Source organism: Eumetopias jubatus, unplaced genomic scaffold, assembly GCF_037043125.1.
Source record: "Eumetopias jubatus isolate StellerSeaLion01/CBP00866 unplaced genomic scaffold, mEumJub1_p1.0 scaffold_4, whole genome shotgun sequence".
In the NCBI taxonomy this organism is placed as follows: domain Eukaryota; kingdom Metazoa; phylum Chordata; class Mammalia; order Carnivora; family Otariidae; genus Eumetopias; species Eumetopias jubatus.
The window spans coordinates 69,332,581-69,617,607 of NW_028274810.1; the positions used below are offsets into that span (position 1 = coordinate 69,332,581).

General features: G+C 52.8%; 1 protein-coding gene across 1 annotated transcript; it reads left to right on the forward strand.

Moving 5' to 3' along the window:
* Positions 1-13,063: 13,063 nt before the first annotated feature.
* On the forward strand, positions 13,064-215,526 carry TRABD2B (TraB domain containing 2B). Its single transcript, XM_028106891.2, has 7 exons — positions 13,064-13,165; positions 15,253-15,813; positions 182,359-182,505; positions 188,822-188,996; positions 203,659-203,749; positions 206,790-207,062; positions 215,307-215,526. Exons 1-7 carry the CDS (start codon positions 13,064-13,066, stop codon positions 215,524-215,526), a joined length of 1,569 nt encoding a protein of 522 aa, XP_027962692.1.
* The last annotated feature ends 69,501 nt before the right edge of the window (positions 215,527-285,027 follow it).

A 285,027-nucleotide genomic window follows, 5' to 3' on the forward strand; every position in this document is an offset into this window, starting at 1 on the left:
AATTAATCATAGCAGCCATTAAGAACATGAATGATGCACAAAGTTCAATGAAAAAACACAGACACGGGCTCTACCCTCATGAGGCTTCTGTCTAGCCATATTCTCTCCCTCTAGATGTGACAATCCCTTGAGTTCACTGTCTTTTTTTTTTAATTTAATTTAATTATGTTATGTTAGTCACCATACAGTACATCATTAGTTTTTGATGTAGTGTTCCGTGATTCATTGTTTGCGTGTAACACCCAGTGCTCCACGCAGGACGTGCCCTCCTTAATACCGATCCCCGGGCTAACCCATCCCCCCACCCCCCTCCCCTCTAGAACCCGCAGTTTCTTTCTCAGCGTCCATAGTCTCTCACGGTTCTCCTGAATTCACTGTCTTTAAGAACTCCGGTTTTCCTAGTCCTGAGCTAATGTTTTAGGTTATGGCTGGAAACAGTGGTTACTCCAGCTGTGGCATGTCTAGAAGTCTGGAGGAAAAAGGCTCTAGAACTGTGAAGAAACGGTTGGCATTGATTCAGCCAGACCTCTAGCATGAGCTGCTGATTTGAGAGGCGAAGAAAGAAGTGGAACTGCTAAACCCTCCGGACAGATTAAGGGAAAAGCTCTGAGGCAGAAAATTCAACTAAGCAGGGACCCTTCTGCCACTTGGAAGGCTGACTGGAGTCAGAGGGCCACTGCTTCTTGCCAGAAGCAACTGTGGAACAGTGAAAGAGCAGGTCTATAGTCGGAACAGCTTAGCAGCCAGAAGATCCTGGGCAAATCATTTTTTCTCTCTTAGCCTCCAATTCCTGGGCACGTAGATGACAGATGAACAACATAGTAAATCAGCGAATGAGAAAACTGTGGAATATTGGAAACAACGTGGGTTCTAGACACAAGGAATCTCTATTTTTTTATTTGAATTCAATTAACCAAGGTATAGTACATCCTTAGTTTTTGATATAATGTTCAATGATTTGTTAGTTGAGTATAACACCCAGTGCTCATCATATCACGTGCCCTCCTTAATGCCCATCACCACACAAGGAATCTTTAAAATGGTGATCAGGAGAGTAGAAACAGGCTAAGCCTTTTGTATAAGGAAGGGAAGAAAGAACAATGAGACACAGAGTGACCTGGTCTCTGTGAATCTATGAATAGCTGTGATGAAGACAGTGGAGAAGAGCTGCTCCATGTGATCTTGAGGGTGGGAACCAACACCTTGTGGGTATAAGGTATGCTTGCAGTGCACACCTCAGGCAGGCAGACTTGATTTACGGAAGTTTCTAAAGGTTAAGAGTTGCTTAAAAGTGGAGTTGGCTACCTCAGAAGGAAGTGAGCTTCTTGTCACTAAATGTCATAATCAGTGTCCAGGTAGGATTAATGAAAAGACACATCACACATAACAGAGAATCCAACCCAAATTCTGAATTGAGAAAAATGGAGTTTTGAATTTGGATATGCTGAGTTTGAATGGAAAGCAGGGCATGCAAGTGGTGGAGGTACTGGGGGTACATTTGGAACGTCATCATGAAAATGTCGATAGCTAAAGAAGGTCAACAGCCTCCCCGTTACTGGTTTTGGTAAGTAAAGGCCAAGTGATTCTAAATATTTATAGAAGTGTGCTGGTGGAGTCAGAATGGCTAAAATGAACAAGTCAGGAAACGACAGATGTTGGCGGGGATGCGGAGAAAGGGGAACCCTCCTACACTGTTGGTGGGAATGCAAGCTGGTGCAACCACTCTGGAAAACAGTATGGAGGTTCCTCAAAAAGTTGAAAATAGAGCTACCATACAATCCAGCAATTGCACTACTGGGTATTTACCCCAAAGATACAAATGTATGGATCCGAAGGGGTATGTGTACCCCGATGTTTATAGCAGCAATGTCCACAATAGCCAAACTGTAGAAAGAGCCAAGATGTCCATCAACAGATGAATGGATAAAGAAGATGTGGTGTATATATATATATATATATACACACACACACACACACACAACGGAATATTATGCAGTCATCAAAAGGAATGAGATCTTGCCATTTGCAATGACGTGAATGGAACTGGAGGATATTATGCTGAGCGAAATAAGTCAATCAGAGAAAGACGTGTATCATACGACCTCACTGATAAGAGGAATTTTTAATCTCAGGAAACAAACTGAGGGTTGCTGGAGTGGTGGGGGGTGGGAGGGATGGGGTGTCTGGGTGATAGACATTGGGGAGGGTGTGTGCTATGGTGAGTGCTGTGAATTGTGTAACACTGTTAAATCACAGACCTGTACCTCTGAAACAAACAATACATTATATGTTAAAAAGAAGAAGAAGAAGATAGCAGGAAGGGAAAAATGAAGGGAAGGAGGGTGCCTGGGTGGCTCAGTTGGTTAAGCGACTGCTCGGGTCATGATCCTGGAGTCCCGGGATCGAGTCCCACATCGGGCTCCCTGCTTAGCAGGGAGTCTGCTTCTCCCTCTGACCCTCTTCCCCCTCGTGCTCTCTATCTCTCATTCTCTCTCTCAAATAAATAAGTAAAATCTTTAAAAAAAAAATGAAGGGAGGGAAATCAGAGGGGGAGACGAACCATGAAAGACTATGGATTCTGAGAAACAAACTGAGGGTTCTAGAGGGGAGGGGGGCAGGGGGATGGGTTAGCCAGGTGATGGGTATTAAAGAGGGCATGTACTGAATGGAACACTGGGTGTTATATGCAAAAAATGAATCATGGAACACTACATCAAAAAATAATGATGTCATGTATGGTGATTAACATAACATTAAAAAAAAAGAAGTGTGCTGGTGGGTGCCCTCCAAACCCCTGACAGCTTGTATAGTGCCTAGCATAATCAAACACAGATGCAGCCCCTTGCCACTGGCTGGATATCACTTCCCCCCCACCCACCCCCACCCCCCACCCCACCTCCTCAGCCGAGTGCCCTTGTGCACAGTGCAACCTGGCCAACTACTCGATGCAGGGGCTCTGGAGACCACCATGCCACAGACACTCAAGGCTTCTTCGTAAGGTGTCCATGTTGCAGATGACTCGTGCTCTTTTATAACTATTTATTTTTTGAGAGAGAGAGACAGCATGAACAGAGGGTGGGGGAGGAGGAGAAGAGGAAGAGGGAGAGAGAGAATCTTAAGCAGGCTCCATGCCCAGTGCGGAGCCTAACACAGGGCTCCATCTCATGACCCTGAGATCATGACCTGAGCCGACATCGAGAGTTAGACGCTCAACCGACTAAGCCACCCAGGGGTCCCTTATAACTTTTTAGAAGAGCACGACAGTGTTTATCCTAGGCAAGGAGGTACTTTAGAGTCCTCTTCTTATTAGTATTATTAATAATAATCATAAAGGTAATATTCCCAGCCTTGACAGTACACCAAGTGCTTTCACATTCACCAGCATGATCCCCACAACAAATCCAGGAGCTCAGCATTGCTGTTGTTTTCACTTTGTAGATGAGGACATGGAGATCTGGAGGGAGTAAGCTAGGAAGTTGTGAAGCTTTTTCTCGTACAGCATGTGTTTGGCAATTACAAACTCTTAATCACTATAGAAATGCATATTTAATTCACACAAACCACATCGGTCCTTCAAGAGCCCAAATAAAAGGAGAAAGCTGAAAAGCATGCAGCACTCCTAGATTTAGTTGAACCACCAATAACCCCCCTTAACCATTTATACTTCATTTAGCTCTGCTTGAGTCCTTCTGGACAACCTCTGGCCCTCTCATTCTGATGAATCCCAAATTTTGGCCCCATTTGATAGCCTCCTGTTCTTAACTCCCTCCTATGAAGACACGCTGCACAAATGGTTCTACTCTGAACGACCAGAGTAGAACCTCAGACAGGTCCTGGGAGCTCCCCTCTTTGAGACTGTCTTGAAGGCAGCCCTCATCTGTTGGTGGATGCTGGTACTGCTGAACCTCTGCCTCAAAAGTGCTTGTCAGCTGTACAGATAGGTTTGTTGAGTCATCCATGGTCTCTCCCAGAGGCTCCCTTATGAACAGAGCGAGATGGTTGATAGCGTTAGATATCCAGTCTACGGGGCTGAGCTCAGTCTGGATCGGTGGTCAGGGCCAGGGGTTGACCAGTGGCCCAGGTCAGGGTGCTGATGTTCCTCTGAGAAAGTACGAGTACTTACTTGACAAAGGATTTATCCACCATGAATGTCATTCACATGCTTGCTGCCTTCCCTGTGTCAACAACAGCTGAAATGTCCTTCCAAGGATTAGCCCATCCTTTGTCTTTGGATCTCAAGTGTCTTGCACTCTCTTGTGCTTTTCAAGGCTCTCTCTGGTGGAGCCCTCTCTCCCTAGGATCCTAAGTTCTTTCCTTCTGCCAGATCCTTCATATCAGCATACAAGTGTGCTGTATGACCCATGTTCTAAAAAGTCTCTGCATTGCCCATATGTTCTAATGCCACTCCACGACTTTACCCTTTCCCACAACCTGAGAAGGGGTTGCTTGGCTATTTGTGCTTCCTCTCCTCCCTCTCGTTCTCAACCTATTGAATTTCTGTCTTCAGCGGTCGACTGAAATGGCTCCTGTCAACCTCCCTGTGGTCAAATCTAATGGTCAATTCCCTGGTTTCTTTCACTGGATATCTTGCCTTCTCTCTCCTGGGTTTTCTCCTACTTCTATTGCTTAGGGTGGAGGCTCCCCTCTCAAACTGGAAATGATAAGGTCCTCTGGGCTTAGACACAGGCTTTCTTCAATTCTCAATCTCTTTCAGGTGGGCCCTTAGCTTTAAGTAGCATTTCCATGCAATGGAGCCCAAAGGGACCCTTCCAGCCTGGACTGTTCTGCTGAGCCCCATGCTCACGTGTAAGCCATTCCCCTAGCACCTCCACGTGGACCCCAGTAGGCAGCTCATACTTAACATGACCTAAAACTGGATTCTTGTCACCGCCCCCAACCCCCCACTCCCTCAGGCTTCCCCTCTCAGTAAATGCAGCCAGTTCCTCAGGACAAAACCTCAGTGTTGTCCTAGATTCCTCTGGCCCCCTCACCCCCATGGCACATCTGCTACATCTGGCTCTAACTCTGTATGATCCAAATCTGCTCACTTTCCTCATTTTCCTACAACCTCCGTGGTTGGAGCCACCACCATCCTCACCCCAAGTACTGCCCTAACGCCCTTACTGGGCTCCTGAAGGCCTCACTTGCCACCTCACCAGCCTCCACACTACAGTCGGATCCATCTTCTAAAAATGTAAATCAGGTCATGTTACTCTTCTTTAAAACCCTCCTCTACCTTCTCAGCAAAACTGAAATTCCAGTGTCTTCCTTTGACCTACAAAATCTTACTTCACCTGGCCCCTCTCATCTCTCTGTGATCTCTTAGAATTTTCTCCCTTGTGCTCTACATGTCCAGCTTTGCTGGACTTCTGTCTGTTTCCCAAACACACCAAGGTGGCTTTCTCTTTCAGGGCTTCACCCTCTGCTGGGAATGCTCTTTCCCCAGATCTCTTCCTGCCAAACTCCTCCTAGTTCACTGGACACTCTATCACTTCCATTGTCCCCACTGGTAATGGTTACTGCTATGTTGTTTGTCATCATCAACTAGGAAGAAAAGTCTGTGTGAGCAAAGACTCTACCTATCTTGTTCACCAATTCTTTAGCACCAAGCATTGAGTAGACTCGCAACACACACGCGTTGCATTGATGAATGAATGAATTCTCTCATGCTGTTTCAGGAGTCACCATCACTACCATGCTCCAGGCACGGAAGCAGGCACTTGCTAAGCATGAGCTCCTTCTAGCTCGTGCAAGGCTCTGAAGCCACACTGCCTTCTTTCAAACCCTGGCCCCACTTATGACTGGCTATGTGACTCTGGGCAGGTTTTAGGGCCTCAGTTTCCTCATCTGTAAAATAAGGATAATAATGGTATCTCCCTCATCAATTTACTATGAACAAGTAAGAGGGTAATGCATTTAAATAAAGTGATAAGAACAGGGCTGGGCACGCAGTAAATTCTCAGTAAAAGTTCATAAAGATTAATAATGCAAAACAGCAACTCTGTAAGACGGGATTCTTCAATCACAGTATGACTGGTATTTTGGGTGGGATAATTCTTTGTTGTGGGAACTGCCCTACTCATGGTAAGATGCCTAACAGCATCCGGCCTCTACCCACCAGAGGCCAGCAGCACCTTCCCAGTGTGATAACCAAAAGTGTCTGTAGATATTGCCAAATGTTCCCGTGGGGGCAGAAAGGGCAAAACCATTTTCCGTAAGGCATACGCTTTTACTCCCATTGACAGATATGAAATTGGAAGTTCTCCAAGTTTAAATAAGTGGCCCAAGGTCTTACTACAACCTCCGTGGATGGAGGCATCACCAGCATCTTCATCCCAAGCACTGCCCTAGTGCCCTTAGGGATACAAAGAGAGGGAGCTAGGATTCAAACTCTTGTCTTTCTGGCCCCACAGCACATGCTGTTTTCTCCACGGCTTACTGTGCTCGAGGCCCGAGACCCCTTTCCCTCCCCCCGGTTGGCTCACACACTCACAGATCCGTGCTAATTACATAGCAATGTAAAACGTTATATGTGGTTTGTTATTTTATATCCAGGAACATGGGCTATAGCCTTCATTACATAAAGCAGCTGTGTGTATACTTGGGGTCTAAGTGCTACTTAGTGGTCAGCTCGATGGGGTATTTTGTTTCAGGCATCACATTTCTGTTTCCCCTTCCCATACTTCTTTGAATCCTAAAAGGAGGAATGGAGACTGGCACAGCTTGGGCTAGAGTGAAAGGCAAAAGTCTCCTAAAGGACAATCGTCCCATGTCCTAATGAGGTTGGGAGAGACAGTCCAGGATGTGCTATATGCAGTGTGAGTGTGTCCCCCAGTGATTGTGTGTGTGTGTGTGTGTGTGTGTGTCCAGAAGCCACACCCAGTCAGCCCATGCTACCTGTGCTACCTCCCCGTCTGTGTCTGAAAGGAAGCAAGTGGTTTCGTAGAAAGAACTAGACAGTCCAAGCCTCCAATCATCAACTGTGTGACTTGAATATGCCATGTGTCCCCTCTGAGACTCTGTTTCCTAATCTTTAAAATGGGGATAAAAATATCTGTCTCACGGTGTTGCCAAGACCCGTTAGATAAATGGTCATGCACAGAATTGGTCTACGACAATCCCTAGCTGCTCTTCCTTCGGCACCTGCCAATCCCCCGGACAGTGCTACCCAAGCCCACACTCCAGCCCACCCCCTTCTCCAGCCTGGACGTTCTATTCCCAGCCCCACCACTGTCCCTGTGCTTTCTCTTTCCATCTATTCAAATGCTACCTTTCCTTCACCGCCTAATTCAAATCCCCACTGTTCCTGGAAGATGTCCTTGACACTCCAATTCTCCCTGACTTCTCCTGGACTCTCACAATATTACGTCACTCACCTGGCACTTAAATGCATTATAACTAGACACCTGAGTATTTCCATCTTGTTTCAAAATTACAAGTAGCCAGAGGTCAGGACTATATTCCTTCATGCTTAACACTATATAGTACACGTGGGGACCCGATAAGCATTTGTGAATTAATGGTCAGTGCATAACACTCTTGTTGTGTCACTGATGCCTGCACACCTCTCATCGAGAACCTGACATGTAGTCACTCTCAACCAGCACCTACAATTTATGCAGAGCAAACTAAGAAGATTATATCCTCTGAATGGTGAGATGAAGGACTTTCCACAATCATGCATGGCCCTTCTTGCTGTAGTCTTATTTCCAACCCTTCCAAGTGTTTCTCGAATGCTAGCTCTCCCCCAACATCATTCACAGTTCCCCAGATATGTCAGACACTTACACTCTCATTCCTCCGCACATGCTGTTCCCACTATCTGAAATGACCTTCCTCTCCTCATCCTCCCTGTCCAGATCCTGCTCATCCTTAAAGGTCAACTCAAATACGACCTTCTTGCAAAGACCTTTGCTGATTTCCTCTCTCCTAAGGCTGGCTTTCTCTCCTAAAGTTGTTCCCCTAACACATACACACACCCCATGTGTCTCCCAAATCACACGATCTGCATATCTTGTCTCCTTCACTGGATTGCAAGTGCTGTGAGGACAGCATCTGGCTGATTTCCTCCCTGTTCTCCACACCTCCACTGAGCTGGACCACAGGTGGGTTGTTTTTTTTTTTTTAATTCCTCTTCTTCTTTTTTTTTTAGTTATTCTTTTTAAGTTGTTTTTTGTTTTGCTTTGTTTTTTGTTTGTTTGTTTGTTTGTTTTAGGAATGCCATCTGTATAGCAACTCCAATCCATACCCTATGATCCTGTGTCTATCACCCCACTCCAGGAGGGAATGCCCTTTTCTGAATCATCTCAGTGTCTGATATTTTCTAGTTCTTTCCATCACTCTAGACTGTCTTCGGCACTGCTGATGCTGCAGGGTCCTGGAGTCTGCTTTCCTTCCCCCACACCCCCTACCCCCAATGCAGTCCTGTCTTTCGGTCGTCAAGGATTAACTTCCAGACAAGGAAGGCTGGGAGGAAGAAGGCAGAGCCCTGCGTGGGTGAGAGACGGGCACAACTGGGATAGCAGGTGAACCGGAAGTCAGGCCCGGTGGGGCCCGCTTGAAAACACCAGTAGGGTCAGTGACCCAGGCAATGGCGGGCCAGAGGGTAGCCCTCCAGCCCAGGGCAAAATGCCTCCTTTAGGTCAGCTGAGCAGGGAGCCCCTCATCTCCTTCCCTGAGAGACGCCCTTTGGCAGGCCCTGGGGCTCCTGGATCTGCTCAAGAGGCAGATTTTGTTGGTTTAGTTACGCTACAAGGCTTCTGTGTCTGCCCGGGCTGTTACAGCCTACAGATTCCTGGTACCCATCTGATTGAACAACTTCATTAAATTGCAATAAAAGGAAAGTGGGCCGGATATGCACTGGGAGAGGAAGCGGGTGGCTGAGTCCACTGCCTGCTTCCTGAGCCCGGTGCCTTTCCCATCCTGCCTACAGGGCCCGGGGCAGGCAGTGGCCATGGGATTCTGAACTCTAGTGTTGGACACAGAAGACTCTTAATGGTTTACTGCTCCATGAGCTTGTTCATACTGATGGCAGGGAAACTGAGGCCAACAGATCTCCCTGAAGCTGCTCAGTGAGGCAGTAGCAGAAGCACAGTGAATCTCTAGGATTTTAGGACTGTCCATCCAGGGCTTCTCTCGCTCCACCAGGTGGGAGAGAAAATTGTTGGAAAACACTAAGACCCTTGTTCTTGAGGAACACCCTCTCCTGGGGCCCCAACTTGTTTGTTTTTTGTTTTTTTGGTAACAGCTTTATGGAAATATAATTCATACACCATACAATTCACCCATTTAAAGTGTGTAATTCAGTGGTTTGTAGTATGTTCACAGCGTTGTGCAATTAATTCACCACAATTAATTCTAGATGATTTTCATTACTCCCCAAAGCAACCCAGTACCATTCAGCCAAGGTCCCTCAAGCTCCCCCAAGCTCCCCATTCCTCCTAATGCTAAGCAACTACTAATCTACTTGCTGCCTCTATTATTTGCTGCTTCTGGACCTTTTGTATGAATAAATCATATCATATTTTCATATATGCCCTTCTGTGGCTGACTCCCTTTATTCAGTGTAATGTTTTCAAGGCTGATCCACATTGTAGCGTGTATCAGTACTTCATTCCTTTTTCTGGACAAATAATATTCCAGCATAAAAATATATCACATTTTGTATGTCCCTTCATCTATAGATGGACATTTGGGTTGTTTGTCCCTTTTAGTTATTTTGAACAATACTACTACTTTGTATGGATGAATGTTTTCAACTCTCTTTCCACCTAGGAGTGGAAAAACCTGTTTGTTCTTGCATCTTATTAACAATATCGGTAACAGTGCTGGTGGAGATTCTAAGTATTATCGCACACATTGACTCAAAAAATAGGACAGGCGGGGAGCCTGGGTGGCTCAGTCGGTTAAGTGTCCATCTATTGATTTCAGCTCAGGTCACGATCTCAGGGTTGTGAGATCCAGCCCCATGTCAGGCTCTGCACTGAGTGTGAAGCCTGCTTAAGATTCTCTCTCTCTGCCCCTCTCCAGCTCAATCTCTCTCTCAAAAAAAAAAAAAAAAAAAAAAAAGGAAGCTGGATGGAGAAAGAGAGGCACAGAGAGGTAACTGTTTTGACCCTGGTCACACAGCCATAGGATAGCACCATGAAGGAAGAAGTCATAGCTGGTACTCATAACAATTAGCCAATGAAACTTTTATAATTTTAGGGGGGAAAAAAAGCCTTAGAACATTTTTAAAATCACATACACGCACATATTCACATGCACCATCACTTTAATTATATGGATCCATTTTTAACTTGATCAGGTCCTTTCTTATCCTCTATCTTCTAACTCCCCATGAAGACCATCACACTCCATCTCAGTGGAATAAACTCTTCCTCCCACTTCCCAACTGTTTCACCTCATCCTTACCAAGTGCTGTGGGAGCTTTGGAGCCTCGGGGAACAGGGGCTCTTTAAAGGACTTCTCTTTTGTCACAGCTGCAGTTCTCAGAGCTCTGAGTGAGGGAAACATGGAGCCACACTGTTGTCTCACCCCATCTGGGCACTCTGGCCTGCTCTGCATCTGTCGCCAGATGTATGCTTGGGCTGAGACTGAGGTTGCTCCGAATACCTAGTTGGCTGAACCATGTGAGATTGCCAACATTGGTTAGTTTTGGCCTACAGAAATGGCAATCTCATGTGGTTCAACCTGCAAGTCTCTGGTGTACCCCTCCTTCCCTTCCGTGTTCTGCCCCAAGGCCCAGATCTTGTGCTCTGGAAGCCTTTCTGCCCCTCCAGCCCGGCCCAGCCCAGTCTTCCTTGCCCAACCTTCTAGAGTGGCCATTCTCCAGCTGTTCAATCTGGTGCCTGAAGACAAGAGTGCTCCAGAGTGCTGGGAAAGCACTGGTCTGGGAGTCAGGTCACCTCTGCACTGACTGCCTATCTGCCCACCGACCTCTCTGCCCCCAACTCACCACCTACAGTCATGCCTCCTCAAAGAACAGGTCAGCTCCAGCTACCCTCTACTTCAAATCTTGCCATGACCGCTCCCTAGCCCCTAGTACATAGAAAGTACAAACTCTCCAGCAGGGCCAGAAGACAAGACTTCAGCCCCTGCCACTGGCCTTCTGTTCCGGCCGTGCCCGGCTGCTTGCAGTCCCCTGCGGGCACCTATGCCCTCTCCCCTCTGCACCTTGGCACCTGCTCTTCCTTCACCTGGAAGACTTTGTGCAGCCCCTCCACTCAGCTGCCTGTGATGTACCATTCAAGACCACTCCCGGGAGTCTTCCCTGAGCCTCTGAGCTGCGTTAGGAGACCTTCCTCTCTGTTCCCATTTGGCAGTGCTTCTCTCTGTCCTGGCGCTCATTGTTTGATTTTAATTGCCTCTTTGCATGACTGTCCCTGTCTTTCTCTCTAGGCTATGGGCTCCTGACAGTTCTACCTAATTCATACTTCAGTCTCTTTTGTCAGCATAGGAGGAATCAGTGAACTTTCATTTAACAGAACTAAGCAAGGGTGCCTGTGACTCAGTTTCCCCACTTGCTGAAAATGGCCCAGAAGCATGTGCCCTGTCCTTTGGTTTCCTTGAAGCTTCATCTGCCTCTCAGGAACAGAAGGTTGGTTTTAAGGGCTCTCTCAATTCCTACGGTCTAAGGATTTGAGAATATGAATCTTCCTTGCTCCCCGGCCATTTACAGGGATCCTGTGCAGGTCCAGTTAATGGGAGAAGACTGTTTAAATGGAAGGTGCCAAGGAGTTGTGAGGAAGATTACTTTGTTGTTTTGTTTTGTTTTAATTCAACTAGAGTTTGCAGAGCACCTACTAAGCGCGTGCCAGTGTTAGCCAGGAACAGTGTGATACAAAGTTGTAATTACCAGCTTCCCTGGATTTCCGTTGAGTGCTGCCTTCCCAGCCAGTCTGGGAGTGCTTGCCCACTCCTGCCTCCTTCGCTGTTAACTCCCGTCAGGACCTGCGCATCAGATGCTTTAGGCGATGCTGGTCCGTGTCCCCGAATTCATCGTCCAGCGGTGTCCACGTAAGAGCCCACAGAAGTTGGCCGAGAGGGGCTTCGGCCCGGGCGCCCCCTGGTGGCCGCGCCCGGAAGCTACGGCCGGCGGGGAGCGGGCCAGGGGAAGGGGGAGCGATGGGGGAGGAGGAGGCACGGGCAGGGGAGGAGAGGAAAAAGTTGCGCTGGGAAGTTTGGAAAGTGGGGAAGTGGCTGCTGCGGGCTTCGCCTCCCTCCGCGCGTGTGTGAGGGAGCGAGCGAGGGAGCGAGAGAGGAACGAGCGAGCGCCTGCCATGCCCATCAGACCCCGCCTCGCCGCGCCCGGGCGCGGAGCTCGCCCCGACTCCCTGCGGCCCGGCCCGGCCCGGCGCGGCCCGGCTCGGCTCCGGCCCCCCGCCCCCCGCGCCGGGTCCTCCCCTCCCCCCGCCCCGGCGGCCCCAGCCCCCCGCCCGGCCCGGCTCCGCGGCGCTCTCCCGCCCTCCTCCCTCCCTCCCTCCCGGCCGCGGAGCAGCATGGCGGAGCCCGGGCAGCGGCCGCGCGGCCACCCGCCGCCCCTCTGAGCCCGGCTCTGGGGCAGCCGGGCGCCCCAGACCCGACCCCCGCCCCGCCGCGCCCGCCGCCGCACTTGTCCCACCGCGCGCCCCCTGGAGCGCCGCGCACCCCTGGGACCCTTGCGCGCCCGGCTCCCCCGCGTAACCCGGGACCCCGCGCGCCCTGGGAGCCCGGTACCGCCCCGGGACCCCGCGCGCCCCTGGACCGCGACGCAGCTCCGGGACGTCGGCGCGCCCCGGGACCCGCGCGCTCTCAGAACCCCGGGCTTGGCCAACGGGGCTGCGCGCCTGGGGAGGGGCCCCGCCCCGCCCCAGAGGGTCCCCCCGCTTCCAGCAGACGGAGCCCCGCCCCAGAGGGACCCCCAGGTCCAGCAGGGACACCCAGCCCCGCCCCAGAGGGCTCCCAGCATCCCGCCGCTGGAGCCCCGCGCCCCAGAGGAGCCTCCGTGCCCAGCTGGGGGCTCCCCGCCCCGCCGAGGGGGCGCCGCCCAGGAGGGTCCCCGCGCCCCGCGGGCCCCGGCAGGATGCACGCCGCCCTGGCGGGGCCGCTGCTCGCCGCCCTCCTCGCCACCGCCCGCGCCCTCCCGCAGCCCCCGGACGGAGGACAGTGCCGGCCGCCCGGATCGGTGAGCGAGCGCCTGCCCGGCTACTCTCCCGGCCGCCCAGCCACTCCAACCCGTGGGGACGAGGGCTGGTGGTGGTGGGGCGAGGGGGGGGTCCCTGCCTTCCGCACCCGCCTCAGCCCACCCGCTCCATCTCCGCTCGCCGGGTGCCGCTGCCTCGGGCGCCCTTCCCCGGCTCCTGCCGCCCGGTTGCTGCCGCCCGGCTCCAGCTCCGTGCCGGGAGCCGAGATGGGGCGCTCCCTCTCCAGCTCCTTCTCCACACGCTGACGCTCTCGGGCTCTCCTCGACTTTCGGTCCTGGTCCTGCTTGGACGTTTCCTCCCTGTGCCCCTTTGACTCGCTTCTTTCTTCCTTTATCCTTGTCTCTACCCTTCTGCTTGCTCTCTGCCCACTTCTGACTCTGTTTCTACCATTCCTTGCCCTTCTCTGTTCTGACTTCCATCAGACCTGCCCTCTGTCCCATTCCCCCTCTGTCCCCCTCTCAGGCTGCCCTCTCCCCTGTCCTCCCACTCTAACCTAAGGCAAACTTTCTCCCTGGTGCTGGTTCCCTCCTCTCTCTACCTCTCCAGCCCAGGCCCCAGCACCCAATCTCCCAACTGCCCCCATTTCACAAAAAGGGGGAAGATTCCAGAGGAGAGGAAAAGGAAGTGCCAGGGCATGCTGGCCTAATATCTCCTTGGGGGTTGAATAATTATTGGTTCTCTTAATTTTCCTTCTCAACTAAGAATCCCTTGATTTCTCTCAGTCTCCTTCCCTCATAGTGTAAATGAATGCATTGAAAATAACACTTATTTGGAGGCCAGGGAACAGGAAAAGGTTTTGTAGGGTCCTCCCTCACTGCCGAGTTAGCAGGGAGTTAGTTGACCTTGGGCAAGGTGCACCTCCAGCGTCCTGATTTGTGAGGGAACGGGGAGGTCGGTGGCCAGCTGGGAGCTCAGAGCGAGTCGACCTCCAGTATGCCGGGATTCACGATTTTTGGTTGTTAGTAAAATAAGGTATTGTTCCCCCACCCACCCCGTCACATCATTTGTGCTGGAATCAGGCGGAAAAATTTTATGAGTTGACCTCGAGCTTGTAAGTGGTCAGTGGCCCGTCCAGGGGCTTCTCTGGTTGGAAAAAGACTTTGCCTGAGAGAAATGATAGTCTCTTTCTCGTGCCCCTTAAGCTCTGGTCCTATGCTAGATCTGGAGAAAGGAGCCCTATGTCCAGGCCCCTTCTCACCCCTACAAATGCTCCTCCTCAGAGCCTCGGTCATAGAAGACGACAGAGGTGGGGTTGGAGGCCAGGTACAGCGTTTTAGGGGAGGAGCCTGAAGCCCCAGAGGATGTACATTTCTTGGGACTAATTCCGGGGAATCTTCCCCCCCTGAACCAGGGCCCTGAGTCCGTATTTAACCTGCAGCTTTTCAAGCCCTTTCTCGTCTGTGGTGGAGCTAGTAGCCGGCCCCCCAGACCTGCCCTCCAACAAGAGCGTCGTGTCCACCCCGATGAATGGGAAGTAGCTGTTTAAATAGGTGTGCTATTTTTAATAGGTGTTCTGCTTTCAAAGTGCTCTTGGCGTGTATCTTCTAATGGCTGGATTTAAAAGTTCTATGACTTCCTCCCTTCTTGCCAGAGCAGGACTCTTGCTCCCCCCTCTCCCCCACCGTCCGCATGGAACACCACCGGTGAAGGTTTGGCTTGGCCGAGCTTGAATATTCTCGGGTTCTGTGGAGTCCGTCCCTGGCACTCGCAGGGCAAGCTAATCCTAATGAGAGTGTCCTTCATTGCCTACTGCCTCTGTGCCCGGCGCTGCTCTTAGGGCTTCCTTACATTTTTCATCCTCCCCTGAGGTGGCTGCTCTCACCCCCATTTCACAGGGGAAACTGAATCTGTGGGAAGCGGAACAGCGTGCTTAAGATCATCCAGCCACGACAGGGCAGAGGCAGGATTTGAATGAGGGTCCTTCAGCTTCCCAAGTCCTGGTTCCTGCCCCGACCCCACGTAGGCCTCTGCCTCCCACCCCCAGCCCCACCCGCCTCTCCCTGGGCTGCCCCCAGTCTCCCCTGATGCCTTCAGCCTCACTGCTGGCCTTCTCTCCACCCGCCTGCAGCAGACGGAGCTGAACTCCTTCCTGTGGACCATTCGGCGCGAGCCCCCGGCCTACCTGTTTGGCACCATCCACGTGCCGTACACCCGCGTGTGGGACTTCATCCCGGACAACTCCAAGGCAGCCTTCCAGGCCAGCGCCCGCGTCTACTTTGAGCTGGACCTGACAGACCCCTACACTGTCTCGGCGCTGGCCAGCTGCCAGCTTCTCCCGCACGGCGAGAACCTGCAGGACGTGCTGCCGCAGGACCTCTACTGGCGCCTGAAGCGCCACCTGGACTACGTGAAGCTGATGATGCCCTCGTGGATGACGCCAGCGCAGCGGGGCAAGGGGCTCTATGCCGACTACCTGTTCAACGCCATCGCGGGCAACTGGGAGCGCAAGAGGCCCGTGTGGGTGATGCTCATGGTGAACTCGCTCACGGAGACGGACGTGCGCTCCCGAGGCGTGCCTGTGCTGGATCTCTACCTGGCCCAGCAGGCCGAGAAGATGAAGAAGAGCACCGGGGCCGTGGAGCGGGTGGAGGAGCAGTGCCACCCGCTTAATGGTCTCAACTTCTCCCAGGTAGGCGCTTGTCTGAACCGGGCAGCCCCCTTTGTCCTCCTTTCCGATTGCCTTCCTCCTTCTGTAGCCGGCACCCTGGCCTTCTTCCAACGGCAGAGGCTCTTTCGGCCTGGGAGGCGGCTCTCTGGCTGCGTTAGTGGTGGGTTGGGGGCAAACTGGCATGTGCTAGAATTCGGGGTGAGAGTTGGGGTGTTTGCCTCTAGCTCAGTGGTGCTACCTGTTGGGGATAGGCACGCCCCACTTTCTGTGCTTGCCTGAGCGGAAAGAATTTTCCTGGGAGCATCAGAGTGAGGAAAACAAAAAGAGTGAGTTGCAAGTTTGTGTCCAGCTTCCCCGAGCCGGAGGCTGTCCCGAGGCTGCTATGTGGGCCCGGCTGGGCAGCAGCGTGTATGTACAGAGGATGCATAGAGGGAGTCGTGGTTCCTGCGGCTTTGGGGGCAGGGGAGGTGCTGTGGACCTGGTGTCGATGTGGCTCTGGCTGGCTGTTGAAGGCTAAGCACTGCTTAATTGCCCCGGCCTTGCATGGCTCTAGGCGACCCTCGGACTGCCTCCCTAGGCCTGGAGAAAGTCAACAAGGATAGTTTTGGGGTTAATAATTTCAGAGCAATGTGTTCACTTAAAGGTTGACAGTTCTGATTTCTGGACCTCAATAGAGGGGGCAGGGAGAAGGGAAGGGCTTCGGAGGTTTAAAGTCTCTGGCTACCCGAGGCCTGATCCAGCAAAATGTCATTAAAAGCCCCATCTCCATGGGCAGAGGTCACTTGCAACTCACTGGCCCCAAACTCAACTCTGAGACCCTGGGAACAATGAGTTCACATCTGTGCCTCGAGAACAGGCTGTCAATCTGGAGATGGGGGCTCCACGGCAGGGCTGGTGGCTCCTGCAAGGAGGCGCCAAAATGGCTTGGGCTGATGCCCTGGGTGAGGTGCGGCCCCCAAGACGTGCTTCTCCATTCAGGAGACAGCCTCATAAGTTGGCCAGGCTAGAAGCTCTACCACTGGTACCAGACCTGCTTGCCGCTCCCAGGATGTTGCAGACTCTTCCCCAGGGAAACAGCGGCAGAAACCGATCCCCCTTTGGAGATCTTCTGGCCTTTGTTTTTCCAGGGGAAATGCAATATCGTCCCCGGGGAGGTAAGAAGCCAGATTGATTTGCCGGCCAAATGAAAGGCGGGTTTGTCGGTTCTCCTGCTGGCTCTCCCATAATTGTGGAGTCCTTACCCAGAGGACCCTGGTGGCAGGAATATTGGGGCAGTTAGTCACGCCCCGCAGGGTTCTGACTCCGCCTGACTCCTTCTCCACGGGGGAAAATCCTGTGCATTCTCTGGCCCGGGCGCTGAATCCTCTGAACATACCGGCTTTCTCCCTCTGAAGTGACTTTTCCCTTGCCAGCCTCAGGAGCTGATATTATCTGTGTCGGGCTCCCCAGTGCTCACCGCCCATCTCATTTTGGAGGCAGGTTTGTGGGAGGCCTCTCTGTTCAGAGACCTCACGTCTGGCCTCGATATCTTTTTTAGGCCGGGGAGGTGGGGCATCCGACATCACCGTCTGCACCCTTTTTGTACCAACCACAGAGGAATCCGAGGAGAGCTGGAGGGAGTGCAGAAACCCTCTGGTCAGAGAGCCCCTGGCTTTAATCTGTCTCTCTTAAAACAACAAAACTATCTTTCTTTGGTGTCTGGAAGGAAACACTGCCGTTCAACCAAATGACGGCTTTGGTAGGTTGAAAACATTTGCTGGAAAGTGTGTGAAGTTATGTTTTAGGAAAAGTTCCTGAGAGCCATTTATCGGCCAGCAAGGAGCCCGCTGACAGTCTCCAAAGCCCATGTTTGAAGATCAAACGGACTCAAATCTCTCGTTTCAAAAATGGGCCCACCCCATCACCAGCCTGGGCCCGCTCTTAAAATTGTTCTCGGGTCTAGCTCCTCAAGAGGACTGCAGGAAGCAAGGCCGGAACAAAAGAAAACAGGACTCCTCTTGGTTCCCTAATCTGCACACCCTTCACCACCTGCCAGAGTGTCCGACCCCGCCAATTTGTCCTGTTATCATTTTGGAGCGAGGCGCTGAAATTTCTCCTCCATCCCTGTGGGCAGCTGTGGGCTAACTGGGAAGGGAGGGATTCCAGAGCTCGGGCAGATGGGGGTGTTTAGGGTCCTCAACCCCAAAGTCAGAAATGAGCAGCCTTCTCCGTAAAATTGTATGCGCGCGTGCACAGTTTGATATGAACATCTGTGATGCATTATTGTACCGAAATATCTGTTAAGTGCATCAGATTTTTATTTTTTCTTTCCTCTCAGCATTACTGTTATTGCAAAATATTTGGTGCGGGCAAACAATGAGAGAGGAAGGCGGGAAAAAGAAACCTTAAAAGAGAGAACCTTTTTGTTAAGAGCTGGGGTTTTAGTTTGAATTTTAGTATTTCTCAAATTTTTATATTTTCTTCTGGGCAGAAATACCACATTTTTCCTTGCTAAGTGGAGAAAAAATGTGTACATTTTAGGATTCCATGGGTGGGAGGAACCACTGAAAAAGTTTCTGGCCTCTGATTTCAGTATAAACTGAGAGTGCTGGACCCAACATCAACATGGGTTTGCAGTGTGACCTTGGGCAAGTCAGTTCCCTTCTCTCAGCCTGTTTTTTCCTGTCTGTGAGGTGAGATGCCAGGATTAGGTCATTATTCAAGCCCCTTCCAGTCCTGACATTCCACGGGACAGTTAAAATCAATTCCACCTGCCAGGCACCCTGCACACAGGAGGCATGCTTTTCCATTTTGTTGGATGCTCTCTCAGGTGAGCACTCAGAAAGGCTGGATGACTTGCCCAAGGTCACGTGGCTAATGAGGAACAGAGACCAGTCTACCTGGCCCTAAATGAAGCCTTCCTGCTTCCTGCCACCCCATGCCCACCACGTATTTCATGTCCTTCTGTGATTCTTCCTTCAGTCCTTTCTGCTGTTTCTTTTTCCCCTTTAGGGCTCAAGGGCTTAACATTTTACTTCTTGGAGCATTTCTACTTACAGAGAAAGTATTTTGTTTGGCTGTGGGGCTAGAGAGAGGATGGTGAAGGCCCTGGTGTGTTAGCTCCCATAGTGGTTGAGAGATAGCAGACTTGCTTCTAGGTTTCAGTCCCTGCTCTGGCTCTCAAGCCAACGACTCATGTATAACTTCGTGTTGCCATCTGTAAAATGGGGCAGTGGTGACCAGCCTTTCACAATCGAGCGGGTTTTGTGAGGCTATGAGAAGACACTGCTTGTGGGAGGTGATAGAGCATGTAAAATGACTACCTCGATGTAGGTCCTGTGCTTGGAAGACAGTTTGGGCGGGGCTCCAGGACAGAAGAGGAAGGCCACACGGGTAGCCTCATCTCTGTCTTGTTGGCACCTTCTCCATCAGCCATATCCACTGTCCATCCTTTGTAGAACAGAGCAACGCTGGAGTGGGGTGGTGGCAGCCCCTACCCTCGGGGACCTGGGGATGCCTGAGCCTTGAGTCCAGATCTTGTGACAGTCTTGGGACCTGCAGATTTCAATCGGCTCTGTCGGCTGCCTCCCGAGACTGGCACCGGCTGCCACTAACTAGCGGGGCTGATCAGGAGATGTCCTTCTCCCTCTAGGGGGCCTCAGTCGTCCCCGCCCGGAACAGTGGACGCACTGGAGGAGAATGCCTCCAAACCCCGTACTTCTCCAGGCATGATATAGCAAGGACCCTGCCATTCTGTACTTTGCCGTGTTGTAACAGACATGCCCACGTTACCCACCCAATGTGTATAAAGCCTGAGCACTTGGGCACGGCGGCCAAGGGCTTCCAAAATGTTTGTAAAATTCTTCAGCCCCCTCACTAGGAAGTTAGAAACCACAAAACTGTCATTGATTGAGCTCTGTCTCCACACAGGGCACTGCATTAAACCTCGTAAGTACATCCTCTCTAATCCTCACAGAGATGTGACAAGTCATATCATCATGTCTCTTTTACAGACGATAAATGGGGGCTGTGCTTACACAGCCAGGCGGGTGGACTCAGGATTCCAGCTCAGGTGTGTCTGATGCTAGAGCCCACGCTTTTCAGGCATCTGAAAGATGAGTTCATTTTTGTTTTTAGTAGTCAAATGGCATTATCTGGTGACCTGTGTGTGTGTGTGTGTGTGTGTGTGTGTGTGTGTGTGTTGGAGTTGGGGGAGATCATCATTTTTTTGCCAAAAAATGAAATAAAATACGATAGAGATCATTGAAAAGTGCCAAAATTGATTTTTCCCCTTGGCTTATAAATTGCATCTGAAGGTGATTCTAAAATAGGAGTTCCCAAAGACATTCTGGGCATGAGTTGCTTCCTTGGAAGGAGTCCCTAGCTTTCCAAGGGACCATTGTGAAGATGTGCCCCTAACACTGGCTAAGCCGGCACAGTTGAATAAAGAAGCATTTCCCTATAGTCAGAGTGCCTGTATTTATACCCTGAGGGGCCAGCACATATTATGAGGTGCTCAACAAATATTTGGGGAATGAATGAATGAATGAATGGTCAGAAACCATGATATGACCATCCCTGCTTCCCTTCTGCCATCCTGCACTACGGAATGAATGAATGGAGACCGTATAAGCCACAGTGAAGAACCTCCTCCTTGAACTTGAATAAGTCCGTGCATTCCTACAGGGACACAAAATGTTGAAATCATCAAGTGGGTAGTTCACTTACAAAGCAGGCTCTGGCCCTGACCTCATTCCTACCTTGCCGGTGACTTTGGGCTAGTCTTTTCCCTCTCTGGGCCTCGGTTGCTCCCTCTGTCCCTCAGCTGTTGGCTGGATAATTTCCAGGGTTGGCCCAGTTCTGACTCCTCTGGTGCTCATCTCTGGCCCCCTTATCTTGAAGGCCTGGGGCCACCCCGAGGTTTTGAGCCTGGGCGGCTCTGACAGTCTAATCTTCGGCAGGCCGCTGCTGATACCTAATTATCTGGAAGCCTTTTGGTTCCAGTGGGTGATCCAGCTGCCTCCCGCTGCCAGTCTGCGGAGCAGAGAGCCCAGCCTGCCATGGCACAGCCCCTGGACACCTGCCCAGCCTCAGATCCTCCCCTTCACTGGGGCTCCTCTCCCTCACTCCCTTCCTCACTCACTCAGCCAGAGCGCCTTCCTGTGCCAGGTCAGTGCAATGCTGAGGGCAGACCTGAGAATGGCCTAGTTTTTAGCTGCAGAGAGTTCGCTGGCCAGCCGGGGAGAGTGGGGATTATTAGTCCCATTTTACAGCCGTAGCAACTGAGGCATGGAGCACCTGTGCATTAGTCTCTCCCGTGTCCTGGTTCTCCACACCTCGAATGGAGACTCTCTTCTTCCTTTCTCTTCCTGTTGTATGTGCCCATCTCTCAGAACCTGTCTCTCATTTCCCATCCTCCAGGAATGGCCATTCTCAAGTCCTCCCACCCTCCCCGAGGCCCCACAGCAGCCACAGCAGCACCAATTCTGGTCCCTCGAGCACGCAGCGTTGGTCCCTACTCAGGGCCTCCCCAGAGTGAAGGCAACAGACACCTCTGCAAGGCTCCCAGGCCATGCTGAGCCCTCTTCTCCCCAAAAGTCCCCCAAAGAGTGTGAGCCCCTCAGTCAATGTTGGATCAGAACAAGCTGGTCTAGTCTGCACCGTGTGACTCCAAATCCTAGACTGAGAGACAAGGTCCCTCCCGGCTTGCCTCCACCCTGTGCTTCTGCAGCCCACCTCAGCCGCTGTGTCTCCCACTGGAGCGCTGTGGTTGGGAGCTGTTCAGCCAGTGTCTGTTGCATGGCAGGGAAGTCCCTCTGGGGACCCCCTAACACGGACCCCTAGGCATGCGTAGTCCCAGATTCTTTGTGTGCACAGAGAGCTCTTTGCAAAGAGCCCCTGCTGGCTCGGCAGGCTCTGTCCACTCTCTCTGACCTGGGTAACTCACACTTGAACATGGCATATATTTTCCCAACATATGGCGGGAGGAAAACAGACTCAGGAGCAGACACACAGGATGGCTTAGGTACCACCATCAAAGGAGAGTGAGGCCAGAAAGCCAGAGGTGACCCAGATGTCATGAAATACTCTAGTCTCAGAATCAGAAGCTCCCAGCGTGAAGTCTTCCACACTTGCACACACTCTCTGAGTCATATGCCAGGACCCGGCGGCTCAGGGAATCTAAGAATGGTGAAATCTTAGAACATTAGGCTCAGAGGCATTTTTTGACTCGAAGAATCTTCACATCATGAAATCCTAGCCTCTGAGCTTTGAAGAATTTTCAGCTCATAGACACAGACTTCTAAAATCTTAGTGCTGGAAGGGACCAGTCCCCAAGAATTCCAAGAAGCCCCATCGACAAACACACTGATCTCCTTCCCACAACCCGCCAGCCCGATCCCAGGCCACAGGGAGAAAGCCTGAGCGGGGAAGCACTCTGTGATGGAGATAAAAATGGGAGGGTGCCTTTGTTAATGGTTCCCTTTTGGACATCTCAAAGCCAGGAGGAGGTTGCCTGGTAATGCAGCTTTCCGAGGGAGGAAGCTGAAGAAGGCGAGGACAGCCATGGCCTGCCAGCCGGGCTGCCAACGTTCTTCCCCTGAGTTTGCTTCTAAGTAGTATCCACTTCACTCCCTTTTATCCCCCATCACTGGCTCTCTGTCCGCCTACTTAATCCGCAGGCAGCTGGTGGCCCAGCCTTCAGTTGTGCTCAGCGGCTGCCAAGCCGTCTCGCCGAGCAGATCCTCCAAGATCACAGGCTTTTAAATCTGTGCAGTATATCCGCTGGAACACAAAACTGTTGCCCCAAGCTTGGAAACGCTGTTGCTTTGCTGAGCCCCCTCCCTCTCCAGGAATTTCCTCCCTTTCTCTTCTAATTCTGAATCCTATGAGATTTCCAAGGCTCCGGTCAAAGCTGAGCCTCCTCCAGGAAGTCTTCCCAGAATGCTCCTAAAATAACCTGCTTGGGAAGACTCAGTCCAAAGCTTTCCCTAATGACCCAGCCACTTATGTTCTTTCCCTCTGTGGAAGTTTTTTTTTTTATGACATTTTATGATATTCTCTCAACACTTACAGATTTTACCTTATATTATAAATATTACCAAAGACAGTTTTTTATTTCCTAATAGACCCCGATTCAAAATCTAGCGCCGGCTATGCTCACAATTGATTACAAAATTAGACAGAATGTGCTCCAGTTTTAAAGTTGGGATTTTGTGGTGTACTCTGTGGTTGGGGTGTTGGCAGCTCTGGATGCTAAGAAGGGGCTGCCTCTTGGCCTCTGTGTTGCCAGAAAGCCCTCAGACCTGCTACCTGAGACAGCAGACGAGTTCAGTCCTGTCGCTGGCCCATTTGGTCAGGCCTTTGTGACACCTGTGCACCTCACTGGATTTCTCTCTGTCCATCCTGGAACACTTTGTTTTCCCTTCCTCATTTGTTACTTGCAAACAAAGGCCTCTTTTTCCCTCCTCTTTACTGCCCAGAGCGCACTTGAGCCTCTCCAGGCTCACCACCCTTTATTTTCATTTTAAAATGTTTAATTTTATCCCTTCCTGGCTACTTTGGTTCGGGGCCCCCGTGACGCCGATCTCTCCTAGTTCGTGCTCCCTCCCTCCCTCACACACAATCCTTGGTCACACCTCCACGCACGTGCTTCTGCTCTTCCCTCTACCTGAGAGCCCTTCCCAGTTTTATTGTTCGGCTGGCTCTGACTCCCAAAGTGGTAAGGATTCCTAAGGGCCGTCGCTTTAAAAGCCTGAACTCTTCCAATACCCCTTTATAGCCAGACTTTTATCCATGGTCATCAGATAACCTGTGGGCAGATGCCACCCGATTCCAACTCAGGCATTTGTGTTTAGGTGCAATGATGTAATTGGCCTTCAGCATTGTGGGTCTTTTTCTTTTATTTATTTATGTATTTTTTTAAATTGAGGTATAATTAACATAACATTCTGGTATACAACATACTAATTCAATATTTGCATATATTGTAAAATAGCATCGCGTCTTAAAAGGACCGATGGGTGTCATAGTCTGCTGACAGCCGGAATAACAAAATCCCATAGACTGAGCGGCTCAAACAACAGAAATTTACTTTCCAACAGTTCTGGAGGCTGGAAGTCTGAGATTGGAGTAGGAGAGTTGGAGAGAGCAAGAGAGAGGAAGAGAGAGAGATGAGTTCAAAGTAGGAAAGAGCTAGCATTCTGATGTCTCTTCTTATAAAGGCGGTAAGCCCGTCACGAGGACCCCACCTTCACGACGTCTTCTCAACCAAATTATCTCAGAAAATCTCCATCTCCAAATAGCATCACTGTGGCGGTTAGGACTTCAACATATGAATTGGGGTGAGGGGGACACATTTGGTCTTTATCAGTGGGTGAGTTGCACCCAGAGCCCCCCTGAATGCCTGAGTACCCTTGAAAAGAGCCAGGTCACAGGCCAGGCCTGTGCAAGTCAGAGCCCTGCGCCATCTCTGGATGACAGCCTGGGACCACAAGACAGGTGCAGGGTGTACAGTGGCACCTGCTGCTGGAGTCTGTCCCTTCCCTGACTCAGCAAGGTGGGGGAACCTGCCAGCTTGCAGATCAGCAAATACGCCCCTACCCTGAGTGCTGAGACCTTGTGTGTCACCTTTTATTCTTGGGGCTCACTCTTTTCTTCCCATCAGGTCAGGAAGAGCAGGGGGAAGTGTTAAAATTTACTTCTCCTTTGCTCTTAAATCTTTTGTATAAAAATCCCTCCCTGCCTCCCTCATTCAGAGGAACATCCTGGTCTGATTCTACCTTTAGAAATAAGACTTAGTCTTCATTTACACAGCAGTGGCACAGACTCCGCTCAGGAAGCCCCACCACTGCAAAGCCTCCAGGCATTGGCTCAGGACAGCCCAGGGCTCCTTCAGTGTCCAGGATCACTGCACTTCTTGGGAGTGTCAGTAACCTTGGACTAGTTACATGACCTTTCTGTGCCTCAGTCTTCTCCTCGGTCAACTTCATCCAACCCCCTGGAGGATTTCTTGACTGGTGTAAAGCACTGTCCTACAGCACCGGACACAAAACTCGCACTCAGGAAACACTAGCTCGTACTTACTATGGGAGTTTTAAATTAGCCTGAGAAATACTTTGTAGCTCCCACTTTGTGCCAGACATTGGGGTAAGTGCTGGAGATCGAAATGTGAGCAAGAACGATGATGTTTTTTCCCAGGGCTGCTTCCTTTCCGAGTGGGGAGGAGGTGTAGGGGGAGGAGGTTGGGGGTGGTGTGGGGGAGCACAGAAGGCGCACACTTCTCAGTCCTGGGAAGATCTGGGAAGGCTACCCGGAGGAAGCCTAGGTGAAGTCGAGATCTTAAGGAATAAAAAAAGTCAGCAGGCCAGTGCTGCAGGGCAGCTTGGCCCTTCCGCGTGGGCTGCGGCCAGAAGAGGCCGAATGAAACCGCCTGCCGGGGGCCTGCCCTCCTCGGCCGCAGCCCGCCGCCCCTTGGGGCCAAGCGCAGGATGGAGCCAAGCGGTCCGGGACCTGGGTCGCTTTGCCCAGGCCCTGCGGCCAGCTCTCGGGACTGGCTCACTCAAAGGTGCGGGGAGCGGGCAGGGCCGCGGTGGGTGGGTCCGGCGCCGTCCCGCGCGCCCCTCGGCCTGCCCGGCCACCGCAGCGGGTGGCACCAGCCGCATCTAGGGGCGAGCCGCGCCCACCAGGGGCCAGCCCTGCCGGGGAAGCCGCAGGGCAAAGATAAAAGGCGAGGCCTTTTTTCCTTCCGCTGCTTCAGTTTAAAGGACTTACCTGCTTCCTCCCTGTTACGGTTATTTAGTTTTCCTGGCCAGTATCATCTCCTGGGGACTTAATGCGCCTTCTAAGCTGTTCATCATTCAAGTCGCGGTCCCGTTTTAAAGTCCTTTTTGAAAAGGGAGATGCGGACAGAGAAAGCCTTTTGGAAATCTCTCTGGCTCAGCCTTCAGCCTTGGTTCACAGGGTTTCCATTTCTTGAACTGCTCAGCCTTGAGTTTGAGAGGAGACAAAAGTGTAATTGGCAGAGGTAATTCCAGTCATTTGCATCCCGCTTTGCAGTTTCCAGTCTTTGACCCGCTTTACCGCTCTTCCTCCCCGCCCCCACGAGGACACCTAGAGGGGCCTACTTCAGTTTCCTGCCTCTCCTTCCTTTTCGGACTCCCAGTGCCCCCCTCCCCCTGCGTCTCCAGCTGGGTGGCTGGAAGCATCTATTGGATTATGAGACATTTTCGAGCACCAGACCCGCTAGTGGGGCTGCGATGCATCTTGTGGAGCTGTGGCTTGGTCATGGGAACGGTAAACTGAGAACACTGCTGGACCTCAGTGGTAATAATACTTGGTCATTGTGCTTGACCTTGACTGGGATGTTTAGTTGACCCAGCACAGCATAACCCCCATGCCTAGGCCTGCCGGCAGTCTTGCAGGTGGTTTTATATTATTCTGCTCCCATCAGTGTAGTTTTGCCAGGAGGGTGGTGAGAAAAGAATGCAGGATTCTTGGTGGAGATCTTTCAGGTTGAAGAGGATCAGGGCCTGGAGGTGGGGGTGGCAGAGAGCCATGCGGGGAAGCACGTGGACTGTTAAGCAGGAGTGCCAGGGTGGGAACATGCAGAGGGCATGCAAAGAAAAGTGTTTCTACCCCTCCCCCTGTTAACTTGATTCTTCCTTTTCCTATCCAACTCCCAAGAGAGCGATTGTTATTTAGTGCCTGTTATGTGCTGGGCCTCCGTTGTATCACAGTAAATTCCTAAAACAGTCCTGAAAGGCAGGTATTATTTTCACCATTTTGAGGAAATTGAGGCTAAGTACTTTGTGCAAAATGGTGGAGCCAGGATTTGTACTTAGATCTTCTGGTACATTAAGAGAGACTGGACTGGAGTTGGAATTCCCACCCCACCACTTTGGCTGGACGGCTGGGGTATGTTTTCACATCTGAAAAAACGGGGTTCACGTAGTATATCCCCCCTGGTGTGTTGTGAAGAGTAAATGAGGTAATGCCTATAAACCACCTCGCTGAGCGCCTGGCACGCAGTATGAGGTGCCGAATGTTAACTGTGCTGGTTGAAGTCGTGGTCCTTTTAATTATTGTGATTGGCTCGTGTTCACACTGTCTTGAGGTGAAACCCAGTCCACAGGGAAGATGGGCCTTGATCCCTTAGGCTCTCGTGCCCTGAGCCACTGAGCGTTACCCAGAGCAGGGATGGGTGTGCTTGGCTGACCTGATGGGAACCGTGTGGCCCGACCACCCAGAGTGTGATCATTTTTTGCTGACCATCTGTGGTGTTTAATGTCTGACTGTATCCTTTCTGGTTTGGCTTCCCTGTGATCTCCCACTGCTCCCTGGAGTGAGGACACATCAAAAGGAGGGATTGAAAAATGGAGGCTGGAGACCCAGGCTCTGGGCCCAGCTCCGTCACGGGTTTGATCATGACCTGGGAAGAGCCCCTATCTAAGGGTCCTTTCCCTCCTCTGCAAAGATCAGTTGAATGTTAATAGCAGCAACTCCAAGTTGTGGGGAGAATCAAGGGATAAAATCTGGGAAGGACTTTATTAGCCCGCAAGTGCTCTGTGCTCTCAGTAGTACTTGGTGTGCAGGTGTTTTTCTTCCTCTCTTTCCCCCAGAGAGAATACAGGTTTCTCCTGCGATCCAGCAGTGGAGAGTTCCTATCATGTAAAGCAAAGAAGCAATCTTCGTTAATTTATATGGAAAAACTTGTGAGCACTCCCAGACCCAGAAAATAATCTCTCAAGCTTTTCTGATACCTTAGGACACATCTTGCTAATGGGTGCACAGAATCACCCGAGATCAAGCACAGATGCTCACAGACACGGTCCGAAGCTGTGATGGCTTGGTGCCAAGATGTGAGTGTGGTTCCAGGGAAGGAGCGGGCTGGGGCCCCTCCGTTGGCTGCTCTGAGTGCTCACTGTCCTTCTCTGATGGCTTGCTCGCTGCAAAACAAATACAGCGTGCTATTTTCACTTCCTGTCCTTTTTCATAAAGAAATTCTCTTCAGATTTCTTTCGGTTGGTGGAAACAGGCACAAATGTAGGTCTTCCATAAAAGAGAAGTGGCGTAAAGTGAATTTTCAAGTAGCAAGGGATACCTGTACCCTGTCAATGCGTAGCCAATAGGTTTAGTTATTATGCAGCTGTTCGTCCATTCACCATGCCTTCATTGGTTTGTTGGACAAGCACTCCTGGGAGCGACGCTGTGCCAGGCTCAGGTCGAGGCTCTGGGGTTCGGCGATGACTCTGGGGCTGGAGGGGAAGTCGCGGTTGAGGAGACAGGAGGAGAGAGGTGCCGGGGGTGGGCCTGACGCCTTCCTTCACCTGCACTGCCCGATCTCATCCTCATAACCGTCTCCCAGGCAGCTACTGTTTCTCAGCCCCATTTTGCAGGGGAGAAGACTGAGACACAGATGGCTTAATTCATTTACCCGAGGTGACACAGCCAATGGACGGAGGATCTAGAATTTAAACCAGAAGTCTGGCAGCAGAGTCTGTACTTTTAACTTCTCTGCGTCTGCTGAAAAGGAAATGGAGTCTGAGAGTGGGGGTGGGGGCTGTGCTTCTTCCAGACCACGGGTATAAAAGGTTGGGAGGGGCAGGGAGTTGAGACTTCTGAGGTTCCCTCCTGAGGAAGTCTGCAGCTCTGAGAAGAAGAGGGGGAGCAGGTCCTTTGGCCAGGACCTGGGGGAGGAACGAGGCTCTGCTGAGGACCAAGGGCAGAAGCTGGCCTTGGCTGGTGGGGGGATGGCAGCGCAGGCTGCGGGCCCAACAGAAGTGGAAGGTCTGCGTTTGTAACATCACCAGTGTGGGGGATGCTGCCCTGCACAGCTCTCTAGTGTGGGTGCAAGAGCAGGACATGGGACAGAGGGCCACAGCCAGCCCCTGGCCCCGTGGAGTCCCCATTCAATGTGCCACAGGAGCTGGACAGAATATCAGTTGCTACCTGTGTGTTGTGGAGCACTGACCCTGAGCCTCCACCTCCATGGCGGCTGGGCCTTTGCCAGGGCTCAGGTGTTCTGGAAGCCCTACAGATGCTACTGAGGTGCAGGGGACTGCACCCTTGCTGTCCAGGAACTGTCTGTGCCGGTGAAGATGTTCCATTTGTAGATGGTAGATGGCCCCCTCCTAATCAGTATCTGGCTTGGCTTTAGTATAATGCCACCTGAGCTCAGTATTGAAGGACAGATGGTATTCCCGGGTTCAGGAGAAACAGCATATATGGGGCGGGTGCTGCTGGTGATATTGATCCCAACTGACATGTGGAGAATGTTTGCAGGGGCCATGGGAGATTAGGGAATTGGCCAGCGAGGCTCATGGGCCACATTGTGGAGGCTTCACCAACCAGTTAAGAAGTTTGGGTTTGATCCAGGGTGTGTTGGGGGGGGCCACTGTCCCCCACTCCCATACTTTGCAATTCATTCATTCATCAGACTGGAGCATCTCACCCAGGCCTGCCTGGAAATTCTCAAGCCCCTTGGCTTGAGGAAGGAACGGCTGCAGGAGGGTCTTCTCTTTCCTCAGATCCAGGATGTTCTTACTGCTGGGCCAGAGGAAGACTCTCAGCTTCTGGAATTGGAAGGCACTTGGTGTGTTCTCTCAGAACTAGATCCTAAAAGTATCTGGCAGCTGAATGAGACCAGCTGTAGTTATATATCACAGGGTCTTCTGTGGGGGAGTCTGAGTCCCTGACCCCCATTTCTAAAGTGGTCACTGTAGGACAACCGGGCCCCGTGTTTCATGTGACCCTTTTGATGGCTGACTTGAGGGATTCCACCTGTTGAAAGTGGGGGTGGTGTGAAGCAGGTGGTTCCCGAAAGCTCCCCAAGCAGAAGTGGGGGTCAGAGGGATCCGTGGTCTATAAATGGTTCTTAAATAGTGAGAGCACTGGGTTAGGAGTCCAGCAGCGTGACCCGGGCAGCTCCCTCCCCTCACAGACAGCCCTTAGTGGGTGTGAGCATGCTTGGTAGACCATAAACCGCACCCCTGCTGCTGCAAAGCCACTTTCTAAACTGGCTCTGACCTCACTGGGAAAGGGCATTTTTTATTTTATTGTCTTTTATATGTTTATATGGACTGAAGTTCTTTGAGGGCAGGAGCCTTCTCTAATGAATCTGGGTTTGCGGAGGGCCGGGCTCCAGGTAGGCACGTAGGGATGCTGTGTGTAGCTGTAAAATTACCGGCTCTATCTACACATCATCGCCTGAGTATCCGGGTGGAAAACAGAAAGTCCCTAACCGCACCCCACATTGTTCCCAGATTTCCAGATGTTTGGTTCCAGGAGGTTAAACATCTAGGCAGTGGCCTGCATTTCCCACTGTGGCTCCCAGGCCTTATGGCTCCGAGTGGCCGTGACTCCTGAACGCCTTCTCACCCTCGTGTTTCGGCCGTCTCTGGTGGCACTGCGGTTTCCCGCTGATCCCTCAAGCCCACGGGAGGCCCTCGGGGCTTCCACCGGGCCACCCCGTGGGTGGGAGCCGCTTCTCCTGGGGTCAGAGCGATCTTCCCAGCCCCCCCCCCGCCACTTCCTCACACTTCCGTGTTTTTGCCAGGGCACAGAACGGAGCTTCTGTTTGCTGGTCATTCCATGATCCTCACACGATGTAAATGAAAGCTGCTAAAACCAATAAATTCAAACCATGTGTGGGCACTGGGGAAGAGCGGGGGTGTCGGAGGCCTGCCGTGTGAGGTGCCGTCGGCTCTGATGGCCCCCGAGCTGATTTGTATATGAGAAAAGTAAATATCCAAAGTGGTAAACAGCCTTGGGTCTCTCATCATCGCTGAGATTTGAAGGCATTTAATAGGAACACACACTCTCTGTCTCTTATAAACAAAGTGAGATTCTCTGTGTGTGCTGACCTAAATTTGGCATTTTTATCTTTGGGAAAGCGAGCCAGTCATTCTCGTTCGGAGACCACAGGCAGTCTGGGCTGTTGGGTTGAGTTCTTCTTTCTGGTTTTGGCAGTTGGTCTAGCACTTTGGCTTTGCAAAGGGCCACCTTTTCGTCTCTCTTTGGTCTTAGAGCAAATGGGATGGGTGGCCATTCTCACTCCTGTACCCAGTGAGGGACATGAGCCCAGAGATACAAATCGACTTGCCCAAGACCACATAGTAGATCCACGCTGAGCCAGGACATCCCCCTTCACTCCTCCTTTAGAACCCTCTAGCTCTCCAGTCCTCTTTCCATGAGTGAGACTTCTGTTCTCTCTAACTTAGAATCCCAGAGACCTCTTCGTCAACCCCTCCCTCATTTCCTCTCTTTTCCAGTGTCTGCTGGAGCCTGGCCTTCAGCTGGGTCCCTGCTTCCTCTGCTTTTCTATCCAGGCCCTTCTTGTGTTCAGGAAAGAGCCCAGGGAAGGGACCAGATAGTCATGAGTTTGGGGTTCTGGTCTCTGCTTCTCAACTGTATGGCTTCCAATAAGTACTTTCCCTGAGCCCTTCAGTTTTCACATATGTAAAATGGGGCTAAGAATACCTGCCTTCTTAGGACGGCCACGAGGATTTAATGGAGCTCACATATGTGAGGATCCCCAGCCTTCTCAGTGATGGTGAACACTTCACCCCACTTTCCTTCAACATCTGGATGCTTCCACGTGGCCTCCTCATTGGGCATTAAAAATGGATTAATCCAGGGGCGCCTGGGTGGCTCAGTCGTTAAGCGTCTGCCTTCGGCTCAGGTCGTGATCCCAGGGTCCTGGGATCGAGCCCCGCGTCAGGGTCCCTGCTCGGTGGGAAGCCTGCTTCTCCCTCTCCCACTTGTGTTTGCTCTCACGCTGTGTCTCTCTCTGTCAAATAAATGAAATCTTTCTAAAAAAATGGATTAGTCCTTAAAATTGCATGGAACTAAATATGCCATGCACACATACACAACGCATACGTGTCGAACTGGGGAAATCTGACTCACATCTGTGCACTGTCTCCATATCACTTTCCTGGTTTTGATATTGTACTGTGGTCACATAAGATGTCACCATGGGGGGAAATTGGGTGAAGGGTATTCTTTCTGACAACTGCATGTGAGTCTATAATTATCTCAAAATAAAAATACGAAGTTCAATTAAAAAATTAATTAACTTTTGCCACACCCTCATGCCCTCCCTCATTCTTCCCCGCCTGCTGCACACCAGGTACCGCTCTAGGTGCTAGGCATGGGTCAGTGAACACAGAAAGAAAACAATCCCTCCCTCCACCTCCCTCAGGCCTTTGCTCAAATGAGGTCTCCCCATGACCACCTTATTCAAAATTTCAAATCACTCCCTCGAACTCCCTGCCCTTCCCTGCCTTTTTCTTCCAATGACACCTGTCACCACTTGGCATTCTGTATATTTTACTTACTTACTTCTTTTTTGCCCTTCACCCGAGCATTGGAATGTCAACCCCGTGAGAGTGGAAATCTCTGTCTGTATGACTTGTATCCTTAGCACCTAGAACATGCCAGGCACGTGGTAAGTGGTCAGCTAGCTGATGTTTGTCAAATGACTGAGAGTGACCAACAAGAAACAGGGGCGGGGTGAGTGCTGAAGGAAAGCAAAGCCAGGCGGGGGTGGGGGAGAGGGGCCAGTGAGATGGTGGAGGAAGCATCGTGGGTTCTATCTAGTGTGGACTTTCTGCAGACCTGGCAGGCCTCCCCATTGTGGGAGTTAGGGTCCTGGTGTCTTAGATTGTAACCCATCATTAAAGCTCTCTTCCTTTTAGTCATTCACCAGATGTTTCTTTGAGCCGTTACTATGTGCAGGACCCACTAGAGCAGGTCGAAAAGGACCTTGCCCCGGGAGGCTTACAGGTAGGTGGGAGAGATGAGGCAGGAATGCAAACAGCCCATGAAAAGGAAGAAGGAAGCCAAGCGCGAGAGCTAGGAGAGGGCCACGGAGGTGGGGCTTACTGTAGCCCAGGCATTTCAGGAAGGAGGAGGTGTTGATTCCCGGGCTTCAAAGTCTGGGAGGGTTTCAAAGTTTTTTTCTGGTCCAGCTGGGCTCAGCTTACCAAATTCCTCTTCCATGGGTCTCCTAGGGGACGCCAAAGCCCTCATCAGACCGTTCCCTGCGGGTGGACCTGGACACCCTGGCTGTGCTTATGCTATGACCTCAAGCCCAGTGTGCCCTCTCTCCTTCATCCTGTCTCTCTAAACCCTGTTTCTTCTTCCCGATCTAGCCTGGCCCTTCCTGCAGGAAGGCTTCTTTGATTGCCCCAGCTCCCACACTTCGTCCTCTCTGACATCTGTGCCATTTGTAGTCTGTACCATACCATTTGACCCTTTGGGAGAGAGTGTTGTGTTGGACCAGCCTCACTGTGGGTGGTGCATGAACCCCCAACTAGGGTAGGAGCTCGCTGCTAAGCTGGAGCAGTGGTTGCAGCTGGATTGACTTAAGAGCAGTGGAAAAATGGGATTCATCCTCAGAGAGGGCAGGATTTGTTATTTTTTTCATTGACCCCAACTTTCCTCATTTTGAACCCCTGGAAGTTCAGCGAGGGGAGGGCTGACGTCTGCCTTCACGACATCTCAGGGTGTGCGGTTGACAAAGCAACCCGGCACACACAGTAGCCCCAGACCGCTTAACAGACTTCAGGGATTTCTCTCTTTTCTGACGTCATTGCTGGAGTCTGGGCTCAGTGAATTCTTACAAAAAGACATGGGATATCTTTCCATGAAAATATCTTACTTACAGTCACCTAACATGCGTTTTTTTTTTAAATAAAATTTTTAAATTTTAGAGCAGTTTTGGATTTGCAGAATTATTGAGAAGATAGTACCCAGTTCGCCCTATTACTGAGATCTAACATTAATATGGTACATTTCTCAAAAAAAAATATGGTACATTTCTCATGATGAGTGCACCAATACTGATGCTTTATTATGAACTAAAGTCCGTTCTTCATTCAGATTTCCTCAGTGTTCGCCTAAGGTCCGTTTTGTGTTCCAGGATGCCATCCAGGATACCATATTGTTTACTGTCATCTTGCCTTTGACTTCTCTCGGCTATGACAATTTCTCAGACTTCCCTTGTTTTTGATGACCTTGACATTGAGTATTAACCAGATATGTGTCCCTCAGTTGCGACTTGTTTGGGTGTTTTCCTTATTATTGGATGTTATGCGTTCAAGGGAGGAAGACCAGAGATAAATAAAGTGCCCTTTTCATCCTGTCTTATCAAGGGCACATATTATCAACCTGGCTCATCACTGTTGATACTGATCTTGACCACCTGGCTGAGGCGGTGTCTGTCTGATTTCTCCACTATGAAGTTGCTCTCCCCGCCATCTTTCCATACTGTACACACCCAAAGCAGTCACTGTGAGCATCCCATGCCTAAGGAGGGGGGAGTTTTGCTCCCCTTCAACTGATGTGTTTTGAATGGTTGCTATGTGCTGGGCACTGTCACCGATGCTGAAAATATAGTGGCAAATGCGACAGAAAAGATTCTTGTCCTACATGGACTTTTTATTTGAGTGAGGATTTAATAATGAATAAATAAGTAAGTAATTTCAGAGTGTGATAAGGGGTATAAAGGAAAAAAAAAAAGGCAGTAAGTTAGGGAGAGACCACAGTGCAGGGGCAGAGGGAGGAAGCAGGAGAGGGGCAGCTGCTTTGTTTTCTTAGGCTTGGGGAAAAGGTGCCTTTCTAGATGAATCTTGAAGGATGAGGAGGAGCTAGCCATGAGCACCTGGGGAAAGCCCATTCTGAGCAGAAGGAACAGCAGATGCCAAGGCTCTGGGGTTCGGTTCTTTGCAGGAACAGAAAGAATGTTGTGACCAGAGCCCTGTGTGCACAGGACAGGTGGGGTGGGACTTTCCGATTCCAGGAAGGTGTTTGGATTTTCTTCCAGCAGTCGAAGCCATTGGTTTGAAGCAGGAGCAATCCTATTTGCTTTCATACACGAAAGACAGCTTCAGCTATGGTGCGCAGAATGGGTTCTCCTGGGAGCAGGAGCAGAGGAAGCTGGGGGACCGTGTGGATGTAGCTGAGGGATAATGGTGGCTTGGACCTGCCGGGAGCAGGGGAAGGTGGGTCTCGCTCAGTTTTGGAGGTGGCACTGACAAGGCATCTGATGAGCTGCTGGTGGAGAGAGAAGAACACTGGTACACGCTTGCACGTTTGGGTCCATGGTAGCGCTCGTAACTGCACGTAGAGGAGGCTGGGGAAGGAGCAAGTTTCAGTGGTAAAAGTACAGATCCTGCAAGATCGTCAGAGAAGTTCCGCTGGAAGGCTCTTTGTCGGGACCGGTGCGACGGCACCTTTGGGCTGTATCCCCTACCCTCAAGACCCGGGATAGTGTTCTGTGGATTCAGACATTCCCCTTCTCCGCAGCATTCACAGCGTCGAAGTAGGAGATGCCGATGGCAGACGGCCATGGCAGGCAGTCTGGGTGGGGAATGTGGGCCAGTTACTTACTGAGGAGCTCAGCTACAGATCTTGAGTGGGATGCCCTCGTGCCTCTCCCAGCGCCCAGCCCCGAGGAGTCTGTCTTCTCCTGTCCCAGCTGCCACTGAGTAAGCCTGGACACGTTTGCAGGAAAGCCAGTCGGTGAGCGTTTGGTCAACGCCAGCTACTGTGGGGTGCTGTCTTCGGTGTGGGCCGTGGTCCCTGTGCAGGTGAGCAGGTAAGAAGGAAAGGTAGTAAGGGGACACAATGTGGGTGAAGAGGACACAACCAGACGTGTACAGTTGGCCGCCAGAGAGAACACACGCGTCCCCAGGACACCTGGAGCTATCAGGGAGGACTCCTTGGAAGAGGGAGAAACAGAGCTGTGAATTTGAAGGGCACCAAGCGGCCTGCTGGGCCACGTGGCCAAGGTTTCTGTTAGGGAATTGGAGGGAGAAAGGGTTGGAAAAGTCAGATTATGGCCCCTCCACCAGAACGGGGTGGGGGGCAGAAGAGGTGCCCACAAACTGTTGGACGAGTGAGTGGTTGGAAAGTAGGTTAGGACGCTGCCTGGAGGGCCTCCGGTGCAGGATGAGGAGCTGTCTCCTGTGGGCCGTGGGGAACTGAAGCCAGCTATAACCAGTGTTGAAGAAAAGTGGAAGGAATCACATCCTGAAGACAGACTTTTGAATTTCTAGCCAGTATTTAATTTATTATAAATAAGGATACTGCTCATAATAACAATAATTTTTATAACTACTTAATTGGCGTTATTTTTGCCGGTAAGACACAGCGGGTTCCATGCTTGGCCCGGCTGTGTGTGATTAGGGCTTATTGACTGAGACTGCGAGGGGATTTTTATCTTGAGGTTTCCTTGTTTTCTTTCCTCTTGGTCTCTGCTGATAGTCTGTCGCACCGTTGGCTCTTCATCTGTTTGGTTCCATGAGACACCACAAAAGCACACTCTCTGACAAGGTCGATATGCCAAATCCTCACTATAACACTTAATCACTTAGGAAGGTCTCAGTCTGGGGTGGAGGTGGGGGGGGCGTGGGGGTGGAAAGAAAAGTCCAGATTGCTTTCATTAACTGCATTTTTCTTTCTGGCTTGGGGTGGGAGGCTTTGGTGGAAATCTCAGTCTTCAAGGCTGTTTCCAGGAAATCATGAGAGTGACCAAGGAGGTTCCGGAGTCTTGGGCACCAGGAGGCACCAATCACCTGCGGTGGGCATAGGGCTGGGCTGGGTGCTGTAGAAATGCAGGAAGAAGCCACCTGTCTTCCCTCTAGAAGGTAGTGTCTATGAGGGCAGGGGTTTAGGGCCAGGTAAGCCTACCTGCCACAAGGTGAACCTCAATGAATTCTCGATGGGAGGACCAACATGGTAATTAATTGTTTTAAGGATTCAGATTGGTGTGTGACTGCTTCCTGCAGGATTCACTAGCCAGGGCATCATGGGAGAAATGGCGTTCCATATAGGGCTTGCTCCACTTATAACTGTACCCAAGGCTGCCTGCGTCCCCACTGTTTTCTTGTGCATTGCCAGGTTGCTTCTCCCCGTGTGGATGAGAGAGCTGGAATTGAGAGGGTAAAGAGCTTTGTTCATAACGCCAGGAGAGCAGGGTTGTAACTGAGTGATTCACCAGTCTGGCTCAGGGGCTGGCATGGTATTCCTACATGTAGTAGGTCCTCAGTGCCTACGTATCGAATGAGTGAAGTATTTGGAGCAGAAACTGTATTGGAGATCATCAGAAAGTCAGATATGTAACCATGACACAAACTCAGGCCTTCCGTTTCCAAAGCCTGATTTCTTTTACCACCTGCGCAGTTTCATTAGGCAGAAAGAGGGTGTTAAATTAGATTACTGTTAAAAAATATTCACTCCCCAGGCTCCAGTGATGTAAGGTTTGGCCATGTGACTTGCTTTGGCTTCATGTTGGGGCAGGTGTGCTTACTGGCTCCTGGACTTTGGGGTCTGTCACGTAGACTCGCTCTGGCCAGGGAGATGTTAGTAGACGTGAAGCGAGCACCCTCTCACGCCTCTGCCACCATAAGAAGCCAAGTCCCCATGTAGCTGCTGCCTCTCTGGCCTGGGTCGCAGTATGCGCGCAGCAGCCCTGAGCCCAGCCCACAATGGAGAGGCAGGCCAGATGGATGCACAGCTTGAGGCCCGCCACACTCACCCCTGATCAGCCAGCTCCCTGCTGACGCACGGTGACAATAAGTCATTATTGCCTTGAGCCGCCAAGTCTTGGGGGTGGTTTGTTCCACAGCCGTAGCTGGTTGGTACCAATGAGAAGGGCATCTCAGGCACGGGCTGGCCCATCGGTCACAGAGGAAGGAGGGAGCGGAGGACCAGCTCAGTCTCAGAAGGTCTTCCTTGTCAGTGTAAGGAATTTAAGCGTTTCTCAGTAGGCTCTGGGAGGCGCTAAAAGCTGTTGAGCATGGAGGGATGAGACCCAGACCAGCTGTAGAAGGGTAATTTGAAAACAAGTGCAAAACGGTTAAAATGGAGAGAAAAGGAAACCAAGGTCAACTGGCCTGTCGGGGTGCTGCTATTCTTTGCTGCCACAGAGCCTAGCACTGTGCCCCTTAAAAATAGTAAGTACTTAGTAAATATTTGTTGAGCGAAGAGATGTGTAACAAAATTGCCTCGGGGTTGGATAGTGAGAACTTAAGACAGTCAGAGCCTCTGATTAATTCCTCCATTTACGCAGTCATTTGTTCACCAGGATTTGTTGAGGTCTTCGAGACGATAAGTAGTTGAACCTGGGTCAAGACTGGACAGAATCCGAGGAGAGGCCTGTAGGAGCCTTCCCGGTATGTCTTGCACAAGCAGTCTGGCCAACAGGGAGGGAGGGCTGGAATGAGGGAGTGAGGAACAGTGGGGGAAGTGGAGTCAGGCAAGGGGAAGGGGTAGCCTCAAGGGTGGGCATGCGCCCCTCCCTTGGTCGTGAGGACACAGTAGGGTGGGCGACATCGCTACTGGCTTCCCCTGGGCCCTGGCAACATGCCGAAACCCACAGCTCGTTCTGCAGAGACCAGGTTTGTGAATTCTGATTATATTTGATCTTTCCTTTCAGACGAGGCGGTCTGATCTTTTCAGGCTTTATGTCCATGCCTTCATTCATTCATCTGCCTCGGCTCGGCCCCAGGCTGGGTGCAGGGGAGACAAGATGACTGAGAGGCAGTCCCTTGCTTAGAGGAGTGCATACGTCAATCATTCACAAATCCCTAGAGTGTGACTTTAGCAAACCGTGGCCCTCTCCCCGCCTATTTCCTTACCTGTAAAATGGCTGCTGGGAGGCCTGGGTTCAAATCCCAAGTCTGTGCCTGGCTGGCTCTGTGACCTTGAGCAAGTCACCATTTGACTGAGTCTCTGAAAGGTGGTATGGTTCCATTCTTGTAAGGTGTGAAGATCTCGAGGAAGCTCTGTGTGACAGAGGCTGAGCGTGAGTGTCAGCGTGTTAGAAAGTGCCCAAGGCGGGCTGAGGGGAGGATAAGCCCGTTCTGCTACCAGCTGCATCCTGCTTGTGAGACCAGACTCACCCAGTGACCCTTTATTTGCACCTGCCCCAGGTCAGGAGCTGTCAACCCCCCACCTGTGGATCCGCTGGGGAAAGAAAAACAAACAAGCAAACAAAACCTCCAGGCTTCAGTGATAATAGCCTAGGTCAGGAATGGTAAGCAGAGCCCATTTCCTATGTTAATGAGGAGTTAATGGTAGAGGCTGCCTGAAATCTTGGGCCAAGAATGATTCTGAGGCTCCGTGGCCCTGGGACGCAGGGCTGTGATGTGTTAATGACGGCCACTGGAGAAACTGCAGGTGGCACCTGCGCCAGGCGCTTGCCAGGGCCCGTATCTTTCTTTTGGCCACTCCACATGGCTCAGCCACCCATTCATCTATCATTCACTCAACACCTGATTACTGATGCCTCTGCTCTGTATCTGGGAGTGCCCTGGGTGCTGAAATTGCCACTCCAAAACAAAACCGTGTTCAGGGCCCTTGTGCATCTTACGTTCTAGTGGGAACAGACAGGCAGCCAATAGGAAACACAGTAAGGGAATAAAATAGTGGGCAGGAAGGTAATGTGTGCCATGAAAATGGAAGTTCCCTGAAGCACCCCTATTGTGACCCCCAGCGACAGTCTCGTCTAAGGTACTCAGAGCAGCATATGACCCCGAACTGTTGCGGGGGCTTCTGCCCCTGGGGCTCAAACCTGCTGAGCCACTGAGATGATTCCAAGGTATGTTGTTGCGGAGTGTGTGTGTGCACATGTGTGTGCACACCACAGTGTGGTTCTCTGTTCCCGAACCGAAGATGGATGACTTTGGACTAAACATTGTTTGGCATTAGCTGTACTTTCGTAGCTGCCCAGATAACTAAGTTTATTGTTCCTTCCTGGCTACTCATGCCCAAGTCCTGGCCTTCTGGCAGCTGGCTTGGGGGCTTGGGGACCCCAGTGATGGAGGAACCAAAACCACAATTATTGTCCTAGGAGCAGCCTGCATTTTACCTCCTTGGGCTCTCTCGGAAAACGGTTTACTGAGCAAATTAGAATTTAAAATAAATATTCATGAGGACATGTGCATCTGGGTCGTGAACATAGAGTTATCACAAGGCAGCGATGTTATTTGTTTTGAATCAAATATTAACATGCTAATTTCAACAGTTCTTATCTCTCGGAGAGCAGGTAATGGAAGTGTCTGGACTAGACAGTACTTTCCTGCCTAGCTCCAGTTACCATGGGAATCAGGCAACCAGGGCGGTGACTCTGCATATAGTCATCAGGATCATTGGTCCTTGAAAACTACATTGCACCCTGAGATAACACACAGTGACACCTCACTTGGGCAACATCAGTTTAGAGTGAGCTCTCCCACCCAAAATGAGTCATCTAGATAATAAAATCATAACCGTTAGGTATTACGGTGTTAGCTGACATACTCACTTTGGATGGGAAGCTTTCAAAAGTATGTTTGTCACATACAACAACAGATTTTTCAGTCGGAGACTCAGGGTGATTTCCAGTGGCCCCGGCCATCACATGATTGGGTGCGTATGGAAGATGACCCAGGGCTACTGTCATTCCCTAGATTCTCCGAGTCTTGCTGACCATTTCTCCACCCACCCCATCAGAGTCAAGCCGAATGTTTTGACTTCTTACTGGATTCAGCATCCTTTCAATTTACTGGCTGCTTTTAATCTTTTGTGAATTAGGAAGCTGAAGAATCAGATTTATTAAAAGTGAGTCCAAATCTAAGCTAAATCATTTCAGATGAGACTACTGAAGCTTTCTCCTAGGAATCAAGTGCATGAATGTGGTGTGGTATCAATTTTGTTACTTGAACATGCATTCTGGACATGGGAAGTTACTAGATATGGGACTTCTGGATACACAAAGTATAACTGTGTGTGTGGGGGGGGTGTTGTTGGTAATTAGTAATTCGGTTTCTATAGGACCCTCTCTTGGCACAAGGATCCTGTGTGTTCCACATGGCCCTGATTAGTGGGTCAAAGCTTCCAGGAGGCTGATTTCAGCTCAGTAAAGGAAGAATTTGCTAAGAGAGAAGTCTGGTCATAGAGTGGCTGCCTTGGGGGCCAGGAGTTCCTATCACCAGAGCTGTTCTAACAAAGGCCAGGTTACTCATCCCAGTGCTTTAAACATCTGTAAAGTGATTGACCTGGTTTTTAAATTTTTAAAATTTTGTCAGCATTGTTAAAAGTATACTCGAGGTGTACTAAATGGTATATATTTGAAGGGATGGCCTGATTGGTTTTTAAAATCTGTTTTTAAGGAGCACCTGGGGGAACCCAGTCAGTTGAGCGTCTAACTCTTGATTTCGACTCAGGTCATGATCTCAGGGTTGTGAGGTCAAGCCCTGCATTGGGCTCCTCGCTGGGCACGGAGTCTGCTTAAGATTCTCTCTCTCCCTCTCCCTCTGCCTGCCCCCCCCCCCCGCTTTAAAAAAATAAAGAAAGAAAAAGGAAAATCTGTTCTTAAGATTGGGTAAAGCTATGTTATCCAAATTTGAGTCTGCATATCCACTGCCTCCTGCAATTCAGGTTAGCAACTGTGGTGGATTGAATGTTTGTGTCCTCCCCAAATTTGTATGTTGAATTCTTAATCCCCAGTGTGATGGTATTTGGAGAATCGGCCTTTGGGCGATAATAAGGTTTAGATGAGGTCATGAAGGTAGAGCCCCCATGGTGGGATTAGTGCCCTTATAAGTACAGACAACAGAGAGCTCTCTCTCTCTCTCTTTCTGTCTCTCTCTCTCTCTCTCTGTCTCTCTTCTCTCCCTCTCTCCATCCCTCCTTCTCCCTGATGACCACAGCCGGAAGGTTGGCCATCTGCAAGCCAGGAAGAGAGGCCCCACCAGAACCCAACCATGCCTGTATGCTGATCTCGGACGTCCAGCCTCTAGAACTATGAGAAAACAAACTTCTGTGGTTTCGGCCACCCGTCTAAGATCTTTTGTTTTGGCAGCCTGAGCTAAGACAGTGACCCTCTTCCCAGGTGGGGCCCAGTTACTGAGCTTTTGGTCGTGTGTCCACCAGGCAGTCTGGGAGGCTCCTCCTTTGCTCATTCTCACTGCAAGCTGAGGGTAGATGGGCTTCTCCCTGGCTCCTGAGGTGAGACCTTCATCTTCAACAACTAAAAATGGATGAAATTTCACTTGCTGTCAGGTGACAGCTGGGCAAGTCAAGTGCCCAGCTGTAAGTCCATAAAGGCTGACAAGCATGGACCACTGCCTTCCAGAAGGCTCTGCCCTCTATGTGTCGGTGTCGGGGAGCAGCTGCCTGGGTTCTCCTGGGCTGGCCAGAGCTTCCAGATGTCACAAGGCACAGCCCTGCCACCTCCCTGCTGTTTGTGGCTGACTCAAACCCTCAGACCCTGTGCTGATGTTCAAAAGGATTTAATAGGCCTCTTTGTAAACCATGCCAAACAGTTGTTCAAGTGACATGTATTGCCTCATGCAGCTGTGATGCTGAGTGCGGCTCGGGCTTTTTGTTTGTGTTCATAAACAGTGAGGAGTGTCTGCCTGTAGAATCCTCTTCTTGACGGGTTAGGGAGGGTAGAGAGAAGGGAATTCTTCCTTTCCCACTCTGTTCTTCGTGGCTCAGGGACTCCCCCAAGTTTCCGAATCCCTTTTGGAGTACGGCAGCTCTCTATGACCTTGAATGCCCAGGCTTGGCAGTTAGGGGTGGGAGGGGCTCCCACTGACTCTAGCCAGCCCCAGAGTGCATCGTGCCAAGAAGGCAGGTGGAAGGAAGCCCATGTCCCCAGGTACTGAAGTAGCAAGAGGGTAGGAAGTCACATTTAGAGATTGGGTACCTTTGTCAGAGACCCTGCCGAAACAGACTCCCCATGAGGTCAGTTTCTTTCCTGGGTTGGGGAGGGGGCATGGCCAGGGCAGCCACCCTCAGGACATGGGAGGGAGGGGGCAGTCCGATGTCAGATATCATCGAGGCGAGCCAGGGGGCATCTGGCTGGTCTCCCCTCTGCCCTGACATCCTCCACAGGAGTTTACCAGAATCTCTGGCCCCAAAGGGGACTTTTTTTATGAGGAGGGGGATGCTTAATTGAAAATCTGGATCTATAATCTGGTCCTGGACCCTGCGAGACCTTCCTGTCACTTTGTAATGTGGAGATGCAGCCCCCAAGTCCCCGGGAAAGTCAGACTTGTGCCCTCGTTGGCAACCCTAACAACCCTCCCATCCGACAGGGGCATCTCCCCACCCCAGGGACTTGAAACCACAACATGGACTTGATGCTTGAGTTGAACCTATTTGATCAAGTTGTGGAAGAAAAATCAAAGGCTGTTGAGGAGGAATCCTGTGCAGGGCGTCAAGTCCCTGAATACATTTCTAAACAAAAAAGACTCTTTCTTTGAAGACCAGGTCAGCTGGCTCAGTGCCCTGCATGGCGGGAAAGGTGCTAGAGAGTCAGGTAGAACGGGGAATGAGGGGAAGTGGTGTCTGCTTGTGGAAGGGGCGGGGCCTCCTGCCCCCCCCCCCCCCCCCCCCCCCCGTTGCCCCAGTACCTGGTGGGATGTCATGGTCCTCCCCTGCACTGCTGCAGGAGAGAGGCTGCGGGAAGTGAGCAGCCCCAGCCTGGGCCCCACCTTCCCCAGCTGTGTAGAGGATTCTAGCTGAAATCCCAAGGCTGTTCAGTATAAAACGAACAACTAAAGTGAGAGTATATTTATCGAAGCAAAACTGCAAAGATAACGCAGATGGCAAGTTTCTCCCCCTCAGATGTATTGATATCCATGGCTCCAACTGTTATCTCTTTCCTGAGCAGAAGCCTGGACTGGCGTTTTGACAAAATCGTTGGGGACAGGGATGCAGTTTTTTTTGGCAGGGGAGGTATTTAAAAACATGACACTCTAACAAGCCGTGGATGGGAAGGTCTTTGCTCAGTAATAAAGTTTACACATGGTGTTTCCAGCATTTCGGAATTCTTAATGAAGGTTGTGTCCTTCCCTCAACAACACTGTGGGTGTCTCTGCCAACTCTTCCAACCCTAAAATTGCAGAACGTTCCAGGCTTCAGGTCTGGAAAGTGCTAAGCCTGTCCCGGGGAGCGCCACTGTGCCTTGGGCATCCCCTGCATGGGCTCAGGTAGTGACTCTCGTAACCGGAACACTCCTTTTTCATCTGTTAATTTCCAAATTGGCTTGTTAAATCTATACATTCCAGACACTTGGGCCAACATTCCAGGGAACCTTTCCACGGACACTCGGAGGAGGAGTTCTTTTCAGCAGGATCTGTTTAAAAAAAAAAAAATCTCTAGAATCAACGATCGATCTTCATCTTGCCTAGGGAACCTCGGAGGGCCACCTCACCCTTACCCTGGCCCACATCTCTCTCAGACTCTCCCTTGTCCCTTTGGCTTCACGCGGGGTCTCGGTCTGCCCAGCTTTGGGCCCAGCCCAAGTTCACTTCCTCACATGGTCATTAAACTCCTATTGCAGATTGCAGACAACACATTGTTAACTAGCAGCCGGGCCAGAGAGAATCAGTGCAGGCACCTCCCGGGTGTTCTCTTCTGTGTAGTTGCTGTTGGGACACAAACGTGAACGAGTGTTTGAAACCTCAGAGCGCAGTTGCCACGGGAGGTGTCCGTCTTGCTGCCAGATGGGTACATAATGCACCGCACATGTGAGCAGGGCACAGGGGAATTTTAGCTGGAATTAACAACCGCGCAAGAACTGGAAGCAAATAAATAAATAACCCAACTGTTCAAAGGCCATTTATCAGCTCAGTTTATCTCCACTGCTAAATGCCAACTTTTTTTCTCAACTTACCTTTTCCATTCCTCTGACCTTCAGAATTCTTCCCACACTCGGAACTCATTGAAGTTGCCCCAGCTCTCTGTGCCCCTGCTTCAAGGAATGGCTGGCTCTTTTTCTCTGAAGTGCTTTGCTGGGGAGATCATTTTCCTTCCCCCCAGGAGGCAGCTCCAGGCAGTGGAGAGGCCGGAGAGATGGGTTCTGACCGCCAGCATTCTGGTCTATTTATCGCATGTCACTTGGGGGGCAAGGGGAGGTAAAGACATCCAAGTCTTGTCCAATTGTTGCCTGCTATCTGTCACTATCTTCAACAAGCAGCTTTTGAAAACTTAGTGGATGCATATTGCCAGGCACCTGTCTGTAAGGTGGTCCCTGCTCTCGGGAACTTGTTAATCCCTGTTTGGGAGAGGGCCCATCAGATAAATGTCCGTTTCTGCTCACTGTCCTGGGATGGACAAAGCCAGTACCTAGCAGTGGCGGACATATAATCAATATTTATTGAATGAATGGATACTGGAATTATAGAAATTCAGTTCCAACTCAGAGATAAAGCTGCAGCCAGGCTTACCTTGTTACACAGCTGGACACAGCAGGCCCACCTGCATGGTGTGTCTCTGTGCGCCAGAAATAGATACCCACTCCTCTGAGTGCATGCAGCCCTCCCGGTGGGAGCCCTTGAGCAGGAGTCAGCCACCATCGGTGTGTGGAGTGGCCCTGCTGGGGGGATAGCGTCTGGGGAGAAACCGAGGGGGTCAAGAGCACATGCTGACGCTGGAGTACTTAGGTTCGTGTGCTAATGTCACCATGTGGGACCAGTGCTTCTGTCTCCTCATCTATTAAACGGAGGCATATCAGGACCTACTTCAAAGAGTTGCTGTGTAGCGTAAATGAATCAATATGTGTAAAGTGTTCAGAACAGTGCCTGGTACATAGTAAGTACTAATTAACTATTAGTTCTTTTTCATGCTATTATTATGGGGAGAGGAACGGTTGTCATGATCTGAGGGTCCAGGGAAGCTGTTGGACAGCTCAGTTTCTGGAGGGATGAAGGGGTGGGAGGAGGGGGAGCTGTAGTTAGAGAGAGATTGTTCAGTGAGCTGTGGTCCGTTTGTGAGTTGAGTTTCTCAGGCTGTAGGTCTCTATAGCCCTCAGGTTATCTGGGGCGGGGAGCTTTCTACAGTGGTAGAGGCAGGAGGTCATAGGTGAAATCAGGTGGCCAGCAGCCTCGTCCTAGTTCTGGTTCTGAGCAGCAAATACCTACCTCCCAACACATACACACATACACACACACTCCCTCCCTCCCTCCCTCACTCACTCACTCACTACTCACTGAATTGCAGGGAGTATAACAAACGGCATCCAGGAAATTGGCAAGATCAGGCAGGGCAGTCTGGAGCCAACCAGGTAGGCCAGGATCCAGTGATTTGTGTGAGTGCCCACTAGGGAAATGGAGGCAGAAGCCTGGTACAGGTTGCCCAGTGCTTCTGGCAGGCACAACTGAAATCAGGGGTGTGGCAGCCAGACCACACACCCTGCTCCTGGCGTTGCTGATCAGTGGGCTCCAGGCCTGGCCGGAGGATCTTGGGAGCAGAGTCCACAGGGACCCACCTCCAAATAGAAGGCAGGTGGAGAGGAGGCCTGGAGACATCGGAGACTAATGAGTTAAGGTGGAAGGGGCTCCATGAAGGCTGTCAGTTGGGATGGCCCCAGGGACGGTCAGGCCCTGGATGACTCGAGCTGAGGCATTCCAGGCAGAGGTAGCCAGTGAAGATGGAAGTGGGGTTGTGTGCGGCGATGAGATCCAGAAATATGAATAAAGTCATGCACCTGGAGAAGAAGCCCAGGATTAGACTGAGGAGTCAAGGCTGGGGTCAAGGGAGCCTTGAAAGCCAAGCTAGTGAAAAAGAGCCAATGGGCATGGTTTGAGCAGACTTCTGACGAGGCAGATGGTGGCCCACAGTCTCTACTCTTCTCTATGTCTGTACCAGAGACACTTGGATCGGGAAGGAGAGGCAGGGCTCTGGAAGGGTGGTGGAAGGAGCAAGAGCTCGGGGCAGGAGATGACTAGAGGCGGTTGGCGCAGTTTCATAGCTTTGTCATTGTAACCAATACCTGCGAAGTGCAAAGGCTGAGGCAGACACACAGGAACAGTGAGGAAAGGAGAGATGAAGAAAGATGACGAAGGAAGAAGCCCTCCCGGCCAGGGGCTGCTGAGATTCTGAAGACACGTGGTGGTGGTGGGGCGGGGGGGAGTGTTTAGGAGGCGAAGCCCCAGTGGGTAGAGATGAATCCCCCTTCCCTCCTGTAGGACTCGAGGCCAATGTGGAGGGCCCCAGCGGACAGGCCGCCAGGCAGAGCAGCCCCTGGGAGTGGGGTCTGGGCAGGAGATAAAGATTCAGGAGACCCTGGGGCCGAGCTGTGCAACCACGGGCTGAGAGGAGAAGAGGCACAGAGAGGAGAGGAGACAGTGACAGAAGTGGGGACAGTGGCCATCCTCGGGGCCAAGCAGAGGGAGAGGAGGGGCTGCAGCCCCGGGAGGCCAGGTGATAGTGGCCATGCAGCCCCCGCCGGGCCCTGCCGGGAGAGCTTCTGCAGCTTTGCCCAGGCCAGCCCCTCTGCTGAAATCCCCGTTCCCTGACACACGCATGCACACGCGTGCAGTGCTGCAGAGCCCACGGGGCAGGCAGGCACACTGCATGGCGCTCAGCTGGTTTCGGAGAGTGGCCCCGAGCGGGGAGCTGGGGCCCGTACAGGCCTGGAAAAGCCTGTGTGGGGTGCTCAGCCATGGCCTTTGAGACTGCAACCTGCGTGGAAGGTGGGGGGGACACACCCCGTGGTTCCCCCTGCCAGAACCACTCACTCGTCTCCAGCTGCCCTATACCGACTGTCCCCTGTCCCCTCGCCCACCTTTTCCTTGGTGTCTCGTTTCTGCAGTCTTTTGAAGCTGTTACCCAAACTCCTCTAGCTGGGGGCACATAGTAGGCCCTCAGAAAATGCTTCTTTGAATGCACTGTGGCCTCCTGTAAAGTGAGAGGTGTAGACGAAGGAGAAACTGAGGAAGAGTGGAGCTCAGGATGTCTGGTTGTCATTGGAACATGGACAAGGCAGGTTGGGCCATTGACTGGAAAGCACACAGGAGGGAGAGACAGGAGCCCTGGGTTGGGGTTGAGCCCCTCCTCTGCCATCAACCCCAGGTTAAGTAAGACAAGAAGAAACTCACATTTTCTAAGTATTTTCTGAAGTCAGGCATGAAGCTTGCCACTTTCAACAAACAGCATTGCATTTCATTAATCCACAGAAAAACCTGATTCACACACCAATTCATTATCTTCATCTTATTTAAGAGCACTGGGTGAAGTTCCAAGAGGTGAAGTGATTCGTTCGAGGTCACAGAGCTGGCAGGTTACCGGTTACCTGATTGTGTGTTTCTTATTTGCCACCAAGACGGATTCTCACATAAGTGCAGAGCTGCACTGATATCTGATGCCTGGCCATCCCATAGCCCTGCGAGCCACTGGAAGTAGAAGAGATTTTCTTGTGTCCGAGAAGAGGCAAGAGTGAGCCTTTGGGAAGGTATGGAGTGGGCGGGAGTCCTGTGTCCTGTTGAGCCCTACAATTCTAAGAGCAAAGGACCATGTGACTTGAATACACAGTGTTTAGGGCCAAACTCTGTCTTGGATGCCTGGAAACATTTGACATGATGTCACGAAAAGCTATGAAAGTGTCTCTCCAAAGCTCCAAGGAAGGAATTAGGCTTTTGCACGTACGTATGTGTTCAATTTTCAGCTGCCCTGATTTCTCTCAAAAAGCCGTTGGTTAGTCTTCGGAGTTGGTCCAGGTCCTTCTGTGCTTCATGTGCACTGGGACAGCCCTGCATGCCTGGCTCCTCTTGTCTCATTTTTCTGGGCTCTTGGCGCCGGCCTCTATGGCATTTTTCAATCACGCACGGTTAGGAGCTAAGAAAATTAAAACACAGCAAACATTCCCCAACCCTGAGTGATAGCAGGGGGTTGCAGAGGTGCCTGCGGATTGAGCTAGAACCTGGGGCGGGGGCTGTGGACCAGGCAGAGTCTCTCTTCTGTCACAGCTTTCTGGCTTTCCTCATGGGAACTAATAGCAGGAAAGGGACAGAAGAGAAAGACGGAACCTGCCCTTGGGGAGGTCACCGTGTCCCCAGGCAGGAAACAAGTCATGTGGGAGAGCGGTTATATAAGTGTAGAGGTAATTGGTCTTACTCATTAGGAGCTCAGCAAATAGTAAAAGTGGATAAAGGCACGGATCCAGAAGCCCTGGGGATGGCTTAGCTCTCTGCACTGTGCATCCCGCCCTTGAGGGGCTCACCCTGTAGTGGGAGAGACAGGCATGCACATGTGAGTCTGAGAGTGGGTGGCGGGTGTGATCGAGGGCCGTTAGTGTTGGGTCGGAGTCTAGGGGAGGAGGAATTTGACTTAGGGAGGAGAGAGCATCTTAGATACAGGGAGTGACAGCCAGTGGGAGGGACCCATGGAAAGCAGCCTGATGCGCTCCTGCTGTGGGCTGAGCGTGGGCTCGGCTGCCCCCTGCACCCTACCTGAGGGCCGCCACGTGTCTCTACCCGGGGTCTCAGTGGAGCCCAGCTGTCAGGATGGGCAGCAGAGGCTATAAGGAGGGCTGGAGGAGTGGGGGCAGGGGTGAGCTGGGAAGCTTCCCGGAGAAGGAGGTGTATCTGTCTGGGGCTTCGGTGAAGGAGATGGTTTGGACAAGTAGGAAGAAAAGCAGGGCACGAGCCCCATAAGAGCATAGAACCAGGGGCCGGATGAGAATGTGATGTGGGGAGCAAGTGAGGGGGGCTTTGCGGTGGCACATGGCACGATGTCTGGCACCTTCGATGAGGCTGTATCTCACCTCTTAGTGGGGCCATAAATGCCAGGGCTTCCTCCTTGTGTCAACAGAAAGCTCCTGCAGTAGCAGTGGCCACTGCCTGGTCAGGTCCCTGAGGACGTGGAGTGTTTGAGTCAAGGTGTCAGAAGGCCTGGCTCCTATGGCATCGGGCCGTGTCCCTTACCACTCTGTGCCTCAGTTCGACAAGCTGGAAAACAAGGATATTGGGGGGACCTCTGGCATTCTGTGATTACCTTGCCTCATGACCTTGAGCGAGGCACACCCCTTCAGGGACTCAGCTGCCTAGTCAGTAAAATGGGGAGAATGAGGCACCTGTCAGCTCACTGAGCATTTGGGAGGCCAGAGGGTGCTGGTGAAGTCACTCCAGAGCAAACCTCCAGATAAACATGAGGGCTCAGGAGACGCTGGGAGCTTTTCTGACTTGGTGCCCACCAGGAACTGCCAGCCTGCTTTCCACAGCCAGGCCCCGGCGCTTCCTCTGATGCGCTTCCCCACCCTTTCCACTGCTTGTCCCCTTGAGTCTGAGGACAGCACAGCCTGGCCAGCTCCCCCCCACCCGTGGAGGGCCTTCCTCAGGCCGCTGGGCCAGGGCCTGCCACCCTCTGCAGACGCACCCATGCGCCGGGCTGCAGCACGGCAGGTAGGGCCCCCTGGCACGCAGGCCCCCTCGCCCCGGGAGGATGGCGTCCAGTCTGCTCTGGGCCCCAGGGTCCTGGCTCCAGCGCTCTGAGCTCACCAAGGTTTATTTATTTGTCATTTGTTTGGGGTGAAATGAGAGAGAATCAAATCCAGTGGGCTGTTTTAGCAGCAGTTGGTGAAAAGAAAGGCATGTCTGTTTCTCCTGAAAGAATCCCCTGCATTGTGGCCATGGCCCCTTGGTTGGATTTCGGCAGACAATGCCCTCCTTTCTCCCTGTGCCCGACGGCTCGCCCCTGCCTGCCCGCCTGCCTGTCTACCCTTGGTCCAGTGGGCCTGCCGCTGCCCGCTTGACTTGGCTGCTGGGAAGGAGACGCCCGAGGCCCTGACTGGTCAGGCCAGTTCAGCCTGGCCTAGGCCCTGCAGGCCTTCTGGGGCTGCCGCAACCCCGTGACTCCCCCAGGCCACTCTCTGTGGAGCCCTAGTCCATAGACTTGTGTTGAGCGCACACCCTGTGCCAGGCACCGTGCTCATAGAGGTGCAGCCCTCCCCCTCCTGCAGCGAGGCTGACGTTCGGGCCTCAGATGAGCCCCAGGCTGCCTCCCATCACCGCCAGCTGAGCCCTCATGGCCATCTTGCAGTTAGAGACATGGAGATGCTCAGGGGGTTGGGTGACTTGCCAAGCTCACACGGTGGGGTGTCAGTGGCTGAGATGCGGGGCTGCGTCCTTTCACCACTTTGGGGAGAGGTAAGGATCAGTGGGTCAGCGGAAGCTGAGGGTGAGCAAGGCAGCCTCCACTGGTGACCTCAGCATGCCCTGTCGGCTTGTCCGCAGTCTCTCTTCCCACCCACCTTGTAACCTGGCCAGAGCCACTCACCTTGTGCAGAAGAGAACCAAAGTGCAGCCTGGGCCTCTGCATGCTCCCGGTGGGCCTCTTCAGCTTCACAAAGACTTCTACTTTGCTTTCCCCTCTCTGGTCTCGTTCCAGTTTTGCTGTTTCTTCTTCAGCTCCCTAAACTCATTTCTGTCTCAGGGCCTTTGCATTTGCAGCTCATCTGCCTGGAACTTTCTTCTCCGATGCTGGTGTGGCTGTCCTTGACAGATTGCGGGGGCGGGGGGGAGTGGTCACTCAGTTTAAATGGTCTCTTCTCACCTGTGCTCAACTCCTTACCTTGCTGTCCCTTTCTTTATATCATTTGTCACTTTCTAAAACCACAGTATTTATATACTTGTATTTCTTTTCCCCCATTAGGATGTAAGCTCCTCGCCCAGTCCATTCTAGGAGCTTGGTTAATATATATATTTTTAGAATGAACAAATGAAATCTGAAATGTTATGTCTTAATTTTCAGGGACTTTTTCTCAGAACATTTACTGTTTCCTCTGGTAAGTTTCTGGGGACCTGAGGACATAGATCTGAAGAGCCGTGGCCCAGACAGGTGTAGTGATAGCGTAGACCGGCCGGGAGAGGCCAGCAGAGTTGTGCAGAGAAGTTCTATGACCAGGCTTCAGGGTCAAACAAAACTGCGGGACCTTGAACAATTTACTTAGCTCTCCGTGCTTCCGTTTTCTTGTCTGTAAAATGGGAATACTAATGTTCCGACCCTCAAAGATTGTTTTGAGGAATAAATGACTTAATAAATAAAAAGTGCTTAGAATAATGCTTGGTCCATGATAATGCTGGTATTATCTATAATCACTGTTATTAGTATTACCATTTATTAGCTAATTTTATTAGCAGTAGTAGCAGCAGTACAGTTATTATTCCGAGTCAGCTCTGACATGTATAGCTCATGTACCCTTATGTTGGTCATGAGGATGTATGGAAAAAATACACATCACGTGCTCAGTGAGGTCGTGGGAGCTGAAGACTGATGGAAGAAGGGGAGAGACTCTGGAGGTGGGCTGGGGCGAGCAAGAGGAGCGGATTTACAACCAGGGAATTGGAGAGTGTGTACAAAACCAAGAGAAAGGGAAACATCTTAAAAGTTCGAGGGATGAGTACAGAAATTAAGGTAGCACAAAGGAGGGGAGGGAGAAAGAGCATCTTATTCTGCCACTCAGGAGGGTCTTGGAACCTTATGGAGGGGCGAGGAGTTTGTATTTTCCTTCCCAACAAGCCAAATGCCGAGAAAAGGATTGGTGGTGAGGTCTTCGAGCTGGGCTTCCTCTCCGTCACCCTCCTGAAAATCCAAATAGGGTCCTGATTTTTAAATCCAAGGAGTGGAGAGAGGCAAGGAGGTCTATGCACTTGGTGTCTAAATCTGAAGGCCGTGCTGTACACCCTGTCCCCTTGCCTTTGGTCAAAGGCATTGGGAAGTGAAACATTAATGGCCCGAGAGAGGCGTGTTTACCCCTAGGTACTCCACGTACTGCAGGTTGGCTGCAGTGACAGATTTAGATGGTTTTTTGTTTGTTTGTTTTTTGTTTTTTTAATTTTTTACAGATTTAGATGTTTAATCTTGGACTCAACCCCTTTTACCTTTTAGGATAACATTTTGCTTAGGGGTCTCTAGCTCCTATCTACTCCCTCAAGGACATCCCTAGCATGCCGTCATCCAGACGGCAGTGCCCTGTGGATAACAGCAGTTTTGCCCCAAGATGCTAAGAGTCCTTGTCCCCACTACCTCAGAGCCCATCCCCACCATTTCGTAGTGTTTGACCCCAAAATTGCAGAGCCTGTGTCATCAGCATTTCAGGACTTTCAACCTCAAGATAGCAGAGCCCTTGGTCCTCATATTAAGAAGTTTAGTTGCCACAAGTTTTAGAGCCCATGTCAGCGAAGCCCCGGAGCCTTCCGAGGTACTTTCTGACCTCTGACCATGCTATCAGCTCTACTCTGGCCCTTGCCTTTCTGCCTGAGGAGTCCCGGACTAGGAATCATGCCTGGCCCTGGGCCTTCTTTCTGGTGTGCTGAGATGGATCTCTGCCAAACCATTCACCTGGCTGAGCCTCAGTGTCCTCACCTATAAAATGTGGGACAGCAGGACCTCAGAGCATGCTTGGGGAGGATCGGGAAGATAAAGTGCCGGGGAGGAAGGTGCTCTGCAGATGTGAGCTATTCCTGTGTTAGTGCCTGTCCGCCCTGCTCAGCGTCAACATCGTGACACTGGAAAATTAAGCTACGTGCCCTGCTGGTCTTGGCTTTCATTTGCTCCATGGGCCGTGTCCACCCTTTGCTGTTTACCCAGATTTTTAACTCAATCCACTCCTCAGCTCCTCCAGCCCTCTCTTCTGGTTTCCCCGTTTCCCGGCTTTCCTGTGCCCGTTCCAGGGGTGCCCAAGTCACGATCAATCCCTCCTCTGCTTTCACCTCCTGTGTTCATGCCTCTGTTACAGCACTCCACAAAGCTGCTTTGTATACGGGTTATATATGTATGCGTTAATTATGTTATTATCCTAATTACCTCCTGTCTCCGTCACTTGTGGGTCTTTGGTGTCTAATAGCCTTGACTGACCTTGGGCCAGGTCCCCGGTCTTTCTGAATCTCAATTTCCTGACTGTGAACTTGGGGAAAGTAACACATACCTCATACAGTTGCGACGATTAGCAATGAACAGAATACTAGCCTTATAGTATTTAAAGAAGCTGGCGGCACTTAGTAGGCACTCATAAATATTAGGAGAAATGACAAAATAAAGTGGGAAGAACATAAGCTTTGAAGCTGGGTTCAAGCTGCAGCTGTGTCCCATGAAAGTTGTGTGACATTAGGCAGGCTACTTAACTCTTCTGGACCTCAGCTTTCTCATCCTTGAAATCCTTAAAACTGGCATAACAGGACTGCCGCGAAGTTTAGTGCTAGTGTGAGTCAAATGAATGGAAAAGAGTACCTGTTATTGCCTCGCTTCACCTCCTTACGGAAGAAATCTAGTCTTATTTATCTTTGTGCGTCCTGTTGGGCTATTGTGTATAGCGCCATGTAGTTTCTGAAATTAATTGAATCAGCAAAACTAACAACTCAGATGGAAGAGACCAGAAAGAGGGAAGAAAGGGGCAATCTAAGGCTTCGAGAGAACAGAGGAGGGAACTCACTTCCCGACTTTATGAGACCAGCATCACCCTGGTACCAAAATCAGATGAAGGCATTGCAAGAAAAGAAAACCATAGACCAGTATTCCTCATGTCATGAATGTGGGTGGATCAAAAATTCTCATCCAAATATTAGCCAATCAGATCAAGTGTGATATATAAAAGGTTAATATATCAGAACGAAAAGGAGGTTATCCTGGGAATGCAAGGCTGGTATAATGTTCAAAAGTCAACCAGTGTTAATTTACCACCTCAACAGACTAAAGAAGAAAACCCATATGATGATCTCGGTAGATGCAGAAAAAGTCTTTGACAAAATTCAACACAGTTGGTGAAAAAAACTCTCAGTAAACCAGAATAAGAAGGAACTTTCTTGATCTCATAAAGGATGTCTACAAAAAACCTACAACTAACATCAAACATCATGGTGAAAATGGAATATTTTCCCTACGATCGGGAACAAGGCAAAACACATATCTGATAAAGGACTAATATCCAGAATATATAAAGAACTCTCAAAACTCAATGATAAGAAAATAAAGATGATTTAAAAATGAGCAAAATATTCTAACACTTCTCAAAAGAAGATACAAGAATGGCAAATAAGCTCCTGAAACAATGCTTAGCATCTTTAGTGAGTAGGCAAATGCAAATTAAAACTGCAACGAGATACTACTACATACTTATTAGAATGGCTACAGTTAAAACTGAAAATACCAAGTGTCGGCGAGTTTATGGAACAACTACAGTTCTCATACATTGCCACTGGGAATGCAAAATGGCCCAATCACTGTCAAAACAGTTTTGCAGTTTCTTATAAAGTTAAACATACCCTTGCCACGCCTGGAAGTCATAAATACTAGGTATTTACCCAAGTGAGACCAAAAGCTGCGTTCATACGGAAACTGTACGCAGAAGTTTGTTAGGGGCTTTATCTGTGATAACCCCCAATTGGAAACAACCCAGATGTCCCTCAGCTGGGCAACTGATACGCAAACTGTGGCGTGCCCATACAATGGGATACTGCTCAGCAACGAGAAGGGAAAAGCCACCGAGACAGACAGCACCGCAGATGAATCTCAGCTGTGTTATGCAAAGCAGGAGAAGTCAGATGCAGAAGGCTGCACGCTGTATGATTCATTTCTATGACATCCTGGGGAAAGGAACAACTAGAGAGACAGAAAAGAGTAACAGCTGCTGGGGGCTGGCGATGGGCTTACTGAAGAGGGACACAGGCGAATTCTCTGGGGTGTTGGAACTGTTTTAGATCTCAGTTTGGGTGGTTATATGACTGTATGTGTTTATCAAAACTCAGAGAACTATACACTAAAAAGGGTGCATTTTACTGCATGTCAAATATGTTTTAATAGGGAAAAGAAAAAAAAAAAGCTCCAAGAGCAGGTTAGTAAAACTTTAAGATCTTTAGAATAGGCAAATGGTTTACTCCGGAGGTTCCTTCCTCTCCCTGGGACATGGCAACAACCTCCTTGTTGCCTTCCCTGCCCTCCCGCCTTCAAGCCCCAGCGAGCTAAAACAGCAATGCACACAGAGCCCCGCCTTTCTAAGGCTCCCCACTGCCTGTGCTGGGAGATCTGAATCCCTCCCATGGCTCAGTAGGCCCTCTGCCATCTGTTCCCTGCCCACCTGGCTTCCCGGCCCCACCTAAGCTCCAGAGACACTGAAGAGCTTTGCATTTTATGCCCAGGTCAGACTCGGTCCCACATCGGTGCCTTTGGGGGCTGTTCCCTATTCTGAGAATTCCAGCCCTCTTTCTTCTATCTTCCCAACCTCTAGGTCTCCCTGAGATGTTCCCTCCTGGGGAGTCCTCCTGGGACAGAGCTGCATCCTTCCTCCTTGCTGTTCCCAAATCAGTCTACTTGTCACAGCTCTGACAGGTGGCCATGGCCATGGCCACGGCCATGGGCTGCTCACATGGCCCTTCGGGGGAAAAGCCTGCCGCCAGGGAGTGCGGAGAACTGCTTGGCCTCCAGGCCTCCAGCTGCCGCACCTTGGGCATCTGCCCCTCTGAGCCAAGTCTGTACTCCTCCCAGCAGCCCTGGCCCATGGAGCACAGCGTCTGTGCTGGGACCTCACCATGCTTGCCCAGCCCACTCTGCATGCCGTCTTTGTTGGGCCAGCCGAGACTTCCTCCAAGGGGCTTGGTCTGTTGCTCTTTCTCTCAGTCCTCCTTGCCTCCACCACCCTCTCTCTTCACCATGAACAACCTGCACTGAAGGCTTTCTGCAGCTGCTCGGCCCCCTCTCCCTTGATCTCTTGCAAGCATCACTCCCAGTAAGTCGCTCACACGTCTACCTCTGTCCTGGCTTCTGCTTCCTGAAGGACTTCTCATTGGTTCTTCCTTTTCTTGTTGGTCTTTCCTCCGCTGGCTCTTAATTCATGCATTCATTCAACAATTACTTCTCAAGACCTGCCATTTACAGTGCCCCCCGTCCACAGCTCCAAGGTTGCTCTCTTCCCATAGCACCCACCTGGATGCCACTTATCTGCCTTTGCCTCCCCCAGCACAAACACACACAGAGATTCCATGTCCTGTGGCCTCTCCATTCCTGGGCTCATATATCCGTGGGTCTCGAAATGCCATGTCTTATTCCCTAGGTAGTTTCCTCCTCCGTGGCCTTCTATGAATGAGTTCCAGGTGGTGGCACCAGGCCCCGGTGACTGCTCATGACAGCACACAGCATATGTCAGGGGGCAGAAATTACTCTTTGGGTGTCTGAGTGACTCTCACATGACTGTTGCCCGGATTGATCAGAAAAGGTAATGCGTGTAAAGCAGCAAGCATGCGACCTGGCAGGCAGCAAGTTCATGGTAAATGCTTATGGTCAATTTCCAGTAAATTCCACTTGATGTCCTATCTCACAAATTGGAGCTGATGTTTCCTTCTATTGTATCCTTTGTTTTGTTTTTCACTTGATACATCTCCTATAGTTGGGAGAGAGTCGGTGAAAGCTTCTCTGTTGCCTCTTTCCTGAGACTTGTGACCCAACCGTGCACGCCTCAGGCAGCACCGGGCCATAGTCAGCAGACCAAAGTGCTGGCTCTGCCGGTAGCTTGTCCTTCTGGGGGGCCCGGTGTCACCCGCCACCAGTAAGAGAGAATCAGACTGATTCTCACAACGCTTATGGAACTCGGGTTCCGCAATCCAGTCCAGGACCAATAGAAATGAACTCGGATTTGCTTTTTGCTTTGAGATTGTTTGTGCTTTTTCCACTCCCACCTGCTTTCTCCATGAGGGCTGAGAATTCATCTCAATAAACACAATAAATAATTTGGTATTAATTATATTTTATAATTTACCTGTGGGGGAGGGGAACAGAGGTTCTTTCACCCGCATTTGAGATTTCTTGCCAAAAGTGGGGGAGGCAAATCAGTGTTGATTAAATGTCGGCTGTATGCTAATGTCCTTGGGTAGAGAATTTGTGTGCATGTTCTCACTGAACCTCCAGAACCCCATTCTAGGGAAGCCAGTGTTAGCCTCATGTTTTTGACTGGGAAGCCAAGACTCAGAGAGGGGAAGGAACTTTCCTAATGGCTCGGAACGACCAAATGATTGGATTTTGAGCCCACTTCTCCCTTGCTCCAAAGCCTGTGCTCTTCTTTTGAGGTCAAGGGCTCTTGCCTTCAGGCTTCCAATAAAAGAAAACAAAAACCTAACAGGTAATTCTAAACTGTTTAGAAATGACCACTCAGGGAGTGCTTGGGCACAGGAAGTAAGAAGCATGTGCCCTCAAGGAGCCAGCCTAGTTTAAATCCCAGCTGTGCCCTTAACTAGCCTTCTGGTCTTGGGCAAGTTCCTCAACCCCCTCTGCTTCCACGGTTCATCTGTGAAACAGGTACACTACCAGTAGCTACTTCCCAGGCTGTTACAAGTCATAACTAAGTTAGCATGCGTGGAGAGCTTATAGTAGCCCCTGCCCGGTACCTAGTAAGTGTGCCAGAAGTGTTGGAAATTATTATCAGTAACGTTATTATTATTGTTGTCGTGGCCATCGTTATTTTGGTCTAAGCCTGGGACTTGGCCGGGTTCCACCGGCTCTTCCCTTCTGGAGGGCGCTACGTGGGTGGCGAGGGATGTCCTTCTGGGGGCTGTCATTGCCACTCTCAGGCCACAATCCAGCCCATTTGACTCATGGAGGGGGACGGCACGGCGCCTGAGCCCTGCTTGGCCAGGGAGGCCAGAGCTTCCTGGAATAATGCTCGACGATTGCTGGAGCAGGACCTTGAAAATGTATAAACAGCCCAGCTGTGAAGTCACTGCCTTCCCTGCCCCGGCCCCATCACCCCACCCTACCCCTCCCAACCCCGACCTCGCTCCATCTTAAGTGCTCGCTCCATCTTAAGAGCTCAAGTGTTCTGGGCTGATGAGCCTAAGAACTGCCCCGCTTCTTCTCCAGGGGGGGCAAGATGGTGGAAAACGGGACCAGGAATGGCATACCTGCGACTCTTGACATCCCCAGTGAGTCAGGGAGTCCGAGGGCAACAGGGGCTAGAAGAGGTCATTTCAAACCAGTTCTCCACCACCGGATGTGACTGAATCTGGCTGCCTTACCATCCCTAGAGTGTTCATGCCTATATTCACTGAGCTCCTGCGTGGCACCAGGCGAAGCAGAGTCACTGAGTATTAATTGAGAGTGCTGTCCTATTGACTGACATTTGTCGAACACTTACGTATGCTAGGCATTACTCTAAGAACTTCGCAACTGCACGTTCATTTAATCCTCACACTAAAACCCAGGGGGTAAGTGCTGTGATTACCCTGAGTTTGTAGATGAGGAAACTGGGGCACAGAGAGGTGGAGTAACTTGCCTAGGGGCACACAGGTGGTGTGCGGCAGAGCGGGAGCTCCCATCCGAGTGGCCGGGCTTCAGACCTGCCACACCATCAGGCTCTTGAGAGATGAAGGCAGGTTCATCAGCCCCTCTGAGGCTTGCTTTCCTCCTCCAGGCAGCCCCAACAGGTAGGCGAGGACTATTAGCTGGGTGTATGAAAGGGGAGGATCAGAGCTGTGAAATGGCAAGGCCAGGTTCACACAACTAGTCTGTGACCAGGGTTTCCTGGCTCTTAGTTCAGTTTTCCCGGCATCTGGCTCTGTGCGTGTGTGCGTGCGTGTGTGTGTGTGTCTGTGTGTGTGTGTCTGTGTGCTCACAAGCTCGTGTGTGTCTGAGTGTGCATGTAGGTGTGTGCACGTGTTAGGAGGCAGTCGGCTGAGCTGGCAAAGGGTAATGAGACGCCTGAGATGGGAGGTGTCAGGCAAGCATCCTGGCTCTGTGACCGAGGTCCTGGGGCCTTGACCAGGTCCTCTCTGTTCTCCCCAGTCTCTGAGTTAGGATTAGGGATCGGCGAGGAGAGTGTCTGGCACTCTTGGGGAGGTGCCCCAAGAACAAGATGTTTGGGACTGAATCAGACAGTCGGCAGTGGGTAAGTGTGGGCAGGGAGTGTCATTCATACGCCCCGACTGCTCTTCTGGGCTGACGTCCAGGAATAGCTGTGGTGAGAACTACATTTTTAAAGTGGGTCTTAATGTTTTTCACTGCTGGAAAATATGCCATTATGGGCATTTTCCCCCTCCAAATTCCTGCACTGCCATGCCCCCAAGCTCCCCTCCCACACTGCTCACTTTCTTTTCTCTCTGACCGAAGCCTGTCTGTTTTTATTCCCGCCTGCCGCCTCTGTGCCTTGATTGCACACAGAAGAGCCAGCTCAGGTCCCGTTGCCATCTGTGTCAGGAACGTGTGACTCCTCGGGGCCTGGCTGGGCCGCAAGGTCCTGCCCAGGAGGCCAGGCTGGCCGACGGGGGCAGGGCCCAGACGCGGGGCGTCGGAGGCTTCCGGAGATGGCACTGCTGCTCTTCAGTTCGCTAGAGGGATGTGTCCTGGCCGTCACTGTGGTTGATGGGGTGACAGAGTGGTAGGCATGTGGCCTCTACATCAGACAGATAGGCTCTAGCTCAGTGCTTTCCAACGTGTGCAAACCTGGGCAGACTCCTCTATCATTCTGTGTCTCAGTTTCCTCATGCATAAAAACCGAGGTAATAATAGTCCGTAGTAACCCCCAACATATGCCATCATCCTTTTCTTGGTTTTGAGGTACTCACAGTGTGACAGTGGGGACGGGTGACCACCTGGTACCTGGGAGACGAGAACAGTGGGATTTTGCTGCACTAGAGTCCTGTAGGGGGCTGGGTGACAGCCAGCATCTTTCATTCTGCCTGGGGGCCCAGGAGAGAATTTCCAAGCTTGCTTCTTGAAGAGTCAGAGTTGACAGGACAGAGAAGATGCGTCAGGGTGCTGTAAAGAGAGAAGCAGAGAGCTTGAGCCAAGTACCCCCTGGAGAGCTCATGGTGCCCAGGGCCAGGGAGAAGCCTGAGGCTGCTGGGGTGAAGGGGCATCAGGGATGGGGTGGGACCTCGGGCTGGAAAATGAGGCTGGGGCCAGACCAGACGGTGATAGGCCTTCAGGGACAGCGCTTTTCCTGGGGCCCTGAGGCCCTGCAGGGTTTTCAGCTTTGCTTGGATCTCAGAAGGGTCACTCTGGGTGTGGTGTGGTGTGGTGTGGAAGGTGGACTAGAGAGAAGTGGGAGGCAGGAAAGTCAGGGAGGAGGCTGTGGAAGTCCAGAAAAGGGGTCCTGAAGCCCTGGGCTGGAACAGGCCCAGGTCCGTAACATGCTCTGAATACAAGTTGGAATGAAAAACGTGGAGAGGAGACAGACTTAACCGGTGTTGCCCTGAGTCCATCGACTGTCTTCAGGGGGCTTCAGTGTTTCCATCTGTGACTGTGGCATTGAAATAGCCTCATGATTAACATTAGCGCTAGACTCCTGGCCCCCTTCTCACTAGCTGGGTGATTCTGGGTGAGTTACTTAACCACTCAATGCCACTGTGATTTTTATCCTTAAAAGGGGTTGACAGTAGTCCCTGTCTGAAAGGCTTGTCAAGGGGATGAAAAAGAGATCCAGACAGAGCACAGTGCCTGGTCCATAGCAAACCTACATGACTGCTCTCATTGCTGTTGTTTATTGCAAGCTTATTTATTATCAGTATTATTACTGTCATTTGAAATCTTTTCTTATGGGGCGCCTGGGTGGCTCAGTTGGTTAAGCATCTGCCAGGGCATGATCTCAGGGTCCTGGGATCCGAGTCCTGCATCGGGCTCCCTGCTCAGCGGGAAGCCTGCTTCTTCCTCTCCCTCTGCCCCTCCCTCCCACTCATGCTCCCCCCACCGCAAATAAACAAAATCTTAAAAAAAAAAACAAAGATAAAATCTTTTCTCACCATTCCATGATGACGCAGTGTTTAGGTAGCACTCCCCTAGGAACCCGCCCTGTCCATCCTTACCTCCTTGTCTCCCATGCCCTAGGCTGCTCCCTGAGTGCCTCCTCCTTGTTGTCCTATTGGCTTTTATTGGATTTCAACTCCCAAAACTTTTTTTTTAAAGATTTTACTTATTTATTTGACAGAGAGAGTGAGAGAACACCAGGCAGGGGGAATAGTAGAAGGAGAGGGAGAAGCAAGCTTCCCGCTGAGCGATCAACTCCCAAAACTTTTAAAACTCTCTGCCACCAATCCCATCTTCCCACTCCAAATCCTGTCCCATGTGGAACTGATTAATTAACGGTAATCAGAAAATCTTGGGGGATATTAGGAATTCAAGCCTCTTACGTGTAATGTCTTTCCCTAATAAGCTGTTTCATCCTCCTGACACAATGTGGCTATCTGCCCGTCTCTCTCTTTCTCTCTCACACATGCATGCACATACACATACAAATGCACACGCTCTTACTTTTCTATCTGTGGGATCCAGAACCTGTCAAAGTCAACCCCTTATCCCACTTCTTCCAAGAAGCCTTCTCTCTTGCTGTGTGCACGGCCCCCACCCCATACTTCCCAAGTGCCCTTTGTTTCATGCTGGAGTTGAACTGAATCCAGCCCAACTCCAGTATTTTACAGGTAGGGTCACTGGATCCCAAGTGACCCTTGGGAGAAGAAAGACGGGAGACCCTCTGCTCCCTTCCCCAACCCCACTCCCAGAGAGCAGGATTCATGTGGGACTCCCCCAGGCTGTTAGTAAGGTAAAGTCACAGGAAACACTGTTTCTCGAGGCAGGAGAGAAAACTATCTTTTCCCAATGGTTCCAGAAAGAAGGTGTCGTCGTGCACTCCCCTACCGCCTACCTGCCATTTATGCTTAGCCCAAGATTCAAGACAGAAGGGACCATAGTTTTCAGATAAACAGGTGGGAAGGAGAAAAGGTTTATGGACTGTTCCAGAGAGAGGGATGGCGCTGGGACTAGAATAACCCAGAAGTTTTGTGACTCTTTAATTCTGAGCGCTCTCTTCTTTCTCCCTTCCGCCTCTGCTCGGACCTCCACCTGCCCTGCCCTCTCTACACTCGCAGCCTGAGCCCCGTCGTGGGCATAGCACCTCGAAGAAAGAAAAAGCCTGTGAGTGGACCGTGTGTCCCTTTTTGTTTGGCTTCTGGTCTTTTCCAGTCCTGAGTTCCCTCTCGCCTCACCTAATTTCCCTTAAGCTCCGCTCTGTGGGCCTGTGCCTGGGACTTAGTGGCTACGATATGTAATTTAGGTCCCGTTTGCGGCTGGCAAAAGATATAATGAGTGGTAGAGCTGGAGAATGGCAATCTTGTTGGAGACCGCTGTGGGATTGGGGTGGGAGCTGGGGGGTTCCTGTTTCCTCTTAGAAGGGGAAGTCTTGACAGATGTGCGCACCGCCCCCCCCCCCCCACAACCCTTCACCACGTCTGGGCTGTTCGTTTCCTCTCCCTGGTGTCTAGGTTTGGGATGTTGCCCTCTGTCGTTGACTGCAGATGGTGACAGCTTTGCTCAAGGACAGTTGGTACCAGCAAGGCCGGAGGCAGGAAGATCGGCCTTGAGAGGAGATGCCTCTGGGTAAACACTGGCCCAGTCTCCATGAACCCTGCTCTGTCACCGGGGATCTCTGCGCTTCCACGTGCCACGGGGAGCTTGTTTTTAAAAACCCTGTCCTTGTTAGAAAAATAAAAGTGTTGGGGCCTGCCTCGAACTCCCTCTAAATCCCTTCCCTCTTCTAGGCCTGTCTCCTGGTCTGTAATGGTGATGATGATGATCCCTGTGTACTGATCAATATGTTGTAAATGGTCTCCATGCACTTATTCCTTACAGCATTCCAGTAGGTACTGGTATTGTCCCCATTCTACAGATGAGAGAACCAAGGCACTGAGTCATTAACTTGGCAAGATCGCACAGATCATAAGTGGGAGAAGCAGAATACCTTTGATAACGAGGGAGTGTGGTGGATTTTTTTAAGTTCCCTTCTGAGTCTAAAATGTAATGACAGTCTAATTTTTCAACGTTCTTATTTTTTCTCATGCCTTCTCCTTTATGTGTGTGCTGTCCCGCAGTAACTGGAGACAGGATTTCATGCAAGTTCTACCTGTTCTTTTAGACCCAGCTCTTCCATGAGCCCCCACTGGCTTCTCCAGTCCTAGTAAAGGTCCTTTTTGGCATCTGGGTCCCCCACATGTCTGTCTGTCATTCCCCTCACACCCGCCAGGTCGTCCATTCCCCTTTCCTCTTGTTCTCCCGCTCCAGCACACTGTGAGCTCATAGCTGGGAAGGGGGCAGGATCTTGGCCATCTCTCTGGCTCCCTCTGCCCTAGTGTAGAGCTGGTCTTAGGGTAAATTGTTGTTTGATCCACACTCTTTGTGAGTCTGTAAGTGATGAAGCATCCAGTTCATGATCTCAGCCCCAGGAGAGCCAATCTTCTCTCTGATCTTGGTCTGCAAGAGCGTCACACCCTCTTCATGCTGCTGAGTCTGTTGCTAGGAGTGGCTCTCTCTTCCCTGATGTCGCCTGAGGGAGAGGGAGAGTGCTCATAATTCCTGAGCCCCTCCGGGGTGCCAGGCACCATCCTGGGTGCATTCCCATATGTTCTCCTGTTTACTCCTTCTAACAGCCCTGCAAAGCAGTGGCTCTTAGCCCCATGTTTGCACTGGAGGCTTCTCGAAGGGAAGTCATTTGTCTGAGATTACAGAGCTACAGAGCGGCAGAAGTGGAATTTGAGCATGGATCTGCCTTCCTCTAACGTTGATGTTCTTTTCCTCTGTGGCTTTATTTCCCAAATCCAAATTACAAGACATGGGGGGACCTTTGGGATGCCTCCTCTGGGCATGAGAAATCATTTAGGACGTTACGGTTTAGATACCTAAATATTGGGATTTCTAGGCCATCCCAGTGATGTAAGTGGCTAGTGGGAGAGGGTATTTGAAATTAGGACTAACCCAGAAAACTCTGGTCTTTCAGTCCCTATAGAGATGTGGCATTTTTCTCTGCAGTCACATCTTGCTCGCTCATTAAGCACGTGCCCCCTGCTGTTTCAAGTGTGCTTGAATATCCTGCCGGTAATAGGTCACCGCCTCACTGTACTGCCCACTCTGTACAGCACGCCCTTCTTCACATGAAGTGTACTCAGCGGTCAGTTCCCGAGCATCCACCTCGTGTGGGGTCGGACCTGCCCCTGCCCCGCACCTGCCCGCAGAAGCTCTCTTCCAGCAAAGCGCAGTTTGGTGCTGAGGTCTGCAAGCACGTGCCATGAGCTTAACGTTTCTTGCAGGTATCTTCCGAATTCCAGTCTAACTCCATTGTTTGACAGTTGTTTGACCTTAGTTAAGTCATTTAACCTTGCTGAGCTTTTGCTCCCTCCTCTATCAAATGTGGGTAAGGACAGTCTCTCCCCCACAGGGGTGAGGTGAGGCATAGACAGGATAAGGTACATACTGCTCTCAGCACAGGTTCTGGAAAAGAGCAGAGCCTCGATCAAGAGCCGGTGTGATCACTGTTACGGTGTGCTGTGCTAGAGAGGGCTTATAGGGAGCAGAGAGTCACTAACTACCTGCCAGGGGGTCCAGCGAGGCCTGTGGCAGGAGGTGACAGCAAAGCTGCCTCCTGAAGGAGGAGGCGGAGTTTGCCAGGAAGATGGAGAAGGACATTGGCAGGCTTGGACTGCATTCTGCAGGGGCCCGTCTCACTAGGAGCTGTATCTTCTGCTGCTTCTGACTTAGACTCTGCCTTCTGTTTTGGGGTGGGGGGCGCAGGCTCATCCAAGTGCCACCTCGAAGGCTCTCCAGCACGCAGGAGATAGATGCCTGTTGGGGACTCTTACTGGAACTCCAGGCCACCAGAATCTTCCTCTGGCAACCCTACTCTGAGTCCTGTGTCTGGCTCTGAACGTCCCCCACCCCCACCCACCTTGGAAATGTGGCTGATGACGAAACAGAGACACCAGTCCCGTTTGTGGCTCCATCAACTTTGGAAGCAGATCATGGGAATTTTCTGAATCTGGGCCCCCAGCCAGAAGGCATTTATAATCAGACATGGAGCAATCATTAGAGCAGAAACAACAAATTACAACAGCACCAGAGAACTCCCCAAAGCTGCTCACGCGAGTGGGAATCCAAGGGGCAGGTTGCTAGCAGGCAGCCGGGGGCCCGCCCGCCTGCCCCACCACACTCGGGCCGTGTCCCCAGACGTCCCCCCCCCCCCGCAGCGGGCTGCATCGGGCCCGCCTGGCCCGTGTGCGCTGCAGGGACCGTGGGAGCGGGGGCAGGGGAATGGGGAAGGGGCAGTGGGGCTGGTAGATCAGGAGTGTTGAGCCCTGTCCGCAGCCTCCTCAGCAGGCAGGACCCTGCTTGAGGTGGCCTGTCTCCTGTCGGTCCCCACCTGGCACTCCACGCTTTGCTAGTAATGAGCTACTGGAGGTCTCTCTCACACACGCACGCACGCACACCCCAGTTGTTCAGCTTTCTGTCTGGAGATGCTGTCCGCTCGGCTACTCTACCTGGAACGTCATTCTCCACCTTACCTCCTTTACATATCAGCTCGGTACTCTCCCTCCAGAGAACCTTCTCCCAACGCTCTCTGGCTTTTTTTTTTTTTTTTTCGTGCCGTGCCTCTGGGCCTAGCATCTTGGCATTGCTCACACTGTTTACCCATCTCTGTTGGTAGACTGAGTGCTCCTTGAGGGACAGTACGGTTTCAATAATCTTTGTGACCCCAGGGTCTGCCCCAGTGACTATAAATGCCCAAGCTTTTCCCAAGGAGCAGATGGACCTGGGGGCAGCACGGCCCAACAGAACATTCTGCAATGCTGCAAATATTCTGTACCTGTGCGGTCCAGTACGGTGACCACTCAACACGTGTGTGTGGTGCTGGTGTGACTGAGAAACGGATGCAGCTGACTCTAAATTTAAATGGTCACCAATGGCACGGCACAGCCAGGGCAGAAGGAAGTGGCTGGGGAGGACTGCCATTGTGAAGCACTTGGTGTGTGCCAGGCCTTGCCTTCTGTTTAACAGGTTCATCTTCACCGTGATCCTGGAAGGCGGGAAATACTATTATTCCCACTTTACAAACAAGGAAACTAAGTCTTGGAGAGAGGCAGTGACTTGCCGCAGTCCCTCTGTTTGAAAACTACACAGCAGGTCTGATTCCCAGCACACCAGGCTGACTGCACACCCTCTCCAGGGCCTAGAAGCTTCAGTGGAAGACCCCTCCCCACTCCCCTGCCCCCCCCCACGGTCCCCACAGCGCGCCGGGCCAGGTGGGCCCGAAGCAGCCGGCTGGTAGCGGACGTCTGGGGACACGGCCCGAGTGTGGTGGGGCGGGCGGGCCCCCGGCTGCCTGCTAGCATTCTGCCCCTGGGATTCCCACTCGCATGGGAACCACGAAGCTCAGACCCAAAGAGGTTTGTCGTATGACCCAGGCCTGAACGGCTGGAACCATCCATCCCCTGAGCGAGTCACTTGGCAGCCGACAGCTTGTGTTATCCTTCCAACAACCCTGTAGGGCAGGGGTAATTAATCCCCACGTGAAGATGAGGAAGCAGTGGGTCGCCCAGAGTAAGCCTGCCATCCAGGCAATGGGCTGGGCCGGGGCTGGCCCCCTGGGATCTGTCCTCCCCGAACACCAGAACCCTGCCACGTTACGGCTGTTAGAGTGGATTAACCGCACCTGCTTGGTCACTTGGTTCCTTGTTCACACACCCTTTCCCCTACCGTGTGGACTTTTCTCCTGTGCATATCCCTTCTCTTCCCAGAATCATCTCCCCGCTCTAAGGCTCATTCAGCATGCTTGCAAGTTGCAGTGTCTCCCATCTAGAAACAACTCTCTTGATTCAACCCCCCACCCAAGCCCTGGCCCGTTTCTCAGCTCCCCTCTATAGCTGAGCTCCTCAAGTGCCTCACCTGCCCTCACCGCCTCCCCGCCGTCCCCCCGGCCTGCTTCCCACTCCCCACTCCCCTTCCCAGCCATCCTCACTGCTGCTCAGGCACCACTTCCATTAAAGCCAGTAAACGACCTCCGTTTTGTCAAATCGAAGCATCCATCATCCATCTGTCCTTGGTGGCCCTTCTTTGTCTACCTACATTCCAGGGAATCTCCTCCAACTGCAGTCCTGAACCCCATGTTTGCCTGCCATGTATGCTGTCCGTTTCTATCACGGACACACGTAGAGGTCTTAGAACTGGGGCCAGGATTTGTAAGGACTCAGTAAGCATGGAACTAGCTAGCATCATGCAGATTACTCCTTTAAAGATTACTGTCTTTAGCCCTGAGCTCTAGACTAGCATGCTCAACTGCTAACTCAGCAACTCTTCCTGGATGCCTATCAGGCATCTGAAATTTCACATGTTAGTAAAAGAATTCTTGATGTCAGCTATCCCTCCTGTACCTTCCAGTGCCCCCAAGACTTCATCTAGGTGCATGGCTCAGGCCAAAAACCCAGGAGCCACCTTTGATCTCTCTCTTTTCATCTCCACCCCCAGATCCAAACTATCCTGGCAAGTCCTGGCAGGACCGCTTCTCCCTAAGTTCTGAATCCCGTCTCTCGCCACCTTCTCCATTGCCACCACCCCCACCCAGGCCACCCGGGTTAGTTGCAGTAGCCTCCCATGGGTGTCCTTGCTTTGGTGCTGGTTCCCTTGCAGTTTCTCCTCCTACGGAAATCATGCAGATGCTCGTTCATCCCCATCATATTGCTCTCCTGCTTTTTAAGCCTTCCATGGCATCTTCTAGTCACGCTTAGAATAAAATGCAAAGCCTTCTCCATGGTCTGTAAGGCCTCCTGTGATCTGACCCTGCTGGATCTTACCACATTTCCCACCTCTGTTCGCCTCCTCCAGCCTCTACGGCTGCTTTGCTGTTTCTGGAAAGAAAGAGCCCTCTGATCTTCTTCCCAGTCCAGGGCCCTCGTGCTTACTGTTCCCTGCCTGGCATTTTTCTTTCCCTGGATCATTCCATGGCTGGCTTCCTCCTTTGTTCAGGCCTCTAGTCAAATATCACATTTCCAGGGAGGCACACCCTTGGAAAGTAATATCCCTTTCCCTCTCTATCCCTTTATTCTGCTTTCTATTCTCTCCCGATGCTTGTCACTACTTGACCATCAGATTCTCGACTGCCTTATAATAAACCATCCCAGACTTAGTGGCTCAACAGTCCTATTACTATGCTCATGATCTGTAGGTCAGGGATGGGGGCAAGAAGCACTTGGGCCATTCTACTCCAAGTACCATCCTTTGAGGTCACGCAGGGGTGTTGAACTGATAGTGGGGCTGGTGTGGGGGACTCATGAAGGCCCGACCTAGAAGGCAGGCACGGTGGAAGACTGGGCTCAGCTGGGGCACTCACCCGCTCCGCGTGGTCTCAGGGGCTCCCCACGTGGTGTCTCCAGAAGCAAAGCTGCACTTCTCGCGTACCGGCTCCGGACTCCAGGAGTGAGCGTTCTAGGAGACAGGACGTGGAGCTGCCAGTGTTCTTGAGCCCCGGGCCAGAAAACGGGCGGAGCTGCACCTCCAACCGAGTGTCACGGTGCAGGGTAGCCCTGGAACACGCCGGGGTTCCAGCAGCGGGGCTCTAGACCTCACCACTTGTGGGGAGAAATGGCAGAGATCTTGTGGCCACCCTCAGGTTGCTGCATCTGTTTGCTCTTCTGTGTCCCACAGAATTCATCAGAATGCAGTCTTCATGGGGGCGGAGACCTTTCGCTTTTACTTTCTGCTTTATCCCTCGCACTTCAAACAGCACCTGGTGTGGGGGAGGGACCGGATCAGAGCAACCGACAAAGGAATAAAGAATGAATGCGCGGTTGTGTGTAGAATAAGCCACTTCCCTTGTGTAGGTTTTGATTCATTATTTGAAAATATATAGATGATTTTTCTTCCTTGGCTCTTTTGTGTGGAGTCTCAGAGTGTTCTAGAGCAGGGAGCACTTTAGAGAGCCTCCAACTCAGCCCCATGAAGGTGTGGCGAGACCTTTCTCTTTCCCCCACACCTCCTGCCCAGCCACACCTACCTTATGTTTCCTCCACCTGGACAGGGGTGCTGACAAGACCCTTGGCGTGTGGTCTCGGGGAGCGCCAGAGTCCACAGATGTGGGATCTGGGCTGAGCTCTGCTTACAATCTGCTGTGGGACCCTGGGTCAGGCCCTTTCCCTCTCTGGGCCTCACTTTTCCTATCTATAAAGTGAAAGACTTGGTGTTCTGACCCCCTAGGGCCCCAAAGACACAGGCCCCTAAGTGGGGGAGAGACAAGACTTGTGGGACGGGAAGCCTGAAGATGTTTTTGGGGGGATAAGTGATTCTGGGCGGGGGGCCAGGGGACGAATGGATGTTAGTCTCCGTCTGTATGCTCCCAGCCTACAGGCAGAGATTTGTGTGTGTCTCCTGTCACGCAGCTCGTTTCCAGTCTCCTCCACCCGCAGCCCCTGAGGAGCAGAGTTGGGATGAGGAGGGTGGACAAAGCAGGTCTGGTTACCCATGGCTCTCTTCCCTCCCCCAGCCCCCAAACTGCCAGAGGCCTTCTTTTCTCTTTCTTTCATTCTTTCTTTCTTTTCTATCTCAGGGTGTGGAGCCAGGGAGCTGCTGGAGTCAGCCAGGAGCCAGGCCCTGATCCAAAGGGATCAAGGTGCAGATACCCAGAAAAATCCCACCGCCCCTCAGGAGGGGGCCGTGCACTTTGCTCCTGCCTGCCCTAATCTCTGGGGCTCAAACTTTGTCAGAGCCAGCACTTCCCTCATAAATCACCTAGCCTCCTGGGCTTTCTCTTCTTTGGTGTCTTCTGCCAGATACCAAAAGGCATTCAGAAAATTGAACACTAAACCTCAGCTGACCGTGGCTCAGGGGCCACCTCCTGGGAAGGAGGAGGGGAAGGTCTCTATGTGATTTGCAGGGAACTGGAAGGGTCTGCAGTTCAGCCTCTCCTCCACACTGAGCACCTGCCTGGGCGGGTGCTAGGGAACCGGGGATGGGGGACAGTCAATGCTGTGAGCATTGCAGTATAAAAGAGTCCATGTATACGTGGATGGATGGAGCTGGGGGCAATGGGGAGTGAAGTCTATGCAATAACCAGCTATTTTCATACTGGAGTCAGTACAAGGGATCCTGGGAGAGGGCTCTTGACTCAAGGAAGCTGAAGGACGAGAAACAAATGTACAGGTGAAAAGCAGCAGGAAGAGTATACAGGTAGAGGAAACAGTATATGCAAAATCCCAGAGGCAAAAAGGAGTGTCAGGGAATGTCAGGGAAGATTCCTTGGAAAAGAAGGTGCCCAGGCAGAGTCTGAAAGGGAGGCCTGGGGAGAGGCCATTCCAGCCAGAAGGATCAAAGTGGGCAAGGGCACAGGTATGTGTGTGGTGTGTGGTGTGTGGTGTGTGGTGTGTGTGTGTGTGTGTGTGTGTGTGGCTGGTGGGGGGGACGGGGAGCAGAGTGGGGGCAAGGACAGAAAGGGCATGCCGTTTAGGGTTGGCAAGCCAGTGGCAAAGGTGAGTGTGGAGAGGGAGGCCTCATGGGCCCCTCTGTCTGGGCAGGGAAACCCTGGAGGGGAGGAGACAGGTGAGGGGCTGGTGGTGGTGTGCAGACGGGGTCCAGCCCTGGCTGCTCACAGGGCCGAATGCCACCATTAGAGCACGGCCGCAGGAGCCTAACCGCGGCCAGCCTCTACGAGCACCCCTCTGTGGCTGGGTCCTGGGCCTTCGGAGCTGGAGGCCAGCCCCAGGGAGTGCAGTCCAGTGAGACCAGGGCAGCTTTACAGAGCAGAAGGCAGAGGGTGACGCTGGCATCTTCAGTGCGATTTGAGAGGACAGGAGGGAGACCGAACCTTCATGTCCGTTCTGCAGCATGGCCGCAGGGTCTGCTCTGGGCCAGGGTCTGGGCTGATGTGCTGAGCCAGCGGCAAGTGGTCCTGGCCCTGAACTTGCAGTTCGGAGGGGGAGACTGAGACACACCCAGGCAAGCACAGTGCTCTTCGGGAAAGGATAGGATGAGGGGCTAGCACTGGGCGGGGTTGGGGTGGGGGGCTTAGAAATAGCTGGGATTCAAGGAAACAGTGAGGGGACCAGGGTGACGTAAGGGAGACCCCTAGGACTCCCACTGTAAGGAGAGTCATCCTTCAGGGCCATCAGCGGATAGCCAAGGCCTCTGTAAAGCTTGCCTTATCCTAGTCTAGCCCTACAGGAAAAAATTCATGTCTAAAGTAACATACAGCTGGAGATGTAGAGGTTGGGGAGGAATTAGATGAAGAGGGGGCTTGTGGGAAGAGCATTCCTGGCAAAGGGAACAGCATGTGCAAAGGCTCTGAGGCAAGAGGCGCCCACCCTCAGAGAAATACAGGTCATCTGATCTAGCTGAGGCAGTTCAAAATATGAGGCTGAGAGGGAGACAGAGCCTTGTAAATTCTATTAGAGCAGTTAGGGTTTTATTGGGAAGATCATTCCGACAGGGGGGATCAGTATGGACTTCCTGGAGTCGATGATGTTTGGGCTGGTCCCTGAAGGGTGAATAGAATCCAGGCACATGAAAGTGGGAGAAGTGAGAATGGCCGAGCTCAGAGTGAGGGCCTGAGGGACGGTACGGCCACACATGCATCACACCGACAGTGTGTGCCGTGTGCCTGGCACTGTTCGTGAGCGAGGCAGCACCTGTTTGTAGATCGGCTTCTTGTTAGAGGATTTGACTGGGAAGTCTTCAGAGTGATCTAAGGTGATCTAAACTTTAAATTTAAGGCCATCTTTAACTTTAAGAGCCTTGCTGCCCCCTGCCTAATCTTTCCCGTCTTCTCAGTCCAGTAATTGTGCCTGCATTGTTGGAGTAGAGCGAAAAAGCAGTGTTTTCACAGACTCGCACACCACAGTCATGGGGTATGAAATTCGGAGGGAGTGGAGTGTAGGAAAGACACAACCGTGACCTTCAGGCATGAGGCAGTCCCCATGCAAGGCACCTGATATGTCATCTGATTTTAATCCTTACCATAATCATAAAAGTTAGCTGTTATACCCATTTGACAGATGGCAAAACCAAAGCTCAGAGAGATGAGCTTTCTCCCAGGTCACAGAGCGCACTATGGCAGACACAGGGTTTGAAGCCAGGCTGCCTGTAATCCTTCCTTTGCACCACATTGCTGCTATGGCCTGTGTCCACCACTTCCTAACTGTGTGCCCTGCAAGTGACTTAGTGCCACCGAGCCTCAGTTTCTTCACCCAGAACATGAGTGTTGGCCTCGATGGACTAGAACAAGGCGTTTCAAACTTTACTGTGCCCATGAAGCACCTGGCAGTCTTGTTCAAATGCACATTCTAATTCAGAAGTGCTGGAAGGGGGCCCAGGGGTCGGCACTTCTGGCAAGCTCCCAGGCGGTGCTGTTGCCTCTGGTCCGTGGACCGCACTGAGAGCACCAGGGTTCGGTCATCTCCAAGGGCCCACCTATCCATGGAGATGGACTCTTGCTCGGGAGAGGAGTGGAGGCACTTCTCAATCCAGGATCATTCAAGACACTTCTTGAGGTTCCGTTCAGCTTCTGTGAAGAGGTCAAGGGCAAGGAGGCTGTCTCCCCCTTTCTAGAGGAACCAGAGGCTCAGAGGGCACAGGGCTTGCCCACTCCTGGCAATGCCTGGCCAGTGTTCTTTCCTGTATTCCCCATGTCTCTCTGGGAGGGGGGGGCATTCTCCCTTGGGCAGCCTCTTCTTGGGCTCTGGGAGTCAGCATCTTCAATAGGCATCTCCCATTATGGATGGCCCCACATTTCCCCTACCAGGGTGGTCCATTCTGACCAAGAAGCAGCATCCTCTGTGGCTGCTAGGGTGTCAGCCCGCTCCTTCCCTGCAGCCCGTGTGGCTGGAGGTGGATATGGGCTCTCCGGAGGGAGGAGCCCAGGAGGAGGAGTTGGCTTGCCCCTGGGAAGCCTGTCATGCCCACAGCCTCTCTGTGAGGCACTGCCGTGCTCATGCTCTCCGGGATAGCTTTAGGCTTGTAGACTTGGAAGGGAGAATGCACTGGAAGAGTGAATGTTTGCAAATGGATTTACAGGCCTCATATTTACCTGTATTGTCAGGGAGATCTGGGCTGCAGAACTGAGTCATCCTGAGCAGGAAGGCCGCACCTGGCGCCTCTGGTGGGCTGAGCCCACATGCACGAGGCCTCCTCAGGGCCCACTCAGCAGTTGCCCTCACCTGAGCTCATGCTGGTCCCCCTGCCATGCTCAATCTTGGTCCTTCCAGGGCCTTCAAGGCCCTTCCAGGGGGCTTTCCCCCCTAACTCCATCTGTCCTTTCTGTGACCTGGCCTGCAGCGTACAATCTAGCACATGCCTAACATGGCACCTTGTGTAGATACATGGATTGCAAGGACTTGTTTGTGGGTAGATTTTGCTTTTCATCCACTTCTTGAACCTAGGAACTAGCCCTTACACTGCATCTGCATCTCGCAGCTCGGTACACAGTCAGCACTTAGGAAAGGCTGTTAGCACGGGCTCTCTGAAGCAGCGGGCCCGGAGGAGGGAGGGAACGGGGCTGAAAGCTTTGCAGCTGCCTGCAGGGCTGCATGCCCCAGAGAAGTCACCTTGGCTTCCTTCCTTTATAAAAATGTTTGGAAGCTGCGCCCCACCCACCACCCTCCCAGTCTCCCCAGTCCCTCTGTACACAGGGCCATTGGGTGGCAGTGGCCGTGCCTCTCAGCCGGAATGGGACCCGCCACCTGCTCTTAGCACCGCCGGTAGCTACTTAACACAGTGGCAGGGCCTTAGGCGGTCTGGGTGGTCGGCCCGGGGAGAGGGTATAGAAGGACAGGCTGGCCCCTCCGGCTGCCAGGTCCAGCAGCAGAGAGCCCTGGCCGTTCAAGTAGGGTAGAGGCTTGAGAACTCCTTCCTGGGAGCCAGAGCCCCCAGGTAGCCCTTGCTCCCCTCCCGAGGCGGGAACACCTCTTCCTGGCAGGGCCGAGTTGCAGAGGGAAGGCAGATGCACCGTTGGGCACCCTGCTGCCTGTGGGGTCAGGCATTACACCCACAGGGTCATCCCGGGCCTGGGGGCCTGTTCCTCTGTGACATGTTTAGCAGAGACCCATCCCTCCTCTTTGGTCCCCTTCTACTGGCACCCTGGCAGGCTTAGACTTTGGGGGCACGTGCTTCTCCTCCCCATAAAGAGGGATAACGCCCGTCAGATAACTTGATCCAAAAGCTAAACAAAATAATGCCAATGGCTTAGCATGTGCACAAAGAAATACTAACTCCCTCTCTTGCACCCCCAGAAAAAACTTTACTCCATAGAATAAACCGAATGACTCCAAGCCTTTCTGTGCCCTCGAGATCTCATCGAAGCCAAAGCAGGCCCCCCAGGCTCCTCTGCGCTACATACAAGAGGGGAGAGTGGGCGCATCCTCTCTGGGATGTGCTCAGGGAAGGTTAGACGGAAGAGCCCGGATGAACTAGAACTTGATACGGTCTCAGCTGTCAGTGCATGTTGGCTGCTGCCGCTACAGGACAGATATGTTCCCATTCTCTCAGCGACCAGTTCTCGAATCTCGTGAAGGGAAATATTAACCAGGATTATTCTCCATATAAAATACAACAGTTCTTCTTTCAAGCCCCTGTTCTTTTTCATCCCTTTTTCAATTTAATTTCCCGATGCTTTTTCAGTTCTGCTCTGTTTAAAAAGGAGAGAAGTCTCCTTGAGGTGCTACCAGAGTCTATTCCAGTCCAGTTCTCCCGAGCTGGGAGGAGGCCGGGGGATGGGATAGGGAGGTTTTGAGGGAAAGCAACAAGAAGGAATTGGAGGTAGGACCAGTAACAACTGGAATCGTGAGAGGTTTCTGGCCCATTTTATGATGTAGAGAAGCTGAAATTTCTGGACTGGGTTTCAAAGAGGCGTGGTCCGTGTGCTGGAAACATGAGGAGAATGTGCAGTTACTTGCTGGGCTGGGTGACTTCTCGGGAATCAAAGAATCAAAGCCACCTGGGGTCATAACCTGACACTTGACCCTGGCCCCAAAATGAGCCCGAGTCCTGCCTCTGGTCACTGGCAGAGCCCTGCCATTTTCACAACGGCAGGTCCTCAGTCACCTTGTATTTCTCTAGAAACAGGGTCAATAGGGTTCTTTCTCTCTGGAGACGCACATATACACATGTGCATCTCCAGAGAGTAAAGGAAAGAGATCTATTTTAAGGAGTTGGCTCACATGATTGTGGAGGGCAAGTCCACAATCTGTAGCCTAGGCTGGCAGCTGGAGACCCAGGGAAGAGTTGCAGTTTGAGTCTGAAGGCGGTCTGCTGACAGAATTCCTTGTCCATGCAGGGAAGTCGGTCTTTTTTCCGATTGTGGCCTTCAACTGATTGGATGAGGCCCACCCACATTAAGGAGTGTAATCTGCTTTATTCAAAGTCTACTAATTTAAAGGTTAATGTCTTCTAAAAAATAGCTTCCCAGAAATAAAATGTCTGACCAAAATCTAGGTATCCACCCAAAATTAATAAACAAAGTTTACCATCACACCATTTCACATCTGAAGAGCCAGTGATAATGGAAAAACCCTTTCTCAGGCATCCTTCCCCATGATCCTCTGACAGCCTTGTGGAAAAGTCGGGAATGGCTAGGATTAATCAGTTCATCCTGTAAATACACTACTTTGGACCCTGACTTTGCACCAGGCACTGGGTTAGGCCCAGCAAGTCACCCCCCCCCAGTCCTTTCCCTCTTGAGAATCCAGTGGTAAAGACAGACATTGAATGAGTAATTTCCCAAATCTGTCCTATTTAGTGTCCAGGGTGGTGAGTCCCACAGAGCACAAGTAGGACAAGGTGTGTGAGGATGACTGGCATGGGACCTGGTCTAGGGTCAGGGTTGAAGGGCGCTTCTCTCAGGTGGTGACGTTCAAGCTGAGCCCTGAAGGACGAGCAAGTGGGGCAGGGGAAGGTGGAGGAGGAGAGGGTTTGGGGCCAAGGAGCCATGCATATGAAGGCCATAAGGTGGGAAAGGGTTTGGCACAATTGAGACTTGGAGGGAAGCTGGCAGTGTCCATAGGTTGTGCACTGTGCAAGTAAAGGAGAACCTGTTTGAGGCTGCAGAGGAAGGCAGACGATGCACTCCCAAGCTTTCTAGGCCCACTCAGGATCTTTAACTGTAGCCTAACGGCACAAGGAGGCCCCTGAAAGGTTTGAAGCAAAGAAGTTACATGAGCAGATTTGTCTTTTACGCAATTGCCATCCATGGACTGCAGAGAGTGGACAGGAAGGAATCAGAGGAGATGTGGGAACCTTAGGAGGTGATTGCAGACTTCCAGCAGGGAGACCGAGGTGACTCGAGCCACAGAGGTGCCATGGGGATGGACAGCAGAGAAGACATTTGAGGAGCATCTCAGAGGCAGAACCAACAGAACCCCATTTTTGTCTGGACCTGGAAGATGAGGACAAGGGAAAAATCAAAGATGCATGCAGTTACCCCCCATTAATAAAGTGGGGCACCGAGGCCCCTAGAGACCTGGCGTTTTGCCCAAGCTTACCCCACCAGTGATGTGCGAAGCCGGGATGCAGCCCGAGCCCACAGAACCACACCTCCGGCACATTTCTGGCTGGTTGTCTTTAATTCAGTTAGTTCTGTGTGGTGCTAATACAGCAAAAGCTTAGATTCCAGGTCGGGACCCATCTCGTCCATTCTGAGTGCTTGCCCGCCAGCTTCAGTCCTGACTCCAGGATCCAACTCTGGCTGCAGCCGAGGACTGAGTGATCCCACCTGAGCCCAAACCAGGCCCTGACCCTGGTCACCCACTCAGTCCTGCTCTTGGCCTCTGGTGGCATCCCGCCCAAGGCCTCTTGATTCTGCCACCCTCCACATGGGTAGCGAGTGGTCACTCTGTGCCTGGCGTGAGGCTAGGCGCTGAGCCCCAGCTCTCTAGCCGGCTCACACTGCCGGTCATCGCGGCACCAGAGGAGAGGGTGTAGCGCTGGGGGGAGCAGGGGGCGGGGGGCTCCAGCAGCACAGGCAGCGAAAAGGCCATGGCTTTGCAGATGGACAGCCCTGAGTCTGAACCCCAGCTCTGCCACCGTTTAGCTGTGTAGCCACGGGCACCTTACCTGGCCTCTGTGAGCATGTTTCCTTACTGCCGCTGGGGATCCCAGGACCTACGTTTAGTTGAGGTATGGATTCGAGGTATTGTTTGCACAGAATTGGCATAGATTAGGTACTCCATAAATATCGGCCCCTTAACTTTCCTTTGCACCCGTTTATTGAACAGCTACTATGTATGGGGATGTGGGGTCTTTTACTGGGTACTGGGGATAAGAGGTGACAACCAGAGCCTCCCGGCCTTGTCAGAATTTCTAGCACACTCCTTACACATAGTACGTGCTTTGCAAATGACAGGAGCCAAAGAGGGTTTTAGAGACAGTTGGCTTCCCTGAACCCCACACTATCAATTTTTCGGGAGCATCTTTGCCACAGACAACAAAAATCCAGTCCGTTTTAAAATGGAGTGGAGACGCTGCTGCCAAGTGGGCGGGGAGAGGCGTCAGTCTGGGCCCCTGGAGGGTGATGGTGACTCTGTGCTTCCTCTCTTGTGAGGAATGCTGTGCACGCCACAGTCCACACACTCCTTGGAAGCCTGTGGGGTGTGGGGAAGAGTCAGGAAGGACGGAGGAAGCTTCTGTTTGGCCTGCCTTCCGACACTGCCAGCCCCGTGCAGTGTTGCATCTTCAGAGATCATCATCTGCAGCCCGGAAACGCCTCCACTTCTGGAAATTCACAGGTCAGCCTGACCCAGCCATCGGTCCACCCTGACCCGGTGTACCTGGGGATTCTGGAGATGGGGAGAGACACCCACCAGGGGAGACGTTTCACAAGCTTCAAGCACAGATGAAATGCCGAGGTCCAGTTTGAAAGACGCTGGGTGAGTGTGGCTGGCCAGGCGTGGTGCAGTATGCTGAGCATGCCCACCTCAAAGGCGGGGCTTGAGTCCTCTAATAAAATGGGTAGTCGCCATAGTCAGGGTGGGTTGTGCAGTGGAAAGAGCACCTACTTGGAGTCCAAGAGGGTGGATTGAGGTCCTGGATGCATCTCTGACTCTGTGAAATTGGGAAAGCCCCCATCCCCCACACCCCACCCAGCTAGGCCATCATAAAATCAGAGATAGTGATGCCTAAGAGGTCCCCCAGGCCTTCCACCTTGTCATTCATTCATTCATTCTGAGGCCACCTGTTACACACAGCCCTGTGCTCAGACACCAGGACAGGGACAGGTACCTCCAGAGTGCTGGGCGCGGGATAGAGGGCTGGGCGCGGGATAGAGGGCTGGGCGCGGGATAGAGGGCTGGGCGCGGGATAGAGGGCTGGGCGCGGGATAGAGGGCTGGGCGCGGGATAGAGGGCTGGGCGCGGGATAGAGGGCTGGGCGCGGGATAGAGGGCTGGGCGCGGGATAGAGGGCTGGGCGCGGGATAGAGGGCTGGGCGCGGGATAGAGGGCTGGGCGCGGGATAGAGTGCTGGGCGCGGGATAGAGAGCTGGGCGTGGGATAGAGTGCTGGGTGCAGGATACAGCTAAATTCTATTTCTCTCTGCTTTGACTACAAGAGTCTTAGTTACTTCCAGAAACCAGACTCAGAAGACCAAAGTTTACCCTCTTCAGAGCCATCCTGAGGAATGCTTTTCGGCTTCCGAGGTAGCTTCAAAAGAGGCGGCAGCCTGTGGGGGAGGGTGGGTGGGGAAGCTCCTAGAGCAGTCACCCCCGCTTCCCCACGGGCCACCTTCCACAGGCAGCACTCTTTTTGGATGAAAATGCTCTGACTCAGAGTCACATGGTCTAGATCATGCATCCTTTTGAGGACAGGGGAGACTAGCGTTTTACCCTATAGCACTCTTGACCTCTGATTTGCTGGCAGTTGGGCCCCGGGGGTCTACAAAGTACTAGGGTTGGCTTGCTGGAACTGTCTGGTCTGGTCCAGTCCTCTCCCTTTACAGATAGGGAGATGAAGGCCCACAGGGAGGCACTGATCTCCCCCAGGTCACCTGGCAGATACCGGCTGAGCTGACCAGCAGCGTAGCCGCTTTCTCCGGCTTCCCTGGGAGGGATTTAAGGACACTCCCATCTGCCTCCTACTACCTGCAGGAGGACTGCGGCCTCAGGGAACCCTCAGGAAACTTCACTGTTTGGCTCACCAGAGATTTCTGGAGCCCCCTGTGGCAGAGAGATTTCTGTCTCTTTGGAGAGCTCACTATGGGAAGGGCCAAGGGCATGCCGGTCATTCACCGGCCCAGCCAGCCAGCCAGCCACGCACTCCTTCATTCACCCTTTCATTCTCTTGTCCATCTCTTTATTTAGCTCAGTTTATCACTCGCTCATTTAATCATTTATTCACTGGCCCGCTTACTTGTCTACTGATCCATTCATTTAACAAGCAAATGCAGAGCGCTGAACCCATGCTCACTGGGGAGACTGATCATCAAACAGACCGCTACAGCACAAAATGATTGTTTCCGATGGCCGGCAGCCTGGAGGCGGGCACGGGCTCAGGGCGAGTGGGCTTGGAGGAGACCCCCAGGGGAGGTAGCATCCAAGCTGGCCTCCGAGGATGAGCAGGAGTTCTCCTGGTGAGAGAGGAGAAAGGACTGTCCCTTAGCTCCTAACGAGGTTCTCAGGGGCCACTAGGCCTGTGCTGCCCAAACCCCTCTGCCCCCGTCAGCCTGGGCAGAAGGAAGCACAGTGCAAGCTACGGCCCAGCCCCGGCTCTTGGAGCTGTCCATCTCTGGCCTTGACTCCGTGGCTGTGGTCGCTGGTTTTCCCCAGGCTGTGTGGGGGTGCAGGAGGTGGCGAGTCCAGTTGGGCGCGAAGAGCTCGATGGTCTTTCTTTCCAGCTGCATCTTGGCTTACAGCCAGTCTTCCAGATGATTATCTGGGGTGCATATTTCCACGAGGCCTCATCTACTACTGCTTGTCTGCCTCGGAGGAAGGAAGGAAAGGAGAGTGGGAGGGAGGATTAGTGAAGTCAACAAAAAATGTCTTCATCTGGTAAGATAATAGTGAAGGCCACTGTGTTTGGAATCAGATGGACCCTGATTCAAATTCTGCTCTGTCCCTTAACTATGTGACCTTGGATGGCTCCCTCTGAACTTGTTTCTTTCTCTGTAAATGGGACTAATAACATCTAACTGGCAGATTGATTGCATTATTTACATACCCATTCAGACACACCGTAGGTTCCCAAAATATGATGGTCAAAGTTTTATCATGCGTCCACTTACTGCCTGGTTGTGTAGCCCTTCCAGCGTGTTAGACTGCCGGCGAGGCGTGGGGATCCGCATAAATAAAGCATTCGCAGCCCAGCCATGAGACCGACAGGTGAGCCTGCCCTTTTTATGCAGGCTGCTAGGGCCTGGGTCTGAGGTCCACTCGGGGCACTCTGTGTAGCCATGGAAGGCTCTGGAAAGAAGGTGACATCCTAACCAGGCCTTGAAAGCTGAATAAACAGGTTTTTCCCTGAGTCCACGCTGCCTCTTACGGGGGAATGTTTGGGATGGGTCCTCTGTGTGCTGGACTCCGTCTGCGAAAGCTGACCATGTGGCTTCTGGATGCAGCCCCTGGCTCTGCTTGGCAGGAGCTCCGGGGTGGTCTTGGTCAAATTACTGAGCCTCTTGGAGCCTGTTTCATCCTCTGTAAATGGGAAAATAATACCCACTTCATAAAATGGTTTTAAGTGCAAACATTAAAGTGTGTAAAGTGCTTCAGCCAGTGCCTGAGACATCGTAGGAGCTTTCGAGACGTGACTCTTCTTGTCACAGCTGCAGTAGGGCCGGGGGTGGGGGTGGGGGGTGGGCAGGGGAGGCTTGGAAAGGGGGATGGAAAGGAGACAAACGGGAAGTGGGCTTGACCAGGGGAAGAGGAGAGGGCCTAAGCCCGCCCTCCTGCCCCCTTCCTCTGCCAGCACTGAGCCTGCTGTCTCCTCCGCACCCTCTTCTCCAGCCTGATGCCACTTCTTTCTATTCCCACCAAGTTCTGTTCCACTTCTTTTCCCTCAGCGGTTGCTCCTCCCCCCTGAGTCAGATGTTATCGTCCCCTTTTCCACCTGCTCTTTAACCTTCAGGACTCTGAAGGTGCCCCCTCCTTCTGAAAGCCCTCCTTGATGGACCCCGTCCCTAGTAGTGAGCCCCTCCCTTCCTGCATGCCCCCTCCTTGCCCCGCTGTAGCATGTGTAAGCGACCACCTTTGGTGTGTTTGCTTAGCTGCCCCCTCATGGGACAGACGGTAAGCCCCTCGAGGCTGAGGGCCTGCGGGGCTCATCTTTGGGTCTCCCTGGCTCCCAGCAGTGGTGGGTTCCTTATAGATGCTCGGTGAGTGTTTGAATGAATGAATGAATCAATCAATCAATCAATGAAATGACTACGAGGGGGACGGTGGAGCAGGGGGGGCTTTGTTCAGGGCCTGTCCTCAGCAGTTTTTATCTCTCTCTGTTGCTTCCCGTGCTCCCCCTCTTCTCCTAAGCGGCCAGGGTACCTGGCCGTGCTGCGCCAGGGATGCCGATGCCGCATTTTCCTTCAGGGCTGTCTGCGGCCTCCTCAGTAACCCCAGGTCCCTGCAGGCCTGCAGAAACAACTCCCCGCTCCCACCCAGTCCCCCCCCAAAACAAACACAGCCGCTGCCCCAGAGCCACAAGGGCTCGCAATGAAAAACAGGTGTCTCCCAGGGACCTATCAGCCCAGGCTGGGCGGCAGCTTGGGGTCACCTCCTGGGGGCAGGGGAGGGGTGTGGGCATGGCAGCGTTCATGAGTGCTCATCCGGAGTGTTCAGCTCCTGGGGCCCAGCACAGGGTTCAGCAGCCACCTCCCACCCTGGTCACAGGAGACTAACAGGAACATCCCAGGCCAGAGGAGCCAGGGCGCTCTGGTTCCAGCTGGGCCCTCGCTGGGGACAGCGCTGGGAGGACAGCTAGCCATGCCCCTCTCACTGTCTCAGACTTCTGCTTCACCCCAGGGAGTGAAAGAGCACAAGTGTCCTAATCACCCAGCTTTAATCCCCCCTTAGCCCCTTATAAGCTCTGTGAGCCCAGGAATCTTCTTTTGCTTCTTGGAGTCTTACTTTACTCACCCGTAAAATGGGTCAGTAAAGACTTCTGCATAGGTTGTGGGCTGGGACTAGGGTGGTAGCTTACATGTGCATGTGTGTAAATGGCCCCAGTGCAGGGCCTGGGCTGTAATACTGTTTTTTGTTTTAAAGATTTTATTTATTTATTAGAGAGCGAGCGAGAGAGAAACAGCATGAGAGGGGAGAAGGTCAGAGGGAGAAGCAGGCTCCCCGCTGAGTCGGGAGCCGGATGCGGGACTCGATCCCAGGACCCCGGGATCATGACCTGAGCCGAAGGCAGTCACTTAACCAACTGAGCCACCCAGGTGCCCTGTAACACGTGTTTATTAAAAGTCAGCCCCCATGCCTCTGGCTCCAGATCCATCACTAAGGGACTGTGTCTGAATTTAGGCAAGGCGTTTTCACCTCTTGGGGCTTTTACAAAGAGTCTAGGCTCCACCCCTGGCCTCCTGAGGCCCAGTCCTAGGGAGCAGCTGCTTGTCTCCCACGTGGCTCAGCCCGTCTGTTGCATGTCCCAGCTTCTGTATATGATGTTCCCTCTGCCTGGAATGCCTTTCTCCAATTGTCTCACTCCTTTCAGTCACAAAACATGCTTCCTGAGTGCCTACTATGCACCAGGCACTGTTCTGAGCACTTGGAATGCGTAGGTGAACAAGCCCTGTCTTCTTCCCCTGCTCCCAGGAGCCCCTGTTCCTTGCCACGTCTGCCTTGTGACAGTTGTCTCACCGTCCTGGGGCGGGCTGTTTGTCCGGCTGTCCTCCCCATGACTAAGCTCCTGGAGGGCAGGGACAATGTCTAACCAGGTCTCCACCCACAGCACCGGGCACAGAGGGGGTGGATTCACCCTGTCTGTTGGATTCACCGCGGAACCCCAGCATCGGTCTGGGAGCCGGGTGGGCTCAGGCCCCGGCCAGTGCCTGTGGACTGAATAAGTGAAGGGGCCTGGCAAGCTCGGCTCCCCTGCGGCTCGTGCCGGAAGGGTAACTCCATCTCCGTGCCCCCACCACGGCCAGTTTCACATTCTGCTGGCTCAGCCTCCTCAGCAGGGCCAACGCACGGAGGGGGCCACCAGGTCCAGACACCCTGGAAGGTTTGGCAGTGGAGGGAGAGAAGCTGGTGGGTGCTGGAGTGGTCTTCTGTATTTGTATTGGAAGCAGGCTCCTTGCACGCCAGTGCTCGCCCCTGATTTCAATTATCCAATTGCACACTGCTGCTAAAAGTGCCCGTGGGCAAACAAGCTGGCTCCGGGCCCCTTCCTTCATTAATTCTGACAGCCCATCATGTTGCACCCACGGAGGCCCACTCTCCTCCCGCAGCAGGCTCAGCGGACTCTGTCCAGGTCACCAGGACAGGAACCTGAGAGAAGGAACCGAGGGGAGGAAATGTCCCAAGAAAGGCACCGGTGATGCGTAGGGGTTTCAGGTTGGATCCTTCCCTCCTCCTGAAGCCCTGGGGTCTGCGTCACACTTGCCTTCTCCGGGCTGGTTCTGGTTTTCCAAGGGCTAGGCCAGGAGTCATTTCGCCAAGGTGGTGGTGAGAGGCGTTTGTGAACATTGGCCTGGCCATGAAGATGAGACAAGGGACGATTTGCCTATGCGAGTGCACACTAGGTTCTCTCCCCCTCCTCTCCCGGCTCCTTTATTTACTTGCTTATTGCTCTTCCTGGTGTTTCAATCAGAAAGGACACGTCTGTTCTTCTCCTGAAGTCAGGTGATTGGGCAGTGGGACAGGTGGGAGGGGGAGGGAGCAGGGAAGTGGGAACTAGGCGCTGTGCCAGACCGTTGATAGGGGCTTATGGTCACGGGGTGCCTGCCACCCCACGTGTCCCCATCCTGGCTCTGTGTCGGGGCCTCAAGGGACAAAAACAGACACGTGGTATGTCATCGATGAAAGTTGAGTGGGGAAGGGTAGACCCCTGATCTGAGGAGGGAGAGCAGAGTAGATGCCAGGTAAGCCACCAGCTGGATCTGCCAGAGCCCGATGTTCTCGTTAAGACGGTGTCTCTCTTCCATCTAAAATGGTGTCATTTAGGTCACTCCCAAGTGTCCCTCTTCTGGTGGGATAATCACTGGAAACCATATTGGCTTATTGCAATTGGAGAAAAGGCTGTGCCCTCCCCATTGCTGTGGGTGCTAAGGAGAGAGTGGATCTGTGTCTGGAGGGGGTGGTGGGAATGGAGCAGAGGAGCCCCAGGGGCTGAGGGAACAGGGGCAGCATGGAGAAGAGACTTGGGGAGGACTGAACCGCTTTCCCCAAAAACCTGCAGGGCTGGCCTGGCACAGAGGGAAAGACGGGCTCTCCGAAGAGGCAGCTGGGCCTGGTGGGGGAGAACTGAAGTGAGATCTAGCTTTCCCACAGCCAACAGCTGCCGGCCTTATGGGGATTAGTCAGCTACCTGCGCAGCGGGCAGTGGCCTGGCCTCTGCTGGAGCAGCTGGGATTGGGGTTGCGGCCTGGTGGGCTGCACTCTTCCCAGGTTCATGGCCCCAGACAGGTCTTCTTTCTCTGAGCCCCGGTCCTCTCCACTGCCCCAGGGGGAGGGTAATGGCTAGGGAGTGTGACAAGCAAAATCCCCCACAGACATCCGAGCCTGGGAGGAGGGAGTTCTGTTGCTCAGGCCCGGGCACAGAGGGGGCCATCAGCCCAGGTGACCGGATGAGGCCCAGTGTCCGATCTCCCCAACCGCAGGCGGCCCTGTCAGCCCTCTCAGTGTCTGGTAAATACCCTCCCTGTGAGTTGGAGCTCCACTGCTCCAGGAAATGTTGTTACAAATTGTTTTTCCACCAGAGCACATACTGGATTTTCCATGGCACCTCCAGCACATTTTCGGGAAATCCCAGGTGGTGGGGATGGGGGCTGAGACCCTCCAGAAAGGCCAAGGCCCCGGCAGACCAAAAGATGGCTGGGTTTTATTTAATCATAAGTGCATATACGTCTCAACCTTTGAATACTGGAAAGGAAAGGGGAAAAAAAAAAAAAAAAAGCCCGGCAAACCAAAAAAACACACACATCGCTTTGCTTTGGAGGGTAATTACTCTGAATTCAGTTAAACCAACTTGCTCTAGCTAACTAGATTAGTTTACATCTTGTGGTAGAAAAAGAAATACAAATTACTTAGATTGCAATAAACCATGTTTTTCTAACTAAATAGATTAGTTTATATCTTGTGGCAAGAAACAAGAAGGAGAACAGCGCAGAAATGCCTGTCGCTCGCTCCTGCCCCCTCACTCAGGCAAAGAAGCGTGTTTTCTTCGTGACCTCTAGACCCTGAACCCTGTGCTGCCTCCGTCCCCTCCTCCAAGACATGTAAAGAATTGAGACTGGGGGAAAAGAAAACAAAACCACCTCCAGCCCAGTCACGGTGATGAGGGGCCAGACTGTTCTGGGGTCGCCCTGTCCACACAGATTGCAGTCGCTTCAGTGAACGTGGGCTTGCTGACTGCCTACTACGTGCAGGCCAGAGGGCGAGGCACTGGGGGGCAGCCAGCTCCGTGCCATGAGACCCACGTAGCCACACACGGCTTGTTCTGATGCTCTACCGTCACCGTTTTAAAATTCTTAATAATTTAGGAACATGGGGCTCTATACTCGCACTCTGCGCTGGGCCTGGCAAATTATGCCGTGGGTCCCAGAGGAGAGACAAGGGATAGAGGAGACCGGGGCCTGCCCTCCCAGGAGGGCGTAGCCTTGTAGGGGACAAGTCCGCGTGTGGTTAGTGTTTGTCAAAAGGACTTTTGCCCTTAGAGAATTGGCAGTGCATTGTCCTTTTTTTTTTTTTTAAGATTTTATTTATTTATTTGAGAGAGAGAGCATGATGTGGGCCTCGATCCCGGGACTCCGGGATCATGACCTGAGCTGAAGGCAGTCGCTTAACCAACTGAGCCACCCAGGCGCCCTGACAGTGCATTATCTTAAGTGATTCCAGAAACTTCAATGACTTGAGGGGTCTTTGGCCTTTTCTACCCCCTAACAACAAAATACACTTGCTCCCAAATGTCTGTGTCTTTCTATCCTAAGATTGCCTGGGAAAGTGTAATGGGTACCAGCAGTTTCTGAGGAGACTTGTCTTGCTGGATGTCTCTCTTAGGCCTGTCTAGAGGGGTTCTGCAAGGGTCGCTGCAGTGGAAAAAATTCATTTTAACCATCAGAACGCAACCCATGTGTTGTGCCCCACTAAGGTGTCCCTTACCATGCATTGTCTCACTGGGTCATCTCATTGAGTTTCTAAAGGGTAGAGTGGCTTTAGGTGACACAGCCTGTCTTCTCCTACGGAAAAGTTCTAGCTGGGTGGTGCCTGCCCCAGGAAGGATGCAGCCTCCTTTTACTTCTCTGCCGCAAGAGGCACTGCCTTCCCTCCAGGGGGGGCTGGCCACTGCGGTGCTGGTGTTCCAGGCCTGGGCAAGGAGAGGGGCCGGCGTGCTGTCACATCCCATCAGCCACAACTGGGAACCCTGACCACTGCACGGTAAGGGAGATAGGAACTGGGGTCTCTTCTGGGCGACCACGTGCCATGTGAGGTATAGGAAGGTACATGTGTCTCAGTCTTTTGAATGAGGCCATAGGCTTAGGAGAGCAATGACTTGGCCTGGGTCATGCAGCCTGCAGGTCTAGGCATTTTCTAAGCACCCACACTGCTTTTTACTGCTCCAGGGGTGTGGGCTCCAGGAAGAAGCCTCCTGGACTCCAGGGAAGCCAGGGAGAGGGTACATCACCCCTGGGCAGTTCCACTGCAAGGCCCTGACACTGAGGGTTACTGACTCATTCTTGTACCCACTGAGGGACGGGATACTCACTACTTACCCTGGTCATCCTAGAACCTTGTCGGCTATTAATTACTACTATTTCAGTTCAGCAAATAATGACCAGATGGTTCTGAACAAACAAAACTATGGGGCTGATTGGCGGGGTCCCTGATCCGGGCTGGGGAGTCAGGAAAGGCCTTCTGAGGAAGTCAGTCTTAGAGGATGAATTTGAGTTATTTCCTAGCCCTTCGACTTTGGGCAGGTTATTTGACCTCTCTAAACCGCACTTTCCTCATCTGTAAAACGGACATAGTAGAGTCCCTACCTCATGCAGCTAAAGGGAGAACTCTCAACGTCTCTGTAGGTATTTCATAGATGTCAGTTATTGGTGAGAGCACACCTAGCAGAAGATCTGGCAGGAGCAAAGGCGAAATGGGGAGCAATGCACCGGCCACTCAGGAGGCTAGACAGGAAGATAGGGATCAGGAGAAGCAGGCGATGAGGCAGAGGGGTTAGGCAGATCTCCCCTCACATCAGCCCCTCTCTGCTGGCCTCCATCTGTGTCCTGCAGCTCTGCTAAGTAGGCTTGCTCCTCCAGCCCAGATGGGGAAACTGACGGGCTTTGTGTGGCCGAGCTGGCTCCTCATGAGCACGGGCTGGGGCAAAGGCCAGAGAGGCTTGCGGGTGAGCTCGGCACACAGGACGGAGGGGGAAAGGGACAGCAGGTGGGGAGGGACTGGAAACCGGAGGCCAGGAGGCAGAGAGTAGGAGCCACGAAAGACTGAGCTCTCAGGTTCTGCAGCGGGACAGCAACAAGCCCGCAGGTCGGGGATAGGAGCCCCATGTGCAGATGAAGAAGCTGAGGCTCCGAGGACTTAGTGACTTACTTAGTTCACCCGATTAGTGATCTGATTCCAAAGCTTTCTCCTTCTCATTTTCTTCTCCTAAAAAAGCCTCACACTGACTAGTATGTATTATTATAGAGAATGTCATCTTTATAAAAGGCATAAACAAAAAAATTATAGAATTCCACCATCTGGTGGGATAACCGCCATTAACACTTGATGAATATTTGTCCTGACATTTCCCCCATGCAAATCTATGTCTCTCTCAATACACGTGCATGAGGATGAATACGTATTTATGAAAATGGGATCACCACTGTATATACTGTCCTTTATTCAGTTCCCCATATATCATGAACATCTTTCCACTGCAGTGAAGACATACCCATGCTCTCACTTCTAGTGGTCACAGAGCAGGTTTAGATCATTTCCAAATTTCCACAGGCACACAGGAGAGAACACTGATCAAGAGGACTTTTTTAATGAGAAAGGAAAAGAAATCCGGAAACTTTGGAGTAAAAAGGCAAAAACGAACCAGTCCTTCTTTCCTTCTCCTGCACACACCCAAGTACCATTCACCTGGATTTGCCTCACCCGGGGTGGGGGGGGGGGCAGCTCTAAGCCACCCTGCCTCCACTGAATCTTTCAATCACCAACTTTATGGCTAGAAGGATCCAGAAAGCACATTTCTTTAAGTCAGTTTCCCTTTTCCCTTCCCACAGAAGGGGAAAAGGTCAAACAAAACATTGTGAGGGTTTTCCTGCCCAATTGCTTTCTGGAATAAGGACTTCTTTCTCTGCATTTCTCATGGTCTCTGGGTGCCTGGGATCCTCCTCCTTCAGGTGGATAAAGAACAAGAATAAGCATGGATGCACCATGGGTCACTAGCTTCTCCCTCCATGACATGGCGTGATAAAAAAAGCACCAGATCCAAAAGTCAGACAAATGAGGTTCAAATCCCGCCTTTCCCCCATATTTCCAGGATAACCTCATGCCCTGGTTCATGTCTGAGCCTCAGTTTCCTAGTTATTAAGTGGAAGGGATACAGGGAATGTGAAGGGTGGTTGGTGGGGGTATATGGCACAGAAGAGAATGGTGCTCAACAAATAATTTTTGAAACTCTATTATTTTCTATTCTCAGAGAATTTTCTTTAAGAGAGGTGGGCCCACCTGTTGTTGGTTAAATATCCCCTTTATTCAGTGGTGGAAGAGAGCTCAGAAGTCAGAATCCAGTGACAATAAGACTCCCTTGTAAAAAGCCACGTTCACGGCCCAGCCCAACTAATGAACATATCCCCCATCATGAAAGAAAGTGTTTCCAGTAAGCATGCAAGTGTCTTTGCCAAGGCAGCTTGGGCCTGCTGCCCAGCTGCTGGAGGTGATGGTAGCCCTGCCTGAATAGCCACACTCTCGCCCTTGGAACCTGTGTGTGATTGGAGCCAGACTCCTCACACAGGCTGCGTGGCCTGTGCAGGCAGGAGGCCTCCAAGCGTGCTGCAACGGACAGGCCCCACTTGTCTGCAGAAGGGGCTGAAACTGGGCAAGAACTGTGTGTTCCTAGGGCACGTCGTGCCTGTTGTCAGAGGGCACCCACAGCACAGGGGAGTGGCCCCCTTGCCAAGCTCTTGGCTACCCTTAAGAGCCAGGCCAAGGGACCTGTGTTTTCTTTGCTGCGTTATTAAGCTGTCTTTTGCTTTTAAGGTTCCTGGGCCTGTCATAATACAGGTCATCCTAGCCGAGATTCTGGGCCCCTGTTCCTTTGAACTGCAGGGACAGCATGGAGAAATCCCGCTTTCCCTGCGGGGCGATTGACAGCCAGTTGACAGCCCCCAGCCAGGCTGCTACTGAGAGGGGTTCCAGCCATGCCGGTGCAGACTTGGGGAATCGGGCTCGTCCCCGTGGGGAGGCCGATGGAGCCCTGCCATCTTCACACGCTACCAGGGGCGAATAGAGCTGTGAGCAGGGGAGGGAGGGCCCGTGTAAGACTGCGATCAGAACTTCTGGGTTCTTGGAAAGGGATTAGCACGCCATCGCAAAGGGCATGGAGCTCGGTGCTCGGGGGCCTGGCGGAATCCCACCCTACCGTGTCCTCGCTGCTGACCTTCAGCACGTTCCTTCACTTCATTGAGCTTTGGTTTTCTCCTCCGTATGATGGGAAAATAATGATGTCCTCAGAGGATTTGCTGTCAAGATTAAATGAATTACGCGTCTCCTCAATGGGGCGCCCCGTGCCCCATCTGTGGCAAGCAGTGCATGGGTGGCGCCGTCACTGTTCATTTCACAAGGGCCTAGTGCCGCCAGCGGGGCATTGGACTGGGGGCACTCGGCTGGCAGTCAGGAGACCTGGCTTTTGATCTCAGCTCTGCCACAGGCCTGTGGTGTGACTTCAGGCAGGTCCGTGCCCCTCTCTGAGCAGTCCTTAACTCATTTCTCGGCCCAGAAATAGAGAGAAGGCCGTGAAGGCCTCTAAGCCCAGGGGTAAGGGGTGCCTGGGTCTACGAGTGGCACGTACAGGGGCTGGGGGCTGGTGAGACTCCAGGTAGGATCAGTGGGCAAGCCTTGCCCAGAACTAAAGCCTCTCCTTTGGTACCTCTTCTGTTTCCCTCTGAAGCTGGTTTAGTGCTGCAGACACATAAGGTGACCGCTTCCCAGTGTGTGTGCTCTATGCTCCCCCCCAACACCAGCCAGACAGACCAGGGGCTGGGCAGGCAGTGGACAAGGCGAAAGATACAGTGGAGCGAGGGAAGAGGGGGAGAGAGATATGCAGAAGAGAGAAGAGAAAGGTGAGAGTTTATACGGAACCACAGAGCTGGAGACATGTGGGGTCAGCCCTAAAGAATGCGGAAGGACAGATTTCCCATCCAAAGTAGGAGTGCGGCCAGAGGAGGCCGGGGCCGTGGGTGGCTGGGGGAGCCGTGGCGATGCAGGGTGCTCATTCATTTCTGATGTCTGGGGTGGGGGCGTAGTAGTGCTGACTCCCCAGAGAACTCCGACCAGAAGCAGGCCCAAAGAGCGCTCCGCTGGGGGAAGCTTCAGATACCTTCCTACTCCGACATCTAGCTAGCACCTCCTTCCGTGTCCCCCACTGCCAAGGGCCTGGCCAGGCCTGCTCCTCTGGGAAGTTGGTTCTCATTGCCCCTCTCATGGAAGTTTTCCCCAAGACTTGGATCCTTGGAGAAAACTAAGGAGTGGTGTTTGAACTTAGCAACCATTTATAGAGAACCTACTGCCCTCCGGGCATGAGCTGAGCACTTACACGTGTTGCCTCACTTAATTTGATCTTTCAGGCTCCCCTTGCCCCGGGAATGTCTGATCTGGCACTTTCTGTGTCTCCCTAAGTCCACAGTTATTCGTGCCCCTTCTCCTCTCCTTGACCTTGACTGTGAGCTCCTCCAGGGCAAGCTCAGCCTTTGGTCTACCTGTGTGTGCTCCAAGACCCGGGCTCCAGCTTCAGCATGTTGACTCGATTCTGTTGAATTAAATATAGGGACACCTGGGCGGCTCAGTCAGTTAAGCGTCTGACTCTTGGTTTCAGCTCAGGTCGTGATCTCCGGGTTGTGAGATCGAGCCCTGCATCCTCTAGGCTCAGAGTCTGCTTGAGATTCTTTCCCCTTCCCTCTCCCTCCACCCCTCCGCCCCTCCTCCCACACCCTCTCTCTCTCTCTTTCTCCCTAAAATAAAGGACTACATAGAATCTTACATTAATTAAATCTAATTAATCTGCAGGCGGCTTACTGAATTCAGTTTCTGTGATTTGTGGCATTAGGAGTCAGCTCTGTTGGGAGAGAGGAGGGGGAAGATTATATTTTGAAGCAGAGTACATAATACTTTGAGGGCAATGCCAAAGTCAAGTGGAAGGGCGGCGCTCACGGTGGGGTTTCTGACAATGGAGGCAAGTGCGACGGGGAGATCTGGGGCATTCTGGCAGAGGGAAGGGCAGGGATGCGTGTTGGGAGGGAGCCCTTCACTGGGCTGGGGGTGGGCTTGGCTTCCTGGGACGCTCCCGCATCTTGTGCCAGGCTGCGCTGGAGGAGCGAGGTGACCACATAATCTCCCCCTGGGGAACACACGGTCACACTATGAAAGTGAGACTCGGCTGAAGAGTGAGGGTCCTGGGATCCTAGGCACTTGGTTAGAGGACCTTTTGTAGAGCAGCATTTTCTGGCTCCACTGCTGTAATGTGGGGCCAGAAACGTAGTGTGGTTTCCTGCAGGGATTGGAGATTTGCTCCAGTAAGAGTTTGCCTTGGAAAGGACTCACAGTATAGATGTCTTCACCCACAGAATAAAATCTAAACTCCTCTGCCTGGTGTCCCTGAATGTGGGCTCTGCTGACCATCCTACCATCACTGCCTCCTGCACCCTGCCCTCCCCCTTGCTTCTTCGCCCACACCCGGGCTTCCCCCATCCTAGCCTTTGGTCACCCTGCTCTCATCTCTTTTAATGGCCTCCCTGATCCTGACCCATTACCACATCCTTTCCATCCATCCTTAAGGTAAGGCTCAGATCCCTCCTCTTCCAGGAAGCCTTCCCTCATTTCCTTGCGGCAAATATCAGCCTCCCTTCAGTACCCTGTTACAGCTTCTTCTGCGTGCCTCATGCAATTTTATGCTCAAGTTAGGTTTCGGGGAAGGATCCTTCTCCTTCCCCCACAGTGAACTCTTAAAGGAGCTCTGAGGCCCAAAGGGCATGCTCAGTGACTGCAGGTGAGGGAGAGCCTGTAACTCAAGGAGGCAGACAGATCCCATAGCCTGGCCTGGCACAGCCTCTGGCACAGCAGGGGTTAATCAGGGGTACATGTGATCAATAAATATTTACTGGGTGTTAAGTGTTTAGCCTAATGCAGCATTTAACAGCCATTCTCATTTACGGTAATGGGAGGCATGTGCAACCCTGGGGGATTTGGGAAGGGAGCCCCCTCCACCTGTCTTCAGACCAGTTTCAGACACACACCCCCATCACAGACTCCAACTGCCCTGTGGAGGTGGAGTTTCAGCTTCTAATTCTTTTCTTGGGCTCTCAAGCCCTGACTCCACCCCAGGCAAATCCCAGTCCGCCCCCCCCCCCGGCTCTGTCCTCACAGAATCCTCACCCCATTTCTGTGCCTGGCTCTGTACTGGGCACTGGGGACACAGAGGTGAGACAGAAACAGCTCCCTCCCCACAAGGAGCTTCTCGTTTCTCATCTCTGCCCTGAGAAATAATGCCTAGCCCTTTTTCTTTTTTTTTTTTTAATTTTTTTTTTTTTATTTATTTGAGAGAGAGAGAATGAGAGATAGAGAGCACGAGAGGGAAGAGGGTCAGAGGGAGAAGCAGACTCCCTGCTGAGCAGGAAGCCTGATGTGGGACTCGATCCCAGGGCTCCAGGATCATGACCTGAGCCGAAGGCAGTCGCTTAACCAACTGAGCCACCCAGGCGCCCAGCCTAGCCCTTTTTCTTATGCTACAGGTCACAGCTGAGTCAGAAGGCTTCGGGCTCACTGGGGAGGAAGAGCGACACAGCTGGATCTCTGGGGAAGGACAGGGCATAGGGGGTGTGCAGAATCCCCCAGGGGAGGTGTGCAGGGGCCCCAGGTAATAGGGATGTGCAGAAACCTGAGGTGTAGGGGCGTGCAGAGCCCCCAGGTGATTTGATGCACACCCTCAGAGTGTATCATCCAACAGACATTACAGGGTTAGAAGCAGAGACTGACAAATGGGCAGCACTAGAGTGGGGACTAGACCAGAGGAAGCCTGGGGGCTGCGGGAAATAGGGAGGGGCATCTCCCTCAGCATGGGGAAGGCTTCTCCAAGGAGGTGATCTCCAGCTGCATTGTGAAACCAGCCCGAGAAGAGGGAAATGACATTTTAGGCAGAGGGAATGTTGTATACCAAGGCCCAGAGACATGAAAAAAATCTGGCCTGTGAAAGAGCATGATGAGTTTGTGACTAGATCTGTGCTTTCCACAGTGGTAGCCACAAGCTGCATGTACTATTTAAATTTAAATGGGTTAAAATTTAATTGGTTAAGATTAAACAGAATTAAAATTCAATGCCTCAGTCATACTAGCCACGTTTCAAGGGCTTAACAGCCCCATGTGGCTAGCGGCCCAGCTGTATTACAGAATTTCCACCATCCGAGGAGGTTGGATTGTCCACCACTGGTCCAGAGCACAGAGTGGCTGGGGATCAGTGGGGAAGAGTCGGCAGGGTCCCTAGGATCAGACTGCAAAGGGTCTTGAGTGATGTGAGAAGGACTCTGGGGTCCCTTCCTGTGGGAGGGAGGGTGTCAGCTCTTCCCTGGACCTCCGTCGACCCCAAGAGGGAGGCTGCTTATTTATTCCCTACTTGCTTTATGAATTCCTATTCTGTGCCCCACATCCCTGGTCACAAGAGAGGTGTATACTGAGAACCTGGCCTCTGGAGAGGGATCAGAACCTTCCCCAGTAATGTCAAGGCCGTGAGGTTACCAGGGTCCTGTGAGAAAGCAGCAAGCTCAGCGCCTATCCATCACCCTGCCCCTGCCAATACTCTCAGTGAAGGCTGAGCAGGGCCAGCACAGGAGGATGCAGTCCGTGGAGGCTCAGAGTCGTCCGGTTGTTCATGAACAACAAATACTGGGGCGGCCGGAGGGACAGGCCGAATGCAGGGTGTGCTGGGGCCGTGGCAGCGGTGGAGGCCAGCAGGATGAGGAGGTTTAGCATGGGAGAGTGGCTGCCTCTTCCTGGGCTGTCCTCTGCCTACTTGCCTCAGAGATCAGTTTCCCCCTCTTCCATGCCCAGCTCCAGGGTCACCTCCTCCATGAAACCTCCCCGGGTTGATCAAGGAGCCTTCCAGATTTCACAGGACACTAGCCCCGTGGGCTGCAGCTATGTCCGGCTCCGCAACTAGACCTGGGTTCCATGAGAGTCAGACGTGCCTTGTTAACTGTGCTCTTCCCTGGCCTGATGCCTGTTTCCCCTCCCTTCCGCATGAGTCTGCCCCCATTGTTACCCCTCTGCATCCAACTACCTGTTTATATCTCCGTCTCCACCATTAGAACTCCCTGAGCACAGGGGCTGTGTTGTTCAGCTAACACATCCCTGAATGAATGAGTGAAGGCGGGAGGATGGAGGCTGTTCTGGCCACCCCACCTGGAGGCAGAGGACTTGTGGGTGGACAGAACCAGGAGGGGACCCGGAAGGGCTGTGGGAAATGAGGGAAGGCCAAACAGGTGGCACGGCCCTGGGTCCCTACTGCCAACCCACAGGATCTTCTCCCCTACAGTGTGACCTGAGCGGACTCCCCTGGGAGGGGACACCCTGTCTGCTTCTCTTGGGCTCCCTCCTTGCCGGCTGATTGACTGCTGCAGAGAAGATAATGGCAGATCCCTTTATTTGTTGGGCCGGCCTCTAGGCAGAAGGGTTTGCTTCAAGTGCCACTTGGTGACTCGTGCAAATTGTTCCTGACAGCCCCACAAGGCCAGGCCATCTGCCTTGCCCTTTCGCCGGGCGGAAGGGGCTGGAGAGATAGATATTAGGTTTCCACTTCAGTCAATACTTTGATGTTCAAAGCTGTTTAATATTCATTAAACCAGCCCTTCAGTTGTAATTGCGGTCATTACCCTCCCTTTTATGATCATCTGTAAATGTTATGGGACAGACGGGCACAGCTATCCTAATGATGGAGGGTTTTGATGATGGATAAAAGGTTGAATAGAACCCCTTCAATCTGTCTCCTCACTCTTCGGTGCTCACTCCCACCCCTTTCTGCTTCCTTTCGCTCTTAAAAGATGGTGTTTGGGCTGAGAGAGCAGGATGGCTCCAGCGGGGTCAAGGTTAGTTAATTTTACAGAGACAAACATATGGTCCTGCGGTCTCGGACTGAGCCCATACTCCCCCACACACCTGGGCCCAGCCCCAGGTCAGGCACTGAGCCCTGACCCCAGCCCCTGCCTCGGCCTTGACCCTAGCCATGTTCTGAGTGTCAAGAGGGAAATTAGGTTATCAGAACAGGTTTGGACCTTAGAGATGTTGGTGCTTTTGCTCTGCAGAGGGGTGGGGCCTCCTACTGGGACATTCACAGGCTTTGGAGTCAGACTGGCTTTCAATGCCAGGCTCTGCCACTTTCTAGCTGCATGATTTGAGCAGCGGCTGAGCCTCTGCAGCGTTCAGTGTGTTCATCTGTTAAGAACAAGGACTACTAATAGAGTCATTGCGAAGACCCCACTCACTAACAGCCCTGCTCGGCCAGTGCCGCTTCTCGGCACTCCCACCAGCCCCTTAAGTTCCCAACAGAGCAGGCTGGCCCTATGCTGAGAACCCTAAGCCTACTGGGAAGGGGGCACTGTGGGCTGGCCGGCTCCTGTCGCATGAAGGGCGGGGTACCTTCTCCTGCCTCCCCACTCTTCGGTTCCAACCGTCCCCTCAGGCACCCTCTTGTGAGCTTCCCAGGGCCACAGGTTGCAATCTCTGGCAAGCAGCCCCTGAGACAGGTTTGTGTGCCCAGTGTTTATCAAGGAGGCCCGTGGGATCCACACCTCTGTCTGGAAAAAGGGTCAGAGAGGAAGCAAATCCGGTGGAGGAGATGCAGGTCTGAGCCCAGCTCCGGGTTTCACAGCCAGCATGCTTACTTATGCAAATCACCTCACGCAAGTGGGTGCTTGCCAATGGATAAGCAAATGATCAGAGCTTTCTTCTCCAACAGCAAAAGGACAAATGTGGGTAGTGAAGGCAGTGAAGTGAGTGAATGAATGAATGAATGAATGAGTGAACAAAGAAATCTGCAACTGAGTAGAATGGATCCCTAATCCCTTATTTGTCTCAGAATTCAGTATTCTGTGGGTTTTAGATATACATATCCATCTATCCTTAATACTCCACTGGGGCCGGGAACAGCACCCATAATCACATTAATAAGTTGTGCTGCAAAACATGATATTCACAAAAAGCAGGATAGACCAAGACTCTATATAGCCTTGTGTAGGCTCATGTCAGGTTGCCAAAGACCAGTGGTTCTTCAGAGCTTTTTGGATTCCGGAACTGCCAATAAGGGAGTGAGGGCCAAGGTTCTTTCTGGCTTCCTAAGTCCCCTTGAGGATGTGGAGCCCCTACTAGACTGACTGCCCTGCCCATGCCTCCATGGCTCCCATCAGTCCCCGAGCTGGGCATCAGCTCTCTGGGTCCCTCCTGCTGTGTGTTTCTTTCTCTGCCTCCAGGGCTGCCACACCAAGGTCAGTGAAATGGAGGCTCAGATCAGGTCTAATCACGCATCGTTCACATTCTAATGGCACCTGCTAAGTGAGAGGGTAGTGACTTGTAGCCGAGGGAGAGCCCGAGCAGCCTGGGATTGCGGTGGCCACCTCCTGGGACGGGAGAGCTTGTGCCTGTGTTTCCCGTCTGTTAGGGCTCAGGGCTCCAGCACTGTCATAGCTCCAACTGACAAATTGCCTCTTCCACACCCCTCTCCAGGTCCACTTGTCTGAGCTAGGGGCTGCATGCTTTTCTACGGCAGTTCTTTCTTTCCCTCGTGTGCTCATTCGTTCATTCAACCAACAATGTTCTAAGCATGTACTATGTGCCAACACGACTGGGTGGTGGTGTTAGGATTATTCGGTGAGTTGGGCGGTATGGATACTGAAGGAAAACCCTTTTAGGATAAGAGTAAATTTCAGTTATTTTTTTTCATATCAGATCGATATCTAAAACTTGTATTTGTAGAGGATGCTGTGGTTTGCAAGGCATTTTTTCAAGTGTTATTTAATCCTTCCCCACAACCCTGTGAAGGAGATGGGGGTAGGCATGTCCATGGGAAGAAAAGCAGTGGCTACAGGATGTGATATAGGAGGCCCACCTTGCCTAAAAGAAGAAGAGCTATTTCTTCCTCGGATACAATTTGCCGTTTACCAAAACTTCCATCAAAAATCTTCCGTCTCGACAGCCTCCCTCTGGGGGCCTTCCCCCTGGGGAAGAGTCTCTTCTCTGGACACACCTCCGAGTCTCCCGGCTTCCTGGCTCGGTGAGCTCCTCCTCATCCACCAAGGGCCATCCTGCGGGTTCCTGCTCTATGACGGTTTAAGAAATAGTTGTACAGTGGCCTATGAGGCCCAAAATGCACAGCTGCCCCAGCTCTCTGTCCGGTTCTCTGATCATCCCCCGCCCCCCCCACCCAAACCCAACCCCACCCTCCGGCTGCTCTGTCTCCTTGCACTCTCTGGCCATAGGGCTTTTGTGCTGGCTGTTCCCCAGGCCTCGAATGCATTGGCCTCAAAAAGCAGCACAGCCAACTCCCCTGTCTCCCAAATGTCACCCTAAACAGACCTATATTTACATTGCAGCGCTAGTGTTCCAATCCCCTGCTCCTGCTCACTTTCCCCCTTTTACCATGGTACCTACCCCACCACCACCACCCAAACAGGGTACATAAAATTGACTTGTTATGTCCTCTGTTTACTGTCTGTCTCACCCCCTGACACACAATGGACTGTAAGATCCAGGAGAGCAGGGATTTGTGTCTGTTATATGCTGACTATCCCAATATCTAGAACAGTGTTCAGCACATAGTACTGGCTCGGTATATATTTGTGGAATTAATCTTTGATGCCTTTGCTGATGGCTGAGAAACTTGACTTGGTGCTTTCCTCCTCTGCTTAGGGTGATTTTATATATGTGTGCATATATAAAATAGTTATTTATATTTATATTTTATATCTTTAAAATTTCTTTTCAGCCTTTGTAACCAGCTCCAGGCTGGGAGCTCTGGGAGGGAGATAAGTTCGCTGTCTCAGCTTATTTAAAAATCTGGATACGCGGTGGAGCGTAAGGAGAGAAAACCAGCCTGGAGTGCCTCCTGCATGCATTACTGTTACTGGCACTCTCTTGTTTAACCATCATGACAAATCTTTTGAATTCGTTGCCGTGATCCCCACTTTTCAGCTGGGGAAACTGATGCCACGGAAGGTGGAATTTCTTGCCCAAGATGATGCAGTACCGGCACCAGGCTCAGAACCCAGGTCTATGTGAATCTAGAACCACACAGTCCAGGCCTACGGGGGGCAGCACCTCAGAAAGGGCAAGCCCAGCCCATGCCCAGGTCACACACAGGCCGGCTAGCCCAGGCTACCCAAGCCCTCCTGATCCCGCGGACCCCAATCTGGGCTGCAGTGCCCACTCTTGCTGCGGCATCCTCGGCAAGCAGGTGCCGACATCGGAGACCTCTTCGACCCGCACCTCCCTGCTGGGGTCCCTCCTTACATTGCAGGGGGTGGTTGAGGCAGGTAGACCATGGCATTAAGAAGCCGGTGAGAATAGCGCTGGCCTGCCCCATCCGCGGGAGAGGGCCGTCCTGCCTTCTGGAGGCTCACAGCCCATTCTGTGCCTCCCCGAACCCGCCCTCCCGTCTGTAACCCCAGAGCCCCGAGCTCCCCATCCTCGCTTCCCTCTGGGCCCTAGGCCAAGCCTTCACCGGCTTCCCTCTGCCAGCCTGTGAATGTCCCTTTGTGCGGCAGCCCTGACGCAAGGTCCTTCCTGGGGAGGTGTTATTTTAATATATTAAGGTCAATCATTTTATTTCATAAAGATAGCTTGTTTAGAGGGGCTGACGGTGGCCCGGGAGAGGTCACCCTTGACAGATGCAGCCCCCAAGCCTGTGGTTCGGGGCTGGAGATCACCTTGTGTGCCTCTGCAACCTTGTGCTGGGCACTGGAGTGAGTCCTGACGCCTGGGGCCCAAGCACCAGGCAGCTTTTCCCTCCTGGTGACAGGGAATATGGGCACGCCCGAGGGAGAGGCAAACACTCATACGATGAGGCAGGGCTGGAAGGTGGGGGAGCACGGGCTCTTCTCCAGCTCTGTCCCTGCCACCCCGCCCTCCCCACCATGGACCCTGAGGACGTCTCCACCCTCTGGGTCCCCATCAGGAGAGATGACCCTAGGGCTACTATCACGCCAAGAGACTTTTACTCCAGCTTCCCCAGGGAGGAATGCTGAAAATAAATGAGGAGTGAATGCCACTCCGGGCCTCGGAGCCAGGCCGGGGTGATGGACGGGGTGACCAAGTCTGAACAGGGTTGGTTCCAGGACACGTCTGGTTTGCTGCCGAGCAAAACACCTGGCTCTTGAGGGCGCGAGACATGGAGGCAGCCTTACCAGTTCCTCTCCTCAACAAGGAGCCTTTCTCTGACTGTGGTGGGAGGGGGCAGTGGGGTCCAGGGCCGGGCAGTCCCAAGGCACCCCCTGCCAGGCAGCAGGGTTGTTGAACTTGGAAATGTGCATGCTTCCTTCTGCTCAACAGAGCAATCCAGAGCTCGCTGCAGTGCTCACACAGGGTGACCAGATGCAGGCTGTGCTTTATGGTAACTTCAGTGAGAAGCGGGTGTCGGGCTGGGTCCCGGAGCTGGGGTCAGGGGAGTGCCCTGCAGGAGACCCTCTGCTCTCCCTGAGCGCATCCTCTGTGCTTGGGTGTGGGGCTCAAGCTGTGATGAGGACTGTCCCCTGAAACCAAAGTGTCCCTCTCCCGAGAATTCCCTGGAGAGTGTCAAGGCTGCATCCTTGGGGTGGGGCAGGGGCTACCAGAGCTGATTTTGTCCAGAGGGATCTTTGGTACCTTGGTACCAAGGTCAGCCCCTTGAAGATGCACTTGTAGATATCTGTTCAGAACAGACCCTTTAGTGGCTCTTCCCTAACCCTGTCACAGTTCTTCACTTTTCTGCCACGGTTCCTGGGATCACGACCCAGATTGGCTGCTTGAGTCCTTATCTCGGGGTCTGTTTTGGGGGCTTGGGGGCAGCCAAAGGAATGCAGACTAGACCTCCGTCTGCATCGCTCACATGGTCTCCTCTTAGCGGGTACCAAGAAAAATCTGCCCGCCAACGAGAACGACATGCTCCTTTCTCTAATTCAGCACATCCCACCTGCCTGTCCGGGAGAAGCTGGCTGAGGCGGTGGCTGGCATGCCTCAGTGCTCCTTCTGCGTGCCCACAGTGCTCCTCGGTCCTGTGTCGCCTGCAAAGGCAGCATGACACAGTACTTCAGATATTCCCGGTGCCCACCGCCCCCCCCCCGCCCCCCGCCGCCAGCCTTATTCCCGGAGGAGGGAACTTCCCATGTCCCACAGGCACTGGGCTGTGTTGGTAGAGCCCGGGGGTCCCGGCATCCCATGACAAAGGGAGCGGCCCTTCACCCTGGTGTTGTCAATTATGTCAAATGCTACTAATAATAAGAGCCGCTAACATGCGCGAGGCTCTTTGTAGCTCATGAGCAAGTGCTTCCCACGCGTTTCAGTTCATCTTTACAGCAGCCCCAAGAGCCTACGTTACAGATGCTAGAATTCAGACTCGACGGGACGATGTGACCCAGGCAGGAACACACAGCGAACAGATGGTAGGGCTGGATCTGGAACCGGGCCCTCTGACCCCAGGGTCCTGTTACGCAGTAATATGCCTCTGGTCCAGATGGCCTTTGAAGTGTACGCAGCCTGTCACACTTGTGGCAGATGCGAATGGGCAGTATCGTTCTTATCATTGTTACTGGCTAGCCCTCCGCTCCTTGAGGCAGGATGAGCAGGGATCATCATTGCTCCCATTTTTCAGACGGGCACACTGAGGCCCAAAGAGGGGAAGTCACTCCCAGTGGCTCACGCTGAATGTATGGTGGAGCTGGGATTCAAGGTCAAGACCCTGGCTGGAGCCCTGCCTCCCCTGCTGGAGATGCGACGGAGACCCCTCCGGTCCCACCCATCTGCGGTCCCACGAGTCCTGGCATTTGTAGACACCGGTTAGATGCTCAGAAAATACCCATAGCAAAACCGTAAGAACCAGCCAGCCCCCAGGCTCCTCCATCTCAAGGCTTTTTCTGGTGCAGTTTGTCCCCAGAGCCTCTCCCCTGCATGTGAAGTTTGCCAGGTGATGTGGCTTCATCCCGTCCCAGGGACTGTGCGGAAGGACAAGTGACATGCTCTTTGTGGAATCCACTAGTTGTGCTTGAGGCTCATTCTGTGCCTGCCGCCAGGACCACCCCAGAGATCACAGAACCCCCAGTCCTCACACTGCCAGGACGCAGCCCCCTCCGTTCACAGATGGGAGAAATAAGGCCGAGCCGCAGCCTTCAGGCCCAGGCTGCCGGCCCTCCTCCATTCTGCCCTGCCATGGCCCGCACGGGCCCTCCCCAGGCTGGGCAAAGAATGGAGGGGGGCGTGGGAGCCCAAGAACAGCAATGTGGGAAGACAAGGTGGGCTGTAGTCACAGTAGTGTCTGAGGTCCCAGCCGTCCACAGCCGTGCTCTGCCGAGTAGGAGAAAGGGAAAGGAGAGGGAAAGAAGGAAAGGCAGGCTTCTACTGTGCATGGGCCTGTGGGCCTGGCTGCTGGGCCTCTGTGCTTGCTGTCCCCTCTGCCTGGAAGCCTCGTTCCCCCGACAGCCTTCCTGACCACCGTGTCTCCAGAGGCTCGTGCCAGTCACCTTCTGTTCCCTGGTCCCTGCCCTATTCTTTGACACCTGTTGCTACTGGGTATCATGTAGCTTGGGGGTGATGTGCTTGTTGTCTGTCTGTCCCGGAACGTAAGTGCTGCTAGGACCGGGAAGATCTGTCCTGTTCCGTGCCTGAGAATGGCCAACACGTGTTGAGCACATACTGTGTGGCAGGCGCTGTTCAAAGAACTTCATCTGATTGATTCGTTTAATCCTCTTAAACCAGTGGGCTATGGACCATTAGATCTCCATTATGCAGATATGGAAACTGAGGCCCAGAGAAGTTACGTAGCTTGCCCTAGAGCACAGGACTAAGTGTCAGAGCCAGGATGTGATGCCAGCAGCTCAGTGCTCAATTCTAGAATCTCTAGTGTTCTTGCTATGTGTGTCCATAGTAGCTTCACCCCATAGTGCTTGTTGCTGCATCCCCAGCACATAACACAGTGCCCCACACGTACTGAGGGCTCACTAATATTATGTGAATTCTCGAAGACAAGAAAGAATATGAATGAGCGAATGATTAATGAATATAGGCTAAGAATATAAGCAGGTTCAAGGAAGAGCATAATTAATTCTCAGAGAGTGGGTCCACAGCGTGTTATTTGGGATGGCTGGGGTCTGAGAGACCTGTCCTCAACTGGAGGATCATGGTCTCCCCAGAATCACTTTCAGGGACCCATCACCCAAGCCAGGATCCTGGGGCAGCCGTCCCAGAATCCAAGAGCTCCCCCCTTCTCACGAATCCAGGCAGTTCACAAACTGCTGAGCGCCTGCCTGTCACGCCGGGAACAGGGGCCTTTCTCATAGCTTTTCTCCTTTCGTCCCTGGGACAACCCTGGAAGGGAGCAACAGACCATTTATGCAACAACTATGTATTCAGTGGCTTTTTGTGTAGTGTACGCAGTGACAGATTAAACCCAGGTGCTCCCCTCAAGGGCTTACAGTTGAGCCATCAACACGCAATCGGGCAATTAAAACACCGGCAAAACGTGGTAGGAGCAGGGGGTGCAAACGGAACCTCGCCAGCCTGGGGTGGAGGGTGCACAAGAGCCAGGCTTTCCTGGGTAGACAGCAACCAGGAAAGGCACTTCAGGGAGGCTGTTGCCTGTCCAACGTCACGTAGCCGGGAAGCGCTGGAGTGAGGATGTACCCTCGAGTCTGACTGCCACACGCTGGGAGGTGAAGGCCCTGCAAAAGCCCTCTGTCCTGGGTAAAGCCAGGAGCTGGGATGAAGAGGACAATTCCTAGAAAACAAATCCAGGCATTTGAAAATCATATATATAATCAACTGAGTCAAATTGTGAAACAGAAACTAATGAAGAGGTCAGTAAGTATATGCGCTCGGCTCAGTAACCCTGGGGAGGTGAGGCATGCCCACCAGCTGCCGCGGAGCCATCTGGCCCGATGCCATCCCACACGGACTCCATGGGACCCTTCCTCCGCTGCCCTCCCAGGGCCTTTTGCAGGGTGCCCGGAGCTATCGGCACCTTTTATGTAATTCCACAGTGAGCATAAATCAGTCCCCACCATGTTACCTCTTTTCCCTTTCCTATTCCTCTAGATGCCCTCATAAAATCTTAAAAACTTTGCATGTCAGACTGCACTTTCCAGGGCCCTAAAACTGTAGACCTGGTTCCTGCCGCTGTTTCGCTGTGCTGGCCTTCTGGGAGCCGCTGGGTGGCCTACCTTCCCATGAGGGCGTTTCCTCCACTTCATGCCAGGCCTTGTCCCGCTGTGAGCACCTCCTCGCCCTCCATTCGCATCGATAAATCCCGCGGTCCTTGGCCTCCTCCACCCATCAGCACGCCTGCCTTCCAAACACACTTCCTTTCCCCAGTGTCACCCTCTTGGCGCTCCTCCTGCTTCCCCGGACACTCTTTCCGTCCCCTTTGCTGGGTCCTGCTCATCTCCCTGCCTCTTAACCTTGGAGGGTCCTAGGGCTCAGTCCTCGGCCCTTCCCCCTCTTGTTCCCATTCTTGTTCTGCGCCCAGGGGGTCTACGCTTCTGTCCTCAACCCAAACTCCCCCTTCATAGGAGCTCCCTGGATTCGTGTATCCACCTGCCAGATGGAATCTCCCCTGGATGGCAAATACACACCTCAGACTTAATTTTAAGCCAGACCGGTGGTTCTCCCTGCCACTGCAGCCTCCAGGCTCCTCGCCTCAGCAGGTGGCAGCTCCCTCCATCCTGCTGCTTGTTCAGGCCAGAAGTCTTAGGGTCATCTCGAATGCTCCCTTTCTCTCACATTCTGCGCCCACAGTCGACCAGCACTGTCACGTCCACATTCTGAATGTGTCCGGGACTCCCCTGCTTCTCACCAACTCTCCTGCTTAGTGCTGTGGCCCAAGCCACTGTCACGGTCGGGGCAGTAGCTAGTATCCTAAATGTCCCCTCCCGTCGCCCTTCGCCCAGCCCCAGAGTCTGCACTACACAGAGCAGCCCGAATAATCCTTCAAAACATTACGTGTGGTCAACTCATGCTTCTTGGTTCAAAACTCTCCATGGCCTCCTGATTTTACTTCGAATAAAACCAGAGCCTCCCTGTGGCCTGAGAGCTTCTGCCTAATCCGACCCTAACCATCTCATCTCCTAGCGCTGGCCTCCTCACTCCCTCTCTCTAACCGCCCTGGTCCCTGCTCCTCCTTGAACACACAGAGCATATTCCTGCCTCAGGATGTTTACACTGGCCTTTCCCTCTGCCCGGATCCCATTTTCCCCAGCCCGTCACATGGCTTCCACCTTATTTCTGTTCAAATGTCACCTGCTCAGAGAAGCCCTCCCTACCTACATAGCAGCCCCCATTACGGTCTGATCTCTACACCCTGCCTTATGTTATAACCCTAGTACCTTTTACTACCTGACATACATATTTGTGTGTTTATCATCGGTTCCCCCACTAAAGTGTAAAATTCAGGAGAGCTGGGACTTGGTTTGGCTGCTCCCTATGTGACCAGTGCCCTCATGTGGTCCCTGGCACGCGTTCATAGCTAACACTTCTATAGCATCACTCTGTGCACTGAGAACTATTCTAAATACTTTACTTGTGATGATAATTAATTTAGTCCTCATAACGAACCTCTGAAATAGGTACTATTATTATCCCCACTTTGCAGTTGAAGAAACTGAGGCAGAGATTGAGAAACTTGCCCACTGTCCTACAAAGCCAGGCTTGGGACTGAGCAGAGGCGTCTAACCACTATCCCCTGTGCCTCTTCATGGCGCCTGACCCAGAAATATCTGTTGGATGAAAGAAATCCAACCGCTGAGCATCTGTTGTGTACCCGACTCTCAGAATACTGAGGACAGCCACGTAAGTGTCCCTAACATAGCAACCCACTTCCTGGAACAAAGCTGTGTGTGAGATTCCTCGCCAGACTGTAGCCTTTTAAAGCTGGCTACAACCATTTCGTTCTCCAGGGCCCACAGTAGGGCCCCCGTGAATATTGACAGAATAAATCCGCAAGTGTTAAGGGACAGTGGAGGCCAAGAACATCCAGATTGGCTTAGGGGATTCTCAAAGGCTCCTCGAGGAGGTCCGTTTCAGGTGAGCACTTGAGGCGGTATTTGGCCCGGAGGGTCAGGCCCATAGATCCTGTGGCACAGCTCTGGAGGCTCGGTCACCCGTGGACACATGAGCTCCCCGGGCAGCAGGAGCCTGAAGGAGCACTTTCCCACCGCCGGCTCACACCGTGGAATGTTGACCTCGGGGATGGCCGCGACCACATGGCCTGTCCTGGGAGAGCAGGCTGGGAGGGGCCCGGCCGCCGAAAGGTCAGTGTGGCTCGCGCCCAGGGACCACCTCTGTCACCTCCTCCACCCCCAGCCTGTCACGGGTTCCGCTCCTACTGTGACTGCCCCCTCTGCAACCACTGCCACCACCCTCATGCCCTGATCGCCACTGCCGCCGCTTCCGGGGTTCTCGCTGCCCTGACCCCTTCCTGTCTCCCCTGCCCCGCCAGTCCCCCCATCGCAGGCAGTGCTGTGGTGCCACCCCGACTTCTGACTCTGCCCCTCAACTCTGTGGCCGTTAGGAGTCGCAGCGTCTGATGTTATCGTGACTGCCTGCTGCCGGCTGGGGCTCAGGGACAGAGGTGGTGCGTCCGGCGGCTTCCCAGCAGACTTGGCATTGTGCTTGCTATGAAGGCCACGGCGGCTTGCTGAGCTGGGCAGGGCGTCTGGCACCGACGAGGAGAGGAGACTCCGGCAGAGCCAGGCAGCGGCGTAGACAATGCCACCCAAGTAGTAAAAGGCTCAGACGGCAGGAAGAGCTAATCGGTGAATTTACAAAGGGCCTCCTCCAGGGCAGATACTGCGCTAGGCACGTGCCTAAGTTTTAACCCATTTAATAACACAACTTTAAGACGTGAATGCTGTCTCCCCCATTTTTGAGGCTCAGAGGGTAAAGGTGGTGCCTGAGGTTGCCCAGCTGGTCGGTGGCAGGGCACTGCCTGGCTCCAGAGCCCACGCACCGGGGTCAGGGGTAGCGTGTCAAGGTGGAAGGATCTCTAGCCCAGGATTCCGGAGACCTCCCTAGTAATGCTCCCACTGCCCCGTCGTCACCAATTCTCAGCAGCTGTGGATCTTTGACCTCGGGGCTAAACCTCTCTGGGTCATAGGAACAGGCTCACAAGTAGCCTCGAGTTCCACCGACCAGAAGAAGGCACATGACCTTGCCCACCTGCAAGGGAGGCTGGAGAGGCAGTCTAGATGGGTGCCAGGGGGGAAGAGGACAGGGGTCCAGTCGGCAGGCAGCAGGCTCTGCCACCCCCAGTTTGGAGGTGGTCAAGAGCAATTTCTTTAAAGAAGCAACATTTCGGAGGAGACCAGGGGATCGGGTCCAGCCTCCCTCCAGGCAGCACCCAGCCCTGGGGGGAGAGCAGCCTCAGCCTCTCCCTATTCCTCCCAAGGTCCCCAAGTGGCACAGTGCCTGCAGATGAGAACTGTGCCTTCAGGTCCAAAGTGGGGGCTTCCTCCAGGCCGAAGGGCTCCTTGCTCTACTTTCAGCCTATCCGAGGAGGGAGTCTTACGAAGCTCTCTCTCAAGAGAACCCAGAATCCAGATCATCCTCCCCAAGGGTTTTAAGGCTCCTTTGCCACTAGAAGCTGCCTTTCATACCCGTCAAGGCTAAAGATTTTAACCCGAGATTTAAAAGGACCAGAGATCAAAAGCAGATGCTCCTGGAAGACACTTCGGCCTGCCTAGCTGTCTGGGGACATGGCTACGGAGGAGAAGACAATTCATCACAGGACCCTGCGAGCCCCCATTCAATAATAAACAGATGTATTATGGGGGGAAAGAAAGGGATAGGTGTCAGCCCCTTGATTCATTTGTCTCCCTCTCAAAATCACCTCCATCCCGGGCTCCGGAGGGCAGGCGCGGGGGCTTTGAAGCGGAGACATCATGTCAGGGAAATGGAAACATTTCACGTTGTAAATCCTCGGGGTTGTCAGAGAATCCTAATGAGAGAGGAAGCTGCCGGGGGTGGTGGGGAGCACCCAGGACTGGTTCGAGGGGAGGGGCCTAGAGGCAATTCTGGGAGATAGGAACCTGGCCCCTTCCCTCCCGATTGATGCTTTCAGCGCCGTTCTCCAGCCTTGAGAAGAAGCAGACCCATTTCCCCAGGGTGCCCCCACCGGCAGGATTACCATTGGCACTTGGTGCCCTTGGCAAGATCCACGTGCTATGCTCAGGTTAAGGCTGTTTTATTGGGTTTATCATGTAATCACCCCCCCACACACACCCGGGCTTTCACATCTTTCACTTATGGTGAAGAATCTGAAAACACCTTGACAAGTCATAGATTTAAGTGTGATGACCTCCCAAGAGAGGATATCTCTTATCTCTATTTAGGGGAAACTGAGTCATGACTCTCAAGCCCCACCCCACTCAGAGCCACAGGTGAAGGCTTTAGTTAGAATAAGTACACCCTTGCCAACTGAGAGAGCTAGTAAAATGTCAAGGTTAAGATCTGGGGCTCTGGGGTCAAGCAGGCTTGTGTGTGGAATCCCAGGTATACGACTTAGAGCTGTGTGACCTGGGGAAAGCCACTTAACTTCTCTGAGCCTCAGTTTCCATATTGCAAAATGGCAATAGGAGTAAGAGGAATGGCTGCCCACCCCTAATGCTGGGAGTTAATATGTATAATGATGTGCTTGGCCTGTTCAGTAAACCGTTGCTATTATTTCTTCCAGACCTGCCTCCAAGGTAGACCCACACTAAGGTACAAATTATTAGCCCACTTCACATCTTATGGAACCAAAGCTTAGAGAAGGGAAAAACTTATCCATGTTCACACAGGGAGCTAGAAGCCAGCCCTTCCAACCCCCACTCAGGGCTTCTCTTCCCTACCCTACTCCCGCTTCCATGGTCTCAGAATTTGACCAGGTGTGATGGATGATGGCTTGGAGGTGCCGAAGGCTGGAGGCAGGGGACTGATTAGAAGTCTGTTAAGGATGTAGAGACCCAGACCAAGGCAGGGGCCTTGGGGAATGTAGAGGAGAAGAAACAATTTGAACAACTATTTAGAAGGTAAAATCCCCACTTGACCATTTCTGGCTAATTCACCACAATTTGTCTCTGGTCCCGAGCTCATGGCCTGGCAGTGAGTAATCGAATAATACCCTTTTTTTTTTTAATTGTTGAAATGGAAGAGTGAATGAATGGGTGAATGAATGAATGAGTGAATGAGTGGATAATTCAAAGAGGCAGAGGGAGGACTCACGGATGACTTCCAGGAGTCGGGCTTGGCATAGTCACTGAAATAGGGAGCACAGGGAAGAGAACAAAATTTGGAGAGCGATTTACAATAGAATCAGGTAACTCTTAAACTCCCTTTGTGTGCAGGGTCCAGAGGCCATAAATTCAATCCTGTCCAATCAAGTGGGCTTGCCCTAACACCACTAGGTGTCCAGCATGAGGAGGGGTGGAGAGCGACAAGAGGCAAACCGTCCATTGTCTCCATTCTTGTTGGATGGCCAGGACTTAAGGGGTTAAGTGGGCCCCTGGTGCGGAAGAGCACTTATGCCTGTGTGGTGGGCAGACAGCAAGTGGCACTTAGGGGAGGGGAGCTCCCTGGGGGTCGGTTGGTCACCAAGGGCTCCCTGGAGGAGGCAGGACTTGAACTGCTGGGTTGAATGATGAACTGGATTTGGGGGAGGATGGAGCACACGAGGGCAAAGGTTTGGACCTGAGGATGGGGTCTGGGCATGAAAGAAGTCCTTTGTATACATCCCAGCATCTCTGACATCCAGGAGAGGACTTGGCATTGAGCAGGCAATAATGAACTTCAGAAAGTTTCTTTAATTCACTCCTATATTCTTGACCAGTAGCAACAAAACAGTGATTCTCTTCGGCTGTATGCCTGAAGGTTGAAGGCATTCCAGACCCATAAATATTATTTCCAAAACCAACTGGTGCATGAAACTAGACTTTGATTAAATATTACAACCAGCATTTGGTAATGGAGCATGAGACTGTCATTTATCAGCAAGAAATGTGGACATAATAATTCATTAAGTCCCTTTGAGCTCTCTCTGAGCTGAATACTCGGGACAGAGGGGTCCTGGAGAGGTTATGTTTTGTTTTGGCTGTTTGTGGGACTCATTTCCAAACTGCTCCTGAAAACTGTTAGCTCCCCAAGAGACCCCAGGCTGCCACCCCTGAGTGTCCCGGCCACTAAGCCACATGGAAGGCCTCCATTCATCACCATGGGCTGCCAGCCTTCCCCCTTCAAGCCAGTGATTTGGGGGTAGAGTGCATATGAAAGCTTCCCCAGCTTCATTAAACCCCTGTCCCCTCCTGAAGTCAGAGGACCTGTTCTTGGAGGGATTCGTCGTCCATTCAGCAGTGCTTCGTAGTTACTTAGTGGCCACTGCTATAATGGGCACTGGGGACACTGTAGAGAACAAAAGAAACGCAGTCCTTGCCTTCAACAGATCTACTGCCCAAAAGGGGGTCTGCAAGTAAGTAGACAGTACACAGTGATACAAAATATAAGAGTGAAGGCACCAAGATGTCACTTAGCCTGGCATGGGAGTCAGGGAGGGCTTCCTGGAGGAGGTGGGAGCTAAGCTGGGTCCCAGAGGATGTGTGGGAGTTGGTTAAGTGATGGGGACAGAGAAGAGTGTTTTTGGTGTAGGGAATAGCACGTGACATTTCTGGAGTTGAGGAAAAGCATGGCACCTTTGAATGACTGAAAAAAATGTAGGAGTTTTGAGTGTGAAGCAAGAGCCAAGATGGAAGAGATGAGCTGGGGTTACTTCCATGAAGTCCTTGAACCTTATCCTGTTCGGGGGTTTTGACCAGCTTGGGGGGCTGGGGGCCCTGCTGTGATTAGGTCTGTGGCTTAAGAAGATGACCCTGGCTGCTGTGTGGAGAATGGGCAGTAAGGACCAGACTGGCCACCAGCAGAGGGTTGGGATGAACCAGATGCCCTTCACACCATGACTCTGAGGACCACCAGCAGGTGCAAGGGTTGTGGGAACTTATAGTCAGGATAGCTAGGGTTTGCTTCTGGAACTCTGAGTAGCTTCAAACCATAAAAGCTGATTTCTCACCCATACCGTGTGACTCACAAATCAGCCATGGGCCTCAGAGCAGCTACTGCATGGAACATAGAGAAAGAATGAGGAGAAGAGGCCACTTCCACACTGCTTTTAAAGCCTGCACCTGGAAGTGACACACATTATTTCCATTCACATTTCATTGTCCAAAGCAATGGCCACTTCTCTTTTCAAAGAGGGTAGAAAAGTGCCACCATACTCAGGAAGCCTGGAGAACCAGACTATTTGTGGATGGCCCTAATGACCAGCACCGTGCAGCTCTCTCATTACATAACCACCACAAATATCGGTCTGCTGCTTTTAGAATTTGTTTCTATGTACCTGGTCACGTTCCATCCTCCCACCAGCCCTGAGATGCAGGCACAGTCGTCCCTTCCAAGCCACCAGGCTCGGCATCCTAAAATCCCCAGAGAAAGAATTACTGTTTCAGAAACGTCAGAGCCTCTGGGAAAGATGGGCTGGGTGTGGACCTCCCAAATGCTTTGTGCGTATTTGTTACTTTCCCTAAAATGAGCAATAAAAGCAACTTGCTAAATAAAGAGAAAGCTGATGGCGTTTACACTTCTAAGTGAGACACCGTGGAGACAGAACAGTGGGTTTGCATTTGCCACCCCCTGTCGGAGCGGTTGGAACAAAATGATTGTGAATGTGTTTTGCTCTGGTGAAGATGAGACATATGCCCTGGGGCATTTTATTTTTTCTGGGTCTGGTTAACCAACCAGATGTCCTGATTTTGTGACACAGCTGAGGGCTCCAAGCGCCTGGTCCCTCCAGGTTTGCAGAGACGGCCCCGAGCCTCCTCCCTGTTCGACTCCCAGACCCAAGGCCATGCTTTCTTCTATCCATCTTCTCTCAGTTTCCCTGTCCTCCTCCCTAGCCCCTAGTGACATCTCCATCTTGTTGCCAGTAGGTCTGAGCATCAGTGGAATTAAAAATTCTCCAGATGACTGAAAACGAGCATGAACGTGGAGCGTAGAATTCTCCCGGTCTGAGCTGGAGAACCAAGGCAGTGTGAGCTCCCGGGCTCTGGGAGAAGCCCCAGGCCCCAGCCGGGGTGACATCCCAACTCTGCCACCTGCTCGGGGTGTGGCCTTGCACCAGGTAGTTGACATCCCTGACCTTCCATGTGGTCTTCCACAGCCTGGGGCGTGGAGACGGAGCGGGTGGGCACACTGTGAACAGTGAGCAAGGTGATGCCCCGAGAGCACTGTGTCGTAAGCCGGCAGAAGCCGCTCCGGTGATTGTTGGTGTGTGTCAGCCTGGAAAGGCACACTCACACTTTGGGAGGGTGACTTGCTTGAGGTCATTCTGAGCACGGACTAGAGCAGCACCAGCAGGAGCAGCTTCTTCTCTGAGACTCTCCTCCCAATCCCTGGGTCCCTGGCTCTCTCTAGGGACCTCCTGCCTGACCCCTGCCTGATAGCTTCCTCTGCTTTGGCCCCCCAGGTGCCTCTTTCTTCACTCCCACCTTCCTCACTCCTTGAAAGAAAAATTTTCCCACGACTCCCCACTTATGGCTATTTCCTCATAACCCAGTTGGAGGTCTGCAGCCCCGCTGTCTTGATACTGCTTAGTATATTACCGTCCGCGGAGCCCGTCCCCAGTGAACCCAGCACTGGGCCCCTCGTGTAGGTGTCTCTGTGTTACACACACGCAGACGCCCCATGTGCGCTATTCTGTCTGAACCGAACACCGCACAGGCCTGCACTTCCAAAGCTCGGTCCCTGTGCTGGGGCGGCGGGGGTGGGGGGGGGTGGCTGGGAGGGCTCGCTGAAGAGAGACAGCCCCCCACTGCCAGCCCCGCAGGACTTTTGTAGGGGTCCAGGCTAGAGCTGGTGAGCCGGGAGCCAGGGGAGACGCCACAGGATAAAGACGGGAGACAGGTGGAGACCGACTCAGGGAGCAGGTCCTGGGAAGACTGGATGGCAGGATCGGGGCGGCGGTCTCGGCCGGTGCTCCGGCACACATGTGCGGTCACCACAGTGACGTCCCTGCGCCGCGGCAGCCACAGGGGGTGCGAGGCGGGACGTGCTTGTGCCTTTGGAACCCGGTGTTTGCTGGTGTTTACACAGGGAGTGGAATTAATTAAACGCCGCAGGGCCTCCTCGGTGGCTGAAAATAACCCAGCCAGGCCCCCAGCAGCGCGCCGCCTGCCTGCCTGCCTGCCTTGCTGCGGTGGGGCGGCCGTGGGGTTCCTCCCGGCCTCCCAGGGCAGGAGGCACACGGCTCCCACGGCGGGGATTAGTGCGGCCGCCACCCACCCCCCACAGGCGGCGTGTCAGAGCCAGATGTTCTCCGAGCCCGGCCGGCTCCCCGCGTGCAGCCGCGCGGCACAGACAGCGGGTGGGAGAGGAGCACGGGAGCCAGGCCGAGGAGCACCGGTCCCCCAGGATGCACGCACTTACACGTGGGCGCGTGGCGCCTCCACGGCCAAACCAGCACAGCTCGGCCACATACAGATAAGCCCGCCCCGGATGCCGTGTAGGACCTGGGCACATGGCCATACACCCAGACTCACAGGGACATGCTTGGATGGGCTTTCGGACACAACGTCTCAGTCTGCTCCCAGATCTACCTTCTGCTGGAAGTGTGGCCTCAGATTTCTTTCCTTTTCCTTCCTTTCCCATTCCCCCTGTCTACCTCATCACCTCCCTCCACATGCCCTTTCTTTCTGATATCATCATGGGCGTGAGGCTAGGTGGGAAAGAGGATAGATAGACTTGTTTAACCACACTTGAGTTTCTTTCTTCCTTTCTTTTTTTTTAAGTGGACCCCACTCCCAGTGTGGAGCGCAATGTGGGGCTTGAACTGATGACTCTGAGATCAAGACCTGAGCTGAGATCAAGAGTCAGACGTTCAACCGACTGAGCCACCCAGGCGCCTCACTCTTTCCTTTTAATTGAAATATCAGTGACATATTAAATTGTGTAAGTTTAAGGTGTAACATGTTGATTGATGTATTTATATACTGCAACATGGTTTTTACCTTAGCTAGTGAACAATTCAGATCTAGGCTCCCAGCGCCTTTGAACTATAATCGCTATGCTCTGGGCTTTTTTACCTACTAGTTCCAAGTTCGTAGCCTTAAACAACATTTCTCCTGTCCCCCCTCCCTTCCCTCCTCCATCCCTGATAATGATCGTTCTACTCTCCGTTTTTTATGAGTTTGGCTTTTTTTAGATTCTGCGTGTAAGGAGTATCATACAGTATTTGTCTTTCTCTGTCTGACTTCTCTCTCTTAGATTTTTGTCTTAACCTCCTTGTGCCTTTGTTTCCTCAGCTGGAAAGTGGGATGACCGTAGTCCCAATCTCATGGGGTCCTTATGAAGATACAAATGAGAAAGCGATCATCAAGTTCTTAGCAGAGTTCTTGGTGCTGAGAACTCTATGAACCTTAGCTGATATTAACCTCTCTTAACGCCCTCACCAGTGATGAGCTCATCTGAAAAATGGGACATTCAAATATATTCAGACACACAAAAACACACATGGACCAAATGACACAGGGGAACGCACAGAGATCACAGAGCCATACGCATCGGGGCTCACAGACAAACCTGTGCAAACCCCACACACACGCCCCCTTCTCCCTCTACCACCACCACCAAGCTAAGATGATTGCAGGCACATGACCGAACCATGCAGAGCTGAGGCAAACCAGATGCCTTCTTGGCCAAGGAGGCACATACTGTGCGGTGTGGTTTCTAGCCACTAAAACACAGACTCTTCTGTAGGCCATGGACCTACAAGCCAAGAACCAGTCTCCCCAGCCTAAAATTAATGATCTTCCGTGCTCTGCCTCTGCCTCCCTCCCCACTCAGAGTACCCGCACACTGCTCCAAGGGGTCCCCAAAACAGTGCCACTTGAGTTCTAAATGATTGGGGAATGAAAGGTGATGATGGCAAATGGGGGCCCAATGTAACCTTTTTACTGAGAAAGTTCAGGATGGGCATCATAGCGTATTGCAAGAGGCAGAGAGGTCGTCTGACTGCATCCCGGAATGGGCAGGCTTAACCACACAGTTCCAGACAGTGCTGGGCGAGGACAGGCACCCCACATGGGAAGGTCTGTCCAGGTAAAACTTGGAGCCTGGAGGGCAGAGGACGTGAGCACATGCTGGCCCCCCTCCCCCCTGGGCAACCACTTTCCAGCCCTCCCTGAAGTCAAAACAGCAGCTGCTCCCTGCCCTGTCCTCTGGTGGCCCCAGTTCTGACCGTGCACTAGTGGCTTATGCTGAGTAACAACATGACCTCAAGGTAGTGGCTGAAAACAACGCTGATTATTTCCCAATCCCTGTGTCATTATTGCTTTCCAATTTAAAAAATACAAATAAAAACCTTCAGGCCAGGGGTGCCTGGCTGGCTGAGTTGGTAGAGTGAACGACTCTTGATCTTGGGATTGTAAGTTTGAGCCCCACGTTGGGTGTAGAGATCACTTGAAAATACAAACTTACAAAAATAAATACAAATGAACAAACCAATGAAGAAAACCCTTCATCCAAAAGGAATTTTGTCATTGTTAGATTGGTTGATAGGTTTATTCATTTCTTCAAGGAGCTCCCCTTCTCTAGATGTTCGGGGAAGGGAATGGGGAGAGATAGCAGATGAGGAATAGACACTGATACCTGAAATGGGGGAGAAAAGGTGCAGCTGGACATTAGCCTGCGGCGGTGGCCTTCCCCTGCTTCTCTGCCCACTTCTCGGTCACAGCGGTACCACCCCGTGCCACGTCACCTTCTGGACCTCAGGGCCAGTCCCCCTCTGCCAGCCCTTGTTGGGCTCCCTGAGAAGAAGTTCTAGATAGCGTTTGAATCGGCCGTCTCTCTTTAAATCTAGTTACAAAATATACATTTATTGGAAAATTAGAAAAGTACAAATATAAATCCGTAACATTTTTTATCATAATCCTTATGCTACACCACATTGTCGTCACTGGTCTATACTTGTTAGACCTTATTTTGTTTTTGTTTTATTTGTAAACAATGTGATAAACAGCTAGGAACCTACCACTCAACCCAAGAACTAAAATATTACTGGTGACTCACATCTCCCCATGTGTTGTTCCCTTCTCTCCTGGTCCCTGTCATCCCAGAGATAAGTCCGTCTTACATTTTGTTATTTCTCATTCTTTTAATTTCTAAAAATAGATCTGTCTCATCTAGATGCTATTTATTGTTTGAGTCTACCTATGTCTTTAAACTCCCTCACAAAGGGAACGATGCTGTGCATGTGTTTCTCGGACTTGCCTTTCCGTCAGTGTTATGACCCTGAGAACCGCCCCACCGTGGCCTGCATCCCGCCTTCCTCCCGGCCCGGGGATGCTGCATCCTGTGCCGTGTGATAATGATTGTCTCCTAACCTACTCACTTCACACACTTCACAAACATGTTCCTGGCAGCTGTATAATATTTTATTTATGGAAGACTGTATCTTTTTATCACTTCCCTATTAACTGACTTTTGGTCTATGTATAATTTCTGCATGCCTCCCAGGCCTTTCTCCTAGAGGGCCTTCTGAGCTGCCAAATGGCTCGTTCAAAAACTATGCATATTTTTAAGGGTTATGATAGGGATGGTAAAATAATGTCCAGAAAATTTCTGTGAATCCCTGATTTCCCAATGCCTGCCAACTCAGAGCGACATCATTCATTAGAAATGGGGAGGGGGCGACAGGTGGGCAGGGGACACGTGCGTCTGTCTCTTTCAAAGGGTCCACGGCCGTCATCACTCAAAGCTAGATGTGCCGTGGGAGAATGGAGCATGGACCCAGAGACCGCCACCCCCTGCTCTGCCACCTTCACCTTCCCTCGGCCACACTGGCCTTCTGTGAGCCCCTTCAGCGTGCTGAGCTCTGTCCCCACCAGTGGCCTTCCCAGGGGGTCTCCTCCACCAGGAGGCCCCGCCCCGCCCGCCTGCACCGCCCTGAGCTGAGTTCTTCTGGTCCTTTGTGCCTTTTCTTGAATTCCACCACCCAAGAGTCCTTTTCAGATGTCTGATTCAGCACCTCTTGCCTGCGCCAATATTACTGTCTGTCTCTGATTAGATCCGTTTGTGATACTCAGCACAATTTGTAACCTATATTTATTTGTCTCCCTCCCCCACCTGCCTGTAATCTTAATGTGAACAGAGGCCATGTGTGATTCATCCACTACTACACCCACTTAGTTCCTGGCACAGAGTCAGAACTCAACCACACACTTGTTACTGGAGGAATGATTGACGAACCAATGAATGGACCAATAACCTAGCATGTAGCGCAGTGCGGAGTGCGTAGTAGCGTTTCCTATGTGCACATTTAATGAGAAAGCAGAAAAAAATGACAGCGCCACCATCAGAGCTCTCTGGGTAGGAGGCAACGCTCACTGACCTCAGACCCATCCCAGCCCTGCTAGACCCCATGGACCAGTGCTGGACTGGGGTGTTTCTGGGGAGCAGGACTGCAGCGACCTGCTACGTGAACCTGTGGCTCCATCTCCAGAAGGTCTGAATGCTGGAGATCCAGGGCTTTCTGCCCCCTCGTCCCACCACACACACGGCCTCTGTGCACTTAGCCCGTCCCCCCAGCCTCCGTGCACTTAGCCCGTCTCCCACACAGAGACCGCTTGACCCGCTGACTTAATGATTGGGTGCTCCAGGAATGGGATGGGTGGCCAAGTCAGAGTCTGTGCCCTGGGCCAGGAGTCAGGAATAGCTCCGGTTCCTAGGTCGCCTGGGCTGGGGTCCCCCCTCACTGGATCTCTGCTCTGTGCTCTCAGACTCGTGGCAATTGTGATGTCACATGGCTCTGAGTTAGGGTTCAGGAGGCTCCCCATGAGTCATTTTATTTGCTTTTTCCAGCAGCTCTAAGATCTCAGGGCTGTTCTGCCCAGTTGAGGCTTGGAGAGGGCAACTGGCTTCAAGATTACAAGGCTACTAAGTGACAAAGTCAGTCGTGTCCAAATACGGACTCTTCTTTTCATTACTGTTATAGTGGGAGTAGTGAAGTGGATGGACTCAGTTCCTGCTGGCCTCTCAGAGGTGGGGCAGGGGCAGGGCCTTTCCGGGCTTGGGGGACACCATTTCCTTCTGGTGTGCCATCAGTCTTGGTTCTCAGCTGTGGAAAAGCATATCCATCTGTCTTGGATTTGATTTGTGACATTAGTGCTCACTTCGGCAGCACATATACTAAAATTGATTTGTGACATTATTCTTTCACACGTCCGTTTTATAAATATATATTGAGCGCCTATGTGGTGCAAAGCATGGTAGGTCAGTGGGCAGCACAAATGTGAACGGGCGTGAATGTAAAGAGAGGCCAAGACTGTGGCCGGAATTGCTTCTGGTCTGTGACTGGGTTCAGATCTCAGCTGGGGCAAGATCAGAACTCTTGGGGGCTTGGGACATTGAGGGAGTGCAGTGACCTCCCCAGGGACAGAATCAGTCACTTGTTCTTAGCTGAAGAGCAAGTTTGGTGGCATCTAAGCTGTGAGTTTTAGGCTTTAAGGGCAGCATATTCAGAGCCGTGTGTGTGTGTGTGTGTGTGTGTGTGTGTGTGAGAGAGAGAGAGAGAGAGAGAGAGAGAGAGAGAGAGAAGTGTGGAGAGTACTAAACGCTCCCTGCCCTCGTCGTAATAGCAAAACGTCAGGCTTGCGATCGATTCAGGAAGAAGTCTCAGTGGAGTGCTAACATGCCTTTAACAACTTGGAACAGAGAGTGTTTCCTATCAGGGCGGGGGGCTGACCTCCTTTTAACACCTAAAGCTCAGTCCCTCTAAGAGACACATTCCCAACCTCTCAGTCTGCACCCATGAGCCTACAACACTGACCTTTGCTGGGCGTACAGAGCCCTGGGTGGCAGCACTAAATCCAGCACCAAAACCCCGTCGGGACCTGAAAGCCACTATGTACAGCTGTGGGCAGAGCAGCTCCTGGGTTCAGAAGCAGTGAGTGAGGAGTCGAGAAGAACCACCGCTCCCCTCAGTCTTATCTCCAAAATGGAAGGGTGAGGAGGATTAAACTATTTTCTCTCTCGGGTCCCTTCCAGCTCCAGTTTTCAATAGCCAGGCAAGTACATGTTGCCATGATCTCCCACTATCCCGTGTGTATAACCAGCCTTCTATTCTTTCTGCAAAAAACTCTAATGAGCTCTGTTTACTATGTGGGGGAGAAGAGGGGTTAGGGACAGCAATTTTTTTCCCATTTTGTGGTTGGGAAAACTGAGGTTATGCCCTAGACCACGCAGCTCCTTGAACAGCAGCCGAGCTTGGTGCCGGGCTTCCCAACCATTCCTGCCCTCCACACTCTGCCAAGCTACTTGAGTGCCAATCTGAAGCATCCAGAAGGCAAGCACCAGCTGAGAGAATCTGTGGTTTTGTCTCACCCCAGCCCAGCATTAAGCCTGCATGAGGTTTCTCATTCAAGGGCATACCAATTTGTGAATGGTCTGTCCCCCTTCCACCTCATGAACTGCTGATAAATTCCTTTTGTCTTTTCAAGTCCAACCCACAAGTCCGCTTCCTCTGACCTCCTTTGGCTCAATGAGTTGCTCCCTCATTACCCACTTTGCCCGTTGGGCATCCAGCCCCTGCACCACCTGCCCCAGTGCTAGACCGGGCTCTCTCCGCCAGGCCCCAGTTTTACAAGTTGTGCACTCTCCCCTGACCTCCGCGGGGCCGGCATTCTTTGTTCTCTATGACAAGGTCACAGCTGGCTGTGGCCCGCTCTGCTCTGAGGCCTGGGACAGCAAGCTATCCTGTCACTTTCCCTTTGGCATCAGCATCCTCTCGTAGCCCGTGTTCTTGCTTAGAAACCCAGGGCTTTATCTTAAGAAGGAAAAAAAAAAGCAAAGACAAACTTGATGTAGTTAGTGTCAGAATGGGTCCCAGGCACACTGCTGGAATTCTGCCCCTTGCATTCACTCCTGCAGGTCTGACCTAGTGATATAGCATTCCAGGCAGCCTTCTAGTCCCCGGGGCTGGTTGGGGTGGCGCTTGCCCAGGCCCCACTAGGCCACGGAGGCCCGACATGGTTTGAAATGTGTTCAGACCTTCATAGTTTTCTGCTTCTACTGGGAAATCAGTTGCATGGTCTAGACAGGAAAATCTGGGGGTATAGACACATCTGGAAGATGACGCTGGGTTCTGAATCACAGCCAGCACCCCGCTTCCCTTGTCCTGGCCCTGGGGGCTTGCCCCTCGTGGTATGGTCCCCTCTTCCCAGCCATGTGCTCACTGCTGCCCCTACTCCTTTTGGTTGTGAAGGGCGTGTGCTTGGAGCTCTCTAGACAGTGAGCCAGAAATGGATGCATCCCCCCAGTAAATCTGGTGAAGAGTAGCAAATCAAGACCGTGTGCCTGGTAGCAACATGGCAGACACTTTGGGAAAGCCCTTTGGTGGCATTTGGGCAAACCACACACCTCCCTCTTCCCCATCCTGCATCCCGGGCTCAAACATGGGAGGTATCATGGTCTGGCAAGGTGCAGGAGCCCCGAGGGCTCCCCACTCCCGGGCTGGATGTCTCAGACCCCCAACCTGATACCCCCTCCCTTGACCTTCTTTCCTCCAGTGCTCGAGCTTCTCAACAGTTTCTCTGTGCCCTGAGGGAGCCAGGCTGTCCTCAAGTGTCATCTTTTCCCTTGAGATAAAGACAGTGGCTTCTAAGGATCCGTTCGCGTGGGACCTCTGCGACACGGTGAAGAAGCAGAGGCACCAAGAGGTCAAGTAACTTGCTAATCACCAACTAGTACGTGAATCTGGGTAGGCGGCCGGGCTGCTGAGTCAGATCTTAACACTAGGCCAAGTGGCTTTAAGAATATTCTTAGCAGACACTTCAGTCCTCCGACTCTCTCCCTTTGCTTCCCTAGCCTTACCCTCTTTCCCCCATCCTCCACCTCACCGCAGCCATACTGACTTCCCACCCACCTCTGCTCAGCTGCCTCCTGGAGCCCACACAGGGAGCAGAAGCAAGTACCTGGGCTGGGAGTCAGGATCCTTGGGTTCTAGCTCTGTCTGTCCCTGCTCCTAGAGACTCGTTTGTCTCTTCCTCCATACATTATTCTTTCCAAACATCCTTGGGTGGCAGGGATGGTGGCAGACAGTGGGGTCTATGAGGCCAAGGGATGCAGCAGCCTGGTCGAGGTTGTCTGAATCTCTAACAGCCTGAGTCATGTCCTGGAAGGGGAGTGGAAAGCCTTCCAGGAGACCAGACATAGGTCCAGAGGAACCGAAGCTAGATAGCACACAACAAAATACACATGAGCCTATTAGGAGTCAGGGTTCCCTAGAGAGTATGGGAACAGCATTGCTGTGACTCCCTGTGGGTTGCTCTCTTCCTGGTGGTGGGGATAGCATCAGGGTGCACTGGGCTTACACACCTGGGTGTCACAGGTATAACATGCACCTGAACATAGAGCTGCCTTGCTTCCCAGGAGCCCACAGTCCCATGGGTCATGTGTAGACACTTGTCCCCCCAGGGTCGGATGTGGAATGACTCATATCCCAGACATCCCTGGAAGCATAGCAGTGCACGGAGGCATAGGCACCCGTGGGCCCTCTTGTCCCTCCCCCTCCTCGGAGAGGCCCGTGATTTTGCCTTTGAACCAAGATCGAGGCCTTGCTGGTGCTGAGAGCTAATGACTTCCAGGGGGCTGGGAGGAAGGGAATGAACAAGGAAAAGAAAGAGCACGGAGTGGAGGTCAGGGGCCCAGGATGCTCGTGCAGGCCCTGCCACTAACCTGCTTGAGCCCGTGGGGAGCTACCACCTTCTGTGGGCCTCATTTTCCTCATCTGTGAAGCATTGAGCAAAGGGGCAGGACCAGCCCCCTCTGACGCATCTTCCCACCTGCCCTGACCTTCTCCCCTCCCATCTGAGCAGCCTGTGTGAGTCTTGCAGCAACCAGCCCACCACGGCTGGGAGGGCCTCAACCCCAGAAGGCCAGCAGCCCCATTCTCTCCCCTTGTCACCTCAAGGTTGGGGCGGGGGGATTCTTGTCCTTTCTTTTTTTTAAACAACAATGTAATTTTCTTGAAAGTGAATATATTTCCTTGCTGACTCTAAGCCATCTTGCCTCTTATCAGATTTCAAACCCGAGCCAGGTCTGGTCCTGGTTAGAGCAGGGAGAGTGGACAGGAGAGGGCCTTGGGAGGGGCCCTTCTGATTGACAGGTTTGCAGGGGCTTCCAGGGTCCTTCGAATTTCACCCCTCGCCCCGCTCCTGCCCCCTCTCTGGTCAGCTCTAGTAGCTCTCTGCCCCTTACTACCGTCCTTGAGCAAGCAGCTGTGCCTCAGGTCACTCAACTGTATGACAAAAATACTAGCAGCTACCTGGTAGCCTTGTTTGTGAGGATTAAGAGCTAGCACACATAAAGCACGTAGGATCTGGTCCAGCCTATAGAGAGCGACGTCTGGAATGTGTGAGCGCGGCTCTCCCTGTCACTGTGGTTCTGGCGGGATGGCGCTCTAACCCCAAGGAACCTCTCCATGCCGGCCCCGCCCTGTGCAGGTCAGGGCCTCCCCTGCTTTCACCTGTACCCTCCTTGCCTCCACGCCCTTCCTTGTCTCAGCTGCCTGGAAATCGTGACTCCTCCGTCAAGATCCGGTTCAGGCTGACCCATCCTCTCTGCCACACGGGGTGAACAGGCTGATCCTGTGCCGAGATGCTTCCGGCTGCACTTGGAGCCCACTTGGTGTCTGTCGTGCCGTCTGGGATCTCCTCGGTCTCTGTGTCTCCAACATAAGCACAAGGCCTAGGGCAGGGGTGCAAGCGATGTTCGTTCCTTTCCTCCCGTGTGTGCTGGGAGACAGGAGGGGGACACGTGCACTAGTGGTTCCCGTGCACAGTGGCGGTGACCATGGTGGAGGGACGGGCAGAGGTGGGTACTCAGGAGAGGGAGTTGTTCTGATTGAGCGTGGCGGGGGCAGTGGAGGTAGGAAACCGAGGAAGATGGCAGGGTGAGGTTGTGGCGCTCGCTGCTTATGGAAGTGTGTCGAAGGTATAAATGAGATGCCAGTGCAGAGCTCCCCTCCGTGTACCGTTATCCCCTGCCTGGATCACCCCGCGGCTTCTGTCCTGGTCTGTCAGGCTGCTGTCATAAGCTACCACAGACTGGGGGCGGGGGGATTACAGACAACAGAAATGACTTCTCACTGCTCTGAGGGCTGGCAGTCTAAGATCACTGGCTGATTCGATGTCTGGTGTGGGCCTGCTTTCTGGTTCTTAGCCGGCCACCTCCTGGTTATATCCTCAAGCGGTGGAAGGGGCAGGGATGCTCCCTGGAGTCTCTTTTATAAGGACACTAATCCCATTCATGAGAGCTCCACCTCATGACCTAATCACCTCCCAAAGGCCCACCTCCAAATACCATCACACTGGGGACTCGTTTTTAGCATTTGAATCTGGGGGATAGACGCAAACATTCCGCCTCTACAGTTTCTGTCTCCTGATTGGACCCTGACTGATAGACTAGGGCCTCCAGTATCTTACTGGTCTGTGATGGGCTAGATCTAAAGAAAACCACCCCTTCCCCAGCCCTGCTCTCCTTCCCTAGAACAGCCACTGGGACCCAGCTCTGGTTACCTCTGTGGCCTTCAAGTGCTCCGGTTTGCCTTGATTTCTCAAACCGTATGTGACAGGGAGGGAATAGACACCATGTGTTTCTGATTCAGCTCCCCTGTGTTCAAAGGCAGTGTGATTCTGAGCGATATCTGATGGCCTTTGAACCTCAAAAATATGTTCTTCAAGCCTTCTTTTCCTGCCCTCTCTGCCTTCTCTTTGACAAAGAGGAAGCAGCCCTGGCCAAGAATTGGTCAACTCGACAATACCGAGACTGGGCAGACCGTTCCAGCTGCCCCTTGCTGGGTCACTGACCCTGGGAGGCTGTGGACATCCAGGATGAAGACCAGGGTATGAACCAACACAGCATCACACCCACCTGCAGATGGCGTTGGCACACGTCTGCTTACGTGGAGGAACACGCCTGTCATGGCTGTCTTAGTAGTTATGACAACTTCACCCTCCAGTGCCAGACGGGCCAACTGCTCAGAAGCAGAAAATATTTTGTTGTGTTTTATGTTTAACAAGTCTTGAGAGTTTTCCTTGTCTTTCCCCTGCTTATCATAGCAATATCCACCTATTTATTTAATAAACTTTTACTGAGAATCAACTACGTTCCAGGCAATGGAAATATGAATATGTATAAAACAGCTCCCATCCTTCAGGTGGAGGAGTGGAAACTTTAAGAGACAATTCCATGACGTGGGGCTCTATAAGGTAAACACAGATAGAAGATGAACAGAGCTCACTTGGGGGAAGGAGAGAAGAAGGGAAGACGAAGGGGGATCAATTGGGGAATCTTGCAAGAGGCATTGAACTTTTCCCTGGCTACTGTGTGATGCTCATGGGCAGAGTCTAGAGCGAGGCCCCCAGGAAGTGAGGATGGTTGGGGTTAAGAGTTCCCTGGTTACCAACAAGTAAAGAAGGACATCTTGATTTTTACAAAAATGACCAAGGATGTCTGCCCAGCTGGGGAAGGTGGGGGCCTCACAGTTCAAAGCCCACATCTGCTTCTAGGCTGATCACAGCTGAGCGGAGTGATGGTCCCTGATTTGGGCCACACTTTCGAGTTTCCATGATCTCAATTCCTCTTCCCTCTGTCCTTCCTGGCTTCATTCAGAAATGTATACTGAGCACCAGCCACATGTCAGGTGCTAGCAACTCTGGGAACAGTGATGAGCAAGGTCAACAGGCCTGGGCTTCCTAAAGCATTTAGTTCAGGAATTCATGTTATTTTAAGCTAAAGAATGATACTATCCCTCTCGATACCAAATGCCAGTGGGGCTTGGGGACTGCTGGCTTTCTCCACATTGACATTTTCTGTAAAATGGTTCTGGTCCCCATTTCATATTAGAAAGGAGTTCAAGAGAAAGGAATAGGGAGATGGTGTTTTTTGCCAGTTCACCTCCTACCCGCTTCCGATAAAAGCATTTCTTCTTCCTGCCCTTGAGGTACTAAAGGAAGTCTAAACCCCATTGAAGGCCTCCAAAATTGGAGCCTCCCAAGTGTTTTGCCCCTGATAAAGCATCACTTTCAATGGTTCATCTCCAAAAGTTTTGTTATTGATTCCAGCCACATTTTGCAATACTCTTGTTGGTTGCTCATATTCAAAAACAGAACATTTCACATTGACTTTTTTTTTTTTGGAACCCATTTCTCATTGTTTCCCACATATTTCCAGTGAATGAAGAGATTAGTTAGTGCATCGTTTTTGTTTTTGTTTTTGTTTTTTCTCATGAAGGACAAAAGTTAAACATCCTGTTCTGACTGCAGAGAAATGTTAAGGTTTCTGGAATCCATTAAAACCCAAAATGTCGCAGGAAAGTTATTCTGCAGCCTGCTGAAACACAATTTTACACTTCTGATGTCCATTGAGCATGTTTGCCTGTCCTTGGAAAGGACCACGATTTTCTTTCTTCACTCCCTCTGTCCTTCCCTCCTTCCTTCCAGAAAAATGGAAGGAAGCCAATGTATGTCACACTAAGTACTTTACAAACATTATCTTATTTAATCCCCCCAACAGCCCCTTCTGAAGCTCAGACAAGCTGACGAACTTGACCCAGGTCGCCCAGCCAGGAAGTGCCAGAGGCGGCCTTCATCTCGTCGCACCTTTATCACTCTGCTCCCTCTCTCCGAGCCACTCATAAAGTCACACCCTGATGCCACACCACGTCCCCCCCACCCTGTAGGAAGAGATGCAGATGCAGAAGCCTGGACGTGGGTGCGAGCCAGAAAAGGACTGACATTTCGCCCTCTCGGCGAAAGGCCATGTTTTCTCATTTGTCAGCGGATGTGCCACTGCACACGTTACAGCCAAGAATGATTTCAGAGCATCTGGGTTCACAATCTAGGGCAGCTCTGTAAATGCAGTTGTCATTACACATTTTACTTCCTTGCGGAGATAGGCAGGTGGCTCTGACGTCTGACTATAGAGCTGAATGTAGGGAGAGCTCTTACCAGCTGGTGAGGGGCGGATTGGCTGTGACAGGGCCTGAGACTGAGGGTCTAGCTGGCTGCAGCTTTGCATCAGATCTGGGTCTTTGAAATCCACTAATAGCCCATTCCTGGACATCGAGGCCCCCGGGGGCCTTTCAGCCTGCCTTCATTTGGGCGCTTGTTGGAAAGTCAGGGAATTAACAGGCCTGGACGGGAAGGGTGGGGTGGAGAGGGGTCCACTGAATTGCATCACAGACACAGCCAAGTTCTAAAGCATAGGAGGAACACAGCCAAGGAGCCTCCTGGCTTATCCTTCACCCTTGTCCCAGCGCGTGCCTTGGGAATTTTCCAGGACTCTCCTGGACTAGGAAGGGTTTGGGAGGTTACTGGTGATAGTGGGTTTGGCAAACAGGGGCCCCTGTCCTGGCTGGGCCACTCACCATTTGGGAAGCCTCAAAGAAACTGAGCCATTGTCTCTCTTCCAGAGCATGGCCCTCATCCTTGGGAAGCAGCCGGGATGGGCTCCCTCTTTGCCTCACAGGGGTCCCGAAGGAGGTTGGGTTTAGATAAACAGTCAAGGCTCCCAAAGTCAAATTATATCTCTTGAGCCTGCTCTCATTTCCTAGGGATTCAAAGCCGCCTTGGGGGACTTTCACAGAAATGTGTTCTCTCTGCTCCTGATGATCTTAGCCAGCCCTGAGCCGAGGTGCTGGCCTACACCTGCCCCCAGGGACTATGCCTTCTGGGCAATGGAACACGGATGTTAGAAACTAGGTCTGAATAGCGCAGCTCGTTCCCTGAGGTCTTTTATGTCATGGCTGACCTCCTGCCACACTTGGGGGGGGGGGCGGTTCCAAGCACATGGACAAGGCTCACTGTCTTGTTTGCACACAGAGCTGGGCACAGGGTCAGTGCTAATGAGTTCCTTGACCTGCGATGACAAATAACAGTCGTCGTAGTAACAATATGTACGGTGCTAGGTCCTCACCGGAAGAGGAGGCTGAAGGGAATGAAGAAAGCTGCCTAGGTGACAGGTTGCAAGTGGAGAGTTGAAACTTAGCCCAAGCCCACGGGATTCCAAATCTACTGTGTGCACAGCAGGGTCCTCCCATCCTGTGCAGCTGCTGCCTCTGTCTGTGGTCTGAGTGTTAAACTGAGCGTTGGTCCGGCCAGAAGTACCACCACCATTCATAAGCGGCAACAGGAGACCAGGGAGCAAGGCTGGAAACCATCTGGCCCAGACTCACCCCTTTATAAATGAGAAAAGGAGGCTCAGACAGAGGCCGGGAACTGGAGCCGGGCAGAGGACGTGTGTCTCCTTCTCTGAATTCCCACAGCTGCATTTCCTGGACTCTCTGGGACACTGCCCATGCCAAGAAGTTTTCTTTTCTATCAAGGTGAGCCAAGGTGTAACAAAATCCCACCAAACTGAAAGGTCGGGTAAAACTTTGTCATGAGCGTTGATGGGCCGAGTCAACAAAGAGCCCCCCAACAGGCCATCTACCAGTGTTGGGTGGGAGGTCAGGAGCTAGCAACCTGCATGCAGGAGGCAGGCCTTTAGGTCAGTTTACAGAAAGAGAGACAGTGAGCCGTGGCAGGCCAGGCAGTGGAGGGAAGACCACCGACAAGGAGGAAGCTGGGCCTCCTTCCCCATTCCTGGCTTCCTGGTCTCAGCTGCAAGTCCAGCAGATGCCCACTTGGAGAGGAGGCCTGGGATGGAGTGTGATGCTGAGGGCAGGAGTGTTGCTCCCTAGAGGTGCTTCTGAGAAGGAAGTAGATGGCTAGACCATATGCCCAGGACGCCCTGAACACTCCCTCCCACCAGCAGTCAGACCTTCCTATAGACCCAGTCTGCACCCTGTGATCGAAGAGCAGTGGAGGCCAAGGCCAGGCAGCCAGCCTGAGATGGGATGCCTGGGGCAGAGGGCAGTCAGGGCCTTGCACACCCAGGCTGGGGTTCAGGAGTGGCTATTTGACAGGAAAGGGGAGACCTGGAGGCTTCTGGGAAAACCGAGTCTCATTTATTTGCCCAGTCCTGGTCACTGTAAGGTGTTTTCTATCCCTGGCTTCTGCCAGCTCGATGCCAGTAGCATACCCTCCCCCATTTGTAACAACTAAAAATACCCGCAGACATTGCTGAATGTCTCCTGGACAGGGGAGCACAGCATTGCCCCCAGGCTGAGAACCACGGCTGTAGATGGGCGAAGGATTTCAGCCTAGAAGGGATTGTTGAGGTCACCTAGGCCAGACCAGCTTAGAGTCCTGGTTCTGCCAGAACCAGCAAACATCTCTGGGCCTGGTCTTCTCCCTATAGGTGGAAAGAGATGCTCACCGGGCTAACATTCTGTTGGTCGAAGACAGCCTCATTTCACTAAAAGATGCTGGGGCCCAGAGGGGAGATGGGGCCTGTTGTCAGTCAGGGATCCAGGACTCATCCGTTCTCTGTGTCATTGTAACCAAGGTTCAGCGGCTAGCTTGGTGTCCCAAACAGACTCAAACCCCCGGCTAGTCTGTGTGGCACTGTGTCTGGGTGCCCAGCACTATGCCAGGCAACACTAGTTAAGAGACAAGGGGGAGGAGCAGACAGGGTTCTTCCAGCAGGTTCTACTCATGCGGGTCTCCAGGCTGGCTGCGCGCAACGGGGCGGGGGGAGCTTGTGCAGCTGTGTTGGTCTGGAGGGAGGTGTAGGTCTTGGTAAAAAAAAAGAGAAAGAGACTTGGAGAAAGGAGACTTAAGCTGAGCCCTTGGGAATCAGGAGGGGAGTTTAAGGAGAGGGAAAGAGCAAGAATGAAGGCGTGAGGCAGCGATCTGAGTGCGCTCAGATCACCCCGCATTTAGCCATCTAGGAAGATGGCAGCCGTCAGGCACCAAGGACCAGGGCCTGTCTTGCTCAGCATCACGGCCCCAGCATCGGGCCAGTGCTCACGGGGTGCAGTCCTACCATGCTGACCCACGTCTTCATTCCCCCATGCCCTCGGCTGGGTTGCCCTCCCTGAGCTGCACTTCCCCTGTGGGCTGCCCCATGAGGTGGCATATGAGAGCTGAGTGAGCTCCTGGGCACCCGAGGGTTGGGGTCACTGTGAGGAGCTGCCCGGCGTGAGGAGTGAGCGTTACCATCCCAAATGGGGTGGGATCCGCACCCAGACAGATAGAGGTGCCAGGGCTGGAAGGTGCCGAGGACTTCGCCCTCAAGGGGGCGGCTGGGCTGAGCCTTGTCCCACTTGGGCCGGTGAAGATGAGAGGGAATGTGCCACTCTCAGCCGGGTGCTGGGATGCCTGCTTTTCCCACCAATGTGAGCAGCAGCTAAGGTAGGCCCCCGCCGGGGTTGTGCCTGCATGCCTGCTGGTGCATGCAGAAGCCTCCCCTGACCCCAGGGCCAGGCCAGAAAGGGGCCGATGCAGAAAGACTTCTGAATTCCATGGCCAGAGCTTTACAAGTTGAAACCAAGACAGGTAATGCCTAGGGGCACATGAACCTGTTCTCAGACACAGTTGTTGGGAAGAGGTATAAATGGAGGGCAGGAGGTAGAACTGAGCTCTGGGGCTGATGCTGGAGGCAGGGGCTGGGGTCTGACTGGAGCTCACGTGGGTCAGCTGGGCTGGAGGGGCCCCCCGGTTAGCCACATGCATTTCTCAGCCACGTGTGGCTGGCTCTGGGTAACCACGGACCACAGCATTGGCAGTGGCTGGGCTTCCGGAGGTGGGAGGGGCAGGCCAGATGGGAAAGAGAGGGCAGGAGGAGCAGAAAGAAAGGAGGACGGGCCCACAAAGCTGGGGTCTGCTGAAACGAAGTGCGATGCCAGCCTCGGGACAGGCAGTCCCGTGTCTCCAGAGAGTGGTGCACTCGCAGCAGGAGCCCCTGTGCTCCTCCCCAAGCTGAGCAGAGGCCATTGCCTGCTTGATGGCAAAGACCGCCTCCTAACAGGCTCCGGGAACCACGTGCACAGGGAGGGTAGGGAGGGTAGCTGTGGCTCCTACAGACAAGGCCACTGCCCTGGACCCAGCCACCAAGGTCCCCACGCCCAGGCAAGAGCTCCCCTCCCCACTGCCCCCCCCACCCCTCCGGCCCCCCCAACCAGGCCACCCGCCTGAGGCCCTTCCTGGGGTTGTCTGCTGGCTCGGCTACTCCAGAGGGCAAAGGCAAGCTCCTCCTGCCAGGCCAGCTTCCAGAAGAGGCTTACGGCACTTGCTGTCTGCAGGTTCAGGATGAGGCAGAGGGAAGACACCACGGGCTTCGGGGGCAGGGCGCTCACGTTTGGGCATCTCTATGTGTACAAGCTCTGCAATCCTCTGCTCAGGCTAGCCTGCATTGTCTGGCCCTGGGGATAATAAATCTTACTCTGCAGGCTGGTAAGAGCGTTAAATGAGATAGAAAGTGGTGGGCCGAGTGCCTTGCACACAGAAACTATTAGCACTGGTTACCATTTCCCGAGCGTTTACTGTGTGGCAGGACCAAAGCTGAGAGAACTTGAGGACAGTCCCTGTGTCCAGGGAGCTGGCCACTCAGGACAGGGGCGGGATCCCAGAAGGGTTCTCTCACCCTCTCACTCCTGTGTTCGTGCTTGGAGGCCTTCCCTGTACACAGCGTGTGCCGGGCAGGCCCTGGGACGCTGACGTGGATCCAAGCTGGCGTCCCAGGAGGTCACCTGAAGGGAAGACAGGTGAGCAGTCAGGCCTCATGCAGAGTGCCAGGGGGAATTTGGAGGGCTACCCAGAGTAGGTACTGAGAAGGGGCCCTTAAGCTTCCCCAAAGAGGGGTATATGGCCCCGCACCTAGAAAGATAGTTTGGAAGTTTCCAGATGGGTACAGGCAGTAGGGCAGGGCCAAAGCTGCAACGGTGCTCTGGCCTGGAGTCACCTGCCTGAGCCGGGGCACCGGAGGAGTCTGCAGGCTGAGAAGATGAGTGCTTGGGTAACGACCTGTGGGAGTAGCTTCGGGAAGGTGGCAGGCTCAGGACACAAGCAGGTCGCAGATGAGTGAGCACCTACTAAGGGCCCGGGTCTGAGAGAAGGAGAGGCCACATCACGTGGCTTGCACCAAGACTGATCACTTAGATGGAGAAGCTGCCTTTCTGACAGTCCAGTCCAAGCACAAGGGCCACAGCTAAGAAGGCAGTACCGCCGTGCTCACCCAGCGGGCTGTTGAAACTTGGCCGAAATGTCCAAAACTCTCCCAGCCTAGGAGAGCGCTGAGTGACAGCCCCTCCCGAACATCAGCAGCCCAGAGCCTCCGGTTCTTTCGACTTTTCCTTCTCCTTTCCACGCTCCCAGCTCCCCGCCCTCCTCTGTGCCTGCAGGGCCCAGGCCTCATCATTTATCAAGATAAAATCCATCAAAGTCCCTGGGAAGGAGGATAAAATGAGTCCGTGGGGGTAATAAATCTCCTTTACCATAGGTGGTGAGCAAGGAATTCATCCCAGACCGTGCTCTTGAAAAATGAGAGGGTGTGTGCAGACAGTGTGCACCCAGGCGTGGGGGTGGGTGTGCGGGGACAGTGAGGCGGCCCCAGCTACGTCCAGAGCCAGAACATCACGGCCGGGCCAGGAAGACCTCGGGCCCACTCCAAACTGCCTTCCTGAGGTCGAGGGAGATGGTCTGGAAGCCCAAACTTCCTCTAAACCCGAGAGCTAGTTGCACTCATCCACTTAGCCCCTCATCATTCACACACATTCATCGTCACTTCACTCTCTTGTGCATTCATCACTGATATTCCCCGAGCACCTACTGGGTGCCAAGCACCCAGCCTGCATTGGCAGCAGAGTGGGGAGCCTGGGTCCATGGGGAGCACAGAGGACAGAAAGACCAGAGGAGCAGGGGCGGGGAGCACTGCACAGCCCCCGCGGAGTGGACTCCTGGGTCCAAGTGGAGCACGGGCAGTGGTCCTACAGATCGTCTCTCTGTCCCCAGCAGAGGATGCCTCAGCCCCTGCTTGCAAGAAGAGGAGACATCAGTCTGCCTTAACACCACTCACCCAGGCTGAACAGCATTTCAGGGGCCTTTCTCTGTGAGTCCAGCCTCGTGCTCAGAGAGCGGCTTGTCCATCCTCCGGGGAAAGTGGCTTCTCTTCTCTACCATAGTTTAGTGAAAACAGCACGGGCAGGGGGCTGGGGAGAGGTCCGTCCAATGAAGAAGTAAAGCGTACTATATTCATGGGTTGGAACACAAGGAACACACAGAATGAATGACCTACACGTGTCCACACAGGCCAATCTCACATAATATCGGGTTCACCAGGCAAATCGTAGAACAACATATGCAGACTTCTACCACTGATGCAAATTGAGAAACAGAACAATATTGCATACCGTGTATATACACACATATGCATGTAATAAAAGAATAAAAATGCAGGCAAAAAGGATCCACCCCAGCCTCCAAAGGGATTGCCTCGGGAGGAGAAAAGAGGTGAATGGGATCAAGGAGGGAACAAGGGAACTTCTGATGCTACAATTTTATTTCTTTTCAAAAAATAGGTCACACAAATACAGGAGGAGATCAATGTGTGTTAAATTTCAGTGGTACATGCATAGGTATTTGTGAGATTCCTCTGTTCTTTTCTGTTGGTTTGAAATATTTCATTTTAAGTAAAGATGTTAAACAAAACCCAGACAGTCTGACTGGAAAACCCACATGAACCACATGTCTGAGGACTTCTGAGTTCCAGCCCTCTGCAAGGTGCCCTGTTGAACCTTTTTTTCCACAGCGAATCTTCCTGTGATTCCAAGAACAAGGCCTATTACCCTCATTTCACAAATGAGGAAACTGGCCCAGAGGTGGCAAGCAACTTGCCCAATGTCACACAACTATTTGGTGGAAAACCTGAGCTTTAGACTCCGGTGCCTGTAACCCCAAACCATGCTCTCTCCTCTACTCATACCACCCACACAAGCTGCCTCTCCTCGTGAAATGTTATTGACTCAAACACCAAACGAAATGAAAACCACCAGCTCAAGGGTGAGAGGTTAGAGACTGGCCTTGAATCTTGCATCTGCCACCAACTGGCTGTGACCTTTGGTGAGCTCCTTTCCCTCTGGGAGCTTTACTTGCCCTCACTGCAAAAAGCAAAGTGTGGTGTGGCATCCCAGCTGGGCCTCACGTACCCTTATCCACAGCATACTTGCTAACATGCTCGTGTCCTCACTGTCACACCGTAGAAGACAGTGGCTTCTTCCAGGCAATTAGCAGAGTGATTCGGTTTCATTGCTGGATGGAACATTTCTGCTCCGCTTGCATCTTGATATGCGTATGTCCTCAGAGGTAGGCAATCTTAGTTTAGACTCCCCAGGCCTCGTCCCCAGTATTTTCCTTCCCTGATCGAAATGGAACTAAACTCTCTGGAGTGGAGAGATCAGAAGGGGACAGGGGCAGTGAAAGTCTCAGGGCAGACTGAGAGCAGGTGAGGCATCCAGACACCTTCCTGTGGCCCCTCCTGGTTCTCTGCACTGTGGCGTGACCCATCCTGCCAAACCTGGGGGTGGTAGGCATTGTGCTGAGAATTTGAAATACATTTCCCTAGCGTCATGCTCAAGAACCCACCTCCGTTTTACAGAGGCTCGGAAATTTCAGGGACTGGCCCAAAATGACATAGCTCATAAGTGGCAGAGTTGAAAGCCATGTCTTTCTGACTCCAAAAGCCCTGCTCATAACTGTTATGTCATATTATCCTGGGGAGCTGGAGGATGGGTTTGCAAGCAAGGCCAAGGGAGAAGGAAGCGGCCATGAGATCATTAAGGTCTCTGTAAGCCCTCTGAGTTGCTAGGCATGGTCCTGCAGGTGTGGGAGCCATGGCAGGGGAGAGGCATGATCATCTTTGTGGTTTGAAAAGTGGGTTTTGGTTGCAGCCTGGCGGGAAGTTGCTACAGTATCCAGGCGGGAGGAGTTTGGGTGTGCTTAGGGCCAATCACAGTTGAGAAGATAGGCTTTCAGGCTATTTGGAGCTTAATAAATATTGGATGGATGGATGGACGGACGGACAGACAGATGGGTGGGCGGTGGGGTCTGGAAGGAGAGAAAAGGAATCAAGGATGACCCCCAAAATAACCCATACCAATTAGCATGGCCTGCAAACAAGCCCTAAGCTAGGCACCCTGACATCCTTTAAGACTCTTTCTTGCATGACTTTCCTTTCTTGCATGACTTTCGAAATATGGGGAAAAGTTAGAGGTCAGACACAATATATAGGAAATGCCACTGGAGTTATCCCCAATCCTGGGGCTAGTGACCACCCTCCTGTGAGGAGCTGTGGGGCCCAGAGTGCATTTGAGCAGTGGGAGGCAGGGCTGTCCAAACACAGATGCCGCTGGAGGTGGGGCATAATATGTACCAGCAAATATTGATCTTGCCCCTTTGCCCAAACCAGGCCCCCTCCAGACAATGCCAGGGCGCATCAGTGGCTCTGGGCCCTAGGCTGCAGGCCGAGGAATGCGGACTGCACTGCAGTCTGTTTGCTCATCCCCCAGAGCTTGACATTCCCCGGATTGACCACCCCCTGTGAGTGGCCCTGGGCCCCAGTACCAGTCAAGCCCCCCATTCGGGGTGTTTGTACAGGGGCTGCTCTGCTTAGCCAACACTCATTAGAAAAGGCTTCTCTTTGCGAGGCATGTTTCCAGGGTGTGAGGGGGGGCTTTCTACCCACCTCCCTTTACCTGCCCCACCCAGTTCTGGCTGCCTTTAGGAACCCATGGAAGTGGGGCTCTTAAACGTCAAAGAGAATATGAGAATCCAGCCAGGCCTCTGGAGAGGTATTTGTCGCCATCACCCTCATTTTAGAGACGACCAAGAAAAACACACTTGGAGTCACTCCGTTTGGGGGCAAGCTCTCTGTTAAGAACTTTTGAGGTGGACATTGGACATTGGACACTGAACAAATTACTCAACCTTACCTCCCCTCACCTGGCCCACCTCCCCATCTGCAGGGTAGAGACAACAACAGAGCTGCCTCCTCCAAGACTGACAGACCTAATAAGGGCCTGGAACACAGCTGGTGCTTGATAAGCAGAAACGGATTGACTCAGTGGGAGCTAGGGGTAGTCACGGTGTGCTGGAGAATTCGCTGATTCCGCCCTGAGCTGCAGTTGCCGGAGAGTTCTGGCTGACCTGTCCAGCAGCGGTGGGCTTAGTAGGCTGAAGGGACGGTTCCGATCCTTGGCGCTGAGTGGACGCACCGGGCCAATTTCCAGCTCTCTCCAGCTTGCATCATTCCAAGGGGATCGTGAAAAGGGATCCCATAGTGGGTGGGGAGGTGGAGGGGGGGAGACCGAAATTCTATTCCACTCATGGTCAGTTTGATTACTTTGGCCTGGAATTCTGGTCTTCAACAGCAACAAAGGTGGCCTGAGTGTCCTTATGATTGGGGCTCCTCGGGGCAGGGAGCCTCCCGGCTTCCCCAAGCAGCTCTGCCCTGATCACTCTCCTTCCTCCTCTGTGTTGGGCCACAGTCTGGGCCCTGCTCTAGTTCCAGAGCCCCTGAGGTTTCTTGGGAGCTCAGCCGTGCCAGGGGCCACCATTGTGGCTTGTGGGTGTTTGGGTTTGGGGTTATTTTTTGGACAGTCTCTGTCTTTCTGTTTTGCTTTCTCCGCTCAGCCCTTAGCAAAGGGCTCTGAAATGGCTCTTGACATCTTCCCCTGCTTTGGCTTGTGCCAGCTTCTGGCTGCTCCTTTGCCATTTCAAGGACCTACTATGTGATTCATGTTGATTAAGAGCACAGATTCTGGAGCCACATGGCGTGGGCTCGAATCCCGCCTCTGGCACATATTAGTTGAGTTCTCTTGGGATTATCACTTGACTTTTCTGAGCCTCAGCTTCCTCATCAATGAAATGGAAATGCTAATAGCAAGGTCAGTGGAAGGATTTAGGAAAGTGATGCACGTGGAGTAATTTGCTCATGTCTAGTACATAGTAAGTCAACTGTGAGATGCGCACACACACACACACACACACACTCGTCTCATTTAATTTTCATCATGGCCTTGGGAAGTTGGGAAGTTGGGATCATCACTCCCATAATAGTTGGGGATACGAGTTTCATCACCTGAGCTCACTCACCTGGCAGGTGACAGAGACCAACTTTAAGAGAAGCCTCCAACTCTAGAAAACCATCTGATATTTCTTCAGCTTAAGTATAACTCAAAAGAAGACCTAGATTTCTTGCTGAGCATAATGTCTGAACTCTCTCTCTCTCCCCCTTCTTCTCCCCCTCCCATCTTGCTCCCCCTACTCCAATCTATGACTCAACTCTGCAGACCCTGAGTGAAGGATTTGAGTATAATTAAGTTTCTTGGAGACCTGAACCCAGGAGTTGGGGAAGCAAACTTGGCAGAGGGAGCAGTGTGCTAGGATACCTGTGAGTCAGGGGAGCTGAGGTATTGATACTCCTGTTCTTGTCCGTCATTAGTCCATAGAGCAGTACTCATCCCCAGCACCAGCCTGCTCAGGCAGCGTGAGATCTCATGGTTAGAGAAAGCCTCAGGCAAAGAAACGCAGGTGGTGGCACTTGAAAGTTGGCTGGGAGTGTTTAAGGGCAGGGGATATGGGTGGAGCAGGGGCAGTGTGGAGGAAGTATCCTGGACATCCATCTGTCACTGCACACATGATTCTGGACTGTGGTCATCTGTTTCCTGCTCTCGCCTCCAGCTCCTTAGGGCAGGTCTCATTCGTCACAACACTGGGCTCATAGATACATTGAATGGACGATTCTATACTCTTTAGACTACTACCCTTTCAGGGCAGAGAGAGGCCTTTGGGTCAATTTGGCCCACCTTCCATATGATGTATGGGTCGTTTCCTCAATTTCTAGTGGCAACCTCCCTACCACCCCTCTTGGCAAACTCAGCACTGTTGGGGACAGCCTGCCCCATCATGAGACAGCTCTGACTGTGAGAAAGAACTTTGTCACCATCATCTGTGTTCACTGATTCTGTGTCCAGGCTTTGTCCCTACCCTGGGTGACAGGGCCTGGGTCAGCTCTTGGGAGAAGTCTGCCGCATCCTCTGGGGACTTATGGCTGGTGGAAAGCTCCCTCGGAAGCCACACCTCTTGTGCTATACCCTGATGACACAGTTGTCTGTGTCCAGCTGCCTCCCTACTGAGGGTGGGAAAGAGATTTTCTTCTGTATAAACAAGTAGCTCAAAGACCCAAGGAGGGGGAATTTGATCTGGGGTAAATGCCTTAGTTTTGCAATTCTCCTGTGAGTCTGTGGGCCAGTGCTGGCTGGGTCTGCAGCTTCTTCTGGAAGGAACAGGCCTGTGAAATCCTAGGTTGTGCCAAATGTCCCATCAGGGGATTCTGCTTTTGGCTACAGGGGGTGGGGACCGAGCAAGAAAGTGGTTGTGTAACCCCGGGTGCTGACCGCAGCTGTAACAAAGGCAAAAGCACTTGTGAGGGCCAAGTTTGCCTTCAGAGGCCAGCATGCCTTGTGTTCCTTCCCCTCCTCCTGCCCCCCGAGCAGCCCCATCCATCCCTTCAGCCAGCAGACCAACCTCAGAAGCTCGCACATGGTTCAACAAAACAGCACAGACTCACAACACCCCCATCGCCTGCCAGGCGGGGGGCCAGGCGATGGAGATATCGAGGCAAAGATGCAATTTCTGTCATCTCAGAATTCTAGCTCTCCAGGGCTTTGAGAGGTGCCCACTTGTCAGTAGGGAAGAAGCAGAACCAGGAATCAGACACGTGGATTCAAGTCTCGTCTTGGTAAATCTTGGGCAAACCAGTCAGTTCAGGCTGCCGTAACAAATATCACTGACCGGGGGCTTCAACAACACACTTTCATTCTGCACAGTTCTGGAGGTTGGGAGTCCGAGGTCAGGGGGCCCCAGGGCTGGGTTCTCCTCCACAGCCTCTCTTAGGGCCCGCAGAAGGCCACCCTCTTACTCTCTGTGCTGATGGCCCGGGGCCTGTCTGTGACTCCTAATCTCTTCGTGTGAGGACACCAGTCAGATTGCCCTTGAGGCCTCATTTCGGCTTAATTTCTCCCTTAAAGCCCTGTCTCCAAATATAGTCACATTCTGAGGCACTGGGTTAGAGCTTCAACACATGAAGTTGAGGAGGTTGGTCACGCAACAGCCCGCAGCAATCACCCAACTGCTCTGCTCCTCAAATTTCTCATCGGTCGCCCAGCCAGAAGGCTGCTGTGGAGCTCAGGTTAGGCAACGTGTGCAAAACCAGGAACTGCCACACAGGTGTGAAGGGTTGCTAACTGGGGGCCCACAGGGACAGAGGCAGCTGGGACACCTCAGGAAGCTGTGGCCATAGGGGAGATGTTTGGGGGCATGTGACTATCTCAGAAGACAGACAAGCCCTCCCTTCCCTTTTCTCTTGGGGCACATGGTCAAGAAGAGCCAAGAGCTAGGACCATGGCCTGGTGGTGACTGGTGTGACTTATCATCATTCTCTGCTGCAGAGGAGGTGTGGGTGGCCGGGATCATGCTGCGGGGGTGGGGGGGGGGAGCAGGTGGCCTGGACTCACTTTCCCTGCCCCTCCAGGTCACTCTGCCCGCATTCCAAGAATACTTGTGGGCCCTCAGTTTCCTCATTTGTGTCATGGGCAAGGAGAGAATTTAACCTAGAGGATTTCTGAGTTGTGCAAGCCTGAGTGCTGACCGCAACCTCTAACAAAGGCAAAACCACAGGCCGGGAGCCAGCTTTGCTTCCAGGGGCCCAGCTTGGCTGACTGTTCTCTGGTATTATGACCGTGACTCTAGATTCTTGGATTCTCTAAGGGCCTGGGACCAAGGTACTGTCCTGCCCACTTGGAACAGCCTGAGCCCTGACCCTGGTCACAGCCTGAGTGCGGACCCTGGTTAGAGGCTGAATCCTGACCCCGATCATAGGCCGAGCCCTGCCCTGGTCACAGACTGGAGTATGGATGGCCTAGTGCATGCCACTTCCATGATAGGAATCACACCTAAAATGTGGGGTCATATGTGGATCCCCTTCTCCTCAGCACTCCATCCCCCATGAAGGGGCTGATTTAAACATTGCCGGTTGGGCCCTCACCAGAGAAAAGATAGCCCCCACCCTTCCTGTCCCATCGTGTTTGGTCTGAAAGCTGGGGGTCTGGGGCCTGGGGCAAGGGGAAGCCATCTTCCCCTGTCTTGCTTCCTTTGGGTGCGGCAGGGGCAAGGCAGGGTAGGGGCACCGAAGCCTCGAGAGATCTGCTGCTCGGGAGAGTTTCTCCCAAGCTCCGGGGTGCTCAGGTAGCTGGAATTTATGGCATCAGCCCCACCCCATGTCATTAATAAAGGAAAATTAGCCCTCTCTGGGTGAGGACATTTTTCATGGGAGTCTGAGGGCTGTAATGAGGCTCTATCAAAGCCCCAACGTGCCATACGAATTTTATATGCCCTGTTTCCTACAAGTTCTGAACAGCTCGGCCGATTTATAAGGTAATGATTTTTCCATCCATAATTTCTTTCGTATGATTTTTGTAACGTAGTAGACATTTCCCCCTCCTGGCTGGGCTGTGCACGGCGTGGTCGAGTAGATTAAGGCAAGGCAGGGAGGGAGCCCGGATCAGTGTGCAAGGGCCACCCAGGGCCACAGTGGGTATGGCGGAATCCCGAATTCTGTCCTACATCGGGTGCTGACTCCCAGCAGCCACCTGGGGCAAGTGACTTCCTCCCTCTGGGCCTTTGTTTCCCCACCTTTCCAGTGAGAGGGCACTATTTAGATCAATCTACAGAATACTGTCACGAACAATTCCACTCGTTGCAACCCCACATTCTGTGCATAAGTGCTCTGTGTCAGGCTCTGTGCTGGGCATTGCAGGCATGAGGATGAATTCAATACAGGGCCTCCCTCCAAGAGGAGCTGTATGAAAGAGGTCGCATGTTTTGAGAACATAGAAGTGACTGGTCCTTTCAGAGGGCAGCAGGGAAGGCTTCACAGGGGAGGTGCTTACAAAGATCACCGTGAAGGAGAAATCCTTTTGCCTGGCCAGGAAGGACCCGTTTCAGACTTTGTCAGTTGAGGTAGTATCTCCTTCACCCCCATTTTGGGCCTTGGCAGTGAGCCCAGCTTCCCTGAGTGCAAGACCACCTTCAAGATCCCCCCAAGACACTCCAGAGGAGGTGGCTCCAGGAAAAGCCCTTTCCTTTCTCCCTTCCAAGGCCAGTGCCTCCTCTCCAGATGCTCCAGTGGGGAAGCAGTGGGAGCAGAAACACCTGGGAGGAGCCCTTGCTTACCCATAAATCTGCCCCTCTCCATCCTTTGATGTGGACACTCCTATCTCCCTAGGATCACTGCCCGGGAGGTAGCTATTGAACCGAGGGTCAGAGGGCACCCAGCCCTCATTTTTGAGTGAGTGTGGGCTTTAACCTCACCTGGCCTGCGTTATGTTAAGCCAGAATGTCTTACAAGATGTGACTCACTCCTGGTCTAGGCAGGCGTGGCAGCCCCACACGGTCAATCATTATCCACATAGCAGCTCAGCAGTGGTTGGAACCGTTGAAAACCCGGTGAGTCCTCCGGACGCCTGGCCTGTAGGACTTGGTGCGCCCCCGCCAGGATTATTTTCTTTTGTTCCCTGCATTAACCAGATGTTCGGGTGTCCCTGAGACCCAGTCTCCATAGGTCACGAGCCTCACTCCCTGCCTCGCTCATCTCCCGGCCACCTCTAGAGGTAGGGGTGGTTACCAGTGCTTTTCTCAGGAACGGAGACCGGGCCCAGAGCAGTTGCCTGCCGGGCTGTGGACGGGCAGCAGATTGGAGAAACGGGATCAGAACTTGGGCCTTCCGATTCCTACACGGGCACACATCCTTTTTGCCAGGGCAGCTCATTCTCACAGCCCAGGTGCAAGCCCAGCACCCCCCCGCCATGTGTGAACTGGACTCGCGGCAGTTGGGCGAGCGTCAGCAAACCCAGGGGAGAGCAGGATGGAAATGATGATGGTGCAGCTCTTGGCATGCCTCTCTCCCACTTCTCAGAAGTCGGTACGTTTGCCTTGGAAAGAAAAGCCACTTCAACTTTCCTGTAATAAAGTTTTCTAATTAACTGGAGGGCCGGGGTGGGGGGGGTGGGAAGCATGCTGAATGTATTAACCACATCTTAGCTATATGTTGGTTCTTTTTTTTTTTATTTTTTTTAAAGCCGTTGCATCGAGAGGCTTTAAGAGTCTTTGCACAACAGCTGTTAAAGTATTGCCAAAAAGCCAGACATGGGACGTTCGTGGTACCTGGTCCGTCACCCAGACCCCCTTTGCAAATGCATAAAGGACAGATGCACCTCCTCTGTCCCTGATATGCCCAGTATGCAGGTCAGCCTGGGAGAAAGGAGGCCCACTGGGTGAGTCTGGGAGGAAGGTCAACATCCACTAAGCACCTACTAAGTGTCAGGCATGATTCTGGGGACTTCAGGTTCAATAAAACATGTTCATTTCCCTGGAGAAGTCCACAGTTTAATGGGAGCTAAACACATTAGGAGGAAATTACTCAGATTATAAAAATACATTCCTCACTACAAAAAAAAATAACAATTTCTCAGCAGCCACACCACCTCAGGCCCTATACTCATATACTTTATATCTTAAACCCCTAAAGATAGACTTTAAACCCCCACTCAGACAATGAATTTGCTGCATGTCCTCCTGGAAAAGGATAGTACTTTGTTCTTAGTATTATTATTATTAATCATTCTCATTGCCATTAGTAGCAGGCGATGGAATTAGACTTCCTTGGTCCATATCCCAGCTCCACCATTTACTAGCTGGGTGATCATGGGCAAGTTATTTTACCTCTCTGCGCTTCAGCCTCCCAATAAGAAAGAAGAGAATAATAGTGCCTATACTGTAGATCATTTAGCAGAGATCATGCCTATAAAGCATTTAACCCAGTGCCAGACACTTGGTAAGAACAAAACAATTGCTCACTGTCATTGTTGCTATCCTAATATTAAAGAAAAGGAAGTTGTGACTTAGGGAAGTAAAATATGTGAGGGTAAAGTTAGAGCAGAGACCAAAATCCTGACCAAGATGCCAGACTGCTATCAGCCCCCGGGCACGCTGTCAGACTGGGCACTTTCTCTGACCCTCAGCAGAAACGCCATTGTGGTGGGGAGAGGAGCCTTGCTTGCAGGAGAAAGGGGCAGGCCGAGGCTCTGGAACACAGTGGGCAAAGCTGGTCTCAAGCATGCACCCGGGCAGTGCCTGGAGATGGATGGATGGGGACAGAGCTGCCAAGCAGATGCCTGTGCAAGACAGGTCCTCCCCCCATCCCTCTGCCCAGCTCACAAGGTGCCTGCTGTTGGTGACCAGTGGGAGGGTCTCCTGCCCCCCAGGGAGAGAACTGGCCAGGTGCACCTCTGGCATGCTCCAAGAGCTGAAATTCTTGCATTCTACCGTCTCAGAATGCTGAGGGTCTTTGATTCCCTGCGTTTGAGTCAAGGGGTCTAAGCTTCTGCGAGTGTCCCAGCGTAGAATACAGTCAAGCCCCTGGGTCTTTGCTCATGCTGCTTCCACCACCTGGAATTCCTTTATCCCCGAATCCTGCCTGTTGAAATCTTATCCTTGTACGTCTTGTAGGAACAGATGTTCCAGAATCCATCATGCCCTCCTTGGTGCTCACATTGCATGAGGCTTCAGCCTCTTAGGAAGGACTTAGTTCATCCTGCTACAGCCTCGGAGCAGACTTTCTGCCCATGTTTTCCATCTGCCTGGAGGGCAGGGACAAACCTCGGCACGCCTGGGTTCTAAGCACTCAGCACCCAGCACGGGGCCAGGCCCAATGGATATTTGCGCTGTTGACGTGGATTTTAGTTGGAAGGTTGTGCAGTGTCTGGGCAGTGGGAGAAACATGTCGCAATGATGTGAGCAGAGGATGCAAAAGATGGACTTCTCCCACCTCCCACCGGGCCACCAGCCAGCGCTGGACTGGTCCCAAGTCCTATGGCCCTTGTCAAAGACAAGACCACCCTCCCACCCCACCATTGGGCGGGCGTGGGCAAGCACAACTCCTGTGGGCTCTGGGAGAAAGAGGTCCGTTCAAAGGGGAGCCTCTACAACCTCTTAGCTCACACTCAGAGGCTTAGGTCACCCTTAAAAGTGTGGTCAGCACGGTGTTATTGCTCCCCAGCCGCAGGGGACCACGACATGATTTACCTGCGTCATTAACTGCACCCTGCACCCAAACTCTAAGCAAACACAGTGCACTTGGCTAAAATTACCTGCTTCCGAGCTCCCGCTTTTCCTTGAGGGGTTCAAAGGCATTCCAGGAGTTAGGGCTGAAGGCGGCTTCTGTCGGGGCTTTCTTCCACAGCTTATGGGCCTGGGGCTGGGAACCCATCAGAGGGATTCAACAACTCTGGCCATTCCATTTCCAGAAAGACCCATTCTGAGTTAGCACCTCAGGGGAGGGCAGTAAATGATCTGGGGCTGGGGTCCCTCTGCTTTTCAGGTCCTACACACACCTCATCTGTCTTCTCCTGTGAGACCATCTCATTTTCAGCAGCTTCTAATGAAGCTGGTAATTTCTTCTTTTCAAAAAAAATGTTTACGAGAATTTCGGGCCCCCCTTTCTCTGCCTCCTGACCGATGGGCCACTCCTTCACCACGGCCCAGCTGGCTCCTCCTGGTGTCCCTGGCCCCTAAGTACCAAGAGCTGTGGGGCTCCATCCTCAAACCTCTCCCTCCTCGCTCATTCTCAGAGTCATCTCCCAGATGTCTATCTCCACCCTGGACTTCCCTCCTGAGTCTCAGACTAGTGTGTTTGGTTGTGTCCTGACATCTCCATCTGCTTGTCTAGCGGGCGCCTCAAAATTAGCAAACCCAAAACCAGACCCCGAGTCCTCCCTGCCCCTGAACCTCCTCCTCCCATGTTCTTGGACTCAGGAGATGGCGCCTCCCATCCAACAGGTGCTCCAGCCCTAGCAAGTGGCCTCCTTCCCAGCTCTTCTTTCCCCCTCATACCCTATATGCAGTTGGTCAGCACATCCTACTGGCTCTGCCTCCATGGTGGATCCAGAGCATCACCATGTCTCCTCTACCTACCCGACCCCAAACCCACCACCCTGCCCTGCCATCACTGAGGTGGCCTCACTCCCAAGCTCCCTCCTTCCACCTCTGTCCCTTTGTATGTCCTGCTCCACACAGCAGTCAGCGTCGGCTTCTCAATGGCGAGTCAGGTGTCACCAGCCCTGGCTTAAAACACTCCATGGCTTCCTCCTCATTCTGAGGAAAAACCGGTGTCCTCATGATGACCTGAGATCCTCCTTGGATCGCTCCACATTCCCACCCTGTTACCATGCTGACCTCATCTGGTACCTTCTCCTCCTTCACCCCCTTCGCTGCCACGAAGCCATGCTGGCCTCCTTGTTGTTCCTCAGCCATGCCAGCCATGTTCCCACCTCATGTTAGAGACTCCCTCTGTCTCCAGGGTTCTCCAGGAATCCCCCATGGCTGCTCTCGAACCCCCTTCAGATCTATGCTCAAATGGCCCCTTCTCAGTGAAGCCTTCCCTAACTACGCTAAATAAAATAATACCCCGCCTGCACCCTCCTGATCTCCCTTACCCTGCCTCGTAGTTTCTCCATACAGCATGCAAGTATGTTTACTTGTCAAGTCCTGTCTCTTCCACTAGAACATAATCTCAACATGTCAGAGAGTTTGTTTTGTTCACTGCTGTATCCTTGGAATCTAAAACAATTTCTGAATGGAGTAGACACAGGCATATGAATGAATCATCCAGTTAACCATTTAGGAAGTGTTGTAGAGGAAGAAAGGGAAGCTCAGAGAAGTAAACCACTCGGTTTGCACAGTTAGCACATGGGCGTGGTGGGAAATCAACCCAACTCTGGCTGCCATGTCCTGTCACAGAATCCGCTTTTTCTTTCCTACAGTTTGGTCTTCCAAAGCGTCTCACTTGGAAGCTTTATCAAGGCTTCGTGCTGGGGGAGGAAGGGAAGACATCAGTAAGACGAGTCCCCTCCCTCTGGGAGCTTACAGCCCCAGCAGGGGATCAGGCAGAGTGAGAAATCAAAGCAGTAGGCTGGGAGATGCTCTGTGGAGGCTGGGTCATACAGCCCAGGGAGGTATGATGCCCTGAGACAGAGCTTCTTGACAGGTGAGCCAAATCATGACCCCCCAAGCCCTCGGGTGGTCCCACAAAGTCAAGGGTAGCCAGAACTCCTGCCTTTCATCCCAGTGTGCCCAATGTTCTCATTTTCCAGATGCGTCTAGAGGAAAAAGGTTTAGAAAGGGAACCCAGTATCAAAAAGCTGCATTGTACCAGGCACTTTCTACAAGCTTTCTGTTTAAATGTTCACAATAACCCGCTTTGTCATCAAGATCACAAGGCAGAAGAGAAAGTGGGGCAGGCCCTGTAGGATCTATCCAGCAAGACCAGTTCAGCTCAGGCCCTTGGCTCTGCGGAACCTCTTCCCTCTCCTCACCCCTACCCAGGCTGAGATCGTGGCCCCTGACCTGTGCCTCACGTGGCCCCTGTGTCCACACTTTTCCCTCTGGGCTGTGGACTCCTCTAGACGGGGTGCTCCAAGGCAGCTACAGCTGCCCTGCGTGCGTGCGCGGCACCTTGGCAAAGCAGTAGGCAGGCCGTGAGACTGAGTGAGGGACGGAATGAATGAGTGCGTGGAGACTCGGCGGTTTGGGTGATTCATGCAAAGTTATCCACCGGGTAGGTGATGGTTCCGGGACTCAGCCTGGAGCCCGGGCGTTCCTGCAGTGTCCCGTCACACAGGGGCCTTGTCCTGTTGCTGTAGCATCTGGCTTGTGCGCACTGGGCTGGCCTGCCTTAGGAGATGAGCCAGGTAGGGCAGACTGCTGTGGGAGTCCAGCAAGAGAGCCCCAAAGCCCGCCTGTCAGACCCAATAGGGTTGTTCTACTGTTCATGGGGGTCTGGCAGCCCAGGGTCCAGCAGGCCTAGGGAGGCTTTCTGGATTTGGGAGGATGGGATTGGGAGGTGGTCCATAACCACAGAGCTAGAGGAAGATCCCCATCCTTACAATGGAACGCTGGTTTTTTCTCTGCTTCCTAATCGCGGAGAAATGTCATCGAGCTCCAAGTTGATTCTCCCTCTTCCCCGGGCCCTGGTTCAGGCAGAAGCTCAGGATTGCCAACAGGGAGTTTGGAGCTCATAACTCAACTGTGGGCAGGGCCTGGGGGGCCTGATTCCAATTAAAGATGTCAAATATATTTATGGATTATGCAATCAACAGGTATGCGCAAACTCGATGGCCGACCAGGCCACCCTGGAGATAGGCCTGTAATTAATTAATCCCAGTGGGCCTGCCAAATTCTGTTTCAAACATGAGTGCTCCAGGGGATATTGGGGACCAAGTCTGGGGCCTGCTTTAGACCCTGCCTTGCTTCAGGGAGGGCCAAGGAGCTGGGCTACAGGGTCTGTCTGAGCAGAGAAAAAAATGTGAGACTCAGGGGATGTGGGCTTGAATTACGGCTCTACCAGTTACTGGCTTGACTGGTGTGACCTCGAACACATTACTGAAACTCTCAGAGCCTAGTCTCTGCTTCTGAAAAAGGGCAGCCCTTGGATGGGCATGCTTAATTTTCTCATTCCTGACATTGTGGCGCCCATAGATGGACAGACAAAGCAACCACTCCTCATAAGGAATAACCACTATGGACAGTACATGCCCATTCTAAAATATCTCTGAGCCTCACTTTACTCATCTGTGAAGTGGACTTGCCACCCTACCCTCTGGTATCTCTCTGGTCCTTTGAGCTCTTCCCAGCTGACAGAGATTCAAACAAGATTCTCAGCGGACTTGGGCTCTGGCCTGGTCCTCAGTTGCACTGAAAGTAGGAGGTAAATCCCTCCAGGAACTCACAGTCCATGGGGGAGGGGGGAACACCCACCGGGATTTATAGGAACAGGGGCGGCTATGACGCAACGAGCTCGGCCATGGCTGGAGGGCCGGACGTTGCGCTGCCCGCCACCCATGGTCAGCTCAGCACCCTCACCTTCACCAGGTAGATGAGCCTCCGCCTCGCAGCCTGGCGTCTCAGAGAGGTCAGTGGTGCCGCAGATGGCAAGCACAGGGTCCTCTGCCTCCGCTCGGTACGGCGTTGTGTGGCTGGTTGTTGTCATAATGGTGGGGGAGGCACTGCCAGCGTGAGTCATCAAGTGCTTCACGTGGGAGCTGGGCCTGTTCCAGAGCCGTTGGGTTTAGTCCTTAGTTCTTCCCTCTTCCCTTCCCCTCTGAGATGTGATTCGCATTTGATAAAATTCCCTCCGGCTGCAGGCCGGAGCATGGATGGTAGGGATCCAGGGAGCAGGTCGATGGGCCAGGCCAGGCGGAGGACAGCTGGGCGAGCTTGGGAAAGAGAAGGCCGCGGCATCGGAGATATGTAGGAGGCCCACCTGGCCTGACGAGGAGATTGGTTAGGTGAGTGAGTGCAGGCATGTGCGTGTATATGCGTGAGTGTGCTGGTGTGGGCATGCATTCTGTGTGTGAATGCATGAGTGTGAGTGTGTGTGCACGCATGAGTGTGTGGTGCGGACCAAGGAGGCAGGATGAGAGGAGAAGCCGGACTCCTAGCACATGAAGTAGAGGATGGTCCAGAGGAAGGCTCACCCCGTGTGTCCCCTACCGTCCCGCACTTGGTCATGGCTGTGTCTGCAGAGCCCACCTATGAGGCAATGGGCTCTTGTTTGAGAATGCAGTGTGTGGTGGGGTTGTGGCCTCTTGGGGCACACCTACTACATTGTGTAGCACGTCCTCTCGTGAGAATGCTGAGCATTCGCGATCTGACTTAACCCCGACTCTGCAGGCCCAAAGCCCAGCGTGACCTACTCACGGTGTGTGCGCCTGACCAGCACCCCCCGCCACAGGAGAGAGTATCAGGGGCTGACAGAAACCAGCCAGGCCGCAGGCCACATGCACGTCTAGCTTTAGCTCCTGGTTTGCTACCCATGTTTCCTTTCGGGGGTCCTTGGGGGTCAGTCTTGACCCTCTGCTGGAGGCACTTATTCCTCTTTCTCCTTCCCGCTCACATGGTCAGGGCCCTGAGGCCCTGGATCTGCTGCATGGCCCTCCGTTAGTCCCTTGTCCTGCCAAGCCCTGTTCCCATCCAGTCACACCAGCTGATAGCCCCGTTCCTGCCAGGGCCGGTGGCTCATGGTCTACTCTGTGCCTCTTTAATAGTGCCACCAAAGGGATTTCGTCTTCCCCAGGGGACAGCTTGGGGGTGACTATCTAAACCTGTCAGTTGTAACTGACCCTGACTTTCTAAAGCATTGCTCAATAGCCCTGTGTTACAGGAGGGGAGGACATGGGAGATCCAGAGACCTGAATGAAGTCCCCAAGGATACCTGGTGAGCTGCAGGCACTCAGTGCCTCAGAGAGCCAGCAGGAACCCCAGAGATGATCTGCGGCCCCGTTGTTTCAACCCCCTGCAGGAAGGATGCTCACCCCCTTCTTGGAGAGCCCATCCCAATGCTGGATGCTTCCCTCAGCGGCCTCAGCCTTCCTCACACATGCCACATCATCCAAGCAAGACAATTGACACTCTTTCTTGCTGGAACGTCTCCAGGTCCCTGGGTGAATGACTTCTAGGAAGATTGCCCTGGCTCCAAATCCAGCCGTGGATGTCTAATAAGCAAAGCCGGTGTTCCCCAGCTGGGGGGGGCGGGCAGGGAAAACAATGGCCAAGTCTGATTGCAAACAAATTGTACCCTCTCCTCTCTCATGCTGTTTTCTCCTGGTGTCGCTTTCATTGAAGCTGATTGTTTTCCTGAAATTCAACCCCACATTGTGAATTAGCCCTAAGTTAAGCAAAGGCCGTTATGTCCCACCTTGAGAGGCAAAGTGGGTTCTGCTTAAGAACGTGACATCTAGGGACATGTGGGTGGCTCAGTCAGTTAAGCGTCTGCCTTCGGCTCAGGTCATGATCCCAGGGTCCTGGGATCGAGTCCCACATCAGGCTCCTTCTCGGCAGGGAGTCTGCTTCTCCCTCTGCCTGCTGCTCCCCCTGCTTGTGTTCTCTCTCGCTCTCTCTGACAAATAAAATCTTAAAAACAAAAGACAAAAAAACTGTGGCATCTCCCCTTAGACTGCTTGAACGCCAGTCCTGGCTCCACTCTCATTCTGTGACTTGAACACATTATTTAATCTCTCTGTGCCTCGGTTTCCTCATGGGATCTGGCTCAGAGTGAGCAATATGATTCCTACTCCCCTGCTCACTGGCCTGCACTATGAATCTTGGGCAGTGATCACCCTCTGGATTGTTTTCACTCATCACTCTTAGACCTTTCAGAAGGACTCTCAAGCCATGGAAGGTGTGTTCCCCAGAAGCCTAGTTAGCTTCTCTCCAGGCCCTGGAGAGGCCTGATGGTCCAGGTGATATAGTCAACCAGGAAGTGGGTCCAAGGCTCTGAGCTCGGCTTCAGTCATTAGGAGGCTTTTGGGGATTTGTGCAAGAGCAGTACAGGAGAGGCAGACACAGTGACCTGGGCAGGACAAGGGGACGTGGAGAGTGGAGACCGTCAGGAAGGGTGGTACTGAAGGAGAGGTAGGTGGTGCAGGGCTGAGGGAGGCTGTGGTGGTCCCTTTAAGAGATTTTAAATGGGCCTGGTCACCCTTGAATTCCAAACATCTTTCAGGGCCAGGAACCCATTCTTATTAGCAAGATGTCCTAATGTGGGAAAAACGCATATCCATCCCGTCTTGGTGCTGAGGTTATGACATTTCCTGCTAAGGAGTCTGCTGTCCTGCCAAGCCTGGCCATGGACTCCCAGAGCCCAGAAGGGGACAGGGATGGATCCCACCAGTGACTTTCTACTTCCAGCCCTGGCCTCCTGAGCCCCAGACCTCTCCCTGTGGTGTGAACTTTCACAAGATCTTAGCCTTCCGTGTGGATGACAAAAGGCATAGCAAACTTGATCAAGTTTAACAAACACCATCTAGTGGACAGTTACTCAATACTAGGCCCCAGGGACCCAGAGATGATTAAAGGGACATCCCAACCCTTGGGTTGCTCCCAGTTCAGAATAATCACCAACATTTATTGGATACTTACTATATGCCAGGCACTCTGCTGAATAGGGACAATACTTATGGCCCCATTTAATTCCATATAGATTGTTGTTTTCCCATTGTACAGAAGAAGAAACTGAGGCTCTGAGTAGTTGAATAACTTGCCTAAGATCACACGCATAAGAAGGCTGAGGAGCAATATTCACAACCAGGCTTCCAGTGTGGACTCTGTTCCCTTCAACATGCATAGCACATCAATGTCCTTATCGGGGATATGGATAAACCTGTGGGTTCAATACAGCCATTTGACTGGTGGGGAAACTAAGACACAAAATGCAAAGTAGTTTGCCCAAGGTCATCTAGGGATAAAATGATAGCTCTGTCATGTGAACCCAAGTCTGGGACTACTTATTTTGAGTTATTTTCCTCAGTGATTTCCCTGGGGATTATAATTAACATTTTAATATATAACAATCTAGTTCAGATTAATTTCAACTTAATTACAGTAGCATATAAAATTTTGTTCCTATATAGATTCTTTCCCTCCTCTCCCTCCTTTGTGCTGTTATTGTCAAATTAGATCCTTAGGTATTATAAAGCCCATCAATACAGATTTATAACTGTCACTTTATGAAGTTGCCTTTTAAATCACATAGTAGAAAAAAAAGAGCTACAAACAAAAAAAATCATTTATACTGTCTTTTATATTATATAAAGTTACATTTACTGTTCCTCTTGATTTCTTCATGTGGATTCAAGTTACTTTCTGGTGTCCTTGCAGTTCAGCCTGAAAGACTATCGTTAGTATTTCTTGCGGGGAAGCTCTGCAGGCAACAAATGCTCTTAGTTTTTGTTTATCTGAGAATGGCTTAATTTCTTCATTTTTTTTTTTTTGTAGGATAGTTTTGCTGGACATAGAATTCTTCATTGACATTCTTTTCTTTCAGTGCATTGATATGTCAACCAACTGCCTTCTGGCTTCCATTATTTCTGATAAGAAATTGCTATTAATCTTATTCAGAAATATGATGAGTCATTTCTCACTGCTTTAAGGCTCTCATCTTTGGCTTTCAACAATTTGATTAGGATATGTCTACATGTGAATTTCTTTGAATTGATCCTACTTAGAATTCACTGAGCTTCTTGGATATATAGATTAACACTGTTTATCAGATTTAGGAAGTTTTCAGCTATTATTATTATTATTATTATTAAAGAAGTTTTAATATTCTTTCTGCCTCTTTCTCTGTCTCCTCTCCATCTGGAACTCCCATTATGCATGATGATACACTTGACAGTGTCCCACAGGTCTCTGTTCATAAATCTTTATTCTTTTTTCTTTCTGTTCCTCATAGTGTCTAATCTCAGTTGACCTATCTTCAAGCTCACAGATGCTTTCTTCTCCCTGCTCAGATCTACTGTTGAGCCATTCTGGTGAATTTTTCAAATCATTTATTGTACTTTTCAACTATAGCAGATGTGATTGTTTCTTTTTAAAATAATTTCAGCCTCTGTATTGATAGTCTGCATTTAATGAGACATCATTCCCATACTTTAGTTCTTTAGACATGATCTCTTTATTTGGACATATTTAATAGAGCTGATTTAAAGTCTTTGTCTAGTAAGTACAACTTCTGGACTCCCTCAGAGATAACTTTCTACTGATTGCTTTTTTCCCTATTTATGGGCCATAGTTTCTTGTTTTTATGCATGTCTTATAATTTTTTGTTGAAAACTGGGCATTTAGAATAATATAATATGACAACTCTGGAAATCAGATTCTCCCACCTTTTCAGGACAGTTGCTATTTGTTGATATTACTGTTTGCTTAGTGACTTTTCTAAACCAATTCAGTAAAGTGCATATTCTTTGTCATGTGTGGCCACTGAAGTTTCTGCTCAGTTAGCTTAATGGTTAGCTAATGAGCTCTTGTTTACCCCAACTGTTATCCATTAACTCAGACTGCTTTGATGGTAAACTAATGCCTCTGATTGTTTTTGACAAACACCCCTGAGAACGAGTCTGTTAGTACTAGGCAAGCTCCAAAGACAGGTCAAATATAGACAGACAGCATTGAGAGTAGGATTTTCCAGGGAATCACCAGGCAGGTCATAGGGTAACTGTTGTATGGGAATGAGGCTCTAAAGGAGTTCTGACATGGTTTTGTAGCCTCCAGTGGCTGCCAGGCTGCTGATTTTCACTATGATTGCAGGTGTTGGTTTTCAAGGTTACCCTGGAGGAGTGCAAGGTATGGGAATCAGACAAGTTAAAATGCCACAAAATCTTCTGTTTTTACTGAAATTCAGTTGTTTTTCTTAAATAAATGCTCCCTGGATTGCTGCAAGACTTTAACTTCCAGACTTCTGAAAAAAGTTGGTTCTAACTAGTTTTTCCAGTGTTCTTATTGCTTTTATGGAAAAGAGAACTTTTTGGAGGTCCTTACTTCACCAAATTGTTCAGTGATGTCCAAATCCTTGCATTTTTGCCTGGAGGCAGGATACAAGGGCATGAAGGGGAAGGGTGGGTGTTACGAGAACACAGAAGGCAATATCCTAAGGTTTTACTAAGTGCCAAAGGCATGGTTATAATAATAAGGGTCATAGGAATCCTCAGGAGGGGATGATCAAGGTAGACTGAGGTATAAGTAAATGTTACTGGAGGAGGTGAGATCCTGGGTTGCCATGACTGCCAAGAGGGAAAGTGCCTTCACTCATCCCAGCACCTTCTGCGACTTAACAATCTCTCATGCAAGTAATCATTCACTGGCTACACCTCTGACTACCATCTCTTTTTCTCTGAACTCCACCAAATGCCACTGCTCCATCTGGGAGACTTTTTCTTAGTTTTAAAATTTCAGCCTCTCTTCTAGGCTGCACCTTTTGACCTACTCAGCCAGGTAGGATCTGAGCCTTTATCTTAAAACCTAGCACCATCTTCTCCTCATTGGTGATCTGTCCTTTCTCCTACTGACCTGAGCTCAGGACCAAGTAAATCTGTTCTTGGATCAGGACTCCCCATGTCAGAACCGCTCTGCCACCACAGTGCCTGGAACTCTACCATCATCACTAATTTGTTGCCTTGTCCAGTCATCTGTATTTAATAAATTCTGATTTCCTGAAATGCAAGTTCCAAGGGGTTCCTAGCCTGGAAGTCACACCTGGTGGATTCTGCCACTTACCATATGTATGCCCTAAGAATATGATTTATATGGTCCTAATTTCTAGACCTGTAAAATGAGGGGGAAGGTCTGTAAGAAGCCTTTGAAACTCAGAGCCCAGGACTGTGACAGCTGGGTAGGGGTCGTCTCAAAGTCTTCCCAGCTTCTCAAAGCAGGATTAGGTGACTCTCTGGGCTCCCAGGAGCTCTAGTGCCTCCCTCTGTCCCCTACAAATAACCACACATAGTGCCTGTTTGAAGCTGTGTCTCCCCAGCCACACTGAATATAACAAGGGCGAGAACCTCCGAGATTCATCTCCACGTCCCCAAGCACCCAGCACCAGGGCTTATATATAGCAGGTGCTCACATAAGGTTGGTCTCCACTATAAAGTTCTTAGGACTTGCTAGAGTTTCCTGATAGTCTCACCACAACCTGTTAACACACAGGCTTAATATATGTGCAGAAGATGATGAAAGGGAAAGAAGGAAGGAAGGATTTATAGCCCTTTAAAGTTTACAAATGTTTTCCCACCTGTTAATCATTCACTAACAAATATTTATTAAGCATTTTGCCTATCAAATCACCCCCCAAAGAGGATTATTGATGTTATCCCCATTTTGCAGGTTAGGAAACCAAGGTTCTGAAAGATGATGGGTCTCCTCTGTGATCACAGCAAATGTCAGTCTGACTAGTCCCAAGACCTGGGGCTCCCCATCACTGCTCCCACGTCCTACCTCCAGTGAGTCTGACCCACTCCACCCAAGGACAGGCAGACATCGATGATCATAAAACATGAGCTTCATGGGGCAGGAGCGCTCTACTGTCGCCCATTACCTAGAACAGCACCTGACACGTAGTAGGTGTTCATTCAATATTAGTCTGATCGATTGTAGGAATCTTCTAAAATGCAAGTAAAGGATGAGTGACGCCAGCCTCCAGAGAGGCCTGGAATGAGGAGAAAGAACCACGGATCTTCAAGACCTCAGGGAGCCAGGCATGTTGCCCACTCTGCTCACTTCATCCCCCCAGCAGCTCTGGGGGGTGGGAACAGCCACGGGGGCCAGGGGGGCAGGAAGCAACTTGCCTGGTCACTCAGCCGGTGGCCTGAGCAGCTAAGGCTTGAACTCGGGTCTGCGCAGTGCCAGAGTCAGGTTCTTTCCATCCTCCAGCACTCTGACTGTTGAAGTGGGAAATACTCGGAGGGCCGGCTAACCCAGTCTCCTCAATTTATAGAGAGAGGTGAGTGATTGCCCCGACACGGCAGCCCCGCCACTGAGCTGCCATTCTTGGCACTCAAAAGTTGCCCAGAGCACACACTCCGTGAGGCTGAAACCTGCAGCAAGCTCCCTGGGAGCTGACAAATGTCTCCAGAGCCCGGAGGTGTGCGCACACACCCACCAACACACAGAGACGGTCATGCTGCGCCCGCCACAGCAAAGGAGCCCCAGGCTCCTCTGAGTGTATTTTAAATCCATTCTGACTCCCCAGAAAGTCTGTTTTTGTTATTCACGCTGACCTTTTAAACTCCACGCAGTCCTGCATTTTTCCCGAGGCCTCGGTAGGACCTATTAATAATTCCGCTCTCCCACCAAGGCTCTGGGCTACAGCCTGCTCTCTTCTGTGCTGTAAAAGCCAGTCCCCAGCCAACTGCTGGCGAGTTCGTCCTCCTCTGCAGACATCAGAGGGGAAAACACAGCCCCCCCACCCCACCCCAGCCGTGGGGAGAGGAGGTCATGCGCACAGCCGCCGCCTCTGCTCTTCAAAGGTGAGGACAGGTGGTCTGGCCTCCACCAAGGACAGGATCAGGGCACTCGATGGCTGAGGGGGAATGTGGCTGAGTCGGCCCCCTGCCTCCAGCCGCTTTCTCCTCTCTCTGAGCAAACATCTCTGCAAATAAATCTCCTCTTTCTGCCTTTCCCTCTCTCTGCTGGGTTACTGCTTCAATTTCATTAAAGACTCTGGAAACATTCTTCAGGCTCGGCCGAGATATATAATACGGAGAACAGAGATTTGCTTCATAACCCACAAACTATTAAAAATATTAGTGTCCCCCAGAGAGTCTCTCTTAAAGATTCCTTCTCCCTCTCTGCCTCCCTCTCCCCCTGGCTCTCAGTGCCAACAATAATGCAGGCGGGCGGGTCTGAGCCATTTCCTTGAAAGAAAATAAAGAAGAGATAAGGCCTTGGAGAAACCTCTCTTTGTCCCTAAATAATATCAGTTATCCTATACGTCCAGCTAGAGCTTTGTACTCGTCAAAGCCCCTTTCACCACCACTATCTTGTCTGATCCTCAAAGACACACAAAGTGGGGTCATGTCCTTTATGTTAGGGGGGAAGCTGAAGCCCTAGAGAAGGGAGGTGATTTAGCTTTGAGGCAGAGCTGGGCCTAGAACCCTGCTTCTTCTGGTTCCCAGCCTGGAGGGTTTTCTCATTCTAGTGAGTGTATTAAGTTGCTTCATTTCTCATTAGCAAAGCATATGCCCCATGTGTATGAAACCCCTGAGCTCCCTCTGGTCTGACTATCTACCAAACACCTAGTATTTGATGTCAATACAGTTGTGTTCATCTGAGACATGTTGAGGGCATCCTCTGGGCCAGGCCCATCCTTGGGGCTGAGGACAAGGCCAGGAGTGAATGGGGATGCCACACGGCTGCTCTCAGGGAGGCCCCATCCAGTGAGAGGGTCATCCAAGGGCAGGGCAGTGAGACCCCAGAAAGACCAGTCAGAGTGCCCCGAGCACAAGAGGACTCTTGGCCAGGCAGGAAATGGCCTCAGAAGTGATGCTTAGCTGGGATTTCTAAGGATGGACTGAAGTGAGGCAGAGCAGATGGAAGAGGGAAGCAAGTTCGAGGCCCAGAGGCCAGAGATGTTTTGGAAGAACAACAGAGGCCTAACCAGTAGTGATGAGAGATGAGCAGGGAGAGGCCAGGGGCCCTGATGTTCAGTGACAACTTGGCTTTGTTCCTAAGAAGATGGGGTGCAGTGAAGGACTTTTTGCTGTTCGTGGTTTCTTTAGGAGTGTCTTAAGTGCCGTGTGTGAATTTATCCACGTGATATTCACTGAAGGTGCCATGGGTACTTGTGTTCTGATTTGGATCTCAGTGCTGATGGAGAATGAAGTGAAGGGGACAGGGACAAGGGACGGAGGACCAGAGAGACGGCTAAGACAGGGGAGTGGAGGCAAAGAGGAGCGGTAGGTTGAGGAGTTGGGAGGTAGGCTTAGGGATCCAGTGCGGGGTGGTAACTGGGGCGCAGAGTCCAGGCTGACCCCAGGACCAGGGCAGCTGCTCCCAGATTCGGGTTAGGAGCCCTATGTGACTGCTGAGGAAACGGAGTCCTAGAGGAGTGACGTGCTAGCTTCCCCTGCAAGTCACTGTGGTGCCAGAGTGGAGCCTCTGCTCCCCATCCCTCAAGCAGCAGCCCCTGAGTTCCTCCGGCTCCCTCCTACGCCCAGCTGGACCCTTCCCTGGGGAGGGCGCGAGCAACTTCAGGGCTCCTACAGGAACAAGCCAGAGGCTTCTCCTCCAGGCCAAATAGGGCCCTGTGGGCAGCCTCCAAGGTCTGAGAAGCCAACACATTCCTTGGGTCTTGCCCTCTGGGATATTTAAAATTAGCTGCTTGTAAGAATTTGAAAAGCCAAGGCCAGGCCCCTCCTGATGTCCAAGCTTAAGGGACAAGGCTGGCACAGGATTTCTCTGGGTCACCATGGACCGGTCCTTCTCCTCTTCAGACCTCCGAGATGACCCTCCCCTCCCCATCCCCATTAGACATCATATGAGAGCATCATCTTCTGACAGCACTGTTGTCCTGCCCATAGCGTGTTGCCTAACGAGACACACAGGAGGCCCGCACAGGATGGAGGCCGCCTGTCGTAGCCAAGGGACTGGTGATTAAGGGGTCAGGTCCAGCCCTGCCTCTGCTACCTGCTTGCAGGGAGACCACTCTTGGCTGCACCTGTCACATGAAGGGCTGCAACTCCCAGATCTTTTAAGGACCCCACTTGCTAAGGTTCTTGATGTCGAGACTCACTTTGTCACTGGGTTAAAGTCAGCCCATCTGGAATAGCAAAGACTGCAGGCAGCTTCTGGGAGAGGCCTGGGGATGGAGAGCTCCTCTGTGCCACATCCTGGCAAGGAGCCACTTAGGAAGAGGCCCTGAGGAAGGGGGCTTGTACCTCTGGCATTGGCAAGATTGGCCGCAGAAGGGGACCCTTTGCGGAGTGTTTTTTTCTTTATTATTTCTTCTGTAAACTGAGGCCATATGGCCCCTCAAAGTCTTCAGCAGCTACTGGCCTAGTGGCTTTAGTGCCCTTTCCACTCACAGTGAGCCCCTGGCACAGTAGAAGAGGGAGGGAGAGGCCAGGAGGGACAGTGACTCGTCACTCACCAACACACCTGCCCGTACTGCCCCTCCCTTGCTGGGGGGCCAAAGTACAGATTAAGGGACCCCCAGCCAGACTTGGTGGGGGATTTTCACTTCAAGGGCCTGTTGATGAGGAAGGAGGGACATTTGGAAGACTCTAGAATCCCTGGGAATAGCCACCCAGGGGGAAAGTCCCCATTGCGGTGGAGCCCAGAGGGTGGACACTGAGCCTTGGAGGCGAAGGAGGGAACATTTTCCCTTGCAGCACCCGCTGTGCGTGGCCCTGTGCTGAGGGGCAAGCCTGTGAGGAAGGGAACGTGAGGAAACTGATGCACAGCCTGGGGTTCCTGGTCTGAGGTCACAGTGCCTGTCTGACCCTCCTGGGACTCCCACCTGCTTAAGCCCCAGCATCCCAACTCTCTTGGCTGAGCCTTACAGTGGCACCTTTGAAGTGGCTGTCCCACCCAGGGGGTAATGCCCCAGCGTGAGTAAACCAGGTATTCCCATCCCTCCTATTAAAGAAAGGGGGAGCCTCACTGTGGGCCAAAGTGCTGCTGGTTGCCCCGCTGCTGGGGCCTCAGCTCCCATTCTGAGCAGGGATAAGTGGCTGTTGGGGTGATTTTTCCCTAAGAGGCCCTATCTCAATTTGCCCTGTTTTTTCCAGGCTCTGAGAGGCCTTGAGCTCTCCACAGCAGGACAAATCAGAAGCGAGGGAGCTGCTTCTTTCAGGCTCTGGACGCTCTGGGAGCTTGCTCAGTAGTCTCCACCCTGATGCTTGGCAATTTAAGGGCCGCATGTGCAAGGCAGAAGCCAAGGCACTTGCCACAGGCCATGTAGATGGAGGAAGTGATACAGGCATTCAAACCTAGAGGGTCTGTCTCTAATGTGCCTCTTGATTTGAGCAATCAAGCAGCCCGCCTGCTCTGTTCACGTTTCTGGAGTCCTGAGCCAGTGGGCTAGAGTTCCCTGGCTGCCTCCTCCATCACGTGCCTCCCGATTCTCAGGGGCCCGAGGCTGGTCTTGGGGAGCCTGCTGGGATGGGTGGTGTTAAAGGGGACAGGGAAGCCCAGGCAGCACCCTGAGCAGCCCTGGCAAGTGCCCTCAGCCTCCTTGCCTTGCAGGCCCACGCTCACCTACCTGGTCTGGAGTGGAGCTTGGACCCATTGACAGAGCAGGATGCTAAGGCCCCAAACTTTCCCCATCCTCACCCAGGTACTCCTAGCATGTAAGGTCACTACAGAAGGGACTCAGGGGGCCCTGCCCAAATACTTCCTGAACACCATCTTCTATGGAATGTCTTCCTAGAAGCATCCCGTCACCCAGGCCAGTGCCTCTCAACTCCAAACACGATGGCGCCTTCTAACTCAACATGAACATCTCAGACCCTCTTTTACCTATTCAAAGTAAATATATATTTTGAAATAAATTATATATGTAAAATAGATTAGATATGAATTCAATATATTTTATATTAAATAAGTTATATATCATGAGTTCAACCATACCCAAAAGCAATGGTAAAACTACAAATATCTATTCATCTAGAAAGATAGATATTTCTCCTTCACCCAGAGTTAATTCTGTGGACTCTGCTCCAGCCACTCTTCTGCCCTGGCCCATGTGATAGACGGGAGCCCACCTTAGGCCACTTCAAGCCAGGTGGGCTATTTGACTTGCAAAGTACACACGACCTTCCACCCAACCCCCAGTAAGCCGGACACCCACCCACCCCACTGAGAATCGCTGCTGATGGGTCACCAAGTATTTACTGAACATCCAGCATCTGCAAGGCACAGAGCATACTTTGATGAGCACACACAGACCAGTACTCTTCTCCTGGAGCCCTCTACCTCTCCCCATGGGACAGACAAGGAATCCAAGACCCAGCAGCGGTGGAGAATTGCCCAGTGCCACACAGAAAGTCAGTGGTGGAGGCAGAACATGAACCAGGCTCCTGACTTGCAGCCCCAGACCCCACATGCTGTCACGGCCTCAGAGAGCTGGCTTCCATTGAGGGGGTGGCGCTCCATGCTGAGAACTCGGCTGTTTCTTGCTGCTCAGTGCCCACCTAGAGGGCCCTCTGAGCCCACAGGAATGCTTCTCACAGGGGTTGAGGGGGTGGGTGCCTCCAGCAAGGATAGACGGTGATCCCTGAAATGAGAGACTGGATGGCTCAATCCAGGTGGACGTCAGCCAGGTAGAGGATAGCAGGAGGATCTTCCAGGCAAAGGGCATAGCTCAAGCAGAAGTGTGGCAGTGTGAAAGAGAATGTTGTCTGGGGGGACTCAGGAGTAGATAGTTGCCTTTTCTGAACCATAATATGGGTGAGTAGGAGAGGGATCTAAAGAAGAGGGTAAGGGGGCAGTGGGGAGCCACAGTAGGCTTTGGAGCAAGGCAGTGTTGTCAGTTTTGCTGTAGGAAGGTCATGCCCAAGGCAGGGCTTGTGATAGACTACGGCTTTCTTCCTCTGAGCGTCACTTTCTGCGTTTCTCAGATGGCTATGGTAACAACGAATGAGAACCTAGATTAGGAAGTGCTTTGGAAACTACCGGTAGGGTCAGCCTTTATTCCTGCTGATTTGCCTGCTCTGTCCACAGCCTGCTCTGTGACCTTTGAAAAATCACCCCCTCTCTCGGAGCCTGAGATTCTCCCAAGGGAAGACCTGGGTTGGCCATCCATCTTCCTCCTGGGAGCCTGTGACCGGGATGGAGACCTGCCACGTCCAGGGCCTGTCCTGGCCCGCCTGGCCACCGTTGGTGGGCAGCTGTGTGCACGTGCCTGTGTGTGTTGGGGATGCTGTCTGGCTCTGACCCCCCCACGCCTTTTACAGACTGTTGGTGATGCGCCGCCGTGGTAACCACCCACGGTTAGCCCCTCCACAGGCAGCTCCAGGGCCTGGGGACAAGGAAGCAAAGTGGAGGGAAAGAAAGCAGGGAAGGTCCAGGAGCCTCGAATATCGCCTTCAGTAATTTATGCTGTCCCTTGCCCGGGTGCTGCCGCCATTGGTTTCAGGGCCATCTCTCCCACAACCCTCCCCCGCCTGTGTCCCCTGTGTCCCGAAAGTGTGAGGAGGGCACGGACTTTGGAGTCAGGCAGACACAGGTTCCAGTGCCACTTCGTCCACTGCCTCGGTGAGCTGTGTGCCCGGGCATGAGGCTGCCCCCATCCGGGCCACAGTGTCCTCGTCTGTGATATGCATGCCAGCCCTGGGCCAGGCGGGGAAACCCGTGCATCACCGAGCCTGCTGGTGAGAGAGGTCCTAGCAACCTTGGCTTTTGGGGGAGGAGATCCGGGTCCGGGAAGGATGACAGAATAGCCGGCATCGCTCCCAGGGCCGTTTCGGCCGGGTCCTGGGGCGCCCTCCCGGGGGTGACGGTGGTTGCTGGAGCCCCTCAAACCCCACTCGGCTTCCCAGCAGGCGTTCTGCACCAGAACTCACAAGCTGCGGTTCGGACCTGGCTGAGGCCTTGTGAGACCCTGGGGGGGTAGGCCTGCACGGGCCCCTGCAGCCTTGACATCCGCTCTCCCAGCCGGCCCAGCTCCAGGCCTCTGTCACACCGGCCCGCTTGCAGGCTGCGGCCAGGCCTCCTCTCCCCTCCCCAGCCAGCGGCCCCCTACTCCCTCTGCGTCTGCAGACACACGCTCCCCTTCTCCAGAGCCTGCCTGCCGGAGAACGAGCCGCCCCGAAGGCCCGGGCCTCAGCCAGCTCCCCGCCACCAGGGCCGTGCAAGCAGGGGCAGGGGCTCCGGGTCAGGGAGACCAGGAGGAGCCTGCCTCGGAGGCCTCTCCCCTCCCCGCCAAAGCCTCCAGCTCCAGGCAGTGACCCTGGCCTGGCTGGGGCAGCAAGGCCCTCATTCTCACTTGGAAGTGAAGTCAGAGGATGGGATTTTCAGTGCCTTTGCTCCAAGAATGTGCTGACGCTACACCAGCAGGGCAGGTTTTTTGCCATGAGCTTCCTCCACACAGCTCTGCATCCTGAACTTCTGCCTTCCCGGCTGGGAAAACCCACAGCGTCCCAGGGGACGCACAAGCAACAGCAAGACTTACATCTCATCCGTGGCTCGGCCAGGCCAGCACAGTCTGTCATCCGACTCCCTAAAAGTCTCTCCAGCAACATGACCCCTCAGTCACTGTTCCCTCTGGGAGGAGGACTCCCTCCCTGGGGTGAGGGGTCTTCAAGGCAGATGCTCCCCGGGAGGGCCAAGCGCCCCAGCCCCAGGCTCTGAATTCGCAGGTGTCCCAGGCCCTGTGCCACAGGCGCTGGCTTCTCTAGACTGTCTCTGCTGACACAACGACTGCGCAGCCCCCAGGGACATCATTGGGGTTTTTTGTCTGCCACCACACACTCCTGATTCCTCACATGGCCTGACACCAGCTTCGGGAAATGAGGCCCGCTCCAGGGCAATCAGGGCTGGGGTGGCACTGGCTCCAGGAACCAAGGGTGGTGCCCAGGGTGGTGCTTTCTCTGGGTGATGCTCTCGATGGGGCCGCAGCCTTCTCCAGCAAGGTCACCTGGATCAAGGGGCAAATGAGGCTCACAGGCGTGTTCTTATCATTGGCCTCCCGACCCTCCAGGGCCAGAACAGAACTGTGAAGTCGTCTTGGGAAAGGGTGGTGCCGCAACAGTGGTCACACCGCTGTGTGCTGCTTAACGCCTCTGGGCCTCGGCTTCCTCATCTTTTAAAACACTTGACAATACCAGCAGCTGCCTCTGGGGGTGGTAAGGGGATCCAAAGAGTTAAAAAATGAAAGCATAGTGCGTACCTTATCTGCAGCTTTCCCAGCAACCCTGCAAGAAAGCAGTCCCTGTCTTACAGACGAGGAAATGCCCTGGCGAGACCAGGGACCCGGACCGAGTCGCCACGCAAGTGGGCTTCGAGTCCACAGCCAGGCTCTAGGTCTGCACCCCCTCCCTGCCTGTGCCCGGGGAGCTCGGGGCAGGGGCACCCAAACCTGCCTGTGTGAGCCCAAGACAGCTGACGCGGGCCCTGCACTGCCCACCAGAAGCTCTGAACAGGCAGCGGCCTGGTTTCTGGGGTTCATAGATGCCTAGGGTAGAGAGGTGGGTCTCTCCCCACAGTAAGCCCGCTGTGTGGGGGAGGAAGAGAGCCTAGAGCAACCCATAGTAGGTGGTTGGGCCTAGTGGGGCGCAAGATCTCCACTGGAGGAGAGAGAGAGTGTGTGTGTGTGTGTGTGTGTGTGTGTGTGTGTGTGACTCTGTGTGTGTGATGGCAGAGGCCATGCATGTGTGTGTGAAATTCTGTGTATGACTTTGTGTGACTATGTGTGTGACTGTGCGTGTAACCGTGTGTGTGTGTGTGTGTGTGACTGAAGCTACACGTGTGATTGTGCACACACAGTCTGTGCCCATCCAGGTGTTGTCTGTATGTGAGACAGCACAGGATCTTGGTGATGGGACTTCGAGTAGAATGTGAGTAAGAATGCAGACTTGCATGTGTGTGTGTGAGTCTACGTGCGAAGGTTTGTGAGAGAGAACACATCACCCCGGTGCTCGGGATTGGGCAAGGAGCTTAGTTATATTTTCTGGTTGGCTGAAAGCTAATCAGCAGGGCCTCATTGATCCAATCCTGTAGAATGTTTTCTTCCTCTGGTGTCCGCATCCGCTTTTGCAGAGGGATTATGACAGCCTATAGGGCATACAGAGAGGGTGACCAGGGCTGAGGGCATCTTGAATCAAAGCTGGTCCTGAGAGAACCGGCCATTGAGAGGGGTTGTCCGCCTATACAAGGGCTGACCCACCCCAAATCTCTGCAGCCGTTCCAGAATCACAGAGCTCAGATGAGTTCTGGAGTCCCAGTAGGTTGGCCTGAGATGGGCAGGCAAGGTCCAGTTCCATGTGAAAAGCACTTTCTCGAAATTGGAGAGGTCTGAGGGATGGAGGTGTATGGCAGGCTCTCTGGTGCAGAGGTCCCCATGTACCTGTGTGGCAGACCATTGCCAGGGTGCCTCCAAATAGGAGGATTCCTTCCAACCCCAAGATCTGGAGCCATGGCTCCTGCTTCCAAAGCCAACCCCTGGAGCTGAGTCAGGCTCCTCTGGGTCTCCCACAACTTCTCAAATAGCCCTAGGATTTCCTTATACCCATTTTCCAGAGCAGGACATGGAAGACTCAGAGAGGTGAATTGATTTGCTGTAACTTGAACCCAGAGCCTCTGATTGCTAATGCGATCCTCTGTCCACCTCTCAAGACTCCACAACACAGCCTCGTACAGAATAGCTCAATTCGCTGGTAATACCTGTGATGAGCTGGGAACCTGTGCTCAGCAGGGGCACTTGGGCAGGAGAGGAGCAGTGGGGGAGGGGAAGGAAGCCCAGGCTCCAACACAACACAGCACAACGAACACCTGGCCAGTGCGCACACTGACCCGGAGCACAGAAAGGACACGCTGAAGTCCGAACCTCCTGCCACTCCCTCTGTGACCTCGGCAAGTTGTCTGACCTCCCAGAGCCCTAGTTCTGTTGTTTTTAAAAATGAAATATTCCTAATTGCAGGATTGGGGGAGTAGCAAACGAGATTTTATATGTGTGCACATGTACCAAGTCCTCAGTTTGCAACAAATGGAATCTGTTGACTTATGATTACTCCTGCACAAGGAGGGAGGGCAGGAAGAGAGACTGGCAGGGTCGGATGGGCAGGAAGCAAGGTGGGAAAGACAGCCCAGCAGCCAGGGCCTCAGCCCGGGCCACCACTTCGGGCTTCACCATGGGCTCCCAGTCCTTCTCCGTGGGGGTTCCTGCCGGGTGCCCCAGTCGGCTTGAAGTAGGCCAGGACCTCAGCGGCTGGCATCCACGGGCACATCCTAAGGTCTATCCGAATATGCGCTCCTGCACTGTGTGACCTTGGGCAGGCCTTTGCCCCTCTCTGAGGTTTGTCTGTCGAGGGAGTTGGACCTGGTGGTATGTAAGCCCTTCTCCGCGGGGCACCAGTACCTTGCTGTAGAAGGGGTGGAGGCACAGGGTCACTGGACTTGCACAGGAGGACTTGGAAACAGTCACTGGTAATGACATGCCACCAGGTACATCCAATCATTCGTGTGAGATCGTGACTGAGTATATTTCCTGTGCTGGGGCTGGAGAGATAGTAGTGACCAAGACACACATCCCAGCCCGCAGGGAGTGCCTTCCTTCTAGTGGGAGGAGATGTAATAAAAGAGCAATAGTGTCGTGTGTTGGAAGGTGATGGATGGAGATACGGACAGCAGAGTGAATGGGCATGGGAGTGCCTGGGGAGGGGGTTAGCGTTTGAAATCAGGGCATCAGTGTGGGCCTCACTGAGAAAGCGAGGCTTAATGCAGAAGGTGTCAGCACAGGTGACCCCTCCTGTGCACTCCCTCAGCTCTCTCCTGGGAGAATGTACCCCGGTGTCTCTGGTCTGTTTCCTGGAGGACAGCAACTCTGTCGGGTTCCACCTCTGCTTCCTCAGACCCCAGCTGGGGCTCGGCTTGCAGAGGGGCTTGGAATCCTTGATCTGAAGGACTGATCCGGGGTCTAGAGCAGCAGCCTTGAACCTGGGGTCAGGGGGCCTCGTCAGCCTCATTCCCCGGGATGGGAGATCCTTCCCGGCACCAGCCTCGGAGGGCATACCAGCCCCTCCAGCCCTGGCCCTGCACGACATAGCCAGGGGCGACAGACCCTGCTGTGTTGATTGCCCAGCACCGCGTCGACACCAGGCCCAGAATTCCATCTGCTGCCAAATTCCAGGGCTGGAAATAATGAGGCAAATTGTCCCTCACCGCTGATTGACTTTCAAGTTGCTCTGCTAAACTGGGTGCAGTTGAAGTTTTAGCAAGTCTCCTGGGGGCCCCAGGCGGCTTCAGTTTCAGCCTTGTAAAGAACTGTTAAGATCCAATCAAAATAAATAAAATCAGATCCAGGAAAGCGATGTGTTTGTGACTGCAGACGAAACACTCAGGATATTCATGCTGAAGCCCAGCACCCCGCTTTTCGCAGGGATTCCTTACACTAGACTGGCACGGCCCCATGATCTCAGCAGCATGTTCTCTCGGAGGCCTGGGGCCCTCGTGAGCCTCCTGCCCCGTGCGACCGAAGAGGGGAGTGCAAGGCTTGAGCACCGATGGTGTGACTCGGAGGAGAGTCCCTTGGCTCGGGCTCTTTGCACCACGGGAGACTACAGCCCTGAACGCCTGCAGGGCACTTACTGGCCTGCAGCAGCATAAACATCGGACAAGCAGCAGCCTCGAAACACATGGCATAACCACGGAATCAGAAATTCCAAATCGTAGGACGCCAAGCCCTCAAATGGGAGAGACGCGCTGTGGACTCACAGGTCCTCAGGCACCGGAACCATGGAGGGGCAAGTCAGGGCCGTTAAATCCCAACTCGGAGAATCCCCACGCTGGGTAGCCTGAAGAACCTCCGTCAGAAAGCTCTCAGCCCACCCTCTTTGCTCTTCTGGACACACCGGGAAGCAAATAAAGGCACCAGCCTCGTTCTCCCCCTCCCTGCTGAAGGGGCTGCTTCCTGCTCAGCCAACCAGCCCCTCACAGGTTCCACGTGCTCCCTCCGACCCCCGGCCTTAACGACATCCTCTGTCCGATGCTTCGGCTGGAATTTTTTATCAAACCCTGGAACAAAAATCGAAGTTATTGGAGAGAAAAATCCGGTGCAGTGCCAAGAACCACCTTTCCACTCCTAAGGTTCAGGGAAATTAGTAGGGAAGCCACTGAGGCCTTCCTGCTGGGAGATGTGTGTGCCCCCGGAGATCAGTGTGAACAACAATCTCCTGTAAGCAATGGAAGAGCAGGTCCCCAGCAGGAGAGGAAATCATTCAGGGTCACTCCAGGGAAGCGGTCAGAGGTGGCTTTGGAACCCAGGCCCCCGGTCCCCACTCCCACTCTCGGGCCGCCTGACCCTTCCAAGGGGCTGTATTCACCCTTGACTGGCTGACTCCATGTTTCCATTCAGCCCGAGCCAGGGGGTCAGATGGGGCCGCCTCCGTCCTGCCAGTGCCAGGCCATGCTTACAGGCAGGCCGGCCCGGGGCCGAGCCCGTCCTTCCCGGGCCGCGCTGCCCCCCACACTTGGCGTGCTGAAAGGCCCCCTTGTGCGGCCGCTGTGCCTCCCCGGCGCAGCGCGCAGCCCTGTTCTCTTACCTCATAAACGGCTAATTTGTTACATATTTTCTGACGCTGTAAATGGGAGAACAAAGACCTTTTCTCTCTCATATTTTCGTTCAATTATGTTTGTGGGGGAACCTGATCCCCTTCAAAGGGGGGCCGGGGAGTTGGGGGAAGCCTCCCAGGCTTGCTGACCTCACGGGCTTGCTCCGGGGCCCGGCCACCGGCTGCTCGGGCCTGGGTGCTGCCAACGGGGAGGGAGGCGACGGGCCCCCTTGGCATCCTGTGAAGGGACTGGGCCCTCACCTCCAGCACGGATGCCAGTCTCAGGAGCAGGTCGGTGCCTCCAACGGGAGACGAAGCTTCCAGGAGGCAGACATTAGGGGTCTATAAGGAAGGCCCTCGCCACGGTCCACATTCATGCGTTGTGGGTGGAGGATGAGCTCCCAACCGCCATAACAGCCCCTCTCTCTGTACCTGTGGCATGTCCCCCACAGGGATGTGGCAGGCACCTGAAGTGGAGTGGACTTGGAAAAGAAATCCTGGAGCTGAAAACCCCTGGACTACACCATTTCTGAGACCCCACCTAAGCCCGAGGCTCTGGGACACATTAGGGCTTCTGCCCAGCTCTGGTCCACATCTGGGTTCCCTGAGATCTTTCCATCCTATTTTGAGAAAGCATACTTGCTGGCTTTGAACACTGGTTCTTCCTAATTCCGGAACCAGAGGGCAGGGAAGATGTGGCCTCTGGGGGTTGGCTCCTGGAGAGTTGGCTGCCCAAGGATATCTTTCTGACAACTGGCACCCCAGCCTCTCTGGCCTTCCCTCCCTTTTGTGGGTAACTGAGAGTGGCAAGTCCCAGAGTAGGTACTGGGGATGTGAGGAGGAGCAAAGTAGACCTGGTCCCCACCTTCATCCTGTCTACACAGCAGTGGGCTACAGACTGGTCCGTGGCTAAAATGGCCAAATTATCTTGATTCCTCTACTGCTTACCTGCTGTGTGACCTCAGGCAAGTCACTTAGCCACTCTGTGTCTCCTTTGCCTCATCTGTAAAATGGGATTAAAATTCTAAGTACTTCACAGGGTTGTTGGGCCTTCATTGAAACAATATTTGAGAAGAGTTTTGTGCAGTGTCTGGCATGGAACAAATGATTAGTCAGTGATAGTAAAATTGTTATTAGGATAAGCAGACATTAAAGAGATGATTACATATGCAGATATATGAAGACAGACTATTATGAGCACTCTGAAGGAAGAGTACAGGGTGGGGGAGAACTTTGAAAGGGGCCCCGGAGCTGACTGGGGCATCAGGGAAGTTTTCAGGAGGTGATGAAGGCTTGAACCATTACCTGAAATATGAGGAGGAATTAATGAAGCAAAAGAAAGGTTGATGAAAAGGGCGTGCCGGGCAGAAGGACCAGCATGTGCAAAGGCCCTGACGTGGGAAAGAAAGGGCATATTCCAAAAAACCCCATAAAGGCAACATGTTGACAACACAGAGCAAGGAGGACAGGAAGTGAGGTGAATCTGAGAAGCAGGCAGGGCCCTGCCAAGCAGAGCTGAAAGGCCTGGTTGAAGAAGTCAATCATTATTCCTAGAGCAGAACAGAGCCATGAAGGACTTAAGCCTGGGGGTGCTGTGGTCTCATTTATGTGTTGCTTTTTTTTAAGTTCACACCTACACACACCATCCCTTTTCCCTGTTAGGCCTAGATCCAATGGGCCCTGCATCAGGTCAGGGATGCTCAGGGTATAGTATGCAGCCCAGACCCTTGGCCTCAAAGCCCAGGATCACCCTGTGCAGCATCGTCCAACATCAAGTAGAGATAATAGTAAAAGGGAACGCATGGAGAGAGAGGGGGCTGAAGACACACACATGGCAGGACCAGGCTGAAGCCTGGACCATGGAGAATGATTGATGGGGCTGCTTGGTATCAGGAAGGGGGGAACGGAACATGCTGACCTCAGGCTTCCCAAGGACTGACGTCCAGCTCCTGGCCGAGAGGGGATTTCTGTGACATGTGCAAATATCAGTCTGTGGTTAAGCCTCTTCATGATGTGGATGGTACACAGGGAAGACCTCACACCTGTCCCGAGTCTATCATTTATTGATCAATCTATCATCTATCTGTCTTTCTTCTATGTATCTGTTTTTATCTCCATCTGCAACCCTCTCCTTCACACACATGTGCACACACACATTCTTACACAACTCCTGGTCACTTAGAGTCCCAGACATCCCAAGACAGAAAGAAACTCTGGCCTGCTGCTGCCCTTCCCAATTGCAGAAGTTCACAAAAGGAGAAGGCAGAACGGGCTGGAGCTGAAGGGAGGCCTCCTCTGAGGAGGTGAGCTTGCAGGAGGGGCAGGATGGATGTGTGGATGTGGATGAGTGGGGGCCAGCAAGGAGCCCTGCCCCCCATGTGGCGGGGCCCTCGTGGCAGGTCCAGGAAGGGCAGTGGAGTGCTGACTTGGGCCTAGGGCCCCATGAGAAGGCTGCCAGCAGGGAGCTAAGTAAGAGGCTGGAGCATTCCTCCCTCTGCCCACAGTGGATCCTGGAAGAACACTGGCCCAGCATTTGTGGGGGTCTTTCTCTGTTCCCACAGGCCCACACTCGGCCTGCCCTCCCAGGTCAGAGGGGCGCAGAAGGAAGCTTGGGTAGCCCTGAGTACTTCCCGTCTGCAGAGTAAGCAGCTCTTTGCCCATCCAGAATGTGTCTGACTTCTCTGTATTCTTTTCCCAAGACCCAAGGCTCAGGTTTCAGTTTCGCATTCTTTTGCCTCAGGTCTAAAAACATTTTCTTTTTCCACGATGGGGGGAAAGAAGGGAGAAGGGGGCAGAGGAGACCCAAGCTGCCCAAGTAAAACAGACAGATGCCTTGCTCCTGCCTTAATGTGCATCCCCTACTTGCTGTGTGACCTTGGGCACCTTCCTGTCCTCTCTGGACCTCAGCATCCTCTCCATAGAGTGAGGAGCCTCTGCAGGATCTAAGACCCCTCCCTCACCTGACCTTCTCAACTTTCCCATCCTGCTGCCGGGATGTGTCACCTGTGAATTTAAACAGGTGAAAAGCAGGAGACGTTGGGACTGCATTTTAGTTTTGTCTGTGAGGCCAAGTTCTGTGCAGCTGTCTCCTTTGATGTACGCTAGCAAGAGTGTCCATCCCCCGGGGCTGGGAAGGTCACGGGCCCCATGCCAGCCCCACGCAGTCTTTCTTTCCTGCCATTCTTAGCAGGCCCCTTCTCTGTCTAGCTGCTCCCCCTGGATGAGGCTCAAGGCTTTCCTGAAGTGGAGGGCGGGTGGAGGAGGACCGGTCCCCAAAATTCGGAGCAGGGGAGAGGGGGCAGCAGTGGGCAAGGAAGGAGACTCAGAGCCCTGAGTTGGAAGGTTCTAGAATATCTAAATCAGGAAGGAATTGGAATTCTAGCCCGCATTTACTTCCTTCATGCATCCGCAGAACCCCAGGCCTGGAGAGGGCCAAGACTGTCTCCTGCCTGCAGTCCGTGCTTCCCTTATCCTTTCTCCACGAAGCAGTCAGAGGGCAGCTTCTAGGGGGAAAGCCTGACTAGTCATTCCCAGTTTCATCACTTCCGGGGCTTCCTCCTTTCCTCTGATGAAGCCTGAGCTCCAGATTCATCCTCTGCACCTGCTCCCTCCCATCTCATGCTCCTCAGCAGCCGCACCGGCACTCCAGCCCACGGGGTCATCCACACATTTCCCCTAAGTGGCCAGCTTCTCCGGGCCTTTGCACGGACATTGACCTGGGATTCCTTTTCTTCCTCTTCTGCATGACAAGGGCACGCTCCCACAGACATCCCATAGACACCACTGCGGATCGGATTGCCTCCCCTGAATCCCGGATGTGGCCTTCCCCCTGGCAGGATGAGTCCCTCCTGCTGTGGCTCCCACAGCCCCGAGTTCATCCCGGTGCCCAGTCTTCACACGGTGTGTTAGCATCTTGTTGCAAGACTTCCTTGGGCACCTCCTTCCTTGCTCCACTCCACCCCTGACCTTGAGCTCTTTGAGGATAGAAATGGTGCCGATTTGGTTCTGCGGCCTCAGCAGCCAACACAGAGCCTGGCGCTAATCCACACTGGAGACTGAGGAGTGAATGAGAATCCAGTCCACACGTGTTAGCTTCTGCCCCTTCTCAGAGCCACCCTGCTGCTGCTTAGAGGAACAGAAGTGTCTTAAAGTGCCCTAAGGAAGGACAGTAATGTTTACGAGGTTTTTAAGGGGCCACCTCCCTAGCTGGGGAGGACAAATCTTATTCTCCCCAGTTGGCAGATGGGTGAACTGAGGCCCAGAGAGGAGAAGGGCCTGTGCCACAATCTCGTAGCAGCGCATCACCAGAAAAGCCAGAACAGGAACTCCACACAGCCTGCACATAGCAGGACGCACATTTGAACCTGGGCCAGAGCCCTGCCCTTCCCGCTGCCAGACAGACACACTCCGTCTCTGAAGCAGTTGGTAGCCTGTGGCATAGCCGACAACGATTTCGCTCGTCAGCATGGAGCGCTCCCAGGGCCAGCCCTCGCCTCTCGCCCAAGGCCCCCCGAGGTGCCCGCTCTAGTGCCGTCCTCCCTGGCGGCTGCCCGGGACCCAGAGCCGAGGTCCTCACACTGCTGGAGGGCCTGCGAGACCCTCCCCCTCCTCCCTGCACGTTGGTAATTGCCGTGTGGTCAGACCAGAAGGAATTAGACAAGCCCTAGAGGAATTTCATACTGATTTTGCAAATGAAAATGGAGACTTGCCTTTTGAAGTCTAGGCAGCTGTGTCAGCAGGCTGGTCTGAGACAGCAGGGAAAAGGAAAGCTACAGCTTTCCGTGGATCAGCCACTTCATAGTAATAATGATGGTGGTGGTCACCGTGGCCACCGCTGACTCGCCGCCCGCCGTGCACACCATTGTCCCTGTGCAGGTGTCAGTCTGGCGTCCCCACCCATGTCAGCCTCACAGCTGATGAGCCAGCAGAGAAGAGCCGAGTCTGCCAGCTGGGTGGAGTGCAGAGCCCGTGGGCTGAGATGGAAAGCCTTCATCCCTGGACCCTCTCCGGGCCTAATGCCTGACACATGCGCTTTAAGAACAGCATACGCTTCTGGGCCCGTCAACCTTGAACGTGCTTCCCTCCCAACCCCACTCGTCCTGCACAGCCCAGCCTGAAGCTGATTCCCTCACCGATGCCCAGGCTGCCTCACAGACTCCCTCCCAAAGGCCCCAGTTTTTTCCTTTTATCATTAACTTACCACTTGGTTTTAAAATAGCCTGTTTCTCTGTCCATCTCCTCCACCACCTGGACATTCCTCAGCTTTATGCATGAGAATAGGTTGGCCTAGATGATTCTCTGGGTCTTTCTGTTACATTTTGCTCTTTTTTCTCCACCTGCAGTGTATATTCAATTTAGGAGATCAGAAGTGGTGACTGGGGAGCAAAGAAGCTTCACGGCAGAGAATGGACACCGAGGCTGGGAGGGCTTGGTGCGCTCAGCCTGGCAGAGCTGAGGCACTGGTCCACATCGACCCGATGATGGGGGAGCATGGAGGTCACTTACTTTTCTGAGCTTGGTTTCTCTGTAGGTAAAAGGGGGTCACTAATGGTGGCCTCACACGGCTCTTATGAAGAATAAATGAGCTTCCATGTGCAAAGTGCCTAGAATCATAGACTGTTTAAATCCTGTGGTGGTAGGGTATTGCTGTCCTAAAATGTTATGCTCATAGAGCCTGACTTCCAGAGCTGAGAGGTACTCCCACACTCTTGTGTTTCAGAGGGGGACCCTGTGACCGGGAGAGGGGTTCCCACAACTGATCTGGGTCTCCACCCTGCCTCGGGCTTACCTGTGCCTAAAACTGAAAGCCAGGGGACCCCTTTGCCCTCCAACAGGACAGAACCCACATCAGCTCCCTTCCTGGAGACCCCAAGCCTCTGGGTCTGCCCCTTCCCCCATACCCAGCCTGGCTATCAGCCTCCCTACCCAGCAGAATGCTAATCTCCTCTTGTGGGTGGCTCTGGATTTATGAGCGTTTCCTGGCATGACTTGAAGGACAGAAGAGGAACGCCGGGATCTTTAAGGGTGGTCTTTGGGTGGAGAAACTAGGCATTCAGAGAAAAGAAGGAAAGAAAGCGAGGGTGAGTCAGCCTCCGCTGCCCGCCCAGGAAAGCACAGAGGGCTCGGCCAGCCCACACTGCAGTGCGGAGGGAGGATGTGGCCGCCACCGCCGGGGTCTGACTGGTAGGCGTTCACGGAGCCGGGACCAACCGTGCTGGAAGCCAAGTCCATGGTTCTTTGGGTTGTGGCTGGGGTTTGGGATAGAGATGGGAAGGGGAAGGGGGCCGGAGGGGGGGGGGGGGCCATGCTCACTTGCTCCCCCTTCAGGAGGAAGCCAGAGCTGCCTTCATCTTCCATCTGATTGTGTTTACTCCTGTCCTCCCTGGATTCCAGATCAGCAGGGCTACCACAGCGTTCCTCTGCTCAGGCTTCGGGCCTTCCCATCTCACTCAGGGGGAGCCACAGGCCTTAAGGGATGTGCTCCCACCATACTTCCGACCGGGTCCTGGAAATCCCCTTTCCTCTCCAGATGGACCCTCTTGTTCTCCCTGCTCAGAGCCCAGACCTGATGTGACATCACCTGGCCTCCCTTATCCCGACGTCCGTGGGGCGCGCTGGCAGGAGATGGCTGTAGGCAGGAGGGGAAGAGAGTTGGGACAGTTCGTGCCCCCGCCCGCCCCTCTCCCTGCTAGGCCAGGGAGGGGTAGCTGTGCTGTCCTCCGACGTTCAGGTCCCTCACCGCCCCCCCTTTCCCTTTAAGGCCTGGGGCAGGAAATCTTCCACCGCCGCTACCCCTCATGCCCCACCACCCCCTGTCCGCACCTCTGTCGATGTTCCCATCATTCAACGTGCCTCAGTTACCCTTGCAGTTGAACTTACTTCATTGACCACGCACCATCTGTTTTCTCTTGGGTCCTGCCTGAGACAGATCTCACTTCCTGTTCCCCCTCACTCACTCCTCTCCAGACACACTGGCCTCCTTCCTGCCTTTCACACCCAGCAGGCCTGCCTCTGCCTCAGGGCCTTTATACTTGCTGCCTGCCCCACACCAGTCTTCTCTCAGGGTCCACAGAACCACCTCCCTCAGCTCCTTCTCCTTCAGATCTCCAACATCACCTCTCTTTGTGCCTTTACTGGGCATCATCCCAAAAATGCCAGCCCCCAACACACACACACACACACACACACACACACACACACACACACACACACACCCTTCCTATGCTCCTTACCTTGTTTCCTCTTTAGCCACTATCAATCCCTCTCTAACATGGATGTTTTGCTAGTTTTGTTTTTGTTTATTGTCAGCTTCCTCCCACTGGAGTGAATGTTGTGTTTACTGCTGTACCTCCAGGGCCTAGAACAGCATCTGATAATTTCCCAGTACATACTTCCTTGATGAATGTGTGAATTGGTCCTTTGCATGGGTGGGTGGGTAAACCAAGGCCCAGGGAAGGAAAATGACTTGCCTAGGACTTCGTAGTCTAGACTCAGATGGAGACAAGATCTCTGGTGTACCTGCCAGCCCAGAGCCAGTGCCTGGCTCCAGGAAACCTTGTGTTTATTTGGATACCTGCTGCTCAGTAGCCCAGTGTCCGGAGACAGGATTCTGTGCCGGAGGCTCAGGGGACTCAGAATACTAAGCAGGAAGCAGGGAAGTCGTCGGCACTGCTTTGGTACTGTCAATGGGGCAAGGAGAATAAACAAATAAACCTCAGCCAGACCCCAGTGGGCTCTAACCTTTGAGGAAATCTCCCCCAGGCTGGAGAAACCTTCCCATGAGGCGGAGCTACTCTCCACGCCAACCCCGGGCACTGACAGATTGATGCAGCTCAGGGCTCCGGGGGCTCAGCTTTCCCAGCTCTGTGCCATGGGGGGGACTGGGTCCAGGCAGGGAGCTGCTGGGGTTCTGCGACAGCTAACTTGCTCAGCTTTTTATTCATTCATTCTACAAGTATTTCTGAAGCGTTTACTGTGTGTTGGGCACTGTGCTCTCTGCTGGAGAAACAGCTGTGACCAAGTCAGATGATTTGCCTGCCCTTGGCGTGTCACCATAGAGCAGGAAGGATGAGCATGAAACAGTTGTGAAGCTGGGGGAGTGCAAGCATCCAACAGCCCTGGGTGCTCTGGGGGCACTATGCAGGAAACTGCCGGCCCCCAGCCCGGGGAGGCCCTCCTGAGGAAGGAGCCCCTGCAGCCAAGTGAGAGAGGGGCACGGAAAGGTGGTTTCAGGCAGAGCAGGAGCAAGGGGACGGGCCTAAGGCTGGGAAGAACGCGGCACAAATGAGAATCCTTCACGCCGGGGCAGAGAGCGATAACGCAGGAAGGCCCTCTAGCAGGTGGGCTACCTTGGCAAGAGTGACCTTTCTCCTCTCCTCATGTCAGTTCTGACCAGGCCCGTGGCTAAGGTTCTAGCACCCCTCCTTCCTCCCAGCTGACCACTCAGATGCTGGGCTTCCCACACTGGTCCCTATTTGTCTCAATGTCTGTTCTTCCTACCAGTGACTGGGTGGGGGTAGATTGGCAGGTCAGGCCCAGGGATAGCAGAAAGAACCCAGCACCTGTCAGCTGGCCCTGAATTGGAATCGCAGTTCCAGTTTGTCAACTTGAGACCCTATGCAGGTGACTTCACCATCCTCAAGGCCTGTTTCCTCATATGTCATGTGGAAATAACAATCCATTCTCTGAAAGGATTGTGGTAGGGGATGGTTTCTCAGCATCCTTACAATGGCCCATGGAACCTGGCCTACTGACCAATTCTGACCTCATCTCCTATCAGTGTCCTCCTTATTTATTCAGCTCCCGCCACCCTGGCCTCTGCTGTTTCTCACACATGCACAGGGCCTTTGCACCTGCTATTCCCCCTTACCTCATCACTCCCTGCCCCCTTTCCTGCTCTATTTTCTCTCTGTAACACATACTGTATTTGTCAGGATTTTCCAGAGAAACAGTACCAATAGGATGGATGGATGGATGGGTGGATGGATGGATGAATGGATGGATGGATGGATGGATGGATGGTTGGATGGATGGTTGGATGGTTTGCATGGATAGATTTCTTTTAAGGAGTTGGCTTACACATTGCAGAGCCTGGCAAGTCCAAAGTCTACAGGGTAGACTGGCAGGCTGGAGACCCAGGGAAGAACTGATGCTGCAGTTTCAGTCCAAAGACAGTGTGTGGGCAGAATTCTCTTCGACGAAGGAAGTTGGCCTCTTTCTATGAAGGCCTTCAACTTATTGGATGAGGCCCACCCTCATCTAATTATTCTGGAGCATAATCCGCTTTACTCAGTCTACTGATTTAAATGACAATCACCTCTAAAAAGCCTCCCCACAGAAACATCTAGAATAATGTTTGACCAAATATCTGAGTACCATGACCTAGCCAAGTCGACAAATAAAATTAACCATCATAAGTGCCTCCCTTGTTAACTTGGCACCCACAAGCATCTCCTTAAACCATACTTCATCTCCAAATAAAGACAACAGCAAGGTCATAATTCTACCTAACATGATACAGCGTTCCTACGTGCAACCAGAATGCACTTCCCCAGATGAGGAGGCAAAGCCTTTGCGTAATGTTTACTCTTCTTCATATACCATAGCTTAAATACAACAATGTAAAGTTAACAATACTTAAATACTAGGATATAGAGTCAATATGTCTTATGCTACATGCATGGGGGAGAGAAAAAGAAAAAGGAGAGAGAAGAAAGTATTTTATACACATACAAGTATTCTTAAAATAAGGAAGAAATACTCTTGACTTTTTGCTTTTGTTTCTGTCTTTTGCTTCTGTCTCCGATCCTGTGCTCATAGCTGCTATGTGTAACTCCCTTCTACTTCCAGGGATCCCCTTTACCTTTTGAAGACACCTCAGTTGGTTGTGGTTCACAGTGGGTGGGGTGACCCAGACCTTCATTCCCGAAGGATCTGGACCATTAGTAGTCCTGCCTGGATTGGGTTGTTACGGTTTTCCACTGACGTCGGTTAATCACAGGGCGTGGTGATACTAGGAGGCACCCTGAGGGATCTCGCGTTCTCCAGACGTGCTCTTCTCAACCTCCCTGTGGGGCAACGGTCCGTTTTCCCTGCTGGTCAGGATCCGTCACGCCAGCTAGCACAGTGACTCCTTTCTTTACCTGTTGATTAGGAAGCATGACGAGCTCAAAGTGGCTGGAGGCAGTCCTAGTCCCCAGTTCAATGGAATCATTGTTGTGTGCATCTGACAGGCTACATACTAATACTTCGCTAATCATCTTGTTTATTCTCTGTTTGCCCCCAGCAGGTAGGCTCAATGAGAGCAGGATCTGGGTCTGTTCTGTCCCTAACTAAATCCCCAGCATCTAGAACAGTGCCTGGTGTATGGCACATACTCAGTAAACATTGCTGAGGGGGTTGGGTCCTTTGCTGCAATTTCCCTGTGCTTTGGGGTAGGTGAGAGGTGCTCATCATCCACCTCAGAACCCCAGCCTGAAAGTCAGGCCTGTCCCAAGGAGCCCTGGGTTGCATCATGTTCTCTGACAGAGGTGGTCCTGCTGCTTCTCCTCACACTGATGGTGCTGGGCCAGCGAGCAAACCCAAGGCCTCGGTCGGTGTTCACGATCCCAGCCCATTCAGGACTGTTTACTAGACTAATCTGGAACAATAAACCTGTCCCCACCCTCCTGGCGCCTGCCTCACTCCATCCTAGGCCTGTGTTTGAAGATGTGTTTAAATTCTGGGCCTACACTCAGCAGACACCGCGGGCCAGCTCCTGGCAGGCCAGCCCTGGCAAGGGGGGCGGCCGTGGGATGCTCGGGTCCTCCCCGGTGGCTGGGCCTCCACACACGGTCAACCAGGGGGAACAAGGCGGCTCTAGCCTCCACCCAGTGTTTGTTATTCCATGTCAAGGCTTTATCATAAACATTATCCTAGAGTGGGCCATAGCAGCTTTGGCGAGGAGGGTTTGTTATTCTAAAGTGGCTGGGGGCACAAGGCATGGAGGCTCGGGAGGCTGTGAGCAGCGCCAGGCTTGGGAATTCAGGGTGAATGGGAGGGAGGCGGAAATCAGGGCGAGGCTTTTCCATCCCTGTGCACGGGGACTCAGAGGCCCCACTTACCACCCTCTACTGTCATGGTCAGTTGGGATATCTGCCTCTGAAATGAGCTCCGTAGAGGTGGAAACCAAGCCCAATTAATCCACCAACCCCAGATCCCTGCAGAGAATCCACAGAAAGTAAATGTTTGTTGAGTGAATGAATAAGTGGAGCTTCCCTATATCTGTTGGAAGCACCAAGAATGCTCATGAAGAAGCACATATTATTTTGAAGTTCCAGTTATGGGAACCTGGTCTGGAGCCAGACATCATGTCAAAGCCCAGCTCTGCCCTTTACAAGCCATGTGGCCTTGGGCCCCGTCTGCTTCTTTGGTTTCCCGTCTATGAATCAGGACACCCTCTCTGCTGGCTGTCTCCCAGGGAGAGCGGAGGGAGGCCCCACTGGGCAGTGGGCAGTTAGGAGGATGGGTTCCAAGGCTGGCCTGCCCAAGCCAAGTGTGCATCCCATCCCTCTCCAGCTCTGTCACCTTGGGTGAGTTGCTGTGTCTTTACTGTGTCTTTGCTGTCGGGTTGGGGTTCTTTAATCTATTAGTTGGAGCTAATATCAGACTTCCCTCAGAGTTGCTGCAAAATAAATTAATATGACCTTAGAAGATGCCTGACACAGAGTAAGTGCTCAAGAAACATGGCGACCGTAGTGATGAACAGATGAGGACCTCTTTATGAGTTGCAAAGGATGGCTAGGAGGCGGGAGGTGTGGGGAAAGGGCATGTGACTCGGTCACAGACAGTCAGCAGTCCACCTTCCAAAACAGTTCCTAAAAATCTGCTCTCCAGCAGTGACCGGTGAACAGAGGTCAGCTTCCTGCACTTACCAGCTCTCGGTCTACACAGGCAGGGAATGGGGAATCACCAGAATCGGACACTTCATGGGCTAAGTGCCAAGACCGGGACGGGGGGTGGGGGGGTGGGGCAGGTGTCTGTGGGAGGCACCAAACCTGGCCTGAGGGTCATGGGAGTCCAGAATGATAGGCTTGGGTTTCTGGCCAAACCCCACCACACTGCATGTGCCACACTGGGAATGATCTACTCTCAGTTTTCTGTATGCAACATGCTAATAAAAAATACCCTGTGGCTATTTCTGGCTGTTTTGAGAGGCTCCAAAAGGAAGACAGGTATGGTAAAGTGTGTGGGATGAACCTGGGCTGTGCCAGTGAACATCCAGAAATCCAGCCCCAATCTGTGGCACCGCAAAGGGTCCTAGGCTGGGCGTCAGGCTTGGCTTTGAGTCTGCTCTGCCCCCAGCTTTCCTGTGTGGGCTTGGGTGAGCTCTCTCTTGCCTACTTTGGGCCCCTGTCTCCTTTCATCTTCTATATGATGAGGGCACAGGATGAGATCAGTGGTTTTCAAAATGGGCTCCTGGAGACCCATGGGTCTCCACAAAGAAGCCATGAGAACCTCTGCTGCATGAGGGCCTTGAGCCTGTAGGTCTTCAGGCTCTAGCCAGTCTCCTCACATCAACTAGGGAAAGTTCCACTTTTATCTACTCCACATACTGAGTTCCAAGTAAAGTTCCTTTGGAAAACAATAACAATAAAAAAGGATTCTATGGCCAAAAAAGGTTTAAAAAACCCCTGGGCCAGATGACCTACAGGGGCCCTTCCAGCTCCAATCTGGGAAGGTTCAAGTCTAAGTATTTTCTTCCAAGTTTTATTTAGCAAGCATTCCTCCAGCTCTTACTACACGCCAGGACTGGTCTTAGCACCCTGCAGATTGTAATGTGCTTAACTCACCGGAACACCTCCTTGCTCCACGAAAGCCACAGGACTGCGGAAGTGACTCCATGGGTCTAGGGAGGCCCAGGGGAGCAATTTCCCCTCCAGCCAGGTCTTCTGGGCACCTGAACGGATGACCTCAACCCCAGGCCAGGTGGTGCTGCCTCTGAGGAGCAGCAGGTGTATGCCGGGGCGGGCGTGGTCAAGGGAAGCCTGCATACCCCAGCCCCCCAGGGAAGTAGAGCGCTCCAGCCTGACATGGATACTTGCACACGAGGCCTGTTCCGTGTGGAAGGAAGTGCCTGTTGGCTTAGTGACGTGCACAGCAACAGGGCCATGGCCTCCTGTGATTCATCCCAGCCACCAGGCTGCCGTTGACACCCTGCACCAGGTGGCCGCAGATTGAATTTCAGGGTGCTCGCCAGAGCCTGGAGAAGGCCCAGAGGTGGGGTCTGACCTCATCCCCAGCCAGCTCATTAGGGGGAGCGGCCTGGGCCACTGCACCCCAGCGGTATCCAGCTCTCCACCTGCCAGATACAAAAGTGGGAGGGGACGGGCAGAGGTGATCTCAAGCACGCTTGGCCCCATTGCCCACATCAGCACGTTGTGTACCTTATTACGTGAGCTTTTCTGTTCAGATTGTGTGTTCTGGAATGAGGTGGCTGGCGTCACAGGTGGGAGCTTCTGCCACATGATAGCATCATGCCCCAAATGCAGACAGAGTGCCAAAGGCCTAGGGTCTAGTCTGAGGGGCTTACTGAGTAGCTTTGAAATAGGAGGTGACTGACCCCAGCAGGTGGCACTAGGTGGCACTAAGGCGGTAGGCAAAGAGTAGAGCGACATCCTCTCGTTGCCAGCCCCGTGCTGAGAGCTGCAGACACAAAACGAATAAAACGTAAGTCCTATCTTCGAGAAGCTCAGAGCCTAATGGGAGAGCCAGGTAGCTAACAGCAGGCACCATCTCATGTTCGCGCCGGGGTGGGGGACACAGAAGCACGGTGGGTCGCTTGTCCATCACCACGGTGCCGGGCAGCACCAGCACTGAGCGTCTGCTTGGGGGTCTGGACCCAGTGGCAGGTGGGCCCTGCTGGGCTCAGCTGGCCCTTACTCGTATTGTCCGGGAGCTGGCTGTCTGTTGGCTGGGCTGGGATGGCCTCGGTGGGACAGCTGAGGCAGTTCGGCCCTGCCCGTCCTCCAGTGGGCTAGCATGGGCTGCTGTCGGGTCCGTGGAGGTGTAAGAGGCAGTGGCAGCCTGCTTTTCAGGCCTCTGTACGTCCTGGTGACTTATATCCAGAGACACAATATCAGCACGGGAGGGAGCCGAAGAGCTCCATGGCCAAGGGCACGAATACGCGGACAGGTTAAGGTTTGGAGCCACTACTCTGGCAGTCTGCCCCGCAAGGAGGCTGTGGGGGCCTCCGGCAGGGGCCTGACTCAGCCCCCAGGTGGTCAGAGAAGCTTCCTGGGGAAGACATTTGAGCAGAGCCTGGAAGGCCAAGTCTAGATTTGCAAGGGGAGAGCAGAGGCAGGAGGTTGTCATGCGCAGAGAAGAGCATATAAGAAGCGTGGAGACAGAAGAGTGCTGAGTAGTTGGGTGTTTGGAGTCACGAGGACTGAGTAGGAAGCAAGGTCATCGACCACAGCAGGGTCCAGGCCACGGCCTTGCAGGCTCTACTGAACAGCTAGGCCTTTACTCTGAGGGTAGGAGGCACCTGTGAAAGTTTTGAGGAAAAAAAAAAAAGAGAGGGAAGACGATCAGATTTGTGCTTTCAAAAGGTGCCTGTGGCAGACAACTACGGGATGGGGGGAGGAAAGGGGGTCTGCAGGGAGGGGGGCGGGTTGCACTGGGCCCAGTGGGAGATGCTCAGGACTGAGCTGGTGTGAGGTGGGAGGCCGGGGACTGTGGCCGAGGGTGGCAAACAGATGATGGGCAAAGAGCTTGCTCGAGACCTGAAGAGCGGAGGGCCAGCTGGGGCTGGGCAACAGCAAGGACAGAGGACTTGAGACAGCCTCTGGATCTTCTGCCCAGGAACTGCAGCAGCTTTTCCCTGCACCTGTGCTAAAGAACCCAAATCATGGTCAGACTCCCCCATTTTGTTGGCCAGGGGGGGTCTGGGATACACCGTCACATGAAGCTAGCTGTGCAGAATCGAACAAGTCCCTTCCCCTCATGGGCCTCAGGTTCTCCATCTAAAATGGGACATCTGAGATCATCTCTCAGGGCCCCCAAACCTTGGGCAGGCCATGTTCCATCAGAGTGTGGTCCTCATGGCAGAAGCAATCAGACCTCTAATGTCAGTCCCAGGGAGCCTGTTAAAAATACACATCCTGGGCTCCCCCTCGGAGATGCCAATTCTGGGCATGGGGACCAGACAGCTGATATTTTTGTATGATGCTCCACGTGATCCTGATGCCAGGCCGGTCTGGTTAGGGGGCAGCTGTGTTCCCAGGGCCCCGCATAGCGGCCCAGAGTGCAAAGGAGCTTTAGGAAATGTGCTGAGTGCCAGCATGGGTCTGATTCAGAGAGGCCCAGCCCCTTGGGCCTTTGCCTGTAGGTAAGGTGACTTCTGGAGGAAGTGTCCTTTGGGTGGGGCCTTGAAATCTAAGTGGGTTTTCTGTTTGTTTTGCTCGTGTGTTTGTCTTGCTTTGTTTGCCGTGCTCTTGATTACAAAATTAGTCTGTGCTCATTCTAGAACTTTCCTAAGCACAGGAATAAGAAAAATTTAGTCAAAAGACAAACGCACCCATCATTCCAAACCCAGACACAACTAGGTTCTCATTTTGCCCCTTCCTCAGATAAGATGTTGATAGCCAGAGCAGAAGTGGGGACCCATGTGGGCAAAGGGCTGGAGATGAGAACAGGCTGAACGTGTCCGGAGGCCAGTGGAAGAGTTCAGCCTGCGCCAGCCGGTGCCAGGCCCCACACACCTTCTCTGTTTCAGGGCCTGTTGCCCCAAAGTCCAGAGCGAGGAGGGCCGGGCCTGGAGGTGTCAGGGCCCCCAGCCTGATCTAGAATTACAGCCTTTATTCCTCTCTCTTTTCTCTGTGCAGGTGCTGTTTGCCCTGAACCAGACTCTGCTGCAGCATGAGAGCGTGCGGGCAGGGAGCCTGCAGGCGCCCTACACCACGGAGGACCTCATCAAGCACTACAACTGCGGGGATCTCAACGCTGTCATCTTCAACCATGACACATCCCAGGTGAGGCTCCCCTCCTCCCACCCAGTTCTGAACCCACCTAGCATTTGTTAGACACCTACTATGTGTCTGGTGCAGGCAATCATCTCTCTGCCATGGGAAGCAGGACCTATTGGTATTCCATTTTACAGATGGGAAAACTGAGGCCCAAAGAGGCAAAGAGACTTGCCCAAGCCCACAGCGCTTAATTGTCGAGTTCCCAAGTTATCAAAAGCACCACTCAAGTCTGGCGTGTGTGGTAGAAGCTTAGCCTTGTAAGAGCAGGGAGGCCTCTGAGAAGTTCAGTTCAGTATCTGGGGAAATTAGAGGCCAGAGGAAACAAGTTCACAGTTAGACCTCGGGCTTGAGTCCAGCTGGGGGCGTTCTGCCTTGAGTCAAGTCCTAGAGGAAAGACTACCCACAAGTGGGCAGAGAGTGAGGAGCACCCCAAGGAGCTGAGCATGACTCTACCAGGCATCCACATTGCCCTCGGGATAAATTCCAAGTTACTCTGTCTAACACTTGAGGCCTTCTGTGTCCTGCCCTCTGCTGACCTTGTCCCAGCCCAGGTGCCCTACCCCGCAGACCTTGTTCTGCTGACCTATGCCCCACGCCATCCGCCTGCTGATGCCACTATGCCTCCGTTCAGGCTCCTCCTTCCTCCTTTCCTCCTGCTGGGCCATGGTCCATTGTTACTTCCTCTGAAAAGCCCTCCCTGACCCTCTGGATGGTGTTAGATATTCTCCTAGACCCCTCTAGGACCCCTGTGCCTTCTGTCATGGTGCTTGGTTAACCACTCGTTCAAGAGCAGTTCCTTGCTGTGGCTCCCCATTTTTCTCAGTGTAAAAGCCAGAGTCTCTGTAATGACCTGTGTGGGCCCCGAGTCTTCCCCTAACCCCCACCCCATGTCCTCTGCCCTCCCCTCACACTCACCCCTCAAGCTCTGCGGGCCTCCATGCTATTCCAGGGGACCCCTTGGCATGCTTCACCTTTGCCCTTCCCCAAGTATCACCATGACTCACCCCCCATCTCTACTCAGACATCATCGTCTCAGTGAGCTGGGCCCCAACTCCCTGATCTAGAATTGCAGAATGAACCCTGCTTCCACACTCTCAACCTCTTTATTATGCTCCATTTAACCCCCATGGTCTTTATCATCTTCTCACATACTTACATATTTTGATTCATTGATAAGTGAATATTTATTGTTTGTCCTCCCCACTAGAGCATAAGCTCCCTGAGGACAGGGATTTGCATCTGTTTGATCCATCAGTATATTCTCATTGGCTAGGCCAGTGCCTGGCACAGAGCAGGACTCAGCAAATAGCTGCTGAATGAATGAATGAAATTGGTTGTAAATACCGGGCCCAGTGCTATGAAAAGGGATATGGGGTGGTGGGGGGCAGGGCAGCCAGAGAGAGCCACCTCAGTGGGGCGGACGGGAGAGAAGGGGACATTCCGTAAGCAATAGCACCCAAGTGTGATCCTTGCTCCAAGGGAGAGTAGAGGGTACAGCTGAGGCCTGGGGCAGGAGCAAGAGTTTAGGTGGACTCAGGGCAAGAAGGAAGGATGCCTGCAAGGTGAGAGGTCAGGGAAGAACCTAACCTGGCCACGGACAGGAGGAAGCAGAAGGTTCCAGCAGAGGCAAGAGAGAGCAGGAGGAGGGGTGTGAGTTTGGGCTGGAGGTGTAGCCGGGGACCGGGCTGAGAGGTTCTGTGTGCGCGTGCCACCGTCTAGAGCCAGAACTCCCTGAGGCAAGAGTGTGCCATGCCTCCCTCCGTCCCCAGGCCCAGGGCAGGGCCGCAGAGCGTGTGTCGGGGAACAGCTGTCCAGGGAGCGAAGGTGAGGGTGTGTTGTGCTCCGGGCAGTGGAGGCCATGAAAGGAAGGATCCAGAGACCCTGCAGAGGAGGCTCAGGACTCTGAGAGCCCCGATTCCAATCTGTAGGTCTGAGAGCTTCTGTGCCGGAGCCCGCCCTGTGTCATCCACCGGGAGAGAGCCTGGTGAGCTCTGTGGCTGCAGGAACCTGGTCAGCACTCAGGGCAGCCTGGGCGCGCAGTAGCTGGGCTGGGGGCAGGGGTGGACAGGACAGGGCCCTGCTGCGGCCGCGGCTGGCACGCAGCTGTGAGAGGGAGGAGGGGGGTGACCTCAGGCAATAGCAAGCTCAGATTTACTTCGAACCTGTGTCCAGATCCACTGATTTGTCTCTGGCAGGTGAACTGCACTGGGGGGTCCCCTGGCGGTGCCCGTCCTTGAAGCGGGACAGAGGGTGTAGTTGGATCGGTGCACCCAGTTAGGACAGCAAACTGGGCGGCACTCCCCTGGACCCCCTGGGTACACAGGCAGAGTCTAGCCCCCAAGGGAGGAACTAGGCAGCCCTGCCCCCAGACACGGAAAAGCCTAGAGTCGGGGTAGCAAGGCTAAATCCAGGGCCATGCGCTGATGGAGAAAGGGTCCAGGTGACATGGGGCTGCCTCTGTAGCGAGAGGCCTCGAAAGCTGTGGGGAGCTGAGAACACACAGCCTGTAGGGGTACAGTCACCGCCCGTAGGCAGGGAGGAAATGGTGTTGGAACTAGGCCTGAGAAAGGAGTCTACCGGGCAGGGCCGAAGGGAGGGGCTAGCTGCCTGGTTGGGGGGGGGGGGATGTGGATGGTCCTGAGGAATGATCTGCAGAGCAGGGGGCAGATCATAGGGGGTGGGGGTGAAAATGTCTGCTGAGGGGCAGAAGCCCTGGAGTTCAAGCGGGAGAGGGATGTGGTCAGAAAGATGTCTCTGGCCACAGCAGAGGATGATGCAGTGGCCTCTAGAGGCTGGGGTTGACAGGTGCAGGGGCCAGGATGGGGGACAGGGGCTGGCTGCACCTCTGTCTTGATCTCTCTTGCCTCCCTACCCCGCCATTTCACCTTCAGAAATGGCTCATGCCCCAACCTCCCAAAGCTCCCGGGTCACTTGCACCATCAATGCCCCACGATCACAGGGTGACCCAAAGGAAGCGTTGTCTGAGCCCTTCAGCCTGTGTTAGGTGGAGAGCAGCCATATACTTATCATCTGTCCCCAGACACTTTGGAAAGTGAAAGGTCAAATATAATTAAGGGTCAGAAAAATTAACGGGCATGGGGCAGTCTACCTTAGCCATGAAACTGGACCATCCTGGACAAAGCAGAACACACGGTTATCTGTGAGGTACCTCCTCCACACGCCCTTGGTGGGGTCAAAGCATGGACCCCACAGTGACTCCCTCACTGGGCTGTGAGCCTCATCCAGGGCAGCAGACCCAGTGTGAGGGTGCTCTGTGACCCCTCGCCTGACACAGGGCTACACTCATGGAAGTTTGTAGAAGTTGTCTGTTGGATGGATGGGCTGAAGAGAAGGGATGAGGCCACTGAGGTCAGTGACGGCAGTAGACCCGAGCATTTGACCACCAGATCTGACCCTGTCCTGGCTGTGGGCCAGGGGAGCCTACACTGAGGTCGCTCCCCGCGGCCCCACCCTAGCCCCGCCTGGCCCATCTATCTCATCGTCGCACCTCGGACTCATGGCTCTAGGACCCCAGGGACCTGACATGTCCTCTTTCAAATTCTATGGTGCATCCTGCACTTAAACTTGTTGTGGGAGATTTAAGGCTTCTGACAAGTCTAATGACATCATTAATTTGTTTCCATCCCAGCCTGGGCTCAGACCCAAGTCCCATCCTTGGCATGGAGCCAGGGCCCATCAGCACGAAACACGCAGAGAATGTCAGCCAGCTGCCGGGCAGTCCCAGAAACCCCAGTGGCTAGCCAAACTGCTTCGTGGCTTTGACATTGAACTTTCTGGGTTTTGTCCTTGTTAAATTTTTTTAGCTCCCTAAGGAATGAATCGAGATTCATCTTTCCACAAATGCACATTCATGGTGAGGAAGAGCCTCTGCCAGGACCCTTGGCAGAAGGGAAGGAAAACAGGATGCTTCCTTCATGGCTCTCTGGTGATTCTGAGGGCTTCTATTTGTCATCTCTGTCTCTACCCCCTGCTCAAGGTCACCCTTCACTGTAGCCTCTGCCATTGTAGGGGAAAATGATGAAGCCAGCTCCATCCCCCAGGCTAGTTGTACAAAGCTGACATTTAGTCAAGACTTTTCTTTGTGCTCTGCACTGTGCTAATAAGCACTTTCCAAAACTGATCTTATTTAATTCCTACAACAACATATATTACTCCCATGTTACCAATTTGGACACGGAGTCTCAAATAGCACAAATTACTTGCCAGTTAGAGAGAGGCAACCCAACTGGTAAGTGGCAAAAGAAGGATTCCATCCCAAGTTACCCTGGCTGTCTGAAGCCAGGACCTGCCTTCATAACCACCTGTTGCCTCTCAGCTCATTCCTTCATGCATTCATTCACTGATGGAACAAATGTTTATTTCTTGGTACAACATCCTCCCACATTCTCTGCCATACCTGAGGAACAGAGAGGGCCATGCCTCCAGAAATAACCCTTTTGAGCCACAACTCCTCCCCCATTCAGAAGCCCTTCCTGGAGCTGTATCATGTCCAAACGTGTCCTGCTTTGTCAGGTCTGCCAATCATCCCTTCCATCATTGGTGGGAGGGGTAAGAGCTCCATTCCTTTGTTTATCCATTCGCCAAACACCGACTCTGGTTGGGCACCAATCTCTGATTGGGCCTCTGGCAGGGCTGCTGCGTACAGCTACGCAGGTTGTGCACTGAGTAAGTTTAGGTTTTATCAGTCATATCATTGCCTTGTCATCCCAGAACAGTGAATCAGGCCTTTATGGCAGAGAAGCCCCTCCCCTCCCACTCTGGGGAGCACCCTGGTGCTTGGCCAGTAGATATCAGAGACAGATGTCCTGGCCCTGTCCAAATCCTTGAAGGCTCAGCCTCTGCTGACGTCTCCATTTTCCTCAGAAAGAGTGTTGACAACTTGTCAGTGGCTCTAAAAGCCATGTGGCTGGGCCCCATGACCCTTGGGGGCTAAGCCCTGCAGGACTTCAGTCTCCTCATGCCAACTCTCCACCTAGCTAGCCCATCAGTCAGTGAGGCCTCGTGTTCTGTGCATTAGCCTGAGTTGATGAAGAGAGAAGGGGAAGAGGAGACTCCAGATGGAAGACATCCTGTGCACAAGAGCTTGGAAGGTGGAATGACAGTGAGCGGTTATGGGGAAATAGAGAGGATGTTCTGACTCATGCCCCCATCTCCTCCGTGGCTCGTGGCTTCTTCTCAGGCCCCGCCCACCCTTGGAGGCCACGGTGCTGGGACACCTGGACCTGACATCCAGGCCGGAAAGACAAAATGCTGGGTATGGAGGAACCCAGGAAGAGGAAATGCAATGAGGGGGGACAGTGCGATTTTATGTTTAAGATTCCAGAAACCTTTCTGGGCACCTACTGTGTGTCAGGCACTGGGGGCCCAGGAATGACAAGGGCTCTGTCCCTGGACTCAAAGAGCTCTCTGCCTAGTTCAATAACATGTCAGTGACACTTGCCCCCGGCCACAGACCTGGGTGTGGACAGTGGGCCCAGAGCTGAGAAATGTGGAAAGTTCCAAGCCAGGTTGTGGAATGAACCATCATTATGGGAGGCAGCTGTGGTCCTGCAGTTGACGTTTTTAGGAAGGGCTGGAGGGGTTTGGTTCTGCCCTGGGAAGTAGTGGAGCTGGGAATGGGGAGATGGTGGCGGCCAGCCAGGGCTCAGGCCTTGGGGAAACTGGAGGCTGTGACCTCTCCTGTCTTCTCTGTAGGGTGGGCTGGGCTGAACGCAGCCCGTGACAGCACCCACCATCTCACCTAATCCCCATCTTACACATGAGGAAACGAGCTGAGAAAAGTTAAGTAACTTGGGCAAAGTCACACAGCATCAGAAAGAGGCCTGAATCCAGGTCAGCCTGATCCTGTACTCTGTGGCCTCCCTCCTACACCAGGCAGCTCAGCTGACCCTCCACACCCGCCTGCTGAGTGAGTTCCTTGCACACTGGGCTGGGTGCTGAAGGGAGGACAGTAAAGGAGCCGAGAGCCGTCCTGCCTCCCAGGCCCTCTGCGTTCTGGAAGCAGAGGGTCGACAAGCAGAGACACAGGAGCCATACCTCCTTGTGTTGCCACCCCACCAGCTGTGAGACTTTGCACACGTCTCTGGATCTTTCCACTCTTGCTTTCTTCATTTGTAAAACTGGGATAACCACACTCCTCTCAAAGCGTTTTTGGAATTGATGAAAAACCCAGACAAACGGTATAGCCCACTCCACGGGCCATTTAAGAAAGGTAAGTGGCCCACTCCGCTGGGCTTGGTGTCTTTGCCTAAAGCCCCCCGTGCCTGGGAGCACTGAGGGCACCTCTGTCTTGCCTTTGCAGCTGCCCAGCTTCATCAACACCACCCTCCCGCCGCACGAGCAGGTGACAGCACAGGAGATCGATAGCTACTTCCGCCACGAGCTCATCTACAAGAGGAATGAGCGGATGGGGAAGAGGGTCATGGCTCTTCTGCAGGAGAACGAAGACAAGATCTGCTTCTTTGCCTTCGGAGCAGGTTGGGCCGGAGTGGGGAAGGGATTATTTGCAGAATCTTTAAGGGCTGGGAGATTTGTTAGACCCTCTCCTGACCTCTCCTTCCTAAAGGAAAACGTGGAGGTCCAGAATGGAGCAGGAGAAGCCACGCCCCACACTTCTCTTGTTTCTAGCCAGGGGTTCTTCCGTAATAGGCCCCATGGGCAAGAGGGGTGACCCTGCCAGGGCCAGGACAGCTTCTAGGGCCCCTTCATGCCCCAGGAGGCCGTGCTGAGAGCCCAGAACAGTAGCTGGCTCCCACGGCCAGCCCAGCCTCGAGCCCACCCAGAAGAGCCAGGGCCAAGCGTAGGAGCGCCACGGGGCCTGGTGGGGAGAGGCGGGCTCCAGCACCCCACGGCCTGGTCCAGCCCCCTCTGGGCTGTGTGACCTTGGCACGGTACCATCAAGGGCGCAGGCCCCTCTTCTATGAATGCACAGTGACAGCAATGACTAGCTGATGAATTGAAAATCTCTATCGTGTGGAAGAGTTATAAAGATTAGCAGTAACACTTCAATAACCTAATAGCAGGAACTCAGAATGGCAGCTAGCTTCACTGTCATCCCAAGCATCAGGACGGTTAATACACGCTTTGTCATCCCACCGTGGGCCATGAGCTTAATGCTTCTCCTGGGGGGCTCTGGCCTCTCTGTGCAAAGGGAAGTCCGGATGTCCAGGTGCAAGGCTTGCTGCCCCCACCCCACCCCCGTCTCCTCTTCCCTCTTCCCCCTCACTCCTTCCTTTCCCTGTGGCTGTCTCCTGTGATGATGGGACCAGGGGATGGCATTTGCCTCCTTTATCAGCCAGCTTTGGCTCCAGAGCCACAGGATAGAAATGTATGTCTTGCTCATGTGGGCTCAGTCCACCCCCTGATGCATGACAATGAAGGGAAAGGGACCACCCCTGGGGGGGGTGGGAGCACTCACGGCCACTGCCTCTCCGCCCTCCTTCCGTGGCCCCTGGCCTGCGCACCACCTGCCCACTCAGGTCCCTGTAGCCCGGGCCAGTCCTGATTCTGCAGTGGGGTGTGTCTGCTGTGGGAGGTCTGCCTCCCCCGCCCCGCCATTCAACCCCATACACGTCAAGGGGAGGGCCAGGGTCCTCTGACTGTGCCTGTCTTCCCGCCTCTGTGGCCCTCAGCATGGGGGCGGCTGGTGGGACAGCGCCCGTGAGCCACCCCTGCAGCTGGACAGAACGAGTCCTGGCTTGCGTTGGAGCACGACCATGGCCTGTGGTGGCCTGTGGCCGACCCCTTCCCCTCTGACAGCCTGAGTTCACGCATCTGAACAGAAGGATTCAGAAAGCACAGGGGCCGCTGGTGGCTCCAGGAGCTATTTCAACAGTTTTCAGAGAAAAGAGGGATTCCCACTGGCGTATCTGGAGAGGCCAGCAGGAGCAGGACCTTGACCAACCACGTGGAGAGGGCAAGGCTACCCTCCAGGTGCAGGATACCTACTAGGGACCTGGCATGAGTCAGGACAGCTTTGGGGATGGTGAGGGGTAGAAGTGCTCCCCAACACACCCTCTCACCATCCAGCTGCCTCCCTACTCCTTCCTCCGTGGGCATCTAGGCAGTGCTCCTGCTCCGGAATGGTCCCCCACTGACTACAAAAGGGGAGCCATTCTGAGCGGAGCCAGCCTCCCGGTGAGCGTGATCCCTGAGGGAGGCCAGTAAGAGCTCCAGCATTCCACATGGCCCCCCTGAGTGGTAGGGCCGCCTGCCCCAGTGGTCCCAGGGCCCGAGACCAGAGCCACCCAGGGTCTGAGCCTAGCTCTTTCCTGTGGGTGAGGGAATGAGGGAGCCTGGAGATGAACTTCACAGCAGTGCGGGCGGCCCTGGGCACTGGTCTGCTTCTCCTGAAACCCAAGTCCGTGGAGACACAAATGCCCACTCAGGCACTCAACCAGCACGCAAGCACCACGCCCATCTCCAGTTTCCTCCCCATCTCTGCAACCCAGCAGGTCCCTGGTTGGTCCTGTTGACAGACTGCCAGAAAGACTCACATCCGTCTACTCTGTCCATCCCCATCGCCACCGTCCCAGGCCAAGCCTCCATCAGCTCCAGCCTCCAGGCTCCAGCTCAGCCTCCCCGCCTCCAGCCTGCCCTCCCCGCCCCCACCACAGCAGAGCCGCTGGTTGCTACTGGCTCTGGCCTCCACCCCCGCCTTGAGCTCCCGGAGGGCCTGCACCACGTGGCCATCTGTGTTTTTAGTAGCGTGTAACAGGTTTCAAGCTTGATGAGTGTATGAAAGAATGAATGAGTGAAGGCATGCACACATGAACGAATGCATGTTGACGGGCTCCTCCCCTCCTGGTCTCGTTGGGCCTGGTGGACATGACAGTGGTACAGTCAGGGCAACTTGAGCCCCACCTTGGCTCTCAGAGGCCTGCTGTCCAATAATAAGCCCAGAGCCACGTGCAGATCTTGCTGGAAGCTGCCGCTGGAGGCTCAGCCCCTCCTGAAACAATGTTCTGAGAATTTCAAAGCTGGCTGCAGCCTCTAAGCTCAAGCCTGCCCGCCTCATCAGAGCCCCGGACAGACTGAGGGCCCAATAGGCCAAGATCTGGGTGAAGCTCATGGCAAGTCAGGGAGAGAGCCAGGGCTGGAGCCCTGCGCCCAGGAGCTATGATCCAGGGGCTCTGTTCTTCTGTGCCGTCAGGGAGCCCGCTGCACAGACCTGTTTTGGTGTGGAACATGTCCACACACGATCTGTAGCGAGAGAAGTCCACGGCCGCCTCACTGCCTTCTTATGGCTAAGTAACGCCTGAGCCCCACATCCTACGGCAGGCTGAAGATTGATGTGCAAGGCGGACACAAGCACCCTTGGGCAGCGTGCAACCTGCAGACGGCCTGCAGACACACCAGTCCACTCTAGACGCCGCTGTCTGGGTGCCTCTGCAGTCCCGTCTCAGGCCTTCCTCGGCCCACCTCTGCTCCAGCATCCCTTTCTGGGAGGCCCCGGGCACAGACTGGGGTCTCCATTACCAAGGGGCAATCGGCCGCCCCTTCTCCCTTCTGCTCTATGGAGACATTCGGTACAAAGAGTAAGAGGTTTGGTGTCAGGATGCTTGGGTGTAAAGTGGGGTTCTACCACTGTCAGCTTAGAGACACCAGGAAAGCCATGTCACCTCTATGGGCCTCAGTCTCTCATCTGCAAAACAGGGATAATATACCTGCCTTGTCAGATTGTGCTAAATATGGACATTTTATATCACAGGGTTGAAATTCTCTACCGCAGTGGAGGGATCTTTATAATAAAAACTCCTACTGTGTGCCAGCCACCACTCCAGGCTCTGAGATTATATTACCTTTGATCTTCACAGTAACACCATGAGATGGGCTTTATTATACTCATTCTGCAGATGAAAGCTAAGTCCCAGAGAGGAAGAATGGCTTCCTTAAGGCCACGCAGGCAGACCTTCAACTTGAACCCTGGCTTCTGAGTCCCAGTCCCAAGCGTTTCCTCCATACGTGGTGCCCTTGCTCTAGAATTCCAGAACTGTGGATGGCTCTGTGGGAAGGGTATCCTTTTATCTGACACATCCCACAGAAGAGTAGTCTCCTTGGTGTCAGTGATGTTTCTGCGGCGAGACACTATTTGACCTCTTGTGGAGCTTATTCAGTGGCAAGTGGTGTGTGACTGTGTGTGACAATTCTGAGCTGGCCTGGGTGACATCTAGGGGCCCAGACGGAAGCCCTGCCTCTCCAGGAGGTGGCTGTGGCCAGTGTGCAAACCCAGATGTTCTGGAATGACCTAGGCCACTGTCATGGGGAAGAGTGCCAGCCCAAGGGGAGGGAAGACCTGATTCTCGACTATCAGGCTCAAGGACAAGCTGATCCTGCAGGGCCCCCACAGATCTCGTGCAGGTTCTTGGATTTCTTGGGTTTCTTCTGCTCTTATAAATAACTTAGAAAAATAGGTACTAGGTGGTGAGTTTTTATTAACTAAATTTATTCAACTTACAGGCTTATCTAATATTCTGAAATTATCTCCTTTCTACCATGTTCGAAGTTAAACATCTTTTGCTTTAAAACAAATAAACAAAAAAAAAAAAATGGTGATATAAGGCAAAGGGAGCTTTCAGAGCCCTTACTTGGCCAAAGTAAAAGCTGGTAACTATATCGTTCCCCCCTACCCACCCCGCTTTTCTTACGGCAGGACAGAATTGAGCACGCCTGAAACATGATGGAAAGAATGTCATAGGAGGGGTGAGGCTGCTCAGTGGGGAAAATTACTAGCCCAGGCTTCTGAAAAGGAAGGAAGCGGCAGGGGGTGGGGGGGGTAACCAGAGCTCAGGTCAAGGGTCTGGCCGTGGGTAGAGAAGGGCACTTCTTCACCTGTAATTGAAGGAGGGAGAAGGCCAGCAGAGGGGTGATTTGCTAGTGGAAAAGTCACCTGGTGGCTCTCTAATCAGAGCTCCTCTCTAGGGAGGGTAAAGTCATCTGCGGCAAAAGAGGAGGCAAGTGGAGGGTTCTTGGTTTAAAGAGAGACCATTTGGCCTAAATGCAAGCGAGACTGGCTATAAGAACTGGCATGGACAGCAAGTTAGGTCTCATCTCATGGACCAACTGTGATTGGTGGGTAGTGGCTGCCTGGAGCCTGGTGGTGTGAGGGGTGACAAAACCACATCGGGGCTCAGCAGAGAAGAGGTTCCAATTGATTAGGGATGCCTGCCGTGGCTCCAGAGGAGGGCACATGTCTGCCACCTCTCTGCTCTGACCGCTAGCAGCACAGACCCCTGACTGGCAATGAGAGCCCACGAACCTGTGAGGGGCTCCAGTCACAGGCTGCAAAATTTTCTACAGCAACACTGAACAGCTAGGGTATAAATGTAAATGCTGTCCCCTGGGCCTTCTCCTGACTTGATGCTAGCACCCACTGCTCACTGAGCATCCCACTGTGTGGGTGCTACCCCAGGGCAGGGCCCATAGCTTCTCAGAATCGCCAACGCCTAGGAGATGTTCTACAAAGGCATACTAGACCCAATCGCCCAGAATCAAGTTCATTCCATTTAGTCACACAGTATCTCCTAGGCCTCAGGCCCCCGAGGGATAGAGAGGTCTCAGTCCCAGGCACTAAAAGAAAATTACAGTTTTGTCCCTAGCTCCAGGGAACTGGGCCTCCTTGGGATGTGTTGATTTATCAGCTATTCCAGAATCTGGAATGGACTAAGTAATGTAGAAGCTGGAGGAGCTGGGTTGAGATACAAACCAGACTCAAAGGTGGACCAGATAACCACTAGGGCCCACTCTTTTCAAACTCTAGAGCCAGTGGTTACCGTACATTCCAGACCCCTAAAGTGCTATAATCTGAATATGCTTCTACTTTCTGGCCTTCCAAAGCCCTTTGACCCTGTCTATCTCGGGCGGGGTGGCTCTAACCCCCACCACCCTATCCTCCCAGCCTTCTCACCTTCTAGTATAGTTTGCTTCCGTCACCCTGGGATTCATGGGAGGGTTTTGGAGCTAAGAGCTTCCAGCCCCTGGAGACCCCTCTCTGTAGGGCTATGGCCGCCTGCCCCATGAGAAGCAGAAGTCCAGGCAGAAAGCATTCTCAGGCGGGCAGTGTGAGCAGCAGGGACAGCGTGCTGGGACTCTTTCTTGCCCCAGCCCAAGTGCCACAGGCCCCACTCAGCAGCACGCCGGGGCCCGGGACACAGAAGCCGATTGGTGGTGAAGGCCCCGGCTCGAGAGAAGGGATAGAAGCCCAGTGTCCCAAACACCAGTAACATCTTTCTTATTAATAACAGTGGCCACAGCTCCCTGTAAGTGGCACCATCCTGCTTGAAGGACATTCATATGACCTTTATGTCCTCAATTCCTCTTGGAGGGAAACAGGATGGTATTTATTATTCCATTAGGCCGATGGTTAAATCGAGGTGCAGATGGGAATTGAGAGACACAGAACTGGAGTGAAATGATGGTCACGCTGATAGGCTGGTCCTTGGACTGCTCAGTACCACCCCCCCCTCAAAAAAAGATCCAGCTGCTGCTTGGGCCTCTGTTCTGCTGATGGTGCCCTTTTCGTCTTCTGCCTGGGCTTTCCACGACCTCCTCTCTAGGCTCCCACAGCCATGCAGGATTTCCTTATCACAGCCCTGCTTGTGCCGAGCCCCTTTGTCATCTCCCAGTCTATGAGGGAAGGTAAATCAGAGAAGGCTTCCTGGAGGAGGTAAGAACCAGTTAAAATTTTCCCGGTGCTGGTCCAACTGCCTTTGGTTCCTCATCATCCCACAGTCCTCGGGACAATACCACACCCGCCTCCCTCCCGCCGGAGTTCTCCACTCGGCAGCCTCAGGAACAGAGCTCATGGCTGAACATAGAAGAACAGCCATGTCCCGTGTAGGGCCTCTTTCACCTTAGAAATAAGGAGTGCAGCTAACAGGGAGCACACGCCCAGCCGCTTTCTCCTCTCCCAGGGGAACGCCCATGGCCTGCCATACTCCCCATGCTGGAACATGAGGCCACAGCATCCGGAAGTGTTTCAGAATTTCCAACGGAGCTTCAAAGGAGCCTACTCCCCACCATGCTCACATCTGGCTGCTGGCACGCCTGCTCCAGGCTGTGATCCTTGGCCAGAGTCGCCCTTCCTGTTTCAGCCCAGAGGAACATCCCATCTGCTAGCTTGTCCCTCCCTGGAGCCAACCCTGCCCTCTGGGATGGGGGAGAGGAAAGAACGGAGGACCCATATCCCAGGCTGGATCTGTCAGTGAGCCGGGACTTATGGAACATCGGCCATGGGCTCGGCACTCTTGCTGGGCCGTGTAGGGAAGGCAGGAGAAGAAAATGGCCTCGATTAAGAGCATGGGCTTTGGAGCTAGACTGCCTGAGTTAGAAACCTAGCGCTTCTCCTTAGAGGAAGTAGCCTGAGCAGACCAGGTGCTTCACTTCTCTGACGTCAAATTTCCCCCCAGTTAGGGGGCTGGTCCTTGGACTGCTCAGTGCCTGGGGCAGCACCGTCACTGGATAAATGTGAGCTCTTGATGTTATTAATACTTCTGAGTCCTCACCTGTCAGAGCCCACAGTTCCCCGAGGACAGTACTCCCCCAACCCAGGAGAGAGCAGGGCCACCCGGGGCAGAGGGGGTGGGGGGAGGCAGAGGTGCTCTGTGGCCTCTGAGGACCCAGATAGGTCATGGCACGGAGACCCCAGAGTCTGCTCAACTCCAAGTGACAGTGAGGCTCAGGAGCAGATTGGCCAACAGGAAGCTTTCCCAGTCCCAGGTGCTATAATTCCAGGAGAGGAGCCTCTGGATGTCGTGGAGCAATTACCTTGGCCACAGTGAGCCCCTGGCTGGGTGCCACGCCCTGCAGCCACAGAACCCACCACAGGCTCTGTCTCTGGGGCTCTCCCCCAGAGCCTCACTGTGACCTCGAACCCCTCTGCACAGTGATCACCTGGGTCTAGAGTGGTGTCGGGCCTCAGGAGGAAAGGCTGCCATGTCTGACCCATCTCAGGGTCCCCAGGGCCTGGCACATGCCTGACATGTAGGAGGTCCCAGGAGAGGCTTGTGGAGGAGACACTGCTGAAACCCCCAGGGCTTATGTCCTCACTGATAGGGTGGGGTGCATGGAGGAGACTTCCTCACCTCTGAACAATATTAACTGAAAGACAATCTATGTCCAAAGAGAATAAAAAGGCTCAAACCCTGGGGATTTTAGAAGAACCAAGAGGATTGGCGTGGAGGGATGGGCCTGGTGGGGGATGGGGGGCGTGCTTCTAAGAGGAAAGACACAACTGGGGGAGGTCTGAACAGGACCCCCAGACTGGGCAACGGTCAGGCAGGTGTCAGAGGCCCCGCAGCAGCTCCAGCCCTAGAGGGAGGCTGCCCTGTGCCCAGGGAGCCCCCGCCTCAGCAGCTGCCCCCATGAAGTGCCCTTTAAACAGATGCACTCTAAGCCATGAACAGGCTCAAGCAAACCCCAGTTCTGCGCCTCCTCTCTGCGTGACGCTGGGCCAGTTCTACCGGCTTCAGAAGCATCGCAGTGAGGTCAAGTGACACTATGACTCCAAGCGTCCAGTTCCGTCTGAGTTCTGGAGCAATGGGAGGTGGGGTGGCTTTTCTTGGTATCTGTATCCACCCTCCCATTATCTACCAGCAGAGCTGAGCTGACCAGCGAAGGCTCAGGGCTCTTTGTTTCTGACATCCTGGGTTCTGGCAGGCTCCAGAGAGGAGCAGATGGTAGAGGGGGCAGAATCGGGTTCCACCTGGACATGCCCAGCTCCCTGGAGGGTGTCTGACTCCCCTCTGCGCGGGCCTGACAAGCATTCAGTGACTCTCTGATTGCACACGTCCAGGGAGGGAGCCCTCACTCCCTTACAGAGCCGGACAGTTGCCTGGGAGGGTGTTCTTTGGGCCCAGCTGAAACCTGCCCTCTTCGTCTTGTCCTGCCATGAGTCAGAATCCCACAGCTTGTCCCACTGCCCTGACCCTCACCATGGCCCGCCTCCCCTTCCGCCCCATATTCCAACAACCTGGAACCACGGTGGTGGACCCCTCTTCTCTTTGTGCCCCTGCAAGTGCTCAGTCCTCCCTCGTGAAAGCCCTTCCTTTTAACTCCACAGCCCCTGGAGGCCCTCCCTCCCTGCGGGGCTCTCGATGCTGTGTAAAGGTTTTCGTGCATGTCCCCCCCACCCCGCCCCGGACTGTGATCTCCTCTGGGGTGGGGGCCATGTGTCTCAGCTCCAGCACAGGACTGGGTGCAGGGGAGACGTCCTCTCCGTCCTCCCTGAACTAAAAATGCACCCGACCCTGGCTGGCTGGGGCAACAGGGGAAAGGAAACCCAACTCTGCCAATTTCCCAGGCAGACCTTCCTTGGGAGATCCGAAGCCCCGTGGTACCCCCAGTTGTCTGTCCATCCCCAGGTCCCCCCATCCAGCCCTCCCGTCACATTTCCTCAGGAAAACAAACACCTCCGTCGCTTGGCATCCGGCTGGCTAATCCTGGCAGCTAGATTAGCATTTGAAAGTTTCCCTTGCGTTAATTTCATACAGAACATAAATATGAGCTTGGGACCCTCTTCCAGGAGGAGAAAACTGGAAACCCAGCGGGCTCACTGGAGAGAAAACATGTGTGCTGGCCGAGGGGAGCCTCTGTTACTTTAGAGCCTTTGTGGGAACATCTGGTTCTCCCCTCTGCCCGGCCCCCCAACACTATCTTGAAATTACCCTGTTAATTGGCGTATTCTTCTTGCTGAGGACTCACAACACTTTTCTCTCTGATCTGGTGAACCCTGGAAGGACACACATTGCTGACAATTCCCTGCCCCCCAAATGTGAACACAGGATCCCTCACAGATGCTAAGACTTCAGAGCGAAAGTACTAGAGCATGCAGTGAACTAGGACATGGCTGGATAGAAGTCAGAGCTTGGCCTTTTACCAGCTGTGCGATTTAGGGCAAGTCCTTTCCTCTCTCTGAGGTGCCTCAAAAGGCTGCCACAAGGCTGAAGTGAAAGGACATTTGAGAAGCACAGTGTACCCAGGAGATTCACTGAGTAGGAGCTTGTGTTCGTGTTATCCAATGACGGACTCATAGAGGTGGGAAGACCCATGAGACCATGGAGGGCAACTGAGGCACAGAGAGGGTAAGGAAACTGTCACAGAGCCATGTGGCCATTGAGCGAGGTTTTCTGTCCTAACCCCACAACAGGGTTCTTTGCTCTGCCTTACCCTGCCTTTCCATGTCGGGAGGGTAAATGGGGGCTGCCAGGCTGGCCGGGCCAGCTGATGGGTAGAGGCTAGATCCAGCCTGGGCTCCGTTTGCCGAGTCTGATGCCCTGGCCTGCTTATACCTGGAAGAAGAGGGGCCTTTCCTCTGCACTAACACATCACGGGGCTGTGCCCACTGGGAGCAGGACACTTCCCCTGTTTGTATATGAATGTCCTTTAATGGTACTGTGGCTTGTGGGGTCCGGGAGGCAATCACCAAACCAGCCCCACCGTTTTACAGACCTACAGTCCTCCGCCTGCCCGCCACCACATATGTTTCCTCCATCCCACCCGTCCTGGGAGTCCTGGCTACGTGGGTCCCTCCTCCAGGAAGCCTTCCGTGATATCTACCACCATGCCCCATGTTTTCTTTTCTGGGTTCTTTTTCTCTTTTCTTCTTCCCTCTCTATCTCTGTCTCTTGGTATCTCTGCCCTGTTTTTGTCTTTTTCTTTTTCTGTCTCTTTGCTTTCTGTTTCAGTGTCTCTCCTTTTCCCTCTCTCCCTCCCGCTCTCTCTGAGTCTCTGACAGCCTGTCTCCCAGCCCCTCTCTCCCCCTCTCATCTGTCTGTCTTCTCTCTGTTTCCTTGTGTCCTGGCGCTCTCTCCTTCTCCCGGTCTCTCCCGGGGAGAGTCTCTCTTCCCTCCCGGCCCCTCTGTTTCCTCTCCCCTACTCTGTCCCTGTGGCTCTGCACGCCCCACCCCTCACTGTCCTCCCTCTCTTTCCTCCTTTCCCCGTCCATGTAGCCTCAGCAGATGAAAGGGAACGTGCCTCCCTGCGGAGAGCAGGCCAGAAACAGCTGTCAGTGCTGGAAGGAATGGCTGAGCGGTGGCCAGGAGACCCCAGGAGCCTGGGCAAGCCCCAACACTGTAGGGCCCCCTTGGAAACTTGCCACACCTTCCCTGCAGGTTCCAGGATGGGCGTGGTGACTTTTTCGGAATTTGTGACCTTGGAGGCAAGCCTAGGCCCTGTCTGCCAGCCCCTGGGGACAGCGGGCACGGGGCCCTGACTTGGGCTGGTGCAAGGCCCAAGCTCCTGGGATTGGTGAGATCTGCTGGAGCATCCCCAGGAGGCTGGGCGGGGGCTACCAGGGAAGTGGATCTGTGAGCTCAAGTCTTCTGGGGCTAGGATGAGATCACAACAAGGATATGGAGCAACAGGTCTTGTCATTCATTCATTCAACAAGCATTCACGAAGCCACCGTTGTGGGCCAAACTTGGGCTCAGCCCTGGGGCCAAGGATGAATCAGACGTGGCTCCTGCCCTCGAAAAATTCACAGTCTCCCCTCTGGTGGCTTGTTGGGAACGAGTTCTGACAGGGGCATCTCGGGAGGGCGGGAAGATCGTGCCAGCTGCAGAGTTAACAAGGAAGGCCATGTCTGCAGTGACTCGGGCAGAAGCTGATGGTGACCTGCGCTGGTCAAGCACGGTTAGGAGGAAAAAAATCAGGGGCACTCCGGTCACTGCTTGGTCGAGACAGGGCCCATGTGACTTGGACAACAGAGCTCATTTGAGAGACATCCTGGGAGAGGAGGGTAAGCTGGCTCTCTAGGCTCTGGGGGCTGTCAGGTGGAGATGCCCAGTAGGCTGCCGGACAAACGGGTCTGGGCTAGGGCAGTAGTCGTTCCAGAGTGGTCTGCACTGTATGGTCATTGAAACCACATGGTGGATGACTTGTCCACAGATTGTGGGGGAGCAGGACGCTATGGTAAGGGACGCGGGGCAGTGAGAGGGTTATGAAGAGAAGTGTCGTGGGGTCCTGTGAAGCCAGGCCCAGAGAGGGCAGGGCCGGGGCCGTGCTGGGAGCACAGGCTCAGGAATGGATGGCTGGTCTGTGCCGTCCTGGGCCGGGGGTTCATGGGGGGGCGAGCACTCCCTGGAGCCGTGCGGGAGCTGCCTCTTGCCGGGGCAGGGGAGGGCCGCGGGGTGCAGACGGTGGTCTCTCTGCCCCACAGGGAAGGAAGTGAAGGTGGGTGTGGCTTAGAGAAGGAAAGAAGGGATTTGAAAGACTCATTGCTGATTGCTTCCAACTAGTTTCTCAAAGTATCTGAAGTCTTCTGTTCAGGGTCTTGAGCTGCACCGTGAGGGCCTGGAGCTACTGAGGCTGAGGACATGGATGGGGTGCTGACTGGACCCCGAAACGCTGTCAGGCAGCGCTCGAGATCCAGCTGGAACCCTGTAAGGCTTGGGCCCTTCCAAACACCGCCTCCACCAGCATCAGGAATGTCCCTTTTGGAGCGGGTCACACTGCTCATTAAATACTCTGTGCTGCTCCTGTGCAGCCTGAGGCAGCCTGCTCTCCCTGCTGGTGCTTGAAATCCTCAGGGCAGACCTCTGCTGGGCCTGGAGGCCCTCGCCTTTAAAGGGTCTCCATGGAGGCAGGGAAGGAATTGCCTTTGCTGCCAGGAGTCAGTTCCAAGAACTGTTGGCAGTGAGTTCCTGCAGCCCATGTGCCAAAGGCCACCGTGCCCAGGCCCGGTCCCAGCTCTGTCACACTCGCGGGTTGGGCAAGAGTGGGCACGGCCCTGGGGTCCCGCCGAAGACTGGCTTAGCACGTCACCCAGGAGTGCACGCTGGGCTTCTCCAAAGGACAGTCACTCGTCCTGCCTCATCAGGACCTTACAGCCCCCCGAAGGGATGCATGCCCATTTGACACTCGGGAAGACTGGGGCTGGGGGCAGGAAAGCCACTTGCTCAGGAGACTCATAGCCATTCCAGGAGCTTGGTCTCCGTCCTCAACAGGACTGGGTGAAGGCCAGGGCCCTGGGAGGGAATGTTGATGCCTGCGTGTCTGTGTGTCTCCTGCAGTCAGCTTCCCGGATGAGCCTCACTTGTCCCCTAACCTTATACATGCCGTTCCCCTTATCTGGAACACCCCCCCCCACCCTGTGCCCAACTCTCATCCTCACCTGGCTAATTCTTATCCCACCCTTCAGCTATCAGTGCCTCCTCCAGGAAGTCTGCCCTGCCTTGAGGTTGTGCTTCCCTCCACACAGTACTTAGCCCCGATCAAAAGACCTTGATTCTGAGATCGAGTGCCTGGAACAGGCCCCTGTCTCTTCGCCCCTGGCTAGCACTAGATATCCATTCGCTCAGTGTTTGTCAGATTAATGAACTGAATCGGTAAAGAAAGGGAAGAAGGGAGGGAAAATACATTTTCATCAGGGTGTCTGGAGTCAAACCGAAACCTTCCCCGTAGAGTCTGAGAGCCGGGGGAGCCCGTGGATCCCTCCCTTGTACACAGAGACATTGGGCGTTTGAGCATAATGGATTTGCCCGAGGTCTCAGAGTGAGTGAGGTGGGTCCTGGACTAGAAGCCAGGTCTCTTGTTCCCAGACCAGTGGTCTTTCACGGTGATCCCAAGGTGGACTCCAGGGACAGGGGCAGGCCAGCTCGAGAGTGCAGAAGCCGGCCCAGAGGTGTGCAGGGTGGGCGGCAGAGCGCGGCGGGCTCACCCCCTCCCCCCGCCCCGTCCACCCGCTCTGCAGTCCCAGCCTCACCCCCTCTGTGCCGGAGCCTCTCCGTTCCCGCCCAGCTTGTCCACTGTCTGCTCTCCTCAGACCTCCCTGGGGCTGTCAGCGTGCTGACCTTCCGGCTTCCCACCTGTCACCGCCTGTCACAGGCGATTAGAGTAATGGCACAGGGATTTCCCCCCAGGTTCTGGGCTGAATGGGGAGCGGAGGGGAACATGCTGCCCATGTGAGTGGGGCCGCAGGGCAGGCACACGGGCTAGGAGGCAACAAGGGGCCACGGCCACTCTGCCCCCATCAAACAGGTGGGGAAACCGAGGCCCAGGGAGGGCAAGGGGCTTGCCAGGGTGCTGATTCCCAGCAGAGACCGCCTCCACAGTCACTTAGCCTCCTGAGGACCCTTCCTAACCAGAGGCCGGGAGAGCCTTCTCTGTTCACAGACCTCCTGCCCGAGTCTTGCTGAAGGAGAGCGATTTCTGGGAGCATCTGGGGCCGAGGCCCTCCGTATTCTGAGCCACCAGCCCAGGGCTGGCCTCGGAGTAAGTGCAGCAGAAGTGTGTGTTGGATGAATGATTAAGGGGTTGGGGCAAGATGAAGACCGCCCCCCCCCCAAGCAGGGACCAGCTCGGCGGTGTTCAGCTCCGGCTTTATACCCCTTCTGAGCCACTGCCTCTGTCGGCTGCACCTGCGGCCATTGCAACCACGCACTGCTCTCCCCTTCCCCAGAATCTGACACCTCATGAGCCTTCTGGGGCCACCCTGGGGCCTGGGGTGTAATGGGTCGTCCCTGAATGTTGGATAGAAGGTGAACAAATGAAACCATGAATCCATCCTCTGCCCTGTGGGAGCCTGGTGAGGAGACAGACGTGAACACACAGAACCCACCGCTGTGCTAAGGGAGGGAGCCTTGCGCTGCTGGTGGAACCTACGAAGATAAGCCACAGACCTGTTGAGGGCTTGAGGGCTTCTTGGTGGAGGTTTTCTCGGAGCTGGGCCTTGCATGACCACTGTCGGCCGCTTGTTTCTGTTGTCTGTTTTACACAGGCTTAATTCACTTTATTTTTCCGGTATAAAACTGTGGTGGCCACAGCCGGCACCTGGGACCTGTGCACAGAGACAGCACCACGGGTTATTACAGCCTGGGCCTGGGGTCAGCCTCAGGGTACGAGGCGCAGTGATGCCACAGGCAACACTTGTGACCCTTTGCCACAGGGCCAGCCACCGTTCCCGCCATCCTCCCAACACCTGCAGGCTGCTTTTAGCATCATTCCCACTCCACAGAGAGGAACGGGACACAGAAACTGGGGCATAGGGACATACGACAGGTGAGCAGCAGAGCCAGGATTTGGGCCCATGCCGAGCTGGCTCCAGGACTGTACCGCCTTCGGCATAGGTCCCTGGCCTGAGGCTGTCCCCAGTTGCTGGTGACTTGGCATGTGGCTGAGTCCACTCTGTCTCTCGTGTTCTAGGTCATTTCCTGGGAAACAACACGGTCATCGACGTCCTTCGGCAAGCAGGGCTGGAGGTGTTGCACACACCTGCGGGGCAGACCATCCGCAGGTGAGCAGCTGGGGCATCTGGGGGCACGGGCCTGGCTGGCCTGCTGCCACCGTCCACGAAGCCCGCCAGACCCCGTGCTACATGGCTGGGCTGCACCCTGTCTTCCTGCTCGGGCCTGTGGGCAAGTTGTGAAGAAGCCTCGTAGGGCCCGGCTGTGACCAGGCAGCCAAGAGTGGAGGGGCTGGGCTGGAGGTGAGCGGACTGGGAAGGAAGCTGGGAGGTGAGGCTGGGGGCTGGGGCAGTGGGAGTGGGAAGAGCGTTAGATCCTGAGAGATGCTCAGGATTTAGAGCCTGGTGAGCAGGGGGGTGGAAGGACTCTGCAGGATACCTGGGGTGCTGCCTAGAGACCTGGGGGATGCCCGGCCCCACCCCCCCTTTCTTTGACCGCACCTCTTGGCTGTGCCCCCCTACCCCTGACTTTCCCACCAGGGCACACCTACTCTACTCAAATAGCCATCACTGGGCATCTGAGGGGTTCCTATCCCCCCCTAGGCCGGGTGTCCCCCGAGGGCAAGGGCCAGCTGGGCCCACTTGTGGCCCACGGTGCCAGGGCGGGCCTGATGGGCATTAGCCCATGCTGGGCAGCTCTGGGGGGGGGGGCAATGACAGGATGTTCGAACTTGGGGGTTCCATGCAGCCCGCACTCCAACCGTAATGCAGGAACGTGCTTCACTAGCCCACAAAGGTGACCACAGTGCAGTTTCAGCCCCTGTCTCTGACATGACATATGAGCCAGAGTCAGAAAAAAGTTTGAACAATCATAGCGAATATTTATTGATGGTTCACGGTACACCAGGCTCTCAGCATTTTTAGCTCATTGAATCCTTACAACACCTCCATGAGTTAGTAACTATGAGTATCCCCATCTTAAAATTGAGGAACTTGAGGCCCAGAGAGGTAAAGTCACTGGCAGAGGGATACACAGCTCATGTAAATGGCAGTCTGGCTCTAGAGCCTCCCTAAACTCCTAACCATTCCCCGTCCCCTCTCTGGGGACTGGAGGTGGGCTTGGAAGTGGGAGTGCTCAGGAATGACTGAGGCTTTGCTCCTTGCTCTGCAGAGATGAGGCTTGCCCCCCCTTGCCCAGGGCTTTGAGCCTCTGGTCTCCTAGCTCTGGGCCAGTGCTCACCCTTGTCTCCATGGCTCTTCTAGAAGAACTTAAAAACTCCCTCACATTGGACTCCTTCCTCTTCTGACCATCTGAGTCAGCCTGATGAGACTGTTCCTCCTGCATGTTTGAGTGCAGCGTGAAGCAGTTTGCCCTGGGCCAGCACAGGGGTGTGCTGGAGGAGTGAGAGGCCCAAGGCAGCCTCGCTCGGGGACAAGGCATTCCTCACGCTCCCCTACATAGCCCCAAGGACTTCATCTCGGAGCTCATTGTGTCTGCCCAGGCCAGGCAGGGTGGGCAGAGAGGCCGGTGAGGCTGCCTCAGCTCCTATTCATCTCGGAGCCCAGGCATTAGAGGAAGGTCCCCCGCCTCTTCCCCTCCCTGCCCGGCTCCGCTCTGAGAGCTCTCAGGCTGAGTCTCCAGCACACGATGAAGTCCCGGGGTCGGGGCGGGGGGGCCCGAGGGGCTGGGATGCTGAGGAGACCCCAACAATAAAAGCCATCCTCGGCCACAGGTGTTTCCTGGATCCATCTTTTTGTCCGCCTGTTTTGAATTATCTCCCTAGCAGCTGCAACATCTCCTGGTCCCTGGGAATCTGGGGTTGCTGTGGGGGCTGGGGATGGACAAGCTGAGCTGATGGCCTTCTCTCCTTCAAGGAGGGAGAAGCCCCTCACCCCATCGTGCATGCAGGAGTGGAGGACAGGCTGTATGCCGCCTCGGGTGTCACCGTACCTTTATGGTCCCCATGACACATCCAGCCTTCTGCCAGGGTCCGACCGAGGTCCTCCAGAGAAAGTCCGCTCAGGCGCCAGAGAGGAAAGAATAAAAGGGAGACGAGCAGAGGATGTTCCTGGGCCAAGACACGTGTATATAGAGCACTGTATGGAATGTGAATTCCACGAACACACACCTAATCAATGCTTTAGTGCCTACTATGGCCAAGTCCCTTTGCTGGCAGGCCAACGTTAAAGAAATGCTTGTTATGTGCCAGGCACTGTGTTAAGACCTCATCTTATTGAACCTCGTGGTAAGCTTATGAAGTAAGTGGTATGACTACTCCCATCTTACAGCTCCCTGAAGCTCCAGACCACCGTGGCACCTGCCCTTGGTCACACAGCCTGTGAGCTGCAGAGCCCAGGTGTGAACCCATGTCTGTCTACCTCTAGCCGGAGCTCTAACTTGCTGAACACTGTCCCACCTCCCCAGAAGGGTGTTCAGGAGGTAGATGTTGAATGCACGGATGGGTGGTTGGATGAATGACACGAGTAACCACATTAATACTTAATAATATTTAATGAATAATGTTCATTACTAAAACATTTCAGCTGCTAACTATGAGCGAGTCAGTGTTCTAAGGGCTTTGCCTGTGTTAACTTATGAAATCCTCATGATGCCCCTCGGAAGCACGGGCTATGGGATGAGGCACAGCACAGTTAGTCACTTGCCCCAAGTCCCTCAGCCAGAGTTTGTGGAATGAAAGACCCTGACGAAGGTCAGATATGCCCCCAGAGACCTGCCCATGGCTCCCGCCCTCCGCTCCCACGAGTCTGGGCTCAGATGTCACCTGGCAGTGACCAGACCCCCTTGCATGCCTAGCACCTTCCACCCGCCCTCCTGGCCTCCTCCAGGGCTCCCACCGTCTGCCATCCTTACTGTCCATCTTCTGCTTCGGAGAGGGAGCTCAGAATGGACAGGGACCTAGTTTAGACTGCTTTTGCCCAACTCCTAGAAGAGTGCCCGGCGCAGGGAGTCCCTCAGTGAAAGGAGTCAGAGCTCCCTCTATCTCTAGATGGCACACACCCTGGCCTGGGGTGGCAGGGGCACCCAGCATTTCCTCCTGCGGTGACAGCCTTCCCGCTGGGTGGCATTCGCTGTTGTGCATGAGTGACACATTCCCACACGTGCGCCTCACGTGCTCTTGCCCCTTTCCAGCCCCGCCACCCAGAGCCCTGCGCCGCCCCCCGAGGGGACCTCGGCGAGCCCAGACCCAGCCACCCCTGCCGCCGTCGCCATCCCGGCAGCGCCCTCAGCCGCCCCCACCGCCCCGCCTGAGGAGGAAGACCCGGCCCTGTCCCCACACCTCCTGCTCCCCGACAGCCTCAGCCAGCTGGAGGAATTTGGGCGGCAGAAAAAGTGGCACAAGAGGCAGAACAAGCAGCAGCGGCCACGGCAGTTCAATGACCTGTGGGTCCGCCTCGAGGACAGGTGAGCGGCAGCGGGGCGGGCCCGTCTGGGGCTGGCCACCTCTCCCAGCCGGCCTCAGACACATATGCACACACCCCGGAGCCGGGGTCTCTCTCCTCCAAGAGCCCTGCTCGGAGGAAGTGGGCCAGGTGGGTACTTGAGCAGAAACTTATGGGATAGCTTGACCCTCCCCCCGCCTTCACAAAGGCTCCTCCTGGTCATTCAGCAGGGCTTACAGAGCATGCTCACATCTGATTTTTTCATTTTTATTCTCAAAATGAGAGCAAGTACACTTCTTTCCATTTTAAAGGTAAGGGAATAGAAACTTCCCTAAGGTGCACTGGACAGAAGTCTGCTTTGCCTTTAGCTTCCCTGGATGCACCTGGGGTGCACAGCAGTCTCCTTTTGTCCCACGGGCCAGACGGTGACACTAAGAGCGAGTAGAGCAGGCTGGCTACCTGGAAAGGCTGTGAGCTCCCTGTCCCTGGAAGGTCTGAGTGGCTGACACCCGGGCAGGGAGGGTGCAGGGGGTCCCACTCTGCAAGAAGAGATGGCAGGGGCTGACCACTGCCCTTACTGCTAATCCTCCATCTCGGCAGGGGGTGGGGGGGATCTGTGGTGAACAATGGTGAGCATGGGCGGGTGCAGAGATCATCCTGCTGTGCCAATACCTGTCTGTCCCCTGCCTGTGTGCTCCTGCCACCCCTGTGCCACCCTCTCAGCCTGTCACCAAAGCTCCTGCTGTAACCAGGATGCCATCTCCCAACTTCTGCCTGCAGGCTCGGTACAGAACAGTCTCCCTAGCTTCCGCGTTGGCGGGTAGGAATCTCCGTGTGTAGTGAACAGTGTCACCCTGTCAGTGAAGGTCAGAGTCCTACCCACTGTGGTAGCCCAGCCCTGGACCTCGTGCCCCAGAAGTGGGCCTTTGGAGACTTGGAGTCTCCCCTGAGCCCTAAAGACCATCATCTGGGATTTCCTCCACATTCCCAGAAAGAATCATCTGGGGTACCTGTAAACAAACAAATGTCCAGGCCCCACTGCAGACCTCATAAATCTGACCCTGCACCGCATGGGCCTGGGGAGTTGTGTGTTTGAGCCCTTGGGTTGAATGTGCACTCGAGAGTCTTCTCAGCAGCTTTGGGGAACATGGACCCAGTTCTGCATTTACAGGCTGCGGGGCAGGGGGTCTGTCCAGGGTCACACAAGCCATCAGGGGCTGCCTCCTGCCCTGTCGACTTCATGGTCCTCCTGCAGCCAGGTCTCTGAGTCAATGACAAAACGTTGACACAGTCCAGTCCACTCTCCTAAAGTCTGGGAGGTGCACTATTCTACAAAGACTTCCAGCAAATAGGAGTGGAGCCCATTGCTCCTTTGGGCTTTGGTTTCAAAGCATCTGACTTGGGTTAGTGGGAAATGCACTTGTTTGGAGCCCTGGCCAGCCTGGCCCCCCAAAGGCAGAGGCACCGCTGGAGCTGTATTAGCGGGGACATGTTTGGCTCACATGCCCGGCATGGGCCGCTCCCTCCAGCCCGGGAGCGCGGGCAGGGAGTTGCATCAGAGAGCCACTTCTTCAGCACTGGGGACGGCCTGCAGCCTCCCAGGGAGCAGCGGGGCCAACAGAGGCGCTGGGGGCCCATAGAAAGCTCCAGTTGGGAGGGTGACTCAGGGCCCTTGTCAACCTGCTGGGGCAACCAGGAGACACAGCCAGGGGTGGGCCCAGCCCATGAGGGGCCAGGGAGCTGGCTGTCAGCTCCAGCAACAGACCCCCGACCCTAACTGCTTCTGAAAGGTAAATTTCGGCAAACGACTCCAAACAGTTTCCTTTTCACAACACGTAACTCTGAAACACAGAGCCTGGTTTCAGGAGAAGAAAATAGCTTTTCTTTGGCAAGCGGGAGCCCTTTCTCCAACCTAACAGGTAAATTGTGGTTGGCTAGCTTTCTTCCGTCTGGTGGGGTTGGAGAAGGAAGTTTCCACGAATGGGCACCCCGTTTGAGTTCTCGATGCTTCTCAGGGAAGCAGGCCCTGAGCTCCTTGAGAGGCCTAGGTGAGGGTGCAGCTTCTGTCACTCCCAGGGGACTCACCCCACCCACCTGGGGTTTCCAAGTTTCCGGTCCTCTGCGGGGGAGCAGAGGAGAGCTCTCCAAGGGGGAACCTAAGGCCCATTTGTAGCCACTCTAACAAAACCATTTTCCTTGGAGCTGTGATTCCATTCCAAGTTTTCTTGTTTTCTTCCTCCCAAATCCTGCCAGAGCCATCCATCACCTCTCCCAGCTCCTGCTCCACCTGTGACCACCCCTTGCCCGAGCACACTGCCCCCAGCAGCTTGAGATTCTTCGGTGCTCCCTGCCACCGCTAGGGATGCAGATCTGTGGTCTCCCCTCCGGCCCGAGGCCGCCCTTCCTGCGGGCCCTGTCCTGGTCGGGCTGTACGCCACCCTCAGCGGGCCATGCCTGGCTCACCGCCCACCTTTGTTCTTGCTTTTCTCTCTGCCGGCGGTGGGCGCGAGGGGACATTGGCCGAGCTCCCGCTCTGTGCCCGGCACCGCAGCAGGCTCCTATGTCCTCATGCCTCGGGTCCTGTCAGGAGTCTGGGAAGTAAGCTTTGTTTGACAAACAAGGAAACTGAGGCCCAGCGAGGTCAGGTAACTCGTGCAAGACCACACAGCAAGTGAGCTGCAGAGTCAGAGCGCACACCCAGGTCTGTCTAACGCTGAGGCTCACATTCGCCCGTGGCCACGCAAATGCCCCTCCTGCTGTCACCTCCAAGCAACTCCTCTCTCCTCACCGGCTGTGTCCCTTCTCTCCTCCCCCACACCCCACAGCCCCCGCAGGAGCCCCCTCACTCACACGGCCTGCGATTCCTCACTTGTGTTTCAAGGCCTGGGGGCCCTGGGCACCAGATCTGGGTTGGACGACTGTGGCCACCAGGGGCCTCGCTGGGGGTTTGCTGAGCCTCCCCTTGCCCCTCAATCCCTGAGACAGAAACACCCCAGAGGAAGTTTAGGGAAGCCGCAGCCCTTGGCAGGGTGATTTACGAGGACCCCCGGAAAGGGCCAAGCATGTGTCTGCAGACGGCTGTGCTGCAAGCACGGAACTCCGAGGGAACCCCCAGGGAATCCCCACGTTGGAGGGCCAGGAGGCGGGCAGCAGGGCAGGGCTCGCTCCCACTGGCTGTGTGCCATATGGGACCTGTGACAATCCTCGGTCTCTCTTTTTGGGCAGTTAGGGCCTTGGTTGGTCTCCGAAGGTCATGCTAGCTCTGCTGCTCTCCCTGTCCACGGCTGGGGTACGTGTGCGCACGATGGGGGTGGAGGGGTGCATAAACAAGGGAGCAGAGTGCTGGGCCGTCAGGACAGAAGGGCAGTGGCAGGGAAGGGAGCTCCTTCCAAGGGCTGGGCGTGGCTGGAAGTAAGGCACAGGTGCGCATCAGTGTGGACAGACCCAGGGCCTTGTGGGTGCACCATGCAGGACCCACACACTCACACATGCACAGCGTGTCATTGTCCTTCTGGGCCTAGATTTCCCTGGGGTTTGAGCCGGTGGCCAGGGCCCCCTCGAAGGGGAAAAGACAGTGTTCTAACCCCTCGGCCCCTGGGAGGGCTCTGCACACCTCTGGCTGGCCCACCCGTCCTGCCCCAAGCTCCCCAGCGCCAGTTTCTCTCAGTAAAGCCAGACCTTCTCCTCAGAGGGTCCAGCGTGGTCAGCGTCTCTGTATGAGGCCAGAATGCCATGGGATTAGAGGTAGAAGACACCCCATGAGAAAGGGGAAACTGGATCACTCCATGAATAAAAGCACAGACAAATGCAGGCAGAATGGGCTTCAGCGCCCAGCTCTGCCCTGTGCTTGCTTTGCGGATAGAGAGGAAATGAAGGGATGCTTATAAAGTGGTAAGCTGGCACCAGACCGCCGCTGGTGGGACTCTTGGGCTGGCCTCAGATGCCACTCTCCCCGACCCCAGCAAGAGCTGCTCGTGGGTCCCTAGCGCCTCTTAGGCTTCAAGCCTTCAGTGAGCCACTGGGTGGGTGCCGCCCACTCCCCCCTGCTTAACAGGAGCACACTGGCCACACACTGGTGGGGACTAGAGCAGGGAAAGTCTCAGGCCACGGCCAAGCAGGGACAGCTTCCCAACACAGTGTCACCGAAGGAGCCCTAGAGCCCCGGTCAGTGTTCCTGTGCCTGCAAAGGAATCGGTCAGCCGGGGCCGTGGGGAAGATGAGGGCATTGCCAGCAGAGAAGGCCGTGAGGCCAAAGGCCTGGAGGTGGGCATGGGCCTTTGACATCGGGACATCGGGCTGTGGGCAAAGCCCGCTTGGCTCTGAGAGGCTGAGGCCAGACCAGACTGGCAGCGGAGTCTCCTCCAGCCGGGCCACATCAAGAGCTGCACCCCCAGGCAGTAGGACCGCCTGTCAGCGGGGCCCTGCACGCCCAAGCCCCATCTCCACTCTGTCTCCCCGGAAGCCTTGGAGGAGGTCGCCCAGAGCACAGCCAGCAGCCCTTTGCATTGGGAAGAAGGCCACCACCTTCCGAGGCCCGGCCTCGAGAGAGGAGGCTCTGTGCCACGAGGGGTGCCCAGAGCGGAGGCCTCAGTGGGCAGACAGCTGACACTGTCTCAAGCGGCAACCCTCCTTCTCTGTGCTTTACACCTTCAGCTTCTGCCTAAGATCTCCCTCCTGGCTTCTGCTGCTAGAAAACATTTTAAAATGCATGGGTCTGTTCCTGCTCCTTCACTGTACACATAGGGAAACTGAGGCCTAGAGGGCAGGACTTGCCCCAAGTCACACGGCAAACAGGGACATAAGGCATTCTAGAACAGGGCTTCAGCCTTTCACCCAAGCAGTGGGGCCCTTCCCCATGCGAGGGGCCCTGTCGGCTCAGAGCAGACTCGGCCCCTTGGTGCCAGCCGTCTGCAGAGCCTGGGAACACTCAGTGTGTTTGGTTTGGCTTCGAGGCCATTTTGCCATGAGACAGTTTCCCCCTGTATGGGCGTGGGGGCGTGGGGGAGGGGGATCTGGGCCTGGGGACTAAGCTTTGTGAGCAGAGTGGGCCGGGGAGGCAGGGGCATCTGGAGGGGCTTTCCTCCCCCCACCCCATTTCCCTGGGACTCTTTCCAAGCAATAAAACCCCTGCTCGGGCTCCAAGGGGGAATGTGCATCTTTGGTTTTCAAAGTGTGAGAGCAAATGCTTTTGGGCGCCTTCCTCAGCGAGACATAATTTTCATAACTCCTACTTGATCTTCCCTCTGATGGCAGGGCTGGCTGCAGCCAGTCTGGGCCCCTCTCTGGGCACCCCAAGTGGCACAGAGCCTCCTCTCTTGAGGCTGGGCCTCCTAGCCTCCTGGCTGCTCAGGCTGAAAGGACAGGGCAGGCACTAGGAAGGGACCGTGGTGGACACTTTGTGTAGCCTGTGGAGTTTCTCTTCATTAGAAGAGAAAGGGAGAGAAAGGGCTCAGGCAGTGGCTTGGGCACAGGCTTGACCCTCCCGGGGCCGAGGCCACATGGGCCTCACCTCCCACCCCGGCGAGCCTCCACACACAGCTTCTCCGGGTCTCAGCAGGAAGCACCACGCTGACCCCTGTGCCCTCTGACGGGTGTGCCTCTGTACCCCGATCCCCTGCAGGCTGTCCCTTCATCCTGGAAATGGGGACAATGAGGTGACACGTGTACAGCATCGCAGTCTCTACGGGCTCCTAGGAAATGCTTCACAAGTGGAGGACGCTGTTAGCGGGAGAGCTACACACACAAACATTCTAACGACGATGCTAAACACAAAGCCGTGTCGTGCTTCCAGTGCGCGGGGCGCTGCTCAAAGCACTTCCCACGCAGGAGCCCGTTCAGGCCTCCTCTGCCGAAAGAGGTACCTGTGTAGGACCCGGCAGCATCAATGAGACACACACAAGGTTCCTTGGGAAACTTAACTCTCCCTGGAGGCCTTAAGGGGAAGGAGAACCCACCAGAGAGGCCTCCAAGAGAGGGGATATTGAGCCAGGCCTTCAGACATGGGTGGGAAATGGCAGCAGGAGTCAGTGTGACTGGACAGGGTGACACGTACTGGCGGAGGCAGGAAAGGCGAGGTCGGCCGGCCCCCGAATGCGTGAGGGGTCTCAGTGCTCAGCTGGCCGCTACAGGCTGGGGCATCATCTGCCAGATACTGTGTGTCGTCGGGGGCAAAGCCTCCTGGTCTACCCCTCTTCTGTTCCACAGGCACACTCTCTACCTAGGAGCACCTTCCCTCTGTCCATGATGCATGACATGCTGTTGCTCCCTCCTCTCCTGATGGCCCCTCTAGGAGTTTCTAAAGACAGAGGAACACAGTACACAGCAACTGTAGATGCCAGGCTGAGAAGAACCTCATGTGAGGAGGTGGCAGGTTCTCGTGGCTGGAGCATGACCAGGATAGAGAACGAGGGACAGGCCAGGAGCGAGGACCTTCTTGACTGAGGGCATGTGGACACCCACTCCCAGATTAGAGGTCTCAGCCCACTCGGAGGCAGGGGTGTACATGGTGACCCCGGGCTCCCCTGTACACCCACCCAAGGCTGAGGCTGAGCCAGGCTGTGTGAGAGGCGTCTGGCCGGGATGGCAGTGGGGCTGGATCTTTGTGGTGATGATCATAGAGCTCACAGTGATTATGGCCAATTGTTGGGACCCTATGCCGAACCCATGGAAGGGCAGGCCAAGGTAGAGCAGGGGACTCCCTGAGGATCCAGCGAGTGAGCAGCCTCCTGGGGAGGGGCATTAAGCACTGGAAAACGGGGCAGCGTCCCACGTGGAGGAGGCTGCTCACACCAAACACACCCAGGGAAGGGCAAGCTTCCTGCCCGTGCATCACCTGCTAGCGAGCACCTACTATGTGCCTGGTTCCGATCCCAGCCTTCGTGTGAGTCCTGGAGCAAGTTACTTAACCTCTTCCTGCCTCAGTTTCTCCCTAAGTAAAATGGGGATAAGAGTCAGACCTGCCTCCTAGTGTTGCCATGAAGTATGTACTAGGTGTTGGCCCAGAGCTGCCACAGGCTGGGGGTAAGTATTTCTCTGGCCACCGGGGGCACCCTCAGCCACGTGCAAGGGTAGACTCTTGTCTTCAGGCAGACTGCTCTGTCACCTCTTCCAGGAGGCCTTCCTGGCCTTGCCCTGGACAGGGACCCCTCTTTGTGCCCCCTGCCCGGCCTCCCCTCCCACCCTTGTACCCCTGCTGTGAAGGGACTTGTCAGGTCCTCTGTCTGCATCTCCACCTGCTTCCCCGACCCAGGGCTCCACGAGAGCAGGTGGGGCCCAGCGCCCCCTGGGCCTCCAACTCTTTCTTCATCCTGGAGCCTTCTACCCGTATGGCCTCTCTGGGTTATATGCCTGTGTCTTTGTCTGTCCTTGTCTCCTCTCCTCCTCTGTCCCTGGCCCTCTCTTTGTTGGCCATGTGCTCTCTCTCTCCTTCCAGGACTTGAGCCGCTTACCTGGTCCTGCACCCCATCTGGTCCCTGTCCTCCCCTGCACTTCCCCACGGCACCAGGCTCTGGCCTCAGCCAGCAGGCTCGTTCCGCACTCAATCTCCCTATTTCTCTGTCCCTTCCTCCCTCCTTCTTTCGCTCCCTCTCTTCCATAGGTTCTCTTGAGCCAACGATCTCACCCATTCCCTCCAAAACTGGCTTCTCTTTTTATGAGTTCATGAAGGATCACAGGTTTCCCTCAACCTCCCTGGACTTGTGTAGAGGGCAGCTGCCCCGGGGCTGCCCCGGGTGCTGGCCCTGCTTCTCCTGGGACCCGGTGCCATTTAGCCTCCCCGAGCCCCAGCCCTCTCATCTGGGGGAAGGGGGTGATGAGACCCACTGTGAAGGTTGGTTTTGAGGCCAGAGAGACCCTCAGGACCTGGGAGCTGTGATCAGGAGGGCCGGGAGATGGTAGGGTGGTCCGTGTGGTTGGCTTCCCGTCAGTTTCGGGCTGGGTGGGCACAGTGGCAGGAGAGTGCCTGCGCACACAGGCCTGGAGGCTGACTGCCCCAGCGTGACCCCAGACCCAGCTCCTCCGTGTCACTTTCATCCTTTCTGCCCTGGGACCTGTGTCGAGTGGTCACACTTGAAGCCTGTAGCCTCGGGAGCGCAGCCGGCTGGCTGTGTGGCTCTGGGTCGCTCATTTTCCCTGCACAGCCCCTCGTCTCCTTCTCCATTTATAAGAAAATAGATTCCCTAAAGTCGCCTAGAACCCCAGGCCACAGCCCAGGACGAGGCTACTGAGCGGTCACGCCGCGGTTCTCCCGCTTTCTCTCTCCCTCTAGCACGGCCGCCTCACCGCCCCCGCCGCCCCTGCAGCCTACGCACAGCTCCGGGACAGCAGGGCCCCCCTTGCAGCCCTCAGAGCGGCTTCAGCAGCGGGAAGAGCCAGGCCCCACCAGCAGCTCTGCGCCCCGCTGCCCACAGCCCACCCTGGGCCTCCTCCCCGCCATCCTGGCCAGCGTTGCAGCCCCCCTCCTGCGGCACGCCCTTGGGCCCTCCTGACCTTGGCCACCAGTGCAGAGAAGCCAGAGAAACCACAGGAGGGTCTGTGGCTACACCCCACTGCCCCTGCCACCACGTCCAGGGTGCCTGACACCTCACGGGCAGTCCAGACGGGATCCGTTAGAACACTAGAGCTTTATTGTACCCAAGTTACATCTTCTTTTTTGTAGAAGGATCTTAATTTCCCATAGTGCTATGGGGCTCTTTTGTAAAATATGTGTCCATATTAAAAAAGAAAAATGTATTTATTCTACCGATAAAACTATTTTTATGTGGCCTATGTTAACCCTTTAAGTAGCCCCAACGCCAACCCAGGAAGTGAACCCAGGCTGCCAGGATGTCTGCAAACCTCAGGCAGACCGTGGCTTTGAACTGGCTTGCTCCTAGACCCGCAGAAGCCTCCGGTGTCTGGGTTTGGCTTCTCCCACCATGGGGATCTCAGAGAGAGGGGCAGGCAGACAGGCTTAGCTTTTGTGAAGCTGGATCTGGGAGCCAGAGATGTGAACGCTGACGATCCTTCCCTCCCCTGGATGCATCCTAAGGTGGGAAGATACTTTAGGAAAGAATGCTGCTATTTTGAAAGCCCTGAGTGTCTGTGAACTGGCCTTCCAGAGCTCTTGGTAAGTGTTTGGACCAAAGCACGGGGGTGGGGGAGGGATGGTGGTGCTGAGGGGGTCATCCCCCAGCCCTCTGTGACAAATGGTTAAGTTGAGACCCAAAGAGAAGAAGGTGGTTGCCCAAGGTCATGCAGCAAGTGGGAGAGCCGGGATGTGAATCCGGACCTCTCTGTTCTGGTTTCATTAATCTTCTATAAGCTTGGCTTATAGAAGAGCCTCTTGATGTCATGGCCAAACAGAGTGAGCTGGGCCAAAGGACAGGTGTGGGCACAAAAAGGCAATTTTAGGGACTGAGGCTCTAGGAGTCGCGTGGTAATAACAATCCTAATGTAAGCCACCATTTGTCCAAGGCCTGCATCGTGGCAGGCATTTTGCACACTCACTTTATCACTGATCCTCATGCCAGTTCTGTGCGATGTGATTGCCCCCATTTCACAGATGAGGAAACTGAGCCCCCCAAAAGGATAAATGGACTTGCCTAAGGTCACCTGGCTGGGACATGACCCCAGATCAGTATGATTCAGAAGCAATGCTTGTCCCCTGGACCATATTTTGCCATGTTCTTTCTGCACAGGGAAGCTCCGCAGAAGGCAGATCTCACCCAAATGGGCCAGCACAAGCTCCTTGCTCCAACCAAAGAGACCTACTGGCCACAGTCACTCATGTCGGCCCCTCTGAGCGAAGGGCTCTGGCAACAGTGTGGACCACGTGTCCCATGCCCCAACATGTCTTATCTTGGAGCCAGTGAGAGGCTTTCCTATCAAATCAGAGGCTGGTGGGTGGGGGAATCTGGGCAGGCAGGCAACTGAGACTTAGGGAAACTGACCTCACTCCTCTGCCTCCAGGGTGGTAACTGAGATAGCACAGGACCCAGGTTGGCTGCCTCCTAGCCCTAAGTCCTCACTGGGCTGGTGGCTCGTCAGTTACTGAGTTTTGGAACCCACGAGCAGAAAGGGCCCCTCATTTGACAGATAAGAACGGTAATAGTAATCATGAGGCCCAGAGAGGGGAAGCACCCAGCTGGCCGGGTCTGCTGACCCCCAGCCCAGTGCTCCACAGTGTCACCACACCGTGGCTTTCCCTGGCAGGCCCGGGAATGGCTGATCAGACCCAGTGCCGTTGTGCCCAGCCCGGCAGCTGTGTCCCTTCTGAGACAGAATTCCGGACATCTCCGGACGGCCAGAGGCCCCATGAGCACCTTGGCCAGCAGCTAACTTCTTTTCATCTCGGCCCTGGATGGACATGTTTGAGCTTGAGACCTGGCAGGAGTCCTGAGATCTGCTTCAGAGGGTCCAGCCAGCCCCATGGGCATCACGTTGTAAACTGAACTTGACCCCAGCCAGGGCTGGAGTCCGTTTATCTTTGGCAGAAATGTGACTTCCTATTTCTGAGTGGGAAGGGGCTTCGCTGACTTCTAAAGCAGGCTCGGAAGGCCTGTTGGACATCAAACAGATGGTGCGGAGCGCTCTGTAGATGAGATAAGTGTCAAGGAATTAGAAGCCAGATTTCCCTCAGTTCAGTGCAGTGTGTGGCATGAGATGCACTCAGCCGAAGCCTGAGGTGAATTAAAGATGAAACATTTGAGCTAACAGTCCAGGTACCTGACTGCATGCCCAGTTCTATGCCGGGCATGAGCCCAGAGAGGTAAATCAACCCGCTGTGTGACTGTTGAGCACGCACATGCGGTGCCAGGCGAGGTGTTGAGGCCTCATCTGTGCACCTTTCCTGGCCCAGAGGAACCCTTCGTCATCAAGGCGGAGCAAGCAGCCCAATCGTAGGTTCCTAGAAGGAACTTGAGAGGTTATCCTACCCAGGCCCCTGACCACAGACAGATTCAGCCCTAGTCTTCCCCAGATCCATCCTCTGGAGAGATTAGGAGATTCCAGACGTTCCCTCCAGCAAGCGCTCAAGTGTCTAAAGACGGATGGATGGCGGCAGAGGGGTGGGCCGGCTGATTAGGTAGCCCGGTGCCCACAGGACAGCCAGAGCCAATGTCGATCGGACGTCTACAGCCTGAGCTCACAGATCCCCGCGGCCCACCCACCGGCCGGGGTGGGAAACAAACTTACATCCCAGAAGACCTGAGGCATGTCTGTGGAAATCTGCGTGGCTGGGACACTAAATTCTCTCATCCCGAGCCAGGGAACCACCACGCCATCCACAGCCACTTACACACTTTGGATGATCTGTCCACCACTGCTGACATTTTTTCCAGCATGTTCTATGTGCCTGTCCTCATAAAAAGCCCCTGTTGCTCTGAGAGCCCCGTGTACATTTCTTAGGGCTTTCATGGTTGACCTTCAAGTGGCAGAGAAGATGGGAGGACTGAGACCCAGCAGGCTAAGTGACCTGCCCAAGGTTAGGCAGCGTGTCAGTGGTGGCCCTCGGTCCCCGTCTCAGGAAAACTGACCGAACGGCCCAGGGGCATTCTGGAAGCTGCCAGCATGACCTCGTCCTTCCAGTCCTTCTCCAGGCTGTTCTGACGCACCAGCAGCCAGGTGAAGGCAGGGCGAGTGGAAATGTTAGGCTGCAGGGAGCTGCAAAAGGCCACCACGGGCCCCTCCAGCTGAGATGCAAAGACCCGGAGCGGATGAAGCACGGAAACTTGCACTGACTGGCAAATTTGCTTTTGCGCCAAATAACCGCAAGCTGATTTTTCTCATACGCGATGCTCTGCCATCTCCTGCCTCACCCTCGCTAGGCCCGGGCAAGCCTCGGGGCTCGGGACCCCGGTTCCACCTGCCCAGTCTCCAGCCCAGTGTCCTCGTCACAGTGGATCCCAGAGAATGGTCCTCCACCAAAAGTCACATTTAAGAAAACCACCACGAAAGACAAGAGAGGCTCCACCTGGGAACTGCAGCTCTGATGGTGTCCCGTGTGGCGAGAATGAACCGGGCCTCAAGACAGTGTTCCAGCAACTGTGGGATAAGAGCAGGAGTCCTCGGCCTGGCCGACCAGACCCTCCATGATCAGGCCCTGCTGACTTTGCCAGCCACGTCACCCATCTCTCCTACTCTGTGCCTGGCCAGACTAAATCCTATTTGTCATTTCTAGAATAGACAGGATGTTCCACATGTGCCACTCCCTGGGTCTGGAAACCCCCTTCTCTTTCCCCAAGTCCTCATTTTTTGAGGATTAACTCAGATAACACTTCCTCCAGGAAGCCCCTGTGATGCTTTTTTGCTTTTTTAGCATCTATCACAACACCCACTGATCAGTGTTGAGACTATAATAGTGTATCTGCTCTCCTACCGGACCGTGAGCTCCTTAATGGCAGGGGTCATGTAAATTCGTCTTTAGATCCTCATCTGACCCAAAGATGGCACTCAGTAGATGTGTAGAGAGGGAAGGAGGAAGGGAGGAATGAAGAGAGGAAAGGAGAGACAAAGACATCAGCTCTGGCAGTGGAATAATCTCTACAAAGCCAAAGCTGTCCTCTACAGGTGGTGAGTTTGCTGTCAGCAGAGGTGTGAGCAGGGCATAGGCCCGCCGGCTGGAGATGTGGTATGAGAGCTGAAGTCTTGGCAAGGGACTGGTGTGGATGACATTGAGGGTCCCTCCTGGCTCTGTAATGCTCAGGTTCTTTGAACATTGTTATTTTTCCAAAAATTCGTCTAAGCAGCCAAAAACATCACCCAGGCTGGCCGTCTAAACCAGTAAGGTTCAGGAATCCATCCAGCCTCACACTCCCGTTCTTCAGGAGCCCAGCCAGGCCTGACGTAAATTGGCAGGCTTGCCTGCTACCCTGAGGCAGGGAGACTTCTGGGTGGTGGGGGAGGGCTGGTCTGGAACCCAGGGCCCCTGACCCCAGCCAGAGCTCCTTCCCTCCCTGCCCCCGACCATGGGGGACAGAAGAGAGGGGCCACAAGGACTGATCGAACCCCTACTTGGCCCTTTCCTGGGAGTAGGGGCACACCCTCAGATCTCCCCATCCTTTCTCCAAATGTTGGCTCTTCCTCTCCAGAGGTGCTCTGGATACTCCTTCACCTTGCTGGGTGACCTTGGGCAAGCCCCTGCTCCTTTCTGATTAAATGGAGACCTTGTTTCCTGCCCGGGCCGTTCTGGGGGCTGGAGGAATGCTGTGTGCAATCTCAGGGCTCCGTGAAGGTGAGGCACCACCCCTCCTCAGGCTCCATGCTCAGCTTTCCTCCCAGACCCCACAGACCGCCTTGGAGTCGGGAGCATGTCGCAGACTGGGCAGGGTGACAGAGTAGCATGCCTTACAGGTTGCTCCCTCCCAGACCTGCTTCAGGGAAGGTGGGCTTTGGATGGGACCTGAATCTAAGACATTTCCAGGGAGGCTCTGAAACATCTTGGGCCCCAGGGGCTGGGGCAGCAGGGGGCTAACTCTTGGCCAAGGGAGGTTCTAGGCCAGAGCAGGGGCAGCTGGAGCTCTTGCCCCATTCCCGGGCCTCAAAGAGATTGCAGAAGGTCTTCCAGCTGACTCATTATGTGACACAAGCTTCAGATCTTAATGTATTTGAAAGATATTGGTGATGTTGTTCTTTTAACCACCTCTTCCCTTCACCTCTGTGAATTATCATGAAGAGTCCTTTAAGAATATAGAAGACAAAGAAAGATGCTATTAATGTTATTTTGCCAAAAATATTTTTGTAGCATAATATATTAATAAAAGACATTATGAATTCAGCAGGACGGTGTCTCTGTGTGCTGATGGCTACACCCCGCCCCCGCCCCGCCGCCAGGGAACACTAGGGGAAATCACTCTGCTGGGAGGTCCAAGCCCGGATACAGTGGTGTGGAGGAACTGGAACAGGCCCATTTTCCATGCAAAAGCTTGGGCAGATTTGGGGGGGTGGGTGGGGGTACTTAGGCAGGGATCCAGTGACTGGAGAGGCCTCATTCCAAGTGGCATCCAGAAAGCCCTGGCCAGCCAGAATGAGCTAGAATCTGGGGTTCACCCTGAGGGCCTCCTTTCTCTCACTCCCTCACTCGCCCAGACCAACCATTCCTTCACTTCTCCCCACCGCCTGCACCCCAGGCCAGGCCTCCTCACCCTCGTCTGAACCACGGCTGCCTACAGCTGTGCCCCAGTCCCCTCCCCCTCCCACCCCCAAGGTCAAAGCGAGGTCCATAAACCACCAAAATGACCACGTATCCCCCTGCTTTTAAATCTCACCAATGCATCCCCACTATTCCCAGGACAAAGGTCAAGGTCACACAAAGCTCTCTGCGACCTGGCCCTTTCCCACCAAGAAGTATCTCCAGTATGAAGTTCACATTTTCCCAACTCCTCTCCTTTTCAACCTCCTATTCTCCCATTACTGTCTGCCTCAACACTTCCTGAATGCACCCTACCCTTCAACTCCCTTGTCTCTGCACTTGCGTTCCCCCGCACTGACCATCTGTCCACCCCTCCATCACTTCCTGGCACACTGCTCTGGGGGGGGCGGGGAGGGGTCCTACACAGCGTGCATGACCCAGCCCCGGTGGTGTCTGCCCCACTGAGCCTGAGCTCCTAAGCTGAGCTTGCCACTCCTCCCCTCCCGTCCCACAGCACCTGCTCCTTGCCCACCTGGATTGTGCTGAAATGCGCTCCCCGTGCCTGCCCTTGCCCTCACCTACCTAGGCCAGGACCACGGCTGCTCCTCTCTGATTTGTCAGCCCCGAGCATGGGATTTGATACCTACCGGGTACTTGTGGGAAAATGGCAGAGTCAAGGGGGAAGGAAAGGAAGAAGAGCGGGGGGAGGGGGGAGACTAAAAGAGAAAAAATGTCCTTCTCTATCGTAACAGAGGCCATACTTCAAGGGTTAGTGGGCTGGGGTCTCCACCCGCTGCTCCTGCTGCAAGTTCCCCAAAGGGAGACAGCCCCAGGGACCTGAGGGGTGGGGAGGGGAGAGGCCCGCCTGGGTTCTGAAGCCACAGAGCCTTCAGCAGCGGCGACACGTTGGCCATGGTCGACGGGTTCTTGCCCGGCTCCTACCGGGACTGACACAGGCTGCCCGTGGCGGGCCCGCCTCCAGATAAAGCTGGTAACGCAGCCGGGGCCAGCACGGAGTGAGCATTTCTGATGCGCAAACAGTGTTCTGAGCCTTTACGAGCCTGACCCCCTCATTCTCACAGCTCCTCTTCCCTACCTCTGCTTTCCGGACAAAGTAACCGACACGCACGCAGGCCAACTTGACCACAATCACGTAGCCTGTAAATGCTAGAGCCAGGACGGAAAGCCAAGTAGTCAAGCTCCTAGACCACTCTCTTCACTTTCACTTGGCTACGAGCCCGTGTGGGCTGTGGCCTGTGAGGAGGGCAAGGGGGTGTCTGCACCCCCATGTCACAGACCAGGTAGGCCAGGTCAGGACCCACACGCGGCCCAGTGCGGTGAGCCTCTTTCACGTCACGGAGCCTGCCCTGACCTCTGTCCCACTCGCCGGACTCTGGATGGGGTGCCCGAAGAGGCCCTGCCCGCCCTCGGCCCGCATGGCCACACGGGTCTGTGGGACTGCCATCAGGGGTCTGAGACGTCCTGTGGGGGCCTGTGACCCCTGTGTTCTCTGCCCCTCACACACCAGCTGTTTTCAAGAAAAGAGGCTCCTGTCATCTACCTTTCTAGAAGCCCAGTGAGAGAGTGAGCCCTTGCCCCTGCTCCCTGGAGAAGAAGGTGTGGCCAGGAACGGGGCTCAGACACGATGGAATGGGTGGCTGAGGGGACACGCAGGCGGCAAGAGGGAACACTCAAGTGTTTGTACCTAGTACACCCGAGTGTCTGCAATTCCTAACCGGGGAGCCCCGGCCCCCTCTCCTGTCCTGACAAGCCCAGTCCCTTGCTCTGAGCAGGCTCCCGCTACAGTGCTCTGCTGGAGATAAACTGAAGGCCCTGTCTGATATGTGATCATGAGATTCCAAAGCTCTACGGGGCTGCCCCAGGCAGGAGGCTTCTCTGTGTAGATACTGAGCCCATAGGGAAAGAGTTGCCAGCTCCCAGGAGCTGCCCCTAGCGGCCATACATCCCGCCCCCCTCCCCGCCCCCACCCCAGAAGCAGGTCACACGGCTGAGGAGGTAGTGAGTTCTCTGACATGGGACGTGTGTGACGGGGTAACTCAGTGGAGAGGGGATCCCCACCACAGACTAGAGGCTGGCCAACCGGCCGTCTCTATCTCCCTCGGCCTGTCTGTCTTTGTTGCTCTCTCATGCCTCTGTGTCCTTACTCCTTCTCCATCTTTCTGTGTGCTTTGATCCCCTCCTTCCCACCCCTGAACATCCACAGCCCTACCACCCAACCATACAGAGACACCCTCAGCCGGTGCCCGCCCCCCCTGCAATGAGGACCACAGCCCTGAGCCCCAGCCTCAGCTCTGCCGTGGCCTGCTGTGTGGCCTTGGGCAAGCTCTGCCCTTCTCTGGACCTCAGTGTTCTTATTTGCACAACAGGAGGAGCAACTTGTATTCACCCTTTGAGGAGCAGCAACATCTTTGGAAGACTGCCTCCATGGGGGCTTGAGGTAGGAAGGAAAACCACCTTCTCCCTCCTCACAGGAGGTGGAGGGAAGATATTCCTTATGATCAAGGGAGGAGTTTGGTCATTTTGTTCCTGAAAAGGAGGGCCAGAGAAAGAGGGAATCAAGAGAAGGGAGGAAGAGAGGTGTGGAGCTAGGGAGGTGGAGAGGCACTGAAGGAGGTGGGAACAAGTCCTCCTCCATGGAGAGAAAACCTGCAGACAGTGGTCGTTTTCCTGGCTGCTGTGGGAACCCAACTCCCCCTGCTCTGCCATCTCCAGTAAATTCCCCACTGCTGGTGAAGATCCGGGACAGGGAGAGGCACAGCCGGGGCTGATTCTCATGGCCAAGTTGACATGGTGTGAAGCAGATGAGACAAGGTCAATGACAGGGAGCTGGAGGCCAAGAAGAGCGCACGCGTGTGCACACACACACAAACACACGCATGCGTGTGCGCATGCACACACACACACACACACACACCAGGGAGAGCCCCCGAGGAATTCACAAACTCCGGGAGGCCTTGGACCTCAGCCCCACAGCTGGAGGTCAGGACCATCCTAACCAGGAATGCCGGAGCAGGAGTGCCCAGGCCGCAACCGGGTCACGGGCAGACCCGCCAGGCTCCAGCGGCCGTGGGCTGCGGGGTTCGGGAGCTTCCGGGGCTGCCACCCAGGGAGAGGACCCTGACCACTGACCGGGGCCTGGCCACCACTGTGTCAGCACCGTAAGAAGAGGTTCTTTTCAGAAAATAGTCCTAAAATGCTGTTACGTGTCGGTTCTGGGCTGACGAAACAGTTCTCGTGTTTTCTTTTTTCATATTTTCCATTTCTTCCTCCCTGACCAGTCACAAGAAAAGAATGATGGTATTTCCAACCTGGAGACACAAGCCGCCAGGCCAGCACTGAAGGACACTTCTTAGCTCTCCCCGACCTGTCTCCCCGAGACTCTGGAAGGGTGGAAGGGGCTGAGCCGGGTGGTGACCAGAGGTGGGGGAAGGGATGCAGGAGAGAGAGAAAGAACAATACACAGAATGACAGAGTGGGGATCCAGAGAAGGAGCAAGGGGCCTCAGAGAGAGAGCCAGCCAGCCAGAGCTGGAGAGAGAACGGGGAGAATGAAGGAGCAGTCAGAGAGAAGGTCGAGGCAGAGGGTCAGGCCCAATTCCCAGAGAGAGAACACAGCAGGGTCTCCAAAGAGCGTGGGGCCTGGGACAGATGCTGGGGTGGGTGGGAGGCCGGATATATGGGCCGCTAGGGACAGCCCCTGGGAGCAAGCTGTCTACTCCTCTCAGGGAAACCCGAAAACACGAATTGCTTCCAGGGCCTGCCTGGCTCCCCAGACTCAGGAGAACAGCCCCTCACTCTTCATTCCTGGTCCCTCTCTGCACAAAGGTGGTACAGGCTCGGCCAGGGTCATGGGCTGGTCATCAGGGGCCTGGGGCCTGGCCCCGGGCATTGCCCTCCCTTCCCTCAGAGTCTTTCTCCTCATCTCTTTAATGGGGATAATAAAAATACTTCTGACACGGTTTGCAATGGGGTTTTAATGAGATAGTGCAGGCAAAAATGCTTTGCAAAGCAAGGCCCACACCCAGGTTAGCTGTTACTGCCACCCCCACAAGCCACAGTGTCCAGCACTCGAGCGGCTGAGGGCCTGCAGACGCTTGGGCATGGAGGGGAGCAGGATTCCAGGTGGCCGCTTGGGAAGATATGGCCAGAGTGGTGAGCAAGGGCAGGCCTGGACCACTGTTGTGCACATCTAGAAATTGGTACAGCATCCCGGAGACAGTGGGAGCCACCGAGTCAGCTGTGTGACCTTGACCACGTGACTGGAGGTCTCTGTCTTACAGTGGCCCTAGGATTAAATGAGCTAACTCAGGCAGGGTGCAGAGAGCCAGGTCTGCAATACAGAGGTCAGAGCAGGCCAGCATTATAGTACTTGGTGGATCGGTGACCTTGCAAATGACCCCAGCTGCCCTGTGAAATGTTAGGGGTCAGCGGGTCCTGGACTAGGGCAAGAAAGGAAGAGGGGCAGAGCAGGAGGGAGAATGCCTCTCAGGAGTTGATTTTCACACTGCAGTCTATACCTGAGACTGGTTCTGAGTCTGAGTTCTCAGGAGAGGTCTGGGTGAGGAGATGTGCCCACTCTCACAGGGATCTGAACAGTGCATCCTTGGGGACCTTCGGGCCTAGAGGATGCAGGGAAGTTTGCAGCAGGAGGCCAGGCTCAGGCTGGGGGCTGGGCTCAGGTGTGAGGGACTGTGACCTGCCAGCTAAAGCAGCAGACTCTGCCCCAGGCAGTTTTGGAACAAAGTGGTATGAAGTAGTGTAAAAGCCGGATGCCCTGGGCCCAATCTCTTCCCCTCCCCAAGTCTCAGTTTTGCCATCAGCAAAATGGGAGAGGACGACCCTGATCACACGGGGTTACCATGAGGACTTAGGGTATGTCAGTACAAGAAGGGACGTTATAAAATATTTGTAATAAGGTGGGACATTGGACCTGGAAGGGTTAAGAGACCCTGCTGTGCATATTTCTTTTAACTGTGAAAAGTGAAAAGTCCTGAGATACAGTACCGGATCCTGGGATCTGCAGCTAAAGCCCTTATATCTTACTTTCTACTCTGCCCTTTTTCTGCGTGATTTTCCAAAAGAGAGTAGCACCTTTCAAGGAATAGGGAGGTCAAGCGATATATCGCGAAGGGCAGCGGGCCTGGGCCCAAGACCCCCCTTGGCTACTTCCTGGTTACCTTTGGTTGGGCATGTCAGTTAAGCCTCATTCTTACTTGCCTCATCTGTGAAATGGGAATCGAGATAACTTACCTGATAGCTTGTCATGGTGACTGAGACCACGGGCCAGAAGAGCTTCGTTTCTGCAAAGCCAACATCAATGCACATTATTACAGTTGTTCGAAAGAGGAAACAAGCCTATTCCCAGAACTCCACAGTCCCCCAATCTTCACCCAGGGCCCCCAAGTGGTGTAAGTGGAAGATTTTGGCTAATTCAAGCCCCAAAGTGGGTTCCAGTCCTGCTTTGCCACAGACTCCATCATAACACTAGGCCAATGACACCCCCTTTCCGAAGTTCGGTTTCCCCATTTGAAAAAAGCAGGGCTTAGAGCAGATGATCTTTAAGGAATCACCTAGCTCTTACAGGCTGGAATGTCGAAATCTTCCTCCAACCTCCAACCTCCAACCTCTGAACTCTGCTCCCAGGCTTTGAAACACCTGCTCTAAAATGCTGGTCTGCGCCACATGCTAAGGCTCAGAGCCTTGCAGTGGCTGTTAGCAGTTTGTTGCCCAGCGGCCTGACTTGTAAGAGGGCCACTGACTTCTCCGGGGCAGCAGGAGCTCCAGGTCCATGGTGATCAAATCCAAAATGCACAGTAGGGACTTCCACATTGTGCTACAGACCCCTGGCCTCCCTCGGCCCCACGCCCTTAAGACCACCTCCCTGGGGCGCCAGGGTGGCTCAGTTAAGTATCTGCCTTCGGCTCAGGTCATGATCCCAGGGTCCTGGGATTGGGTCTCCTGTCGGGCTCCCTGCTCAGCGGGGGTCTGCTTCTCCCTCTCCCTCTCCCCTCCCCCTTGTTCATTATCTCTCTCTCTCTCTCTCTCAAATAGATAAAATCTTTAAAAAAACAAATAAACAAAAAACACCTCCTAGCTAATAGTCTTTGCCCTGCCCCAGAAGCCTCGTCTGCCACTCAAACACATTCAGGCAGAGCCCATCTTTAAACAGAGGTCCAAAGGCACACCCAGGTCTGTGGTCGATTGTGGCCTGGAGAATAGGCCCAGGGGGTGTTTGAAATGGGGGGAGAGCAGCCATGGGAGTGTGGGGTGTGGACAGGGCGGGCGAGAAGGAGCCGCCGCGGTCAGTGGGTGTGGGGATGTGCTCGAGGGCGCTTCTGGGCCAGGTGAAGGCCGTTAACTAGGAGGTGGTTTTGGGGGATGTGGGACTGAGGGGAGTCAGGGGCCTGGAGCACTACTTGGAAGTCCCTACTGTGGATTTTGGGTTTGATCAACAACTGTCACTAAAAGTCTTTCTTCCAGAAGATGGAAAAAATCTTGTCTCTCTGGGATACTGAGGCTCGTGAGGAATGCAGGGGGTGTAGCTGGGCCAGATAATTCGGGAGGCATGGAGGGCTGAGCCAACTCTCACAGCGGGCCTGGGCCCGTCGGCCAGAGCAGGAAAGAGAAACAAACACAGGCCGCCGGGTCCGGAGCGGCCCGAAGCCCCTGCAGAAGGCGCCCTGAACGTCCACGCTCGGCCTCCACCGTCGGGGGCTGCCTGCTTGCAGGCACCCGGGTTGCCAGCTCAGACCCATGTTAGAAGTTCCTGCAGGGAACTCATCGTCCACCACCTCTTCAAGCACTCCTGGTCCCAAGCTTCCCAGGGACGCGGGCCAGCCCGAAGAGGTGCTTTGCCTGCTGTGGTTTATGCTCCATGAAGCCTCTCCCTCCTTCTGAGACAGCTGCCCAGCCCGCCGCTCTGGCTCCAATATAGCACTTCCCTTTTAGCTTTTGAATTTCAAAGCAGACCTGACTGCAAACAGATGGATGGGGTCGTAAAAATCCCCCAAGCAGGGAGCAAAGAGGTTCATGGTCGTAAAAGAGAGGCTCCTTTGGAAGAATCAGTCCCTGCACCCATGCTGGGTTCCTGCCACGCTGGTCACCCACATCCTCTTTGCTGCTAGCACACCAAGCATGCTGTCTATCCAAATCCCACCCAGCTTTCAGGGCTTAGCAGCGGTCCAGGATCTCTCCAGATCCTTCTACGACCTCCCCTCCCAGACCCTAACCTCTCCAGCCACCAGCCACCAGACCACTCTTGCCTTTGAGTGCCTAGGGTACCACTCCCTGCACGCCTTCACCTACTACATACATCTGGGCCTTGCTGGCAGGTTGTTTTTTGGTTTGGGGTTGGTTTTTTTGTTTGTTTGTTTGTTTGTTTACATATCTTTTTTACATATCTTATCTCTGTAAATAGATTTGAGGCCTAAGATCAGAAAACACCTTACCTTTCATAACTAATCCAGACCTGAGATTGATGCTGAGTCAAGGCTAACTGGATGCTTTTCATGAAAATGCAACTGTATATAGCTTAAATAACAGTAGACAGAACGTGGATGGAGACAGTATTACCTATAAGCAGCTGCTCTGGGGACTTGTTAGTGTGCAACACAGGAAGTGTCATTCTACCAAGCAGTGGGGGATCCATTTCCAGGGTGCACTCCAAGCAGGAAGTGACTTCACTCAAAGAGATGCCCTGTTATATCCAGAGTGAAGAAGAGCCATTGACAGAGGGAACAAAGACAAGACAAAGAGCAAGGAGGTCGAGGATGTGAAATGAGTCGTGGAAGCCATCCGGGCTTTGGGATCAGATAAGCCTGGGTTGAATCCCAGTTTACCAACTACTTGACCCTGTGCAAGTGACTCACCCTCTGAGCCTCAGTTCTGTTATCTGTAAATGGAAATGATAATAAGACCTATCCTGCACATGTGAGATGTGAATAAGATAACGGTGCTCAGGATTGGCTAAGTGTTATCAAAGAGAACCCCACAGGCCAGGCAAATGGGAGGGAGCCATCTCTGGATTAGCAAGAAGAACTGACATCCAGTCTGGTTGGATGGAATGAAGAGTGCTCAGAAATTGACAGATAATTGTTCCTGTGTATTGAGGGCTCGCTATGTGCCACCTGACATGTAAAGAACAGTGCAATCTTCATGCTGTCCTTGAGAGTGAAAATCGTTGTTCCTGCTTTACAGGTGAGAAAACTGAGTTTCCAAGACTTTAGGTTATTTGCCCGTGGTCACCTAGCCAATGTTGAACTCCAGAACCTGCACACTTAATCACCCTGCTGTACTGAGATAAAAGTTGCACAATGGAGACTAAGGAATTAAAGTAAAACCCAATAGTGCTTAGAATTTTTCTTGGTGTCTAAGAATCATGGCTGAGGTCCCAAAGATAAAGACAGTGTGTCCCAGTTTGGAAGAAAGAAACCAGACCACCCCTGTGGGATCGCGGAGGAATAGAAAACACCCCATATACCACCCCTCCCCAGTCAACTAGCATATGGGTAGGGTTGAGGCCAGAGGACACTCAGGGGTGGTGGGGGGTGAAGCAGTAAGGAGCAGATTAGCAGAGCAGGAGCTATGAGGGAGATGGGACATGCCAGCCAGGGAGGGCTTGCCCACAGCAGGGAGGAGCTTAGTGTCCCTGAAGAAACCCACACATATGTCCCCAACCAGAGAAAAGCCAACATTTGGACATCTGCCACCAGAGGGCACTGATGCCCTCTTTTTCTTCATCTCACGGTCCCGCCCAGCCTGGGGGCAGGGGGCCATTCATTGGCAGCCTGAGGTGACAGGGCTCACACTGAGCTGAGCTGGGGGGGGGGGGGGAGATGGGGAGTTGGGGGGGAGACAAACACTTTGAATTTGGTGAGAAACTTAGATTGATTTTGATCAGATGGGAGTTTTTAATCCAGGAAAAAGAGACCCTTTTAATCCCAAATAGTGATGGGAAAACTTGGATCCACACAGGACGTGATCCAGGGATGGTGAGGGACCATATAACCAGCTGAAGGGAGTAGTTGGGGGAAAGAAACTCAAGTCGTTCTCTCTTTGTACCCCACTGAGTCCACCCGGATCAATCAGAAGTTTACATTTGGAAACCTGGCCAGCAGAGTTGGCCACATAAGCAGCATCAGGCAGGACAAGGTGAACAAGAATCCAAAGCAGACCGTCTTGGAGAGCCTGCTCTCAGCTGCCCTGGTAACCATTCTTACGACTTCATCTGTAAAAGGCCATGAGAGACCCACCTCAGAAATCACTGAGGTGCTGCTTCAAAGCCAGTAAATCCAATGATGAGTGTGTTAGCTCCATAGCAGGCTGTGTATAATTTTCATTCCAGGGTATGGTTCAAACTCTCTCAAAATGAAAGTCCAAGTTATACATTAAAAAAAAAAAAAAAAGCCTGGAGATTTTGTTGTGTGGATACATCCAAATGGGGTAGATCATCCAGATTCTGGAGTCCAGAGAGAACTAAGCCATCATCGAGAGGCACCACCACATGGCGAAACATTGGCTCAAAGGACTCTCCATATAAGACCCTTGAAAATGGCTTCTCTTTGGCCTAAAATGAGATCTTGATTCACAACTGTGGCACTCAAGCTCCTGTCTCACATGGAGAAGGCCAGTATCAACCATGGACAACCACCCTCTGGGGCCCCCATTTTCCGGGCGTTCCTATGCAGGGTGCTGGGCGTGAGCGTCTCCTGCACTCTGCTGCCAATGGCCCTGAGAGGTCAGTGCTGCCAGCCCTGTTTCATAGACACAGACACAGGTTTGGAAAGATGAGAGACTTTTGCTGGGACCTCATAACTTAGAAGTGACTGCAAGAATGAGAAGGCCCGTAAGACTCTAAATCTGTGCTTTTCCAACTACCCTAAGTCAGAGCTGGGTCCAGCCTCAGCCCCTGCCTTTTGGAGCCTCAAACTCTGTCATGTCCCCATCTTACCATCTTACTCACTCTTGGCCCCCTGGCCTGACTCCATCTTTCAGAGAACTGTCCCCAGATTGCCAGGCCGAATCTTCCTTCTCCTGTGACCCTCAGCACACTACAACACTTGCCCCTCATGGCTCACGTCACTCTGATTTATAGAATCACATTCATAGGTAGCCAGCTATTTTTTTTAATGGCTCCTTCTGCTTGAGACCTCTTCTCTGTCCACACTCACTCCCTTGGTGACCTCAGCCAGTCCCATGGCTCTAAATAATCTGTGATCGGTCCCCAAGCTACACACTAGCCCCGCCTCTGCCCTGACATCCCGCTAATACCGCAACCTCTGCACTGGGATATCAGAAAGCATCTCCAAGTTACCACATTCAAAACCAAACTTGTGCTTTCCGCCCCTAGCCCGTTCCTCCCTCCATGTCCCACCTCAGTATATGGTGCCACCATTCCCTTGCTCCCTCAGAGCAGACACTGTGGAGGTGATCGTGACTGATCTTCTCCTCATCCCCTACATCTTTTCCATCCTGTTACTTTTACCATCAGAATCTATGCAGAAAAGGACCACTCTCACCCCCACTACTACCTTGGGCTGAGCCACCCTCCTCTCTCCAGCCTCCCAACTGACTTCCTCGTTGCTGCCAACCCCAGTCTACACCCCACAAGGTCACATGATCCTTTTCAATGTAAATTAGATCATGGCAGTCCCCAGCTGTGAACCCCCAGTGCTTTCTCATCAGACTCAATGAAATCACCATTGCTTACCCTCCCTGATCCGGGTCCTATCTGGTGTCACTCCTTGCCCTCTTCTTGCTTACTCCAAGCCAACCATACTGCTCCTCAACATTGCTTGAACAATGGTAACACCTTCAAGTGTTAGGACTTGGCACTTGCTGTTCTTTCGGCCCAGAATGTTTTTCCCCCAGGTCTTTGTTGACTTCTTCTCACCCCCTTCACCTCTCTGCTTACATGCCACCTTCTCAGAGAAGCCCCCCTGATCATCTGTAGGAAGCGTTGCCCTAGGGCTCTCTCTACCCACCATCCTATATTCATTTTCTTCATACCACTACTCACCACCTGGCATTCTACTGTCCATTGTGTCCAGCTTCTCTAGAACTAGAGCCCCCAAGGCTCACACCTTCTCTGCACACTTCCTTCCCCATCTCCCCTGGCTGACTCAGAGCTCGCACTCAAAACATATTTGTGGTATGAATGTTGAAAAGTTCTGTTTGTGGTGAAATTAGGGTCACATATTTTAACAAGAGGTATATAATTATGGGTAAATTGGAGGTCTGACCCCAGACCTCAACTCAGGGACTGACCTGTTGGCTAGATCTTAGATGCGTGCTCATGTCTGTTCCTTGTGAACCCTGAGGTTCATGAATGCATGCTCCTTGCATTCTATGACTAGAATCTGAAGCAAACAACTTTCTTTCTGGCCCTGTGTGAGTGGCCCACTACTTAACAGCAGGGTTTCTCTCTTTTTTTTTTTTTAAGATTTATATATTTATTTGAGAGGGGAGGGGCAGAAAGAGAAGGAGAGAAAGAGAATCTGGAGCAGACTCCACACTGAGCGGGGAGCCCAATGTGAGGCTTGATCCCAAGATCTTGAGGTTATGACCTGAGCCGAAACCAAGAGCCAGATGCCCAACCGACTGAGCCACCCAGGTGCTCCTGCAGTAAGGTTTCTTAACCAGGGACTACCACCCCACCTTTGCACTATTAAGGGCACAGTTCTGAGTTACAGTGACAGGAACCACCGCCAAAACAGTAATAGTGGGCATGAAAATGGATACTGATTGAGTTCACCTCTAGGCTCAACCCTGTGCTGAGTATTAGGGATGCTGTGGGTGGAGAGTCAAATACAGGCCCCGCCTGCAAGGGATTCACAGTCCAGCGGGGCATAAATAAATATGTTAAGAATGGTGATTTCCAGATGGGAAAACTGAGGCCCAGAGAGGGAAACTTCATGCCAGTTAGTGACAGGGTCAGAGAACCACACCTTGGTAAGGGGGTGGGAGGGGGCTGGAGTTGGGGAGGGGCCCTCCATTTATTGTGCGAGGCTCTGGGTTTTGTGCTCCATTTGAAAGGTCTCATTCTAGTCTCCGCATAACGCTAGTAGAATGTGTTATTATCCTCTGTTGCAGATGGGAAAATTAAGTCCCAGAGGGAAGGCAGGGGAAGCCCATGGGCTCCTCTCAGGAATGATGGAACTCACCTCCTCAGAAGACCAAGGGGAGATTCAAAGTAAGAAGAGAATGAAAAGACAGGGCCACAGGGGAGGTGGGGCAGGGAAGGGATGACAGGCAGGAAAAGTAGATTTGCCCTCTGTCAGTCATTTGGCCTGAGTCTGACTGAGAGAAGGGGAGGTTACCGCCACGGCCTCCTCATCTTAATTTTCAAGGGCCCGGGACAGACCCACATCTATGTCCTGCACAGTCTAGGGATACAAAGGAGGAGACCTGTAAACCCTGGGAAGGCTACTAGCAGAAAGAAACCCTCAAGGCTTCCAGAGCACCCAAAAGGGGCCCATTCAGCCTGGGGAAGCAGAGTGGAATTAGGGAAGGCTTCCTGGAGAAGGCATTACAGGAGTGAAATCATGAAGAAGAATCTTTCTGAGAGACAAAGTTGCACAGGTGAGCAGCCAGGAAGGTACAAATTGAGTCAGCCTCATCAGGACACGGGAACCCCCCCACCCCCCAGCCATCTCACCGCCTGCCCCTGCACCTCTGTCAGGCCTGTTCCCGAACAGTCTTCTCATTCTGCTGCCCTTCCCCTCACTATTCTTTCCCACTCCTGGGGCCTTCACTCACAAGGGAAGACCTTTGCCTCCTACTTCACTAAGGCCTTTTGCTAGAAATTCCTCAACCTTCTGCCCTGCCCCAACCCCAATATGTCAGCCTAACTGATTGCTTCTACTGATCATCCACCCCAGTCTCAGCTAATGGGGGATCCCCCTTTTCCTTTTCAAGGCCAGCCCCTCTTCTCATACGCGGGACCTTACCCTCTCCCTCACTTCCTCCAAGGTCTCCACACATCAGTTGACACTCTGTCCTTCATCTTCACTTTATCTTTTCTTTGGCTCCTTCCTTCAGAATAAAATGAGGCTCAAATGCCTTCCACCCTATAACACCACTCCTTCAAGCCATCAAGGAATTAATAAAACAATTTGACCCTAAGACTGAAAACTTTAGCAAGCAACTTCTGAGTTCTCCATAGAGCATCTGTGCTTTGTAAATTATTACCAATATACTCTCAGAGTTGAATATTAAAGTCACAACTCATATATTTTAATAAAATTTGTCATTTGAGCTACCCTATGGAAGGCGCCATCAACACTGGGAGGCAACCTGTAGTGGTAAGGTGTTCTCGGTAAGTGAGCGCATGCAGAGGCCTGGACCCAGACTCCCCCTCCCCTGTCTGTCCCTGCTCACACAGCCATGTATTTGTCCAGTGGATTCAACCCTCACCAAAACCTCATGTTTGGCTGAAAAGTGCTCCAAGCACATTTTAACATGTTTTCATAGACATTGTCATTCTACACTGAGCAAAACAAAACAAATAAAAAAGAAAAATAGCCAAATCATTAAAATCCATGTTTTCATACAACTCAAGGGTAAAGAGTCAAGTTAACCTCATTCATTAAATCAGTTGTTTGTCTTTGAGCTCATCAAATGTGCTGTTGGATGGTGTCATTCAATAAAGGCGCCTTCCCAGCTTGGATGCCTCTTGCAATCATGAATTAGATCCTGCCATTGGTACACTGTATAGATTCAGCAAGTGTTTTGTTTTTTTTTTTAATTTGTTGACTTCACCTTTCAAGTATAGTCTAAGGCTGTCCATAAAAGAAGCATTTAGAAAATTTGTATTTACCTCTTTGATTTAGGTATGAATTTTAGAAATTAGAATTTAATTTACAAATTATCTCAAGTTATACCACCCCCAGCCCCACTAAAATGTGAGCTTCAGGGCACTGAGATAGTGTGATTCATCTCTTTCATTCAAGTCGGCCTTTAGCATGGGATCCGGTCCTATTTCAATCAGTAACTGCCACAAATATACTGCATAACAAACTGCCCAAAACATAGTGGTTTAAAATAACGGACATTTCTTCCCCTGCTCATGAGGCTGCAGGTTAGCTTCAGCTTGGCATTTCTAGTCTGGGTTGGTCTGGGTTGATTTACTCAGGCTGAAGATCATCCAGGTGAACTTTAGGCTACAAGGTTAGGTTCAGGTCTGGTCCGTGCATGTTCCCTCTGGGGCAGTCTGAAGGTGCAGTGGCTTTCTAGACCTATTCTTCTCATGGCAATCACCAGAAGGGTTCTGCAGTCATATTCACCAACTTACCATTGGCCAAATCAAGTCACATAGACAAATTCAATATCAGTGTGAAGAAGTATGCTCTCTTCACTGCAAAAAGACATGACATAAAAAAGAATTAATACCAATATCCCTCAAACTCTTCCCAAAAAATAGAAGAGGAAGGAACACTTCCAAACTCATTCTATGAGGCCGTCATTGCTCTGACACCAAAGCCAAAGACCCTGAAAGAAAAGAAAATTACAGACCAATATCCCTGATGAATATTGATGTAAAAACCCTCAACAAAATACCAGCAAATGGAATTCAACAGAACATTTAAAGAATTAAACAGCATAACCAAATGGGATTTATTTCTGGAATGCAAGGATGACTCAATGTATGAAAATTAATTAATAAAATATACCACATTAACAGAATAAAGAAAAAAGGCTACATGATTATTTCAACTGATGGTAGAAAAAGATCATTTAACAAAATTCAGCACCCTTTTGTAATAAAAAACACTCAACATATAGAAAACCCTAAAGATTCCACCAAAAAACTGTTAGAAATAATAAAACAGTTACTAATTGAAATAAATAAATAAATAAAAGTAAAGTTGTAGAATACAAAATCAATATACAGAAATCAATGCATGTCTATAAGACTAATAATGAGTTATCAGAAAGAGAAATTAAGAAAACAATCCCGTTTACAATTGCATCAAAAAGAATAAAATATCTAGGAATAATTTTAACCAAGGAGATAAAAGATCTATACACTAAAAACTATAAGACATTGATGAAAGAAATTGAAGAAGACACAAATAAATGGAAAGGTATTCCATGCTCATGGATTGGAAGAATTAGTAGTGTTAAAATGTCCATAACATCCAAAGAAACAGATTTGATACAATCCCTATCAAAATCCCAATATCATTTTTCACAGAAATAGAACAAACAATCCTAAAGTTTGTATGGAACCATGGAAGACCCCAAATAGCCAACACAATCTTGAGAAAGAATGAAGCTGGAGGCATCATGCTTCCTGATTTCAAACTATATTACAAAGCTGTAGTAATCAAAACAGCACGGTATTGGCATAAAAGGGGACACAGTGGAACAGAATAAAGAGTCCAGAAATAAAACCACACATATATGGTCAATTAATTTATGACAAAGGAGCCAAGAATACAACAAGGAAAGGACAGTCTATTCAATGAATGGTGTTGGGAAGATTAGATAGCCAAATGCAAAAGGATGGAACTGGACCACCATCTAACACCATACACAAAAATCAACTCAAAATGGATTAAAGACTTAAATATAAGACTTGAAACCATAAAACTCTTAAAATAAAACATAGGAGGTAAGCTCCTGGCCATCAGTCTTGGCAATAATATTTTTTTGGATTTGACAGCCAAAAGCAAAGGCCAAGGCCACAATACCAAAAACAAACAAGAGGGACTACATCAAACTAAAAAGCTCTGTCTAGCAAAGGAAATCATTAACAAAATAAAAAGGCAATCTATGAAAAAAATATTTGCAAAATATATATCTGATAAGGGGTTAATATCTAAAATATATAGGGGTGCTGGGTGGCTCAGTCAGTTGGGTGTCCAACTCTTGATTTCAGCTTGGGTGGTGATCTCAGTGTCAAGGAATCAAGCCCTATGTCATGCTCTGCGCTGGGTATGGAATGTGCTTGATTCTCTCTTCCTCTGCTCCTCAGCCCCCACTAAAAAAAACATTTTTAATTAAAAAAAATAAAAGTGTTAACTTAAAAAGAAAGAAAAAGTATATATACAGAACTCATACAATTCAACTCAACATCAGCAAAAGCAATAACAACAAAAAACAGTCCCATTTAAAAATGGGCAGAGAATCCAAATAGACATTTTTCCAAAGAACTCATACAAATAGCCAACATGTACATGAAAAGGTACTAACCATTATTCATCATCAGGAAAATGTAAACTACAATGAGATATCACCTCACACCTGACAATAGCTATTATCAAAAAGACAAGAAATAACAAGTGTTGAGAGAATGTGGAGAAAAGGAAATCTTGTGCACTGTTGGTAGGAATGTAAAGTGGTGCAGCCACTGTGGCAAACAGTCTGGAGTTTCCTCAAAAAAATTAAAAATAGAACTACCATGTGATCCAGCAATTTTATTTCTGGGTATTAATCCAAAGAAAATGAAATCACTATCTTTAAAAGATACCTACACCCCCAGGTTTATTGCAGCATTATTTACAAGAGCCAAGACATGGGAACAACCTATGTGTCCATCAGAGGAAGAACGGATAAAGAAAATGTGGTGTATGTATGTATATTTCAGCCATTAAAAAGAAGGTAATCCTGCCATTTGCAACAACATGGATGGACCTTGAGGGCATTATGCTAAGTGAGATCACTCAGACAGACAAAGACAAACACTGTATGATACCACTTTTATGAGAAATCTTTAAAAAAAAAAAAAACTGAACTCATAGGTACAGAGAACAGATCGGTGTTGCCAGAGCAGGGAGCAGGGGTCAAGCAAAATGGAAAAGAAAGAAAAAAACAAAAAAAAACACTCAACAAACTAGGAATAGAAGGAAAGTGCCTCATCACAACAAAGGCCATATATGGAACGCTCACAGCTAACATCACACTGAATGGTGAAAGACTGAACGCTTTTCCTCTAAGATCAGGAACAAGACAAGGACGTCCAGTTTTGCCACTTCTTTTCAACATAGTACTAGAAGTCCTAGCTAGAGCAATTAAGAAAAACAATAAAATAAAATAAACAAAATAAAAGACATCCAAACTGGAAAGGAAAAAGTAAAATTATCTCTGATTATAGACAACATGATCTTCCATGTAGAAAATCCTAAAGATTACACCACCCCCCACGCTCACACACACCCCTGCCCATATACATTCCACATGAAAAAGGGAGGTGAGCAGTCTTTCAACATCTCAATCCTTGGGCAGGCGGAGCTCAACAAGAAAGAGAAGGTGGCAGGGTCACACTTGGTCCCTGCAGTCTCCTTAACAGATAAGTCATTTTCCTTCCTTAGAGGGGAAGCAGAAAAAGAGGAAGCTTCTCATCTTGACAAAGGTGGGAGTGCCTATTCCATAAGCTGAGGTAGAAGCATCAGGAAGAGAGAATGGTGTCCCTGCGGATGTGTCCAAAACCAAGCTCATGATCTTCTTCCCCAAACCTGGTCATCTTCCAGGATTCACTGTCTCAGTGATGGCGGCAATTTCCGTCCAAGGGCCAACACCAGGAGTCTAGCTGTAGGAATGAATCATCTTCCTCACTGACCACTTCTGCCCAATCTTACCCTTCAGTGTGCCGGACTTGCTCATTTCTGCCGGCACTCTAGCTGAAGCAACTCCGCTGGTTCCTGCAGAACCTCCCAGCCAGCCTCCCTGTATCCGTTCAAGCCTCTCAGGCCCTTCCCACACTTGAACCCAAGTGATCTCTAAAAACAACAGTGAGCAAGTCGCCTACCCTGCATTACACCCTTCAGCCCCTTTCCATGCTCTTAGGATAAAGACCAAAATCTCCCTTGTGAATAAGGTGCTGTATGGCCTGTACACATTCCCTCTGCAGCCTCCTCTCCCACCCTCCCCCCAACATCTCCCTCTCCCTGATTCTCCTCTCAGTCCCTCAAACATACCATCTCCTTGGACCATAAGCTTATACGCACATTGTCTTCTCTGCCCAGAAATGCCCTCCTTCTCCTTTCTCCCCTTGTTCGCTCTTGTCTACCTTCAGTATCACCTCTGGTACTTTCCACTGGGCAGTCACTGCTAACAGTCTGCCTCTCCCCAAAACCAGGTCACTTATCCAAAACCAGGTCCGTCACAGGCCTTCCCAGATCCTCGCTCCCTTCCTCGGGGCCCACAGCGCATGTGCCACTATTTACTCACGTGTGGCTTGATTAATATTGGTCACTGTCACTTTTCATATGCAACAGGACCTTGGGAATGAAGCTGCTCAGCCCACTTTATCTCCACTACTAGGCACAGGGTGGGCATGGGTCCGTACTTGTTGCATGAATGAATGAGTCCTCAGCTTATTTCATCTCTTCTGGACCAAGCACAGGCTGGGGCATCTCTTTCCCCTTTCTCTCCTATTACTGTTCTCTTTCCCTCTCTCTCTCTCTCTTTCTCTCTCTCTCTTTCTCTCTCCTCTATATCCCCCCAACTCCCTCCACTCCCCTCTACTCTCCTTCCCTCCAGCACACTATTCCTCCTTTTTGCTTCTCTGGCTTCCTTTCTCCCTCCTAGAGTCCTGACAGCTTTGCCAAAATTTCTCAGCCCAAAACTTTTGCAGCCACAGCGCCACCTGGAGTCCATCTCTGAGATGGGCCAACCCTAGAGCAGTTGACTGCTGTCCAGCCCAGCCCAGGCCAGTCCGGCTCTACCCTGTGTTCTGGGCACATCTCTGGATCCTTATGCCTCGCCTTCCTAGGTTTGAGACCTCACCATCTCTACGACCCTCTAAGTGTCTAGTGGAGACTTTAAAACGGACAACTACAGCATACAGAGAGGGCCATTAATGTGGGTCAAGTTGGGATCTTGCGCTAACATTTGGTCTTGCTGTCTATCCCTTCCTCTTTCTAGCTCTGTTGCTCACTATTCAACATTAGCTATAATTTCAATTGCTATTACAATACATCAAATAGCCCATGAGTAATAACAATATTTAAGGACCCATGCAGGGTTCCTCTACAAGAGGAACTTACAGAACTACTAAGAAAACAACGTGAACGGAAACGAGTCTTCCACTTAGTCTTAGCTACCATTGCTCTCTCTCTAAAAACACAAACTTCACTCTGGAAGGTTGGACCAAGTGTCTTTAAAATTGTTCCAGTCATTCCATCATTTGTACAGAGCTTTATGTACACGATTCTTGGTGCAACATTGTACGTAATGGCAAATATGTAGAAACAACCTACCTGCCCAACAACAGAAAACTGGCTAAGTAAAGTATGGCACATCCTCTTGTTTGCATAGTATGCAGTCACCAAAAATAATGCACACCAATGCTTTATCATAATGTTAGGACATACTTGTAAGTTATTGTGGGGTGGAAAACAAGTTATATCTTGTATAAGAATTATTATCTCGACCATATAAAATAAAAATACAAGTGGGGAGAGATTACAAGAGAAGGCTCAAAGATCCTTTGTGTATGTTGTTCTAGGAGATTAATTTTTTCCTTTTCTCTGTTTCCTAAAATATTTGCAAAGAGCTTGGTTTTTATTTACAATAAAGTGTTAGAATTAACCCCCAAATTACAAGAATAATCTGAGAGAAAAAAAATTAAAAGTAAGAAAACCTGGGTAAAAATTGTTCTCGAATAGTCTACAAGACTCCTCATCAGAGATGGGGGGATCTCTAGACTATTTTTTTCCATAGAGAGTTCTGAGGTCTTTGTGAGACCCACCTGATTTAAGGTCAAGAAACACGAGTCAGTCTGTCCACTGCCCTGGGCTCAGCCAGCATCTCCTTGGTGTTTAGCAGCTGGGAACATACTCTGGATGGCTGAATCTTTGTGGCAGGGAACATATCTCAGCCACCGTGCCTGCCACATAGCACCATGGTCTATTGAGAGGAACAAGACAGACACAGGAGACAACACCCAAATAAATTCTAAATGGATCAAAGATTTGAATATAAAAATTAAAAGTACTATAAGAAACATAGAAAGAAAATAATGTTATAGTCTCATGACAGGGGGTGGCCTGTCTAAATATTATAAAACTGAGAAGCCACAAATGAAGGAAACTGAATAATTTGACTCTACAAAAATACAAATTTTATTCATGGCAAGAACACTCAATAGAAATATCAATAAAATATGGGGGGATGCAGAACTATACAAAACTCTAAGGTTCATATGGAAAAGTAAACATGCAAAAATATTCATAATATAATGAAGGGTAAATAATGGGCTGAGAAAAATACTTTCAACTCATATCACAGGCAAAAGTACATTTCCTTTAAAATACAAGCGTGGAAAATCAATTAAAGAGATTAACACTCCACCCCACTCTCCAAAATGAGCAAAGGATATAAGACAAATAATTCAGAGAAAAGGAAATACAAATAGCTCTTAAACATATGAAAAGATGCTCAGAATTATAATAAAAGACTTTCTAAGATCCTTTTTTTCTCCCACCAGATAGATAATAACAATATACTCTGTTGGCAAGGATATACACACAGAAGCCAATGGCCCACATGGAAAATTGGTTTGACTCCCTTGGATGGCAGTTTGGCAATGTCAAAGTCCACAGGCTCTTACCCTCGGTCCCCACCTCTAGGACTTCATGCTGCAGATGCAATTAGACACATGTTACATGATGTATGTACAGAAACTGTTAAATGTAGCATCGTTTGTATCAGAGAATTAGAAACTAGGTGTTCATCAACAGGGGACATGGTTAAACACACTCTGACTGGGAAAAGAATAAGAACATTTTTATGAGGTGCTGTGGAATGATCTGCAAGATACATTGTTAGGTAAAAAAAAAAGTGAGGTGCGGAACACAGTGTCGAGTGTGCTCTCATTCATGTTTTTTTTAGAGGAGTGGGGAAGATCATGTGTGCACACTTATTTGCAAATGCATAAAATGTGCATTTTTATGAAGGGGGGAAGGGGTATAAGAGATTGGTAGCATCGGATCCTGAGGAAGAAGGGGACAGCCGGAGAGGGGGGTGCTGGAGACAGGCAGGATGGAGACTTTTCACTGTATATATTTGTAATTTCCGAAGTTGAATCATGAGAATGCATTACAGTTTTTAAATCTACATATGATTTTTTGGGGAAAGAATATCCATTTATTTTGGAAAAGCACTAGAACTGGCCATTTAGTAACATCTTATAAAGCAAGCAAGCCCTCTCCAATTCCTTATGGGGGGCAACGTCTGAGTAGCTTGAAGGAGATATTCCGTCATGTAAATTGACACATGTAGTTGTGGTGAGTGCTGTGTTTCTGTAGATTTTGTCCTTTTTAAAAAACAAAAAGGGGGTGCCTGGGTGGCTCAACTGGTGAAGCATCCAACTCTTGATTCCAACTCAGATCATGATCTCAGGGTTTTGAGGTAGAGCCCTGCATCCGGATTCGCAGAGCCTGCTTGGGATTCTCTCTCCCTCTCCCTCTGCCCCTCCCCCTGCCCCCTCCCTCTCCCCACACCCTCTAAAAAAATAAAAATAAACAATAGAATAAATTTTGTAAAAAAGGAAAAGTGATAAATACTTCTTTACTCTATAGGACTTTGACTTCCTTGTGCTTGCCTGTGTGTGTGTGCAATTTTTATTAATTAATAATTATTAGTACTAGTTCACGGGATGGTCTAAGCTAAGAACCTAGAAAGATGTCCGAGCATGATACCTGAAGGACCACTGGAAACAACAAACTGGGCCGGACTGGACATAGCTCACACTGAAGTCAGTTCTGGATGTCCTCTGCAGACCGCTTAAGCTACATGACCTGGACTCCGGGGCTGTGCCCAGTGATGTTCAGTTGTTGCTTTCTGGTGTGATAGTCCTTGGGGCACTTAGAACAAGGCCCCATTTTTGTGAGTAAGGATAAGGAAGTCAACATCCCAATTGCCCACCCTCCAGGCAGCTGTCAATCCTGATGCCGGCAAGAGTGGACCCTCCCTCCCTGGGAATGGGAGGAAACTCCTTCTCATCAGTCCTTCTGGCCGTTGGTCTGAAATCCTAATGGAGATATCCTCCATGGATTCCTGGCGAGGGACAGGGGTGGGTGTCCCCTACAGGGATAGGCTGGGAGGGAGGGAGGGAAGGCTCTGAGAGAGATCTTAGAGCGGATTTAGGTGTTAGGGCTCTGAAGGAAGCCTCAAGTAGTAGAGATGATTTATTCTCTACCAAATGCCCCTCCCTTGTCCTTGAATCTTCCAGTCAAAAGATCTAGATTATGTCTGCTCTTCTGGAGAAATTAAGGGGAGGCTAGGACACCATGGTAGAGGGGAGAGCAGTGTCTGCCACTTGCCGAGGCCAACAGCACATCCCAGCAGAGCACTGTGGGTCTGAAGCATGACCACCTCTGGTCCCCATGTGCATCACATGACACCCAATCAGAAAAGCTAGAGTCACAGCACCAAGACTATGTCTGCCCACTTAGTGCTCACAGCAAGGTCTCTACTACCATTCTCCATGGAAAAGAATCAGTATGTTTTAGAGGACAGGTGGTTCTATGTCCCGGAGGAAAAAAAAAATACAGATGGATATGGGGCATCTTGCCGTTCCCAGAAAACAAGAGTAGCTTACAAGATATCAGTGTATTAAAGGGGGGGCAGTTTAAAGCACCTTCCACTGGCAAAGTTCTGATCATCTGAATATTCCTTCCAAGAAGGAAGACAAGGAGGAGAGGAAAAAATATGGTTTATTAGAACAAAGTAAGTTAATGAAAGGCTGCAAATTTGTGACACTTAAAGTCAATATAAAGCAAACAAAAAGGTGGTTGTCATTAAAAGGTAAGTGTAAAAGGTAAAGGTAAATTCATTTTTATTATGTAACTGAGTAGAGGGCATTCCACCGGGTGTCCCACAGTGATAGAGCAGCTGAATGTCTCAGTGAGGAGAAAATTCACGGAGCTGGAATCCTCATCTCCAATCAAACCTCCAGATGACTTCACTAATTATAAGGTAATAAAAGGTATCTAGAAGTCTTAAATAATGCTCCTGGATCAGATCCACATGTCACAATGACTGACCAAGTAAAATTGGCAATGTATAAAATTTGGGGGAGAGACCCCCAGCTACAATAAAACTAACGATTGTGTGAAAAGCCTGGACTTACGAATTTTACTGATGTAACAAGTGAAGATTAAGCCAAAAAAAAAAGAAGGGCAGCTCCGTCTGTTGACCAGCAGCTCTTGTTCGAAGGCCATGGGAGAGACAATCACATTCCATGTCCAACCAAGAGCCAAACAATTGTAACCCAGATCTTGGTGTGAGTCACTCTAACTTTTCTTTTCAACTTGGAAAGTTATTGCAACCCTAGCTGAGTATCTAAAAAAAAAATCTAAGAAACTAAGAAGGTATAAAATTAAGCATAAAAATAATGAAGAAATAACCCAAAGATCAGATGCTCTTAGGATAAGTATAAATGTCAACATAGTCTTGAGTTTTAATAATTCTGGTTTTGTATATGTTTTATCTGTTTGTTTCACGAGTTTGGAAGATCCAAAGCACATTATAAAATTTGTACTTGCAGTTTATGCAAAGCAGTGTGTTTATTTAAGACGTTTAAATATTCGAAAAAACTGTGTTTTAGCATCTTATTATTAGATGTTACTCATTTAGTAATGTACTTTAAAATATTTTTAAAATACCACTAGTAGAGGGTCTTTCTCTGCAAACTAAAACACCCCTTGGTCATCGATTCAGTTATCTACTGCTATGTACAAATGGCCCCCAAACTTTTAGCGGCTTGAACCAACAATTATTTTATTATATCTCTTTGATTTCATGGGTCAGGAGTATAGGCAGGGCTTGGCAGGGCCAGTCTTCTTTTTTTTTTATTGTTATGTTAATCACCATACATTACATCATTAGTTTTTGATGTAGTGTTCCATGATTCATTGTTTGTGCATAACACCCAGTGCTCCACGCAGAACGTGCCCTCTTTAATACCCAACACCAGGCTAACCCATCCCCCCCTCCCCTCTAGAACCCTCAGTTTGTTTTTCAGAGTCCATCTTCTCTCATGGTTCATCTCCCCCTCCGATTTACTCCCCTTCATTCTTCCCCTCCTGCTATCTTCTTCTTTTTTTTTTTTCTTAACATATATTGCATTATTTGTTTCAGAGGTACAGATCTGTGATTCAACAGTCTTGCACAATTCACAGCGCTCACCATAGCACATACCCTCCCCAATGTCTATCACCCAGCCACCCCATCCCTCCCACCCCCCCCACCACTCCAGCAACCCTCAGTTTGTTTCCTGAGATTAAGAATTCCTCATATCAGTGAGATCATATGATACATGTCTTTCTCTGACTTATTTCACTCAGCATAACACCCTCCAGTTCCAACCATGTCATTGCAAATGGCAAGATCTCATTCCTTTTGATGGCTGCATAATATTCCATTGTGTATATATACCACATCTTCTTTATCCATTCATCTGTCGATGGACATCTTGGCTCTTTCCACAGTTTGGCTATTGTGGACATTGCTGCTATAAACATTGGGGTGCACATACCCCTTCGGATCCCTACATTTGTGTCTTTGTGGTAAATACAGGGCCAGTCTTCTGCTCCACATAGTGTCAACTGGGCCACTTACTTTTTGGCTGATGCCTTGGCTGGGATAGAGGATCCAAGACACATTCAGTCCGATGCCTAGTGTCTTGGTGGGCATGGTTGGAGATCTGGACTTAGCTGGACCCCCTTCGTGAGGTCCCAGGGTCTTTCTACATGATCTCTCCAACAGGGTAGTAGAACTTGTCACAGGGCGGGGCAAGGCTCCCTGAAACAAAAGTGGAAGCCACCTATTTCTTTAAAGTCAGGAGGGAGGTGAGACAGCGGAAGAGCGTCACTTCCACCTCTTGGTCAAAGCAGTCACAGTTCACGCCACACTGAAGAAGGGGGAATGCAGACCCCCATCTCTTCAAAGAAGTAGGGCCAAAGAACCTGTAGCTATTCTGAATCTGCCTTGACCGTTAAATATCCAGGAGACTGTGAAACAGCTGAGTGAGTTAAGAGAATGGCATGTCATTTGATAGAGAAGGAGTCTGGTATCAGGTGATGATAGTGATGGTAATGAGAGTTACCAAGCAATGTTAAAAGCGTTTTACTTTTGTGTGTATGTGTGGGGGGGGTGCTTACTGAATCTTTGCAGCAACCCAACAAAGAAGACTCAGTTATCATCCCCAGTTTATAGATTTACAGGTTGAATAACTTGACCAAGATCATTCTGCTCATAGTGAGGCTAAGATTCTAGTCCAGCCCACACCCTGTCTGCAAAAGAACCAGAAGAGAGGGAAACCTAAAGAGGTCAATAGATGCGGATGAGAAGGAGCCTTTTCACCCCGAAAGGGGCTGGAAGTTGTCCTGAGAGCAATGGGAGGGTTCTCAGCTGCACACCGCCCACATTTGTGTGTAGAGGGTAAAAGAGGGGACAGTGAAGGCCGGGACATCAGTGAGGAGACCCGTGCCCTAGTCTCGGTGTGAAATAATGAGGCCTGAATGAGGGCTGAGACCTCAGGAAATGGTGATGGGATGATTAAGGAGCAAGGTGGGCAGGTGACCTCTGAGTATGAGGGAGAGAGTGGAGACAGGAGGCCCCAGTCGTAGGCAGAGCCTGAAGCACACACTGTCAGGAAGATGGTGACAAAGCCCTGTTAGAGGGGCAGCAGGGCCCAACCCTGGGCTCTCAGATACTTGTATGGGCCGCAGAGAGGGTTGGGGGTGGGCAGGAGAGAGGGGAGACAGTGCAGGAGGAGCCTCTAGTGAAGAGGTTCAGAAGAGAGATCGGGGCATCCCCCTGAGAGGGGCTCACATGGAAGCCCGGGCTGCCCAGGCCAAGCCAAGACAGCCTAAGGATAGAGCTGAATTCTGGGTGGCCAGGCCTAGAAGAAGACCTGTTTTCTTGATCAACTTGGAGCCACGGAAGCTAAGAATGAGACTGGAAAGAGCAGGGTGAGCCCGCATGGTGGGGGGGGGGGTGGCATTTTCTAGTAAAGCCAACCTTCCTCCCACCTTCTGGCCTTGTGCATCCACAGAACCCCCCTGACCTCCGTTCTTCAAACAACCACTATGGTCATTTAAGGCCCAACCCCAAAGCAGTGCGACATAGTGATTAAAAGCAAAGGCTTTGAAATCAGAAAGACCTCAGTCCAAGTCACCTCCAGAACTGAATAGCTGTGTGACTTTGGGTAAACCACTCGACCTCTCTGAGCCTTGGCTTGCTCATATACCCACCTCAGAAAATTATGGTGAAGATTCTGTGTGATAACATGCATTACATACACAACACAGTGTCCAGTGTATCCTAATGACTTAATAATCAGCACACACACACACACACACACACACACACACACACACACACACACGTCCCCTTCTGCTTCCACTCCTTTGCGGCCCACACTGACCTCTCCTGTTGTTGCATCTAGCCACAGAATGGCATCCCCGGTGACATTTCTGCTTCTTGCACTGACTCAGCATCTGTGCCCTCCTCCACAAAGGGAAGTTAAGTGGCACGTCATCAGGGATGGAGGTTTGCGCCCCCCCACCCCCACCCTTGCGATGGGGCACAGGCTTCTACTGGTTGGGTGCCTGTAGGAGTACAGTCAAGGCTGATCAGGCTAAATGGCCAATTTATGGCTTCTCTTTGAACAGGCCTTAGATGATTACCTTTTATGAGGCTTACACTTTAGACTTAGGATGTAAAACAGAAGCCTGGGTTAAGAGGCAAATAATGGGATATTTTATGTGCTGTCTGGAGCAAAAGTCCACAGCTTTATTGCGGTGCTATAAAAGAACATGATTAGAAAAGCCTTGATTGAGAAACCTGAGGTGGAAAGAATGCTGGGTCAGGAGATAGGAAGCCCACACTTCCCACCCTGTCCTGCCCAGCCAGCCGGCAGCCTGCCCTCCCTGAGGGACCCTCCCATTCCTAACCCTGCACAGTTCCTCAGTCTACAAGTCTAAGATGCCCTCTTCCCAGGATTTCAAGGTTCCAAAATCTTAAGATCCTCCAATTCTAAGATCCTAATACCCTATGATTCTATAACACTAAGACTGTGAAATCTTAGATTAAACTATCTTAAGACTCTATGGTGGTTAACAGCCTGGGCATGGAGCCCAGAGACCCGGGGTTCACATTTCAACCACTGCTGACCATCGTGTGATTTTGGACAAACTGCTTAACAAGAATCTCAGTTTTCTCATCCACGTAATGGGGACATGACTGTTGCCATGTGATGATGTTGTGAAGAGGATTACAAGAAAGAGCGCCTACCAAGAACTTGCTGTAACTTCTGGCACAGAGAAACCTCTTTGGTAGTCATTAGCACTGTTCTAAAATTCCACACATGCAATCCTCAAGCATCCAAAATTCTCCAATCCTAAGAGCAGACTATTGTGATTTTAAGTCTGGGACTCTTCAGAGGTTGAACCGGAGTCTAAATTCCCAGGGACAAGGGCTCCTCCATCCCATTCTAAGGGCAGGGCTGTGGGCCTAGCTGTGGCCACCAGGTGGCGGACTCGGGTTACCGGTCCCTGGGTAGACCGGCTCCGCCAAAGCTCCGCGGTGGGTCCAGCCCCCAAATCTTCTCTGGGGCTCTCACTTAAAAAAAAATTCCTCTCTCTCATGGGAACAGAGTGAAAGAGGAGGGAGGAGAAATTGTAATTACGATGCTTTTCTTATCAATCCGAAGATCAACAGTGCAAGAATGAAAAGGGACCTGAGCAGGGAGGTGGTTTTATTGTCAAATGAGCTTAAGAAGATGCCATATAAACACTTAAAGGCAGCAGGCTGGAAAGGTGTAACTGGAGCCAGGGGGCCATACCCCACCGCGGCCACATGTTCCCAGCTTCTGCGCTGCCTGGAAGCTGTGTGGTCTTCGGTGCCCCCAGTCAGACATCCCTTGGTCTGGGAGGGCAAGAATTATCATGGCCACGTTGACAGGAGACAAAGCGGAGGATCTAAGGGGTCAAGGATTTGTCTCAGGTTCGTCTGTGGTGAGGCCAGGATGCAGATGGAGTACCTTCCAGAGCGTGCTGGTCCATAAGCTGAAACAGGCACGGGAGGAGGGGTACGGGAGAAGCAGACACCTCACTACCTCGGGCTAGCCCAGCCACTGGGCAAACGCCCCTGCGAGTCAGGTTCTGTGCTGGCCACTGCCTCACACTCTCTGTCGCGATCCTTTCGACAACCCTTTGGGAGAGACGTTTAAAAGTGCCAACTCTGAGGGCTCAGAAAGGTGAAGGGACCTGCCTAAATTTGCAGAGAGACGGAGCCAGGAGTCAACCTGAGCCATTCCCAGGCCAGACCCCCTGCTTCTCTTCCCACCGCAGGGGCTGCCCGGAAGGTCCAGCGCCCCAGGACGCCGGCCCTGGGCGACCTTGGGCGAGGTCCCTCCTCAGACCCCGGGGCAGTTGGGACAGCAAGGACGAGGCCTTGGCAGTCCGGATGCGGACCAGGGCTTGGGGAGGCCAGCGGGGGCTCCCCTGCGCCCTGGGGCGGGCGCCGCGGCCAATATTGACTTTGGTAAACACCGTTTTGCACGGAGCGCGGGCCGAGGGCGGGGGCGCCCTGACCCGGGGGGGCGGAGGCAGCGGCTCCGCATTTAGACGAGGCCATTAGCCGCGATCGATGGCTGCGCAGCGCGCTCCGGCCGCCGGGCGCTCCCAAATGAAGGTTAAGTTTGCTCTGCGCCCCGGCGCGGCCGGCCATGCGCCCGCATAATGGCCCGGGCCCCGCCGGCCCCGCGCGCCCAGGTTAAGCGGAGGCCGAGCACCGCCCCCCCGACCCCGCACTGGCGGGCGGGGGAGGAGCGCAGGCAGGCCGTGCGGGGTGGGTGGGCCCCGGGTGAGGCGCCCTGGCGGCTCAGTGCGTGGCCCCCTGTGGGCTCCCGTGCGCGCTCCCAGAGGTCGCAGAGTGTCCCTGTGCCAGGCCTTTGCTCCCCAGGAGCCCCCTTCTGAATGCATGATCTGCTTGCGGGGTGCCAGAGTGCCTGGTGTGCACCCTCACCCCGCTACCTCCCCACCCCCACCCCTGCGGACAGCTGGAGCTCCACGCAGCTCTGGTTCTGCCCCTGCCCTGTCTCCAGGGACATGTTCCTGGCCCCGCAGCCTCAGGCTCATCTCAGAAACGGGTGGGACGCGGGGAACCTGGTTCCGGCCTGGCAGGGATGTGTTCACTCTGGGTTTGTGGCTGTGTGCGTGGGCTCGGTGTGGCCGTGCCCCAGGTGTGCCTGTGAGAGGTGCCCCGCAGCAGGTGGGCGTAAATCTGGGCAGTTCCTGGCTGGAAATCCCCTGGAGCAGGGGAGAGCTCGGCAGCTCCCACTGTGACACACCTGGCCCTACATATCTCCATCTATCAACTCCACCTTCACAATGAGGACGGTAGCCATAGAGCATATTTACTGAATGCCTGGAAGTGCTCAGTGCAGCAGAGATCACATTCATCCTCACATCTATGCTTTTCTCTGCTTTTTACAAATGAGGAAACTGAGGCACAGAGAGGGGAAGCCACCTGCCCAGAACCTCCAAGTCAGCAAGCAGAGGACTAGGATTCAAACCATGCTCTCCCCACGGCACCCTGCTGCTGCGGCTGCCCCTCTGGGGACAGGTGACCTAAAATGCCAGATCCACAGCAGGTAGGGGGTGAAGGGAAAGCTGTGTGAACCCACCTGGGTGGTTAGGTAAAGTCTGATCTCTTTCGAGCTCCTGTTTATCTCTCTGCAGCTGAGCACAGAGGCTCTGAGAGGGAAAGGCAGTTCTGCAAATGAGCCAGATCAGAGCAGGGATTAAACCTGTGAGAGGCTGGGTCCCAGCCGTGTGTCGCTTGCTTCTGCCTGGGGCATGTGTCCTACCGGAGGGGGCTCTGGTTCCAGATGGCAGCCATTCGAGTGAGTGTGACAGGGTCATGTGTGGGGAGGGGGGTTGGAGGGGAAAGAGACCCAGTCTTCCCACTGGGAAATGTGTGCCTTGCTCTCCCTTAGACAAGACACCGGCCCCCTCGTGGCCCAGTCCTTTAGCAGAACACCAAGGCACATGGACTCCTGGGTGCTGAGCAGAAGAGGTGATGGGATGGGTCAGAGGGGCTTGCATCCTACCCCCAGGGGGCATTAGGGAATGTGTGGGGACATTTTGGCACATGTGGATGAGCCCGGGATGCTAATGCCCTGCATGAAAGACCTGCCTGCCCCAAATGCCAACCTCATCCAGAAGGACCTGACCAGAGGTTCTGAGGAGTCAGGGAAGTGGGTGGCCTTCAAAGAGAGGGGCTGGCCTCCTTCCTTCCACTCCTCCCTCCAACCCCCCAGCTGCCACTATCTTGATTAGATAAGATCTAGGAGGCCCAGGCCTCTTCCCATGGTACCTCCGCCCTGGTAAATGAGTGACAAATATGTGAGCCTGCAGGAAAGGGGCTTGGCCCTGAGCCCCATCTGGTCACCATGGCAAGGCCATGCCACACAAAGGAGGGCCCACCACACCCAGAGTCAGAGCTCTGGGAGCTGAGAGCTCACCACCAACACTCTCACCTGCTCTGCTATCTCATCTTGACTCTTTGCTCTTCTCCCATCAGGGCCCAGAGAAGCCAACAGGCCTGACTCACCAACCAGCATCTTCCTGATCCTTGCCCCCAGATGCCCAGTCCCAGTGTGCCCTCATCACCTGGCTGCGTGACCCTAGAGGAAAAATTTCCCCCTCTGGGCCTCAGTTTACCCAAGTGTAAAACAAAAATGTGAAGCCAGTTACCTGAAATAAAAACAAAGGCACATTACCAACAGTGCTCACCTCCCTGGGAGGCCAAGGTCCCCATCCGTCACTGCCACTAACCTGTTAACACCAGATGTGACATTCTCTGTCCTAAAGTGACCTCGGAGGTGTCTGGGTGAGTGCCAGCCGTCATGGAGGAGTGAGGGGTGGAAGGGGAGGTCTACTGGGGAAGGGGTCTCCATGTGCAGTGGGAACAGGAGTAGGAGCCCCTTAGACCCTGAGCCCCCACATCTCCCACAGCCTCAAAATCATTCTACCCTCTCTAGAGGCTTCTACAAATGGGCCTCGACACCCCCCCACCCCTTTTCTAACGGCACCATGCCACTTATCAGTTTGGAATTTTAGGTTGAAGAACAAGGTCATGAGTCCCATCCCCTGAGTAATTTAAAGTCCAGAGAGCTCTTCACTCGACCCAGTAAGCCAGTGGGGAGGCCTCAGTATGTCTATTCCCTGAGATATAAGGGTCAGTTACAGATGCAGGGCTGTTCCCAGAGGCCGGGAGCACCTCCCCACTAATCTCGGCCTCAGCCTGCACCCACAGTCACCACCCCGAAACCAGACCAGATCCCGGGGGCCTGCCCTGGCAGGTGCTGGCCGACGGCCTGGGCTGGGCTGGGCACTGCGGGCAAGACAGCGCTGAACCACACATGGCTGTGCCCTGGAGGAGCCAGCAGTCTAATGGGTGAGAGAACATAACCGAAAAGGAAAGGGGACTTCACTAAGGAAATAGTTCTTATGCTAGGCACCGGGGAGAGGCACAGGGGTGAGCAACATACACGGTCCTGTCTCATGGAGAAACAATGTCATTTTTACTCTAATGTGTAATTACACATGGATAAGTGCTACCAAGGAAAAGCTCAGGGGACAATGAGTGCACCTAACAGGCCAAGGCAATGTACCCTGAGGGTGGGGGACGCTTTCCTGAGGAGGTACCGGCTGGGATGATCTCTGACGGAGCCGGGACCTCACTCCGCAGGGGCCGGCTGTGATGGGGAGCGGCATCCCAGCAGTAGGGTCTGCACCTTTGGAGGCTCTTGGGTGGGAGGCAGCCTGGGCCAATCGGATAACTAGAAAGGAGCCACCATGGTCGGTACGGTGGTTCCAGGGGTCCCACAGTGAAAGATAAATCTAGAGAAGTCAGCAGATCCCTGGGAGCCACAGGAAGGAACTGGAACCTTATCCTGAAAGCAATAGCAAGCCATGGATTAAGCAACAGAATGGGCTGTGTTTTGAAAGAAGCCCATTGACAACGACGGCTCACACAAGGCAGAGGGCTGCGGATGGCAACGTGGTGCAGAGAGGATTGACAGGCTTTGGTGACGGCTAGGCTGGGGACGTGTCAGGCTAACTGTCCTGGGGATGGGCCACAGGCTGACTGCTGGCACCAGGCACAGAGATGGAGCCCTAGAATGGGCATTCTGTTTGGGCCCCATATGCCTTTCAGGTCCCTTCAAGACCCTTAAGTGAAGAGGTCAAGTAGGCAGTAAGGTGCATGCTTCTTGGCTGAGCGGAGAGAAATGTGTCCTTGTCAGAGAAATGGCAGCTGAAGCCAAGGGCATGGTGAAATCCTGTAGGGTAAGGAGGTTGAGTGGAATAAGAAGCAGGACAAAGGTAGAGGCCCGGGAGAAGAGGATGAGGCAGCAAAAGACCCAAGAGAAAGCAGCCAGACCAACCGAGTGTGGCCCCAAAGAGAGGGCAGGCAATTCTGCAGGCCTTCTGTGAAGCCCTCATCGGTCCGAGACCCATCGCCCTCCACCCAGCATGCCCGCCGCTTCCAAGCGCAGCCCAGGTGCGGTCTCCACGAGAAAGCATCCCTAAGCCCTCCTCCCCAGAGCCGAGTGAGGTTCTCCGGCTTCTCAGAGCCTACTGGGCAGGAACAGGTGCTAGAGAGAGTACAGCAGAACCGCTCGGCTTCTTCCATGAGACACAGGCAGACGGCTCTCCAAATGCCAGTCTCCTCAGCTATCGGATGGAATGATAACGACTGTGCAGGGTCGTATTTCCTGCGATGATCCGATGATAAAATGCATATAAAAACCTATGGCTCATAATAAGCCCTCACTAAACAGAAGCTGCCGTCTTAGCTCTTGCCATGTTGTACTGACATCATCTCTTTTTGTCTGTTGCTCCTGCCCCGCCCAAGAGCTCTGTTAACGACAGAGTTTGATCCATGTCAGCATCACCAGTGCCCGGCCTAGGACCCGGCATACAGTAAGGGCTCGCTGAAATCAAAGTGAAGGGGCGGAAGAGCTTGGTGTGGGCAGGAGAATTCAGGGTAGACTTCCTGGAGGAGGAGGGGCTGGAGCCAGGTTCAGGAGGTCCCCAGGGCCCCCTCCCGCAGCAGTGCAGTGGAGAAGCAAGGGGAGGAGAGAAGGATCCCAGGAGGGGGGAGCAGCTTGTTTATGTTTTCCCAGCTGAGGGCGCTGGGAACCCCATCTCAGCCCAGCCACAAGCTCCAAGCCATATGACCTCTTCAACCTTCAGGCAGCCCCCAGCCCTGTCACTCTCCATCTCTGAGCTGGGCGCAAAGGGAAACTCAAGCCCTGCCCTAGAGCCATCCCCATGAGCCCCAGGCTGGGGCCCACACCTGGGTTTATTTGTGTGGGATTAGTTGAATCCCTGCACTGGGCCTGCCTGGGGCCAAGCAGAGCTGGTGGCCTCCTCCAACCAGGGATCCCTTGTGGCTCCTCTTCTATTCTGAGCCGGGGGTGGAGGGGCCACACCCTGGGCAGAACTTGGACTCCAGAGCTGGGCTGGAATCATGCTCCCCACTACACACAATGGGCAAGTCTGAGAAACTGGGAAGTTTCTTCACCTCTCTGGGCCTCAGTTTATCTGCAAACTGGGGGGCCTACCAGGGTAGACCATGAGGGATCAAATTCTTACATAAAGTGCAAAGGTCATAGTAGGCCCAGAGGAAGGACACACATAGAGACTCACACCTTAGGCACAGCACAGCACAGCAGATGGTTTCCTCCTGTTTGACTTAGGAAGGAACTGTGGCTTCGAGAGCGTCCGTCCAAGAGCAAGTGACACACCTTGTGAGCCGCAGAGCCAGGGTTCAAATGAAGGGCCATCTGACCCTCGGGCCCACAGCAGCAGGTGGCAGTGGGAACACAGCTGTTCCCGCAGGTGGGCCTCCCAACCTCTCAACTTGCCGCTACCCCTGTTTCTAGCAAGTGCGAAGCTCGTGGCCTCTGGCAGTTCTGGCAGCTCACCGTGGCCCCCACTAGAAGTCCAGAGGGTTCCATGACTCATGAGCTAAACCCAGAGCTCATTCCGGAGCATCCAGCCCGGGACCTGGCACCAGAAGGTTTAATGAGTGACTAAATGAATGAATTTCCAACTCTTTGTAGAGTATCTGTGAGGGATAGCGAGCGAGATAAATAAAAGTCAACGGGAAGACTGAGGGAAGTAAATGTAAAGGGTTCCTCTCTATTAACTGTTACCTATCTTTTCCCATTCCAACACTGATGGACCACCTACCACCGCCCAGGCCTATGCGGGCTCCAGAGACACAAGGATGATGGTAGTTCACGCTAATTTGGTGCTACCCTGTGACTAGCACTGGCCAAAGCATTTACATGGATTTTCTCATTTAACGTAATTCCTAAGAAGTAGAAACTATTATTATTATTCCCATTTTACAAATCAGGAAACAGAGAAATTAAGTACCTTAGTCAAAGTAACTTATAAAGAGGTAGAGACCAGATTTATATCCGGGTACTCAAATTTCAGAGCCGGGAGGGAAAAATGTTCTCTGCCCCAAGTAGCTCACTGGCTGATTGAACAAGATGTGTGTGTGGTTTAAGTAACACAGAGACTGAGATAAACGATGTAGCGTGGAGTCTGGCACAGAGAAAGTACTTCCTGAATGTGATTATTATGACATGAATTTTGTTGTTGAAGTATTACCACAAAAACAGTAATTTTGTTATCAGCACTTCCTCTCTTTCCCTTGGTGTCTAATGAACAAGAAAAGAAAGAAAGAAAGAAAAAGAAAGAAAGAAAGAAAGAAAGAAAGAAAGAAAGAAAGAAAGAAAGAAAGAAAGAAGAAAGGAAAGAAAGAAAGAAAGAAAGAAAGAAAGAAAGAAAGAAAGAAAAAGAAAGAAAGAAAGAAAGAAAGAAAGAAAGAAAGAAAGAAAGAAAGAAAGAAAGAAAGAAAGAAAGAAAGAAAGAAAGAAAGAAAGAAAGAAAGAAAGAAAAGGAGGGAGGGAGGGAGGTAGGAGAAGGGGGAGGAGGAGGGAGGGAGGGAGGAAGGAAGTGCTGTAGAAGGTAGTTAAGGCAGCCTGAATTGGACTAAGGAGGGAACTGTGGCCCAGAAGGCAGTGGGAACCCCAACCCCTCCGTCCACCAAAGCTAGAAGCTTCAGTGTGTTGGTGTTAACACCAATTTCAGACAGGATAAAGCACCAGGTACAGCCTCTGCCAATTTCTGTGGAGTAAAGACTCACCATGTTCGACTTCGAGCTCCCCAAGTGAGGTCACTGAATAGTGGAGCTGGGCAGAGATCATTAAATGGCTCTGGAGAGCGGGTGCAAACCAGCTGGGCTGGAGCCCAGTCTCTGCAGCAAGCCTGGAGATGGCAGGGGTAGGGTGGGCTGCGGCGGGGGGGCAGAGGACGGAAGCGGGGTGGGGCCCAAATGCGGAACCCCAGAGATCTCTCGGAGATTCTCCAGGGTCTTTCTTCCCCACAGGTTCAGGTAATCGCTGTCCCTCTGAAGAACAGCTGGGCATCGGCATTAACCAACCCATCCTTCTCCAGAGCAAAAGCTGTTCATTCTTCGTGCTATCCGATGACTTGTAAAGTTTGGACTTGATGGGGCAGGGAGGGAAATGGTTCCTATTAACCTCCTTGATTATGACAAGATGCTGCACTGTGAGCCCAGTTCTGCTTGCTTCGCAGTCCCTGAGGGAAGAGAGCCTCAGCTGGGCTCAGCTGTCCCCCCACCCACCTCGTCTAGACAGGTGGGCCAGGTGGGGCATTTCGTGAGTACTGAACCGAATTATTTATCTGTTGAACACTGGGTCCTTTTCTCTGCATTTCCTTCTTCCTGTGGCCTCCCAGTGCTTCCAGTTGACTACTCGGAGGCCCAGATTCGAACCCAGGCAGAGCTGGTGATCTCTACAGAGTGGCCTCCCCATCAGAGTGCCCTAAACTCCACGATTGGCTCTTCCTCTGTGTTAAGATGATGGTCTTGTATTATAATTGTCCTACTGTTAGTGATGGTGGTAAAAACAGCTTCACATACACACACACACACAAAATAATAATAATAAAATTTAAAAAATAACAGCTTCACTTACTCTAATACTTAAGAACTGATTGTTCCTATGAGTTTATTGCTATCCCAAACAAATAAAAACAGTTAAACCCTTCTACGTGCCAGGCATGGAATATGTATTATACTTAATCCTCCAAGCAAACTGACCAGGAAAGGCATTATCTTTATGTTTTACTGATGAGTGAAGTTTTGCTTAGAAGGGTTTTGTAACTTGGCTGAAGTCACCTGGCCAGTAGATGACTGAGCCAGAACGGGAACCCAGATGTATCTGTGTCCAATATTCTATTCTCCAATTCTACAATAATTAAATCTTCAGCTTGATTAGGAAAAAAAGTCATGATAATTCTGGAAGAGTGGACATAAGACAAGCACATTTGTTTTCTGTTACTCTGTAACAAATTACCACAAATTTAGCAACTTAAAAACACGCATTCATTACCTCCCACTCAGTAGACCAGAAATCCAAATGGTCTCTCTGGGTCCTCTGGTCAGGAACTCACAAGGTCAAAATCAAGGTGTCAGCTGGTTGGGGTCTTGTGGGGAGGCTCTGGAAGAATGTACTTCCACATTGTTGGCAAAATCCCAGTCCTTGCAGGTATGGCCCAATATGGCCCATCTCCCTGCTGACTTCAGCTCCCTAAGGTCAAACACATTCGTTTTCACATGGTCTCCCTGACTTGTGAACCCAGCAGCTGCAAGGCAAATTCTCATGCTCCCATTCCCTCTAATGTCTGCTCCTGGGGCATTTCTCTGACTACTGCTTCTGCCCTCAGCTGGAGAAAGCTCACTGCTTTTAAGGGCTCATGTCATTTCAGTGGGCCACCTAGCTAATCCAAGATAACCTTCTCATCTTAAGGTCAACTGGACCATACAACATAGTGTGATCGCAGGAGTCATGTCTCATCGCATTCCCAAGTTCCAGGATTAGGATAGGACACCTTTGGGAAGCCATTTTAGAAGTTCTGCCTACTACAATGGGTAAGCTTTGTAGAAGTGGAGATTCTAAGGGCACTCTCCAGGAAGGCAGCACTGGGATGGAGAGAGGCTTTCCCTGGAGGCCTGGAACACGCAGAAAGTACTGTGGGGGGCAGTGCCTGGGTGACTCAGTCATTAAGCCTTCGGCTCAGGTCATGATCCCAGGGTCCTGGGACCGAGCCCCGCATCGGGCTCCCTGCTCCGTGGGAAGCCTGCTTCTCCCTCTCCCACTCCCCCTGTTTGTGTTCCCTCTCTCCCTGTGTCTCTCTCTGTCAAATAAATAAATAAAATCTTAAGAAAGAAAGAAAGAAAGAAAGAAAGAAAGAAAGAAAGAGAGAGAGAGAGAGAGAGAGAGAGAGAGAAAGAAAGAAAGAAAGAAAGAAAGAAAGAAAGAAAGAAAGAAAGAAAGAAAGAAAGAAAGAAGGAAGGAAGGAAGGAAGGAAGGAAGGAAGGAAGGAAGGAAGGAAGGAAGGAAGGAAGGAAGGAAGGAAGGAAGGAAGAAAGAAAGAAAGAAAGAAGGAAAGAAGGAAAGAAAGTATTGTGGGAGCACCGGGTGGCCAAAGGGAATGGCCAAAGAAAAGGAGGCAGGGTCGATGACGGGGAGCATGGATGGGGGAGAAACAGGAAAGAGGGAGACAGAATTGAAATGCTAAAAGAGAATGCAGCCTTGTATCTGTAGAGAAGTTCAAGTTCGCTCTGCTCCCATGTGATGGCTCCCAAAAGATACTCAGTAAATATGTGTGGAAGTAGAGGCCTGTGTTGCCCAGTTCCCATGGAATGGGTTAAGGTGAGAGTCATTGGACAGGTAGGATTAGGGCCGGGAAGAACTGGTTGGGATGAATTTGATGGGATCGTACAGGTTGAGTTGGAAATAAGTGGCCTGTTTAGACTAAAGAGAGTTAGCCTAGGCTGATTGGGATAGGTCGCATAGTGTCTAGATGGACTGAGGTGGAAAGAAATGAGGAGGGTGTACATTGGCAAAGGCTGGGTTCAGCCAGGAGACACTGCTCAGGGTCAGGCTGGATTGAACAGTCTTGGGTGGGTTGGAATGGTTTGGGGATGGACTGGCCTGGGCAGGTTAGGTTAGGTTAGGTCAGGGATTGGTTAGTGTTTAGTTGCAGAGACAGAATCCACTCTGGATAGTTTAAGCAGAAATAATGTATGAATGGGTTTTTAATGGCTTACAGGAATACTTGAAGAGCTGAAGAAACAGATTCTAGGCTGCATCTTCAGGACCAACTCCCAAAGCAATGCTGCAGAACTGGACCACCAAGGCAGAAGCTCTTTTTAGAGTCATCAGGAAGCCATCTGCCAAGTCAGGAAGCCGCCCGTTGAGCTTCTGGCTCCAGAAACACGCTCCTCTGTATGTCCAAACCAGCTAAACGCACACCTCAGGATGAAAGCATAGACAGGGTCTGTCTTCGGGGTGGGGGGGCGGGGATGTGATTAAAAAACTATTTGCGAAGATAACAACAAAAGTGAGAAAATGTTCACAATTGTTGAAGCTGGATGATAAGGACATAGGGTACACCGTACTGTTCTCTCTGGTTTTGCGTATGCTATTTTTGCAAATATTGTTTTGAATGGATATCTCATTTCCAGCCTTTCTGTCCATTTGCTTCACTTCCAAATGAATTGCCTTGCATGGGTGCATGGCATTTGGTGAGACCTGCGTCACATCCAGTCCCCTAACCATAGGGCAGTCTGGGAAATGTAAATTTTAGCTTTTCCGCTTCTGCGGGACAAAAAGACACACGAGAAGGAGAGAGGAACTCGGGCTGCCCGAGCCGGTCCACAGTATCTACCACCGCGGAGCGAGGCGGGGAGGGGTTGGAATGAGTGGGACGGGCGAGGTTGGCCGGGGTTGGCTAGAGGGGTTGGACTGGGTTTACTTGGAAGGTTTGGAATGTGTGTGGTGGAGCCAGACTGAGCTGGGCTGGGCGGTGCGGGCTGGGGTTGGACTGAGATGGGTGATTTGCACTGGGAGCCACTATGGCGCCGATGCTCAGGCACCGGTGCCAAGCTCTTTGCGTCCAGTGGAGTGTGAGGTTTTTTTGAAGCCAGAGACAGGGAAGGAATACTTGGAGGACGACAGCTTTGCTCAGGGGCACCTCTGTCCATGCCCCTCACTGGGCTTTCTCTGCACCACCGGGGACTGGCCTCCCATCCCCTCCCCCTAGGCATAGGGCATTTCCAGAGTTCAGCTCCACGTCCTCTGCCCTCCTTAAAATGAAACCTGTTAGCACAAGGGGCTTGAGAAACACTCTCAGCAGAGAAACTTGCAGGGTGTGTTGTCTCTGGGCAAAACCAAACCCAAAGTCAGTGTATCAGAGCCATGTGGTTTCCTCCCTTCGTTTCTGGTGGGAGGAATTGTGGGTTTTGTGGAATTCAGGACCAGTTCTGGAGTCCCACAGGTGCTATATTCACCAAGCCAAGGAAGACAGGTGCCAGCAAGCACACAGGTTTATACACACCAGGAGTAATGCACATGAGCTCGGGGCTTTCCCAGTTTGCAACACATTTTCCGTTTATATATATATATTCTCTCAGAATTGCACTGTGAGGCAGGAGTCGTTATGTAATAGCCCAAATGGAGATGCTCATGCTCAGAGAGGCCAAGTGGCTTGCTCAAAGACCCACAGCAGAGCTAGGATCTATGATTTTTTGTTTACATGAACACTCTCTGTCTCCTGGACTAGAATCCAGCCTCCATGAGGTTTGCAATTTTGCCCCTCTTGTTCGTGGTTGTAGCCCCAGCATCTAGAACAATCTTAGCACGTAGTAGGTGCTCAGTATACATTTACTAAATAAATGAGGAGAAAAACCAAGCCTCAGAAACCATGTTCTTTCTACAATGATACGCATACACACACACACACTCACACATGTGCACACAGGCATGGGCCCTGTAACACGGGCTCCTTGTTCTTTGAAGTCTTATCCCATCTCTGCTCCCTAGGGTGGCCTGGATGAGGTCATGGATTCATGCACCTCCTGACCCACAGGCTCAGTGTCAAGAGAAGCGAGGCCTCTGGACTCAGACTTCCAAGCTTACCTGGCACCATACTCGCATGGTGGGTACACAACAGATGTCAACCCACTTTGTCACCTGCCGTCACTTCAACTCTCTTTTGGGGGTACAGAGCAGAGGAGACCCCAGGCAATTCCATTTGGAAATCAGGCTTGCCCTTCCGAGAAAGGACAGGACGGGTTCTGACACTGTCTCAGCTCAGGTCTACCAGCCTGCCAGTGTTCCTGCTCACCCGGTGCTCAAAACAGTGCCCCCTTCAGTTTGCACAGATAGCCCTGTGACGGAGGTTTCATTGTCCCCATTTTGCACACAAAGAAACTGAGGCTCTTAAAGAAGAAGTAATTAAATTTCACAAGTCACATGGCTAGAGAGCACAAAGCCTGGATCAGAATCTAAGTCTGGCAACACTGTGGTCCATGGGTCTTAGTGAGAGTAACCCCCAGGCCATCCCTGAGGGGGTACATCTCTCCTTTATCCCTGGGTTCTGTGAAGGGCAGGGGCCGTGTCCCCTCTTCCCTGAATCCTGCCTCTGCTCTCAGCTTGGGTCAGCATAGGGTGGGGGGTGGGGGAGACATTTCTTACCACCTCCAACTCGTATTGACGGACGGAGTGACTATTGTAAATGCTACGGTGTTGTGTAATCAGTAGGAAAATGTGACTCTGTCCCAAGAGATGCCAATGGCATTTTGGAGAAAAATCCTATCCTTGATTTTCTGGGCCTATTCAGGTGAAATGTCTGGGTGACAGGGACATGCTGGGGGCTCTGATACGTGGGGCCTGGGCAGGGCGCTTGCTGCTCCAGCCCCTGCCTAGGAGAGTGCCCACGTGCGGCACACAGGCAGAGGTGTGCGTGATTCTGGGTGTGCGTGCACATGGGAGCAGGAGAGCATGGGGCGGGAGCTCTCGAGTCATACTGGAGACTCAACTCTCAACTCTGTCCCTTAGTCTATCCTCATTTCCTCTACTGTAAAATGGGGATGGGAAAAGTGCCCAGCTCATTAGTCTGCCAGGAGAGAGAAGAGAGAAGGTACAGTCAAGCAGGGAGCACCTAGCACAAGTCTGGCCCATGACTGATGCTCAATAAATATTTGTTGAGTGAATGAACAAATGAACAAAGGGATGCACATACTGCATGGAGGAAAGAGCACGGGGCAGCAGAAGGAGGACAGCACTTAGTCAGGAGACCCAAAATGGAGCCATGCCTTACTTACTAGCTGAGTGACCTTGGGCAAGTCACTTAACCTCTCTGAGCCTCAGTTAATAATGGCAATAATCTCTGCCTCTCAGGTTGTTGTGAGGATTCGGCGAGAGTGCATGGCGGAACCACTCTGTCAGTGGCAGGGCACTGTGCAAATGTTAGTTCTAATGATTCTCCCCAATTATGACTGCTCTGCGGGAAGCATGTGTGTGCGCCAGAGTAGAGAAGGGCTGTGCGTGAGGGTGGGCCTGTGACCAGGCTGTGTGTGCATGTGTATTGTGTGTGGATGTGTTTGGAGAACTGGGGCCATTAGAAAAACCATCATCCCTCTAAGTTGTTCTTTCTTTTGCTAAATTCAACCTGCCAGGCTGACATCGGAAGCAGGAATTAGTGGGAAGTCTGGGGGGACGGGATTAGTGGCTGAACTTTCTATTCCTGGAGACCCTCTTTTCTCAGGAGGTCAAAGCAATTTCCATATATTATCCTGCTGGCAGCTTGGGAAGGTCAGGGAAACAGCAAACACATGACGCGAGTTCCTCAGATGGAGAAACCAAGGCAGGCAGGGCAGCCGCTGAGCCCACTCCTTCCCTGCTCCTGTTGGAGCCACCGCCTAAAGGACTCTGCAGCCCCCCCCCCCCACCGGGCTTGCCCCAGCCAGACCAGCTAGCAACACTACATTCGTTTACATTCATTTGAGTGCTTTTGCAGTCCCCCTTCCCCCTGTCATGGGGTAGGGTGGGGTGGGGGGAGCAGATGATTAGAGCAGGGCCCCAAGTCCCTGCCATGTTACACACAGCCATCAGAGAGAGGTACTCTATCTCAATCTCTCCATTTCAGCCTCTGGCCAGCTAACTAACTCCCCTCTAGCAGCCCTCCAAGTTCAGTCCACCTCTTCCAGGAAGCCTGCCTGACTGCCCCAGCTGGGAGATGGAGAACTTACTCTTCTTTGAGCCACTGGAGTGAAGGGACTTGGAGAAGGGGCTTGGAGGCCCAGTCACGCTGCACCTCTGATGTCGAGGGCAAGGCCAGGAAATGCTCTCTCAAACTGATCAGAATAAGAGTAACCCAGACAGATGTGCTATAAACATGGAGCTGGTGAGAACTTTCAGGGAAAGGTCTTGGAAGCGTTAGAACGGTGATTCTCAAAGTCTGGTCCCGCGGACCAGCAGCATCAGCACCACCTGGGAACTTGTTAGAAATGCCACCTCTAGACCCAGACGTGCATCAGAAACCCAGGGAGGGCGGGCAACAATCTGTGTTTTAGCAAGCCCTTCAGCTGACTCCGATGCTCCAGAAGTGTGCGAGCTACTGGGCTCAGACTGCACTACCTCCTTGCACCTGTGCTCCCAGCCAGGTCTCAGGAATTTCCACCTTCCCCAAACAGGTTCATCCTGAGCAGGGCTCCTGCCCCAGATCCGCAGTCTTGCAGAGGCGGACGGGTTACAGCGTTCTTTTCTGTTCTCATCACTCTGCCCCAGGTATGTCTCCTGCCCTCAGCCCTTCCACTGTATCCCCACTAGGTGCCCTGGAGACCCTGCCCCCCTGCAAGCCTCTTGAGTCTTACCTCTATAGAGCAAGGATCCTACCTGCTACCTCCTCCTCTCCTCATTTCCTCCCCGAGACCCGGTCCTCATAGCCTCAGCCTCCTTGCCCCCCTGCCAGGGTCTCTGGAGCAAGGCCCAAATCTTTCCTGTGTGGCCCCAGGGACGTGGCTTCTGTCTCAGGGCCTGTGTGTCCCCACCTATAAGGAGGAGGAGGCCTCCACCATGGGCCCAAGGCCCTGGACGCAGTACCTGGATTTCAGGGCTGCGGGCATAGGCAACCAGCTGCTGCTCAAGTCCCAGCAGCAGCCAGCTGCCTGAGATGGCCGGCCCATATCAGCCCCAGGAGGAGTACAATCCTCCCACCCCTTCCCCCTCCCAGCCACCGCAACTTCCGCCTTCCCTGATGAGAGCACCACCTGCGCAGGCACAGGTCACTGCACTCCAGTCTCTGTACACTCCCCCAGCCCCATGAATCCACCCCTCCCCCAACAATCTTGAAGGGTGCCGTCGCCCGGGTTTTTCAGATTCAGAACGGAGGCCCACAGAGGTTCTGTGGTTTGCCTGAGATCCCACAGCCAGCAAGAGACTGAAATTCGAATACATGTCTGACTCCAAAGCCCTATTTCTTAGCCTCGGAGAGGGCAAGAAGTCCACCAGTGCAGTGGGGTGCACCGCCGGGGGGGGGGGGGGCGGGGAGACGGGTCCAGTCTGGGTGCTGCTGACTCCAGTACTCGCCAGTGAGTGGCCCTGGGTCGGCTTCGGTTGCCCCATCTGTATGCTGGGAATAACCCTTCCCGCCCTGCCAGCCTCACCGGACCGGACGTCTATAAAGAACGAGAGAGGTGGTAGTGCAGGGAAAACTGCGGCGTCCCGAATCTGGGACCTGGTGAGCACCATGCTTTACAGTTTACCGAGTGTACAGTAAAGGAAGCGCATCCCTCTGGCCCCTCATGTCACCCTTCCCGGGGCTCATCAACCCTCTCCTGCACAAGGGCAAACTGAAGCGGAGGAATCAGATGCCTCACCCGAAGTCGGGCGAGATGCGGGCGGCCCGGCCAGGCCAGGCCAGGCCAGGCCAGGAACCGGGTGCACCTCCGGCCACGAGCGCAAGGAGGCGCCATGGGCCCACGGCGAGCCCGGGCCGCGGGACCCGCAGACAGCGACAGCTGTTCAGGGTCTGCACGCCGGCTCGCAGCTCCCAGGCTTCGCAGAGCGCCAGAGGTGCCTGGGGTTCCAGGGGCGTCCGGGAGCGGTGCAGGAGAATGCGCAGAGGCTGAACTTGAAGTCTGAAGTCCGGAAAACCAGCTGCCTCTCCCCGCTGTGTGACCTCTAATGAAATGTTTGACCTCTCTGAGCTGCATCTATAAATATAGAAATATAATTCCCTCCCCCTCTGCCACTGCAACCCAGTCGGCCAAAGGCTCCTACAAAATGAGATCGCCGATTCAGGCTAGCGGGGCAAACTAGCCCCCGTTCATAGGGGAGGAATTTGCGCCTTTCTTCGACCGTCACCTTGGCCTGCGCATCTGAAGCCCCTCGGTCAAAGTGTGCCTGGTCGCCGCATCCCCGTCTCGTGGACGCGCAAATGAAGGCTCAGAAAGGTCGCTCTTTCGGGGGTCGTGTGGCTCATCCGGGTAGGGACAGATTGGTCTCCCGACGCCAGCACCAGACTCTGTCCCTTTCTCGTCCAGCAGGCACTCCCTGGGAGCACTAAACTCGGGTGACAGGGTACCGAGAGCCGCCTCGGATCTTCCACAGAGACGGGGATGGCTCTGAAGGAGGCCGCGACAATAAGAGAAGCCCAAGGGCCCAAATGCTCGGACGCACCCCGCCCGGGCCTGCTCGGCCGAGGCCAGCGGGTGTTCGGACCCAGTTCCGGTCCCGGCTTCTAACCCGGCCGCGATCCGCCGGGCCCGGGCTTCCCGGACGGCTCGCGCCCGCGTGTGTGCTGGGGGCCCGCGCCGAAGGCAGAGGGCTCAGCCGACTCCCCGGCCCCGGGCTCTCCGCCTGCGCGCCCTTCCGCGCCCTCAGCCCGAGCCGCGCGGGCCAAGCCGGGCTGCTGGGGTTGGGATCGCGGGGCTCAGCCCGGGGGAGGTGGCCCGCCCCGCCGCACGCCCGCGCCCTTTGCTGCGGCTGTTTGCACACATTGCACGCACACACATTAGCTCTCATTACCCAGGCTTTCGGTTCGCGGACTCCGGGCCTGAGAGACGCGCCCGCGGGGAACTCGGCGGTGGAGCCACTGGCCCTCCGCGCGAGCCCCTCGGCCGGGGCCGGGGGAAGGGGAACTGCTCTATCCGAATCCCCAGCCCCTTGCGTCGTGTGTCCGTGTGCGCCCGAATGTCTACACGCCCACCACGTGCTGGCACATGAGCGTCTTTGTGTGTGGGAGGCTGTGTCTACACCCGCGCGTGGGAGGACGAGGCGGGGGAAGGTGCGCAGGACCCCGGCGCAGATGCAGAGAGGAGGGGTGGGGGTGGCGGGACGAAATGATTCTCAGCTGCGAAGGAAGGCAGCGCTCGCGTCGTGCTCTCTCCGGCCGCCGCGAGTCCTGCATAAACATGAGCCCCGCGGGGCAGCGGCGTGGCCGAAAATCCGCCCCCCGCCCCGGACTTCTGCTGTGACCGCCCAGCCGAGGTGTCGCCGACTGAGCTCAGTTCCCTGGACCCAGCAGCCGTTTCCACCCGCCGCCACCTCGCGTCTGCGCCTTCTACAGGTGCCAGAGCCGGGGGGCCCAGAGAGGTTAGGGCGCTTGCTCTAGGCGGCGCGGCCGGCCGGGGCGCCACTCTCCCCTCGCTCGGCTGGGAAACAGGAGGTCTGCGGGGGCCGGCGGGGGGGGGGGGCGCCCCTGACTCCCGGGTCCTCTGTTCTCAGATATGGGATCCCTAGCCCTCGGCGACCCCCGTCCTGCGTACCCAGTCCGCCGCCCGCCGCGTCCCTCCGTCTCTCTCCCTGTGGCCAGTCGGGCCTTGTCTACGGTGAAGGGAATCGGAGAGCACAGCCCCAGGGGCCTTAGTTGGAGGTGGGGGTGTCCTCCGGGCTCCACGCCCCACGCAGGATTTCTTAGTACACACGCACTGCCTCCAGGGCCTCGTGTCCCTCCCTTTCCTTCCCAGGGTTCTGTGTGTCTCCCTCCGGCCTCTTGCGCGTCCCTCTCCCAGTCTCTTCCTTTCTGACCCGGTTTACTTGTTCGCCCGTGTCTCGCTGTGCCTTTGTCTCTGTCTCTGCCTCTCATCGGATCTCGGCCTGTGAAGCACACAATCCACCCCCCCTCCGTCGCCCCCGCAAAGGAACACACACCGGCAGAATCCGCCTTTTCAATAAAAAACGACAACTGGGAAACAGAGTGAATTAAAAAGCATTAACTTAAAAACAATCCATGTGTCTGCAAATGCGTTCCAAATGGCAGTCCTTCGGCGGGGGTGGAAGGGGGGGATTGGGGAGGGGGGCGGCCAGTCGGCCACATGTTCTTGAGCCCCAGACACAAAGTGTAGGGGGCTCAACGCCTGGCGGTGGACCCCTCCCGCTAGCCACCTGGGACGGCAGGGTCTAGGGAAGGGGGTTTTTTCCATGCCCTCACTCTCAAGGACCCCCACCTGGTTCCTTGGACCTTCCTGGTGGTTCTGGCATCTGCTGGTCCCTCCTACTCCCCCAGTGCCTCCAAACCTCCCTATGCCGACCCCAACTCTCCCTTTGCACCAGTCCAGCCCATACCCATGGGCAGATTCCTCCCTCTTCCTCCCACCCCCAGTCTCAGAACCCATATTCCCCGCCTTGCCCTGCCCCACCCCCATTCTGCCCTCCTGCCCCGAGACCACCCAGCAACCCTGGCTCAGCAGAAGTGGTTAGAACAAAGCTTTCCTTGGCCTGAAGAGACTCTCCTGGGAGCTGCCCGCAGAAAGGACGCTCCCAGTCCCAATACCTGCAACTGCTCTATCATGCCAGACGCTAATCAAAGTTGTGTCTCTGAAGGCCCTACTCTCCCAGAGGTAGAAGTAAGATGCTGGGATTTGAAGCCCTTCATCAAGAGGGGGCACTCCCCTCCCCGCTGAAGTGCATCCTGCTGCCACCCGGCCCACTCTCAGCAGCCTTCCTTTGCCCCTTTCCCTGGGAGGTGGAAGGGTTGGAGTCCATCAATCAGAACGTAATTAGAGATGGAACTGGGCGGGGTGCCCAGACTTCTACTGCCTTCTCAGTGTCTTCTCAACTGGGAAGGAAACCCTGACCATAAACCTGATGGGAGGAAGATCAGGATTCTTAGCCTTGCTCAGCTAATGATAATGACTAATGATAGAACAGTAATCATAACAATATAGCAGTTAACACTTAGGGAGCTCCTGCTGTGTGCTGTCCATACATTTGGTCAAAGAAATCACTAACAGCTCTATGACTTTGAACAATAGGATGCCCTACCCGGGCCTCAGTTTCCCTATCTATAGCAGGAAGGTGTGGGACCTTCCAGTTTAGATAGTGAGTCTGAAACATTTGTGATTGAACCAAAATCTGGACAAGGTGTGTTTGTTGTCACCATTCCTATCTGTTTAGTGAAGACACAAGGAAGTCAACCAGGAAAAAGCTGCCTCCCAGTTATTCCGTGTTCTCGAAACAACAAAACAAAAGTCATCACTTTAAAAAATCCTAAGAGTTCTCACCCAACCAAATTATTCTTCCTCCTAATAGTCAGCAGTGAGCTGTTTAATTTTATTTTTATTTTTAATGATAAAATGGTTCTGTGTTCCTGATATAAGGGAGCCTTTCCTAACACTCCTGGCAACCACTGTACCACAGGCCTTAGCGATGGCTTATCGGATTCTGGGGGAGCCCAATACGAGGGTAGACACTGGTGAGTCTAACAGGAGAATTCTGATTTGCTTACGATTTCTGAATCTGATATCAGGTATCTGCTATCTCATCTGATCTATTATCCTCGCATCCGATGCTGATCGGAGACTGTGACTGAGAATCAGCCTGGGTTCTGAGAATTTTTGTTGAGAGCTTCTCTGTACCTCTCCTGCCGGATGCCCTCACTCTCCGTGTGCTCTTATGCACCTGTTCCAGGGAGGCTGTGAAGGTGCGTCTACTGTACGCATGTAAGTCTAGGTGTGTGCATGTGCACACACGTGTGCAGGTGTGTGTTTTTTCATGTGTGTCCATGGGTACAGGTCTCAGGGTATCTCGGGGTATTTGTGAGTGGATGTGCTGGGTGAGGGCCTCTACCTCTCTGTTCACATGTGTGGGCCTCCGCGGGTGGGGGCCCATGAATCTGGGCGAATTCCTGTGCCTATGACTTTGTGTCTTGTTTATGTAAGAGGGGAGATATTTGTATGTGTGTGTGGACACGTCTGGTGTGCCTGCACTAACGAACCTGCCATTTTCCCTGCAAACAGGGCTGAAGGTGGAGAAGGTGCTCCATCCAGGCCCCTGAAATGCCAGTTGAGCAGTCTCCAGGCTCTGGAGCTAGCAGCCAGAGCTCCTCTCCGGGTTGGGGAAGAGAAACAACAGATTTTGAGCATAAACACAGATCTCTGTGCTGAGCATTCTAATTCAGCAAGTCAAGTAGAAAGCTCGGGCAGCCACCTGCTAATTAGCCACCCTGGGGAAAAAATTGCCTGTGTTGGAGTGGATAATGTGTTTGCCTGTTTCCGTGGGATCCTTGACCACCTGAATGCCCCCCACCTCCCTCCTACCCTCTCCCATGGGTCTGTCTCCCTGCACTCCCCGCTCAGAAAGATGGTGCAGCATTTCGCTCTAATACATCGGCTTTTTCAAACAGGCCAATTGCTAAGCAAATGTCATTTGGGCTGAAGCTCGGAAGGCTATAAATGAGATAAATGATCCATTTGAATAGATGAAGATGGGTCCCAGGCTGGACAAAGATGAGCTAATAAAGTTCCCCACAACATCAAGGACGGGTTCCGTGTCCCCTCGCCAGGAAAACTGCTCTCAGCTGCTGGGGCTCCTTTGCAGCATAGAACACATCCTCCAGGACGTGCAGCTGAGGATTCAGGCTTACCAGATGCCCAGTCCCAGAAAGCCCCAGAGCCCCTCTACCCAGGTCCCTTCAGCAGCTGCTGTGGGCTGGTGGGAGCAGGAGCAGCCTCTGTGGTTGAAGTCATGCCCTTCCCATGCTTGTACACACCTATGTGTACACATACTGCACGTGGATACACTCACACTTGCAGCCTGAGCCCATGACTTTAGCCCGTGCTAGGCTCTCATGTACACATTAAGTCTGACATGCATTTCAAAGGATTTGCATACACCAAATTGCCAGCTAACCTTTAATCAGATCTTGTGGAATACCTGTGCATCAGAAAGGGGACAGACTATATCTATTAACAGATTCATGGGAGGCCAAAGCAAGCCTCCCCTGATCCTGGCCTTGGCGGGCATTTCTAAGACATGTATATTCATCCCTAAGGGGGCTGGACCACATAGCCTCAAGAGCGGTTATTGAGCAAACATGACCAAGATGGAGGGCCAAAGATGGAGCTGATATTGTCAGCACTCCTACACATACATTGAAGCCCTAACCTCCAATGTGATGGTATTAGGAGGTGGGACCTTTGAGAAGTAATTAGGTTTAGATGAGTCGTGAGGGTGGGGGCCTCTGAATGGAATTAGCATCCTTATAAGAAGGGGAAGAGAGACCAGAGCTCTTCCTCTTCTCTACCATGTGAGGACGCAGTGAGAATACAGCCATGTGCAAGCTAGTAAAAGGACCCGCTCCAGGAACCAAATTCGCCAGCACCTTGATCTTGGATTTCTCAGCCTCCAGAACTATAAGAAAATAAAAGTCTCTTGTTTAAGTTGCCCAGTCTAGGGTATTTTGTCATGGCATCCAAGCAGACTAATACGGAAAGGAACTAGGAATTAACTTGCACACATTTGCAAATACTGACTCACATATGAGTACAAATTACTGATACACTGCTAGAGAGAGAGCAACGCCATGTGTGCCATTGCCACCTTTACTGCTGCTTATCAGTGTGCCCAGTGTTTTACAGACTTTACCTTATTCTTAAGATAGCCCCAAGAGGGACACATCTATTAGCCCCATTTTCTCAAAAAGATTAAATCTTGAATAACACACTCAGGGTTGGTTGCACAACTGCTAAATGACAGAGTCAGGATTTGAACCCAGGTCTCCTGACTGCAATGTGCATGCTCCCTAGGGATAATAGTGATTCCCTGCAAAGTTGGGGGAGGGAAGCCTCCCCAGGTTCCGGGGAGAACAGTCCAGCTGTGCCCATGAGACCAAAGCTTCCCTTCCCCGGGGCCACCTGACTTGTTCAGCCTTGCACCTTATAACCCGATTACCATAATTGGGTACAGCTGTCTCCCGGAGCGGCGGATCCACAGGCATCCCTGAAGCCGTTGAAGAACTGGCTTGTGACTTTCGTTCAAAAGAATGACCATGATACAGTAATAACATAAGATGATTTTAATCTATGCCCAGCTAAAGGACAAGGCTTAGCTCCAGTGTTGGCATTTTCTTGAAATACAAGATTATTTTATTCTCAGCATAAAGTCACTTTTCATATTAATACAGCTCCATGTTTTGAATTAATAATGAGACCATTTAATAGTGCATTTGGACATGATCTCTAGCTGCAGCCCCCCTACCCACACCCAGATTCCCTCATGTCCTGCTCAGTGGAGCCCCACCTCTCCTGGGCTCCCCCGTCCCTCCCTCCCGGAAGCCCCTCGTGCCTGCCCAGAGCTGTCCTGAGGATATTCTGGAGTCTTCACCAAGGCTGCGCGACAGAAGGGCCTACAGACATGTCACATTCTTTCAGCTCTGGACCAACACCCTGGCTGGCTCCCTCGGAAGAAAAATGAAGGTCTTCCTGACAGGCAAGCATAAATATTTTCTTTCCCAGCCTGGTTCAGATGGAGATATTTGCTGTTAATAAAGCGGCAGCTGGCTATCTGGGAGTGTCTGAACGTGGCCTTCCCTGGCAGGGAGCGTGACATCCATCTCTGTCTGCACCCCGTCAGAAGACAAGACTTCGCTGGCCTGCTTCCTTTGGAATGTGCCTCAGATGGCAGAAGGCAGGCAGGGAGCGTTCACGTCACGCCGGTTTCGGCCACCATCTATCTCTTGAAGGGCTAGGAGGTGCGGCCCGGGGTTTGCTGCTCTTGGCAAGCACACCTATCAGGAGTGTGGCCATCGGGTACCTGGCAAAGCTATTTATTTAAGCCCTACATCAAACGGTGCAATTTTATTTACGGGGATAGGAGGGGGGTGTGCTGGAGCAGACTGGGTCTTCCCACTTTGAAAGGTGCTCAAACCAGAAAGGGCAACACGACGTAATGGGAAATCGTGCTTTTCTTTACAGCATGTGGCCTGGAAATGCAGCTGTGAGGCCCGGAAAGGTTTTGAAATAACATTTCGGGCTGGAGCCCTCCCTGCCCCCACCTGGAAATAGGTGTTAGGATGGAAAACAGGGCACCTCTCCTCACCACTCATCACCAGCCAGGGCTGTTTGAAATGAAAACAAAAAATTCTTCTTTAAAAAAAATGTGTTTTCCAAAGTACTATGAATTCTCTTCTTGACTTCCAAGTCCACAAAAGACGTGTGAAGGCCCGGTTCACAGCTTGGAGCTAGGGAGACTGTTCTGGGAACAAGGAAGGCTGTTGGGGTTAGGTATCACCAGCCCCCAGGTTTTTGGGGTCGCTCTGTGGCAAGGATTGCACTCGACCAACAAACACTTGATGAGTGCTAGGCCTCTGGGTGATACAAAGATATTAAGGTTCCAGGTCAAATCTCGGCTGCAGATTGCCTTAGGAAAGTTATTCGAACTTTCTGTGTTTCAGTTTTCCCATATGTAAGATGGGGACAATAATACAAATTTCACAGGATTGTTCCAAGAAATCTACTGAAGCCTGCATATGAAAGTGCCCACTGGAGCACGTGACTCCTCATCAGTGTGGGGCAACGTGTTGAATTTTGTTGAAGAAGCTCCCGGCCGGCAGCATAAGGCAGAGCTCCTCAGTTTTGCAGTCAATACCTTCTGGGATCTGACCCAACCAATTCTCCCACCCAGTGGCCAGGCTTCTCCTACTGAAATCAGCTTCCCACAAGCCTGGCCTACCCATAGTTCCTCGATGAGTGACACACTGCTGCCATTCCCATGTGCTGGTCCATGCTGTTCCACACACAACGGCCCACTCCTGCTTCGTTGTACCTTCCACCTGGATGCCCATGTCTTTGGAGATGACATAACTATCACTTACTATGTGCTGTGTGTCAGACACTTCTATATTATGTCAGATCTTTGGTTCACAAGGTCAGGAAAGACAGAGTCAAGAGAAAGAAAAGAGGGGACCAGTGAAGAGTTTCCAGGAGGGGACTCACATGGTCACATTTATCGTCGAAGAAAGATCCCTCCGGGCCAGAGAGGCAGCTAGGGGTCAGGAGGAGGCTGGGGTCAGGGAGGAGGCTGAGGGGTCAGGGAGGAGGTTGTTGCAGTGTCCAGACAAGAGAAGACAGTGGTTGTGGCTTTTGGAAGGAGGGGCGGGGCTGGATCTGAGCCACTGTTACCCACTCAGTACCTATCTTGGCAGGCTCTATTCCTGCTCCTGGGATCCAGTAGTGAACAAAGCAATGCAAAATCCCTGCCCTCCTGGAGGAGAGACAGATGCTAAACAAAATAAATAAGAAAAGCACACAGTGCGTTAGATAAGGATGGGTGCTATTAAGACAAACGGAAGGAAGGGAGAGGGATACAGAAGGTAGCAGCCAAGGGATAAAATTACAGGTATCGTGGCCACAGAAAGCCTTAGGGTAACTTTTGAGAAGAGGCCCGAAAGAAGTGAGAGGGCCAGCCTACAGACATCTGGGAACGCATCCCCGGCAGAGGGATGGCAGAGAGACGGGGGAGCCCAAAGTTCCCAGCTGAGGCTGTGGGCATGCGCCAGGAACAGGGCGGAAGCCAGGGGGCTGGAGGGGGGCTCACGGGGGAGAGGCTAAGGCAAGGTCAGAGATGAAAAGGGGCTTTGATGATCCCAGCAAATACTCCTTAAGGCCCTTGGAGTCCGCCTTGGGTAGTCCCCTCCCGGTCATGAGCCTGATTTCTCACCGCAGAGGGTACTCATGGTGCTGGGTGTCAATGCAAAAGCTTTGAGGTTCATTCTTTGCACTGAGCCAAAATCAGACCCCAAAGGCCCTGAGATTCTACATGCTAAGGTCTGCAGCCCTTTCCAAGACGGACTTTCCATGCTGAGACAATGGCAATGGTGCTGACCTCGGGGTGCAGAGGGCCGGCTCCCTCTGTCCCCCAGGGAAGAGAGCGAGGGGCTGACTTTGGGCAACCTGGGCCTCTAGGCCTCGGGCCCATAAACACTGGGTCACGTGACATGGATTCTTGCCCTGGCGAGATTAACCTTCATCCATCATTCCTTCATGCCTTCATTTATGCTCCTCGATATTCATTTACACATTCATTCCCTCTCTTATTCTGTTTGCTTACTCCTGTCTTCACTCATTCCTCACACACTCACTTACTTGCTTATTAATTTTCCTCTCTCATGGCATTTTATCACAAGAATAACTAAATAAGTACTAGATCGTGCAGCTCTGTAAGGCTGACTTCTCAGCTAAAAGGTAAGGGCATGAGGGCAGAGAAAGCATGTCTCATTCACGGCTTACATGAGCACTTCGCCCGCAGCCTGGCCCAGGGTACGTGCGCTGTAAATGGATGCCCGTATCCCTTCATTCACGGCACACCCATTCATGCCTTCATGCGTTACCAAACTTCTGCATGGGCCAAAATCTCTGCCTGGCACATTTTAGAAGAGGGATAGGAAAAAAAAAATAGAGAGATAAGAGTTTACGTGAGCTCATCACCTATCCATTCATGTATTCGTTCTTCAGTAAACATTTACTGATATCACTCAGGACCAAATCCTTTGCTAGAAATTCCTTCACTGAGGATGATCACGGGAAGCATGAGGTTGGGCTGGAGCTGGATCTCAAAGAACACGTAAAATTCCCGGAATGGCAGGGAGGAAATGTAGTCAGGGAGAGGGAACGGCATCAACAGAGACTACGAGAAACTTCCCAGCCAGGTGGGTTCTGAGGACAACTGGCGCTGCCTGGTAGGATGCTAGGGGCTGCCTGCTATCAAGATAGCTTAGGGCAAAATCACGGAGGCCTTTAATTGCCAGGCATAGGGTTTTGCTGTGCTCCAGGGGAGACTGACTTGGGCCTTTTCCAAATGCGGGGCGGGGGTGGGGGAGGCAAGGAAGCACCAAAGGTTTCAAGTTGGTTGCTCCTGGTGCAGTGGGATTCCCTGTTTTCCCTAAGAGGAGACAAAGGCCTTCCAAAGATGCCTAAGATTGCCCAACAGGACACACAGGCACAGGCAGCTCTTAAACACACAGCTCTGTGATATGGCCTCACTGCAAATGCCCCGAGGTGTGTGGCCCACATGTCCTCCCCCAACACAAGAGCAGGTGGAAACCAGAAGAGTATTTAGGGGCAGAGAGCTGGGTGTCCGGACCCAGCAGAACCTCCTGGGTTCTCTCAGGAGGAGTGGGGGTTTCTGTGGAAGCGTGGGGAGGCAGAGCCCAAGCCTGGGCACCAAGGGCCCCTTGAGCTCACTAGGGAGCCCATCTTAGCACTAACTGGGAAGGTGTCAACCGTGTGGGTCCCACAGGCCCAGCCAGCAGGCGTGGACTTAAACAAGGACAAAGGGTGTTCAGCCTCTAACTGCAGCTTCTCCAGGCTCCTGGGCCCTGCAGGGGCCCCAGCAGAGCTCCTGGCCTCCTCTTGGCCCCCTGACCAACCGAATTTGCTCCCAGGCTTAGGTTTCCAGGGGACCTGAGACCCTCCGGCTAGGCAGGAAGGAGAGTAAACATGAAATAATGACAAAACAGTTGGGATAACGTCAATGCTTATTCTCTCCTATGTAAATGCATTCAGCTCACAAAGCACCTTTGTAATCACGATCTCATTTGATCCTCGTAAGAAGCTGAGGGATGGGTGGGGGAGGAGGGTTATAATTCCCATCTTACAGATGAGAGAGCTGAAGCCCAGGGAAGTAAAGTGACTTTTCCCAAAGTCACGCCTCTGTTTAAGTGTTCTGCCTCAAACCTCCAAGCCAATAAGAGCACGGCATCCTGGCTGGGTGAAGACGGTGTGCGTCCTGGGTGTGAAGAGCAGTAAGCGGTTCCTGTAGTTGCCTCCTACTTTCTTAGGACCTGTGTGTTACAAGCTGAGGCTACAATCGGCGGTGGGGTCAGGGGTCAGCAGTTGTGGGGATCAGGGCTCAGTATGTGACTAGGATCTGGGTTCAGCCCAGACAAGAACCCAAGTCCAGTCATCCTGACCCCAGCCCGGTGTCATTGCCCCCTTACCTGCCCTGATCTGACCTGGGCAAGGCCCCCTCTACACCGGCAGCCTCCCCATCTGGCATTAGAAGGTGTGAAAAAGGAGGCCTCTCAGGGTCCAGGCTGTTGTCACCAGATCGGAGCTCAGGATGTGAAGGTGGGGAGTGAGAGCAGGACATCCCTGGGCTCCTCGTTTGGGAGGTGGAGGGCACTAAAGCCACCCTTGACCGGGCCCCTAACCCCCTGCCACGTCCTCCTCTCCAGCCTGGGCATCTCCTCTGCGTCCACATCTTCTAACTTTGGAATTGACAAGGCGTGCCCACTGCCACGGCCCTGGGACAATCACACACCTTGGACCCACCTTAGGGAGACACTCTCCCTATGCCAGTGTTCACGAGCGGCCTGGAGGCAGAGGCGGGGGCCCATGATGGGCTCTCTCGAGGGCTAGGAAAAATTGTAGGAGGAAAATCATTGAAGAGGTGATAGAAGGAAGAAGTCAAAGACAAGCTGCATTCTGGAAAGGAAAGGGGGGGGGCGGTTCCCGGTCAACCTGACAGTCGTATTCTGAAACTCTGGCTTCAGGACTCCAGGTCTGACTCCAGCCATCCAGCAGAGCTCAGGCTGGAGTGAGAAGCTTTATGGTATTTCCTTGCTTTATTGGCTCCTTGGAGGAGGAGATGAGGCCCCAGCAGCTCTCTGGAGATAGGACCCCCTCAAGGAGAAGCTAAGATTTACGGTTTCCGGAAACCTCAAGGTTACTCAAGGCCAGGCAAAGCCAACTGTCCTCCGCTCCCAGGTTTGAGAGGAGGAGGACCTGGAGGTAAAGGAAACCCCAGCACTGTGGTGGGAACCATTCCCCACAATGCCTTCTCTTCTGTCACCTCCCATGGTTCCCAGCAAGAACTCCAGGATGCTGTGACCCCGGGGATCTCTCCTCCTTCACCGAGACGATGGGGGACCTGAGGCTGGGGGAGCTGGTGGGCCAGCCCAGGTCCTACAGAATCAGTGTTAGAGGAGGAGCTCCGACCCAGCGCCCAGCCGGGGCCCCCCTCCCTGAGCTGTTGCCACTAGAGTGAACCCTGAAGCCCAGTCACAAAATACCTGAGTCACTCTGACCAAAGAAAAACAATATTGCTAGGGCCCTGGCCTCTCTGTGTCACCCCATGCAGCTCTGGGACAATAGTCACCCAGCAGGGCTCAGCGAGGTGGCCCGAGTGTCCCCCTCCACCAGCATGTGACCACGCCAAGGGTGCTTGCCCTTTCTGGGAAAGCACCCCGCCCCCCCACGCATATGGACACTGGCCCAGGCCAAGTGGCTCTGGACACAAATGTTTCGTTGACAACCCTACTTTACAGGCACAAGAGGCTGGTTCCTGACGCGGCCTTCCAGTCTTCCATGGCCCCTGTGCGCAGGGTAAATTTTATTTCTGGGCTTAATTAGGGGACATGCCATAAATATTCATGCAGCAAAATGAGCCCTGGCTCACAAGTGTAGCTGCTTCCCACTTGGGGGAAATTAACATTGTTTTCCAGCCCGTGAGTAATGAGGCTCCGCTGCTGGAGAGAGGAGCCTTTTCAACAGCCTCTCTAGGCCGGAAAGAGAGAGCCACAGTCAGAGACACCCACGCCCCGGGGAGCTACCCTGGCCATCCCAGGCCCCTCTGCCTCTCCAAAGCTGGACAGCTCGGGACTCTCCTGCGAATCAGCCAGGAAGGGAGCCCTCACCAGGGTGCTCAGAAGAGCAGAAGAGGCATGATCTGTGTCTTGTCTTGAGAACAGTAGTCAGCAAACTACAGCCCGCAGGCCAAATCCACCTGCCACTTGTTTGGGGGAATAAAGTTTTACTGAAACACAGCCACGCCCATTCATTTAGCGACTGGCTACAACAGCAGAGACCTTATGGCTGTCACGCCTAAGATATTGACTGGCCCTTTACAGAGAAAGTTTGCCAACTCCTGCTCTAGAACCTTCTCATCCTGGACATTTATTAGTATTAATAAAAGCCCCCGTAATATCGAATTCTTTGGGCTCCTAGGAACATGGAGTGGTTTTAGAATCTTGTGATCTTAGAACCCCAGGGGCACAGACTGTGGAACCAGAGTCCGGTCTCAGCTCCCCTACTTCCTCAGCTGTGTGACTGTGGCCAGGCTGCTTACCTTTCCCTCTGTCTATGCTTCTTCATCTAGAGATTGTGGGTAATAACACTACCTATCGTACAGGGTTCTTGTGAAGATTAAGCAAGTGAGGGGTGCCTGGCCGGCTCAGTCGGTTAAACGTCTGACTTTGGCTCAGGTCATGATCCCAGGGTCCTGGGACTGAGCCCCGCGTCGGGCTCCCTGGGCTCTTTGCTTGGCGGGGAGCCTGATTCTCCCTGTCCTTCTGCCGCCCCCCATCATGTGTCCTCTCTCTTTCTCTTTCTCCCTCTCAAATAAATAAAATAAAATCTTTAAAAAAAAAAAGGGAGCGAATATTTGTAAAACCCCTAAGAAAGTATTTGACACAGGGGAAGCATTATGTAAGGGTTCAATCTCCTATACTTTCAGAATCCTCAACGTATAGGATCTTAAAACCCCTACAGACTTCGGCCTGTCTGATCTTAGCCTCTCAGCTGGGACAGGGGAACCCACAAGTTTCTGACTGTGCAGAATGCTTTACATGCATTATCTCCTTTACTCTCCAAAACAAACAGCTCTTTGAAGTAGAATTAACTGCCTATTTACATATGAGGAAACTGGGATTTTACGAAGTTTAGGAGACTGACCCAAGGTCACGGAGGGGTGAACTGTAAAGCAGGAACTGAAGCCCAGGTGTGCCTGACTCCAGAGCCTATCTGTCTGATAACCCCATCTCCCACCCCGTGCCACAGTCCCCCTTCTGTACCATCCCAGGGCCTTGCAGCCACTGCTGGACCCCCCTGTGACGGGGAGCTCGCTACCTCTGGAGACAGCTGTCTCTCTTGCTGGAGAGCTCACCCTGGGCTCTGCTCTTACATCTGCCCACCTCTTGGTCTTCCCAGCTCTGAAAAGCCTAGGTGGGAAACAGAGGGCACTTCTGGGGCTATCTCCCAACTTGCTGGGAGCCAGCAGTAGTCTGGGCCTCAGGCATTTGCAACAAACTAGACCTGGCTAAAAAGACTAAGCTCCATAGCTTTGGACAGAGCACTCCTCCAAGAAGCCCTCCTTGGTGCCAAGGGACAACAAGGACCTCCCTTTCTCCTCAAGGCTGCCACCATTCCTGCCTGAACCATCACACTCGATGAGACCAGGCCCAATGTGAGATTGGTGCTAATATCCCTTGGGCTCTCTGATCCTTGTATTCTGTCTGCTGTCTTCTAAAGTGTTTTGAGACCCAGCCCCTCCTACAGTTCCACGGCGCCCACCAAGGCTCTGGCATCGCACTCATCCTCATAGCATCCTCCACCGGAAGGGGCACTGCCATTCCCATGGGCAAGCGGTGCCCTGAGACCCAGAGCGGAGGGTGAGGGGAAGAGAGAAGCAAGAAAGAAACCACTGCTGGAGAGCCTCCGTGTGCCAGGCAGCGAGCTAACCCTCCGACTCATGGAATCCAGACTAGGTAGGCAGGAGCCCCACTTTACCGAGGAGGGAATGGAGAGGAGCTCAGCCTTGCTCTAAGTTACAGGGATAGGACAAGAAGGAAGGACACATTGATGAAGCTTCTACTGTATGCTAGGTGCGTTCACATACACGTCTTATTTCCCCATCAAACACAAACAAAATCAAGCTCAAAGGGAGGTATTTGTACTCCTGTTTTCCAGATGTGTGAGGCAATACTCAGAGAGCCAGGGTGGCTTGTCCCTGCAGGCACGGGGCTGGAAGCAGACCTCACCGGCCGGGAGAGAGCCCTGTCACCCACCCCTGGCCGTCCTCCCAGGGCTCGGCACGCATCCTTTCGGGGAGTGGAAAAGGAAACACTGGGCCCTTTTACAGGGTTTCCGTGTGCATGACGGGGAGCCCCTGAGGATGGCCGACCTGCCACGGATGGGAGGAACAGTTTATTTTCTCTGCGTGCCGCTCTGGAGCCTTTCAAAGGTGTGAAGTTCCGTGGCCTGCAAAGGCCAGCTCCGCCGGCTGCCCCGAGCGGGCCCTGCCCGGGCCCCAGCCCCCGCAGGCCCCGGCTCTTCATGTGCCGCCCGCAGGAACTCCCTCCGGCCCGTCTGGCCCCTCACTCGCTGAAAGGCTGCAGAGTGACGGGCCAGAAACCTGACTCCCGTGTTTATTCACCAAACACAGAGCCGGGCCTCTGGGCCCTCCTCCGCCATCCAGACCCTCTGCTACCTCTGGGGAAGAGGGGTTTCCAGCCCACTCCTAGGCTCGGCAAAACTGGCAGGCTCACCTCCAGAGACTGGCCACCAGGAGGAGCATCCAAGCTGGCCCTGCAGCAAGAGAGAGTCTGGTCAGACACAAGGAAGCACTTTCTGCCCTGGAGGGAACATTCAGCTCAGAGAGGAAAGGGGAATCTCGTCGAGGGCTGGACTCTCTTGGTAAGGACCCAGGGCCATTCTGTCTGAGTTTCCGCTCCTCACCCCTACGATGAGACTGCATGACTCCCAAGCCCCACTCCCTACCAGTTCTAACAACGTTATGATTCTGAGCTTCACAGCGTGAGACAAGAGCAGGAGACCCCGGCTCTATTCCAGCTCCACCAGCAGCTGACTGTGGGAACATGAACGAAGTTACTTCGCTGCTCTGGGCCTCGGCTTCCCCATCTTTAAAATGGGCATACGTATCAAAGGGTAGTGATGAATTAATGGACACAAAATACACTGTGATAAGTACTACCCACAAAGTGCTCTACAAGGGCGAAGTGGATTTGTTATTTCCACTCTTCCTGCCTTCTTGCTTCCTCCTTCTGTCTTCTCCCTCCTCAAGCTTCCTTTGATCCTGCCTCCTTTCTTTCTTTACTTCCCCTAAAAGGGAGAGTCAGTATGGCCCTTTCTCTACCTGGCCAGTTAACTGAGAAATGTTGTTTACAAACTGAGAGGTTTTTGTTTTGTTTGAATTTTTTTTAATGCAGTTAATACAGTGGCCATAGGAAGGTAGTGGGGCCACAGGGAAATACTGTGAAGCGTCCAAATCCCCTCCGGCAGCCTTCTGAAAGGGTCTGGACTATTCCCCCTGCTGGGGAATGTCTGGCTGGGTCTCTGTGAGGGGAGGGCAGTGAGAAATCCCTGTCACAAGGTTGCTGGCCTGGATCAGAGGCCGATTTCTCAATGTTTCCTCCTCCAGAGCTATCAAATCACGGACTGCTTAGACACCAGGCAGTTACATTCGTGAACTGCTGGGTTGTTTCCTTATAGAACAGCCAAGGAGGCTGCATGGCTACTTTTTAAAAACTGAGCTGATATTCTTGCTGTTTTTCTGCCCCGCCCCGCCCCACACCACCACCACCATTTTTATAGCTGAACTGACTGTTTTGGTTGGACTGACCTATTGTTTGTCTAAATGGACCCATTGCTGGAGGAACTGACTGGCTGTTTGTCTGTAGTGACCAGCTGTGGCACCGAGGGGCTGGGTTGGGGGCTGTTCTGACAGGATATTTTGGCTAAATAAACTGGGCCGAGGCCCGCGGTCAAAAGGGCCTATACCAACCCCACCCCTCAACCTTATCGCCAACAACGGCCTTCCCAGAGACCCCACCCCAAATGTTCCGGCCACAAACCCCACCTCGTCCACCGTGAAAGGACGTGCAGGACTGTCGTATGGCACAAATCGGGCTTCACAGCAAGAAAAGAGAAAGCCCAGTTGCATAGCTGAGAAACCACGCAGCTGCCTGTCCCCCTCAGCCCTGCCTGCCTGGCCGGCTATCCCTGGGGCCTGAGCCATCAGGCCTGTCCCTGGTCGGAGGTAGGGCTTCGCCGCGCCCCCAGCACAGCCCCCTCACTTGCCTCTTTAACTCACTTCCTTTCATCGCTGACCGGTTCACGGGCTTTCAATGGGGCCGTGGCAAGAAAGTCCTCATCCCCTCTGCCTGGTTCACCCTGCCCACCCCCTCCTTGGCCTTTCAGGCTCCCAGTGAAAGGGACTCGTCCACCAATTGATTTGCCATTGTCCTCTTTGTAAAGGCTCTCCATTTCCCTCAGCCCCACCCCTCCCACCACTGGGATCAGCAGGGGTGGCCGACGTCACAGAGCATAGCACACCCAGCACTCTTGCTTAGGATCGGGGCTGGGGCCTCCGAAACTTGGACTGTGCTTTGGAGCAGAAAGACCAGATCTAGACTTCTCCCTGCTTCTCTCCCCTCCCTAGGCTTCAAATGGGGAGACGAAGAGTCACACAGTGGGACCCCGTGACGCCCGGTTTGCCATCCCCATTAGCTCATTTCCACTGTTTCTTTCAGTATGGAGAAGGCAACAGCGTTTGTCATCTGTGTTAATCCAATATGCCGCACCATTGAAAATGTGTATAAAAACTGCAGTGAGTAGTTGAGGAAGTTTGGGGTCGTGGTTTTGTTGTTTAGCATCTGAAATCAAAAGCTAAAGCCATGAAAACAGCAATTCTTGGTTGAACTACTTCAAAAATAAATAGAAACGCTGGCCTCAGTAATTTGAAATTCAACTCACAAAAAGGAAACAAAGCCAAATTGTTCTTTTCCTGTTTCTAATATTTTTGCTCCCACGTTTAGATTATTTAATCCAACTTCCTATCTGTAGGTGGGCCTACTGTGGCCCAGAGAGGAGGTCTACTTGACTAGGGGCACACAGCACCACAGGCAGGGCTGGGCTGGCTGTACCTGGGGCAGACCACGCTCTGCCTCTCAGGCAGGCGTTTCAGTTTTGGAAAAATCTCCACTCCATCGAAATGGTATTCCTAGAACTAGCTGGGCACTGCAATTTGGTTTGGGGGGCTTTGCAGCTTCTAAACTAAATGGGTTTTTAAGGAAAGGTTTGAAATTGGCAAAAGAGGTTGTTTACAAAGTTTGGTCTCCGGGGAAAATTGCAAGATCTCTTAGCCTTTCTAACTTGAGCAGCTCCCTCCCTAAGGAGTTTTGGGGAGCTTTAGGTGAACACCGGACTGGGAGATTCTGAGTGTAAGCTGAGCCAGAGAAAAGATCTTTCGAAGAAGACAGCCTCACATTTAAGTGACCACCGCACAGACTCTTGTCTTTATAATGCTTAAATAAAAAGTAGGAGGTTTTATATTTAGGTTGTTGATCTCTGGGTAGTCCTTTTAGAGAGTTTTGGGAGGAACTCACTAGGAAACGAACGTTTTCTTTTTTTTTTTTTTAAGATTGTATTTATTTATTTGACAGAGAGAGACACAGCAACAGAGGGAACACAAGCAGGGGGAGTGGGAGAGGGAGAAGCAGGCTTCCCAAGGAGCAGGGAGCCCGATGCGGGGCTCGATCCCAGGATCCTGAGATCATGACCCGAGCCGAAGACTGAGCCACCCAGGCGCCCCGGAAACTAACGTTTTCTAAAGTAGCAGGGTGACTCTGAAGCTGGCTGTTTTGCTTTTTGGTTTATTCCTCCACGTGGTAATAGAATCCTCAGTGTTACCATCCAGCCCCTTGCTGTACATATACTGTCCCCCCACCCCCCACCGCCAGGATTTATGGCCAGTGAGGAGCCTCCACATCTCTCCAAATCCCAACGAGGACATGATAACATCATCAACTCATCACTGAGCCATCCTCCTCAAGCCGGCTTCTATCTTCCCCAAAGTGTGATAACCATCAGAGGCTGGTAATTCCCAGCCAATTATCTAATCCACATGTTGTCCGGATTGTGTAAACCCCAGCCCGTGAGGATCATAAAATAAATAAGCATGAAATGGTGTATAGTTTCCAATCTCCTCTCACCTGATAGGCCAGGCTCTCGGGTCCCAGCCTCGACTGTGGCTCCAAGTCCTTCCAGAGGGAAAACACAGCTTAGGTTCAAATCTGGACCTGTTTGCTATTGTTCCTGACACAGAGGCCACAGACACCCATGCCAGACACACAAGACTGCCCTGTCCCCCCTGCTCCCCGTCCTATGCCTCAAAGGGGCCAAAGATCCATTTCGTGAATACGCTAATCACGGAAATAGTCTTGTCCTGCAAGGTGGCTACATGGGGCGTTAAGACTCTGGATGGCATGCAGAAAGAAGAGCAAAACCGTCCCTCAAAAAGCAAAGGGTGGTAGGAATTCATTTATAACGATGAGAGGTGGAGCAGAGAGAGGCGGAAAAGGAGTCGTCAGCTCTAGGAAATGCAAAGAATGATCAAATCAGACTGTGTTGTCTAGACGTAAACACGGGGATGCCAAGGGGCTGCTGTATGGGTGTGTGTGTGTGTGTGTGTGTGTGTGTGTGTGTGTGTGTGTGTGTGTGTGTGTGTGTAGGGTTAGGTAAAGATTTAGACTGGGCCAGGCGTGGGACCGAATGACCTCTAAATCCCTTTTGGCCTCTGGAATTCTTCAAGGCTATGTCTAAAAGCCTGTAATTCCCAAATTCTATAATTCATAGATCCTATACTTCTCTAACAAAACAGACACTCTTTGATTCAAATGTTCTGTGATTCTAAGAGTCTATAATCCAATGAGTCTGTAATTATAAACGCTATGATTATAGAAGTCTATGATTCTTTAATTCTACCATTCCATGATGCTAATATTCTGTGATTCTAAGATTATATCATTCAACGTTTCCTTAGTTTAATGTTCTAACATTCCACCATTCTCAAGTTCTGTGATTCTAAGAGACCACAATTCTGGTTTTCTATAAATTCTTCTACACTTCTAACACTCTACAATTCTAGAATT

Coding starts and splice junctions, on each gene's coding strand:
- TRABD2B (XM_028106891.2), top strand. CDS start 13,064: ATGCACGCCGCCCTGGCGGGGCCGCTGCTCGCCGCCCTCCTCGCCACC. Junction 13,166..15,252: donor AGTGCCGGCCGCCCGGATCG/GTGAGCGAGCGC, acceptor ACCCGCCTGCAG/CAGACGGAGCTGAACTCCTT. Junction 15,814..182,358: donor ATGGTCTCAACTTCTCCCAG/GTAGGCGCTTGT, acceptor TTCTCTGTGCAG/GTGCTGTTTGCCCTGAACCA.